The sequence below is a fragment of the Mustela nivalis genome (genome assembly GCF_964662115.1).
Source record: "Mustela nivalis genome assembly, chromosome: 17".
In the NCBI taxonomy this organism is placed as follows: domain Eukaryota; kingdom Metazoa; phylum Chordata; class Mammalia; order Carnivora; family Mustelidae; genus Mustela; species Mustela nivalis.
Window position 1 is genome coordinate 14,909,174 of NC_139036.1, and position 227,670 is coordinate 15,136,843.

General features: G+C 49.6%; 5 protein-coding genes and 2 long non-coding RNA genes across 25 annotated transcripts; 3 read left to right on the forward strand and 4 right to left on the reverse strand.

Moving 5' to 3' along the window:
- Positions 1-31,747: 31,747 nt before the first annotated feature.
- PRPSAP2 (phosphoribosyl pyrophosphate synthetase associated protein 2) lies at positions 31,748-79,913 on the forward strand. Of its 6 annotated transcripts, none has more exons than XM_082706899.1 (13): positions 31,796-31,944; positions 35,304-35,438; positions 36,735-36,828; positions 37,077-37,227; positions 38,262-38,314; positions 40,658-40,724; positions 44,332-44,504; positions 46,877-46,992; positions 56,243-56,298; positions 64,473-64,621; positions 72,869-72,939; positions 76,010-76,156; positions 79,160-79,913. In XM_082706899.1, the coding sequence occupies exons 4-13, from the start codon at positions 37,109-37,111 to the stop codon at positions 79,316-79,318; spliced, it is 1,110 nt and encodes a 369-aa protein (XP_082563025.1). In that variant the 5' UTR covers positions 31,796-31,944; positions 35,304-35,438; positions 36,735-36,828; positions 37,077-37,108; the 3' UTR covers positions 79,319-79,913. The 6 variants fall into 6 exon arrangements, with proteins under 6 accessions (XP_082563030.1, XP_082563029.1, XP_082563028.1 ...); XM_082706900.1 differs by having other exon boundaries at positions 35,304-35,431; positions 36,732-36,828; XM_082706904.1 differs by lacking the exon at positions 35,304-35,438 and having other exon boundaries at positions 31,748-32,011; positions 36,732-36,828.
- On the reverse strand, positions 79,611-83,394 carry LOC309851545. Its single transcript, XR_014304826.1, has 2 exons — positions 80,763-83,394; positions 79,611-80,587 (listed from the first exon to the last, which is right to left on the reverse strand). It is a non-coding gene; the product is annotated as an uncharacterized lncRNA (long non-coding RNA).
- Positions 83,395-87,206: 3,812 nt separating this feature from the next.
- LOC309851542 (uncharacterized protein) lies at positions 87,207-93,335 on the reverse strand. Of its 12 annotated transcripts, XM_082706905.1 has the most exons (5): positions 92,671-93,334; positions 92,128-92,543; positions 91,739-91,943; positions 91,412-91,424; positions 87,207-88,661 (listed from the first exon to the last, which is right to left on the reverse strand). In XM_082706905.1, exons 1-5 carry the CDS (start codon positions 92,752-92,754, stop codon positions 88,471-88,473), a joined length of 909 nt encoding a protein of 302 aa, XP_082563031.1. In that variant the 5' UTR covers positions 92,755-93,334; the 3' UTR covers positions 87,207-88,470. The 12 variants fall into 12 exon arrangements, 2 of the variants coding, with proteins under 2 accessions (XP_082563031.1, XP_082563032.1); XR_014304815.1 differs by lacking the exon at positions 91,412-91,424 and having other exon boundaries at positions 91,748-91,892; positions 92,080-92,543; positions 92,671-93,335; XR_014304816.1 differs by lacking the exon at positions 91,412-91,424 and having other exon boundaries at positions 92,080-92,543; positions 92,671-93,335.
- SLC5A10 (solute carrier family 5 member 10) lies at positions 90,904-149,738 on the forward strand. 2 transcript variants are annotated; one of them, XM_082706897.1, is made up of 16 exons: positions 90,904-91,068; positions 95,878-95,949; positions 96,162-96,266; positions 96,634-96,693; positions 97,189-97,293; positions 97,406-97,450; positions 102,964-103,069; positions 103,286-103,366; positions 104,858-105,063; positions 108,751-108,886; positions 141,953-142,060; positions 144,430-144,580; positions 148,407-148,575; positions 148,762-148,977; positions 149,196-149,253; positions 149,374-149,738. In XM_082706897.1, exons 1-16 carry the CDS (start codon positions 90,955-90,957, stop codon positions 149,478-149,480), a joined length of 1,839 nt encoding a protein of 612 aa, XP_082563023.1. In that variant the 5' UTR covers positions 90,904-90,954; the 3' UTR covers positions 149,481-149,738. The 2 variants fall into 2 exon arrangements, with proteins under 2 accessions (XP_082563023.1, XP_082563024.1); XM_082706898.1 differs by lacking the exon at positions 97,406-97,450 and having other exon boundaries at positions 90,908-91,068.
- On the reverse strand, positions 102,740-136,065 carry FAM83G (family with sequence similarity 83 member G). Of its 2 annotated transcripts, none has more exons than XM_082706895.1 (6): positions 133,692-136,065; positions 132,594-133,243; positions 119,324-119,491; positions 111,484-111,608; positions 109,480-110,725; positions 102,740-105,634 (listed from the first exon to the last, which is right to left on the reverse strand). In XM_082706895.1, the coding sequence occupies exons 2-6, from the start codon at positions 133,113-133,115 to the stop codon at positions 105,227-105,229; spliced, it is 2,469 nt and encodes an 822-aa protein (XP_082563021.1). In that variant the 5' UTR covers positions 133,116-133,243; positions 133,692-136,065; the 3' UTR covers positions 102,740-105,226. The 2 variants fall into 2 exon arrangements, with proteins under 2 accessions (XP_082563021.1, XP_082563022.1); XM_082706896.1 differs by having other exon boundaries at positions 133,101-133,243; positions 133,692-136,061.
- A 2-nt stretch (positions 149,739-149,740) lies between the features above and the next one.
- On the reverse strand, positions 149,741-175,744 carry GRAP (GRB2 related adaptor protein). Its single transcript, XM_082706907.1, has 7 exons — positions 175,694-175,744; positions 175,447-175,595; positions 173,623-173,828; positions 166,013-166,110; positions 161,485-161,607; positions 152,902-153,070; positions 149,741-151,190 (listed from the first exon to the last, which is right to left on the reverse strand). The coding sequence occupies exons 3-7, from the start codon at positions 173,698-173,700 to the stop codon at positions 151,005-151,007; spliced, it is 654 nt and encodes a 217-aa protein (XP_082563033.1). The 5' UTR covers positions 173,701-173,828; positions 175,447-175,595; positions 175,694-175,744; the 3' UTR covers positions 149,741-151,004.
- Positions 173,819-175,650, forward strand: LOC309851544. Its single transcript, XR_014304825.1, has 2 exons — positions 173,819-173,918; positions 174,307-175,650. It is a non-coding gene; the product is annotated as an uncharacterized lncRNA (long non-coding RNA).
- Positions 175,745-227,670: the final 51,926 nt, after the last annotated feature.

Consider the following 227,670-nt stretch of genomic DNA (forward strand, 5'->3'; position numbering starts at 1 on the left):
AAAAGATTTATTTATTTATTTGAGAGAGTGAGGGGTTGCAGAGGGAGAAGAGAAGCAGTCTTTTTTTTTTTTTAAGATTTTATTTATTTATTTGTTAGAGAGAGAGCACGAGCACGGGCAGACAGAGTAGTAGACAGAGGCAGAGGGAGAAGCAGGCTCCCTGCTGAGCAAGGAGCCCGATGTGGGACTCGATTCCAGGACGCTGGTATCATGACCTGAGCCGAAGGCAGCCACTTAACCGACTGAACCACCCAGGCATCCCGAAGAGAAACAGTCTTAAACAGACTTCACACTGAGCACAGAGCCTGACTCCAGGCTCTGTGTCATGACCCTGAAATAATGACCTTGACATAAAGACCCTGCGCTCATGACCCTGAGATTATGACCTGAGGCGAAACCAAGAACCAGATGCACAACCAACTGTGCCACCCAGGTGCCCCAGAACTCTGTAATATTTTTACAACTGTTTGTAGTGCTAAAATTATATATTTAAAATATTTTAAAATATTTTAAAATTCACCCTTTTATGAAAAAACTTCCAGCGAACTAGAAATAAGGAAACTTTCGCAGCCTGATAAAGGGCATATATGAAAAACCTATAGGTAATATAACTGTAAAACTAAATGCTTTCCCCCAAGATAGAAAGGCAGGTGTCATACTCTCATCATTTTTTAAAACTAATACCATTTAAAACAATGTCCAATACCATGAAATACTTAGGGATAAATTTAACCAAATATGTTTATTAAATGTACAATGAAAACTCTAAGACATTGTTGGAAAACTAAAAAAAGACTTAAATAAATGGAGATATATACCATGCTCATGGACTGGAAGCTTCAATATTTTAAGACAGCAGTTCTCCTTAAATTGATGTGTAGATTCAATGCAATCAAATAAAAACTCCAGTAGGCTTTTCTTATTTTTTGCAGAAATTACAAGCTGATTTTTAAAATTTATACAGAAATGCAAAATGCAAATCAACTTTGAAAAAATAACAAAGTTATATTACCTCATTTCAAGACTTAGAACAGAGGCACAGAAATCAAGTCAGTGTTGTATTGGTATAAGGATAGTCGTACAACTGGGAAGCAAGTCCAGAAATAGAACCACACAGATATGGTCAATTGATTTTCAATACAGGGGTCAGAGTAAGCCAATGAAGAAAGGATGTTCTTTTCAAGAAATGGTGCTGAACAACTGAATATACACATGGGCAGAAATAAGCTTTGACCCTTACCTCACACCATATAAAAACATTTACTTTAAATAGATTAGAGACCTACATGTAAAGCTAACACTGTAACAGTATCTAGGAAAAATGCATAGGAGGAAACATGCACAGTCTGGAATGGCAAAGATGCCTTCGTATACAGTGTGGACTACAAAAGAAAAAAGTGTAACTTGGACTTTATCAAAATTTAAAATCTGCTTTTTGAGAGATCCCTTTAAGAAAATGAAATGATGAATTTCGAATGGGAGAAAAATAAATATTTACAACACCTCTATTGTACAAAATCAAAGACTTGCATCTGGAAGAGAGAAAGTTCTTCCACAAATCATCATCATCAACAACAACAAACCTAATCAGAAAATGGGAAAAAGATGTGGATAGACATTTCTCCAAAGAAGATATACCAATGGCCAATAAGCACACGAGAAGATGCTCAGCTCTGTTAGTCATTTGAGAAATGCAAAATCAAACCACAATGGGATAAGAAATTCACAAACTGATTTCCAGTGCTCTGTATCAATTCAAATTCCCCTACATAATTTATGAGAGTTCCAATTGCTCCACATCCTCACCAACACTTCGTATGGTCACAAGGAACATAAAAAAAAACTTGGGATTTTTATAATATAGGAATGCTGGCCATACTGACTCCATCTTTGAACCTCCATCTTGTTGTTTGCTTAATGACCTCTTCAAACTTCCTAATGATTGATGTATAAAAACTCCATACTCATTTCAAGACCAGAGCATTTAGGGAGCCTGTTCCAGATTTCAGTGCGCTCATAACATGCTTCTCTCCTCCAGAGAGGCAAGGCACCAAGAGGCGCCAAGTCTCTTAAACATTAGTTGTCAATCATGTATATGCGAACACTCCCCCTACACGTCCACCTTCCTCTAAAACCAGTAGGTTAAAAACTGGGCTTTTGCTGAGACTGGCTGCACAGCTGTCTGGATAGCTGTCCCCCCCAGATCCTGTCAGAAAGTTACCCAAAATAAAACTCTGTGTATTCTGTATGGAGTTGGGTGCTTTGCTTTTTCAATCTCGAGGTGCCTTCTCAGTTTGGGGACACTTTATATTCTTCCTGCTCTTGAACACATAATCAGTGAGGGGGGGGAGGAGAAAGGAAGGGAAAGATGAGAGGGCTGTGTTCAGTACAAAATTGGTTAATATTTTACCCAGCAAAAAAACAAAAACAAAACCAGAAAACAACCCTATAATCCTTGGGGCCATCTTCTACACTGGACAGAAAATAAAAGCACATCTTAGTTTTGCAGAATTGTAAAAACCACTGGCTCCAATCCTTTGGCAAGTAATGTTTCCTGTCCCCCAGAACACCGTCTATCCTCCGGCTGGTAGGATGAAACTCTGCAAGACACTGAAAGATCACAGAGTCATTCTCCAAGTTTTGCATCCTTTTAATAATAACAATCTCCTGATCGCCCTTGCTTGTCCTTCTGGCCTTTGTTCCATCTGTCCTTCGCGGCAGAGTGATTTCTTTTCAAAATGCCAAGCTGCTTAAAGCTCTGTGGTCCCCTTGCTCTGACCCGGAAGCCGGATATCCATTCCTTCCGGCCCACACCGGAAGTTGTAGCAGGAAGTTGTTTGGAGACTGACCCTGCCCCCAGCTTCCCGATGGTCCACTTATAGACAGCACGTGGGGTAAGCTGATTCAGTCAGAATGAACCCAAGAATTTTGAGAGGTTGTTGGGGCACCAGAAGTTCTCTGTCTCCCTTTTCATTATGTGGTATGTGGGTGTGAGTTCTGGAACTATCACTTGTCACTTTTCTTACCAGAAAAGAACCCAGCCTGAGGATGGAGCGACCATGGAGTGGGGTGGTATAAAGTTGAAAGAATGGTGTCAAAATAGAGCGAAGCCCTGACCAAGCCATTCTTGATCACTGGAATTGTCCAGTTACCCGGGCCAAGAAATTCTCTTTATTATTGTTTTTTTGAGGATTTATTTATTTGTGAGGGAAGGGGCAGAGGGAGAGGGAGAGACAGAATCTCAAGCAGACTCCACACCAAGCATGGAGCCCCACTTGGGGCACGATCTCAGGACCCTGAGATCATAACCTAAGCAGAAACCAAGAGTGGGATGTTTAACTGACTGAGCCATCCAGGCACCCCTGTCTTGTTTAGACGTTTTTCTTTTGTTTTTTTCAAAGAACACATTTATACTGCCTATTATTATCTGAAACTTTTCTAAACACTATACATATATTAACTCATTTAAACTTAGAACGACCTTAGGATGTAGGCCTATTTTTTATTTACTATTTACAGATGAGGATACTAAAATAGATCATAAGTAACTTAGCCAATGTCCATAGTTAGTAAATGTTACAGCCACGTCCTGAATCTGGTCAGTTTGTTCATGGTGTTCTTGCTCTTAACCAATACCATGATCTGAGTGTAATACTTCAGTCTCTAGAGGCAGACCCTGAATTAAGGATTTTACATGCTAGTTTATTTGGGAGATGATGTTAGGAAACATCAATAAAGGGGTGCCAGGCTGGCATAGTCAGTTAAATGTCCAACTGTTGGTTTCTGCTCGTGATCTCAGGATAGTGAGATCCAGCCCCACACTGGGCTCCATGCTCAGCGTGGAGTCTGCTTGACATTCTCTCTCCCTCTCCCTCTGCTCCTCCCACTCGCATGTGCTCTCTCTCAAATAAATAAATGGATCTTAGGGAAGAATTAAAAAATGTCAGTAAACAGTACAGGAGATAAAGTAGCCAGCAAAGCCCATGGATCAAGTGAATTACTGCTATAAGTGATTGGGTCTTAATCCGTTTGAAGAACTCTAGCATGGAACACATACGTTCTGATCACCTATTGTTGCAGAACAACCCCCCCCCCCCAAAACTTAATGCCCTAAGGCAGCAACTACAATGGATTATTTATTGTATCTCATGGTTCTGGTGGTGGTCTGGGTTCAGCTAGCAGGTTCTTGCTTGAGGTCTTTGGTGTGGTTACAGTCACAGGAGCCTGGGGCTTCTCCACTCCCCTGTCTGATGGTCCTTGCTAGCTGAGCCGGGAACTCTGTGGGGGCATTCGGGCAAAGCATGGACCCAGCTCCTGTCAGAAAATTACGTGGCCTCTGCACGTGGCTGGGCCTTGCTCATAGCCTGGTGGCAGGGTTCCAAGAGTGAGCTTCCCACCCAGAAAGCCAGGAACCTTTTATGACCTAGCCTCTAAATTCACACTGCATCACTTCCATTGCATTCTGTGTATTACAAGGGCATCACTAAGGTCAACCCAGACTCAAGGGTTGTGGAATCAGATTCTGCCTCTCGATAGGAGGGCGGTCAAAAGCCAGAACCTGTCCTGGAGTGCCTGTTCCTATGTGAAAGGGAAACGAACTCTTCTACGGTATGTTTTTCTCCTATGGGTGGTGGATTCCTTCCATCTGGGGCAAGCTTCGGATCCTTCTCTTTACTCACCTGGTCGCCATCCTCACCGCCTAATGTATGTTACATTAGAATTTTTATCGATGCTGGAAGATATTCTTTTCAAGGGCTTTCAGCCCAACAGCCCAAAACCATGAGCAGAAGAGAAAAGACTAGCTTCTTGCTTTGAGAGGCAGTGGTGGGAGAAATGTAGCAAGAAGAAAATCAAGCTAAGAGGCACATGTGTGCTGTAATTCCCAAGACACTTAGGTCTTTAACGTGGTGTTAACATCCACTGAGGCATGAGGCTCCACCAAGGCAGGAACTGGGACTGTTCGGTGGGACCCTTAGCACCTGACGCAGGGCCTGGCACCCTTAGTGCATACTGTAGGAGGGAAGGAATGAGCAAATGCCCAAAACTACGTGTGTGTGCACAGAGAATTTTATAAATATTTTATTTGTAGGGGGTGCCTGGCTGGCTCAGTTGGTTGAGCATGTGACCCTTGATCTCAGGATGGTGAGTTCGAGCCCCACGTGAGGGGTAGAGTTTACTTAAAAATAAATAAATAAATAAATAAATAAAAATATTTTATTTGTAAATAATTTCAAATTCACAGAGAATTTCTGAGAATCGGAATAATAGAACATTTGTGTGCCTTTTCCTTTACCCATAGGTCTCGTATTGCTAACATTTTGTCCCATTAGTTTAATAAATAATAATATACCTATAACAAATGATATTACATATGCTAACATAATGACATAACATATAATTATTATAAATATTATATATAATTATACATTATAGCTTTAATATATAGTAATATAACTATTATATATAATTATATATTAAAGCTATAATACATAATATAGCTATAAAATATGACACATGTACTAATATATATTCTTACACATAATATTATTATGTATGATTACATATCATGCATTATAGTTACATATGATTTTATAATATAATCATTTAAAATTATATATAATATATATTACTTATAATAGTATAATATATAGCAATAATATATGATAAATATATATATATACAGTTGGCCCCTGACAATATGGGTTTGAACAAGATAGGTCCACTTATATAATTTTAAAAAATCTTTTTTAATAAATACATTACAATTACAATACTATAAATGGATTTTATCTTCCTTATGATTTTTTTAAAGATTTTATTTATTTGAGAGAGAGAATTTCTCAGATTTTCTTTGTTGTCAATGACTTGGCTTAAAAAAAAGATTTATTTATTTGAGAGAGGGTGAGAACATGTGAGGGTGGGGGGAGGGGTAAAGAGAGAGGGAAGGCAGATTCCACACTGACTGTGGAACACAACACAGGGCTTGATCTCATGACCCTGAGATTATGACCCAAGCTGAAACCAAGAGTCAGACATTTAACTGATTGAGCCACCCAGGTGCCCCAACAGTGACTTGAGTTTTGAGGAGTACTGGTCAGGTCTTTTGTAGAAACTCCCTCCACTTGGGTTTTTCTGATGATTGTCTCACGGCAAGACCAGGTGAGACCATCTCATCATATCATACAAGGGGTCTGTGACCTCAGTATGACTTAATTGATGTTGACCTTGACTGCCTGGCTGAGGGACATTTCTACACTGTGAAGTCACTCCCTTCTTCCCCTGACTCCCCAACTTGTCTGTCCTCCCTTCTTTCTCTTTCTAAATAGAAGGTTCCTTGTTTTGTGTTCATCTGTTCCTTCATTATTGGATTCTCTGCCAGAATGCCTGTGTAAGTGACATTGAGTCCTTCCTGGGGCATCATATCAGGAGACATACATACGATGCCTGTCTGTGTGTCCTCGGTGATGTTGATGTTGATGACTCAGTAGAGATGTTGTCTGATTGCCCCAGTGAACAGCCATGCTTTTCTTTCATTTTATTCATAAGCAAATCATATTCATATTTTCTAAACACTTCTTATGGTGAAATATACAAAACACAAAATTTCCCTATTTTAACCATTCTTCAGTGTATATTCAATGGCATTGAGAACACTCACAGTGTTGTGCAGCTATCCCCACTGTTTTCAATCTGACGCTCTCTAGGGGCTCACCAAGTGTGGTTCACTGGGACAAAAGATTCTCCTCTCACCTGGAAATTCTGAGGAATTTAGGAATGCTGTGTCAGAAACTGGAGAAAAGACCAAGTATTTATTTTTATTATAAAGTTCACTCTACATTCTGCCCTCTGCCCACACTCTGGTAACCACCATTCTACTTTCTATCTCTATGAGTTTGACTATTTCAAGTACTTTGTATACGTAGGTTCAAGGAATATTTGTTCTATTGTGTCTGGCTTATTTCACTTACCATAATGTTTTCAAGGTTCATCCATGTTGTAGGCTCTAGTAGGCTCCACCCACAAAGTGGGGCTTAAACTCATGATCCTGAGATCAAGAGGCTCATGCTCTACTGATTGAGCCATCCAGGTGCCCCTCAGTCCTTTTTAAGGCTGAATAATATTCTATTATTTGTAAATTCCGTATTTTCTTTATCCATTCATTTGCTGATGAACACTTTTGTTATATCCACCTTTTGGCTATTATGAATAATGCTGCTAAGAGTATTAATGTACAAATACCTCTTCAAGTCCTTGCTTTAAATTCTTTTGAATATATACCTGGAAATGAAATTAATTCTTTTGGATACATGTCTAAAAGTGAAATTGCCTTATACATTGTGTGTCCAAAAATGTAAACTAATAATTTTGAAATATGCATTTGTCTCTTAAATTGTGTAGAAAACAAAATGTCCTTACAGACTAAAGTTATAACAATACTAGCTTCTAGACTAATGAGTGTTTTTTAAAAATTATCAGTTTCTTAAATCATGTAGAAAATAAGAAGTGGACTTACACACCTTTGTTACGATAATACTCACTTTTACAATTGCCTACATGTTTACCCTTACTGAAATTTCTGTTCCTTCATACCGTTTTGAAATGTCTAGTGTTCTTTCATTTTAACCTGAAGGAGATCCTTTAGGATATCTTGCAGGGTGGGTCTAGCAGTAACTAACTTCCTGAATATTATATATATCTGAGAATGTCTTAATTTCTCCCTCACTATTGAAGGATATTTTTGCTGGATATTAAATTCTTGCTTGATAGTTTTGTTTTGTTTTGTTTTTAAAGATTTTATTTATTTATTTGAGGGGGAGAGTGAGAAAGCATGAGGGGGGGAGAGGCAGAGGGAGAAGACTCCCTACTGAGCAGGAAGCCTGACAACAGACTGGATCCTGGGACACCAGGATCATGACCTGAGCTGAAGGCAGTCACTTAACCAACAGAGCCAACCAGGTGCCTTCTCTTAACACTTTGAATACATCATCCCATTGTCTTCTGGCTTGCAAAATTTCTGATTGAATGTATTATAATATAAATAAATATATATTATATAATACAATAATCTTATTGAATATCTCTTGTGGATGATGATTTGGTTCTCTCTTGCTATTTTCAAAATTCTCTCTGTCTTTGTCTTTCAACAACTTGACTTTAATGTGTCTCAGTAATAGGTCTCTTTGAGCTTATCCTAGTTGGAGTTCTTTGAGATCTTTCAATGTTTGTATTGATGTTTTTCAAAGTGTAGGGATTTTCCTACCATTATTTATTCACCTATTTTCTCTGCCCCTTTATCTCCCTCTTCTTCTTGGACTCCCACAATATGCATGATGGTCTATTTAATGATGTCCCATTGGTGTCTCAGGCTATATTCACTTTTCTTCAATCTTTTTTATTTTTGTTTCTCAAACATCATAATTTTTATTTTCCTATCTTCAAATTTGCTGATTCTTTTTTCTCTTTGCTTAAATCTGCTTTTGAATCTCTCTGGTGAGTTTTTCATTTTATTATATAAATTATATAAATCAGATTTCCCCCTTTCTCCAGAGTTTATTGTTCTTGATTGTTGAGGGCTGGTATTATCTTTCTCTCTTGAGAGAGAGAGAAAGAGATATTTTTTTTTCAAAATATTTTGCCAAAACTCTATTCCTTGTCATATGTCATCATTGAATGTGTTTTGTTGTCTTGGTAGACAAAGATTTCCAAAACTGTAACTGCCTGGAGCCAAAAAGAGGAAGAATGAAAAGCCCTTTCTCTTAGTCTTTGCAGATTGGATCTGACCTGGGGTGCTCCTACAATGAATAGATAGGCCACCTAGAACTCTGCCTTAGCTCTCATCTCCTGCTTGTGCAGAGCCCGAGGATCAGCTAACCACGCAAGCCTAGAATCTTTTGAGATCTTTTCTATGTATGCATCTGGCCCTGGGCATTCCCTTTATAGTCCCAATAGCCTGGTATATGCTACAGTCTCTCAGAACCCTTATTCCTCTAGTATCTTCTTTCCTTCCCAGCCCTTTGACTCCACCTGCTGCTGCTGTCCCTGTGCACTGTCCCTTGCCCAGATGGCTAAGGGTATTCAATGTCTTTAAATGCTTTTGAAAATCACTATCTGGAAAGCTGACTCAGCCTGAAGGGGCACCAGTACATTAGGTAACTGCCAAATTGATCAAAACATGTAAGCACAGTATTTAGAAAAAATCCCTTAATCTAGCAAGTTATTCCAAGAATATGGATGGCCATCCCCACAGCCAGAGAAATGGGTGATGGTTGGTGGGAAGAAAAAAAAACCAAACACAATCTTGTCTTTTTTATTTTTCTTTTTTAAAAATTTTACCCATCCCCCAACCCACATTCCCTCTGGTAATCATCAGTTTTTCTCTATAGTTAAGAGTCTGTTTCTTGGTTTGTTTCTGTTTTTTTTTTTTTTCCTTTTGCTCATTTGTTTTGCTTCTTAAATTCTGCATGAGTGGGATCATATGGTATTTATCTCTGACTGACTTATTTCATATAGCATAATTCTGTCTAGTTCATCCATGTTGCTGCAAATAATATTCCATTGTGTGTGTGTATATATAATATATACACACACCACATCTTCTTTACACATTCATCTATTGATGGACACAATCCTTTCTTACTAAAACTTAATAATTTTTTCCTTCATTAAACACTTTCTGGTTGCTGTAAGCTCTTGATTGGATTCCAGAGCTCTAGAAAATGTTGACTTTGTCAGTTTTTGCTTAATAGTTGCTTCAGTGGAGGGACTGACTGTTTGACTTGTTATACTTCCATTTCCTTTTGCTATTTTTCTCTCTTACTCTGCTTTTTCATGATTTTCTTTTCTTTTCTTTCTATTTTTTTTCTTTTTTAGAGAGGGAGTGCATGAGTCTTATTGGAGGGGCAAAGGGAGAGGGAAGAGAGAGAATCTTAAGCAGGCTTCATGCTCAGTACAGAGTCCCAAATCAGGGCTCAGTCTCATGACCCTAAAATCATGTCCTGAGTGGAAATTGAGAGTGGGCACTTAACTGACTGAGCCACCAGGTGCCCCTCAAGACTTTCTCTTATTAGTCAGTTACTTCTTACCATGGATAGTGCTATTAAAACATCTGCAGAGAAATCACAGGTTTTTCCTTTGTGAGTGGATTTCCTTGGAATTTATTCCCAGATGGGGAAATTTGGGCCAAAGAAAATAACAATGGTACAGCTCTGGTTTAAATATTACCAATCACTCTAGAAAGGCTGGCTTGACTTAACCATCATACATGCACACACACACACAGACCCCATCCTCCAATCTTTGTTTTTCTCTTCAATCTGTGAGCAATTTGTGTTATTTTTATTTTTTTAAATACCTCTCTTTACTGAGTATCTAATACATGCCAAATGCTTTGTCTGGTATTTATTTTCTTTCTTTCTTTCTTTTTTTTTTTTTCATTTGAGAGAGAGAGAGAGCCTGAGAGGGGAGAAGGTCAGAGGGAGAAGCAAACTCTCCGTGGAACTGGGAGCCTGATGCGGGACTCGATCCCGGGACCCCAGGATCATGACCTGAGCTGAAGGCAGTGGCTTAACCAACTGAAACACCCAGGCACCCTTGTCTGGTATTTCTTAATGCATCTTCTTCCTTTTTTTCTTTTTAAGATATAAGCATTTTTCTTTTTTAAGATTTTATTTATTATGGAGGGAGAGAAAGAGAGTGCAAGTAGGGAGAGGAGCAGAGAGAGAGGGAGAGAGAATCTCAAGCAGACTCCAAGCTGAGTGCAGCCCAATGTGGGGCTCCATCCTACGACCCTGAGATCATGCTCTGGGCTGAAACCAGGGGATAGACACTTAACCAACTGGGCCACCCAGGCACCCCACTTAATGCATCTTCTCAAAGTGAGCGTTTGCATTTACTAATGAAGAAACTTGGAAAGTTCAAGTTGCTTGAGGTTACACAATGATGGCTGACTGGCCAGAACATTCCTACAGCTTCTCTGAGCCCTGTGGGTCCCACACTGGGTCATGACCTGAATCACATCTGGAATGAAGAAACTATACAGATCCAAATTAAAACCCAGAGGGAAGAGGCTTGGGCTATGATCATGGTTGATGGTGATTAGTATTTCAAAATCCCCAAATTCCTACATAATAACAGTTGAGGGGCGCCTGGGTGGCTCAGTGGGTTAAAGCCTCTGCCTTCAGTTCAGGTCATGATCCCGGGGTCCTGGGATTGAGCTCTGCATCAGGCTCCCTGCTCTGCTAGGCAGAGAGCCTGCTTCCCTTCCTCTCTCTCTGCCTGCTTCTCTGCCTACTTGTGATCTCTGTCTGTCAAATAAGTAAATAAAATATTTTTTAAAAAAACAAAACATAGCGAGAATTTAAAAAACACAAAAACAAAAACAAAAAAACAGTTGAACCGGGACAGCACAGCAAAATCTCACTGACTAGATCCACTACAAAATCAGCTGACAAGGACTCACACTGTCACAGAGATGCAACTACTCAGGGCGCTGTGTGTCTAGGAGCCCCTCCTGGGGAATCTGTCAGAACCTTTTTGGAGGATTAAAAATGACCCCAAATCTTTAAAAAAAAATCCCTGTCGCTGAGGGTTATGTTATCTTCCCTTGAATTAGAGCTGGCTCTGTGGCTGGTTTGATGACTAAAACACCAAGAAACGACAATGTGCCAATTTCTGGGCTCATGCCTTAAGAACCCTATGGCTTCTGCTTCCTGTCCCACCCGTCCCAGGGAGAGCTAGCTGCCAGCATCAAAAGTCAGACTTCTCAGGGGCACCTGGGTGGCACAGTAGGTTAAAGCCGCTGTCTTCCACTCAGGTCATGATCTCAGGGTCCCGGGATCAAACCCCACATCGGGCTTCTCCCCTCTCTCTGCCTACTTGTGATCTCTCTCTCTCTCTGTCACATAAATAAATCAAAATATTAAAAAAAAAAAAAAGTCAGAGTTCTTGAAGGAAGCCCAAGTGAGCCATGAGGAAAGGCTACCTGAGCAGCCCCTGGCGGTTTGAGCCATCCTGGTCCAGATGCCACACAGGTGAGCCACACAGTTGCCTTTTGGAAAATTCCAGCCGCAGCTATGAACACCGGTATAAAACTACTCTGGATGGTTTGTTTGTTTGTTTGTTTGGTCACTTGGGCTCCGTATGTTCCTACTGTTACACACAGAAGAGTGTTGTTGTTTTTTTAACTGAGATATAAATATATCTCAGTTAATATCATATTAACTATATTAACTATATATATATTAACTATATTATGATATTAACATATCATAAATCTCACTATTTCAATGTGTATAGTTCACTGGTTTTTGGCATACTCACAAAGCTGTGCCACCCTCACACCATCCAATTTCAGAATCTTTTCATCACTCCCAAAAGGACTTGTAGTCACACCCCATCTCTCTCTTCCTCATTCTCTGTCTACATCCCCTGCCTCTGGCAAACACTGATCTACTTGCTGTCTCTGGGATTCTCCTATTCTGGGTATCTCACATAAATAAAATCATAGATTATGTTGCCCTTTGCACCTGCGTTCTTTCACTTAATGTAATACTTTTCAAGGTTATTGTTCCTTTCAATACATAGTTTACTGAAGCTTTGCTGCTGTAGAGCTCCACTCTTCCCCTCCATTACGCTGTGATTGTGTCAAAGTAAATAAACATTGGGGCGCCTGGGTGGCTCGGTGGGTTAAGCCGCTGCCTTCGGCTCAGGTCATGATCTCAGGGTCCTGGGATCGAGTCCCGCATCGGGCTCTCTGCTCAGCAGGGAGCCTGCTTCCCTCTCTCTCTCTCTGCCTGCCTCTCCATCTACTTGTGATTTCTCTCTGTCAAATAAATAAATAAAATCTTTAAAAAAAAAAAAAAAAAAGTAAATAAACATTGTGTGCCCATACACATAGATTTATAAGTCTTGCTTTATGTAGTTGTCTTTTAAGTTTATTTAGTTTATTTATATTTTTACGAAGCTTGACACCCAATGCGGGGCTCGAACTCATGATCCTGAGAACAAGAGTCGTGGGTTCTTCCAACTGAGCCAGCTGGGTACCCCAGTGTAGTTGTTATTTATTTATTTATTTATTTATTTTTAAAGATTTTATTATTTATTTGACAGATCACAAGTAGGAAGAGGCAGAGAGAGGGAAGAGGAAGCAGGCTTCCTGCTGAGCAGAGAGCCTGATGAGGGGGTCAATCCCAGGACCCTGGGATCATGACCCGAGCCAAAGGCAGGGGCTTTAACCTACTGAGCCACCTAGGCACCCCTGTCTTTTTTTTTTTTTTTAAAGGTTTTATTTATTTATTTGACACAGAGAGAGAGAGATCACAAGTAGGCCAAGAGGCAAGCAGAGAGAGAGAGAGGGAGGAAGCAGGCCCACCGCGGAGCAGAGAGCCTGATGCGGGGCTCGATCCCAGGACCCTGGGATCATGACCTGAGCTGAAGGCAGAGGCTTAACCCACTGAGCCACCCAGGCGCCCCACCCCTGTCTTTTAAATCAGATATGAAAAGAGGAGTTATAAACCCAAACCCAAACTGTGGTCTTACTGGCTTCTGTATTTACATATGCCATTACCAGGATTCAGAACAATGTAGAGAGAAGGGTGGAGAATGATGGGGGCGGGGTGGGGGAGGGCCATGGCAAACTGAACAGCTACTCACAGGGATGACTTGGAAGTAGCCCACTAGATGCTAAGCTCGGAATGGTTGCCCATGGTTGCAGAAACACCTTTTCACCCTGGATTGAAAAGGAAGGTTGTTGCCCTGGCGACTGCAGACAAGCAGGGAGAAGTCATTCCAAGGAAGAAGCTGACACACTCGAAGGCAAAGCATATAGAATAGCAGAGCCTGATCGAACCACTCCTGAAACTCGTTTCACTGGAGCCCATAAGTCCCCTATCTTGCTAGGATTTCTCTTGCTGAGCCTGACCATACCCTGCCTGCACCTTTTTCTTTCCCCTTCCTCTTCTCATACCTCTAAGCCTTTGCATTTGGCCTCTTTCCACTTTGAATGCCCTTCCCTCATGTCCACCGGGTGCGCACGTAGTTATCCTTCAATATCCTTCTCCATGAAGCTTTCCCTGAGTTCCCACGTGGCGCTGGCTCATCCTCAGCACAACCAGAGGTCCCAGAACTGTTGTGTATACACTGGGCTGTCATGATTAGTTTTCAGTCTGCATGCATCACTGGACCGAGAAGTCCTGTGGCAAAGGGCTGGGTCCAGTTTTTCTCTTGACCTTCAACCTCCAGCACAGAGTTCAGTATATACTCCAGCAACTGATGCGTCCATGTTGCTAAACATAGCAGGAGCTCATTCACCTTCATTACCACATAAGATCCCGTGATATCATGCCGCAATTTGTCCATTCTCCTCTATCAACTGATCATAGTCATTTCCATCTTTTTTTGCTGTAACAGATGATGGTGCCCAGAACACACTTTTATGTGCCTCCTTTTCTTTTTACTACGATTTTGTCTCAGTGCTGAGTGCTAGGGATGTGAGTGACAGCAGCGTAGTAGGCTGGACAATGACCCCTGAAGGTACCAAGTCTTAATCCCTGAAACCTGTAAATATTACCTTATTTGGAAAAAGGGTCTTCATACATGTGATGATGCTAAGGAAGTTCTTTTCTTTCGGATGTTATTTATTTATTTGAGAGAGAGAGAGAGAGAGCGAGCATGAGTGGGGGGTGCATAGGAAGAGGGAGAAGCAGGCTCCCTGCTGAGCATGGAGCTTGACGTGGGGCTGGATCCCATGACCCTGAGATCATTCCTTGAACTAAAGACAGAAGTTTACTGACTGAGCCACCTAGGTGGCTCTGAAGCTGAGGATCTCGAGATGAGTAGCTTTTCCTGGATTATCTGGGTGAACCTTAAATGCACTGGTAAATATCCTTGCAAACAGGAAGCAGAGGGAGAGTTGATGCATACATAGGGAAGACCGGTGTAGATGGAGGCAGAGACTGGAATGATCCAGCGGCAATCTGAGGAGCGCAGGCAGCCACCAGAGGCTGGAAGAGGCAAGGAGCAAACTCTCCTTCAAAGCTTGTGTTAGGGGACGCCTGGGTGGCTCAGTTGGTTAAGCAGCTGCCTTCAGCTCAGGTCATGATCCCAGCGTCCTGGGATCGAGTCTCACATCGGGCTCCTTGCTTGGCAGAGAGCCTGCTTCTCCCTCTGCCTTGCCTTCCACTCTGTCTGCCTGTGCTCGCTCTCACTCTCTCTCTCTCTGACAAATAAATAAATAAAATCTTTAAAAAAAAAATAAATAATGCTTGTGTTAGGTGGGGCGCCTGGGTGGCTCAGTGGGTTAAGCCGCTGCCTTCGGCTCAGGTCATGATCTCTGGGTCTTGGGATCGAGTCCCGCATGGGGCTCTCTGCTCGGTGGGGAGCCTGCTTCCTCCTCTCTCTCTCTCTCTCTCTGCCTGCCTCTCTGCCTACTTGTGATCTCTGTCTGTCAAATAAAATAAATAAAATCTTAAAAAAAAAAAAAAAAGCTTGTGTTAGGAGCCACGTGGCTCAGTGGGTTGAGCCTCTGCCTCTGGCTCCGGTCTTCATCTCAGGGTCCTGGGATCGAGTCCCACATCGGGCTCTTTGCTCAGCAGGGAACCTGCTTCCTTTCCACTCTCTCTGCCTGCTTCTCTGCCTACTTGTGATCTCTGTCAAATAAATAATAAATAAAATCTAAAAAAAAAAAAAAAAAAAAAAGCTTGTGATGGGACTGAGGCCCTGGTGACTCCTTGATTCCTGCCCAGCCATACTGTTCTCAAGCTTCCAGGCTCCAGAACTGTGAGATGATAAATGCATGTTGCTTTAAGCCACCCAGTGTGTGCAAATTTCAGCAGCCACAGGCAACAAATACAAATGGCTTGAACACAGAGAATTTGACACCTCTGGGGTCCCTAGTGGCTCAGTCATTAAAGCATGAGATTCTTGATCTTGGGGTTGTGAGTTCAAACCTCAAGTTGGGTGGAGAGATTACTTAAAAATAAAATCTTTTTTAGAAAAGGAAAGAAATTGGTATCTCTTACACATAAAGTCCGAGTACCAATAGCCCAGCACTGTTATGGAGTCTCCACAAGACAATGATGATTCAGGCTGATTTAGCTTTCTACTTTCCCATCCCTAGGGTGTGTCCCGGTCTTCTTGCTCCAAGAAGGCATTCCCACACACCAGCCCATTTTTAAAATAATGGGGATAAAAGAAGGATGGACGCCCTTGAGCTGTCTTTCGAGAAAACTTCCCAGAAACCATCGTGGAACATTTATGTCTCATCCCATTGGCCAGAACTTAGTCACTTGGCCACCCTCGCCACAGGGAAGCCGGGAAGTGGGAAATGTAGTATCTCTTCCAGGTGACGAGTTGACAAGCTGAAAATTAGGAGATTTAAGAAGGGGAAACTAGATACCGGGGTCAGCAGCTGGCTCTCTGTGCTACTTCCTTGCACTTGTCTTCATTTTATAAGTTTAAAAAAAAATGTTAAAAAAACAAAAACAACCCAAACTCACTGTGCTAGGGCACCTGGGTGGCTCAGTCAACTAAGCATCTGCCTTCACCTCAGGTCATCATTCCAGAGTCCTGGGATCAAGTCCCACATCAGGATCCCCACTAGTGGGGAGTCTGCTTCTCCCTCTGCCCCTCGCCATGCTCTTGTGCTCTCTCTGGAATAAAAAAATAAAATCTTTTAAAAATATGAAAAAAAAACCCCAAAACACACTGTACCTATATTTGTATTTTTAAAATATTTGAAATGAACAAGGAAACAAACAAACAAAAAGTTTTAAAGGTTTTAAAAATATCATCATGCATTATTTTTAATACATACTGAAATGATTAAATTATAAACAACCATTTTTTAGCATATAAAAATCACCGTGCTGTATTTGTATATTTTTAAAAACGTTTAAAATAAAAAAGAGAGGGAAGCTGGGATGTAGTAACTTACTGTATGCAGAGCATGGCCCTCTGTGTGTGTGTGTGGGGGGGCTGCTCTGGAAGTCTCCATGGGGGCCTGACTGCAGAAGACAGACTGAACAGCAGGAAGCCATTGTGAGCAGGGGCTATGGTCTAACAGATATCCTGGAACAGCCCGCTGGCAACCCACAAAAGTGGCTGTCACACCAGAGCCAGCAGGAGTCTCCAGAGGACGGAAAATGGCAATCACTTTCTAGCAAGCTACTGCTGAGTGCCGTATTAGATTAAAGAACATTCCCTCCTACACACACACACACACACACACACACGCACAAAATTCATGTCTGCCTGGAACCTCAGAATATGACCATATCTGGAAACGGTGTGTCTTGGTAGGTATTGTTAGTGAAGATTAAGTCATACTAGGGTAGTGTTAGCCCTAACACTATCGGTGTCTTAAAAGAGGAGGAGAAGAGGTACAGAGACACAAACACGAATATGTCCCATGATGACGAGGCAGAGACGGGGGACGTGTAATGCAAGCTGGGAATCAGGGTGGATTGCCAGCAATCATCAGAAGCCAGAAGAGGCAAGGGAGGATTCTGGTGTGGAGGCTTCACAGGAGGAGGGACTCAGCCCACACCTTGACTTCTGATTCTGAACTTCCAGAAACATGGAACAATAAGTTTCTGCCGTTGTGGCATTTTTTCATGGCAGCCCACGAAGCAAATACAGGCACCTACTATGTGCTAGACACTGTGTCAAGCCCTGGAGACACAGTGAAAAAGTGAGCCAAGACCCTTGTCCTTAATAGCTCTCTGTCCAGTGGGGGAGGCATTCATGTACCAGCATCCAGAAAGTTCTGGTATAAAGGGCAGAGTATCCTCATCAAGCCCATGGTTGGAAAGTTCTCCAAGCAAAGCCTGGAAAGCTGAGCTCTTCTTTGGAAGAATATTTTCCCTTCCAGGTGGTGCCCAAGCTGATTCTCCTTCCCTTCATTCCACCCACGTGCTCTTAAAGGTTTGGGAATCTCAACCCTTTCTGAGTCATCACACATGCCATGCTGCACTGTGCCTCCCCCAAATCACAGCAGCTGGATTAGTTTCTCTCTCTCTCTTGACTGCTAGGACCAGGTCTTCCCGATTAAAAAAAAAAAAAAAAGATTTTTATTTATCTGAGAGAGAGACAGAGAGAATGGGAGGTAGAGGGAGAGAATTTGAAGCAGGCTCTACACTGAGTGCAGAACCCAATGTGGGGCTTGACCTCACCAGCCCGAGATCATGACCTGAGCCAAAACCAAGAGTCAGAGGCCCAACCAACTGAGCCACCCGAGCACCTTCCTGATTTTTAAAATCACAGATATTGCTTAGCAAAGTGCCTGGCACCAAGGAAGTCCCTAACGGCTATTGAAAACAAATGAGGTTAAACCCAAGTGAAAATGGGCATGAGAGGCATTTCTGGAGTGATGGAACTTTTCTATAATTGGTTCATGGAGGTGGTTGCACAGCTCCATAAATTTACCAAAAATCGTTGAATTGGACACATAAAAACAGGTGTACTTTACAGTGTGTAAACTATACCTAATAAAGCTGTTAAAAAAAAAAAAGCCTAGGGACGCCTGGCTGGCTCATTTGGAGGCACATGTAGCTCTCGATCTTGGGGTTGTGAGTTTGAGCCTCACCTTTGGTGCAAAGATTACTAAAATAACTAACTAATGTAGAGGTTACAAAAAAAAAAAAAAAAAAAAAAAAAAAGCCTAACCTATTTGCATGGCTGAAATCGAAGAGACAGAAAACCCCCAGTGCGATCAGAACCCTGTTGCACCACCACCACCAGGAAGTATAAATCGGCTCAACTTCCTTGGAAGCCACTTGGCAGGAGCTGCTAGTGCTAAACAAATATTTATAAGCTACGGCCCAACAATCTCATTCACAGGCATACACCCAACAAAAATAGAACGTCCACCAAAAAGTAAGGAAAGATTCATACAGCAGTGCTCATAATGGCCGCCAACCGGAAATCACCCAAATGCCCATGCACAACAGAACAGAACTACAGAGCCATAATGAACAGTGTTCCTTCAAAAATACAACCACAGGGGCGCCCAGGGGCCTCAGTCCGTGACTCATAAGACTCTTAATCTGGGGCTTGTGACTGCGAGCTTCAGCCTGGGGGTAACGTTTCCTTAATTAAAAAACAAAAAAACAAAAAAACAAAAAACAACTATCCACGACCCCAATCCATGGGGTCACAAACGAATGTTGAGCGAAAAGGCCAGCCCCAAAGGAGCACATGAATATAAATGACAAAATCTGGGGCTCTGAATCAGGACAGTGGTGACCTTCACAGGGGGAGGAGAGAGCGTGTGGAAGGCGTTGACCGTATTTTGTCTCCTGAGACGAATGAATGTTGGTCACACAGGTTTGTTCCGTTTGTGAGAGTTCATTGAACGGAACCCTTAAGATGACCTTTTCTGTATATATTTTATACTTCACTAAAAAGTAAACACAAAAACCGGAGACTGGAGACTGGTTTCTCGCCTCTCTATCTCCACCTCGTGGTCACTTTGTGAATTACTACACCCGGTCCGTGCGGGCTCGTCACAGGGGCTGGGCTGAGCCGGAGGAAAGCAGGTTAATTAAGACTTCCCGGAGGGGGCGGGGAATCCAGCCAACCAGCGAAGCCCTTACAGTGTCCAAAAAAAAATCACTGTGGGGATCCACAGGTTGAAAAGGCACTCCGAGCCGACTAAGATCCAAATGTCCTCCGACACAGGTTGGTACCAGGTCAACGCTCAAATCACCTCACTCTCTGCTCTCGCCCTGGACGGCTGCCGCTAACCTTCCAGTTTTCAGCCACGCCCAGTTCCCGCCCCCTTCCTTGTCTCTCCGCCTATCGGAGACTTCATCCTTCATCCAGGTGCGGAGCATGTCTCGCAGGGTAGGTCAATCAGGGCTCATATTCCCTGGCTTAGGTGATTGGCTCGGGGATGGGATTGTGGCTTAGCCTATCCAATCAGAGTGAGCCTTGGACTTTTTTTTTTTTTTTTTTTTTTTGAGCCTGGGACTCTTGCAGAGAACCTGGGGGCCCAGGCTGCAGCTTGCGAAGCGGTTAACCCCCGGATAAGGACTTGTCTCCTAGAGGACGCAACACTGACGATCAAAAGCCAGTGATGGGGAGAGAGAGATGAGGACCTGACCTCATTCTTCGGACTTTGGCACAAAACTTGGCTGAAGTGACATCTAGGACTATTTGGCTACCTGGAAAAGTTTTCTTTTCTTTTTTTCTTTTTCTTTCTTTCTTTCTTTTTTCCTTTTTTTTTTTTTTTTCCTGGTTTAAGGCAATTTGTGTGTGTGTGTGTGTGTGTGTGTGCCCTGCAACCGAAGGCAGCTAACAGAGTCTGAAGGCATGTGCTTCCAGAAAAATTAGCACTTGTAATGGAGGGAGAGAGGGATCCTCGGCTCCAATCAGCAAGCAGTCCAGGCGCTCTGCGGGGACCTTGTGAAACTGGAGACATCAGTCCTGTGACGTGAGAGCGGGAAGGTTTAAACAGGCCGAGTTGACTAGTAAACCACACAGGACATAAAAGCAAGGGGTGAATTCCTCCGTTTTAGATGTTATTTTTTCGATTTCCTGTACAGAAAATGTTCAACCACAGCAGCACTGGAAGAATAGTTCAGTAAACTATTCGGAATAGTTCAGTAAACTGTACTCATTTCCTAGATTCAACAGTTTTTCGCATTTGGTCCTATTTACTTCAACTTAATTTTTTTCTTTTTTCTTTTTTTTTTTTTTAATCAAAACACGTCAAAAGAAGTTGCAGAGTTCATGGGGAGCGAAAGCCTTCAGGACTGAACTTGGGCTCCCTCCTCCATCCTCAAGAATGGATTTTCAGTCTGCATTTAGATGGGGGTTCCTTCGAGACCTGTCCTGTGCTGTTAATCGGACCCAAGAATGCCCCCCGATTGCTGTACTTGGCTTGTAGGGTTTTTCCTGGTATAACTTATAATTTATGGACTGTGGCTTTCCTAAAGAATGGGGAGTTGCTTCTTACCTTTCTTTACAAGGCAACTCACCTAGCAGGGGACCTCAGAAGCAGTGGCTTCCCTTTGCTGAAAATGCCTGCAGCTAGACCGTGCCTCACATGTGGAAATTAAAGAAGAAAAGCCATGTGGGAGCTCTCTATGAGGCTGCTGCTGTGTTTCCTGCTCCATATCCTTTCTAAGAAAATGAGGAGCTAGGTGAGCCATTGTGGGTTGTGAGTTCGATTGTGAGTCCTAACTGAGACCCACTCCTGTGGTCTTGGGCTAACTTTTCACCTCTAAACACTTAAGCATGCACCTCTTCAAAAATAAGAATATTCTACATAACCCAAGGATACTACCACGTGCAAGAAAATTGCAGTATGTGTGCTGTTGAAACAAGCACAAGAACATTTAAAATTCTCGAATTCTCGAATACCGGGGTACCTGTGTGCCTGAGTCATTAAGTGTCTGCCTTGGGCTTAGGTCATGATCCCAGGGTCCTGTGATAAGCCCCATATCCGCTCTCTGCTTGGATGTGGGGAGCCCGCTTCTCCCTCTCCCTCTGCTGTTTCCCCCATTTGAGTGCTTGCTCTCTCTCTGTCAAACAAATAAATAAATAAAATCTAAAAAAAAAAAAATCTAGAATGCTGTTTCACATCCAGTCCCTTTTCAAATTTCCTCAACTGCGCACCGCCCCCCCCCCAACTCCCCCGCACCCCACCCCCAAGTATTCTTTAGAGCTGTTATTTAGACATTATGATCCAGTGGAGGGTTGTTGGCAAAGGCTCTCTCCTTGACCGAACTTGACCAAGCTCCTCTGAGCCTAACTTGGCCCTGTCCTTGGGCACATCCTCAAGGAGTTTTAGCAAGAATCCTGCTAAATCATTTTGGCCAGAATGTCCCACCCTGGGTATTTGAAGAAATTCTTCAACCCCCGCCATCCCTCAAGTGATGTCTGATCACCCTGGCCTGCCTTTAGCAAAAATCTTATTTAGCCAAAATTCTCCCTTAGCCCTGATATTTCCTCTTTATAATATTCCATCCATCCACCCACCCACCCTGCTCCTTGGCTGTTAATTCTGAATTTTCCCTGATGTATTCAGAGTTGAACCCAGTCCTGTACTGAGATCTCTTTTATCCCTGGTTAAAAAGAAAACCACAGGCCCCAAATGATACCACTTGGGTCAGGTCAAGTCACCAAACTGGGGCTTATTACTCCAGAAATGTAAGGATGTGTCTTAACTTGTCAATCCAGAATTTTCTGATAAGCCCCAGTGAATTCAGTTGTCTCATGGACTCTCTCCATCCCCCAAAGGAAGGTGGGTGCAGGGGTGGGGTGGGGGTGGGTAATCCACCTAACAAGACCCCCGGACCCCCCCCCCACCCCATCTTGCCTGGAACAGTCTTTTCTTTTGCTAATAATTCTCTTGCACTACCCTCCTTCCTATAAAAACTTTCCATTCTGTGGGAAGTCCTCCTTGGAGCTCTCCTCTACTTGCTAGATGGGATGCTGACCCATTTATGAATCCTTTAACAAACCCAGTTGGATCTTCAAATGTACTCCCGAATTTTATTTTCAACAATCTCTTGCAATAGTTCCTGAGTAAAACCTGTTTTTCTTCTTCAACTACGGTCAGGCTCTGGTTTTCTCCGGCATCCTGAGATTGGGAGATTTTTTTTTTTTTTAAGATTTTATTTATTTATTTGAGAGAGAGAGATCACAAGTAGGTAGAGAGAGAGGGGGAAGCAGGCTCCCCACTGAGGAGAGAGCCCGATGCAGGGGTCGATCCCAGGACCCTGAGATCATGACATGAGCTGAAGGCAGAGGCTTAACCCACTGGGCCGCCCAGGCACCCCAAGACTGGGAGATTTTTATGGGCCAAGCCTCAAAGCAGTGTAAGTTATGTCTGCTCACGTTTCGTGTCCAGAGCACAGTTACATGTCCCCACAGCAAGAAAACTGGGAAATGTAATTTACCTGTGTGTCCACAAGGACACTTATTATGAAAAACCAGGCATTATTTTTCCTGTAGGAAGGACGTGTCACAGGGGTGAAAGTTGATGGCTATTGCTGGTCACTTCCCTAGTACCCATCGCTACCACTCCTAATACGATCTCAAGTTTTATACCGACAATCTCAATTTTTATACCGCAAAGGGAAATTGATGCAGGCTTTCAGTACAGCTGGGAGAGGGGGAAGTGAATTCAGATCAGATCTCCTAGTTTGGAAGTCGGAAGCCATCGAAGTTCCCTCACAAATAAGTGACGTGGTAAAAAATGATTTTTCTAAAAGGATCTAGTCAAGATAAATCATGCATAATATGTCTTTTGAATCTGAGGCTGAGTACATTCACCTCCCACCGACAAGCTGCCCCCCACAGAGGTTTTGTGACTCCCCCAACCCCAAGCCCAGCTGAGTCAGAGTCAGGTGACCTTCTACATGGGGTTCGGGCTTTGGGAGCAGGGATGTGAATCAGAGATGAGCCCACCTGCATCTCCTCTAGGAACAAGGAGGAAGAGACTGAAGGGAGAAGGGCTTTCTGATGCTCTGTTACTGTCTGGCTCTGTGACCTCAGACAAGTGATGTTCCCTCCCTCCCTCCAGTACTCCGTTGCACAAGACCTAATAGACATGACCACTTGCGGGTAGGATTTGCTTTCCAGATGGTTGCCTCAGGTTTCCTTCTCAAAGAAAAGTGGTGGAGGAGGGCATTCTTCTTCTCAAACACCACACAGTGCTTATTGGAGAACTCTCCCAGATCCGGGCACCAGGCTTGGCCCCCTGACTTCCTCTGGCCAATGGGCGTGTTAAAGAGAGAATTACTCCTTCTGACACCTGTTAAAGAATGGTAAGTCAGGCTTTATTTGAGAGGGTGGAGTTTTGCAGTGGCGGCGGGGAGAGAAATTGGGCCGAACTTGAAACACAACACAGAAAAGTGGAAATTTATAACCAAAAGGTAGAGTGGGGGCCAGTGGGTAAAAAATTCCTAAAAGGAAATGTCAAGAGGGATTCTGTCCAAAGGAGATTTTGGAGGAAGGCAGGCCAGGGTGGTGGGACACTCCCAAGGGGGACGGCAGGGTGAGGATCTCCATTAGGTATGGAGGGTGGGGGATTTTGGCAAAACTGTCTTAGTGTTCTTGCTTCAATGGGACAATGCAAAGAGGAGCACAGCAGTCCCAAGGTCGAGGCTGAGTTGAAAAAGAAGGCAGAGGAGCCCAAGGAGAGTTCAGCCAAGGAGCGACTTTGTCTGATAGGGGCAAAAGTGACACGTGTCATTTCCCAGCAGAAGCTGTTCTCACTAATGTGTAATTAGCAACAGGAGTCTTTTTTCTCTCCGCTGGGAGGTGGACAGGGCCCCACAAAGGGGTTGTTACTTCAGGCTGGGGCTCAGATGTGGATAAAATGAACTAGAGCTACCAGCGGACCACAATGGACACACAGTGCTAGAAGGAATTCTTTGCCTGCGCCTGGGTGGCTCAGTCGGTTAAGCGTCTGCCTTTGGCTCATGTCATGATCTCAGAGTCCGGGGATTGAGACTGGTGTTGGGTTCCCTGCTCAGCCGGGAGCCTGCTTCTCTCTCTCCTTCTGTCCCTTCCCCCACCCTTTCTGGTGACTTCTTTCCCAAATAAATAAATAAAATATTAAAAAAAAAAAAAAAGAACAAATTCTTTGCTGTTATCACTCACAGCCATCTGGGGCCCATGTGTCACTGCAGCAGAACCCAGCCCATCCTGACCCACAGAGACATCCTTATTGCCATTCACAGTGCTGCCTCCTCAGACAGGACAGGCCTTCTCTTAGCAGCTCTGACCAGCTTCCTGAGGCCAACTTGAAAGCTGTTTCCTGGTAGCCTCTAGCCTGGCCCCAGTTCTGGCCTCAGCGAGGAACAGGGCCCAGACCCTCCCCACCAGGGGACAGCCCTGTAGTGATTTATAGGCAGAGAAGCCTCTCCAGGGTCCATGTCCAGATGTTGCAGGAAGATCTTCCACTTTATTTTGCAAGCTTTTTTGGCACCAAGCCCAGAACTTAGGACTATTTCAAGGGCCTTCATTTATATTTGAAACCTAATTTTTTTTATTATTACATCCAAAAAATGTTTTAAAACCCTGCAAAGCCAATATGAATAAGTATTTAATTAAAGGTCCACACAATGTAACATTAGACTTCCTTAGCACTGAATCTAATGCTCATACATTTTTCAGGACAGCGGAAAACATGTGGCTTAGATATTCTCACTTTGTAAGAATTTCCCTTAAAGTAAGATGAGCGAGCGCTCATTGCTTAGAAATCACAGTCAGAAGTTGGGTAAATCCCTTGTGGTCAAATGATTTCAGAAAAAAATAATATAAATCTGTCCAAGTTTTATTTTACGGCAAAGAGTTTCATATTTTCTGTGATATGTGGGAGTATTTATATATATATATATATTTTTTTTAAAGATTTATTTATTTATTTGACAGATGGGGATCACAAGTAGGCAGAGAGGCAGGCAGAGAGAGAGAGGAGGAAGCAGGTTCCCCGCTGAGCAGAGAGTCCGATGTGGGGCTCCATCCCAGGACCCGGGGACCATGACCTGAGCCAAACGCAGAGGCTTAACCCACTGAGCCACCCAGGCACCCCTGCCTTGCCAGCCCCGTGTCTAACTTTTTGAGAACTGCCTAGCTGTTTTTTTTTTTTTTTTAAGATTTTATTTATTTATCAGAGAGAGGGGGGAGAGAGCAAGCACAGGCAGACAGAATGGCAGGCAGAGGCAGAGGGAGAAGCAGGCTCCCTGCCGATCAAGGAGCCCGATATGGGACTCGATCCCAGGACGCCGGGATCATGACCTGAGCCGAAGGCAGCTGCTTAACCAACTAAGCCACCCAGGCGTCCCCTGCCTAGCTGTGTTTCAGAGTGGCTGCACCATTTCACATTCCCACGAGCAATGGGTGAGGGGAACAGCTCCAGAAAGTGGGATGTCAGCAAAGGCTCAGAGTCCCGCATCTCGGCTCGGCACTATCAGCAAGAGGAGGCTGCGGCAACCTCACTGCAACTTCCATGATGGCCAGGCACAGTAAATACATGGTTCCACTCCATCCTCAACCCCCTGAGCCCATTTATAGATGAGTAAACTGAGGGATAGAGAAAAGTAACTTCTAAGGTCCTATAGCTCAAAATGATAATGATAATATTTGATATTATCATTTTATATATAATGATAATGAATGTCATATGTGGTGATAAAATATCATTTATGTATTTATAAAATGTATATTCTGTATTTATTTATGAAGGTCTCGCTTATACAGTATCGTTTCCTGGGTGCTAAAGCAGGCACTTGCCAAACACTTACCATGCCAGGGCTCACCTACCCCTTAGTCATCTCACAAGGCAGGTGCTTTGTCATTCTCTGCTGTAGTCCAGCTCTCTAACTGGGCCTGGCACATGGTGGGTACTCAATCAATATTTGTTGTGTGAGTGAATGGAGCTGAAGGTCAGCTGGCAAGGTGGCCAGGGAGCTGTGGGCAGCTTGATATGTACAAGTCATTTTAAAAGCCCAGGAAACATTGACCTTCCACTGGTCCAATTAAAAAAAAAAAAAAAAGGATCGTGGTTGGTGTGGGCGGGGATGAGTAGAAAAAAATGGACACTCTTCATTTTTTTAAAAGATTTTTATTTATTTATTTGACAGAGAGAGAGAGAGAGAGAAAGAGATCACAAGTAGGCAGAGAGGCAGGCAGAGAGAGAGGGGGAAAGCAGGCTCCCTGCTGAGCAGAGAGCCCAATGCGGGGCTTGATCCCAGGACCCTGAGATCATGACCTGAGCTGAAGGCAGAGGCTTAACCCACTGAGCCACCCAAACGCCCCGACACTCTTCATGTTTTTGGCAAGAATATAAATTAATACAAAATTTCTTGGGGACAAAATTTGAAAAGTGTATATCCTTTGATCAACAAATTTACCTGGAGAAATTTAATGTGAAAAATATACTTGGGCAAAAGTGCAAAGACAGGTTGTGTAGATGAGTAAAAAGTGCTTAGAATTATAGATGACTTAAAAGCATCATGGTCCATCCATATTACCGTAGTGCATAGTAAGTGCAGCTAACAGAAACTGGTTGGCAACTGTATGCCAGGTAATAAGTCACTTGGTCATCATGACAACCCTTGAGGTAGACGCTATGATCATTGCCCTCCTATAGCTGAGGAAGCAGGTGAAGAAAAATCAAGGTCACACAGCCAGTGACTAGGGGAGAAGGAATTTAGACAGAGGTTGTCTCATTCCCAAGTTTGTGATATTTAGTCCAGGTACACATGATGATGACCTTGACTTAAGTTCATTCACGTGAACTGTCTGCAATCAATTGTTACGTGGAAAAGGGAGATTAAAAAATATCAGGAGGGGTGTCTGGGTGGCTTAGCCAGTTAAGTGTCTACCTTTGGTTTGGGGAACAAGTCCCACATCTGGCTTCCTGAGCAGCAGGGAATCTGCTTCTCCTTCTCCTTCTGCTGCTCCCTCTGCTTGTAGTCTCTCTTTCTCTGCCAAATAAATAAACAAAATCTTTAAAAAATATACCAGGTACAGGGCGCCTGAGTGGCATGGTCAGATAAGCATCAGATTGTGGATTTCGGCTCAGGACATGATCTCATGGGTGGTGGGATCAAGTCCCGTGTTGGGTTCCACGGTCAGCAGGGAGTCTACTTAAAGATTCTCTCCCTCTGATCCTCCCCCCAAAATAAATAAATAAATCTTTTAAAAAATATATCAGGAATGAGCACCTCTCCATGGTGAGATAATGGCAAATATCTTTTTTACTTGCTTCTCTTTTGTGTTTTATTTTTTTACATGTAAATATTAATAATCATCAAAGATTATGAAGCTTTTTATATTTTGGTGGGGGGAGAATAGAAAAAAAAAGAAAATCTGGAGGATGAGGGAAAGGGCTCAAGGATGGAAGCTTTCAAGGTCCCCTTGATGACTGACAAGGCTGCTGGTCTCTGTTGAGACCAGCCTCTGACCTCCCGCAGCCAGACCAGCTGCCATCCTTCTCCGCTTGGAGAAGAAACAAAGCTGTTGAACCTTTTTTTTTTTTTAAAGATTTTATTTATTTATTTGACAGACCGATCACAAGTAGGCAGAGAGGCAGGAAGAGAGAGGAGGAAGCAGGCTCCCTGCTGAGCAGAGAGCCCGATGTGGGACTCGATCCCAGGACCCTGAGATCATGACCTGAGCCCAAGGCAGCGGCTTAACCCACTGAGCCACACAGGCGCCCCTAAAGCTGTTGAATCTTGAGGGCCAGAGATGCAAGGGTGGAGAGGCAGAGGCAAACCAGCTTCCCCTACTGGTCTCTTACTCCTGGACTCCACGGAAAGGTTATTCCCTACCTGGAATCCCCATACAGCTGCTAATCTTAGCACTCATTTTCCAGATGAGGAAACTGAAGCTTCTGGAGGTGTCCTCACCACTCTGTCCAAGGTCATTTCTGCAACAGGAAGACAGGATGCAGACCCTGGTCCTAGTGACTGGCAGTCAAGTCCCTGAGTTTTCATTTCAATATTTATTTGAAGGAGAAGTCTGTGTTTTCTGCTCTACTGCACTGCTGACAAACTTCTATAAAACTATAGCAAAGATTCTCTTCCTTAAAAAAAAAAAAAGGTTGGAGGGGAGTGTCTTAGGCTTGGGTGTCTTGATTTGTATCTTATGTGCAGACGTTTGGCCCTTGAATGTGGTCAAAAAAACAATGCAGGCAGGCTGATCACATCCATCATATATAAAGACTTGTAAACCTCCAAGTGTGCAAGGGATTCTCAAGCTTAGCAATAGACTAGCCCAAAACTGCATTTGAGTGGAGCTGACTACAGTCTTTAAATCCTGGTTCTGCTCCTTTCTTGCTCATTATCCATCGCTGTGTAATAAGACATCTCCAATCTCAGTGACTTAATCCAAAAATGTATTATTATCTCTCAGTGTTCTGTGGTTGACTGGGCTCAGCTGGGTGATATTCACTTAGGGTCTCTCATACATTTGCTATCGGGGGGTGACCGTGACTATGGTTACTGCTGGGTCATTGGGGATGGATGTCCACTATAGCTTCCTCCCATGGCCTAAACCCCAAGGATAATGAGAATGGTAGATGAGGCATTGGCCCCAAGGATTTCAAAAGAGTCTTTGGAGAATGGAAGGCAGATGGACAAGTGATATTTGATATAACAGAGCAAAGGGAACCAGAAGCTAAGTGCCTGCAATGAGGAGAAACTGATGAGAAACTAACCATTTCATTAGAATCTTGGAAGCAATCCTGAGCAAGCCATACTGGCTCAGGAGAGCCATACTCGGGATCTGTAAAATTTCCAGAACATTCTCTCTGTGTGGTGCAAATATTATATAATTCTGTGGTATTGTCCACCTCCTTCCCACCAAGGGGGTAAATCTGAGGTCATTCATTTTACAGACATTTCTTGAGTATTATACTTATGTCATACACTGTTTTGGGTACAGGGAAATAGGGGTCATCAAAAGAGACAAAGGACCAGCCCAAAAAGGACTTACAGTCTATGGGACCTGGGGTGAAGATATTTGTGAAATAATCATCAAAGTAAATACATAATTAGCAGTAGTGAGGAATCATGATAAGCTTAATGAAGAAAAAGTACATGAAGTAGATTTGCGGGGGGAGCTTTGGAGAAGGCTTGAAGATGACAATTGAGCTGAGATGCAGTTTCAGTACCAGTCATGGGGGAGAAGACTGCAGGAGGAAGGGCATAACAGCACGTGCGAAGGCCCTGTAGTTCAGACATAGAGAACCAGGCTGGTGAGAAAGAAGAATAGGTAAGCTGGTGGAGAACCCGCAGGCCCCTGGGAGTGATAGAAACCCAATCCACAGTGATTTAAGAGGGTGGAGGTGTCGGGAGCCAGTACAGGAGGCCTACTATAAGAGCTGTAAGGGACTGAATATGATTGGCTGTTCATTTAGGTCCACTCACGCGGGAGGTGCATGAGCACTGCGGTGATTGGCTAGGCGGGCTAAGCGGCCGGTGTATATATGCTTGAATGTACTTGTAGAGGGGAGGCGGCGGCGACGCCCGAGCGGGGCGGCGGGAGCTGCGTGCTGTGCTGCGCCAGAGGGGGAAGAAGATAAAAAGAAGCGATTAAAGAAGTTTGCCTCCGGGCGCCTGGATGGCTCAGTGGGTTAAGCCGCTGCCTTCGGCTCAGGTCATGATCTCAGGGTCCTGGGATCGAGTCCCGCATCGGGCTCTCTGCTCAGCAGGGAGCCTGCTTCCTCCTCTCTCTCTCTACCTGCCTCTCTGCCTGCTTGTAATCTCTGTCAAATAAATAAATAAAAAATCTTAAAAAAAAAAAAAAGTTTGCCTCCACGCGTGTCTCCCTGTTGTTCTTGCGGGCCGAGAGCGGCAGGAGGGGAGAAATTTATTGGCTCTCGTAATTGAAAAATTCAGGGAACAACTGACTTCAGATTCAGCCTAAACTCGATGGGGCCCGACTATATCCTTCACCCTTTCTTCTTCTATCATCATTTCCTCGGCGGTTCCCCTCCAGGTATGCTGACAGGTAGCAAGAGAGGAAGCCTCCAGCCGCAGTCCCCAGGAGGCTCGGGGGCCTGTCCTTTGAACGAATCAGCGAGCAGAGATGAGCTGTCCTGATTGGTCAGATCCGTTCATAGAGCAACAGGTGGCACGAAGGCCCTCGGTCGGGGTGGGGTGGGGGGTGCGCTGGAGGCAGGCAGGTGGGGTTGGACGAGGGTCACACTGCAGAAGAAGTGAAGAAAACCCAGCAAACGTCCGCTTGGAAAGGATTCAGAATTGTCCCGCGAATGTATCAGTGGGTTCATGGGCTTCTCTCTTTGCGGAAGTATTTATCCCCGTACAGTTGTCAGGCAAAGGAGACGTCTTATAGGACTCCATTTCATGAAGTATCACCCAATTTATAACTCATAAATTGAGATGCTCGCATTCCCCAATTGTAAAATAAGAGGCTGGTCGCTTCCATCTAGCTGCCCAACCTTCGATGAATGATTTCATGCGTTATGCTTGTGAAAAACCCAAAGCGATGCTGGAGAGGGAGTGCGGTATACCGGTTGGCTTAGTGCAATCTAGTGCCAGGCCTCCTGGATTGCAATTCTTGTCCACTTAGTCATTTGTCGAGTCATTCAGCGTCTGTGTTTCAGTTCCCGCAGCTGTGAAAATGCTCACTTCATTCTCTTTGTGAGAATCACATAAATTACCGTCGATATATGGTAAGCGCTTGAGAGGACTTGGTCTAACACATGGTAAGTGCTACATACGTGAGGACTTGGTCTAACACATGGTAAATGCTACATACGTGGTCGCTATTATTAGGTTATATATATAAAATAAAGGGTAAACACTTAAATTATAAGGAATTCGGTCAATGGATACCAAAAACACCAATTCCTTTATAATAAAAGAAGAAAGGAAATAATTACAGTAACAATGGAGCATTTACCATTTGCTAGGAGCTGAGCTAAAAAGCTCTGCAGGCGCTAACTCTTTTAATCCTCACAGCGAGGATTAAATCACAATTTCACAATCCCTGAGATGGATGCTACTATCATTTCCATTTCTCAGATGAGTAAGTCGAGGCTCGGAGGGGCAAAGTGACTTTGCCCAAGGTTACAGGGCAGGAAAGCCTGGAACCCAGACATCTGTAATTCCACACCCTCGCATTCACAGCCACCTGGGCTAGCGCGTACAAGGGGCCCAGTAAGGCTCAGTCCCGCCCATCTTCCCGCCTCTTGTGCCGGCCTGGCCCCACCCCTCCAGCTCTGCGCTTCTGACGCGCTCCTCCCCTCTGGTTGGCCACACCCACGGCCCCAAGCCAGGTGCCGCCGCAATCCCGGCTCTCGGCCCCGCCCTCTGCCCCGCCCACAGGCCTCGCAGTCGCCGTGGACGCCGTTCTTGCGCATGGAGTCGCCATTTTGGTCCTAGAGAAGCCGCCTGGAGAGCCGGCGCTTTCTTCCTTCGGCAGCCGAGGCTGCGGCGGGGCCGGGGCTGGGGTCGGGGCCAGGTAGGCGGGCGGGAGCCAGCGACGAGTGGCGGTGCGGACCGGCGGGCTCCGGCAGTGCGGGGCGCAGGTGCAAGGGGCGGGGAGCCCCGCGGCGCCGGCTGGCGGATGGGTCGCGCGGTCCTGGGGCAGCGGCTGGGGGGATACAGCGGGGCGACCCCGGCCTCGCGCCCGCCGCCGCCCCTTCCTCCCTCCCTCCTCTCCCGTCCGGGGTCCGCGGGGCTCGGGCCCGGCACGCGGCCCCCGGGGTTACCCCGCTCCAGGCGCCGTTGGGAGTCGAGCCCTAATTATGAGACCTGCGGCCGGGCGGCTCGGAAACAAGCCTCCAACCCGACCATCTCCGGCCCCTAATTTGAGACGGGCCCTGATGTTAAGTTGATTGGCTTGCTTGTCGCAAACATTTCTGTTCCCTATAGCCGGTTTTTCTCCCCCCGCCCCCCCGAACTCACCCAGGAGGGAAGATCTTGATGTAATTTTTAGATATTATTTTACTGTAAAATGTTTTCCCCCTGTATATTACATTGATGATAAGGATTTTTTTCACTCTTTATCTTGATACTGGCGCAGTTTGGGTTGCTTAGCTTTTACAAAGAATAAGGAAATGAGGAATGGGGATTTGGGGCATGAGGAAGTGTGATTTTTAATGTTTGAGAGATTTAAATGCACAAATAAAAATAATTCAGCCACATTATTGAACTCCACTAAATCATACCCTTCTTCCTGTCCGTATTCCTATCCTGACCCGGTCTATACCATTATCACCCGGTTTTGATCAGAGGAGATAAAATTCTCCTACTCGCTTACCATAAAGACTTCTGCACAGTCCTGGAGACTTTTTTATTATGTTGAGTATATATTCAGAATTTTACTTAATTACCCTATTACGGATCCTTTCTACATGTCCATTTTTGCTCTTAAAAAAAGTCTTTCAGTGACCATCATGGAGCATATATGGCCCTTTCTTCCCCTTGGTATAAATTCCCAAAAGGGGAAATACTGAATCAAAGTTCTGTTTTGTGGTCTTTAACACTGGATGTAACTTGTTTCCCAAGCAAGACATGTTTCCTGTAGACATTTTTCAAAATCTGGATGTTTGTCTGATCCCACTCACTGTAACGCTGACTTCGGCTGGGGGAGTCCAGTCATTTTCTGTGCTGTTGAGAAATGAGCTGTGCACACAACTGTCTGTGCTCCAAGTCAGACTGAAACTGAGTTCATGTCTGCTGCTTAGAGGCCATGTAGACCTGAGCACATTTCTTCATCTCAAAGCCTCATTTCCCCATGTGTAAAATGGGTCCTCGTCTGGTGCCTGCTTTATTGAGTTGTCCTGGGAATTAAGAGCACTCAGAAAGTGATGTTGGCTGTAAGAAAACGTGCTGATGGAGAGATGGGCCAAGTGCCTGGGAGCACAGAGGCATAGAGGATTAATTCAGCTTAGGTTTTGCCCTACTAATTCTCTTCAGCACTGGTATAAAAAGAATTTTTTTTTTTTTTTTTTTTTTTTTTTTAGTGAGGGACATCACTAATAAACATAATCATTCTTTGCACTTACAATGCCTTCTAGTTCCATTTGTTAAGCCTTGCAACTCGACCAGATCAGGCTTTACTCAACAAATGTTTATTGTTTGACAAGTGTCATGGAGCTTCTTTGATGTGCCTGGTCCTTGGCTCTGGCATACAGGAGAGAACATAAGGGTGAGAAAAAAATCTCAGAGAAAAAAAATCTCTGCTGTCTGGACCTTATTTTTAAGCTGATTTTACCGAGCATCTGTCTCTGTTGTCAGAAAGGGAGAGGCACAGGCCTGGCGAGGCCAAGGGACCTCCCCAAGGACTAGTAGCTACTGACTGTGGAAGACAGACCCAAGACCACACTCCTCCTCCAGCATATTTAGATAGGAGGTGTTTGTACAGTGGGTGCACTTTGGAGGGAAAGCTGGAGGGAAAGTGTCACACTCTAATGCGAGCCTTCCTCATCCGAGACCGGAGAAGTGGTTTTGAAATGACAGCTGGCATTATGCAAAGCAAGTGGTCTTTCCTTGTGAATTCATTCATGAACCTAACAGGTTGTCAAGTCTCATTCAAAGACGAGAAGGATTTGCTTTTTGAAAGGTGTCGGAATTCTCTAAGGGTGTGTTTTCATACATGTTATAAATAATTCTCACACATCCTAGAGTAAATTTAGGATAAATGTAGAAGCAACTATAGTTTATGAAGCTTTGTGCTGATCAGCCACCTGCCAGCCCCATCCTGGTGATGTTTCTGAGGATAATCTAAAACTCACTTTTCTGGAAGCTTGGTAAAGAGCACAGCTTGCATTTTCAGTAGGGAAAAGCAGAACCAAAACTAACAACAGCCCTTAGGTTTGAATATCTTGTGTAATGAATGGTCACAGAACATGACTATCAATATTCATATCCAAATGGACTCCCCTACCAGTGCCATTTCTGATGGCAGTCTCAGGTTGGGTTTCAGTTCTAGAAACCCGGTATCTGAAGATGGGGACTTTAGAGGCCACAGTCAGTGGTGAAGGGCATTTAAACTGTGACCAGTAAGGACAGGCTCCAGGAAGTAACCTGGAGTAGAGAATATGCAGTTAAGAGAGCCTTCTAGAGACAGGTTGAACACTGACCTGCGACAAAGGAATTTGATGTTTCTTGTAAATTACCAAGGGAAGGACAAGGACCAGTGGGTGGTGACCGCAGGGAGAGGAAGTTAGCATGTTCTAAGGAAGAATTTGGAATGGATGGGACCTGAGGATGTGGGCATAGTCTCTGGAGCTCTTCAAGTGGCTGGAGTGGTTTCTTGGTGGGAGTCCTGTAGATGGCCGATTAGAGCTCTTTCTTCCCTCAGATGCTTTCATTCTGAGTGTTCCAAGCCCTCTCAGGAATGCTGTGGACTTTAAGAAGCTTCTTATTTAATGTTTGGGGGATGAAAAAAGATGGCCACTGCATGTGTATTACTGTACTCATTCAGGAGAAAACCAAAATATTAACAGTTGATTTCTACGTAGCTTCCATTTACCAAGCAGATCCTCAATGTGGGACAGTTGGTTAAGTGCCGTACCAAGTTAATTTTACAGTGACCCTGTAAGGGCCATATTCGTGTATCGTGGGGAGGAGGTAACAGAGGTGAAGAGAGATTAATTTATGCAAGGCCTCCCAGGGAGCCAAATAGGAGCCAAGATGCAAACAAGAGCTTGACTCCAAAGCCTGTATTTATAACTACAGGAAAACAAGTTTTCTCTGCCAGACCTGTACCCTGTGTTCCTAAACACAGACGTATAGTGGTTGAGAGACAGTGTTGGAAGATACTTAAGATCTCTTCCAACTTGGAATATTGAGGATGTTCTTTCTTTCCTGTAGACGAGCCACTCTGTCCTACACTACGCCATAAAGCAGGGGTCAGCTGACTTTTTGTAAAGGACCAGTTAAGCAGCATTTTCAGCTTGATGGCCAGCAGTCAACTCCATCATTGAATCCATGGACAGTTGGTAGGCAGTGAGCGTCGCCATGTTCCAATACAGTTTTATGAACAGAAATAGCATTTGGAGGGACTTGGTTTGGCGCGTGGGCTGTAGTCAGCTGATCCCTGCTCCTGGTCCCTGAGCCACACCTTCCGTGGAAGTTACCACTAGCTCTCCTTGGTCTCCTTAGGGCTTTGGCCATCTGTGCCCGTGTTTCTGTTTGTAATTCACAGGATGTAGGTAAATTTCACTGCCCTGCTCCCCATTTCCCACTGCAGCATGCCGGGTAAGAAGCACTCTGTGGGGAAATGTGCTTTCCTGGCCTGCTGGTGTGTCCATACCTGTAAATTGCACCAGCCCCAGGCCCCAGTGGTCTTCTTCTCAAAGTTAACTGCAGAGAGAAACCCATGTGCACTAGGAGGCCTGTTTAGGATGGTGACCCACTAAAGGCGGCATCTCCAGTACCATGGAGTATTAGCAGCAGTTAAAAAGGACCCAATGGGCATATATTTTATAACCCTGGGCTGTCAAAATACATCGTTTGAAATGTATTTTTGTCCAATTTTTTTATGGGGGGGGTGGGCCATTTGTGAATGCGTGAAGGTCTGATGGTGTCCATATCAAAGTAGTAAGAATTGTCCATTCCGGGAGGGTTGGGTGGGAAGGGGCTTGGGATGGGGGGTGCTGGTGACTTTAGCCTAAACTTTGGTCCTGGTTTCATTTTTTTCCCAAGGAGAATGTGTTTGTGTATTACATGTGTAATTAAAATGGAAGAACAGCAAAAAAGAGCCGCTCGGCCTCATCCCTCTCTCAGTCTCCACCAGCCTCCTCCAGGGCCATCTCATGGAAAGCTACAGACCGAGCAAGCACAGTGGGCTTGCTGGGAAGATGCCCCCATACCCTGTGGCCTCTGAGATGCTGGGACACCTAAGTCCGGCACCTTCCTTGAGTGATAAGGACACAGCCCAGAGAGTGGAAGACGGAAGGGCATGTGAATGGCCCGTGGGATGACTGTCCCAGCTCTGATGACTTTGAGGCCGGGGGCTTTTCTGTCCATGCCCTATCAGCTGGGTGGTCTGTTCACTTCCCCTCAGGGTTATTTTTGGCTGGCCTTATGTTCCAGTTCAGGAAAGTGCAGGTGGCAGGGTCTGCCTTAGACATGCCTCAGGGCATCAGAGAGGCCCCTGGCAGCCCAGAGGGAGGGCTTTGGGGTAAACAGTTATTATAGGAGAAGCTGGGCATAGATGGGTTATTTATTCATTATTTAAGGGTCGCTCAGTCCATGTCCTTGCTAATGGCTCTGCCATTTTTCTGTGTGTTAATCCAGGAGGAATATTGTTGTCAGAGAATAACAGGAGGTTGTCCATAATTGACTTTAAGCAGCAAAACAGTAAAACTCTGAGCGCTTCAGCTCCGCCTTTCTTGTAAGTTTGTCATTTATTCCCAGTGGTCATGGAAACTAGCGAAATCATATAGTAACATATTTCCATAAATTCAGAGCCCTAAAGATCCAAACAAACTTCTTATTTGTTCGTGCATAGATGTAACGTAAAAGACTCCATCAGTGAACACTAATCTTCAGCTTAAGTCATTTGCTATTTAAAGAAAAAAGTTCATTCAGGTGCATTTTAATATTTTCTGGCCATTATTCATATTCTCTTAATCCTCCTAGGCTCTGAGAATTGGAAAACCAAGAAGGTTTTGATGTTTTGTGTGACGCCACCTGAATTGGAAACCAAGATGAACATAACCAAAGGAGGTCTGGTGTTGTTTTCAGCAAATTCTAATTCCTCGTGTATGGAGCTCTCAAAGAAGATCGCCGAGTGAGTTATAATCGTACCATTAAGATCCACAGTTGTTCTATGCTGTTTTGACCTTGGTGATTGGAAGAGCACTGGTTTTCAACTTAAGAGCAGATACTGTATAGTTTATCTGCAGATTATCTATATATTAAGGGCTAACCTTTTTGTAAACCATTGCGACTCTCTGTGTGTTCGTTAAAAACACATTTATTGAGTCTCTGTGAGTGCCCGGGAGTGTGTTAGGTGCCACATGTCTATAGAATTACTTGACTCTAAGGAACAGTGCAGCATATTCTGGATGAAAATAGTTTATCTAGATTACAGTTCAGTATGGTCTTAGTTATTTATTAAATAAAGATTTGCCAGAAACCAATATTGCACTGTATGTTAGCTAACAAAATTTAAATTAAAAAAAGTATATAGAAAACAATAAATGAAGATTGAACACCCTCCTGGGTACTGGGCCTTGATCTAGATATTGAGGATTAATGGTGAACAAACCAGTCAAGATCCTTCCTTCTTATATTTAGTTGGGGAGCCAGACAAGAAGGAAGTCAACAAAACAAAATTTCAGGTGGTGATTGATAGTGTGAAGAAAACAGTGTGAAAGAAATGATTTGGGCAGGTTGTTCTGCTTTAGCTTGGGGGCTCCAGTGAAACTTTTAAACCAAGGGGATGATATGTGAATTGAGAAACCTAGGCAGAGGGGACAGAAGGTGCAAAGGCCCTGAGATGTGCAGCAGGAGGTGTTGGTATGGCCCAGGAGCACGGCTAGAGGGCAGAGGGTACAAGGACATGGTTGGTGAGGCAGGCTGAGTAGGACTCTGGAGGCCTTCTTGGGGTCGGTGTGGGGGGAGGTAGGGGGTTAGGTGTGACATAGTGGCAATGACATAACAGTAGCATATCCACTTTCAATTTTATAATAAGAGTGCCTCTGTTTTATTTTGGTTTATCTTTTTATGAATTTGTGAAGCATCCTCAAGTTGTAAAGATGTTGGATGGATAGATTCTGTCTCTGTTACATTTTCAACTTTCCCCCCCTTTCTCTTCTTCAGGCGACTGGGGGTGGAGATGGGCAAAGTGCAGGTTTACCAGGAGCCTAACAGAGGTGAGCTATCTGGGATGTGCGTTACATTGATCCTTTTGTGGCATGTGACATGCTGGCTCAGGCCTGCATCCTCCACTCTTGAAACAATTGGACCCAGTGGCCAGTTAGTTCTGCAAGAAGTCAGGCGGACAAGGTGGTGAGAGTAGTGCTTTAGCTCCTACTGATACCAGCTGGATATACAGCTTGTGGGGCCTTGAACTCCAGCTCTCAGACCTCATCCAGCAAAAACCACAGAGATGCATGCAACTGGTCCACCGAACGGAAATTCAGCAGTTGTGTGAGTTTATGTCCGTTAGGCAGGATGAGAAAACCCCGTGTGGCCACAGTATTAATTGGTTGTTATTCCTTTTTCTTTTTTTTTAAAGATTTATTTATTTAGGAGAGAGAGGAGAGAGCGCACAAGTAGGAAGGGAAGAGGGAGAGGGAGAGAGAATTTCAAGCAGGTCCTGTGGGGAGCTTGGAGCTTTGTAAACTGCAAATGATTTAATCTGCAGCTAAGGGGGACTGCATGATGTCCTTTGTGTAGTCTGGAAGGGAGAGTAAGGGAGGGAAGGGAGAGTAAGGGAGGGCTGGTGGTGGAAGGGCCAGGAGGAGGTTGATCCACCCTTTGGGTTCATGAATGAGGACAGAGAAAATATTTGATGTCTATTGGGAAAGGGCAGGAACTGCCATTTGTGGATTCCTCACTGTTACCAAAGATTAAAGAACTGTGTTCAGGGGTGATATTAGATACGGGTCCCCAGACTAGCAGAGTCAGGATTCAAACCTAGATCTCCCTCAATCTAAGGCCCGTTTTCTTTCCTTGGTACCATATTCCTTTTTAAACACATATTCTGTTTTTTTCCCACATTTTTTTTATTTTTTTAACGATTTTATTTATTTATTTGACAGACAGAGATCACAAGCAGGCAGAGGGGCAGGCAGAGAGAGTGGGGGAAGGAGGCTCCCTGCTGAGCAGAGAGCCCTAGCGGGGGCTCGATCCCAGGACCCTGAGATCATGACCTGAGCCGAAGGCAGAGGCTTAACCCTCTGAGCCACCAGGTGCCCCTTTTCCCCACATTTTTAATGGTGTCCCTTTTCCCCACATTTTTAATGAAAATGTTCAGACTTATAAAAAAGTTGAGAGAGTAGTGCAGTGAGTATAGGTATGTATGTTTGCTACTTGGGTTCAGCAGGTAACATTTTGCAAGATGGATATGTATGGGTGGAATGTTTTGAAAGTAAGTTGCAAGCATCATGTCACTTAAGCCCTGAACGCTTGACCATACTTTTGGAGAATAAGCACTTTCTCCTGCATGAATACGCTATTGTTGTCACACTTAAAGGAGTTAACGATTATTCTCTAATTATCTAATATCTAGTCTATATTCAAATTTCCCTAATTGTCCTGGAGAGCCTTTTTTTTTTTCCCAGCCAGGATTCTTGGCTCAAGCAATACTTTTTTATCCCTGTAGTTTCCCCTAATCTACAACAGCTCTTTTCTTCGCATGACTTTGACTTTGAAGAATGTCCCATTCTGCATTTGTCTAATTGTGGCTGATTACACGGTTTTTGAGAGTAGGGATGTTGGACCTTAATTCATCTTTAGTCTCAGAACATTATTATAACATTTATTACCTAGTAAAGTTTTTTTGGCAATGGTTTTATTTTTTTATTTGTGAGAGAGAGAAGACATGAACATGCAAGCAGAGGGAGAGGGAGAAGCAGGCTCCCTGAGAAGGGAGTCTGACATGGGGCTTGATTCCAAGACCCTGGGAATATGACCTGAGCTGAAGGCAGATGCTTAATCAACTGAGCCACCCCCGCATCCCATCTAATAAGTTCTTAATTGTGATGGTTTTATGAATGAGTAGTTTCCCTTAGAGATACTGTCCTCAGAGAAGTAAGAAGCATAGATTTACTTGTTCCAAGTCAGAAATGGAATTCTTTTTGAAGCACGTAATGTAACTTGACTTGTTTAAAAAGTGTGGTTGGGGGCACCTGGGTGGCTCAGTTGGTTAAGCCTCTGACTCTTGATTTCAACTCAGGTCATGATCTCAGGGTCCTGAGATCAAGCCTCATGTCGGACCCTGTGCTGGGCGTGGAGCCTGCTTGTCCTCTCTCTCCCTGTCCCTCTGTCCCTCTTCTCCCTCACTCCCCCCTCTAAAAAAAAGTAAAAAGTGTGATTAATGCCAGTGTTTTCATCATTCTTTACAGCACCTAAGACCTTATGAGTTTCTTTAGGAGTTCCATTTTCTATATTTTATAATATTGGGGATGAAGCAGATTTTTTGTGTGTATTTTAAAAAAGATAAATTATATGTCTTTTCCACCCCTCCCCACTTTTTTCCCTTTTCCTGCCAGAAACAAGAGTACAGATTCAAGAATCTGTGAGGGGCAAGGATGTTTTCATCATCCAGACTGTCTCAAAGTGAGTCTTTATTCAACACACGCGATGTCACTCTCTGGGTTTTTCTTTGTGGGTATGCGTGTTTAGTATCATTTGAAAATTGGTATGCCTTATTCTGCTAATTTTTCTGACATAACTGTTGACTTCCACATGTTCTTTCGTGTTCTTGAAGGATGGAAGTAATCAAGTCTTGGAGTAGAGGTTCTTAATGAAAATAGAACCTATTACATTGCCTCTCCATAGCCAGAATTTGGTAAAACTCGCAGGAAAGCTCTTCTAGTTCCCCCAAAAAGGCAGAAGGAGAGGTGTTTACTTACTTGGGGTTCTTAAAGCTTTGACTGCAGGCAATTTAAAAAATGATCACCAGTTCTTATTTTGTTGGATAGGTAAATAAGTAGAGAAGATAAAAGAATGCATTGAAGAAATATGTATTCCTGGCTGGTGTGACATTTGACAAATGTGTGTTCTGGAAATTGTCACAACTGTATAAGCTGGGTGTGGAGGAATCAGTGCAGTGAGGTTGTCTGCATTTTTTGATCAAAGACCGCTCTGTCCGCAGATGTCCCCGCATGTCCCCATATGTGAAAGTTCTTCACTCAGGGCAGTTTTCAGTAATGTCTGGAAATCACTTTGTATGGGGCATCGTTTTTTAGCTTTGATTCACCTACATTTTGAACGTCTGTCCTGGTCTTTGGTTCATGGGGATGAAATCTCTGGCTATTCTGGGAAAGAGGAGTTGAGGGGGATCTGTCGTGGCATCTCAAGCCCTCCTGGGAGCGTGTGTGATCAGAAGAAGGGACAGGGTGGCTGGCCTTTGCCAAGGTTCCCTTGTTTCATTTCCTCTGTGCCATTAAGCAGCCTTGGCGGACCGGGGCTAGGAGGCACTGCCATCTTCCTTCCCCCGCCAGCTGATGGGCGGGAGTGCCGGTGGGGAACTCCCCTGTGCCCACAGCTGCCCTTCACCCTCTGGCAGTGGGAGGGGAAAGCGCAGAACAACTTAGGTCTTACATCGCTTCTGGCTTCTGGGTGTCTGCGGTACTTATACCTCCTTACAGACACTTGTGAGTCCATTTGGATAAATGTACAGAAGTCGCTTGTGTTACACAAGGGGATAGGTGGACCCTGAAGGCCAAATTGAACTTGGGATTCGGGGCTTCAGCAGCGTGGCTAGTGTACTCTTTCCTGTTTCCAGGCCCTCCTATTCCTCTCCTTTTCTTTCTTTTTGGTTTATTTCAACGCTTATCGTTCTGCCCCTGCCTCTGTTGGTCTCTTATTCCCATAGCTAAAACCATCTGCATGTCTCGTTTTGCATTGTTCCAAGCCATGACCTTGCGCTAACTTGGGGATTCTTAGTCTTGCCAGGTTGCAGAGAGCCTGGTCATCAGGGTCTTTGTGAAATACTTAACACTGAGATTTGATGTCGTCAGAAACACCTTATCTCTTGTTTTAGGTAAGACTAATGGTGGATGCTAAAAGTATTAGAAAAGTTTTAAATGAAGAAAATGCTGTCCCTTAGCTTCCCTTTTCTGGTCATTCAGACAAGGTCATGATTTGAGGTTAGGGCTGGCAAACCTTTCAGCAGCTTCCCTAAAAATGGTGCCCCAGCAAGCATGGCTTGGGACCCTCGTTGTAACTCTGCACCCACTTTGGGTCCTCTTCTTCTCCCCTCTCACACACAGTGCTGTCCTGAACGCTTTCAGACATCGGGGCAGATATTAACAGAGAATCCACTCACCCACGTGTTCAGTGTCTCCCTTCACTCATTCATTCTTTAACAAATACTGATTGAATGTCTGCTGTGTGCCAGACACAGTTCCAGGTGTGCCAGACGTACGAATGATTAAAACAGATAAAGACCCTTGTTCTCATGGAGTCTTTTATCTGAGACACGCAGCTAACCCAATAAGTAGATTGTCTAGGTGGCATGAGAAAAAAAAAACAGCCCTCCAAGAAAACAAAACAAAACACCTCAGTGGCACGACAGGGGATTGGGAGTGCTGGTGGGGAGTGGAGAGAGGGCAGGCGGGGCAGGTCTCCGTGAACAGGTGACATTTGCCCCAAACTGGAAGCCTGTAGGGACCTGAGCCAGGTGGCCAGTAGGGACAGGGGGAGGAGAGCTTTCCAGTCCCAGAGAGTACCTACGGTACAGGACCTTGGGCAGGAGGGAGGACTGACAAGGCGTCTAGTGTGGCCGGACTGAGGTGTTGGCAGAGGATGTACGAGGGGAGAGTGGAGAGGTGGGATGGCAGGCAGATGAGGAAGGGGCCTTGGGAGCCACGGTGGGGCCCTGGGCTATATGGGAAAGCATTTCTGGGTCTTGAGCATAGAATGCCTGATGTGACTTGCCCTTGAAGATGACCAGGACGCCTTGTGGAGAATGGGCCACAGAGGGACTGCTGGGGAGCAGGGAGGCCCCTGGTGGCAGGCCGTCCTGGTCACTTGCTTGACAGGGAGCGTGGCCTGCCTCAGCACAGCCCTGCAGCTGTGTGGCGGTGAGATGCTCTAACCTTTGGGAGGGGAAAACAGTAAGGGGTGTCTTGTTTTCATCCTGAGTAAGCTGGAGGAGTAGTGTGGCCATCAACCACCATGGAAAAGGTTTTGTGATAAAGCAGTCTTTGGGGGGCAAAGAGCAGTTCTTTTGGGGGTGTTAAGTGTTGAGGTGTTTTTAAAGACACTAGAGTGGCTCTGTTGTCACATAGCAGTTGGATTTGCTGGACTGGGGTTGAGAAGAGAAGCCTGGCCTGGGGCTATGAGCAGGCGTCTCCAGCTTCTGGAAAACTGTGAAACTAGACGAGAAGCCCAGGGAAGAGGGGAGGCCCAAGGGGGCGCACACGAATGATTGTTGGGCAGGAAGGTGGGGAGGAGGGGAACCAGCGAACAAAGCCAGGTAGGGCAGAACAAGAGAGCAGTGAGGAAGTTCTAGAAGCCAAGTGGTTCAAGCAGAGTGAACAGCCATGAGAGCTGCTGCCCACAGCTCAGGTGAGAGGAGGAGGAGAATTGTCCCTGGATCTGGGCACATGGAGGTCATGGATGATCTGGATTGGCCCGAGTTTGGGTGAGAGCGAGACAGTGAGTGTAGACAATGGTCCTGAGATGTATACACAGGGGAGCAAAGAATAGGGCCGTGAGAAAAGTGGCCTCCAGTCATTTCTAAGGGAACAATAGTGTTTCTAGGCCGATGGATACAAGCCAGGGGAGTGTTCTGAGCTGAGGGAGGATGCAAGCGGGGAGAATGGCTGGAGCCCCATTTTCCAGTAGGCTGGGGGGGGAACAGGGGGGCAGGGGGTGGTTAGGGCGTCATCAGGAGGGTTAACTGCAGAGTAACTTCGGTGTGGAAAGTTTGTCTGTGATGGCGGAGGGCAGGCTGACTTTTAGGGTGCGGCTGCACATGGTGGTGGGAGCCTGTGGAACGTCTCTCTCCCTTCTGACTGGGTTCCTCTTTCAGGGAAAAAGGAAGTAGGGTCATCGGTGTGAGGGATTATAGGAACTTGTTGGTCCGTTTTCTGTGTCTTGAGCCTTGGGTCCCGGTGGAGGCATGAGTAGCACGTTGCTGCCACTTTGTGGGAACAGGGAGATACTAATCCCATGTCTTACGTTCCTCACTGGGGTTTTCTCTCTTGGAATGCAGGGACGTGAACACCACCATCATGGAGCTCCTGATCATGGTGTATGCCTGTAAGACCTCTTGTGCCAAAAGCATTATTGGCGTGATTCCCTACTTCCCCTACAGCAAACAGTGCAAGATGAGAAAAAGAGGCTCCATCGTTTCTAAATTGCTGGCTTCAATGATGTGCAAAGCTGGTGAGAACAGCAGATGCATGACATTTACTGGGGGCCTGGGCGGTTGATTTTTTTTTTTTTTTTTTTTAAGATTTTATTTATTTATTTGCCAGAGAGAGATAGAGAGAGCGAGCACAGCTAGGCTGAGTGGCAGCAGGGGCAGAGGGAGAAGCAGGCTCCCCGCCGAGCAAGGAGCCTGATGTGGGACTCAATCCCAGGACGCTGGGATCATGACCTGAGCCGAAGGCAGCTGCTTAACCAACTGAGCCACCCAGGCGTCCCTGGGCGGTTGATTTTTACCTTAGATATTGTAACCCCTTGTCTTTACTAAATTAGAATGCTCAACAGAAAAATGACCGTTTCTAAAGACAGTTAATTTAGAAGGAGAAAGCAGTGCAGAGAATTCTCTCCTGTTCCCAATCCCCTGAAACACAAAGTTGAGGAGAATGACTTATTTTTCCCTAAGTTCTTTGTTTAAAAGATTACATTGAAATGATGAGTTAAAATTGCATGGAAGTCATTTTTGAAGGGGAAAAGGGTGTTTTGGGAACCAAACTCTAACTTTTGGAACCACTGTAACACGGCAACAACTTTCAGTCTCTTCCCAGGACGGATTGGCTTATATTGCAAACTGTATGTGTGTTACGCATTTTCAGGTCACATCCTGAGTGTCTCCCCCTTGTTTCTAAATAAGCTTTGAACTTGTTACCTTGTGTGTGTGTGTCTAGAGGCCACATAACCCAGAGCACTAGCACAGAGAGGAAGGGACAAGACAGCCCCCATAGCATTGCATTTGAACACTGCGGAATAAAAGTTCTACTGTAGCATTCCAAAGAGGGGAAAAAAAAAAAGAAAGAAAACCCATATACCCAAATTTGATGAAACCCAAGCCCCAGCCACCTCAACAGTATAAGCTGTTGAAAAAGTCAGTCTTCAGAGTTTTAAAAGCTGGCTGAAGGGAGCAGGCTAGCTCACCGAACCTTCCAGAAAGATTCTGCTCTGCTCTTCAGGCCTTGATCCTGGCTGGGCCACCAGGTTGACTTCCCTGCTCTTTTGGGCAAGTTTTGCTTTTCTGAAACTTTTTCAATTAGATTTTCCTTAACTTTTCTGGTGAACATATCCTTTATGATCTGGTGATCGTATCCTTTAAAGAGCCGGTGGGGGTGAAGGGTCTTCCTTTTCTCCAGAGATGGGCCTCTGTGGTTTGTTTTCATATCTTAAGATCAGTATTTGTCTTAATATGGCTTTGCTGTGCCTACTAAGGAAATCTCAAGGAGGTGTAATTTGCTCTAATAGATTATCAGAGACATTTTTTCATTACTGTTATCTTTGCTATTTTAAGACTCTAAATTGGTATGAAAAAAGAAAACCACCAGTCCTTCCCTTCTGAGTAGGAAAAAGCCCATTCACATCCCATGTGTCTCTTCTACTCACACACAGAAGATGTTACTTCTGACACTTCGGTCACCAAGTGTGGAGAGGTTTTGCCCTACACTTAGCAATACTCCATGAGAATACCAGCTAGGTTTTTTATAGTTTAAATTCCAGAGAGAGCGTCAGATTCCACAAATTAAGGGCTCAGTCCTAGAGATGGTGTCAGATCCCACAGATTAGGGGCTCAGTCCCACAAGACTGACCTCCCCTTCCCCCATGCCAACTGCAAGGCCAAGTTGTTGCCTGTGTCTCTGACTAATGTGCTGCAAATCAGAGGTCCCCAGGACCCACTCCTCACATTTGATTCATTTGCCAGAGCAGCTCACAGAACTCAGGAGAACCGTTCACTTACTGTTGGCCTCTTTATTGTAAAAGCATGTGATAAAGAGTACAGACGTCCAGATGGAAGAGATAAGAGGGTAAGAGGATGTGGGGAGGCCTGCGGAGCCCATTATCTCTCAACAGGCACCAGTCTCCCAGCATCCCCACCTGTTCCTCTCCCACCTGGCTGCTCCCCGAAGCCTCTGCTTTCTCAATTATTGACTCCGTTCCTAGCCACTCTGCCCCCACCTCTGGAGAATGGGAGGTGGGGGCTGAGAATTCCAAGCTTCTAATCACAGCTTGGTCTTCCTTGGCCTCTGCATCCAAGAGGCCACCAGGAGTCACCTCATCAGAACAAAAGATCCTAATGGAAACTTTTGAGCACTCTTATCCCTTAGGAATTTACATGGGTTCCAGAGCCCTGTGTCAGGAACCAGGGGGCAGAGACCACTATACATATTTTCTGTTCTCTCACAGTCTCCTCGAACTCAGAAATCAGAGAAATAAAGAGACCGAGTCTTCTTGATGCCAGAGCAATTTTTTAGTAGCTGTTATATATTGTATCATATTTGTTTAGTTTATACACTGCGGCTGGTTATTGAGCTGTTCATGTGTTTGTGTCTGCTTTGTTTCCAAAGGTCTCACTCATCTCATTACTATGGATTTACACCAGAAGGAAATTCAGGGCTTCTTCAATATTCCTGTTGATAATTTAAGAGCTTCTCCCTTCTTACTGCAGTATATTCAAGAAGAGGTGAGCTAGCTGAGACTTCTGCATTTTAACATCCTGTTTAAGATCGCAAAGATACAGTTCCATTTCCTTGGGCTGTCTGCAAAGGAGTAAAACTTGGTGTATTCTGCTTAAAGTACTATTTCCTGGGGGCCTGGGTGGCTCAGTTGGTCGTCTGCCTTCAGCTCAGGTCATGATCTCAGGGTCCTGGGATCAAGCTCAGTGTTGGGCTCCCTGCTCAGCAGGGAGTCTGCTTCCTCTCTCTCTCCCTCTCTCAAAGAAACAAAATCTTAAAAAAATAATAATAAGGTACTATTTACTTCACTAAGTGTAATTCAGTGTATTTTAAAATTCTCAATCTGCAATTTATTTCTTTTGCTAAGCTCTTAAAATTGCTGCGTTTTCCTTGGGGCTTCAGGTACCTAGAATTGGACTAGTTGTGGTCATGACACGTAGCCCTCATCCTTGGTCCATGCATGGATCTGGCCCTTGTTTGCTTATCCATTGCTCTGTCTCTCTGTCTGTCTGTCTGTCTGTAGTGGTCAGCATCTGTGACCCCCCTGCCCAGCAAGAACACTAGATGCGTCATAACCACTGTCCACTTGTGTGGTCCTTTTCCGTCGTATCCCCCCTGCCACCTCCCACCCAAGGGAGCCACTGTCCTGAATCTCGTTTCGTCGTCCTCTCAATTTCCTTTGTATATGATGTTATCTTACATGTATATCCATGTAGAGCTACCATTCAAAGACAAAAACACACACAATATATATTTTTCAACTTTATAAAAAATGGGGGCACCTACCTGGCTCAGTGGGTTAGGCCGCTGCCTTTGGCTCAGGTCATGATCTTAACGTCCTGGGATCGAGTCTCGCATCGGGCTCTCTGCTCATCAGGGAGCCTGTAATTCCTTCTCTCTTTCTCTGCTTGCCTCTGCCTACTTGTGATCTGTCTCTGTCAAATAAATAAATAAACACAAAATCTTAAAAAAAAAAAAAAAACCTTATAAACAACGATTCAAAATGTGTAATTTGGGGGGAGTTTTTCACCTGAGGTGCCCTTAGTAAGCCGTGCTGTGTGTCCCAGTTCTGACTGCTGAGAGATACTCACCGTGCAGCTTTATCCCAGTATTTGTGAGGTTTTTGCCGTTGTGATCGTGCTTCTGCAGGAGCTCTTGTCTGTGTCTCCCATGGGATGTCAGCAGACGTGTGTCACCGTCGTAGCCCCAGTGGAGCATAGCTGGGAGGCATGGCGTGGGAGTGATGGATTTTCCCTGAAGCCGGCTTACCTTCCCGGCAGCCGTGAAACAAGATGGTCTGTGGGTCCATCCTGTGTCAACACTTTTCATTACCAGAATTGACGATTTTTGCCGGCTGATTGGCTCTGGCGTGGTGTCTTGGTGTCACTGCGTTGGATGGATCTCGGATGATGTAAGAAGTTGAGCATCTCCGCATATTTCCTGTTCTGGGAAAAGGCCCCGAATGCACTTCTGTTTGTTCCTCACTGGTTTTGTGTGTGTGCTTCTTTTCTGAGCTGCAGGCATCCTGGTTTTTAGTCTGGATTCTAGCCATTTGTTAGTATTGGTCTCATAGATCTCTCCGTTTGCAGCCTGTAGTTTGCCTTAGGGAGTCTTGATGAGCAAACATAGTCAATTTTTTTTCCTGTGGGGGTGAAACCCATGTAACATACAGTTAAACAGTTTAAGACAAACAGTTCAGTGATATTTAATACGTGCAGTGTTATACAGCTCCCCCCGTCTAGTTCCAACGCTTTGTCACTCCAGGAGAACACCCTGTACTTGTTAAGTAATCACTCCCCATTCCTGCCTCCCCTCCATTTCCCTGGCAGCCACTCGTGTGCTTTCTGGCTCTGGATTTGCCTGTGTTGGACATTTCCCATACAGGGGATCATGCAATATTCAGCCTTTGTGTTCGGTTTCATTTACTTAGCTTAATGCCTTTGAGGCTTATCAACATGGTGACAGGAGTCAGGTCCTCATTCTTTTTGACAGCTGAATAATATTCCAGTATATGTATGTACCACTGCTTATCCACTCATGTACTGATGAACATTTGGGTCGTGTTGTGAACAGTGCACTTTGCACATTCATATACAGGTTTCTAAGTGGACTTATGCTCTTATTGTGGATGTATCTTTCATTTCTTAGACATATACTATGATTAGAATTACTTGATTACATGGTAATTCTGCATTTAATATTTTAAGAAACTGCCAAACTGTTTTTCAGGGTGGCTGTAGCATTTACATTCCAATCAGGAGTGTATAAGATTTTCAGCTTCTTCATATCCTTACTGACATTTATTTTTTTATTATAGCCATTCTGGTGGTTTTCAAGTGGTATCCCCTTGTGGTTTTGCTTTGTATTCCCCTAAAGACTAATGATGTTGAGCATCTTTTCATGTGTTTATCGACCATTTGTATGTCTTCCTTGTGTGTTTTTAAAAAATTTTTTATTTAAGTAATCTCTACACCCATCGTGGGGCTCGAACTCACGACCGTGAGATCAAGAGCCGCAGGTAGATGTTCAGATCCTTTGCCCATTTTTTCTTTGGGCTGTTTGTCTTTTTTATTGAGTTGTAGGAGTTCTTTATATATACTGGACACTAGTCTTACCAGATACATGATTTACAAATATTTCCCACCGTTCTGTAGTTGGTCTTTTTACTTTCTTGATAGATACTGTCCTTTGATGCCCTAAAGGTTTTAACTTCAAGGAAGTCCAGCTTACCTGTTTTTTTTTTTTCCTTTTGTTACTCATGCTTTTGCTCTAAGAAAACACCATCAAATCCAAAGTCGTTAAGATTGACCTCTGTGTTTTCTTCTGAGAGTCTTACAGTTTTTGCTCATATTTAGGTTGACCCATTGGGAGTTAATTTTTGTATATGGTGTGAGGCAGGGTTCTTCTTCGTTCTTTAGCCTGTGATACCTACTGGTTCTAGATATCTAGTGGTTCTTGTTGAAAAGACTATTTCACCATTGAATGGCCTTGTTTAAAAAAAAAAAAATGGCCATAGATGTTTCTGTTTATTTCTGGTCCGTCAGTTCCATTCCATGGGTCTGCATATCTGTCCTCCAATAGTTAACCTTGGCCCTGAGTGGTAAAAAAGAATTGAAGTATTTTTGAAAGAGCCGTAGTCTGTTTTTTCTCTTTAAAGTTATACACGAGAAACATACAAGCTATAAAAAGTTCGGAAAACAATATAGAGTGGAATTTAACTGAGTAGGATTCCCAATAGAGAAAGGATCGGAGAACAACAGTAAGTGTGTTGTTGGGGCAGGAAAATGGGATCCGGCCAGAAAGAAGCACCAGAGGATGAGACTTGGGTATGTGGGAGAGCATGGTCCAGAGAACTATCCAGTTTGGGAAAATGGAGCAGTTGGCGTAGACTTTTATAGACTAATGATTGCATCTTGTGAGTTTCTAGGACGCGTCCGGTCACGGTACCAGGCGCCTTTTGTGTTGACAAATGGGAGGCACCTGTTGGCTGACTGAGTCTGGGCTATGGCTCCCCTGGTGCTGGTCCAGAGACTGGGCTCCAGCAGCCCCAGCCGTGGCCCCTTTCTGTAGGCTTCTGCCTCTGTGCAAGGCTGCCTTCCACTCGAAAAGTCCCATTTGAGGCTTCCCTGTTGGAAAGGATTGAACTCTCAGGGTCGAACTCTCCCTTATACCTCAATTGTGGTTCAGCAAGCAAGGAAAATGGTTCTTTGTTTTTGATGGCAAGTTGGCAGTGATAACAGCAGATCTTGTAGTTTTAAGATTCTTTGTCCTTTATTCATAGTTATAAATTAGAACAGGCTATCAGAACTGAACTATTATATGGGAGCTCCCTGTTCTAAAGGACTTTCATTTGTTTTGCCTTCTGCCATGTACTTGCTTTAGTAGGGCCTACCGTCCTAAATGGAAGATGCTGCCAGTGGAGGTTGGCGTTATTCACATCGTCAGGAGAGAAGACACTATGGGTTATAGTATGACACAGCGCCTTCGTGTCACTTAGTGATCTTGTTCTGCAAGAGTGACGCTCACATCTTCCGATTTGACAGCTCACACTCTGTTTCTCTTGAGTTGTCTGTGGCATTTCTGTGCTTTCTGGCACAGCTGGAAGGAAAGTCTAGATAATTGGATGCTCACGGCCTGGTGGCTTTGCTGCTCTCTCCTGGGAGGTTGGCAGTTTCTCCTGACCTCAGTTGCACGGTGGTGTGCGTGTCTGGGCATTGATTAAGTACAGGGCAGTGTTTTTAAAAAATGACTGCGTATCACAGTGACAATCCTAGAAATCGCTGGTCTGCACCAGGATTTTTTTTTTTTTAAGATTTATTTATTTATTTGAGAGGAAGAGAGAGAGCACATAAGTCAGGGGGCAGGGACAGGATGGGGAAGGTGTAGAGGGGCTCAGTCCCAGGACCTGGAGATCACGAACTGAGCTGAAAGCAGATGTTGAACCCACTGAGCCACCCAGGCGCCCCTGCACCAGGATTTTTAAAGGAAATGATGAGGGGCGCCTGGGTGGCTCAGTCGGTTGGGCGGTTGCCTTCAGGTCAGGTCATGATCCCAGGGTCTTGGGATCGAGCCCCACGTTGGGCTCTCTGCTCAGTGGAGAGCCTTCTCCCTCTCCCTCTGTCTGCCACTCTGCCTACTTGTGCTCTTTCTGTCAAATAAATAAATAAAATCTTTAAAAAATAATAAAGGAAATGATGAAGAGGGGGCTACAATTATATTTCTATGGTGTATGTAGAGATCCCATGCCATTCATTTTTTAAAATAGGAGCTCCTAGAGTTATCTTGTTTGTTTCTCTTTCTCTTTTTTTTTTTTTTTTTAAAGATTTTGTTTATTTGTCAGAGAGAGAAAGGGAGCATATAAGGAGGCAGAATGGCAGGCAGAGGTAGAGAGAGAAGCAGGCTCCCTGCTGAGCAAGGAGCCCGACGTGGGACTCGATCCCAGGACCCTGGTATCGTGATCCAAGCTGAAGGCAGCGGCTCAACCGACTGAGCCACCCAGGCGTCCTGAGTTATCTTGTTTCTGATTCTTGAGTTGCTTTTGTTTTTTTTCCCCTCTGCATTTTTCTAAGTGTCTTTGTATCAAGCCACTGGCGGCATGGAAACGAGAGAGGCGGGGACTGAGAAAGCAGGGACAAGAGTAGGGGTGTACAGCAAGGGAACATGGTGTGTAAAGCAGTTTGATACTTTTTGGTTCCATGGTGGCCCTGCAGGGGATGATTACTACAGTTAGGAAGCTGGGCTTCCACGATATGTGGTGTGTTTTCCCCTCTGCGACGGTAAGAGTCATCTTTAAACAAGTGAAAAATGAAACTTCCCATTGACAGTGGCAGTGTAGGGACACACATGTGTGTCTGTAATAATTCTGACAATAGTGGTAAAGCCCTGGCTTCCCTGAACCCCCAGCCTGGTCCTGGGCCCCTCTGCAGGGGTAACCCTTGTTTCCAGCTTGCTTTGTGTCGTGTGTCTTCTCAGACCTTTCTCTTTGTATTTGCCTCCTTGTCTATATGGTTATAGATGTTGATGATGGTTTTTTGTGTTTTTTTTTTTTTTTTTTTTAAAGTAAGCTCTGTCCCCAGTCTGGGGCTCGAAGTTATGACCCGGAGATCAGGAGTCGAGTGCTCTACCCACTGAGACAGCCAGGTGCTCCTGATTTGTGGGTGTTGTTTTTTTTTTTGAAAAGACAGTTGCTGTAGTGTTTGCTTTTCTGCAGCTTCTTTTCTTTGCTGTGCTGGTATGTGGAGGTCTTTCCATGCGAAGATATGTAGGTTTCTTGCTTTGTTTCTAATTGCTGCATACTGGTCCTCCGTTTAGATCAGTGATGTCCAGTAGAACTTTCTGTGATCATGAAAATGTTCTAGCAGCTGTCCAGTATGGTAGCCACTTGTCACCTGTGGCTAGTGTGAATGGAGAGCCAAATCATCTTCTTTAAGTTTAATTAATTTAAGTTTATATAGCTGTGTGTTTAAATGAGCTACAATTTTTTCAACCATTTTCCTCATTTTTTTTTTGAAGATTTTATTTATTTATTTGACAGAGAGAGATCACAAGTAGGCAGAGAGGTAGCCAGAAAGAGAGGGGGAAGCAGGCTCCCTGCTGAGCAGAGAGCCCTAAGCGGGGCTTGATCCCAGGACCCTGAGATCATGACCTGAGCCGAAGGCAGAGGCTTAACCCACTGAACCACCTAGGAGCCCCTGAACCATTTTCCTCTTGACTGGATATTAGGTTGTTTTAATCTTTCACTCTCTTTTAAAAATTTGTTTATTTGAGAGAGAGAGAACACAAGTGTGGGGAGAGCCAGAAGGAGAAGCAGGCTCCCCACTGAGCAGGGAGCCCGAAACGGGGCTCGATCCCAGGACTCCAGGATCGTGACCTTAGCCACCTGAGCCACATAGGCGCCCCATAATTTTTCGCTCTTTTAAGTGAAATACTGTATTTTAAAAATTTATCATAAGGAGCACCTGCCTGGCTTATTGGGTAGAGCATGTAACTCTTGATCTCGGGTTGTGAGTTTGAACCCTATGTTAGGTGTAGAGATTACTTAAAAGAAATTATCTTAAGCAGAAATGCATTGAAAATTCTTGTACTTACCTCTCTGTTTACTTATGCGAGTGTTTTTCTGAAAAAATATTAGGAGGTGGAATTGCTTGATTGAAAAGTATGTGTTTAAAAAGTATTAAAGTATTAAAATACTTTAAAAGATTTTGCAAAATGGCAATTTTCTGAAAATCTAGTATTTTTTTAAAAATTATTTATTTATTTATTTATTTGACGGAGATCACAAGTAGGCAGAGAGGCAGGCAGAGAGAGAGGGAAGCAGGCTCCCCGCTGAGCAGAGACCCCCCCCCCCCCATGCGGGGCTCGATCCCAGGACCCTGGGATCATGACCCTGGGATCATGAGCTGAAGGCAGAGACTTAACCCACTGAGCTACCCAGGCGCCCCTGAAAATCTAGTATTTTAACAAAAGCGCGAATTGTAGTTCTCGGAAGGGGCTGTAAGAGTGTATACTCTCGCTCACAGTATACAGGATACTGTCTGTTTCCCTGTGCTCTTCATTTTGCAAATTGAAAGACCGAAACAGTACTATGGTATTTGAATTTTTTCCTTTCTCAATTTCTAGTATGATGGAGCATCTCGTTGTGTTTTCGGCGGGGGGTCAGGCAGGAATTTCCCCCCATCTAAAGTCATGTTTCATTTTTCTGCCGTGGTTTTGAAATTGCAGCATGATGTGTCTAGGTTAGGTCTTGTTTTCATTCATCTCAGGAGTTACTCACTGGGGCCCTTTCATTCTCTGGGCGGTTTTTTTTCCCCCCTATAATTTGAGTGTCTCATCCCTTCTGTTTTCTTATCTTTCCTTTGGGAGCTGTTAGATGTTGAACATTTTTTTTTTTTTAAAGATTTTATTTATTTGACAGAGAGAGAGAGCACAAGTAGGCAGAGAGGCAGGCAGAGAGAGAGAGAGGGAAGCCAGCTCCCCGCTGAGCAGAGAGCCCGATGCGGGGCTCAATCCCAGGACACTGGGATCATGACCTGAGCTGCACGCAGAGGCTTAACCCACTGAGCCACCCAAGTGCCCCTCTTTCTTTCTTTCTATCTTTCTTTCTTTCTTTTTTTAAGATTTATTTATTTTTAGAGACAGAGCATGGTGGGAGGGGCAGAGGGAGAAGGAGAGAGAAACTCAAGCAGACTCTGTGCTCAGTGCAGAGACAATGCGGAACTCGATCTCACAACCTGAGCTGAAACCAAGAGTCGAACACTCACCCAGCAACACCACCCAGGCACAAAGAGTCCTTTCTTTTAAAGCCTCCTTTTATTTGCTTTATTAACTGTTCCTTCGTTGTTACTTCTCTTGACTGGGTTTGGTGCTGTTTGGTGATATTTGGTGAGACAAGTCTATAAAACAGTTTAGAAAGACTTCTAGCAAAAATAGGAAAAGTGCCTAAATGAAAATATGTTTTGCTAATTTATTCCCTGATAGCCTTGGATGTATTAGGTTTTGCTACTTTATTCCCTGATAGCCCTGGATGTATTAGGTTCTCCCATAAAGACGTCCAATCCATGTGGCTATGCTGGAGGCGCCTGTATTAGATGTATACGTCCATTCGATGTATCCACTGCTTAGATGAATCAGTTTTTTGTTCATTCACTAAGTATTATTTAGTACTTCCCATGTGCAAGGCATTGTATGAGGTGCTGAATGCTATTAATGGTTACGTGGAAAATCATTGATCTAGCCTAATTGTGAGAAAAAAAAGTGGCCAGGGTATTTTGAAGGAAATCCTATAATTTAGTGACGTGTTCAAATTTTAAGAATATAATTGGAAAATATGGCCAGGATGAAGTCAGGAACACCGGACTGGAACAGCTTTAAAAGGAGTTCTGTCTTCTCAACTCTTAGAAGTTGCTAATGGGTATATCTTCTGTTACGATCATTACTAGTACAGATTACTTCAAATGTTGAACAGGAAAAGACTCCAAAGTAGACTGACATTTTAGTTGTTTTCTTAAGGGTTCTTCATACCTGTATAAAATCCCACCTTTGCAATTATCCTTTAACAAATTGGTTTCTTTAGTATGCCGTGACTGAGACCCAGTACTCCTTTGTATGGATGGCACTGATTTGGAATTGGACGGTTACCTTGGATTCACGTTGGATGGGTACCATCCTGGCACTGGGAAATCCCATGCTACGGGTTCACGAGAGCACCTTCTGTTGACTTGATAAAAATGTCTTTATACCCTCATCATCAGCATTTGCTGATACAGATACGAGCTAATTGACAACGAGCCCTACTCTTTTTGTCTTCAGTCTCTGTGGCTCATACCCTGATAATACTTTTTCCTAGGTAGGGGTTTCTTCGTTTTCTGAAGGGGAAATTTACTTTGAACTTTTTTCTCTTTTTGGAAAACTTTCAAGTGGCCAGATGACATTTTTGAGTCCTGGAATGTTCCTTTTTTTTTTTTTTTTAAAGATTTTATTTATTTATCTGTCAGAGAGTGAGCGAGCGAGAGCGAGTACAGGTAGACAGAGTGGAAGGCAGAGTCAGAGGGAGAAGCAGGCTCCCTGCGGAGCAAGGAGCCCGATGTGGGACTCGATCCCAGGACGCTGGGATCATGACCTGAGCCAAAGGCAGCTGCCCAACCAACTGAGCCACCCAGGCGTCCCTGGAATGTTCCTTTTTATTGACTGACGGATGTTGGTATGAATAGCCTCATGGAGACATGGGAGGAGTAATCCCTGACCTCTTGTCTGTCACAGATCCCGGATTACAGGAATGCGGTGATTGTGGCCAAATCTCCAGCCTCGGCCAAGAGGTAGGTGGGAGCTCAAGGCTACCCCTCGGGTCTGTGTGGAGAATCACATCCCCGATTGGATCCCAGATGCTCTGGATTCTACCTTAGTGGTTCCCAGTGGTATCTCTTGTTTTTATTCTATGGGCTAATAGTTTAAAAGATCATCTGCTGACTCCATTTTTAAAATGATGATTAATTTTCCTCCTTTTTTTTTTTTTCTCAATCCCAAACTGTGCTCAAAGACACCCAGGTGTCGGGAAGCCTGACCAAGTGCTTCTCTCATTTCCAGATTGGCGGTCACTGGTGGACCTTCAACTCCAGGGTGTTTAAAACCTATGGTGTTTACAGTACCAGTGAATATACTGTGTAGTTGTTTTTTTTGCTTTTTATTACAAGAACTCAGTAATTTATTAACAGAATTATAGCCAGCCGAGAGGCCACTTATTGGTATGTGTTAAAAAGTGACATTTTACAGAACAAAAACACCCTGAGGCATACAAATAGGGCAGTTCTGAGAGTTACAGGTAACCTGGAGTGACCAATGAATCAGTAAGAATATTTAAAGTGGTTAGGGATTGATAGGATTTCATTTACTCAAGTTTTCTGGAGAAGCCACTTTGTTGGGAAGGGAGAGAGCAAAAGCAAATATAGGGAGAAAGTCTTTTTCCTAAAAAAACTCCCCCTTTTCTTCTTCTTTTTTTTTTTTTTTAAGACAGGGAGAGGTTGTCATGGGGGAGAGAGAAAGAGACTTGTAAGCAGGGTTCACGCCCAGCACAAAGCCTGACCCGGGACTTGATCTCATGATCCTGCGATCATGACCTGAGCTGAAATCAAGAGTCAGATACTTAATGGACTGAGCCACCCAGGCACCCCTAAAAATGCTCTGAAAATCATGTCCCACGATTGAATGCCTTTGCTAGCTGGATCCCTGTGCACCACTGGAGAGCATAAGCAAACATAGAAACAACCATCCTGGGCCCCACGGACTGTTAATATTGAAGAATGAGGGAGAGCTTGCAGACAGTAAGCCAGTGATTTAAAAGATATTATAATACGTAGTTTTCTGTTATAAATGACGAAGGACATTTAGGAGATTAAATAAATTAGGCCAGCATTTGAGATAAAACCATGAAGTTGCTGTGTCCAGTGCAGCCGAGGCTGTGCCCATACCATACGTCCTTCGAGAAGCTCAGTCTGTGGAGTTTTGTATCGTCTATTTGATGAAGTTGTAATCCATGACTTGTTTTAGAATCTAAAACTTCCAGATGCTTCTCTGGGCATTGTGTTGGATCAATTTTTTTTTTTTTTTTTAAGATTTTATTTATTTATTTGACAGACAGAGATCACAAGTAGGCAGAGGCAGGCAGAGAGAGAGGCGGAAGCAGGCTCCCTGCTAAGCAGAGAGCCCCATGCAGGGCTCAATCCTAGAACCCTGAGATCATGACCTGAGCTGAAGGCAGAGGATTAACCCACTGAGCCACCCATGCGCCCCATGCTGGATCAGTTTTAATGTAGTAATTTGTTTTTCTCTGATACACGTGCTTTCACTTGCCGTTAAGGTGAAAATCACAGAAGGTATAATTAATCATTTTAAAGCCTGCAGTCTGTTGGCAGTTAGTGCCTTCACAATGTTCTGCAGGCACAACCTCTCTTAGGTTTCAGAGCTGTTTTATCACTCCAGAGGAACACTCCATACCCATTAAGAAACACTGCCCGTGACCCTCTCTCCCCAGCCCCTGCCAACCATGAATCTGCTGTCTGTCTCTGTGGATTTGCCTGTCCTGGACGTTTCATATAAATGAAGCCATGTTATATGTGGCCTTTTGGGTGTGGTTTCTTTCACATAGCCTCCTGCTTTCCAGGTTCATCCACACCGTAGCGTATATCAATCAGTCATTCCATTTTACAGCTGAAAAATCCCCACAGTTGGGATAGACCATACTGTTTATCTGTTCATGTATTGAAGGACATTTGGGTTGTCTCCACCTTTTGACTGTTACAAAGAATACTGTTGTGAACATTTATGTACAAGTTGCTATGTTGATGTATGTTTTCATTTCTCATGGATGTGTACCAAGGGTCGGAAGTGCTCAGTATATGGTAATTCTATGCTTACGTTTTGGAGGGACTGCTGAACCGGGTACCATTTCACATTCTCTTCAGGGATGTACAAGGGTTCCAGTCTCTCCACATCCTTACCAACATGTATTTTCGCTTTTATTAATATTATTGTTGTTATTATGGCCATCCTAGTGGGTGTACAGTTGTCCTTCACTGTGGTTTTGATTTGTGCTTCTCTAACGATGAAGGATGTTGAGCGTCTTTTCGTGTGCTCATTAGCCATTGGTATATCTTTGGAGAAATGTCTGTTCAAGTCTTTCGCACATTTTTTAACTGGGTTGTTGGCCTTTTTGTGGTTGAGTTGTAGGAGTTCTTTATGTATTCTGGGTACTAGGCCCTTATTGGATAGAGGATTTGCAAATATTTTACCCCATTCTGTAGGTTATCTTTTTTTTTCTTTTTTTTTCTTTGACAGAGACCTCAAGTAGGCAGAGAGGCAGATAGAGAGAGAGAGAGAGAGAGAGAGAGGAGGAAGCAGGCTCCTCACTGAGCAGAGAGCCCGATGTGGGGCTTGATCCCAGAACCCTGGGATCATTATCTGTATGGTGGTGGTGGTGGTGGTTGTCGTTGTTTAATTTTAGTTATTTGTTAGAGCGTGAGAGAGCACAAGCAGGGGGAGCGGCAGGCAGAGGGAGAAGCAGGCTCCCTGCTCAGCGGGACTCAATCGCAGGACCCTGGGATCATGACCTCACCCAAAGGCAGATGCTTAACCATCTGAGCCACCCAGGTTTCCCTCTTTTACCTGTCTTAACAGTGTCCTTCGACACACAAAAGTTTTTAATTTTTATGAAGTCCGGGTTAGCTATGTTACTGCTTTTGCTTCTGATATCATATTTAAGAAGCCATTGCTAAATCCAAGGTTATTAAGTTTTGCCCCTGCGTTTTCTCCCAGTGGTTTAGTTTTAGCTGTTATGTTTAGATGGTTGATCCATGTTGAGTTCATTTTTATATATGGAGGGAGGTGTCGGGTCCCAGCTTCTTTGTTTCCCACGTGATTATCTGGCCATCCAACACCATTTTTTGAAAAGACTGTGCTTAGCCCCTTTGAATGGCTTTGGTATTCTCATCCCAAGTCAGTTGGCCATTGATGTTTGTGTTTATTTCTAGATTCAGATCTGTTCTGCTGTCTGAATGTCAATACCACAGTTTTGATTACTGTAGTTTTGTAGTTAGGATCAGATCAGAACACCCACAAGTAGGTGGATGTGGGAGTACCACTCCCTGTGAATCCTCTGCTGACACCAAGTGGGGAGTGGCCTTGTCACCACGGGGCTGGTGAGAGTCCTGACTCCACGAGGCCTCCCCTGATACCACCTCAGAGGGGAGAGGGAAAGGCACCTTCTACTGCTGAGTGGGGTTGTAAGTCCAGGGTTCACTCTGCACTGACCATGGGGGGTGGGGGATCATTACGGCTCAGTAGGGATGAAAGTCCCAGCTCTCTACTTGGCCTTCTCTTAAACCACCCTATTGGAGGGTTCGGGGCTCATCTTTATAGCCTGGCAAGGGAGGAAGGGTAGACCCCCTGCTTAACCTTTGCTGTGTCAGGAGTGGTGTAGCTGATTTCTGTGGCGGTTGGCTGGAGAAGGGCAGTCAGTGTGGTAGAGTTTTCTGACTTGGGAGGCTGCCCCATCTCAGTGGAAACAGAAGTAGCTTCAGTAACAGAAGTAGCCATAGGGCATTTTGATACATTTTTCCCACTAAATACCCAAAGAATATGATGAATATTCTTTGGTCTCACCCCTATGGATAAGCTTCTCATAACTTCCATAATACTTACTTTACATCTAATTCTGTTATTTGATGAGATTGTATCACTATGGTAGCCTTTGGCTCCGTTTATTTGGCTTTTATTAGCACGGTTGACTCTTGAGCAACACGGGTTTTAGGGCACCACCCCCCCCATGCTTCAAAAATCCACACATCACTTTTCACTGCCCCAGAACTTAATCAGTAATACTGAGAGCATAAACAGTCGATTAATGTCTATTTTGTTGATTGTATTGTATACTGTATTCTTACTGCAAGTAAGGCAGAGAAAAAAAATGTTATTAAGAAAATCATAAGAGAAAATACACTTATAGTATTGTATCGTATTTATATATGTAAAAAAACCCACCTATAAGTGGACCCACGCAGTTCAAACCTATGTTAGTCAAGGGTCAACTGTACTACAGTGTTTGTCATTTTTTTAAAAGATTTTATTTGTTTATTTGGTGGCGGGGAGCACAGAGGGAGAGTAAGAGGGAGAAGCAGACTCCCCATTGAACAAGGGGCCTGACATGGGGGTCGGTCCTGGGACCACGAGATCATGACCTAAGCCGAAGGCAGAGGCTTCGACTGAGCCACCCAGTCGCCCCCAGTATTTGGCATCTAGCCATTTGTGTCAGGTTTGATGAGGCCTGAGAAGATCCCCCAGGGAGGTTATGTGTAGTGTCCAGTGTTTTCGCTACTGTTGTGGACAGAGTGTGTGTGTCCCCCTAAAATTCATCTTGAAATCCTAACCCCCATTATGATGGGATTAGGAGGTGAGGCCTTTGGGAGATGATTAGGTCATGAAGGTGGAGCCCTCATGTCTGGGATTAGTGGTCTTGTGGGGAGAGTGAGACGCTTGTCGTGGCTCTCTGCTGCATGAGGGTACCATAAGAGACAGGGGGCTGTCTGCAAACCAGGAAGCAGGCCCTCGCCAGGCACTGGCTCTGCCATGCCCTCATCTGGGGCTGCCAGCCTCCAGAACTGTGAGTAATACATTTCTATGTCGAAGCACCCTTAGTCTGTGTTATTATGTTAACAGCAGCTGGTATGAAGACCTCGACCTACCTCATCTGCTCTTCTCTGGCATTTATGATCTCTCACAGACGAGAGGGGTTGAAGAAAGTGATCCACGATGATTCAGCTGCATGTTGTTTCCTGGAAGACAGTGGCAGCGCTGGTCACTTCTTAGGGTATTTTCCACACCCGTGATTAGGGATTTGGGTGTTGGCCAAGTAGGATTGAGACTGACTTGCCCGTCCGTCCACTCAGGCATGTGTCAGTGCTGGTTAGACTTTGAGAAAGAATAACTTTCTGGGAGTTAGATCTGGGAGAGCTGACACTCAAGTCAAAACTTACTTAATGCTAAAGCGACCGTGACTGGGCAGTGTTGGGGTAAAGAGAGAAAAACAGAATAATGGAACAGAATCAAGTCCAGAAACAGACCTGTGCATATCTAGAATGCTGGCTTCCAACAAAGCTGCAAAAGCAGTATAGTGGAGAAAGGGGTAGTCCTTTTCACAAATGGTATTGGAATGATTGGATGGACAAAATAATGATTTTGAGTCATATTTTCCTTTTCATGAATGGTATTCGAATGATTCATGTACAAAATGATGATTTTGAGTCATATTTCACATCATATGCAAAAATCAACTAAAAATCCTGTAACTAAATGTGGAATGTAAAACTTATAAAGGAAAACGTGGGAGAAAAATCTTTGTGACTTTGGTTGGACAAAAATGTTTGTTTTTTTTTTTTAAAGATTTTATTTATTTATTTGACAGACAGAGATCACAAGTAGGCAGAGAGGCAGGCAGAGAGAGAGAGAGAGGAGGAAGCAGGCTCCCTGCTGAGCAGAGAGCCCGATGCGGGGCTCAATCCCAGGACCCCGAGATCATGACCTGAGCCAAAGGCAGCGGCTTAACCCACTGAGCCACCCAGGCGCCCCTGGACAAAAATGTTTTATATTTTAATTTTTTAGAAAAGATTTTATTTATTTGAGAGGGAGAGAGAGAGAGAGAATGAGAGGAGAGAGGTCAGTGGGAGAAGCAGACTCCCTGCTGAGCAGGGAGCCGGATGTGGGACTCGATCCTAGGCCTCCAGGATCATGACATGAGCTAAAGGCAGTCGCCTAACCAACTGAGCCACCCAGGCACCCTTTTTTTTTTTTTTAAAGACTTTTTATTTATTTATTTATTTGACAGACAGAGATCACAAGTAGGCAGAGAGGCAGGCAGAAAGAGAGGAAGGGAAGCAGGCTCCCCGCCAAGCAGAGAGCCCGATGTGGGGCTCAATCCCAGACCCTGAGATCATGACCTGAGCTGAAGGCAGAGGCTTTAACCCACTGAGCCACTCAGGCAGGCGCCCCGTGAGGAAAAATTTATTAAACATCATCAAAATTAAAACTACTCTTCGGAAGACATAACAGGAGAATGACAGAAGAAGGCACAGATTGGGAGAAAGTATGTGTAAAGTATGTACCTGATATCAAGAATTTATATTCAGGGGGCGCCTGGGTGGCTCAGTGGTTTGGGCTGCTGCCTTCGGCTCGGGTCATGATCTCAGGGTCCTGGGATCGAGCCCCGCATGGGGCTCCCTGCTCCGCAGGAAGCCTGCTTCCCTCTCTCTCTCTCTCTGCCTGCCTCTCGGCCTACTTGTGATCTCTGTCTGTCAAATAAATAAATAAAATATTAAAAAAAAAAAAGAATTTATATTCAGGGCACCTGGCTGGCTAAGTGGGAAGAGCATGCGACTCTTGATCTCAAGGTTATGAGTTCAAGCCCCATGTTGGGTGGAGACATCACTTAAAAATTTAAATAAATAAATGTAAACAAAACAAAACAACTTACATGCAGAAGATACAAAAAATTCCCAAAAGTTAGTAAGAGAACTAACAATCTAACTAAAAAAAAATTGGCAAAAGAGAAGCAGACCTTTTATCAAAGTATACATTTGAAGGGCAAATAAGCACATGAAAGTTGTTCAGCACCGTTTGCTATGAGGGAAACCCCAATGGCAAGCACAGCGAGGTACCACTAGGCACCATCAGAATGGAAAACATTTGAAATTGGCCACACCATGTATCGGTGAGAACATGGAGGCCCTGGGACCCTTGTGCACTGTGCAGGGAGTTGTGAAATGGTATAACCACTTTGCAGAATAGTCTGGTGTTTTTTTGGAGAGTTAAATATATGCCTTACGCTATGATCCAGCCATGCTACTCCTAGGTCTTTAACCAAGAGAGAGGAAAGCGTGAATCCATGCAGAAATCTGTACGTGAATGTTCAAAGTGGTTTTGCCGTAGTTCAGAACTGGGAATAACTCAGAAATGTATCGCATAAGTGAACAAGGTCTGTTAGACCCCAACCACGGACTGTTACAGTGTGAAGGGATAGCCTGTTGCTGTGCCATATAATGTAGTTGAATCTCCAAAATGTTATCCTTAGTGAGCGAAGTTAGACAAGAAACAACAGACTCCGATTCCACTTACAAGGTTCTAGAAGGGGTCAGAGTCTGTGCCAGAGGGCAGATTATTGGTGGCGTGGTACTAAGGGGCACAAGGACTTGTCTGGCATCAGTAGATCTTTTCATTGTCTTCATCATGCTGATGGCTTGCACGGATGTGTGCGCACATCAGAGCTGATGAGACTGTACAGTTTAAATACATACAGTTCATCGGGTCTCACTTATAGCTCAGTAAAACTTAAAAATTGACGCTTCCGGGACGCCTGGGTGGCTCAGTTGGTTAAGCAGCTGCCTTCGGCTCAGGTCATGATCCCAGCGTCCTGGGATCGAGTCCCACATCAGGCTCCTTGCTCCGCAGGGAGCCTGCTTCTCCCTCTCCCTCTGACTCTGCCTTCCACTCTGTCTGCCTGTGCTCGCTCTCGCTCTCTCTCTGACAAATAAATAAATAAAATCTTTAAGAAAAAAAAAAAAATTGACGCTTCCAACTTTGAGGAGTATTTAATGCCCTTTGCCTCCTGTGGCTGGTTCTCACTATTCAGTGGGTGGTGAGGTGGATTAGCAGTTAGAATAGGGGAAGATTCGGCTTAGCTCAATCAGCCAGCGCAGGTGCATCTGGCCCACTGAGCGCCCACGGGGCCGGCCACTACCCAGCCACTGCCGTGCCTGCAGCCAGAGGGACATGCTCATCACTGGGGGTACCCACGTTTTGTCCCCGATCCCAGGACTTGAAGATCATTTTCTCTTTTCACAAATCCTCTTGGAAACTGCACTGGATGCCTGTTCTCGTATGTTCTGCCCGTGAACGTCAGAAAACGAGGCTGCGTGCTCTCTGAACCATGTCTCATGCTTTCCTGCAGGGCGCAGTCTTTCGCGGAGCGCCTGCGACTGGGCATCGCAGTGATTCACGGAGAAGCGCAGGACGCCGAGTCCGATCTGGTGGATGGACGACACTCCCCACCCATGGTCAGGAGCGTGGCTGCCATCCACCCCAGCCTGGAGATCCCCAGTAAGTGTGCTGGCCCCTCTTTGTTACTTTCCTCTTTGCTTTCAAGGCTGCCTGAATGTATTGTCTTCCCACTGTGAATGGCCCCTTCTCTTGTTTTTTTAAGTTGGCAAAAACTGATTAATACCCCATCATTACAAGTGCATTTCTGAAGCCTTGTGGATCATGGAGCCTTCTAGAAGCAATTTGTGTGATGATAACAAGAACGAGGAAGAGGCTTAGTTCTGCCATTTCAGGGAATTTCATCCATTCACTCAGCAATAGATCCTTGAGGAGAGTTTAACACAAGCAAAAAATTGTGCATATTACCCACCAATAGAGTTACTTTGAATGCAGAATATGGGAAACGTCTAAATGGCTTCGCAGAGGGTAGGCCCTCGTAAGTTATCTTGTATCAGCACAAGTAAATATGCAACCCACTGAAATAGTTAAGCCTGGCTGGATACAAGAGAAAAAATGGAATATATGGGAATTGGCAGAATACAAGAGTGTATCCTTGTGCTTGTGTGAGGCCCCAGAGGGAGTACGAAAGGTGGCAAGATGGTGACACGGTGGGGCAGTTATGTGTGAATTTGTTTCTGTTTTAAGACACTTCCTTCATGCTTTACTAACATTTTTTCAATTAAAAAAAATTCTGCCTTTGCATCTGTTGGGGAAGAAAAACTTGTCCTCTGTCCTCTTTAGATTCAGACTTAGGGGCCTCAAATCTCACAAGAGATAGATGAACGCAAGAAAAGACAGGGTTTAGGATTGGGGGGATCTTACCAGGGGAAGCTGGCAAACAGGTGACTTTTAGAAGAGATGGAGGGCCGTTAGCACAGAAGGGAGTTGGATGGTTTTGTGACCATGTCTGTCTGGGGGTGGTGCTGACTTCTAGTCTCGGCAGTAAGTTAGTTTTCCCTGGTTGTTCTTGGGAGGGGATTTTTGTTTTTTAATTTTTTTTTTAATTTCTTATAAACATATAATATATTTTTCCCCCAAGGGTACAGGTCTGTGAATCGCCAGGTTTACACTCTTCACAGCACTCGCCATAGCACATACCCTCCCCAATGTCCATAACCCCACCCCCCTTCTCCCAACCCCCCTCCCCCCAGCAACCCTCAGTTTGTTTTGTGAGATTAAGAGTCACTTATGGTTTGTCTCCCTCCCAGGCCCATCTTGTTTCATTGATTCTTCTCCTACCCCCTTAACCCCCTATGTTGCATCTCCACTTCCTCATATCAGGGAGATCATATGATAGTTGTCTTTCTCCACTTGACTGGGAGGGGATTTATGATATTTGAATTCTTTCGAGTTTTTTGGGGGAGCTCTGCTTTTCAACCGGAAGGGGTTTCAGGAGCTCCTGTGCCTTCAGCTGAGAATAATTTTCATGCCACCGTGGCATATTCTGCAGCCCTTTGGGTTCTTGCTTTGCCCAGGAGGTGGCTCATTTGCAAATAGAGAACACTTGAGAGAAGGAAAACTGTACTGGGGCTGCCGGGAGAAAGCTGAGGTTGGGACCGCGCCTGGGGATCTCGGTGGGCTGAGGTGGAGAGAGCCAGCGTCCAGAGGTCGGTTAGCCGCCTACAGAGGCAAGAGGACAGCCTCTGGGGGCAAGGGCTGGGGCGTGTGTCAAGCCCCGGTGTGACCAGGAAGGACATCGCCCTGACTGCTGGAAGGTCCTTGGGGAAAAAGATGGGGGTAAGATGGCAGGAATCTGCTGGAGGGGATGGCAGGGTTTTCAATGCCAGGTCTTTAACTTGCATTACAAAAGGCTGCGGAGTTCCCTGGAGCTGGCGCTGTGGGTATCTTCAGTGTCTTCTGAAGTCCAAGCCTGCGCTGGGTGTTAGATTGCAGGGAAGAGAGGTAAGAGATAGGGATCTGGGAGGCTGATAGAGTTACACAGATGCACCATGGGAGGGCTTTGACCTCGGGCTGGGCTGGGCTATGCTGTCCTGTCCAACCCAGCGGCCCCCTGTCCACTGGAACGGGGTGAATGGGAACCGGGTGTGCAGGGAATGTGAAGGACATGCACTCTGGGTGTGAAAACCATAGTGTGAAAGATCTTTATTAATCAATTTTTTATTGAGTCCCTGTTGAAATGATTAATTGACATATTGGATTAAATAAAATGTATTCTTAAAATTAGTTTCACCTATTTCTTTGTGCTTTTGTAATGTGGCTGCTAGAAAATTTAACATGACATCCATGGCTTCCATTTGTGACTTAGCATATATCACTGCCCTGGGAGTCTAGCAGTGGGCTCACTGGACAGGAAGGCCTGTGCTCTCCCATTTCATCTTGGGAGCTGGCGCTCTCCCACTGTGCTGGGAGTTTAAAGAGGCGAGGGGGGGGGCACCTGAGTGGCTCAGTCATTAGGCTTCTGCCTTCAGCTCAGGTCATGATCCAGGGGTCTTGGGATGGATCAGTGGGGAGTCTGCTTCTCCCTCGGACCCTCACCCCGCTTGTGCTCTCTGTTTCAAATGGATAAGTAAATATCTTTAAAAAAACCAAAAATCCAAAACCAAAAACCAAAAAACCAAAAACGAGGAGAGAAAGCTGGGGCTGGAGCCAGGGTTTGGGATTTGCTAATCAGGCCCCACATTAGCACGTGCACCTCACTGCCAGGCTGCTGGGCACTCAGGCCTATGGCTGGCCTTGCCTTCAGAGCCACGTCTGCTCAGTGAGGGGCAGTGTCAGGCAGCCCTACAGGGCTCTACAGGGATGAGCCCATTCCCTGAGCAGAGGGGAAGCATATTCCCATTCAGCTTTGCAGTAACGTCAGCTATGTTCAAGAACGTTTCAGCAAGATGAAGCAGCTCCTTTTAACTTCTGGGCTTTAGTTTTAAGTACGGTCTTAGCCAGTCATTTCTGGGCTGGAGAGATGGAGCTACGGGTCTCCCATGTAAAAACAAGGGGCCAGGGCTTTCTGACATTTATGTTTCAGCTTGTTTCATCATGATTGTAACATTTCTATGTTTACATTTTGACTCAAGCAGTGAGAGGATTTGGGGGAGAATATACCAGGATTTGTTGAACTTCTTTTGCACATTCGCTGGCCTGGCCCTCTAGACTTCTTTAAATTGGTAGCAAGTAGATGTATGCAAATAGACATATGGAGGCAGTAGAAAGCATTATTCCTCTGCTGCTTCACACGTATATTTTGAGATTGTGATGACATCAAAAGATTTTAATATTCAGCATTATATTTAAAAAATTAGTTGTATTTTCTGGTTTCTTACAGAAAGAAAATGCCAACTAAAAAAGAAAACAGGGGGCGCCTGGGTGGCTCAGTGGGTTAAGCCGCTGCCTTCGGCTCAGGTCATGATCTCAGGGTCCTGGGATCGAGTCCCGCATCGGGCTCTCTGCTCAGCAGGGAGCCTGCTTCCTCCTCTCTCTCTCTGCCTGCCTCTCTGCCTACTTGTAACCTCTCTCTGTCAAATAAATAAATAAACCTTTAAAAAAAATAAAAAAAAGAAAAAAGAAAACAGTACTTTTCCAGAATAGGAACACATTATATAACTTATTCAAAACATTAGAGTGCATAAAGGAAGAAAACGCTCATCAACACTAAATCCAGATACACAGCATTTTTACCTTCTGCTGGGGCTCTTCCCATGGTTTCCTTCCTTGGGTTACAGAGCCGTGGTGCCAACAGGCACAGATTCCATAACACACCTTCTCCCAGGTGATTGAAAACTTGCATGAACAGCAGTTTTAACGGCTGTCGAAAATCCCATCTGTGGATGTGGCTGAAACCTAAACCCAGTCAGGGTCTAGCAGGTGTGTGTTTTCACACGCAGGTGTGTGCCTCCCCCCCCCCTAAGATTTTATTTATTTTAGAGAGAGTGAGCGGTGAGGAGGAGCAGAGGGAGAGGGAGAGACTCTCCAGCAGGCCCCACGCTGATTGCGGAGCCCCATGCGGGGCTTGATCTTACAACCCTGAGATGATGACCCCAGCCAAAGCAAGAGTCAGATGCTTAGCCTGCTGAGCCACCCAGGTGCCCCGATGTTTATACCTGTCCTTTCCCAGTGTAATATTTCAGTGGACGTGTGTGGGTAAACTCTTGCTCTGTACCTGGGCTTATGCGTGAGATTTATGAATTCAAAGGTAAGACTGTTCATATGGCTCTTTGTCAGGCCGATTCCCTAAAGGCTACACTGTTGTACTCTTTTTCCAGTCCTGGGGTCAGGTGCCTGGGAAAGGAAGTGTGGAAAGTGTAAAAAATTCAGTTTGGGGATTTATCTTGCTTTGTTTGGTTTTACATTTCTGTTGTCCCTCCCCCTTTTCTCCCCCCCCGCCCAGCCACCTAGGATCACATGACATTTAATTGTCCTATGTCTTTCGCATCCTTCAGTCCACAGCATTGGTTCTCAACTGGGGTTGGGGGGGTTGCCGTGGATTTTGTCCCATTGAGCACACTTGGTTGGAGATGTCTGCTGACATTTTTGGTGGTCATGATTGAGGGGACCAAGGATGCCGTAAATATCCTGTAACACACAGGACAGCTCCCACCACAAAGAATGATCTGACCCTAAATGTGACTGGTGCCCAGGTTGAGAAGCTCTGATCTGGAGTGCTCCTTCTTTTTCCCTTTGGTGACACTGACTTTTCTTCCAGAACTGTAAGTGAGGGATGTCTGGGTGGTCAGTTGGTTAAGCATCTGCCTTCGGCTCAGGTCATGATCTCCGGGTCTTGGGATTTGATTCCTGCATCATTGGGCTCCTTGCTCTGTGGAGAGTCTGCTTTTCCCTCTGCCCGCTGCTCCCCCTGCTTCTGCTCTCTCTCCCTGCCTGACAAATAAATAAATAAAATCTTTAAAAATAAATAAAAAATAAAAATTGAAGTGAAAGTCACATAATAGTTGTTTTAAAGTATACAGTTCACTGGCATTTAGTACATTTGCAGTCCTGTGCAACCCCCGTATCTTTTAAGTTTCAAACATTTCATGACCCCAGGGAACACCCTTACACACTGAATGATCATGCCCCACGCCCCTTGCCCCCACTAATCTGCTTTCTGTTCTTAGGACTTTGCCTGTTCCGGACATTTCATATAAATGGAATCATCCAGACTGTCTTTGTTGTTCATTCATGTCTTTGTATGTATCGGGACTTAATTTCTTTTGATGGCTGAGTAATATTTCGTTGTGTATGGATATGCCGCAGTGTGTTGTGCTTTCATCTGCTGGTAGACACTGGAGTTGTTTCAACCTTTGGCAGTTGTTCATGTACAAATTTCTTCCCGACCTGATTTCATTTTTCCAGAGTCTATACCTAGGATTACAGTTGCTGGATCATATGGTAATTTTATGTTAACTTTTTGAGGAGCTACTCATCTGTTTTCTATCACAGCTGTACCATTTGACATTCCTCCCAGCAAAGGTTAAAGGTTCTGATTTCTCCACATCCTTACCAACACTGTTTGCTGATTTTTTTAAAAAAAGATTTTATTTATCTATTTGACAGACAGAGATCACAAGTAGGCAGAGAGACAGGCAGAGAGAATGGGGGAAGCAGGCTCCCCGCCGAGCAGAGAGCCCGATGTGGAGCTCGATCCCAGGACCCGAGATCTTTTTTTTTTTTTTTAAAGATTTTATTTACTTATTTGACAGAGGAGAGATCACAAGCAGGCAGAGAGGCAGGCAGAGAGAGAGGAGGAAGCAGGCTCCCTGCTGAGCAGAGAGCCCGATGCGGGGTTTGATCCTAGGACCCTGAGATCATGACCTGAGCTGAAGGCAGCGGCTTAACCCACTGAGCCACCCAGGCGCCCCAATATTTTCTGATTTTGTGGATGATCATCTGCTTGGTGGGTTGAAGGATACTTTGTTACAGTTTTGACCTGCATTTCCCTAATGGCTCATGATGTTTCATCTTTTCATGTGCTTGTCCATTTGTGTATCTTCTTGGGAGAAATTTCTGTTCAGATTTTTTGCTTATTTTTGAATATTTGTCATTTTATAGTTGAGTTGTAGTTCTTTACATATTCTGGACACTTGACTCTTAGTCGCAGATATGTATGTTTTCTTTCATTGTGTAGTTTGTCTTCACTTTCCTGATGGTGTCCTTTGGTGCATGGAAGCTTTTAATTTTGATGAAATCCATTTTTACCTGTTTTTCAGTCTATTGCTTGTCTTTTGGTGTCTTAGCTAAGAATCCTTTGCCAAATCCAAGGTCCATGAGAATCCATGAGAATTTACTCCCATGTTTTCTACTTAAGAGTTTTATAGCTTTAGCTCTTATTTTTAGGTCTTTAATCCATTTCGAGTTAATTTTTCAATATGGTGTGAGGTAAGAGTACAACTTCGTTCTTTCATATGTGGATATCCGGTTTTCCCAGCACCACTTGTTAAAAACTGTTTCCTTTCCCCATTGAATGGCCTTGACACTCTTGTCAAAAATCAATTCTAGGTGTCCCTCAGTGGTTGAATGGTTAAAGAAAATGTGTATATATACAGTGGAGTATTATTCAGCTGTCAGAAGGAAATCCTGCCATTTATGGCAACATGGATGGACTCTGAGGATGTTGTGCTAAGTGAAATAAGTCAGAGAAGGACAGATACTGTATGGTGTCACTGACATGTAGAAACTAAAGGAAAGGTCGAACTCACAGAAACAGACAATGGAATGGTAGTTGAGAGGTCCTGGGGGTGATGGATGAAACGGAGTTATAAAATGAACAGCTTCTGGGGACTCTAATGTGCATCATAGTCGCTGTAGTCAATAAGACTATATTATTTACTTGAAAGTTACTAAGAGTAGATTTTTTTCTTTTTTTAAAATTTTACTCATTTGGGGTGCCTGGGTGGCTCAGTGGATTAAAGCCTCCGCCTTCAGCTCAGGTCATGATCCCAGGGTCCTGGGATCGAGCCCCACATCGGGCTCTCTGCTCAGCGGCGAGCCTGCTTCCCCCCTCTCACTCTGCCTGCCTCTCTGCCTACTTGTGACCTCTCTGTCAAATTAAAAAAAAAATTTTTTTTTACTCATTTATTTGAGAGAGTGAGAGCACAAACTGGGGATAGGCAGGCAGAGGGAGAAGCAGACTCCCTGCTGAGCACTCTTGATCCCAGGGGCTTGATCCCAGGACCCCGAATCATGACCTGAACCAAAGGTAGATGCTTAACTGATGGAGCCACCCAGGTCCCTCTAAGAGAGTAGATCTTAAACATCCTCACCGCACACACACAAAATGGTAATTATGTGAAGTGATGGGTATGTTAACTCTCATCTTATTGTGGTAATCATTTTGCAATATGTACGTGTATCAAATCATTATGTTGTACACAGTGTTATATGTCAATGACATATCAAGAAAGCTGGGGGAAGAATCGATTGTAGATGTTTGGGTTTATTTGTGGACACTTGGTTCTGTTTCATTGATGTGCTTATCTCCATGTTTATGCAGGTACCACATTTGATTAATTGCCTTGTAATAAATTCTGAAATAGGGAAGTGTGAGTCCTGCATCTTTATTCTTTCTTTTTAAAAGATTTTTCTGGCCATTTGGGGTCCCTTTTATTTCTGTATTTTAGGATTTTGGGGTCAGGTCGTTTCTGCCAGAAAAGCAATTGGGATTCTGGTAAGGATTGCATTGAATCTGTAGATCACTTTGGGGAGCATTGCCATCTTACCAGTATTAATGCTTTGATCCATGAACATGGGATGCCTTTCCATTTATTTATTTATGTTTTCTTTAATTTCTTTCAGCAGTGTTTTATAGTTTCAGTGTACAGGTCTTTCACCTCTTTGGTTAAATTTATTTTTAGGGATTTTATTCTTTTCACTGCTTTTACAAGTAGAGTTGTTTTCCTAATTTCTTCTTCATTGCTCATGTGTAGAAACAACTGATTTTTGTGTGTTACCTTGCAGCTCTGGTGAATTGGTGGGTTAGCTTTGGTAGTTCTTTGTGGATTCTTTGGTGTTTTTTTATAGGTAGGATCATGTCATTTGCTAGTAGAGATAGCTTTACTTCTTTCTGTCCGATCTGGATCCCTTTTATTTTTTTTTCTTGCCTAATTACCGTGGCTAGTGCATCCAGTATCGTGTTGAGTAGCAGTGGTGAGAGCAGGCATCCCTGGCTTGTTCCAGATGTTAGGAGGAAATTTTCAGTCTTTCATTAAGTAGGATGTCAGCTGTGAGTTTTTCATAGTTGCCCTTCAGGTTGAGGAAGTTTCCATCCATTTCTAGTTTCTGGCCCTTTTTATCATGAGACATTAACTTTTTAAAGGCTTTAATATAGAGATTTTTGTGTGTGTGTTTTATTCTGACCAGTGCTGATTCCTAAGGAAAAGCCCCCAATCACAGTTGTTGGCGATGTTGGAGGAAGGATCGCCATCATTGTGGTATGTAGATCTCTCTTCTTATTAGTCATTGTTGTATTTGCCATTGTTATTCTTTTGAATTACTTGTTAATGGTGTGGGGATAGCCGTGTGGCCAGGTAAGTCTCCTTTAATTTGATACCTTGTGCTAAATGTTTACTTTGGTCCCCAAGCTGAAAATTGTTATCACTAGTTTATTAACTCCTTAGTTTTACTAAATGTTTGCAGCTGTTTGTCATACCACAGGAAATTGTTTTGCGATAAAGGTAGGGTGCAAAATTGGTAACTGTTTAAAACACACATTCTCTTGCCCTTCCCAAAACCAGTGCTCAAAAGGAGTACATTTAATGCCGATATCATTAAAACAACAATAATACGAACACATGTGTGTACCCCATTGCTCCGCTTGGAAACAGAACGTGGTCCTGTCCCCATGAGGCCACCTTGGCTCTTCCCTGGTCTTTCTTCCCTCTCCTCCCCCGAGAGGTTGTCAGCAACCCGAAAGTCACCGTGCATGCCCTTACTTGCTGTTACATTCTGCCATGAGCGTACATATCCCTAAACGCTAGGTGGTTCTGTTTTTCATGTTCTTGCTGTTTGTATAATGAAGTCTTTGTATACTTTATGACTTCCCTTCAGTGCTGGTTTGGGATTTCTCCATGTAGTAACATGTGGTTGCACATTGTGTTCTGTTTCTGGTACAACCGTGACACGGCCTACCTGTTCCGCTCTCCAGGCAGTGAACGTACAGTTTCTCTCTTTCCAGATAATACTGGCTTTACACAGTCTTATGCCTGTTTTCTGGACCATACATGTACAACTTTCTTGGGTTCCTGTGAGTGGGGCGGTTGGGTCAGAAGGCACACACATTTCCAACTTCCCTGACTGGTGCCAGCCTGTTTCCACAGTGGTCGCTCCAGTTCACCAAGACTCCATGGTGGAGGCCCCTCACTCTCCCTAGTGCTTGAGGTTTTGCTTGTGAATTTCCTTTTTTTTTTTTTTAAAGATTTTATTTATTTATTTGACAGAGAGAGATCACAGTAGGAGAGAGGGAGAGAAGAGATCACAGAGAGAGAGGAAGGGAAGCAGGCCCCCTGCCGAGCAGAGAGCCCGATGTGGGACTCGATCCCAGGACCCTGAGATCATGACCCGAGCCGAAGGCAGTGGCTCAACCCACTGAGCCACCCAGGCACCCCATGCTTGTGAATTTCTGAATCCACAAAATCTTTTCTGAGTTCATAGTCTCTGATGTCATCTTCTAGAATAATAGCTGCTCCTGAATTTATTCCTTATTTAACAAAATCTGTCATAATGAGATGCTGTGTGTGGGAGCCCGATGTGGGGCTCCATCCCAGGACCCCAAAATCATGACCTGAGCCGAAGGCAGATGCTTAACCCACTGAGCCACCAGGTGCCCCAATTTAACTCAGTACTGACACTGTCCACCCAGAGCTAGTGTCAGAGCCCTGCGGGTTAAGGGTCAGTCCCACAAGACTTCTCCCACCCTACTTCTGATACCATTTGCATGTACGGCCTTGCGTTATGCGCAGCTTCTGTATGATTTGGCTACAAAGCAGAGGTTCCCGTGACCCCTTCAGGCTGCATTAATTTGCTAGAGCGGCTCACAGAATTCAGCAGCTCACAGAACACTTGTATGGACTAGTTTATTAAAGGATGTCATAAGGGATACCAATGAGGAGATACATAGGGCGAGGTCTGGGGTTGTCCAGAGGACAGAATATTCTGTCCCCTTGGAGTTGGGGTATGTCACCATCCCAGTACGTGGATGTGTTCACCAGTCCGGGAACTCTCCAAACTCTGTACTTTTGGGGTTTTTATGGAGGTTTCATCACATAGGCATGATAGATCATTAACTCCGATTCCAGCCTCCTCCCCTCTCTGGAGAATGGGCGTTGGAGGATGGAAATCCCAAACTTCTCCTCATGGCGTGGTCTTTCTGGTGACAAGCCCTCATTCAGGATCCCACCGGGAGTTACCTCATCAGAATAAAAGATGCCCCTAGCGCTATTATCACTTAGGAATTTACAGGGGTTTTAGGAGCCCCGTGTCAGAGACAGGGTCAGAGACAAATAGTAGAACAAAAGATGTTCTTAGTGTTCTCCTCATCACTTAGAAATTTACAAGGGTTTTAGGAACTCTCTGCCAGGAGCCTGGGGTGGAGACCAATATATATATTTTCTACGCTGTCACACTGGGAGCCCGTGGCACCTAGGTGGGAAACCACCAGACTCTGTATTTTGTTAAAACACCATTAATCGTCTTTTCCATTTTAAAGCAGTAGGTAAGTAAGCATATTTCCCATGTGCCCAGAGGAGAACATGTGGAAAATAAGGAAAACCAAGAGGAAAAGAGGAAAGGATTAGCTAGAGCCTAGCACTCTCTGGCAATTTTGTTATGCATTTAAAAAAAACAAAAACCTGGGGCACCTGGGGGCTCAGTGAGTTAAGCCTCTGCCTTCGGCTCAGGTCATGATCTTAGGGTTCTGGGATTGAGCCCCACATCGGGCTCTCTGCTCAGCAGGGAGCCTGCTTCCTCCTCTCTTTCTGCCTGCCTCTCTACCTACTTGAGATCTCTCTCTGTCAAATAAATAAATAAAATCTTTAAAAAAAAAAAACCAAAAAAACAAAAACCCTTCACAGGATGCTTGGGCGGCTCAGTTGGTTAAGTGTCTACCTTCGGCTCAGGCCATGACCCGGGATTCCTGGGATCCAGTCTTGCATGGGACTCCATGCCCCATGGGGAGTCTCCTTCTCCCTCACCCTCTGCCATTCTCTTCTCTGTCAAATAAATAAAATCTTTTAAAAACAAAACCAAAGACCTTCAGTGAACATTTCTGGAGCCTTTGCCCACTGAGGAAACAGTTCCAGACCCACAAGGGATAATGTGGAGATGGCAGCCCCAGGCAGCCCTCAGTGTGGCCAAGAGGCCTGCAGGGAATGTGTCGGGAGCACAGTGACCTGCTGTGTCCCTGTACCCCCATGTTAGATGGGGCCGCAGGTCTGCTGGAGGGGAATGACACCCTTTGTTTTTCTGGATTTTTATGCACCTTCTGTTCCCTCCATAACTTGACAGGATGACATCATCGATGACGTGGACAGCTTCCTCGCCGCGGCAGAGACCCTGAAGGAAAGGGGCGCATATAAGATCTTTGTGATGGCTACTCATGGCTTGTTGTCATCAGATGCTCCCCGGCTGATCGAAGAGTCTGCCATCGACGAGGTAACGGCTACGGCTCTGGGCACAGCTGCCTTGGCACCTGTGTGCCTCCCGGTCCCAGTTAGAGCAAGTGGCAGGAAGGCGTTATTTTGTGGTTAAGAATGGATTCACAATGTGGGTTATGTTTGCGTTTCAAGGCCCGGAAGCCTGTCTTTTGCCCATGGTAATAGTTTTACTAACTCTCGTAAATGGGGCGCGTGACACATGGTACCATGCATACTACCCCCTCCCTGACCCTCAGACTCCACCACAGGCCTGCAGGTTCTCCGTCCGCACCCCTTTTAGAAAGACAGGAAGCCCTGCCTCAGAAAGGTTAAGGGACTTCTTAAGGTCACACAGCTAGTAGGCTTAGCCTTTATGATGGCAAAGCCCGGCTCTCTCGCTGGGACAGACAGATGCCTGTTGTATGAAACTGGGAAGAAGGCACACAGCGTAGTTTTCCCAAGCTGCCTGTGGCTCCCTTGAGGCTGGAACAAGACCATCCCGGTTTACTCCCCCTGCTTTGTCTGCCCCCCACCGCCAGGTCAGCCGGCTTATCTGCTTGTCCACTTGGACCGCAGAAATCACATTTTTAATCTCTTTTAAGAAATGGTGGTGTTCTGTCCTGTAAATTCCTGAGTATTGAATCGTACATGGCTCAGACTCCTTTTACTTTTCCAAGTCCCACACTCTTCTCTTCAGCAGTCGATCTTAAGCCTGGCCCTGTGTTAATGGGCTCAAGGTGCCTTCTCACAGACAGAGGCCAGGCTGGTGTGGCCAGGATCACCCAGCTTCCTTACTCAGCAGGACAGATAATCCTAGGGGCCAAGAACACGTGAAGGACGTTCAGGGCCACAAACCAGATACAGAACTCCCATACTGAGTACACGGAGAGGTCTTCAGGCCCGAGGTAGCAGCTCTCATGGGCTGTCCACATGGTTCCCTCGGGCGCTATGTGCGGGCATATTTGAGCGAGCAAGCCACAGGAATGTGGGGTGCCTGTGGGAGCAGAGTGGACTTTGTAGAGGAGACATAAAAGCCACAGAAACGGACGCAAGTGCACCGGAGTCTGGCCACCGGAGTCTTGAGGGGGAGGCTGCCTTTGTGGGTGGGCGTCCTTGTGTCTTGAGAGGGGCCTTATACCGATACCCAGGAGAGGAGTCAGGCCAGTGACTAGTGGCTACACCAGGCTTCTGGGGCACCTGGGTGGCTCCATTGGTTAAAGCGCCTGCCTTCTGCACAGGTCATGATCTGGGACCCAGGATCGAGCCCCGAGTCAGGCTCCCTGCTTGGCGGGGAATCTGCATCTCCCTTTCCTCCCTGCTCTCTATCTGTCTCTCTCAAATAAATAAAATCTTTAAAAAGTAAAAGTAAAAAATAAATCAGCGGGGTTTCTGTGTTTACTCTGGTTAGGAAGCTCAGGTTTTTCCTGTAAGCTTACAGGGTAAGCCGGGCGGGGCAACAGCAGAGCCCCCAGTCAGGAGGTGGAAGCCGGGAGAGGCGGGGAGGCTGCCGTCCTCCTATTCTGGAGTACGAGCCCGTAGTGCTTGGGGCTGATGAACCAGGATTGGAAGTGGGGTTTGTGGTTTGTTTTAGCAAATAACTTAAATGAAATGTGCAGAATAGACATCCATAAAGCAGTAGGCTAGTGGTTGCCAGGTCTTTGGGAAGGGGTGAGATGAGGAGTGACAGCAAAGGGGTGCAGGGTCTCTTTTTGGGGGATGTGCAAAACCCAGCTCCGAGTGTCCCGAACACTGGTGAAGCATACGCTTTAAATGGCTGACTGGGTGATCCGTGAATTATCTCTCAATAAAATTGGCACTATTTTTTTATGTATGTATGTATGTATGTATGTATGTATTTATTTATTTGACGGAGAGAGAGCGCACACAAGCAGAGGGAGGGGTAGAGGGAGAGGGAGAAGCAGGCTCCGTGCTGAGGAGAGAGCCCGATACGGGTCTCAATCCCAGGACCCTGGGATCATGACATGAGCCGAAGGCAGACACTTAACCGACTGAGCCACCCAGACTTCCCTCAAGCTGGTACTTCTAATACGTGGTTAGAATAGGCGTGGAAGATCCATGCCCCAGTGAGGGGGGGTTGACGTGTGAAAAACCAGCCCTTACAGGGGAGCACGGGGCATGGAGCTCAGGCGCAGCAGCCCTACCCTGGGGTCGCCCCTCCTGCTGATTCTCTGGGAGGGGTGCCAAAAGGCCCGTGTTTGATACTGGCGGGTAGTGGTTCTGCTCTGTTGTTGTGGAATTTGGGAACTGTTCTCTTTCACGGGCCCTGATAATTTACGTGACCCTTCACGTGTCCGTTGTTGCCTCAGTTGCCAGGAATATCAGATACAAAAACAAGAGTTACAAGGATCAGATGAGTCTAGGCTTTCATGTCCCTCGTGCTGGTTTGGAACAATCCTGACTGTCCTTCTCTGTGTCACCCATCTCGTGTGTGCGCGTCCTTATCATAAGCAGTCGTGAGGCTTATTTTGGAAGTAGGGAGTATAGATTATAAATAAAATTAAACAATCATTCCCATCCCCTGTTTTGTTAAAGACGGCTGAGTATTTTTATTTATTTTTTTTCCATTTGTAGCTGCTGGAAAGTGCTTGTCTTTCTTTGATTTTTATCAAGTTTTAATTTTAAGAGAAACCGTTTTATTGAGATATAATTCACATACCGTACAGTTCACCCTTTGAAAGTATAAGATTCACTGGTTTTTAGTGTACTCACAGAATTGTGCAGCCCCCATTCTCATCCCCCCAGAAAAAAGCCCCGATTCTCATTAGCAGTCCACTCAGCCTTACACACCCACTAATCTGCTTTCTGTCTCTATAGATTTTTTTTTTAAGATTTATTTATTTATTAATTTGACAGACAGAGATTACAAGTAGGCAGAGAGGCAAGCAGTTCTGTCCTGTCGAGCAGAACCACAGAGATTTGAGAATATATGGGATTTTTAGATCCGGCCAGGAAGCTGCCTGGTTCTCTGATGTTCTTGGATCTTTGTCCTCTTGATTTGCAGGTGGTGGTCACCAATACAATTCCACATGAAATCCAGAAGCTCCAGTGCCCCAAAATTAAAACCGTGGACATCAGCATGATCCTCTCAGAAGCCATCCGTCGGATTCACAATGGGGAGTCCATGTCCTACCTTTTCAGAAACATAGGTTTAGATGACTGAACAGCTTTCCTTTCTTAAAACTCCGGAGGGCCAAACTGGAAACAGACAGTACTGTGAGAGGTCATGCCTGATGCAGTGTACTACCCAGGGGCCGTCTGTGCTTTGTTCCTTCCTTTTTGTTGATTCCTACAAAGATAGACCAACTTTTTATGTCGGTTTAGGTGTTTGTGAGTTTTTTGGGCAATTTTTATAAAAGAAAAACTATATTCTCCTCCTAAATGAATTAAAAACCTGGTTGTTTATAGCCGAACTATTTCAACAATAAGCTGGAGTAAGATTTTTAAGCCCACAGACAGCTTTTCCCAAAGTTGCTGGAGCCTAAGTGCTTAAAAAAGTCATGAAATCAAATGATCTGTATACTGTGTCATAGCTGCCACTGACAAGCCAAAAAGATGATCCCGTCGAATCCCAGCAAGTGACATTTTTAGAAACGCTTTTATAGACATGCATAGGCAAACGACTATTACCTGACCGTTATTTATTTTCCGCAACAAAAGAAGTAATACGAAACTTACATTGTGTGTGGTTTTTTTAAAACTTTGTGTCCGGGCCGTTGTTTTATAACTAAAATAAAATGAACGCTGAATACACGGTACATGTGCTGTGAGTGTCCAAGTGTCGGGTCCGCTTGTGGCGTTTTGTCTTCTGTGGCTTGTCACAGTGGCACGGTAGCCTCCCAGGGGTGTAATGTCTCCCGTTCTGTTTGTCCAGGACCTGCACGTGTCTGACACGTGATCACTTGGCTGTGGCAGGAGAGGAGTTGGAGGCGCAGGCTGCGAGCCCCGGGGGGCAGGTCAGCGGGTTGGTGTGCGCTGCCGCCTGCGTCTTGGCATGGCTTTGTTTGGCTCCCTGTTCGGTAGCACAGCCATGCGCTGAGCACAGTGCTACCTCTGCATGCCTTAGAAGACGAGATGCTGGGGATGGTCGCGGAGGGCAAGTGATAACACCTTTGTTCATGTCCAGCAGCAAGAACTGCCTGTGCTGCGGTTCGGAGTGCAGAACTCAGAACCTGACTGTGACACTTGTACCAGGCTCGGGAACGCTGGGGTCCGGGGAATTAGGCTGGCATGTTCTCCCACGGAGGTCCTGCAATGGCACTCCCATCAAATTCATGGAGGCAAAGATTTTTCGTTTTGTTTTCAAATAAACGTCACCCCCAGTGTGGGTCTTGAACTCACGACCCCAAGATCAAAAGCCAGCCAGGAGCCCCAGGACTATTTTTTTTCTTCCAAACACACTTGAGCCTGTGGTTTCTGCCTGTGTTAGAATCTGGAATAAAGTCGCAAGTGACTTAGCACAAAATTAAGATCGGTCACTTACTTTTTGCCATATCTGGGTTTCTTGACGACTTGCTCTAGAGCAGGTCTGGGGCCCCGCGCGTGCAGGAGTGCTGAGGGATCTGCTTCCGGCAGCTGCCCCCGGTACCAGACGGTCCCCTGCTCACCTCTCTGTGCTCATCACACCCAGCAGTGTCCAGACCCTTCCTGCTGTGCGATCTCAGCCACACAGCCTTTGGTGGTTGGGCTCCTGCAGGTGCATGAAAGAAACATATTTTGTTAATTCCCTAAAGTAATGCTCAGATCTGATCAAGGTAGAAGTCTGCACTGTTAACGTCGGACATTAACTCTTGCTTAGAACTGTGTGACCTTAAAATAAGCTCTCTCCTTTCTACGTTGCGAGCATGGTTTTCTTTGCTTTTTGAGACTCTTGAAATTAACCATGTTTTCCTTTTACTTCCAAATGAATAAGCTGGCAGACGTCTACGAGGATGGTGGAATGGGGAACTCCAAAAGTCTCTTCCTTCATAAAAGGAGAGAATCAATGGGCAAAAACATAATCAACTGTATTGGGACTCTAGAAAGTTATCCAAAGTTTACAGCAACCAAGTAAATGGTCAGTTAAGGGGGGAAAAAAAGGCAAAACAATAATAATAAAAATATCTGAATCTTGACAAGATTGCTTTGTGGCACTTTAACTTGCCCTGGCCCCACTCGTTTAGTGTTTCCTGGCAGCCTGGAAGATAAAAACCTGCATTCCTGGCACATGTTCCTTGTACCAGTGGGAGTAGAATACTGTTCTCAGAATTAGTTACTTGTTTGGACCTGTCTATTGGCTGCTTGAAGGACTGACTCAAAGGACTTGTCTTAATTTTACCCGATTCCGAACTCCAAAGAGTAGAGGGACAATGGTTGAAAAAATGTAAAGGCAAATGTATTAGCCACTCTTCTTGGGGCAAACAATGAAACCACTAAAAGCTTGGGAGAGGGGTGCCTGGGTGGCTCAGTGGGTTAAAGCCTCTGCCTTCGGTGCAGGTCATGATCTCAGGGTCCTGGGATCGAGCCCCGCATCGGGCTCTCTGCTCAGCAGGGAGCCTGCTTCCCTTCCTCTCTCTCTGCTTGCCTCTCTGCCTACTTGTGATCTCTGTCTGTCAAATGAATAAATAAAATCTTAAAAAAAAAAAAAAAAAGGCTTGGGAGAAAGGCTAGGGAATGAGATACGTCAGGGGGAAAGGGTTTTGAAAAGCTCGCACACATTCCTGGGGATATGAAGGGTGTGGGATTGCACCGAGTTGAGGACATGCTCACAAAAGACTCCAGAAAGCCGTAAGCTCTCACCTCTGGCAGCTCTGCAGCAGGCTCTGTGCAAGCAGGAAGTGAGGGCTGAAGTAGAGCTGTGGTCTACCCAGGTGAATGCTGAAGGCATGTCATGAGATATGCAGTCCCTCTGCAGTCTGGGTTATTTTCCCTCCCTCCTTCCCTCCCTTTCATCCTTCCTCTCCCCCACCCCTTTTCTTTTTTCTTTTGTTTTCAGGCTTAAGGAAGCCTGGGATGACCCCATTCAGTTGACTGAACAGAGATCGTCAGTTACCATACACAGCAAAGAATACAGGCTTTACAAAACTTAGTTCAGAAAAGCTACCAGACAGCTACAAGCAGCAATAAACCCTGGGGAAGGAAGAGAGTCTGATTTCCAGACTTCCCACATTATAATATTAAAAATGCCCAGATTTTAACAACAAAAATTCTGAGGCATGTAAACAAACAGGGCTGGGCCCACACATAGGAAAAGAACTTGATAGAAACCATCTTTGAGGAAGGGCAGATATTAGATTTACCGATGACTTTAAATCAATGATTTTTAAATATGCCCAAAGAACCTTTAAAGGTAATCAGGAGAAAGATGGCTCGCCAAATAGAGAATATCAATAAAAATAATAAAAATGAACCAAACAGGATTTGGGGAAGACAATAGAGTGGGAAGCACCAGGAATCTGTCTCCTAGACAATTTCTGGGATAAGATTTGATGATTTTGGAACTCCGATGTCTATCAAAAGTTTGCAACCTCCACGGGGAGTCTTGAACAGTAAATTGTTAATTTTAGCCAAATTGAGCTCTTAGTACAGCTGCAGATACCTGCACCCCCCCCACACACAGACTCCCAGACTCAGGGCAGGCGGCTGTACCCATATTCCTGAGCCACCCGCCCAGCTTGTGAGTGCTAGGGTGGGCAAAAAGGACCCTGTCCTCCAAATAGTGGAGATCTGTGCTCTGACAGCTGATGGCTGTTTCCGATCACAGAGATACAAAGAGCCTGGCAGCCACTGGGATTGAACTTCCTTCCCTTGTTGCAAGCCCTACCCCTCCAACTGATGAGAATTCTGGGAGATTTAAAGGCTGGTCTCCTTACTCCCTACCCGCACCCCCAATTTTCTCATTTTCCCCCTTTTGGGAGCCAGACTTTAAAGACTAGGACATTCAGAAGCAACGGCATATACAGGGAAAATTAGAAACTTACCCAGATGTGCAGGCCCAGAACTTATCCCTCAGGTTGAGCCTTGGCACAGAGACAGTCTACAATAACTACTACTGCTGCTGCTGCTGCTGCTACTGCCACTATTACTACACTACTACCACTACTACAATGACTATAATAAATACTGGGAAAGGGAGAGCACCTGAGTTCCAGGATTACCACAATTCAAAGGGGAAAAATCAATAGAAATGGTTTTGGAAAAAGACCTGATGGTAGATCTACTAGACAGATTTTTTTTTTTGTTAAGATTTTATTTATTTGACAGACAGACATCACAAGTAGGCAGAGAGGCAGGCAGAGAGAGAGGAATGGAAGCAGACTCCCTGCTGGGCAGAGAGTCCCCTGTGGGGCTCAATCCCAGGACGCTGGGATCATGACCTGAGCCGAAGGCAGAGGCTTTAACCCACTGAGCCACCCAGGCACCCCCTAGACAGACTTTAAAGTGACTGTCTTAAAGGTGCTCAAAAAACTAAACAAACCAGAAAACCCAAAACAAAACAAAAAAACAGATGTGGGGAACAAGAAAATAATGTACGAGCAAAGCAGAGAGATCAATAAACAGAAAACCTAAAAAGAAACCCCCCCAAATTCCGAAAGTACAACTAAAATGACAAATTCACTAGAGGGATTCAAAGGCCCATTTGAGCAGGCAGAGGATTGCGTGAACTTAAAGATAAAATGGAACTAAATCCAAGGAACAGAAGGAAGATTGAAGAAAAAGAAACAGAGCCTAATGGACTTCTGTGACTGCATTAAGTGGGTCAACATACACATTGTGGGAGACCTCCTCCTGAAGGAGAAGAGAGGAAAAGGGGTAGAGAGAATATTTGAATAAACAGTGGCTGAAAACATCAACATTTTATGAAAGACATGAATATGAATTCCAAATGAGATGAACTCAGGGACACCAAAATACATTACATTATAATCCAACTTTAAGAAATCAGACAGAGAGGGGCGCCTGGGTGGCTCAGTGGGTTAAGCCGCTGCCTTCGGCTCAGGTCATGATCTCAGGGTCCTGGGATCAAGTCCCGCATCGGGCTCTCTGCTCAGCAGGGAGCCTGCTTCCTCCTCTCTCTCTCTGCCTGCCTCTCTGCCTACTTGTGATCTCTCTCTGTCAAATAAATAATAAATAAAATCTTTAAAAAAAAAAAAAAAAAGAAAAGAAATCAGACAGAGAATCTTGAAAGCAGCAAGAGAGAAGAAATGAGTCACATACAAGGGATTCTCAGTAAGTTATCGGATTTTTTAAAAAGTATTTAGGTGCGCCTGGGTGGCTCAGTGGGTTAAAGCCTCCGCCTTCGGCTCGGGTCATGGTCTCAGGGTCTTGGGATCGAGCCCTGCATCGGGCTCTCTGCTCATTGAGGAGGCTGCTTCCTCCTCTCTCCCTGCCTGCCTCTCTGATTACTTGTGGTCTCTGTCTGTCAAATAAATACAATCTTTAAAAAATAAATATTTAACTAATCTATTTATTTGAGAGAAAGAGAGGGAGAGCACAAGCAGGCAGAGCAGCAGGCAAAGAGAGGGAAAAGGCTCCCCGACAAGCTCCCCTGACATGGGGCTCGATCCCAGGACCCTGGTATCATGACCTGAACCAAAGGCAGATGTTCAACCAACTGAACCACCTGGCTGCCCCAAGATTATCAGATTTCTTATGGAAACTTTGGAATTCAGAAAGCGATGAGCTGAAGAATACAAAGTGCTAAAACAAAAAAATGTCAACAAGAATCTTACATCTGACAAAACTGTCCCTCAAAAGTGAGGGAGAAACAGAAACAATCCTGGGTAAACAAACACAGACAGAGTTTATTACCACTAGACCTGCTCTGCAAGAAATAATCAGAGGCTCCTCCACGGTGAAATGAAGGAACACTGGATAGCAACCGGAGCTGCACAAAAAACTAAAGATCTCAATAAAGGCAAATACATAAGTAATATAAAAGTTACTATTATTGTAGCAATGGCTTCTAACTCCTTTCTACATAATATAAGAGAAATATATTTAAAAATTATTAGTCTAAAAGCTAGTATTATTATAACATCGGTGTGTAACCTTGCTTTATGTTTTCAACATAAGAGGCTAATCCATTTAAAAGTTTGCTTTGTGGAACAAAACAAAGATTTAGTTTTCTAATAACAACTGAAAAGGGGCATAAATAAAGTTGTCAAGCAGAATTTTTGTATATTATTGAAGTTAACCTGGTATAAATTGAAATTAGTGTGTCGTAACCTTAGGATATTAAATACAATCCCAATGGTAACCATGAAGAAAATAGTCATAGAATATATATCAAATGAAATTGGAAATGAATTTCAGTGTTTTAGTACAAAAAATAAATTAGGCACAAAAGAAGGAAATGAGGCAATAGAAAAGGTATAAGGCATACAGAAAATCAATAGCAAAATGACAGAAGTCCTTCCTTAACATTAACTACTTTAAATGTAAATGAATTAAATAATCAAGTAAAAGGGATTGGCAGACAAAAAGAGGAATTGACAGAATGGATAAAAAGAACACAATACAACTGTATGCTGTCTGCAAAAGACTCACTTTAGATCCAAAGACACAAACAGATTGAAAGTGAAAGGACAGAAAAAGATATTCCATGCAAATAGCAACCAAAAAGAAAACGTGTAGCGTAAGTAATATAGGACAAAATGGACTAAGACAAAAATACTACAAAAGACAATGAAGGACAGTATATATTTGTTCCAGGTTCGGTACAGCAAGAAGACATAATAATGATAAATATTTACATGCCTAATAACAGACTATCAAAATAAATGAAGCAAAAATGTACACAATTAAAAGATAGTTTTACAGTAATAATTAGATACTTCCATTCTCCACTTGTGGATATTAACACACTCTTAAACAGCCAATTAATCAAAGAAGAAATCACAAGAGGAGTTAGAAAATACTTAAAGCTGAATAGAAATGAAAGCATAACATACCAAATGTTAGGGATACAGTAAAATCAGTGTTAATGGAGAAATTTATAGCTATCAACTCTTACATGGAAAGGAAGGGAGGGAGGGAAAGAAGGAGGAAGGGGGAAAGATCTCAAATCAACAATCTCACTTTACAACTTCAGGTACCAGAAAAAGGACAAACTAAACCCAAAGCTAGCAGAAGGATAGAAATAATAAAGATTAGAGGAGAGATCGGCAAAACAGAAAATAAAAAATTATAGGGAAAAGTCAGCAAAACAAAAGCTGGCTCTTTGAAAAGATCAAAATTGACAAACCTTTAATAGACTAAGAAAAAAGAGAGAAGCCTCAAATTATTAAAAACAGAAAAGAAAGTGGGGACATTATTACTGATTTGAAGTAAACAGGAAGGATTATGAGTGTACTATGAGGAATTGTACACAATCAAATTGGATGATTTAGATGAAATTGACAAATTCCTAGAAACACAAAACCTACTAAGACTAAATCACAAAGAAATACAAAATCAGAATAGACCTATAACTAATAGAATTATATCAGTTATTGAAAAAAACAAAAACAAAACAAACAAAAAAACAACTTCCAACAGAGAAGAGTCCGGATCTGATGGTTTCACTGGTGAATTCTCCGCAACATTCAAAGAAGTAAGGCACCTGCCTGGCTCAGTCAGCGGAGCATGCAACTCTTGATCTTGGAGTTTTAAGTTTGAGCCCCATGTTGGGTGCAGAGATTACTCAAAAAATAATAAAAAACGGTAACACCAGTATTTTTCCAACTTTCCCCCAAAAACGTAAGAGGAAAGAATAATTTCTAACTCATTCTATGAGGTGGACTTACCCTGATAACAAAGCCAAAGACACTATAAGAAAACTATAAATCGGGATGCCTGGGCAGCTCAGTGGGTTAAAGCCTCTGCCTTCGGCTCAGGTCATGATCTCAGGGTCCTGGGATCAAACCCCGCATCGGGCTCTCTGCTCAGCGGGGAGCCTGCTTCCCCCTCTCTCTCTGCCTGCCTCTCTGCTTACTTGTGATCTCTGTCAAATAAATAAAATCTTAAAAAAAACTATAAATCAATATCCCTTATGAATATTGATACTAAAACATCAACAAAATACTAGAAAACCATTTTCAGGAATATATTAAAAAGATTATAGGCTTTAACCAAGTCAGATTTATTTCTGGAATGCAAGACGATTAGACGTATGAAAACTGGTCAGTGTAATACACCATATTAACAGAATGAAGAGGAATAACTACATGATCGTCTCATCACAGAAAATGTGTTTCAAGAAATTGTAACTTTTTATGATAAAAACACTCAGAAAATTAGGAATACTAGAAGGAAACTACCATAACATAATTGAAAACCATGGATGAAAAATCCACAGTGACCATCATACTCAACGGTGAAAGAGAGAAAGCTTTTTTTCTGAGATTAATGCCAAGGCAAGGATGCCTTCCTTCATGACTTCTGTTCAATGTAGTGCTGGAAAGTCTAACCAGAGCAAGAAAATGAATGAATGAATGAATGAATGAATGAATGAATGAATGACATTGAAACTGGAAAGGAAGAAATAAAATTATCTGTTTACAGCTGATGTGATCTTAGAAAACCCCTGAAGATTACACACACACACATACACACAAACACACACACCATCTGTTAGAACTAAGAAATGAATTTAGGAAAACAGCAGGATACAAAGTCAACATGGAATCATCAGTTGCATTTCTAAGCACTAACAATGGACAACCTGAAGGGGAAATGGAAAAAATGATCCCATTTACAATAGCATCAAAAAGGATAAAATACTTAGGAATTAACCGAGGAGATGAAAGACTTTATCACTGATCCAAGTCCACTTTCAAATAAAAGTGCACTGTCACAAATAGTGTGATTACCTTTTAAAAAAATAATCACACTTCTTTCCTGTCCTTATATCATTGCTATTATTCATTTCATTTATACTCAAGCACACACATACCAAATACGTTGTTGCTATTACTATTTTGAACACATTGTTATCAGATTAATTAAAAACTAAGTTTTTGTTTTACTTTCTTTTATTTCTTTTTTGATCCTCTGGCTGTTCATCTGTATCTTGTACAACAATCTGTATCATATACTGATACTGATCAGTTTCCCTGAGCTCTGGGAGCCATCTGGCAAATTATGAATCTGAGAAGGGGATCATGGGAACTTCCAGCACCTCTAGATGGTCAGTCCAAAGTACAAGGAGGCCTAAGATTGCACCTGCTGTGTAAAGGGGGGCAGTTTGGTCAGACTAAGTGTTTAAACTATGGGATCTGTACTAACTCAGGTTGTTAGTGACAGAATTGAGTCAGATGGGAGGACACCCAGTTGGCCTCTAGAGAGATGGAGAGTTCATTGGTGTGTGTGGGAGAAACCCCACACATTTGGCATCAGCAGCGGTGTTGGGAAACATGACATGGGGGGCTCCCTCTTGGGATAGATGCAGCTTGTGAGGTGTGATTTGGCTGGCTTCCTGGCTGGGCAGGTCCTGTCATTCCTGTCCTGGGTGTGCTGGGCCATCAGAGTTTGATCCGAGTATGGTCCTGTTGGATAGCAGAGGGTGGGAATATGGAAAGTGATTGGGCTTAAGTTTGGAATTTCTCACACCCTTCACTGCCACCCTCTCCCTGTCCCACCTGCCCACTCCTCCTGACTTCTTTTCCCCAGAATTTGTATCAGAAGTCGGGGTGGGGGCATTTATCCCTAATGGTTTGTTTTCTTCTGAGATGTGAGGGGACCACTTTATCCCTAGGAGACTGGATTAATAAACTCTGATCATCTCCAGCTGGGTCCTTCCGACTTGTATTAAATGATTTTTTTTAAGATTTTATTTGTTTATTTGACAGAGATCACAAGTAGACAGAGAGGCAGGCAGAGAGAGAGAGAGGGAAGCAGGCTCCCCGCCGAGCAGAAAGCCCGATTCGGGACTTGATCCCAGGACCCTGAGATCATGACCTGAGCCGAAGGCAGCGGCTTAACCCACTGAGCCACCCAGGCACCCTATTAAATGATTTTTTAAAGATTTTATTATTTATTAGAAAGATGGAGCGAGACCACAAGTAGGCAGAGCAGCAGGCAGAGGGAGAGGGAGAAGCAGGCTCTCTGCTGAGCAGGGAGCCTGATGTGGGGCTTGATCCCAGGACCCTGGGATCTTGACCTAAGCCGAAGGCAGCCGCTCAACCAACTGAGCCACCCAGGCACCCCTCAAATGATCTTTTGTTTCACGACATGCTTCTAGCAATGGCTTGGAAAGTGAGCACCTTCAGCGAGGCTAGTTGTCCGGAGATGATTGTAGTTGGGGAGGGGGCGGTCTGAGCCTGCCTGAATTGACTAGAAACTGACTTAATTGTTCTTCTCTGTCTCGTTTTGCATGTAATCTTTAAACAGCCTACCTTGGGTTACTGAGTAACAGGCACAGTTGGGTTTTGCGGGTCAGTGTGTTCCCAGAGGTGCTGCTCACTCATTAACACCTTCTGGAAAAGCGGCATGACCCTGTTAAACTCCAAACGCTGTGCAAAGCCACGGGCCACATCGGAGACATCCACCAGGCTCTGCAGAATGGTTTCCTTAGTGAGGACGCATCTAAGACTCTCTGGCTTCCAATGGAACCAGGGCCATCACTGTCTCCAACGGGGACATCCGGGGTCAAATCTGGATCTGATTCCCAGCTCTGCCCCTCCCATGGCCAGACGACAGACAGCTGAGCCTCCTGGCCTCCATTCCTCGGCCGTGATATGCTACCACCCACCCTGAGGGAGCCCCAAATGGGACAGCAGGCAGAAAGCCTAAGCATCGTCCTCGGTTCCTGGCAGGCACCTGCTAGACTTGTCCATCTGCGGACGTCCTGAGGAGACCACGGGGACCTGAACAGAGGGTCAAATGAGGGGGTTGGGATAGTTTCAGCTGGGCTAGAAAAAGGAAGCAGAGGGGCGCCTGGGTGGCTCAGTGGATTAAAGCCTCTGCCTTCGGCTCGGGTCATGATCCCGGGATCCTGGGATCGAGCCCCGCAATGGGCTATCTGCTGGGCAGGGAGCCTGCTTCCTCCTCTCTCTCTGCCTGCCTCTCTGCCTTCTTGTGATCTCTGTCTGTCAAATAAATAAATAAAATCTTAAAAAAAGAAAGAAAGAAAAAGGACGCAAAACATTTGGCAACATGTTCTGGGGCTGGACTGTTGTGGTGGGAAGTAAGCCACATGATTCAAGAGTCACCATTCCAAGTCCCCCTCAGTCCTCTCATGGCCCAGTGGCCATAGGATATGGTTCCGCACCACCATGGTGTCCCCAGAGGTGAGGCATCTGTCCCCAACCCTTCGTGCTTTTTATATAAGTGAAATACGGGGCGAGCCACACCTCAGGTAACAGCGCTTTCTGGGACTAATCTGGTTGCCTGTGGATGCACTGATCTCCCTTTATTTATGATTATTTATTTATTTATTTATTTATTATTTAAAGCAGGCTCTGCCCCCAACTTGGGGATCAAGCTCGTGACCCTGAGATCAGGAGTTGCATGCTTCAGCGACTGAACCTAGCCAGGCACCCCCTAAACTCCCTTTACTTTTCCCAAACCTACCTCTGAGTTTGGGGAGGCTGCCCTCCTCCAAGCCCCTTCCAGCTCTGCCCCTACACTCATGGTCAGGGTTGGCTTCCCACTGGCGGGGGGGTTGGGGGACACCCGCGCTGCACTTGGAAAGCCGTTTCCCGGCACGCAGTCATCTTGTGGGCTGGAGACGCCACCATCGCGCTCGGTTTAATGTTCAATTAATTGCCTGCCAGGAAGCCCTTTCTGACCTGGCTCGGCCCTCAGTTCCTCCTGCTCAGAGCCGGTGCTTGCCACAGGATGGTGGCGGACAACTCCACCGGCGACCCCCATGCTCCCGGGCCGCAGCTGAGTGTGACTGACATCATTATCATCACCTTGTATTTCGCCCTGAACGTGGCCGTGGGCATATGGGTGAGAAGCCTGGGGTGGGCGGCTGGCCAGGATGGCACTGGGGTGTGGGAGCCAGGCTGAGTTGAGGCACACCTGGAGTCCGCTGGGGTCCTCCTCCCAGCCCTGGGGTGGATTTGTCCAAGACCTTGACCAAGCCACTTTGCCTTTGGGCAGCGGCTGCTCAGGCTACAAGGGGTGGAAGAGGAAGTCCTCTCTAACGTGCAGGCCTAGGGAGAAGCTCCCTGGGCTTTTGTGCGGCTGACAAACTGGGGACCCAGCGTAGCATGTCCTCTTCCTGGCCTCCATCCCTCCTCCGTGTCAGACGGGCTTGAGGGGCGAACATCTGTCCAGTTGTTCCCCGCACCTGCTGGGTCAGGCTCCAAAGAAGGAGAGGCGCACACAGAGCCTGAGGATCTTTATTTTGAAAATCTTGTTGTCCGCCCTCCTCGCCTAGTTCCTAAGCCAGTTTCTTTCACTTTCAATGAGAAAGAGACATGATTTAGGCCCTCACAGACTGCAGCGGTAGTGAGACCCCTCCTAGGCGGGTCCTCTGCTTATCGCCCAGCCCCCACAGCCGCAGGGCAAAGGCCAGCCCCATTTATGGATGAACCCCACCGCTTTGGGATCTGGGATTTACCCAGTGACCCCCATGTCCCTGCACATAGGGGAGGCGTTCCTCCCGTCTACTCACAATGCAGACCTTGGAGGCCTTCCTGGTGAGGGAGGTGAGCACCAAAGCCAGCTCTGGTTTTGCAGAGGTCAGATTCCTCCTCCTTGTCCCCAGAGGTCCCCAGAGGTCCCCAGGCCAGCATCCCTGAGCTGTGATACACGATGGCCTCCATCTACTGGGGGGAGAATGAGAATCCCTTCTTCTCTTCCCTGGCCCTGGTTTAAGACTGGGAATGTGACCAGGCAGAAGACTGGTCACATTCCCAGCTCTGACCTCCTAGGAAGTCGCTCAGTATTCTGGGCCTTGGGGGTCTCGATCTAAAATTCAGACACACCACCTACTTCATCCCAAGCCCCGAGTACCTGAGTCAGAGGCGTTCTCCCACCTGAGGTGCCTACAGGGGCACGGACCTTGCCACCGCTCTTGGTTGAATAGCAGGAAGGGTGTGAGTGGTCCTGGTGTTGCAGGGGTGCTGGGGGTGCTGATGCTGGGGGGGCGGTGCTAGGGGTGCTGGGGCGGGCAGCAGCAGTAATTGCAATTGATTCTTCAGTGGTGGAATCGTAGACCACAAGCCGCTCAGGGCTAGCCCCCGCTCTGCGTCCTTGGAGTCAGTCCCTTGCTGCTCTGGGCACGCCTCCTCAAACACACCATGCGATGCAGGCAGCCCACTCTCCTGGCGGTTCCAAGGAGCACAGGAGGCCTGTGGATGTAGAACTCTGCTGTCAGCCATTCTGTTTCTGGGAGAATTGCTGGCTGGGAGTTCAGAGGAGGGGGCGCCCGCAATGGAGGCTTTCGGGATGAGCCAGGGGCTGGAGGTCAGCAGGATCTGAAGAGGGAAGAGGAGTGGGGTGGGGAATTTAGCTGGAAGCTGCATCTAAGGGACCGTTTGGGGCCCCTGATGCCCTTTGCCATCTGGTGACTGGGGCCCATCTGCCTCGCTGCCTGGAACTCACCTCTCCTAGCTTCACCTTCGCTTGCAGGCTGGTGCCGTGGCCATGGAGCTGTGGAAGTTCTGGCCTGGCCCTCAAGCAGGCCATGCGGGCCCAGCCTGGTGCTGCTGGCCAGACGGCTGTGAGTGTCGGCAGCAAAGAACAGAGCTAGACGAGGAGTGAGTGTGCTGGAGCTGGATCGCACAGTGATCAGATGCAGGCGCTCATCACCCAAATGCAGACAGGACAAGCTGGGTTGGACAGGTGCACCTGCAGAGGTGCTCTGACAGTGGGGTTAGGAGAGCCCGGGGAGGGCCTTTAAAGAAATGTTCCTGGACAAAGGACCTTGCGCTGAGCCTTTGCACCTATTAAGGTATCTGTTAACCAGTGACAGAAAACCTAGATCAGAAGAGCTTGAACAATGAAGGAAATGTAAGGATATCCGTCTTGGAAAGTCCAACGATAGATAAGGCTTCAGGCACAGTTGGATCCAGGGGCTCACAGTATCAACAAGGCTATGGTGCATTTCACGTTGACTTTCACAGCTTCCATCCGCGTGTGGCATTGTCCTGAGCCCAGTGTCCCACATGGAGGAGAGATGCCCAGCCTCTGCTCAGCCTGGGTTCAAATCATTTACTAGCCACTTTTAGCTGTGGAAGCCTTGGTTTCCTCATTGGTAATATGGGGATGATCATAGTTCCTACTTCATGGGACTAAACACTTCATACAGGTTAAGCACTGGGAACCAACTCTATGGCTGTGGGGCCCTCGGTGAATATTAACTAGGTACACATGGCTGCCAGTGTCCCCAGAGCTCCAGCTTCCTCCTCCACCTCCTGGGAGGCCAGGAGCAGTCCACAGCTGCCCTGAATCAGGTGTGACAGCTAAAGAATGTGATAGGGTCTGTGGCTTTAAGTGAGTCAGGACTCCTGGAGTGGGAGCCTGGGTTGGGACCACTCAAGCTAATTGCTTAGAAAAATGAGACCCCTTAAGGAAAGAGAAAGGCAAGAAGGAGGCAACTGAAATGCCCACCATATCCTTGAAAGATGAGAAAACATGTTAGGAAAAATCACAGGGCAAGAACAGAGCTGCTCTGGAAGTTGCACAGTGCACAGCCTACACTGCTGGATGTGGCCATCCTGGCCAAAGCCATGAGAGCCTTTAGATAGTACTGCATTCAATGGGGCCAGGTCACAGCTCAAAGAAAGTAATGGGAGCTCAGGCAGGAGAGGCAAGCAGGACCCATTTCAAAAGCTTTGGGTGACAGATCCAGACAATTCAGACAAATCATCTTAAATATGACGGTGTGTATGTTTGTGTGTGTATGAGGTTAAAATCAGGTAGAAGGAGGCCTGTGTATTGATTGAGATCATGTGATCCAGTCTTCCATTAGGATATGTATGTTGTGAAAAAGGAATGCAAAATAACAGATCTAAATACAGCTGCTGGGTCCTTCTTTTCACACTTCTCCTTTTCTCGAGTTCACATCTTTTCATTTTCTCCTGTCCAGACAGCACTAAGTGAGGCCTTGAAAAATCCATAAAACCACTCATCAGACACTTACTAGGTACCAGACACCATCGTCAGAGTGTTACTCCTATTAACTCATTAAACCCCACAGAAGCCTGTGAGGGAAGAACTTTTATTAGGGCCCACATTGTGGGTGAGGAAACCGAGGCCCATCAGTGAAGTAACTTGCCCAAGGTCACACGGCCAGGAAGCAGAGGAGCCAGGATTCGTTCCCAAGCATTCTGATTTCAGGTTTTTTTTAAAAAAAGATTTTATTTATTTATCTGACAGAGAGACACAGCGAGAGAGGGAACACAAGCAGGGAGAGTGGGAGAGGGAGAAGCAGGCTTCCTGCTTAGCAGGGAGCCTGATGCAGAGCTTGATTCCAGGACCCTGGAATCATGAGCTGAGCCGAAGGCAGACGCTTAACGACTGAGCCACTCAGTGCCCTGATTTCAGATATTTAAAATTATATTACAGAGCACAAAATTCCATGCTCCAAACAAAAGGTATGCAAGAATCCTTGACTGATAATTCTTGGAAATGTATCAGAGATGAAAATACTAGAAGTAAGAGGGGTGCTTGGGTGGCTCAGTTGGTTAAGAGCCTGGCTCTTGATCACGGGTCGTGATCTCAGGGTCGTGGACTCAAACCCTGAGTCGGGCTGCATGCTCAGCAGGGAGTCTGCTTGGGATTCTCTCTCTCCCTCTGCCTCTGCCTCTCTCCCCACACCATTCTATCAAATAAAAAAAAAAAAATCTTGGGGCGCCTGGGTGGCTCAGTGGGTTAAAGCCTCTGCCTTTGGCTCAGGTGATGATCCCAGGGTCCTGGGATCGAGCCCCGAATCGGGCTCTCTGCTCAGCAGGGAGTCTGCTTCCCCCTCTCTCTCTGCCTGCCTCTCTGCCTACTGGTGATCCTTCTCTGTCAAATAAATAAATAAAATCTTTAAAATATTAGAAGAAATCAAGGGCCAAAGGGTTCTCAGAATCCTGGGCTCAAAGTCCTTACCAAGATGCAAAAATCTCTGCTTGGGGCTCCCGGCTGGCTCAGTCAGTAGAACATGCAACTCTCGGTCTCAGGGTCATGAGTTCAAGCCCCACATTGGATACGGAGGCGACGTAAACCATGTTAAAATATATAATTCGCTGGCATTTTGTACAATCACAGTGCTGTGTAACCATTACCTTTATGTGGTTCCAAGACTTTTTCATCACCCCAAAAGAAACCCCATACCTATTAGTTATCATTCCCCAGCCCTGGAAACCCCTGCTGTGCCCTTTGCCTTTAAGGATTCACCTGTTCTGGATGTTTCCTACCTGTGGAATCCTACCGTGTGTGGCCTTTTGTGTCTGAATCCTTTTACTTAGCAGAAAGTTCCTGAGGGCCGTCCATGTCATAGCAGGTGTCAGAAGCTCATTCCACCCTGTGGCTGGGGAATATTTCATTGTGCGGCTAGACCCCATTTTGTGGGGGCATCTGGGCCTATCCCCCTTTGGGCTGTCGGCTACTCTGAACATCCAGGGACCAGTTTTGTGTGAACCCAGTTTTCAGTTCTCTCAGATGTTGGAGTGCAATGCTGGGTCATCGCGCTAAGGAGGTGAATGTTGAACGTGAACGTGGAAGTCTTTGGGAGGGCCCACAGGCTGTTTTCTGCCACGACGGCCCCATTTTACATTCTCTCCAGTGTGTGCCAGGCTCCAATGTCCGCCTCTGTTCTTACAGTCCTCATGCCGGGCCAGCAGGAACACGGTGAGAGGCTACTTCCTAGCGGGCCGGGACATGACCTGGTGGCCGGTGAGTGCACTCCGACGCCCCCAGCCCCTCCTTTCAGGGTGTGGGGGATGAGGGATGCCCCAGGCAGGCACTGAGGGGACAGGTTGAGGCTGGCAGGGAGACCCCAAGCTGGGAGTGTCGGGATGCGGTGCTGGGAATTGTGCAAAGTGTGGGGGTTTGGGAGGCTGGTAGGGAGGGCCCAAAGCTGATTCCTTTTCCTCTCTGTCCTCCAGATTGGAGCCTCTCTCTTCGCCAGCAGCGAGGGCTCAGGCCTCTTTATCGGACTGGCGGGCTCGGGGGCGGCCGGGGGCCTGGCTGTGGCGGGCTTCGAGTGGAATGTGAGCTGCCGATGGGCAGGGTTGGGGGGGTGGGGAGAGGGATTGGCACCCTAAAATGCGGTGGATAGGCCTCCACTGGAGTTTGCCCTTGGCCCAGAGGGCAGCTCCCAGGAACTCCGGGCGGCCAATGTCTAGACAGGTGGAGTTCCAGGGAAAGGTTGGTCTTCAGAATGCCAACTGGATAGGAGGGGAGCTGTTAGTCTTGGCCTGGGGCCATCAGTGTACAGGCACACAGAGAGGGAACGAGGCCATATCAGGTTCTCCTGGCAAGCCAGGCCTCCAGACCGCTGGTCCTGGCTACGTCTCTAGAGCAGGACTCGGGGGAGAGTTGCACCTGCTGTCCTCACCCTGCCTCTGTCCCCCTCAGGCCACGTATGTGCTGCTGGCTCTGGCGTGGGTATTCGTGCCCATCTACATCTCCTCGGAGGTGAGTCCACTCGCCGCTCTCAGGGCTGGGCTGTTAGTTCAAATGACGTGCCTACCAACTCATGCAGACAGGTCCCTGAGGACCTCAGCCTGGGGCGCTTTGCCTGCCAGTTTCTACTCCCCAGCTTGCTGTATCTGGGCAAGGAAGCTCTGACTACTTGAGCACATGGGCGAGACACCGCTGGGCCGCACAGCTGGGTGACAGCGCTGGGCGACACGATCCCCGACTGCCCACTCCCGCAGCCCCAACTGGGTGGTCCCTGCCTCCGTGGCTACCACTTGCTGACTCTCTCTCCATCCGTCACGGCTGCCTTCCCCACCCAGCTGTGCCAATAGTTCATTCAGATGCATCGCCACAGCCCCTCCAAGCTTGTCTCTGTCTCTAGTCCCAGTCCCAGGTGCTGGGGCGGTAATGAGTGGGCCTGGCCTTGTCCTTGAGCAGCTCTGGGTGGGATCTCAGAGGAGTACCTAGCCCCTGCTCCCGTGTCTCCGCCAGATTGTCACCATGCCGGAATACATTCAGAAGCGCTACGGAGGCCAGCGGATTCGCATGTACCTGTCTGTCCTGTCCCTGATGCTCTCCGTCTTCACCAAGATATCGGTGAGCTGCACCCCCCGCTTCTGGCGTCCAGCCAGCACAGCCTGGAATCATCCCTGCTCCAGGGGCCCCTCAAACAGACCTGACATCCTCTCATCTGTCTCTTGTTCAACAGCTGGGGAAACTGAGGCCCAGAGAGGGACAAGGACTTGCCCACAAAGTAAGCCTGGAATAGCTGGATTAGGGCTTCCAGAATGTTGGTTGGGGGAGCTGGCAGTGTTGGGGGCAAAGCAGGCCTCCTGATTCCTGCTTTGCTCCAGGCAGAGATAGGAGGGTGGTCACCGGTGGGGGCGGGGGTCAGCAAGGAGATGAGCCAGGACTGACCACTAGGGGGCGCTGAGAGCCCCTGCGGTCTCTGGTTCAGAAGCTGCAGGGAGCCCTCCTGCGGCTGGTCAGCTCCTCAGGTTGTGGAGCTGCCCTTGTGGGCACTCCTGGCCGCTTTCCCTTGGGAGCCTGGACTTGGTCCCCCCGGTAGGGTAAGAGCAGAACACACCCCTTAAATGTCCATCTAGGCTCACTTACTAGGGCTCCCCTTCTCTGAGCCCCTCATTTCACAGAAAGGGAAACTGAGGCCCAGGGCGGGGAACTAACTTGTCCCAAGCTTCCTGGTGACTTCATGGTAATGCCATGTCTTCTGGCTCTCACTCCTGAGTCCAGGGGCACTCTGCCCTTGACCCCCGAAGCCATACAGCCTCCTTCAGCCCGTTTCTGGAAGGACTGGGGAAGTGGGGACCAGGGCCCGAGTCCTACATCAGTCTGCTTCTGGCTGGAGGCAACCAGACAAGAACACGAGCCTCCGTCTGCTTGTTCGTAAAGAGGGCTGGCTGTGCCTGCCTCTCACGGCGTCTGTGAGGGGGGTGGGGCTGGCAGGTGGGGTAGAGGAAAGTGGTCAGGGAGGCCCCCCAGCTCCTGCTCCGTCCCAGCCGCCTCCTGGAAGCCAGAGCCACAGAAATCAGGCAGACCTGGCCTGGGCCCTCCAGGCTCTGGGTACGGCAGGAGGCAGGTGAATACACAGGGAATCACACACACACCCAAGCAGGGGCTGTTAGGTTGGGCTCTAACAGGGAAAGGGACACTGACGGGGGAGGGGAACAGAGGCCAAAGAGAGAGATGGGTGGGCGGTGGAGGATGTGTCCAGGAGACAGTCCGGGTCCAGAGGCCTGCATTCTAGGTGTCTCTAAGTCAGACGCTTCTGAGACCAGAGAGGAGACAGTGTGAAGACCTGGGGAGTGGTGGGGACTGGGCAAACCAGAGACGGTCATGCTCCCGGATTCACACAGAGCAGACCTGGTGCCGCATTTGGCTCTTGGGCTGCTAGCTTCCCAGTCCTGACCTCAAGGGCTGCAGTGGGAGATTGCCAGGAGCCAAAGGACCCAAGGACCCTGGGGGCTCGAAGCCGGGGACCGACAAAGTCAGCTTTGCACCACTGGCTCTGACGCCTACCAGTGGGTGGACTGGAGGGGGGAGGAGCGAGAAGGGGGAGTGCCTAGTGGGGCCCTGTGGGGCCAACCTGTGGACACGGGTGGTCTCTTACCGCACCCCCCCATCCAGCTTCATGCTGTTACTGATCGACTGTGAGGTCGCATGTCGCTCAGGGCAAGCTTCAAGGGGGTGGCCTGGGTGGGACTCCACAAGGGCTGAGTGTTAGGAGGGGACGTCCTAACAGAGATCTCACCCTGCAAGCCGAGTTTACAGATGAGACGATTGAGACCTAGAGAGTGACCTTGACTTGCTCAAGGTCATGGTGAATCAGGCGGAGAGCAGAGTTAGAACCCAGGCCTCTGCCTCCCAACCTGAGGCCCCAACCTCTGCTCTACAATGCTGAAGCCGGCCTGGACTGGACGCATGATGGGGATCAACTGACCCTCCTATAAAATGGAAAGCAGTCCACCAATGTCAAGGCCAGGGCCCTAGCGCCAAGGCCAGGTGGCCAGATGAAGCCGAGAGGGGAAGCAGAAGGAATGCTAACTGCCTTGGCTTGGTTTGGGCGGGATGGGCCACCCTGGCTGATGACTTTGGGCTGAAACTGTTGGATGTGCACGTGCCCAGGTGGCTTCCAGAGGCCCTTATTGCGCCGGGCCGAGCCCTGGGAATGCCCCAGTTGTCTGCACGTTCAGCACCCGCCCCAGCTGCAGTCTGTCTGGTCAGAGACCACAGGGCTCACTTGCTCCCATCCCTCAGACCACCACCCTGACTCTCAGATGGGGTCAGGGGCCACAGAACCCATCACTGTATGGCTCTGGGCTAGTCATTCAACCTCTGGCCAATAGAGAAACATGGCACAATACCCTAGGCCAGCGGGAGTGAAGGCCGGCAGTGGCCTCCAAGATCCCCCAAGATGGGGCCCCTGCTGCCTCATGCGCCTGTCCTGTCCCTCTCCTGTCACACTACATCATTCCAACCACCCTGGCCTCCTTGCACATCCATGAACACACCAGGCGTGATCCTGCCCCCGGGCCTTTGCATTTGCTGTGTTCTCTGCCTGGAACCTTCTTCCCCTGGATATCTACATGGCTCGCATCTTCATCTCTGTCGACTCTTTTCATTTCACCTTCTCAGTGATGCCTGCCCCTACCTGCTTTCCCTCTTTTTCATAGTCGGACTGTCTTCCGGTATGCTGAATAATTTACTTAGAATGTCTATTGTCTGTCTCCCCCGTTTCTTCTCTCTGCTCATTCCTGATTCTCTGGTGCTTCTAGGTGCCTGGCATACCTCATGGGACTGAAGGAAGGGATATGCCAGGGGCCAGCTAATTCTTTCTGTGAAGGCCCAGAAAGTGAGTCTTTTGGGCTTTGCAGGACATATACCTGTCCCTCACCTTTGCTGCTGGAAACACAGTACCGAGGCCTGTGACTGGATTTGGTCTGGGGACTCTGCTGTGCCCACCACCCGTGCACATATGTAAATGTAGCTATTTGAGCCCCCTACTGTGCGCTAGGCCCTGTGTGAGCCCTGGGTGATGGACACATTCCTTACAAGGGGCTTAATGTTCTCCACAGATCAGTACACAGGCCAATATACTCGTAACAGCGAAGTGTGTTTAAGACACAAAGGCGGGGCCAAATTCTAGAACAAGGAGAGCAGGAGCAGAGGTCAGGTTCCCTTTGGAGAGAGGGGTCTGCGTTGAAAATGCCAGGTCTGCAGCGGCAGAAGGAAGGGGTGAGGCTGGAGGGCAGGGAGCTGCTGAGCCCGGGGAGGGATGAGTGAGGAAGGGGACTGGACAGGGCTGCCTGACGGGTGGCACAGGGCCTCTGGGGCTGGCTGGCTGGATTTTTGGTACTATGTGCTGTGGAAATGCAGAGAACTTGATTTGTCTCTGGGCAAGCTGAGTGTGGGAGGGGCCCGTGAGGGGCTTCCGGAGGGAGGGGGCAGAGGGTGGGGACAGTGCACGCGGGAGTAATTTGGAGAGAGCACTGGCCAGTGGGTCGGGTGCAGGGAATGTGGCAAAGGTGAGAACTTTCTGGAGCCCTGAAGGGACAATGATAGCCTCGAGGGAGATGGGCAAGGTTTGGGGCAGGGCAAGCTCCCTTGGAGGTCCTGCCCGCCCTTCCCCTAACTTCCCTGAGGGCTCGTCTCTGTGGAGGGATGGAGGAAGCTGGGCCTGCGGCCGTGCCCTGTCTCCTGCTTCCCCATTTTCCAGATAAGGGCCACGGAGGCTCCGGAGGCTCCATGACCTGCTCATGGAGGACCAGGACCCAGACGAACAGGGAGGGACACAGACCCAGCCCATGTGGTTCTGGGTTTAGGGCTCTTAGCTTGTACCCGGGTGTGGCTCTCTTGGGCCCACAGAAGACGGAGCTCGGGCTGCAGGAGAGGTCAGACTGGGCTGGGTGCCATGGAAAGTTCCTCGCTGCAACTCCCTGGGAGCCTACAGACAATCTGATAGGCACTGCAGCAGCAAATCTTGACTTCTCGCTCTGTGGGGTCCCGGAGGGAGGACAGCAGCCAAGTCCCAGGTCCACACCTCTGCCTGTTGCTGCTCCGGACACTGGTCCAAGTAGGCCTTGGGGCCTACTGCCATGGAAGCAAGTCCCTGGGGAGAGGTTAGGGGAGCAGTACCCGGGAAGACAGTTCTGGAACATGGGGCACGTACATGGGGCTGCCCAGCGCACAGGGACCTGGTCAGCCAAGGCCCAGGGGCAGCAAAGTGTGTGGTATGATGGCCAGGCCGGGGTGACCAGAGTCACCTGGGCTGAGAGAGATAGATGCTTGGGGCCTGAAGGCCAGAGCTCGGGGCTCTTCTCTGAGGACAGCCTGGGTCCAGAGAGGGGTCCTGAGTGCTGGCTGGAGGACTGAGCAGGCACGAGGAGGTGCTGCTGCTTTCTAGAGATTTCCTGTCCCTCTTCTCCTGAGAACTCCAATATCGGATACCTGTCAGGGCCTGGCCTCAGGAAGTCCCTCCCTTCCCCAGGCCTCAGTTTCTCCTCTGGTCTGATGGGGCAGAGGGCTTGAGGAGTCCTTCCTGCTCTGACGTTCACAACCCTGAGCTTCTCTGCCTGGGCTGGAAGTAGACACACTCTGCCCAACACGCACGCACGCACACATACACGCACACACTCACACTTTCACACCAACACCAGCAGCCAGAGTGGGGTCCACTGTTCTCCTGAAAGCACCGTGTCAGAGTCTGCACTGGCTGATCTCTCCGAGAGAGAGTAGAAGTGCAGGGAACCCAGGCTTTGGAGTGAGACCCAACTTTTGCAGGCTCTGTGTCCTTAGGGCTCAGGGTCTGGGGGAATAAGAGGGTTCACAAGCCGACTGGGCAGTGCTCGTCAGACCTATGGTGGGCCAGGCACTGCGGTAGTTCGAAGGGGCCTGTGCCCCCTGGGCCTCGTGCTGAGTGGTCCCCCCCACACACGGGCTCTGCTGACCTACTGCCTTGCCCAGCCTTAGTCAGGAGCCCGTTGGCCCCAAAGACTGTATTTCAGGTCATGTGCTCTCTACTGATTAGGCCCAGAATGGCAGGTCGGGAAATTCAGCATGGTGGAGCCCCTTGTCAGGCCCCTAGGTCCCACAGGACGGAGTCCTGTCCCACAGGACAGGCGGGGCTGGGGAGTGGAATGAGGGTTGTAAGGCTTACCCCAGGAAGAGGACTCTGGCCCCCCATGCCGCCTGGAGTCCAGGATGATAGCAGCTGGGTCCAGTCCAGCCCCTGGGACCAGCCTCTGTGTGACACATGGCCCTGGCCTTGGGTCCAACCCCACCGGAGGGCAGTAAGCAAGACTGCCAGCCTGTTCCCCAGCCTGCCCCCCAGAACACATCTGGTCTTTTTCCAGGGCTCCCTGGCTAATGGGGAGCAGAGATTAGGGGCCACACATAGATGGATACTGGCCTGGAGACCCATTTCCTGAGGCCCATTCGTCTTCTTGCACCTCCCTCAGGAAGCCCTCCTGGATTCCTCCTCCACATCCCATGGCAGGGGGGCCAGACTCAATGACAACACTGCTCCTCGGTGGACAGGGGCCACTTAGAACTTTATTAACATTAGCAACATTCCCTGCACACCGCTGGTCCACACCCAGGACCTCGCCCCACCTCACGGGGGTGCAGGAGTGGGGGTGGGGTGTCTCTCCCACCTTGTTCACGGGGCACCGGGGCCACACGTCATGCAAGCAGTGCCCAGGCTCCCGTAGTCCCCTCGAGCATCCGCACAGTTCCTTTCCTATTCCCCAGATTGACCTGTATGCAGGGGCACTCTTTGTGCACATCTGTCTGGGCTGGAACTTCTACCTCTCCACCATCCTCATGCTTGCCATCACGGCCCTGTACACCATCGCAGGTACGGCGCCCCGGCCAGGAGTGGGGGCGTGGGGAGGGCCTGGAGACAGGGGACTCAACCACCAGCCAGACCACCAGCCAGCCGGGGCACGAGCACGAGGCAGGGCCCCCCTCCCCACCGAGAGCTGGCTCTGCGGGCCCACCTGTGAAGGGCGGGGGACACATACCGTGGCACAGCCATCCCTCCTCCCTTGAGCTCCCCCATTTCTACCCGCAGGAGGTCTGGCTGCTGTGATCTACACAGATGCCCTGCAAACACTCATCATGGTGGTGGGGGCTATCATCCTGACTGTCAAAGGTGAGAGGCTGCGGGCTGGGGGCTGAGTGGGGAGGGCTGTGGCAGCAGACGGTGCTCCGGGGCTGCCGTGCTGGGACCCAGGTGCCAGCGCTTGGGGGGGGGGTGCTCATGAGCTCAAGCCCCCCCGGAGAGTCGGCACCCTTCCCCCAACCTCCGCCCCTGCGGCAACCTCCCCTGGGTGACCCTGGCTGCCCGCCCCCTTCCCACCTCCACTGCCTAGCTCAGAGTGTCACCCACCCTGGGCTGGCTTGGGGCTTGATGGTGAGCAGGGGGCCGAGGGCAGCCATGCACACCATCAGGAAACCACAAAGCAGCCTGGGCCTCTGTGCCAAATGTTATTACCATCACGTGCGTAATCCCGAGAAGCGCAGCTACCGCCGCTGGCAGGGGCAGGGGAGGAGGGAAGAGGGTGCAGACAGGTCAGGGATCCTGTCTGAGAATGTGGACGAAGCTTGCAGGTCTGCCCTGTTAGGTAGTGACCTCCCTGTACCTCTGCAATCCAAGCCAGAAGGATTACCCACAGGGGCAAACAGAGGTCTTTCAAGCCTCGTCCAGACTTGGACTGGAGGATCCCGTGGCCCGGCAATTTCCGACGTTAGGATAGCGCTTGTGCATCTGCTCTGAGGACCCGCCCGTGCCTGGGCTCCAGGCGGCAGTAAGCCGGGGGCCAAGGTCCAGGCAGCAGGCTTCCAGCTTGGGAAAGGCAGGGGGAGAGGGGCATAGAGCAGGTGGATGAGACAGTCTTGTGTTTAGACTTCTGTGTGTCTGCCTCCTAACAGGCCAGGGGCCCACGTCCCTGGAACCCCTGTGGGAGAGGAAGCCTGGCGGCCAGGCCCTGGCTGGAAATGGGGGGAGTGACTGCAGACACAGCAGAAGCCACAGATGGGCTGGGGTGTGGCCACATGGGGCCCTTGACCCTGAGGTAGACGGGAACAGTGGGGGAGTGAAAGTGGTCTGGTCTCCAGGAAATGACTTGTGGCCCGAGACCCAGCTGGCTGGCCACAGGGCCCTGGTCAGTCCCCTGTCCCCTCTGGGACTCGTTCTGTTCTCAGTGCTACATGACTGCCGGGCCTCCTCAGCTCTGCAAAATCATATCCTTCAGAAGCCCCAGGTCAGGACTTTAACACTTCAGACTCCTTGGGAAGGTCCTCGAATGCCAAGAAAAAATACTTTCGTTCCCTTGAGTCCACAGTCTGAAGCTTGTCAGAGAACCCCTCGCCCGAGGCCAACGAGCATCCAGGGGCCAAGAGGACACTGGGGTGTCCACGTGCAAAATGCTTATTTAATAATCTTACATTAAATACAAATAAAACAGTCATTTGAATTCCCCTGTTTTTTGTTTTTGTTTTTTAAACCCTCTACCCTCCATAACTTTCCAGACACTGGGAAAGGTGAATGGGAAAAAGTCATGTTTGATGCCTTGGGAAGTGGGGGCCTGGAGTCAGGGCCACCAGCCACCAACCCGTCCCTGTCCTGCCCTGATCCCTCTAGCTTTTGACCAGATCGGTGGGTATGAGCAGCTGGAGGCAGCCTACGCCCAGGCCATCCCATCCCGGACCATCGCCAACACCACCTGCCACCTGCCACGGGCAGACGCCATGCACATGTTTCGAGACCCCTACACCGGGGACCTCCCATGGACGGGAATGACCTTTGGTCTGACCATCATGGCCACCTGGTACTGGTGCACAGATCAGGTGAGTGTCAATCCAGTCCACCCTCCGCCTTCTGGGCTGGTCTCTGGAGGGTCCAGGCGGCCCAGCAGCCTGACCCTGGCAAAGCCCCACGGATACCTGCTTGGTGAGTCTGGGCTGGGGCAGAGGCCTTGGACCGCACAGCTCCAGGCCCAGGGACCAGGTGCTAGGGGTCCTTGCGGTCCCGCGGGGCCTGAGCCCTCCGTTTGGAATCAGAGGAGCCCCACTGGCCACTGCCCGTCCTGGCCTTCAGGTGCTTGGACTGGGACAGTTTGGAGTACGAGATTCCAAAAGGGCTTGGCTGCTCCTCAGGGACCCTGCCATCAGCCTGGGAGCTGGCATTTCGGGCCGGCCTTGGGGTCCCGGGATCGGCCAGGGTGCGGGGCATGGGGCCCCCCTTGATCTGCCAGGAGTATGGGCTTGTTGTGGCCGGGCCCGCTTTCCTGGTAGAGCTCTGGGCGCCATCAGCAGCAGGGCGGTACCGCAGGGATCCCGAGGTCCTCATCGGCCGCAGGAAGCCATCTTTCTCTCTGGTCCCTGAGGCAGGGACCCTATAGTGGGGGATGGGCTGGCCCTAGGAGAAAAAGAGCAGAGACAGTGAGGAGACCCCTAGGGCTGGGGGCACGACGCAGACAGCACACCTGGGTTTGCCTCCTGGCCTTGCCACTCACCTACTGTGGCCTGAGACAAATCTGTTTCACCACTTTGTGCTTCAGTTTCCCCATATCCTATGGGAATATTCCCACCTTTTGTGGTTACAATAAGGCAAGTTCCTGCTGTGCCCGGCCCAGCTTCCTCCATCCACAAAGGGGGCTGGATGGGTTTGCTGGAAGGAGCACCTCAATCCCGGCCAGGAAAGTTCTGTTGAGCGTGGGGGGCTGGGTCTTCTTGAGTCTGACTCTTGCTCTCTCTGGGCTGTGAACACACCAAGGGCCCATGGGCAGTTCCAGGCAGCCCCTGGTGGCGAAATTCTTGTGGAGCAAGAGACAACCATCTCGCCTCTAGACCTGGAGTCCCAAGGGCCCCGCCATGGGACTGAGGCCAGCCGGCTACTACGGATGAGTGAGGGGAGGCTTCCCTGCAAGGGAGGCCTGACCAACCCCATCCCCAGGCCACAACCCCGAGGCCCAGATGGCAGACCTGGATCTGGACCCACAGTAGAGTGACCTCCCCTGTGGCCATGGCTCCCGTGGCCATGGCTCCCGCCCCAGCATGGGGAGTATGCAAGCGGGCTCAGCCCTGGCTCTCCCTCCCTGAGGGAGAGGTCGATAAAGGACCGTCTCTGGGCTGTGTCAGCGGGAAGTAATCCAGGACAGGAAGCTTCAGGAACCTTGGGAGGCTGGGCCTCAGTTTCCCAGGTGTAACATATTCCCGTCTCACATGTGGGCCACCGGCACACACACTGACCTGACAGCAGGTGTTTGCCCAGCATCTCAGGAGAGCGGAGGGCCCGCCTGTGCTCCTTTCCCCAGGACACCTGTCATCTCCCCACTCAGCACGGGCCTGGCCGGACACTGCCATTTCTGGGCACGACCTCAGTCAGATTTTGCCTTCCCCTGTCTGGCCTCATGGTCAGCACTGGATGAGTCTTAATGCCTGGATAACAAGGTCACACCAGGGAGCTGAGGCAGGACGCTACTGACCCCAAGGCGGTCCCGAGTACCACTGACACTGGGGCCTCACGGCCTGGCCTTACTTCCCTGTCATCCTCCCACTCGGGCTAGGTCTGCTTGGGGGATGGCCAGGCCTTGGCCCAGAACCCTCACAACATAGGTACCTTTGCCCCAGACCCCGTGTGTCTGGTCCTACTCTGCCATGACCCTCAGCAGCAAGCAAGGGCTTTGCAGGACGCCATCCCACCACCAGGCCAGGATAGCCCTCCGAGACGCCCAGTCTGGTCGGCACCAGGAGGTGGTTCTGTGTGCTGGGACCCCAGGGCTTGTCACTGGCTTTAGACTTTTTGCTACCTCCTTGTTCGTCCACAGTGTGTAGCTGACGCTCTCAAACTCAGGAACAAGCAAACCCAGGCCCAGGAGGCAAAAGGCCCCATGGGCAGCGAGTTCAGCCGCACTCCTCCCTGACCTCGGTAGCCCTGTCTGAGCACCCTTTGTCAACAACCAGGCCGGCTTAAGACCTTCCCAGAGAGTGGTGCCAGGGTCCCAATGCTCCCCTGTGCTGCAGCTGACCTTGAAGTTGCTCCCCAAGGAAGTCTGAACTCAAGGAACCCGTGAGCAGCCAGGCACAGGCTCGTCCACCACTCTGTCCTGGCAGCAGCCCTGTGGGTCAGCGGTGGTGTCCCATCCTACAAACAAAGTCCCAGGGGCTCGGGGACTTCAGTGGCCAAGCGGGGGGGAGTGAGAGCTGGCTTTGGGCCGAGCCTGTGCTGAGACGTACTGGGGAGGCAGTAGCCCGCTGACCCCCCAGGAAAGGTCCTCCTGGTCTTGCTGCTCAATGCTCACTCCGCTGGAGTGGTGAGCCTCAGCTTTCCCAGCTGCAGAGTGGGGTTACGGCAGCTGCCCTCCCTGCCTCCCAGGGCTGGCCACCATGAGCACAGAACAAAATGATGGGATTTGATGTGCGGGGGTTTTAGGGAAATGCCTTCTCCCATGAGGAGTGCAGCCATAAGACATCAGAGGGGAAGAGTCTACAGAGAGCTGCATCTAACCCCCTCCTTGTCCAGACAGGGAAACTGAGGCCCAAAGTGAGACAAGAACTTGACCCAAGTCAGAGGCAGCTGTTGGAGAAGCAGGACTGAAGTCAGCCTGACACACTTGGGGTCACCACTCCAGTGCCCCATAATGACTGTCCTACCAAGAACTGTGTCTTAGAGGGAAATGCAGGCAGCTCTGCATTCAGCCAGCATGTTTGGAAAATAAGTTCAAAACCACAGACCCTTATTTCTGAACTGCAGGTGGTGACTTCAGCTGCAAAACATACATACTTACAAGCTGCAGACTGTCCAACCCTGTGAACATACTAAAAAGCACTGAATTGTACCATGTATGTGGTGAGCTATATGTGAATTCTAGCTCTGTGAAGCGGTTTAAAGTTACACTTAAAAAAAAAAATACAAAAGAAAATCATGTCAGAGCTAGGAGGGATCTCAGCTGCCAGGGGTTCTGATGACCTGTCTCTCCTCCCGTTCTGCAGATCTGGAAACTGAGGCCCAGTTAGGCTATGTCTAGGGCTCCCTGAGGAGCCGCACTGAGGCGGCATCTGGCATCCCTCCACTGCCTGACCACAGGCTTCCCTGAAGCCCAGGGTTGGAAGCTCCAGCTCCTGGGCCAGTGGTGTCAAACTGTCATTGTCAGCATCTGCTCCCGGCACGTGCAAGACTGTGGCCGCTCTTGTGAGGGCGTGGGAGATGGGGTTGTGGGGAGGCGTCCCCCAGATACCATCCCACCCAAGGTGTCCTCCAGCCCTGACAGCTGCCACTGTGGCTGGCCAAGTGGGATTCAACCCTTCCCCACTTGATAGATGAGTGAGGAGACCAAGCAGGAGTCCCGGGAACAGGACGGGCTTGCTTCTGGTGGGAATGCCATCGGGGGTCAGGCTCAGCTGTCTCAGAAGCTCTAGGGCTAGAGGGACAGCATCCTATTTCCACCCGCTCCCTCAGACACAGCAAGAGGAAAGCCCCCCCGCCAGGCTCCCCTGAGGGGAGCTGGACTCACCCCCTCCTCGTGCCCCCAGGTCATCGTGCAGCGGTCGCTGTCCGCCCGGGACCTGAACCATGCCAAGGCCGGCTCCATCCTGGCCAGCTACCTCAAGATGCTGCCCATGGGCCTGATGGTCATGCCAGGCATGATCAGCCGCGCGCTGTTCCCAGGTAGGACAGGCACGGGGGCGCTGGGCCGGGGCTGCACGGGGCCCGCACTTCTGGGTCCTGGACCTGCAGCGGTCACCAGGAGGGGAGGCAATGGACGAACGTGAGTGGTTTCTTGGCCTAGGGGAGAGCGGAGGGGAGCAGTCCCTGGGGCCATCACCAAAGGGACGGACATAGAGGTGGCTTGACATGAGCTTTAGACGGGAACCGCTTACTGCTGTGTGACCTTGGGGGTGTAAAGGACGTCTCTGTGCTGTCACCAAGTAAGGGAGTGGACCACCCACATGGCTGGGAAGAGTCAACTCCCTATAATTTGTGTCTGAAATCTCTGGGTACTTTAAGCACCTTCTGGCTTCCAGTAGCTGGCTTTGGTTGTCTTGATGGGGCACGGGGGCTCTGGGTCCCCAATGTCGGAAAAACCAGCCACATGTGTAGTCCTGGGTTGTTGCTACCTACCCCCACCCACCCCGTTCATCAGTTTCCCCACTGTAGCAGGCAAAGCCATCTGATCTGGGGACCTGGTACCCCAGCAGACGACCACTCCGGCTGTTCAGACCTGGGGGAGGGATCCCTCCTGGGCAGGAACCCCGACTCACCTGTGTCTCCTTCTCCGTGGAATGCGGGGCCTGTGTCCTCCTTGGAGTACCCGCCTCTTCTCTCTCCTGACCTGGGGCCCACAGCGAGCCACCCAGGGGTCCACCAAAGGTCCCGTGGGTCACATGGGGGGCACTCAGCTGCCGGCGGGGGGGCTGGGCCGGCCCATTGGCTACCTGCTCTGAGTGGCGCCTCTGGAGAGGGGCCGAGCGCCCCCTCACCTCAAAATACTCATCTGACACAGAAGAGGAGGCCACGGAGGGCCGCCGGGGGCCAGGGCCGTGGCCAGAGCTGCCCGAGAGGCTGTCCTGGTCACTTAGGGTCACGTAGTCGTCGTCATCTTCCTCGTCCTCCCCATCTAGTCCATTGGGGATCACTGCTCCCTGGCTGTCAGGGTCGTCCTGGGTCACAGACAACTGCCGCAGCAGTGGGGCGTGGCCAGGACCTGGGGTCCTGGGTGGTGTGCCGTCTGTCCCATTCTGGGGAGTCTCCTCTTCTGGGGTCCCCAGGGCCCAGTCAACACCGCCGCTGTCCTGGGCAATCACCTCTGCCACAGGGACCGTCCGGGGCTTGGGCACGGGGGGCTGTGGCTTGGGGTCCTCCTGGGGAAGACCGTTCTCTGCTGGGCCCCCGTCCTGGGGGGCACTGGGCCCGGGGGCGGGGCTGCAATCCTGGCTTTGCCTCCACAGCTGGGTGCCGGCTTGGGAGGTATCTCGGATCTTGATGCGGTTCATCTGGCTGGGCTGGGGGTTCCAGATGTTGGGGTCGATGATGTTGATGTAGCCCAGGATGTCGCTGCCGGGCTCGGGGTCCGGCTCCACCCACGTGGGCAGGTACTCGAACATGTTGGCCCGCTCCAGGTTGAGCAGGCCAGGGTGGACGGGCGGGGGCGCCTCTAGGACGTCTCCAGGCCGTTCTGCCAGGGTGGCACCCCGCAGCCCTGGGGGCTTCTTGACCTCCTGCTTCTCTGAGGAGGTCTTGGCGATCTCATCGGCACTCTTGGCCTTGACCAGTGCGTACTTGGGGTTGACAAGCTTCTTGGCTACAGTGCCCGAGGGCACCAGTGGCACCACGGAGGGCAGCACGATGGGCTCAGGCTCGGGCTCCTTCTCCATGGTGATGCCCTTGAGGCTGACACCGTGGGACATGAGGTACAGCTCCTGGAACTGCCGGTCAAACATCTCCACCACCTGTCCCGACAGCACGGAGATCACGTTCCGGTCCGTCCTTGCGGCCGACCACGTGAAGCTGCAGTACAGGGAGACAAGGCAGCTGAGTCAAGCACTGGGGGGCCGACCTCCTCCCTCCAGCCTTGGGTCCCCAGTCTAGGGAGTCCTACCCAGCCCCCGCAGTGGGCGTCTGAGCAAGCCCTCATGCACCCAGAGGCCGACGCTCCTCAGACTGGCCACGGGGGCCTGGATGGAACCGAGAAGTGAGCACAGGCCTCGGGCTCAGACCTGAATCTGGGACAGGTCATGTGCACCAGGCTGCTCCCACCTGTGTAAGCACAGTGGGGCACTCCTTGGGGTATTACAGTGCCCCCGTGAGACTGCTCACGGGATGCACAGTACAGTCCGGGCGTGGTCCAGCACATGGGGGCAGGTGCTATCCTCGGGGGCTTGGCTGCATGGATGACGTGGCTGGGGGCCCACCCCCAACTGTCCCCTGCACGGCAGGGTTTGCAGAGCTGCGCCACGGCCATCCTTGTCCTGGCCCATCCTAAGGTGGCTCTCCAAGGGACCTCCCTGTGTGCTCGGCCCACACCCACCTCCAGGCGGGTAACAGCTCTGGCTGGCACAACAGACTTGAGGACAGGAGTCCTCCCCTGCCTGCTTCCGGAGACAGGTGGGCGGCGTGCGGGCGTGCTCCAGCCCCGCTCACACCTCAGCAGTTTGGGGACCCATGAACCGGAATAACCAGGGTGTCATAAGGCAGGATTAAGGGCAGAAACCAGCTGGGAACAGGAGCCACCTCTGTCCCCAGGCCCCAGAAAGCTGGAGAGTCACCTGTAGGAGCCACAGATGGCCCGGTCTCCATCCACGAACATGAACTTCTGGGCCAGGGCACCCTTGAACTTGGTGGCTGACCGTGTGAAGAACTCTGTTCCCCCGCTGCTCCGCACCCTGAGATTCTGTGTTGGGGGACAGGAGACAGAATTACATGACCATGGCACTGACCATGCTGGTGGGGGGCAGACTTTGTGCAGGGGGGTGGGTGTATGTGAGGACCACAAGGTCGGGGGTCCAAGGCAGGAAGTGATGGGAAGACAGAAAGGAGGGTGGGGCTAGTGAAAAGGGGCCTGGCATAGGATGGTCTGGGCGTGGCCTGAAGGGTGTCCACAGCGCAGACGTGGGCAGGATGAGACCTGCGGGGCCAGGCCAGCATGGGACAAGCTGCTGCAGGGGTGGGAGGCTGTTGCAGGGTCTTGAGCAGGAGGGGCGTGCAGACGCAGTTTAGAAAAGTAACATGGGGGCTGTGCAGCTGGGAAGGAGGGAGGATTGCCTTCAGGGATGGGCGTGTATTGCTGTCAGGCAAACCTGTGGCCTTTCCCAGGAGAGTGACTGGCCAGGTCTCTCTCCCTGTCTTTCCCACTCGGCTGTCTCAGTGTCCCTGCTGAGCCCCGCTCACTGAGGACGGGGCTCGAAGCAGACTCTCCTACCTCCTCATGGGCCAGCTCATGGCCTGCCTCCCAGCAGCCGATCAGTAAATGGCCGAACCCACAGGGCAAGCTGGAAAGCCCCTGGGAACTAAGACCCAGAGGGAGGACACGAGGATTCCTTGGTGTCACGAGCAGACACTACTGCCTGTGTCTGAGCCAGGTTGCTCCTGCCTTTCTCTGGACTCTGGCCAAGGAAGGGCCCTTCCTCCCTCCCTGATGTGCCGTCTATGGGGCACTGTGGGGCTCCGACTGCTGGCTGCCCTTCCCCCAGCAGGAGGTTCTTCCTCTGAGAGAGGGATGGGTGGGGGGGGGAGGGGAGGGGAGGGGGGTGGTGCACGGGAGGCGCCAGGAAGGGCAGAGAGCCTTGTCTGAGACCCAGGAGTGGAGGGGACCCCAAAGTAAAGCTTCAGGATAGGAAAGACCCTTGGGCTCACTGGCACGAGTGTGGCCCCAGCAGGGTGTCGGAAACCCCGGCTCCTGGAGTGGGGGGGGCCTGCAGAGGTGCCCCTGGACAGGTCAGGCTGGGAGTTTCAGGTTTAACGTAAGCCCCACGGAATCTGACCCCTGTCCAGGGCAACAACTCCTTGGCAGCATTCTGACACGTCTGTCTGCCAGTCCGAGATGGGAGTCACTCCCTCCAGAGGGATCTGTGCCGACTTCACTCACTCCCCGACCACTGCCCAGGCCCCCAGCTGCAGACCAAGGGGAAAGTGACGAGCTCCCACACGGGAGGTGGGGGTGGAGGCAGAGGAGTCAGAACCCCAGCTCTGGGTTGGGGGGGTGGTGCTGGGGCAGGTTTCTGGGAGGCTGACATCCGGAAGTCAGGGATGAGTGGATCAGGTAGGAAGAGGGTGCAGCATTCCAAACGTGGGAACACAAAGACTGGGCAACGGGAGCAGCATCTAACCTGTGAGGACTTTGCGGGAGGAGGGTGGGCGATGGAGCCTGCACAGCGAGCTCAGCCACATGCCGATGAAAGACCCTAACCACCCCCACCTCCGGGGCCAGCTCTGCCCTGGGGGCAGTGGGGAGCCACTAAAGATTCAGAGCAGGGAGTGACAGGGTTGGAACTGCCCCTCCAAACCCAGTCCCGGCATCCAGTGGGAGGGTGCACGAAGTGAACAGGGCCAGGGGCAGGGGAGAGGGGGGAGGAGAGGGCTTCGGTTGGGCAGGGGATACACGGCCTGTCAAGGCAGGGGTGACGGGGTGAAAGGAATGGGTCTAAGAGAGCTGGAATCTGTCCTTCCGTCGGACCCCCAGCCCAAGGGTGCTCCTGCGTCTGCTCCTTCTGTGACGGGAACCAGACCCCTCTCTGCTGGGCATTCCCAGGACAGTCCCAGGGCAGTCCCCAGATGGCAACCATATGGCATAGATGCCCACCTTTGTTGTTGGGCCCAGCCCCGTAGGCAGATAAGCCTCTCCTCCCAGGGCTGGCTCCCCTGCCCCCCAGTCTGCGTGTCTGTTCACAGCCAGCTCAGCAGGAAGCTGGCCATAACCCAGGACAATTAGAGCTCGTGACTTTGTACCCAACACAGAGCATGCTTGGGGACCAGAAGCTGGAACAAAGATCCTGGAGGCGGTGTGAGGCCTTGCCCTGCCACTTGTGCCTGACCACAGCCCAGCTCTGTGGCTTCTGTGGTCTCCCAGCCCAGAGCTCTGCCTGCTGGGGCCACAGGCGACTCCTTGGCCTGGAAGAACAGATACCAGCCTCAGTCCCCCTCTCAGCAGTGTCTTCCCCCACCCACCCCAAAGCCTGTCCCCATGAAGGGCTCAGAAGGTCACCACCTACTTCTCAGAGTGACTTAACTCCAAGTGAGAGGCAGCCTTGGCTCCGCCGGATATGCTGTGTGACTCTAAGCAGGGTCCTGGCCCTCTCTGGGCCTCACTTTCCCATACTGCACAGATGGCCTCAGGCTCTAAGGCCCATCTGACCCTGCGGCTAACAGCAGCGGGTGGGGGATTGCGGCAGCCCCCTGGCAGCACCCCCTTCCCATCATGGCAGCTCCCCTGTTTGTTCCTGGGGTGGGGGGGGCCCGCCCCATGGGGCCTGGCCCGGATGAGGTAACGTCTCAGGGCTTGGGTGCACAAGGTAGAGGATTCCACAAAGCCGCATTGTCTCTGAGCCCCGGGGCACCCCCACCAGAGCACGTCGCAGGCAGGGTGGAGGACACCCAGACGGGCTCAGGTAGGGTGCCTGGGCAAGGCCTTGGACACTCGGGATTCTCAGCTTCCTCGGACATGGAAGGGGGCAGCGATTGGTCCCTGAGACAACCTCAGGGGAGCACTAGGCAGTGCTCCGTCTGCTCCAAGAGCAGCTGTGGCCCCAAGCATATATGTGGCAGACCTGCAGGTGCCCTGCCCGCACCCCCCACTGGGCCTCCTATGCTCACAAAGATGCAGCCTGACCCCATACCAAGCTGCCTGGGGCCCCATGTGGGCCAGTGGCAGGCCAAGGGGACAAGCCCAGTCCCCCGCCGGAGCAGGTGGGTCACTCGGGCTCTGGCCAAGCATGGCTCCCATCCCAGCTGGGCCTCCCTAGGCCTCCGTTTGCTGTGAAGGGAGCTCCCCAGCCTTCTGCTTTGGGGCTACTATGAAAGCCTGAGGAAATAGAGGGGTGGTGGGTGTGAGCCAGCAAGGTGCCTGGCACTCGATGGACGCTTTCCATCCGTGAGAGTGTGACAGCATGTTTAGTGCGGCAGGGACGTGACCCCTTCTGCTCGTGGGGGCAAGAGGGGACCAACATGGAGGACCAGAACATACCTAGAATGTCGTGGGTCAGCCCGGGGAGGCCAGGACTGGCAGCCAGTTTGTGATGGTGGGAAGGGAGCTCAGCGAAGGGTGTGACCAGCCCATGGTCTCCGGTTGGTGGGGTCCAGCCCCCAGTTGTCCCATGATGGCCTCTGCGGGGGCCTGCTGGCATTGCCCAAGGAGGAGCCCAGAGATGCACCCTGACCAGGCCTGGCTGGTGACAGTGAGATTAGCCTGCTGTGCCAACTGCAGGGGACAGAAAGCCCATGTCCTCATGTACTGGGCAGCCAGCCAGCCTCTACTCTCCTCTAAAGGGTCTGTTTCACTCTGTCACGGGGGTCCGATAGCCATGCTCACCCTGGCCTCCCGGGGCCATCACAAAGCTGGGATGAGGGGATGGGGCAGCGCTGAGCCAGCCCAGCTCCAGGACCTTGACTCAGAGGGGCTCCTGGCCCCTCCCACAGGCCGGGTCGATAGGGCCTGGCGCTGCTGACATTCTGGGCCAGGTGATGTCCAGATGCAGGGGCTGTGCACTGCACATGGCACATTTAATGGCAGCCCTGGCTTCTACCCATCCGACGCCAATAGTCCCCTCCCAGTCACAACCACTACAAAAGCCCCCCAACATTGACAAATAGGCCAAGCCAGGCAAACCCTGCGTGGTTGGGAACTACTGCCTCACCCCCCGAGCCCATTAAAGAGACAGGCCAGGATCAGAGACAGCAGGACAGCAGTGGGGGGAACCCCGGGTGCCAGAATGGGGCCGAGGCTGGCCTGGGTGGCGTGGAACTTGAGCCACAGACTGAATCCCTGCGTCCTCATCAGGGTGGGTGCTGGTTTTTCCAGTCTGGCGGCACAAAGCCGACTACCTTTTCCAATCAGCCAGGCATCTCGCTGCTCTGGTCCTGTCTCAGCTACGAGGCTTGAGGCCCAGCCCAGCCTGCCTAGCTCCCCCTGCCTCTGGGGCATCCATTAGCCCTCAGTCTCACCCCAAATGTGACTGGGTCACCTGTTGAGGCGCTGTGCCCTGTGGGAACCAGAGGACTGGGTCCTCTTTTTCGGCCCTGTTCTCTGTTTCTAATATGAGATGCTCATGCCCACACTCCCTGCCTAAAGGAGTTAGGGGCCAGCCGAGCCAGCAGGCTGGAGGGCTTGGGGATGACTGGGACCCTCACACCTGGGAAGTTGCTAGTGCTTAGCCTTCCAACTCCGCTAGAAAGCACGAGTGGGCTTAGCCCAAACAATGCCGCAGCTGTTTGCAGAATATGCTGTGGGAGCTCAGAGCTCAGGAGGCACGAGGCTGGGGTGGGGGTGGCCCCCGGTCTGAACACAGCTGGAAGGGGGAGGGAAACCCCTTGGCTCTTAGACCAGAGCTGGGATCTCATGAGAAGAGCTCCAGGACAGGGCAGGGAGAGCTCATGACTGAGCGCCCTGCCCCCACATGGCTTCCTTTGCTCTTCAGAGAAGCCCTGCCAAATAAATGGGGGAGACTCCCATTTTTCAGACAAGGAAATTGAGACTGAAAAAGATTCCGTATCTTTGTCCAGGGTCACGGTGCAGGTGGCAGAGCCAGGGCTCAGTCCTGGCTCCCGGCTCTGCGCAGACCGGTGCCCAACACTCCCATGGTCACAAGGATGACCCCAACAGGCACAACCGATCCCGGGCCCATAGGAGCTGAGGGCAGGTCACTGCAGAGCTGGGCAGGGGTGGCCAGTGGCTGAGGGCGGGCCCAGGGATTACTGGCAAAGGAAGTGCTTCTGAGACAGGTCCAGACCCAGCTGGCCTGCGGGCAGGGAGGTAGGCTGAGCAGGCAGGCCCTCGACAAGGTGACACCTGGCCAGGGCCGGGTGCACAGGAGCCCCTGGCCACCTGCCCAGGCTGTGGAGGGGGCGGGCTCAACAGCAAAAATGAGGGGGTCAGGGTCATCTGTTCTTTCCCATGAAGGGCCTGCCCCCTCTGTGGTGACATCTGGCTCTGGGGTATGCACGTCACTGCAGACCGTCCCTGTAGACGGTCTGGACCGTGCTCTGTTCCCCAGAGCAGGGACCCCTGGTTTGAACTGCCCTGCCCATGCTTCAGGCTCTGGCCTCATTTCAAGCTAAAGTGCAGGGGGAGGCCGCACACCGCACCCTCCCTGCCCCGGGCCTGGGATTTATAACTTCTTGTTATTGCCAGCAGCTGTGTAACTCCCCTTAGCACATGGAGTGCTTTTATAACCACTGTCTCCTCTAATTTCATCCTCAAACAAGCCTATGAGGCATCATCATGGCCACGAGGCACTAGAGGCTCAGACAGAGGGAGCCACGTGCCTGAGTCTCACAGTGGGTCTGCACGGCGAGCCCCCATGGGCAGTTCTGGGGCTGCCCCAATGGCAGGTGTGGCCTCAGCCGGGGGGGGGGGGGGTCAGGCACTGAGTCTCTCTCCCTCCTGGTCTGTGCCAACTTCTCATTACTGGTGGTTAGGTTTAGCCGCTGACTTGGCAGAATGCCTCTGGGCAAGTCACAACCTCCCTGCAGCCTCAGTTTCCGCATTTGCCCCACGGGGAGCCTAGTCTGGGTGGCCCTCGAGGCCCAGCTTGGGCATTTCAGGCCCCTATGAAGTTGTGGGGCTGCAACAGATTATGAGTTCCCTCCACCCCCGATCACATGGGGGAGCAGAGGCAGGGTGGTGGGCGGGCAGTGAGGGCAGGAGCCAACCTCCCATGAGCGAGCTGAGCAGCCCTGGGACCGCATTCTCAGCCCAGTCCTGCCTGCCTCTCACTTCCTGGAACTCCGAGCGCTCTGAGCAGACTTACACTTGAGACTTCCCTACAGAGAAGACACACAGGACAGGAGCGAGGCCAGTCCCGGGTTCAGATCCTGCTCGGCATGGATCAGCCCATTCCCTGCGTCTTCCTTCATCCCACCCCAGGCACACGTGCGGGGGTGGAGCCACATAAGTGTGTAAACCATCCACTGGGCTCGTGGCAAGGGTGCAGGGGATGGGCCCAGAGGTTCTCTGATCTGCTGCCCACAGGGCAGAGGCTTCTGCAAGTCGCCTTTCAAAAGACGCCTTTTCTATACGCTGGACCTCTCCAGCGTGAGCTGTCTGCCCCAGGAGTTGATTCTCAGTGCTAATTACACGGTAAGCAGCACGCTGGGTGAGCGTGGTGCTTGGGGTCAACCCACCAGGGAGACCACATAAAAATGTCCCAACAGCCACAGACTCGCCGCCCAGAGAACTCATACCCACTTGAAAGGGCTCGGCTGGGATGGGTGGGCATACCTGACGAACACCGACAAATTACAGGCACAGGAACCCAGCCTCTTGTTAACTAGTCTGGCGTCCCCCCTTCTCTGGGGATCGTGTTCAGATCACAGGCCAGAAGCCCAAGGAAACGTGACCTGTCAAAAACTGGGACTCAGCCAGGGAGCTCTAGTGCTGGCCCCCAATCCCCTTATGCTTAACTTACTGGCCGCGAGTGACACTAGCACAAGTGCCTCAACTTCCTCATCCGTAAAATGGGAACAACTGCCCTATCCCACTGGGTTGTCATGCGGAGTCAATTAATCAACCGTGTCAGGTGCCTAGGATGGGACCGACCCATGTGAAATTCTGTGAAAGCATTCGCTGTTGTCATGCACACTCATCCGTACTCTTCCTCGGGACCATGGTGCATATAGTAGGTGCCAAGCGATAGCTCAGTGGAGGGAAGGGTCCTCCTGCCCCCAAACACGGGATCGAATGCAGGGTGTCAGAGTGGAAGAGCCCAGCCACAGTGGCCCATCTGGCCCTCTTCAGGACCATTGTGATCCCGGAGCCCAGAGACAGGAGGTGATGAACCCAAGGACACACAGCAAAGCAGTACTAAGAACCTGGGTTCATGCTGATCCCTCCACCTCTGCTCCATGCTGTCCTTCCCTAGGAAGCCCTTTCTATGCCACTCTTCCTCCTCCAATTTATGTGAACTCTGCAGCCATCAAGGAAGCCTTCCCTGACCTCAGCCCAAGGAAACTTCTACTGGAGTCAGATCCTAAAACCGGGGGATGGACACCATACAGACACAGATTCTGGTTTAAGCCCAAGAATCAGAGTCAGAGCCCTCCAGATCAGATGTGAGCTGTGGAAGCCTGGGTGGTGAGCACCCTGTCACTGGAGGCATGCAAGCAAAGACAGGTAATCAACGTGGCCTGGGCTGCTCAGAGATCACACGTGATACAGCACCTGGCACCAGCTCCAGGCCTTACCTACCGTTTATCTTATCTCTGACTGTCGGAGGAGGTAGAGAGCGTCCTGTCCCCCTGGGCAGCCAGACAGAGGTCAGGTGACCATGTGGCAGGAGGCTCCAGGATGCCTGCAATCTCTGCCCGGCATGGGGCTCCATCCCTAGGAGGCAGGTGCTGCAAGTGTTTGCTGACCCACTAAGTGACCGCTCGGTCATTCTGAACCGGCCAGCTCACCTTGAGGTGCCCTGGGTGCATGCGGGCCCGCTCACACATGTGCAGGAAGTACTTGACGTTACTCTCGTCCACAATGATATACACGGCCACCTTCCTCTTGAAGCCGGCGTCCAGCAGGTCCTTGAAGATGTCCACGTCGGTGAACATGTCCATGACCACAGCTATCACCTGCGAGTGGGAAGAGACCAGGGCTGTTGGGCAGTGCAGCAGCGGGGACAGGTGCCTTGGCAGGACACACAGCCCTCCCACCCCTACCCACCTCTCTGGGCACCCCTGCTAGCCCTGCCCCTCCCCCACCCCCCAGCCTCAGCACTGGGACTGGCAGCGATGGGCTGGGGGCCTCTCTGGTCCCAAAGTTATAGGGTTCAATGCTTAGGGTACAAGATTCTCAATCTGTAGCCCAGACTGGACTTTCTGGAGCCACGGGACTGAAGAAGCATGTCTTGTATATCCGGAATACAAAACAACAGAAAACAAAGCCCTGTATCCTGGTCAGTGAGGCCTGTGAGGGAGGAGAGAATGCCTGGGAGCCAGGCAGCGTCTGCATCCTGAGGTTGGGGACGTGCTGGGGCCAGCCCCCAGGGCAGCCGGCCCTCCTCATCGGGATCAGAGATCAGGGCTCAGCACGGGGGCACCCCGTTCTGGTCCCTTCCTGGCCTGCATTCCTGATCCAGAGCAGCCCACACCATCACCTGCCACCTTCCACCCTGGGATGCTGAGGTAGACCATATGTGTCAACAGCCAGGAAGACAGCAGCTGGCACAGGCATTCTTGAGGTCACCTGCGCGTCCCCGGGCTGGCGTGGGCTTGGGCAGGCTTTCCACTACTGCCTCTCCTGTCTGTCTGAACAGAGCCCAAAACCAGCACGTGCACTCTATTATGTGACAACATCTGTCCCCGTAACAGCCGACCTCCAGCCTCCAGGCCCTGGCTCAGGGTGGGGCCCCAGAGGTCAGAGTGCATCTGGCCCAGGCCCTAGCCCCACGTAGGCAGTGACAGGCAAAGGGGAAGAACAGGGTGGTTGGGATGAGCTCATCTGGCTTGAGGGGTAGTTAGCAGATGCTTGGGACAGCTGGGGCTTGGTGACCATCTCTGGTCCTCCTTCTCATCCCTCCCTCCCCGTGCTACTGGGCAGCCAAGGGGAGCACAGGGGACTGGGGCCTGAGGCCGACAACCAATACAGATATCCGACCCCTCCAGCCCTTCGAGACCAGCACCACTGCCCTGTCCAGGGCCCGAGAACCTTCTAGAAAAGACTTAAGAGGCCAGGGACTCGGCCTTATAATGAGCTGGGAGTGGTCAGTCTAGAACCTATCTAGGCCTACTAGGGAGCCAAGTTCACCCCCACCGTGAGGGTGGCCTGACAGGCTCCCCTACACTGATCTGTAGGTGCAGGGTGAGGGACAGGCAGCCTGGGGCCTGCCAGGGATGAGTCCACACGCTCGGGTGAGCTCACCCAGCTAGCCCTTGCAGGCCCGTGTGGGCTCCTCCCTGCCCTGCCCTGTCCCAGACACGATCTGTGTGACCCAGAGAAGACACCTAGCTTCTCCAGCCCAGCTTTCTCTGTGATCCAATAGGGGCAGGGAGCTGCAGGAGAAGCTGGGCTCTGTCATGGCTGAGGCCCAGGATTCACTCCATTCTCTGGGGAACATCTGCTCGCTGGCTTTGGGTCTCTGAAGGGCTGTTTCCGGTGGGGCAGAGGGCGCGGGTACAGTCTAGGCAAGGGCTAGGACAAGCAGGGGGAAACCAACAGAGACAGACGTTGGGGTCAGTACAGGAGGCGCCTTCTGACCCAAAGTGAGGCAAGGGTCTTGACAGGGAGTGAGCTCCCCATCCCAGGACATATTTATGGAAAGGCCAGAGACTGCTTGGCAAGGAGATGGTTGAGGGGCAGATGAGACACAAGGACAGCTGGGTGGGCTCAGGACAGCTTTGGACTTCACCAGTTGAGCATGAGAGACCTTAAGGTGGACGGGATGGTAGCAGGAACTTCCTCGCCTAGGACTCCACAGCCCCAGAGTCAGCCCTGGGAACCCCCTGGATAAGGCCCTACTGGAGGCAAAGAGCATCTTGTGCCACCCTGGGAAGGGCGCAGCTGACACATGTCTCCTTGGAGGCAGACAACACATCAGCCCTTGCTCCCTTGTCACTGCTATCCCCGACCAGATTGGTCAGGCCTGCTTCCAGACCCCATCTGCTATGGCAGATGGGGACTTGCCCTGGGCCTGGGCTGGGGGACATGCCCCAGCAGGACCCACTCCTCGTGTATCCTTCCCCACATCACCCTCCGGCAGGTAGGGTACTGGATGCAGTGGGCCTGAATCTGTTGGGGCCTGTCCCCCCATGGTGGGTCCCTCCCATGGGGTCCCAGGGCTGAGTGCCGGCTCTCCTGAGACACTGGTTTCCGTGCCAAGATGCAGTCAGAAGAGGGCCTGTAACAGGTGCCAGCTGATGCCAGGAGCGGGGAGAGGTGCTTAGCATTCCTGAAGCACTGGGATGATGCTGGGGGAAGGGGCCTGTTGCTCCCCAAGGAGGCCCCCCGGTCCCACATACTGTTCCCCATTCTGGACCTGGGAGAGCTGGAGCCAGACACTCGAGGCTAGAACCCGGGTTTTGTGCTGTGGGATGGTATAACATTCAGTCCTCAAACAGGCGGTGTGGCAGTAGTCACTGTTCCCATTTTACAGATGAGGAAACTGAGGCACGGAGTGGTTCACTCCCTTGCCTAATTATCTGTTTAGGTGGCCCAGCTGGCACACAAAGCTGTGACTTCATCCAGGGGAGAGCCCCCATTCGGAGCCAGTATGCGGCCTGGTCTAAGGCAAGCCTCAGGGCGCTGCTGTCCACTAAGAATGTGACCCAGTGGTCTGGGTCACAGGAACGAGGGAAGCCCAGGACAAGCCGTGGCCCCTCTCCAGCCCTCAGTTTCAATATCTGCAAAATGCGGGTGTCAGCCTCACTCACTGCTATGGTCCTCCAATCCACACATCATGGCTGGAGCCCAAAGCTGCTGGCCCGGCGTCGAGGGGCACAGCAGCTGTCCCCTACTGCAGCTCAGCTCACACAGACGCCAGAAGGGTCCCAGGCAAGGCCAGGGCCAAAGCCACGAAGACACTGGAGGGGAGGCTGGAACCTGGAGACCACCCTTGTGCTGCCGTATGTTAAGTGACTGCACTGGAAAAGTGACTGCACAGGTGGCCTGGGTCCCTGCTTTGAACCCTGTGCCTCAGGACCACAGGAACTGGTGTGTCCACGTAAGCAGCGGGAGCAAGTGCCCAGATGCCAGGGGGTCCCCCGGCAGGCATGCGCACATCCCACATCCCAGTCCTGGTGTCGCTGGGGAGCCGACAGGGCAGCAACAGCCCCACAACACAGAATACCCAGAAGACACAGACCAGCTCCCAAGGCAAGGAAGGTCTCCAGGGGTCCCTGTATCTCACGGATCAGAAAGTCCCTTTATGAAGAAAGGCACAGAACCAGAAGGGACCAGATACCCATGACAACCATCCCCATTTTCAGCCCCAAAGGGCAGCACACTGGGGTCTGGATGATACCCAGGGGGAGCAGGAGGACAGCCGTGCCCCAGAGGGGGGCCAGCCACGCAGTGGGTGAGGCTGGAGCAGAGGGGAACGTGGCAGGGATCAGTATAGGCACGGGGCTTGAACACGCTTTAGACCCAATTAACCCGTATATGCAAGCTCCCAAGATGTGTTCCTCCAAGGGTTCCCCACAGCCCCTTTTACCACGCCCTCCCCAGCCTCCCATGCCCCCACCACGGGCACTTCCATTGTCCAGGTGGTTACTGGAGGGACGTGAACAAGGGGGGCAGCGTCTGAGCCACAAAGGAGCAGCAGCCCCCACCCATGGCTACAGTCCCCAACACACACAGCCGGAAGCCTCGTGATACCTCCTGCTGGGGCCGGCGGTATGGGTGGGGGGTGCTGGTGTCCCCCACTCCTCCCTGGGGCTGCCACAGGAGTCTGAGCCCCTGGGCAAGCACAGCACGGGCCCAGAGTTGGAGCTCAGGGCTCCAAGCCAGGGTCCAGCTCTACATGAGTCATGTCTCTCTCTGGGTCTGTGTCGTCATCTGTAAAACGGGGAAGGGGGATGTGAGGCCTGAGGTTAGACCTGCTGAGGGAATCCCCGACTCCCTGGGCCCGGCCCTGCCCAGGTGCCCTGATGGCTTGTCTGAGCCAGCTGGAACATCTTGCTGGGCTGACCACCACTCCACCTCCCTCTGCCCCACTGGCATGGGACCTCCACCTGCCGTTGCAGGCAGACACCCGGCCCACAGCTCCCGGCACCCCCGCCCCGGCGCTGTTCCATGGACTTCCTGTGACCACAGAATCCACTTTTGGGGCAGAACTGTGCTCACGGGCCTGGGGGTCGGGCAGTTGTGTGGAAGTGCTGGGGGAGGAAGGGCAGGGGCGAGATGCCCCAGGGGTTCCACACACAGCTAGAAGACCACTGCCCAGGGGCCCAGCCTCGGCGCCATCTCCTCTTCCCCAGGGGGCCCTAACCCCACTAGCTGGCCCTTGAAACACCAGGCCTAGAGCCACACTCCCAGCAGCTCCTGCCATTGGGGCACGCACCATGTCTGTGTTTCTGGCAAGGCCACAGCAACCGACTGAGTGGCACACCGTCTCCCAAGGGTCTGGACTCTGAGAGCCGGTTCAGGGTCCAGCAGGTTCCCGCCTGGAGCTCCCTCTCCAACATCTGCCCTGCCCTCCCTGGCCATGCAGTTGTGTGGAAGAGGCTCAGAGAGGGGCAGTCCTGGTCTCTCCCTTCCAAGTGCTCCAGAACAGAAAAGGGGACACAGACATGCCCCGCCCACCCTGGAGCCCAGAAGCAGCCACACAAACAGAGCACGAGCACACAAGGCCCTGGCCCTCCGTGGCTCTCATGTCACCATCTGCAAAGTGTCAGAGCTCTGGAGCTGTCACGCTAAGGCCCTGATGGACTCCTAGATGGTGGCGACACAGGCAGCAGACAGGGGAAGACAGGGGACCTCAGGCAAGAGCCTCCGTCTCCCCAGGGGGCAGTAACGAGGCCCACCTGCACAGCTGTTGGCGGGCAGAGTGCATTAAGGCAGGCACAGAGGCCACTCAGGGCCCCAGAGCCCGTGTTCAGCACCTCCTCCTCGAACAGACTGGAGTCCTGGCCCACCTGACCTATGGCACCCTCTGGGGCGCACCAGCCAGGAATCATCGCTCACCATCTCCACTCTTCTGTGCCGGCTAGAAGGCTGGCACCACCTGGTCACTCACAGAGACGACACAGAGAACACTGTGGGCTGTTCTAAGGTTTCAAAAGATGGTCATCAGCATTCTGGATTCGACTTCCACTTCCGGCCACCACAGAATAACAGAACCTACACTAATCTTCTGGCCTTAACCAGCAAACAAAACAAAACAAAAAACCCACAAAAACCAGGCCAAATCTATGAAACCCTAGACAACAGGACTGCAGCAAGCACAGTGCTCCTGGAGAGAAGGGGAACAATAAGATCAGCCTGAGATTGCCTCAGCTACCGCCTGAGCTGCAGCATCGGGGAGGGGGCCCTGATGGAGTCTAGCAGTCTCCCTGAATGAAGGAAGCAGAGTGTGCTCAGGGCATGGTCGCCAGAATGTTCTGGATGGAATACTGGAGGAGAGAGAGGGCTGTAGAGAGTGAACACCAGACCCCCATACAGGGTGTCCCCTTACCCTTCAGCTGGTGCCTGAGCATCACATGCATGAAGGAGACTACCCACGCTGGGACCAGACTGCCAGAAAGAGGCAGCTGAAATGGGTCACTGGTGTTCATGCAGGGCGCAGGAGTCATTTACATTCCCCACAGCTAGAGTGCAGAGCTCCCTAGAACTCAGGGCCTGTGCAAAGAGTCCTCAGGAGTGTTTTAACTGAGTAGTGGGCAAATAAGCCCTAGACCAGAGCCCAACAAACTTCTTCTGTAAAGGCCACATGGGAAATACTTCAGGCTTTGCAAGCCAGCATGTGGTTCATGGTCCAGCTCTTACCCTGGGCTAAATCAGCTCTGGTCCCACTAATAAAGCCTAAAAACACCAAAGTGAACCTCAAGATGTGAAACTAGTAACAATTTAGGTGAAAAATACACTGGATGGGATGAATACTAAATTAGACACCATAGAAGAAAAGATGAGTGAACTTGAAGACACATCAGTAGAAATGATCCCAAATGACCCATGGAAAGGGAATGACAAACCAGGATTGGCTCAGAGCATCAGTGCATGGGGGCGGGGCCCACGGAGAGGGTCTAGGATACAAAAAATTGTGAGTCTTAAAAGGTATGAAGGTGTGGAGAAGACAGAAGAATGTTTGAAAAAGTAATGCCCGTAATTTTTCCACATTTGAAGAAAATTATCCATCCACAGTTGGGGATGCTCAGTGAGTTGCAAGCAGAAGAGACAGGAAGAAAACCTCATTGAAGCACATCAAAATCCCATCATTTAATGCCCAAGTGAGAAAGAGAAAATCTGAAAAGCAGCCAGAGGGAGAAAGATCATTATATAACGAGGGTGGAGATAAGCAGACTTCTTCGCAGAATAATCATAAACCGGAGAATAGGGGAGCAACAAACATCTTTAAGGCACTAAAGGCAAAAACAATTACCCTAGAATTCTCTACCCAGGGAAAATAGCTTCCCAAACCAAAAACGAAATAAGGACTTTTTCAGACCTAATGGTTTAAGGAGAATTAAGGAGACTGAAAGGCCTAGAAGGTTCTCCAAGCACTGGGAAGGACTCCTGGGAGCCCCTGGCCCCAGCGTGGTGGTGAGGGGGGGGGCATTCCTCCTCACTTCTGGCACTCTCCAAACCAGTCTGCCCATCCTCTGGGTCCCAAAGGCCTGTCCCCGAGGGAACAGCCTGGTGGTCCTGCCTCCCAAGGGCAGAGTCTGTGTATGTCAGTAACACCTGCTGACCCAAGCCAAGGGCAGGATAACCAGGCCAGCTTTCTGGCACTCTCATATGTCCCTTTTCTAAGGACTAAGCAGAGGCAGCAGTGACCACTACCACTGTCCAGAGAGGAAGTCCCTGACCTGAGCCACATGGTCATGGTCAGCTGGTGGCAGAGGCCTCCTGCTTAGAGCTCTTCCCCTGGCAGGGGATCCTGTGTATGTTCTAGCTGACTCCACCCGCCGCCCTGCAAAGCCCACCCTGGCTCCTGAAACAAACTCCTGACCATCAGCTCTGCCCAAAGGTAAATGCCCCAGGGCCTCCTGGCTCTGCCACTCCTTCCCGGGGTGGCCCAGGGCATGGCCTCAGCTTCTCTTCTCAGTCGCATGGGGGCTTGCGATGGATAATCCGAGTCTCGCCCCTCTGACAGGCATCAACCTGGCGCCTTCCCCACCCTCTGCACTATTAAAACAGAAGCCTCATTAAGGCCAATTAAAGGAGGTTCAGGCCTCCTGAGCGCCAAACGGCTACAGCAGGATGGGGTCAAGAGGCACATACTGGTCACGCCCAGAGACCTCTGTCCGGGGACCCAGCCCAGTCCAGCAGCGTGGGCCCTGCCCTGCGTCTCCAGCCTTCCCCAGATACACATCGGCCTCCTGACCAAGGCTCAGGAATGCTGCAGGGGAAAGAGGCCCAGCAGAGGGTGGGGGAGGGCTGAGTGGTGACCCGGGCTGGGTGGTGACCCGGGCTGTGTCTGTGGATGAGCGGGAGAGCACAGGCCCTGTCCCCTTCCCAACCCGCCCCCAAGGGGCCTCCGAGTCCTGTGAACTTCCAGGCCTGCAGGCCTAACGTCTGGCCAACCAGACCCCCGCATGGGCATCCGTGAATGGCACCAGCTGAGGATTTTCAAATCGAAAAATCTCAGACTAATTAGAAAGCCTGTAAAACCTCAGGTTTCCCAGGGTCCGGGAGTGACAGACGCTGTGGTGTCACTGAGCTTCCCAACCCCCCAGGACTGGCCTAGAAAGGACTTGCCCAAGGTCCCACTGCAAGCCAGAGAAAACCCGAGGTCCCTGGGCCACCTGTTGCCCACTGGTCTCTACTGTGTGCAGGCAAGCCCCTGCTTGAACTCCTCCAGGATGGGGAGCTCACTACTTTTGCAACCCAGACTATTCCCAAAGTGACTGTCAGGAGAGAGGGGAAGACAAAGGAAGAGAGGAGAGAACTCGCACTGATGAAACACCGCACTCTCTCCACCACTCTGACGTGGCTGTTGGCATCACCGTAGCAACGAGGAGGCAGGAACAGAGGGCCAGAGGGGCGAAGTGACCATCCTGGGACAGCACGGCTAACTAAGTGGAACAGAGACTTGGCCATGGGTCTGTGTGGTCTGCAAGTCCCTCCTCCCACTGCCCTGAACTGCATTTAGCCTGGGAGGACACCTGGAGAGCCCTCAGAAGCCACGATGGAGGCAGGCCAGAGCCTGGCAGGACAGAGGGCAGAGTCCTGGAGCGGAGGTGAGGCCCTGACCTGCACTCAGTGTCCTCGGATAGCTCAGGAGCTCGTGGGCGCTCACCACTGTTACTGTTCCAAGACAAGTGTCCAATCCCCGTTTTGTAGATGAAGAAACTGAGGCCCAAGGCCATGCAGCAAAGGGGGTGGCAGCGCCGCACAGGAAAACCAGGGGACTGTGAGAGGACTGGCCCCTCTCTGCTGGCCTGGGGGGAGGTCCCTTGGCCTCAGGATGTTTGGCGAAACCGGGAGACCAGGAGTGCAATGCAGACCCGCCAGACCAGACCCTCAGGCGAAGGCCAGCAGACTCTGCCCCCACTCTCAGTGCCCTAACCTCAGTATCCTCATCTGGGACATGAATATGACAACAAGGTCGCGGGAGGGAGGACCGTGACGGCAGCAGGGAGGCTGCCTGTCCCAGCACCAGGTGCAAGAGGCAGGCAGCGTGCGCCCGGCCCGGGCTGCGGGCCCTCCTTCCTGGCAGAGCTGCTCCTGGCTCTTCTCAAAGTCTCAATTAGGATGCAAACGCCATTGGGTAGGAAGCCTTGGAGAAGATGGAGCTGACACCTGGGATTATGTTATCAGATGGTTCCCCACCTGGCAGGCGAGGGCCCTGGGCCTGGGCTGGGAACTGTGGGAGCAGGCACGAGCCCCTCCCCAGCTCTGCGGCAGGAGCCTGGCCCTGCTGCTGCTCACCTGGGTTCCAGCAAGCGCAGCATACGCCTTGGAAACAGCTCAACGGGCCTTCCCGAGGCCTCTAGGGGACAGCCTCAGTGCCAGCTAGCTCAGGGGAAATGAGGGCCCTCCCTCCTGCTCCTGGGGGACCTGCAGGGGTCTCAGCTTTGGGTGGCCTGTTCTCCCCAGTCCTGATGTGCTCATACTTCTACTAGCACCCCCCCTGGGAGAGCCAGGTGGCTGGGAGCCTCATGGGGACAAGGAACCTCATGGGGACAAGGAGCCTCATGAAAGGGCTTTTACTGTCCTGAGTCAAGCTGGGGGCAGCAGCAAGGCGCCAACGCTCCCACTGGGGGCAGGGCCCAGAGAGGACAGCCAAGATGCCGCTCCTGTCGGGGGACAAGGTTCTGGGCCTTGTTCTGGGCCCAGACCGAGGTTCTGGGCCCGGCTCCTCTAAGGCGCCTGCCCTCTCTGGGCTCCACCAAGCCTTGGGTCCCTCATCCGCCCCAAGGAGGCAACACCTCCTCAGCACAGGTAAAGTGCCCGCTCAGCACCTGGCATACAGCTGGCATTTAACGAGCGCCTCATTAAGCTGCTTTTATTCTCTGGGAGCTGAGCCGTGAGCCAGGACGTCAGCGTGTGAAGGCAGGGGCTGACCGAAAACACTGTGGGGTTACCTGCTTCCAGTCTCCTCCTGCCTGAGGCAAGACACTGGACCTCTCTGGCTCTCTCTGTTCCCAAGCCCGGGCCTGGCAGGCCTGAGAAGTGGGTTCTAGTCAGCCGTGCTCACTCACTCGCCCTCATGCTCCCTCAGTGTCCTCACCTGTCCACGATTCACCCCCAGCTCTGGGACCTTCCCCGGACTGTCTGGGGTTGGCGCAGGGGTCCAGCTAGGAGCCTTTCCCCGAGGTCGTGGATGGGGTTGGGGGCACTCCCTCCCCAGCCCCCTCTGGGACCCAGCCCAGCCTCACCCCTCTCTCTCTCAGAGGCGGCAGGGGAGCGAGGCTGGGGCTTATCCCTCCTAGGCATGACGTTACAGGCCCGGCCTCTGGTATGCAGCTGCAACCCTGAAGGAGGTTTTTTCCCCAGGTAGATCATGGGTCCTGGGTGGTGGTGGGGTGGTTAACATCTCAGAGCCCTGTGGTGCTGGAAGACGGGTCCCAGAGCACAAGCTCCCTGCTCAGCACCATACAGCCAGTACAGTTAGACCCGGAACCCACTGGTCTCCTCCCCCAGAAGAGTCCAGAATCGCAGGGCAAAAGCGTGTCAGAGCTGAAGAAACCCTTACCAATCGTCAATGCCTGTACCCATTTTACAGACGAGATGATTGGGGCTCTGAAAACAGCTGGGGCTTGTTCTAGGTCTCCCAGCAGTGGAGGCAGAGCTGGGACCCTGGGCTCCCGGTGCTGGGGCCCACGAGTTTCGTTCTCATGTTTTGGCAAAGGGGGGAATTCAGCAGCCTTGATGGGAACACAGCCGCTCCCTGGCGGCCGCGCTGGGGCGGGCTGAGTGTGTGCTGCGTCACTTCCCGGCCCCAGGGTCTGCCTGCCGTGCTGACAGGCCAGGGGGAGGAGGAGGTGGCGGGTTGGGCTGCCCTGAGTCAGCACCAGCAGCCCCAGCCCAGGTGCCCAGTTGGCAGGGGGTCAGTGTTTGCGCCAGGCAACCGAACAGCAGGCTCCCCATCCCAGGCCTGGGGATTGGGGAGTATTCTCCCCGCACTACTGCTGGTGGGGTGCAGAAGAGGATGCAGGGTGAAGGGAAAGATGTGATTCACGGGGAAAGATAAAGCAGGGAGAGCTCCCAGTGCCAGCGGGCGGGCAGGCCAGGAAAGCACCTTGTCAGCATGGGCCGTCAGCATCCGTCAGCAGCACGGCCCCGTGCCGGAGCCTGGGAAGCAGCAGGCGCAGGGCAGATGGGAGGCTTGATGGCAGTGTGTCTGGGCTGCCCCTCCCTGCCCTGCCTGTCTCTGTGTTCTGTCCAGGCCAGGATGGGCAGGGGACCCATCTTAGAGTCTAAGGATGACAACAGGCCTGGTCCCCACCCCTCCACCCAATAACTTGCTAGGTGACATCAGCAGAGATGAACCAGTGGTGCCTCAGTTTCTACATCTGGAAAATGGGCAGATCCCACTATCTGAAATTACCAAGTGCCTTGCACACAAAAACCAGTAGCTGTTGTCATTACTGCCCACCCACGCGCACACACTATGCTGGCCACGGGTCCCTGGATGGATGTGACAAGCAAGTATAAAGGATGGGAAGCAGAGGCATGGCTCACCATGGCGCCGTGGGGTTTGAACAAGTCCCTGTTCTCTCTGTGCTCTCAAATGAAAGACCCTAGACCCTCCTGCTGGGTCTGAGAGGCTCCCTGCCATCCAAGGGGGCAGGCTCAGAAGTAAGCCGCTTTTCTCAGAGGGGTCAGGCAGCTGCGCTGACTGAGGTACCACACCGACCAGGGTTCCAACCCGAGATGGACCGCTCCCCAGCCACGTCACCTTGGACAGGCAACACCAACAACCTGGTGGGGCTTTCGTGGGGAGCAAATGAAGTTACAAGAGGCCCAGGGGACTACATGGCATGGCTGGGTCTCAGACCAGGCTGCAGACATGTGGGGAGGATGCCTTGTGCCCAGCCTGGCCCCAGGTGCCCCTATCTGGTCCCATCGCTGGGCCAGGCCATCAGTCTTCCTGTCTGGGGCAGATTAGACGCGCTGGCCTTTCCCAAGCCAAGCAGGGATCTGGTGTCGGTCTCCTTCCTACTCCTGGTGGGGAGGAGAGGGAACCCTGGCACAGCAGGTCAAAGCCCAGCCCTGGGGTCTCAGTTCCCCATTTTTAAAAAAGGGGTCAAGAGACCCCAACAGATCCTCCCAAAGGACTGGGTTGCACAATTTCATCAGACATGACATCAGTCGCACCTGCCTACCCCCTGGCAGGTGTGGGGTAGGATAGCTGCCCAAGAGCCATGAAGGCCCCTTCCTCCTCCCACTTTCCCTCCTCTTCCTGAAACTCTTCCTCACTCTGGTCACCCGATTCCATCTCCTCAACAGCCAAAGACGCAGCCCCAGGCTCCCCTCCACTTTATACATCAGAAACCTGAACCCCAAAGCTGCCTGGGAATAGGATGCAGGCCAGGCTTCGAGACACAGGCTCTCCGACTCTGCCAGGGTCAGAGTGCCTGTCCGCGAGGGACAGGCACTCCACCTTTCTAGAAACCTAACCCATGGCCACCTTGTCAGCTCCTGACCCACTTCTGGTTTCTCTGCCTATGAGTCTCCCCAGGCTCTGTCAGCCAGGATGCTCGCCAAAACCAGCATTCTGGGCTCGTACGATCCGCTGCCCCACTTGGGGCCTGGTGAAGGGTTACAGTCTGCTAGAAACACCTGCACTGGCACAGATATTGCTAACCACTCACCACCCTCTATTGAGCTCAGGCTGAGAATGGCTACCCAAACCAGGGATACTGCCCCTCGCGGCAAGGGAAGAAGCAACGCTGGAGGTCCCTTCACCATCCCAGCCTGGGAAGATTCTGTCCTCACAAAGCTCACAAAGAGGCTCAGAGAGGGCGAGGAAGTCACTCTCCGTTGCCCAGCACAGCTGGGAAATGGACTCATTTGAACTGGGACCTCCACGCCAGCCTCAAAGGGACCCAAGCTCGTGTTTGGTCTCCGTGCCTCCTGCACCACTCCTGACTCTGTCCACCACCCAAGAAAAGCCACACCAGTGTCTCATGGTGTGCGTGGGAGTGTCCTGCTTCCCAGGTGTGAATCAGAGCCATCTCGAGGGACAGTAAGTAAGAGAAAACCCCGAGTTTCCTCCCCACCCCACCCCATCACAACACTTTCTTCTGGCGAAGCTGCTTGCCGGCTCTGGAGCAAATCATAACATGCCCCCCCCCCCCAGCAATGCACAAAGGTCCCTTGAGATGGGGCACCCATGGTCACCTGCCAGAGGACCCAAGTACCCTAATCCTGCGCAAAGACACTGAGGAGTCCCAGGAGGCCAGGGGAAGAGGCAGCCTGGGAGCAGCAAAGAGACCACAAGGGATGGTGTCATGGTCTCCGCATTGGTGCTGTGAGTTCACGCGCACCGAAATGGCAGAGATGCTGGGGGCTGGCTCTGGTGCACAGGGCCAGCTTCCCCTCAGGGGACCCCCCACCCAGTAGCTGGCTCACCTTCTGGGCCTGACTGATCATCTTCCGCACCACCTCTTTGATGTGGGCCTGCCCATCAATGGGGGGCTGCATGTAGACGCTGGCCCGGGTCACACCACGGTAGGCAATGGTGTCGGGCCAACCCAGGTCAAGCTGCGGGATGGATCGGTCAGACTTCTGGGGCCAGTACTCCAGGGATGGCAGTGGCTCGGCCTCGGTGGGGTCCCCACCTGCCCTGCTGGCCTCCTCACTGTCACCAATGCCATCGTCCTCAGGTCCCCGGGGCCTGCTGGCAACCCTTGGGTCCTCAGAGCCTGGGTCATACACCTCAATGGTCTCCAGGATGCGCTTGAGCTCCAGCTCCGAGAGGAAGTCCCGAATGTTCTCCCTCTTCAGCACCTCATAGAAAGCCTCCCTGCCACGGGCCACCAGGGCCTCCAGAGCCAGCCGCTGCTCCTCGCTGTAGAAGAACTCGGGCTTGGACTCACTGGAGCGCCAGTTGACGTGGCTGTCGTCCAGACACTGTACCTGGGAGAAGGCCATGTTGCCACTGCCCAGACGACGCTTGTGCCGGGTGGGCCGGCGACAGAGAACTCCACAAGATCAGGCTCCTGAATTCCGGCGCGCTCTGGGGCTCCACCAGTGCCTCAGCGACTCTGCCCATAGGGAGCCTGCGGGAGAGCCCAAGTGAACGCAGAGGTCAGGTCAGGGTGCAGGCGGGACCGGGGAGGGGCGACACGGCGACAGGGCGGGGGTGGGGCGGCAGTGGGCGAGACGGTGGGGCGGGACCCACGCCTGGGTGCGGTGCGCCTCTATCAGTAGGGGCCGGGGGACCCACATCCCGGAGGAACTGTGGAGCTGCCTAAAGTCCTAGGCAACTTCTGGGAGGAACCAGGGCAGGCAGGGAACTTCCCAGAAGTTTCCAAGAGTGGGAGGCAGGGCACAACCCGGGTGGCCTCTGGCCCAGCTCGGCGGCGCCCTGCATTCTGACAGCTTCCGGGAAGGGCACGGGGTCTTAAAATTTACGGACCCGCAACCCGAGAGGCCTGCCCGGAGGAGGCTCGAGGAAGCGCCGCTGCCCGGCACAGGATCCGGGGCGGCGGGCCAGGACTCGCTTACCGGGCGGGCGCGGGCCAGAGCCGGCAAGGAGAGGCGCGCAGGCGGAGCGCAGCACACCGGCGGCGGCGGACTGGTGACTAATGCAGCCCCGCCCACACCGCCGCCGCCACCTGCGGTCACGTGCCGCCCTAGGGGCGGGGCCGGAAGCTGATTCAGACACCACCACCCCCCACCCCCACCCGCAACCCCGAAGGGATACCTGCGTGGGGTGGCTGTGGGCTGCTCCTCCTCCTCGGCTACCCGCTCCGGGTGGCGGAATTCTGGAAAGCCCAGGGACCAAAGTCCAACAACGACTGGAACATTGGAGCCCAGAGAGGGACAGTATTCTTACTGAGAACACACAGCAACTCAACAGTCTCTGCACTCCTCCCCTTGACTCCCAGGGTTGGTAACCTTGGTCCAACCCTATCAGTGTCCAGTTTCCCAGGTGGGATGGGAAGTCTGTGCAGATACCCAGCTGTCCAGTTGTGGAAGCAGAGTTAAGGTACTGGACTGGGAGACTCCATGGCAAGGATAGGGCACCGTCTTACCCAAACTCAGGAAGGAGCCTTTACGGAACCTGGTGTGCATAGAGCAGGTAGATACCCAGTTCTTAGTCCCTATCCCTGCTCCTTACTGGGACGGGTTGCCCCCAGGGACTGGTCCCAGATGATGAGCAGTGCCCACCTGAACCCTGGGATGGGGAGAGCCAGAGAGGGCTGCTGAGGGCTGGAGTCAGACCCAACTCTTACGCATATACCCTGTGTTCCCCACCCCACTCAGCCACAGAGGAGAGGCAGCAGTCCCCAGGGGCAAGCACTGCCTTGGGAGCCCTGAAGGCTGATTTATATAGCCTCACTGCCACCCGAGACCCAGAACAAGAGTCTCTGGACTTCAGCTTCTCCTTTGGCCCTTATGACTAACCCTGGGGCTCATGAAGGGAGTCCTGGCTCTCTGGGCTGAAAAGGAAGCCCTCCAACCTTGCAGTTACCTGTCCATATTTACAGATGCACAGGAAGTTGTTAGAAATAAAAGAACAACAGCATACCAACAGAGAGGTCATAGGCAGGCAGCCTTCTCCCAGTGGCATCATCTTGTAGAACACAATACAATACACACAGTAACAGTAACACAATAGCCAGAAAATTGACATTGGTGCAATCCAGAACCTGTTCGGATTTCACCAGTTTACAAGTGTTCCTGGATGTGTGTGTGCACGCGCAATCTTGTGTGTAGATTTGTGTGGTCGCCACCACTGCCATTAGGATGCAGAACTGTTCCACCATCACCAAAACCTCCCTCTCTACCACCATACCCACATCTCCATCCCTGACCCTGTCAACTCCAAAATCTGTTCTCCATCTCTGCAATGTTGTTATTTCAGGAATGCTATATAAATGGAAAGTGTAGCATAGACCCTTTAGAGATTAGCTTTTTCTCCCACTCAGCATAATTCTCTGACAAGTCATCCAGATTGATGTGCATGTCTGTAGCTTAATGATCTGTATCATTTCTGTTGCTGGCTAGTATTAATGGCATGGGTGGACCAGAGTTTGTTCAACCATCTCTCCTGCTGAAGGACATGGGTTGTTTCCAGTTTGGGGACTATTATGAACGTAGCTGCTACAAACCTTCATATGCATGTTTATATATTCATTCATATATATGTTGTATCATGTATTTTTACATTCCTACCAATTATATATGAGTGATCCAGTTTCTTCACAGCCTTGCCAACATTTTATGTTGTCACAATTTTTTTATCTTAGCCACACTGATATATGTGTAATAATCTCTTCTTATGGAGTTAATTTCTATTTTCCTAATGACTAATGACATAGAACATATTTTCATGCACTTATTTGCCAGCTGTTGGTCCTCTTCAGTGAAATGCCTGTTCATGTCTTTTGCCCATTTTCTAAGTGGATTGTTTGGTGTTTCCCCTTGAGTTTGAGAACTTTTCTCCTTTTTTTTTTTTTTTTTTTAAAGAGAGAATGAGAGTGAGTAACAGTGTGAGCAGTGGTGGGGAGGGGCAGAGGGAGAGAGACAGAATCTCAAAGCAGGCTTCATGCCCAGCACAGAGCCTGACATGGGGCTTTATCCCGCAACCCCAACCAAGACCCAGACCTGAGCCAAAACCCAGAGTTGAACGCTTAACCAACTGAGCCACCCAGGCCCGGGCTCCCTGCTCTTATATATTCTAAATACAAGGTCTTTGTCAGGTCTATGGCCTGCACAGAATTTTCTGCTGGTCTGTAACTTTTTAAAAAAATACAAAATACAGGGGCGTCTTGGTGGCTCAATTGGTTAAGCAACTGCCTTCAGCTCAGGTCATGATCCCAGGGTCCTGGGATCAAGCCCCGCATCAGGCTCCCTGCTTGGCATGAAGCCTGCTTCTCCCTCTCCCACTCCCCTGCTTATGTTCCCTCTCTCACTGTGTCTCTCCCTGTCAAATAAATAAATAAAATCTTTATATATATGTATATATATATATAAAATACAATATTATTAATTATAATCACTATGCTGTACATTAGATCACCAGAATTAATTCATCTTATAATTGAAAGTTTGTACCCTTTGACTAAGATCACTCCTTTTCCTCCATCCCACAGCCCCATCATTTTACTCTCTTTTTCTGACTTCAACTTTCTTGGATTCCATTTGTAAGTGAGATCATTTAGTATTTGTCTTTCTCTCCCTGACTTACTTCATCTAGTATAATGCCCATAATGGTCCACCAATGTTGTTACAAATGGTAGGATTTTCTCCTTTCTCAGGGCTGAATAATATTTGTGTGTGTGTGTTTATTTGTGTATGTCATATCTTTATCCATTCATCTGTTGATGGACCCTTGAGGTTATTTCCATGTCTAGCTATTGTGACGAATGCTTCAATGAACATGGAGTACAGACATTTCTTCAAAGTAGTGATTTCATTTCCTTAAGATATATACTCAGATGTGGCATTGCTGGGTAAAATGGTAGTTCTATTTTTAGTTCTTCTTTGAGAAAACTATGTACTGGTTTTCATAGTAGCTGCACTGATCTAGGTTCCTACCAGTAGCACACCTACATGCACAAAAGGAATTCCCTTTTCTCTAGATCCTGGCCAATACATGTGATCTCTTTCTCTTTCTCTCTTTATGATAGCCATTCTAACATGTGTGGGGCGATATTTCATTGTGGTTTTGGTTTGCAAATAGTCCTGTTGACTAATGATTTTGAGCACTTTTTCATGTACCCATTGGCCATTGGTATGTTGCCTTTGGAAAAAATGTCTATTCAGATCTTCTGCCCACTTTTTAATTGGATTTTGTTTTGAGGTTCTTTTTTGGGGGGGTTGCTATTGAGTTGTATGAGTTCTTTATATATTTTGACTATTAATCTCTTATCAGTTTTTTGGCTTGCAAATATTTCTTCCCAATCTGTAGGTTGCTTTCTCATTTTGTTGATGATTTCCTTTGCTGTGCAGAAGCTTTTTAATCTGTTGTAGCCCCCCCCTTTTTTTTCTTTTGGTGTCAAATTAAAAAAAAAATCATTGCCAAGATCGATGTCAAGGAGCTTACCACCCCTCCCATGTTTTCTTCTAGGAATTTTACATTCAAATCCCTAGTCCATTTTGAGTTGGTTTTTAAGAATGGTTTGAGATGGTAGCCCAGTTTCATTCTTTTGCATGTAGCTGTCCTGTTTCCCAACACCATTTATAGAAGAGACCGTCCTTTCCCCATTGTATATTCTTAAATCCTTTGTCCTAAATTAATTGACTATATATAGTTGTGGGTTTATTTCTGTGGTCTCTATTGTGTTCTATTGATCTATGTGTCCGTTTTTGTGCCAATACTGTATGGTTTTGATTACTATAGCTTTGTAATATAGTTTAAAATCAGGGGGTGTGATGTCTCCAGTTTTTCTCTTCTTTCTTAAGAGTGCTTTGGCTATCTGGGTTGTTTTGTGCTTCTATACAAATTTTTAGGAAATTTTTTCTACTTGTGTGAAAAATGCTATTGGAATTTTGATAGGGACTGCATTGAATCTACAGATGACTTTCAGTGGTATGGACATTTAACAACATGAATTTTTCTAATCCATGAACATGGTATATCTTTCTTTTTATTTGTGTCATCTTCAACTTCTTTAATCAGTGTTTTATAATTTTTATTGTACTGGTCTTTCACCTCCTTGGTTAAATTTATTCCTAGGTATTTTATTATTTTTGATGCCATCATGAGTGGTATTGTTTTCTTATTTATTCTTCCTGATGGTTCATTCTTAGTCTATAGAAACACAACTGATCTTTGTATAGTGATCATGAATCCTGCAACTTTATTGATTTTGTCCTGTAGCTTTTCTTTTCATCCTTTTCACAGGTGTCTCACACTGAACTTCTAATTTTGTTGAGGTTTACTTAATCCATTTTTTTCTCTTATGCATAGTGCTTTTGCTGTCAAGTCTTTGAACTCTTTGCCTAGGCCTAGTCCTGAAGATTTTCTCTATTTCCCACCCAAATGTTTGATAGTTTTTACATCTTACATTTAAATCTGTGATCTATTGTGAATTAATTTTGTGTCAGGTGGAACATTTAGGTTGAGGTTGAGTTTTGGTCTCTGGATGTCCCCTAGAAGGATTTTATGGGGAAGAAACAGCCTCAGAGAACTTAAATAATCACCCAAAATCACACAGTATGGTGTTGGGATAGTGGGACTTAAACCCAGGTCTGTGTGTTTTTCTCCTACTCCTTACTGCAACATCTACATCTGGACTTTCTCCCTGGGATGGGCCGGGGCTGGTTAGGGAGTGGGGAGCAACTTGATTAGCACTCATGATCTTATGTCCAGTGGCCTCCTTGGGAAAGGGTCATTCAGTCTATCAAGAGACACTGGCAGAGGCTGTCACAGGTCAGAGTTAATGGTGCCCCGAGGATATTGCCTAAAGCGTGCACAAACATCCACAGGTTGAGAGTCTGAACGCCTATGAATTCCCTGAGTTTATGAAGGAGGGAAGCGTATTCCCGAGAGAGGAAACAGCAAACATGGAGGCCCAGAGGTGTGGCTAAAACTGGCTAAGTGGGTAGGGGGCCATGAATGGCACATTTAGGGGCTTGTGGTCCTTCTTGCAGGGGATGGAGAGCCAAAGAAGTGTGTGAGCAGGAAGGAGGTGGGCAGATGGATGGTTTTAGAAGGTCCCTCTGCTGTGTGCAAGGAAGGGTGGGTTAGAAGGGGCAAGGCGATGCAGTAAGGAGGTGATACAATTCACCTGGTCCCCAAGCCCAGTGGCTGGACTTGGTATTGGCCACAGGGAGGGAGGACATGGGGGATGAGGAGAGGGCTAGCACCCAGGCTTCTGGTGTGGCCCTGGCTGGACAGAGGTGCCGATGCAAAAGTCGAGCCAGCTGGGGAGCCCCCAGGCCCCTTGATTCTTGCCCAGCTCAGAAGCAATCCCCCCTCCCTTCACTGTCCTGAGGCTGCTCACTGTTTGAAGGTAGCACATTCAGGGGACTTTAATGGCGACACCTCTGCTGCTGACATAAAGGAGAGGTTGTTCTTTCTTGCTGTTCAGCACAAACTCAGGCAAACGAGCCAGTGGTGCCCAGAGGCAGAGGCCCATGCCCAGAGCCTGGAATGGGCTGAAAAAACTGGGCCAGAATCTCCTGACTCGGGCTTTCTGAGCCATTATGTGGCTGTAACTCCTCACCCGTCTCTCCCAGGAGGGCTGGGTCCGGGCATCAGAGCCGGCCAGTGCAGGCCCAGAACCTGTCAGGAGGGGCCCATCACCTGCCCTCTGTATGCTGGACCCCAGTGCCCACCCCACCCCCCACCCCAAAGTCTCACCATGGGGCCTGGGGCTTGACCTGGGTCCCACTGTGTGTCCCAGCCAAGTTATGCCCTTTTGGTCCCAAGGGTTCCAGTCCACTGCTGGGCTGCCGCTGGATCAAGCAGTGCCTGGACCTTTTCATGACTGTTTTCTGGCATCCTTTCTCCTCCTCCTCCTCCTGCTCTCCTCCAGTGCCTGCCTCCTTCTCTACCACCATTCACTCCATTACTCTCATTCATTCACAAATGTTCCCAGCCCTGAACTGAGTGATACCTGGGACCTGGAGATGATTCAAACCCAGTGTCCGCCCTGGGGAAGCTCCCAGTCTGGTGGGGGGAGGTGAAATCCACAGACAAACTATCATGATTCAATCCTCCGCCATAGGAGCCTTTGAGAGGAAGCTGCTTTGCCTGCTTGGGGGGCGGGGAGGTGCAGAGGGAGTCAGAGAAAGCCTCAGAGGCCCAGCCCTTTGCAATGGGCCAGGGAGCAGGAGGTAAACAAGGGTAGGACAGAGTCCTGGGAGGAGGGGACCTCGTCTGCAAAGGCCTGGAGGCGGCCAAGTGCTGGGTGTGTGTGAGAAAACAGCAGCCGGTTGGGTGGCTGACGCACACACGCTGGGTGGGAGGACCTGGGACCAGTTGACAGGGACCTGAAAGGCCCTGGGCTCTGGGCATGTGGGGGAGGGGGGCTTCTGAGAAGGAAGTAGTGTGAGCAGAGGTGTAATTTTGCAAGGATGGGGGGGATGGAAGGGGGCAGGGAGGGGCTGGTGCCCAGGAGCAGGGCAGGAGCCAAGTGAAGCAGGCAGGGGTGTGGCAGGAGAAACCAAGGGGCTGGGGGGCTAGGGGCTGGGTAAGGGGAGGGGAGGAGAAAATACAGTGAGCCATTACCAGGTGGAGGAGGTGGAAGGGGACAAGTCCGATTGGATACACTGATTGGGAGGTGCCCCGGGGATGACTGGCAGTGGATGCTACAGGTACCCGGATGCAAGAGAGGGTCTGGGCTAGAGATCAGGGTGCCAGGTCCTTGAGGATGGCGGGGTGGGGGGGTGATTCCCCAGCCCTGCTAGCCTGGAGGAAGGGGATCTGAGACTGCAGTGGATTGGACAGCCATGGAAGGACTTTTCAGTAGGGTCATTTGGAGGGGGCCGTGGTGAACTTGGGAGTGCCTGGTCTGCAGAGGGGAATGCTGCTGCCCCGGAAATATAAGCCCCCACACTGGCCTCCCTTTCCCCTAGAGCGCTGGTCCAGCTGTGTCTCTTTCTGAACTTCCCCCGCCATCCCCCTCCTCTCTTTTGCTCCGAATCTGTGGGCCCCCTGCTGACTGTGGGCCCCCTGCTGAAAATCCCGAGGGACAGGGGCCACAGGGGTGATGAGGAGTATTTGGTGAGAGGAACACGTGAATGCGGGCTGCCCACTGTTCCCGCACTGTGCTCGGGAGGCTGGCTGCTGTGGGCAAGCTCTGGGAGTGGGGCCCACGCTTCCTGCCCCCCAACAGGGCTCTGCATGAGGGGGCTTGGTAGGGAGGCCTGGATGTAGGGCTCAGTCCTGGCACTCACCCACAGATGAGCGGTGTGCCCCCCTCCTGCCTCTGGGGAGATGGCCACGGTGATAGTCCCCTTCTTACCAGCTAGCCACCCACGCCCACCAAGAAGAGGAAGAAACAAATCAGCAGGCCCCAGTGGTCCCGAGCAAAGAGATAAGGAAAAATGTGGAGGGGCCGGGGGGTTCAGGGGATGGACCCAGGAGTCACTTCTGAGCCGGTCCCCCCTGGAAGGCCTGGGCAGGGGGGCTGGTGGGGAAGGCCTCAGGTGACAGGGAGGCCCTTGTGGCTGGAGGAAGGTGCAGGGGGTAGGGGGCAAGGAAGGGGACAAGTCCGGAGGAGCCCAGCCTCTGTCTCTATGACGGGAGGGTCTTGCGGATGGCAGAACTATTAGAGAGTTCTGACCAGGGTGTGATCGGGCTCCCCTGTTTTTCAGGTCCTGCAGGAGCTGCTGGAGATAACTTTGGGGGGGTGGTGTTAGGGGGACAGGCCCCAGCCTAAATCTCTGAGCCCAGGGGTTGGAGAAGGTGCCCCTCTAGACTGCCTTTGCCCCTCCGGGGAAAAGGGCTGGGGGCAGGAGGGGGGTGAGGGAGACCAGCACCCCAGATGGCTTCTAACAGCAGACTGTTCACATGGGCAATGCTACACTGCAGGTGAGCTCCCTGACCTGGCCTGGGACAGGGAGAAGACATTATGACGGAGGACACCAAAAGGAACAGAGTCAAGAGTTTAGGGAACAGAACAGCTCTGAGGCCAACCCCATCTCATGACCCAACCTGGGAAACGGACCCAAGACCACGTAGCTCCTGGTCAGAGATGGTGACATCGCAGGGCCCCGCCGGGCTGGGGTCTTGCTAGACCCAGGTGCTCACAGCTGTGGGAAGGGTGGGGTAGGCGAGCAGGGATATACTGGGCATCCCTCTGATGCAGATGACGTGGGCTGCGTGGTGCCGTCCGAGTGCCTGCGGGCCTGCGGGGCTGAGATTGGCTGCTCCAACATCGCCTACCCCAAGCTGGTCATGGAGCTGATGCCCATAGGTGAGACTCTGGGAGGGGTCAGGGCGGGGTGTGGGGTGGAAGGGTGGGGCAGCAAGGCTAAGGGGCGGGATGGGGGGAGGGGCGCTGTGGAGGCCATTCTGGATCCAGTGTGACATCCAAGTGGGATGTCACTCATCAGGCAGGAAAGGAATGTAATAATGTGGGAAAATACTCACATGGACCCCCGCCATGGGCTGCACAAGATTCTAAAGACGTTTCATGGGAATACCTTCCATCGCCTTGAGAACCCCAAGGGCTGCTACCATCATCCCCATGTTGGAGACAGGGGACTGAGACCCAGAGAAGTTGCTGGGGCTTGCCCAAGTTCACGTGGCCAATGAGCCCCAGAGCTGTGTTCTCAGCCCAGATAATCTGCCTCCAGTGCTTGTCCTCTTCCTCCCTGCTGTCCCATCCCCTGAGTGAGGTCAACCTGCTTCCCACTGCTGGCTGTGAGGTAGTCAGCTCCATTTTACAGATAGGGAAACTGAGGCACGGAGCAGGGAAAGCGACTCCTCCATGACGACAGAGTGGCTGAGACATGAACCCCACCCAGTCTGTCTGGCCCCAAACCCACTGCTGACCGCTAGGATCAGGAGCTCAGGCTCCCTTAAGCCCCACACCTCCTGCCTCCACCTATAGGTAGAACTAGGGGGCGGGTTTTGGACTTTCCCACATTCCTTGTCCAGCAGAGCCAAAAGAGGAGATAGCCTTCTGAGACCTGGTTTCCTCTTCAGATTCCCAGACCCTGAGTCTCCCTCACTCCCCGTGGCTTCCCCTCCAGGAGCTTTGTGGCCCTGCCCTGCTTTCCCTCCCTCCTGGGACGTGTTGGCCCAGGGGATGTGAGTTCACAGAGCTGGGATCGAATCACAGCTCGCTGGCTGAGATATTTGGGGCGTGTCACTTCTGCTTGAAGCTTCATTGTCCTCATTTGTAAATTCAAGATAATGACGCCTACCCACCCCTCAGCGTGTTGTTGCTGGGATTAAACATAATAATGCCAGGACACCGCCTGGCACAAGGCTTGGCCTCACGGTGGGTTCCCACCTCTGGGCCTCACCTTCCTTTTCTGTTCTGGGGGTGGGGTTAGGTCGCTAAGCCCCCGAGTGCTGACACCCAGCCATTGCTGGGCCATAACCTCTCTCTAGGCCTTGAGCTCCCTTTCTGAAATGTGGGTTGAGAATAAGCCCCAAGTTAATCCACCTCCCTGAGCAAGAGAAACAAGATGGAGAAACGTTTTGGGGGAAAACCATGATCTAACTCACTTTTCTTTGGCCCCAACCCAGTCAGCACGCTAAGTGAACAGAGAGGGCCACGGGAGGCCTGGAAGTCACACAGCGGGTCAGACACAGAACCAAGGCTAGGCAAAAATAGTACCAGGGTGGCTGAGCCCTCAGGGAAGGGGACCCTCAGTCAGGTTTAAACTAGGGCAAGGGGTGGAGGACAGAGAGAGAATCTGCAGGGATGGAGGCGAGGTGCTTAGACACTTGAAGAAAAAGCACAAGAGGCCTTGGATATACAATCAGACTGAGGCCCAGAGAAGGGAGCTGACCAGCCTGAGGCCACACAGCACTGAGATGGAAATTGAGCATCCTTCTGTCTCTCAGGGCTCCCGACTCTCAGCCCCTCTCAAGCCCACGACTTCCAGAAGGCTTTGCAAAGCAGACCCTCATCCACCCCCCCCATGGGGACCCCTCCCTCATTTTCAGCCAATCCCTGTGTAGATTTTTCTCTCTCTCCTGGGGAACCAACCGCATCTCCTTTTCCAAAGAAAGGGGACCCCCTCTGCCTGCTGGGGCCTGCCACACACAGGCCACCAGGCCCTGCCCGGGTTGTGACCTCTCAGCAGAGGGTCCCGCCCCAGGCCTTCCTGTCCCCACCCCACTGCAGAGTTTTGCCTCTGGCCACTGAGTCCCTGGGCACCTTTCCTCCCGCTAGGAGCTTCCACTTCCTTGTCTGTCAACGGGTTAATAATGCTTCCGTCAAGTAAAGGCCTGGGTGTGAAAGTGCTTTGTCACCTGCAAAGCTCCTCAGAGACGGGAAGCTCTGAGTGCACCCAGAACAGTAGAAGCCATCCCCGTTGTGACAATGGGGCCCGCAAGCTGCAGGCTCCAGCCGCAAATCCAGAAGTACCCCACCCCCCGCCGCCCCCCCCCACCTCCCCACCCCTGCCCCGCAATTGCTCTTGGCTTCCAGCCTCTCCTCTCATATCTGGGCCTTTCTCCCGTGAACACCTCCAGCCTCCTTCCTCCCGGGGCTCTGCTCTCGAGGACCTGTGAATAGCCGCTCCTGACAGTGGGGCCTCAGAAAGGAGGATGCAGGCAGGAGGGGCTCCTGGGCAGGGTCACAGCAGCCCCTTCCCTGCCCTCCAGGTCTGCGGGGGCTGATGATCGCAGTGATGATGGCTGCGCTCATGTCGTCGCTGACGTCCATCTTCAACAGTAGCAGCACGCTCTTCACCATGGACATCTGGAGGCGGCTGAGACCCCGGGCTGGCGAGCGGGAGCTGTTGCTGGTGGGCCGGTATGGTGGCTGGGGGGGTCTTGGGGGGAGTGCCAGGCCCCAGGGACAGGCTGGGACATGGGCTCCCCAGCCATGTGAGGGATGGCCCAGGAGGCCTTCCCAGAGGGGGTCTTTGAGGGGTGAGTTGGGGTTTGCAGGTTGGAGAAAAGTCCATCCCCCTTCCCATGTGGCTCTGGTCACCCCTTCACGGCCACGGCCCTCATCTTTGATGTATCTGTTTCTCTAAGCTTCATCTAAGGGCATCTCTGCTGGGGAGAGGCTCCCTTCCCCAGCCATCCCAGAGATCTCTCTGTCTTCCCCCAATCTGAGCCCTTAGCCCTCCTGACAGAGGGGGCCCAGAGCTGGTTTTCGGGGGGCCCCACTCAGGCCATAGCTGTCCCTGGCCCCCCTGAGCTTCTGCCGTTTCCTCCTAGCCTTGCTTGTCCCCTCCTTTTCACCTCAGTGACTCACCCCATGATCTTTCTAGACTGCCCAAGTGACCCCTCCTCCACGTAGCCCTCTCTGATAACCCCCGACCAAGAAATGGGCCTCTCTCCCCTCTAAGCCTCCCACAGGGGATCATCATCAGAATCCTCCCACAGCACACGTGTCTCCCTGATGTCCCCCTCCCCACCCCCTGCTCCCACAAGGACGGGCTGGAGCTGTGTTGGCAGAGTACCCGGGAGTCCTTTGGGGTGAACTCCGCAGTGGGTGACGGGAGGTCGGCATCTCAGTGTGCGTATGTGCTTGTCTGCTCGGGTCCTTTCCTAGGTCCCACCCACCGGTCTCCCTCCAGGCCCTTGCAGCCCCTGACTCCGCAGGTCAAGGGGTCCAGCCTCCCATTCCTAGCTCGACCAACAGGGCAGCCTCGGGCTCCTGGCCCTAGGCACCCATCCTCAGGGCGGGGTCTCTCCCGGAGTTCTCGTCACTTGTCCCAGGGATGCAAAACAGCCGAGCCTCTTCCAGAAGGGCCCTGTCAGGACACGCCACTCAGCAGGCAAGTGTGAGCTCATCTGTGGGCTCACTGCCTCCTCCAAAAACAAGGAGCCTCTCCCTCTTGCCTGGCGGGAGGCTTCTGTGTCAGCGGGTCCTGGCCCCTTGACCTCCTCTCCCTGCCGTGTGGTTCCCCTGCCCCTCCTCCGTGGCTGTGTGGCCCTGGAAGCCTGTCCTTGTCCGACAGACTCCTCCACAGCCCTTCCGGGCTCACATCCTGGGACCTGACACCTGAAAGCCCCCTACCTCCCCGCCTCCTCGGAAGCAGGCTTCTCTCTTGCTCCCACCTGAGACCGAAGTCCTAAACTGGTTTCCCCTCTACCCCCAGCCACAGGGCCCTTGACCCTCCTTCCCACCTCTCTGACCAAGTCAAGCCCCACCCAACCCAGGCCCTGCCAGCCTGCCTGTGGGCATGCGGCTGTGTGATGTGGGGCGGCTTTCTCACCCTCTCTGGGTCCCGGTTCTCTCAGCTGCCAGTTTGGTGAAGTCGGAAAGGATCGAAGGCTAGGTGCCGGCCCAGGGTTCAGCTCTAATGTGTCTCCCTCTCAAAAAACCGGGACACCCCCTCTACCCAACACCTCCAGCCTCCTAAAACAACACTATTTAAGCTGTGTTTCCTGGATTGTGTGGGGTCCTGTGTCTCTGGAGTCTTGATCCAAGGGGATATGGGACTTAAAGAGAAAGGGGCCGCAGAGCATGTCCAGAGGCCTGGGGAGGAGGCCAGCAGGGGACAGGGACAGGCAGGGGCATGCCAATGACCCTGACAGTCTCATTAGGTTGGGGTGAGGCGAGAGAAGCTGTCACAGGCCTGGGGGAGGTGACAGTTCCACATCTGGGGCCCTGATCTTTGCCAGGCCCCTCTGCCTGGCCCTTCTCCTTTATGTCCCTCTGCTGCTACCCTCTTCTGTCTACCTTCTGTCTATTATTCGGTTCACAAATAGTGCCTGATGCCTGCCTGGTGTCCTGCATTGAGCTGAACAATATAGGGGGCCCAGGAGATCTCAAAGCCCCCACCTGGAGTCCTTGAGTGGTTCGCCTACAACCACAGCTGCGACCCAGGGATGGTGGTCTGATGGCAGTGTGCATGCGTGGGAAGGGATGGGTTGGAAGGCTTCCTGGAGGAGGAGGGCCTTGAGCTGAGTCTTGGAGGAAGAGGGGGTCAGCCAAGGGGAGGAGTTGGAGAAGGGTGTCCTAGGCAGAAGGAACAGCCTCTGGGCTTGGGGTCCCTCTGTAAGGGGGAAGCCCTAGAGGGCAGCGGGAAGGCAAGGGCCCCAGTCTGGGCCACTCTGGAGAGACCAGGCCCCGCACAGAGATGCTGAGTCCAGTGTTGGACGCAGGAGCCCGCGTGGGGAGGGCGGGGTGGGCGGGGTGTTAATGGAGCCCGCCTAGGCCTTTGAAGAGGGCAGTGCCCACCCGCCTGCCAGGCTAAGGGTTAATTAAGCCTTAATCAAGGAGACACCTCCCCCCCCCCACCCTCGCCCTCAGGCTTGGAAGGGAAGAAAGGGAGGTGGGAGGGTAAGCAGACAGGAAGGACCCATCCCAGCAGCACGCTTGGCCTCTCTCGCCAATTGCCATCCTATCCAGGGTCCAGGGGGCCTTGCCCACCCCCCATCTTGGGGTGAGCAGTGTCCAGGTGAGCCAGGACACAGGGGTGAGGGGTACTCAGCTGAGGAGGAACAGATGGGACACCTCAACCCAGCTCTGTCTCCTTAGCTGGAGGAGGTCTGCGGCACCTGAGTGGCTCAGTCATTAGGCATCTGCGTTTGGCTCAGGTCATGGTCCCAGAGTCCTGGGATCGAGCCCCTCATCGGGCTCCCTACTTGGCGGGAAGCCTGATTCTCCCTCTCCCTCTGCTTGTTCTTTGTCTCAAATAGATAAAATCTTAAAAAAAAAAAAAAAAAAAAAAAAAAAAAAGACTGGATGAGGTCCTCCTCTGCCTAGAAGCCCTCCTGGGTTAATGCTTCCTCTGGGTCCCCCTCAGCCCTGTCCTTACCACAGGGTAACGGGCTCATCTGTTTTCTTTGCTCTACTCAGGGACAAGGGCCCACTCGTCACTGAGTCTGGGCTTCTGGCCCAGTGCTCTGCACTCGGGGAGGGGGGACTCCAAATGGGTGGCTGCTGACTGGGCAGCGTGTCCCTGTGGCGGAGGGCTCACACCTAGAAGGGAGGCCGGCAAGAGCCAGAAGGAGTCCCCACAGGGTAGGGAGGCAAAGGAGCTCCTCTGGTCAGAGGTCTCAGGCTTCAGGGAAGAGGAGTCCACATCCCAACCAAACCCAGACCCAAACGCCTGGACCCAGCCCTTGCCCTCTTAGGACAGAGATCACCCTGTGATGGGCACAAGTCAGCAGGCCCGGGCTATGGGCATGATGAGGTGTGTGCCCCATAAAGGCCCTAGTCCTGCCAGATCCCAACAGTGTTAGAAAAACTGCCAGGGGGAGAGTCTCGCTGGTATATGGGGGCTGCAGGTCATTCTTGAAACTGCCAAATGTTTACTGAGCATCTACTCTGTGCGAGGGGCTGGTGCATCCAGCCCACAAGGGGAGACAGACGGTAAGCAAGTGGGACGAGAGCTTGAGGACAAAGGGAAGAGCCTGGTGGGGACCTGGGGGGCCCTCCCCAGGGACAAGAAGGAGCAGAGAGGCTGAGTCGGGGGCTGTGCCTGTGGGCGGCAGGAAGACACAGAGGGTTTGGGTCAGGGTGGGGCTGGCCACCTCCCCAGAGGAGCCAGGTGGAGGGGGTGCGTGCATGTGGTGGTGGCAGGGGCAGCTGGAGAGGAAGTCTTAGTGATCCCGGGAGATGGGGGAGAATTGAGGAAGGGGCTTGAGGGTCGAGAGCACACGCTGCTTGCCCACAGGTTGGTCATCGTGGTGCTCATCGGCGTGAGTGTGGCCTGGATCCCCGTCCTGCAGGACTCCAACAGTGGGCAGCTGTTCATCTACATGCAGTCGGTGACCAGCTCCCTGGCCCCCCCGGTGACCGCTCTCTTTGTTCTGGGCATCTTCTGGCCACGCGCCAACGAGCAGGTGGGTGGGGAATGGGGAGAGCTAGGGCTGCAGATGGGAGGTTGGGGGCAGGCTCTGTTCTCTTCGCGTGGACAAGCTGTGCCTTCTTCCTGTCTCCCCCAACACCCCCCCCCCACCTTGTGTGTGTGCTGGGGGAACCCTGGCCTCCCCCGTCACCATGTACCTGCCCTGCCTCCTCTTTCCCAGGGGGCCTTCTGGGGCCTCATGGTGGGGCTGGCAGTGGGCACCACAAGGCTGGTCCTGGAATTCCTGCACCCCGAGCCCCGCTGCGGAGACCCGGACACGCGGCCTGCCATCCTTGGCAGCATCCACTACCTGCACTTTGCCGTCGCACTCTTTTTGCTCAGTGGAGTCGTGGTGGTGGCCGGGAGCCTGCTGACGCCACCCCCCCACAGGGCTCAGGTGAGCCTAACCCCAGCCCCTGACCGTGACCCCTGACCTTTAACAAACTTTGACTCCGGTTCAATTTCTGACCCCTGACCCTCTGTGACTCTGGAATTTTCTAGCTCTTGACCCCTGTCCCTTTCAGAACTCAGCTGCTCACTTTCCATCCCTGACCCCTGCTCCTGTCTGGGCCCAGCCCTGTCCTGCCACACCCCCATTCTGATCATTCTCTCCAGACTGAGAACCTTACCTGGTGGACCCTGGCTCGGGATGTACTCAAGGGAGCCAAAACAGGTGTGTGTGTGGCCCTAGGCTCTGACCCTGACCCCCACCCCAAAGAGTCTGGGAGGTGGGGGACACTAGGTGTGGCCCTGGGACCTCCATCTGTCTCTCTCCTCTACCCCCCTCCTCCAGGCGATGGCCGAGTACCCCAGAAGCACGCCTTCTGGGCCCGCGTATGTGGTTTCAATGCCATCCTGCTCATCTGTGTAAATATCTTCTTCTACACCTACTTTGCCTGATGCTCGCCCTGGGGGCAGGAAGCCCAAGCCCTTTGAGTCCTCAGGTCCCCCTCGCTTTTGCTAACAAGGACACCGAGGCCCGGAGAGGTGTGGTCTCCCCTCACGACTCCATGGCCGGTCAGCATCCAGGGACTGGCTGAACCAGCAAAGCAGGAGCCCCAGAAAAGTAGGGGCGCAATGAACAGAAAACGTGATATTTCAAGAATCGTGTAGTAGTCCTAACGGCAATGAAAATTAGATCTGTGATGAATAGCCTGATACTCATTTTACTGTTTTTATTTTGAAAACATGGGCCTGGATCAGGAGCAGCTCAGGACTTGAAGGGTTGCTGGCCAGCCCGGGGCAGAGGATGAGCCTATGGGCCCCTCCCTGGGCTCTTGCCCCCATCCCCCCTGCTCCCTGCTGCCATGAGACCTACTTCTTCTTCCCTCCCCTCTCACTGCCCCTTCCACCACCTGGCATCCAAAGCGCTTTCTGAGTCCCCCTTACTCTTCCTGCTCCCAAAGGTGCCGAGGCACCAGGCAGGTGGCCCTTGCTCCTGTTGCTGGTTGCACGTTCTGTGTGAACATCCTACCTTTCTATCCTGCCTTTCCTCAAGCCAGGGAACCACTCCAGATGTTGTGAGAACTCCCAGTCCAGCCACGGCCCTGACTTCCCACCTGTGGTTTCCCACCTGTGGCCTGAGGTTTCCCTAAGTTCCGGGGCCCCAGTCTGCAGAACTCTGACCCAGGCGAACAAGAGCCAGGGCAGGCGGGTCCTCCGAGGGCCCGCGCCCCAGGCCTGGCCCTCAGAGCTTGTCCATCTTTTCCGGGCTGCAGGAGAGGAGCCGCTCCCTCCATATCCATCACTGCACACCTCCTGTGGGCCTGCAGCGCCTGTCCCAAGTGTCCATGGTGGGGCAGGGGTGTGGGACACCCAAGTGGAGCCCCAAGTTTCATGGGGCTGCTGAGAAGTCAGTCTCCACCTGTTGTCATTCCATCAGTCCAGATTAACAGGTGTGCAGCCCCTGTCCTATCCCTCCTCACTAAGCCAGCTTCCCAGTAGCCAGCACCCCTCAAGGGCCATTTTGGGGGCAGGCAGACCCAGCAGATGGTCAGCCCAAGATGAACCCATCCAGCATATGCATGGTTCCTTGGGCAGAGCCCCCAAATTCCTGCAACATAGGAGTCCTCAGGTCTCCCTGAGTTTGAGGCCATTGATGGTGGGAGGTTGGGGGGCTTATGCGCCCCTGTCCCAGGGCACCCTGCAGCTGGTGGCCAATGGGAAGACGCCAGCGGGAAGCCCTGGGAGCTCATCTTGCCTGGTGGGCACCAAATATCACAGTGGCTCTTGGGCCCCAGGGCCCGTCCCAGTTTGTACAAAGCAGCAGGCGCCCAGGCCTGGCAGGCCCACGTTCTGGTCCAAGACCCTCGGCTGAGCCCTGTGGGACCCAGGGACGGGGCGTCCATGTCTTCTCTCCAAAGCTCAGTGTCTGGTGGATGGATGGACTGCAGGCTCTGCCCCCGTCCCCAGGCCGCACCCCGGTCACAGCTGCACTGGCTGGACGTAGCTCCGAGGGAAGAACCCAATGCGTCCGCATAACCGGCCCCGCCACCAGTGGGGGTCAAGGTGCTCCAGGACCTCGATGATGTCCCCACGGTGGAAGCTGAGCTGTGAGGAGTCCTGGGCCGAGAAGTCAAACTGGGCCTGGGCAAAGCAGGCCTGGGGGGCCTGTGTGGGGAGGAGGTGGTTAGTGGGGAATTTTCAGGAGGCCCCAACAAGAGAAGTGATTGGCTTCAGGTGGGGGAGGGCAGAATTGAACTTGAATTCGCTTCTTGCTCCAGATCCAGATAGATGGCCCCCCAACACCATGAGCCCCCAGCTGCCTGTCCCTGAATGTCTGCAGCGCAGAGACTGTGTCTGCATGGAGCCCCAGGACTGTCTGGTCCCAGGAGCTGTTGCGCTTCACCGGGCTTTGGGAGAGCATGTCGCCCACAATTGCTCCCAGCTCTCAGGCCTGTGTTCCTGCCCTATCTACACCCCAAGGTGACCTGGGATAAGACTCTGCCCTTTTAGGACTCAGTATCCCCAAATTGCAAATAGCAGTGGGACAAAGCTCTCTGCAGGCACGTCGGCCTGGCGCCGTGACGATTACACCCAGTGTCCCTGCCCTGCCTGTCCCACCAGAATCTCTGTCCTGAGCCTGTGGAATCTTATCCAGGATGGGTGATAGGATCAGCAGACGGGCTCTAATGAGCAGTTCTCTGCCCAGGAAGGAGGAGGCGGTAGCATGGGTCCTAGGGGACTGAGCTAGTTCTGGAGTGATCCCACAGGGTGGGTGACCCCAGAGCCTAGGCTGGAGGAAAGCAGTGGGCGTGGGGAGCCCTCAGGCAGAGCCGCCTCCCCACCACCCTACCCCCCTACCCACCCCTGGCCAGCTCTGTCTGACTCTGTCACATTCTCCAGAGGCAGATCTGGCCCAGGCAGTGGAGGGGAGAGGATGGAGATCTGGGCCAGAGGCCTAGCAGGGGAACAGTTTGCTAAGACTGCGAGCTCACAGCTAAACCAACCCCCATGGGCAGGCTGAGGAGGCCAAACATGCTGGGGGCACAGAAAAGGCATTAATGGGGGGGTCTCCCAAGGTATGCTTTGACTCTCCTGGCACATGAGATCCTCGTTATCTTGGACAGTGGGGAAAGTGAGGCCCAGTGGAGGACTGAACTGACCCTGAGGTCACACGTGCTGGGGGTCTAGGAACAGGCAGGACTAAAGCCGCTCTGGGGCAGCCCTGCATCCCCTCCCCAGGATTTGCACTCTGGATCCTCTGCAGAGCCCAAGCTCCTGTGGGCAGTCCTAGGGTCCTGACCTTTAGCCCCAGGCCTTGCCGACACCCTCCTCCCGAAGAAAACAGCACTTGTCGGGGCTAATAACCCCGTTGGCTGCTGTCATCATTCTAATCACACCCTGAGCCCAGCCAGCACATCGCCCACGAACTCTCCTCACACTGCCCCCACCCCACCCAAGGCTGGCTCCTGGGGGCGCAGAAACTGGGACGGAGTCAAACCCACAGGTGGTCCTGGGTGAGCCTCAGTTTCTTCACTAGTACAATGGCGACGATGAGGCCCCCAGCGGACTCAGGAGGGTCGGCAAGGTAACAGGACCCTCGTGCATTCAGAAGGCCTCCTGTGACCACGCACGGCGCTGGGAGCTGAACACAAGCCAGACACGGGGTGCCCCCTGCAATATCCACTCTGCTCCTTCCCTTTCTTTCCCTCTGCGTTTTCACCCTTGCTTGTCCTCCCGCGGCACCCCCAGGATAGGACTTCAGAGCCTGGGCTGGCCCCCTCCTCTCAGAACGCAGGGCTGCGGGGGAAGGAAGGGAGGCCACGCCCACGCCCCCGTCCCAGCAGGTGTCTCCGCCCCCGCGGAGCCGCCCGCCTACCTTGAGCGGGGTCTCCTCGTCCCGCAGGAAGACCTGGCGCTGCTTGGCGATGGTGGTGGTGCGGTAGAAATCCACCAGCTCATTCAGGGAGTTGAACTTCTCTTCCCACAGGAAGTACTTCCCAGAGGCCTCGCGTAACACCTTGAAATGCTGCACCTGGTCGCCATAGCTGGGGGAGAGGAGCTGCCTGAGCCGGGTCCCGGGGGGGGGGGGGGGGGGGGGGGGGGCTGTTCCTGCCCGCACAGCACCCCCCACCCCCACCCACCCACCGCCCCGGGCCTCCCTCCTCACCCTCACCGGGAAGCTGGCCGCTCTGGCTCCCGGTGACACCTGCGGTTGGGAGAAGGGGCAGGGCCCGGCCCCGCTGACCTGGCCCCAGTGGGAAACCCGGTGACTCGCCTCGGCGGTGCGGTGTGGAATTACGGGTGTGGGCGCTGGAACAGGCCCCTTGGCCGCTGTGCGACCTTGGGCAAATCACTGAACTTCTCTAAACCTCAGCTTATTCATAATGGTAGTGACTCCCTTCCAGATAAGTGTTCAGAAAATGCTGCTTATGGTTGATTAAATGGGTTCCTCTAAGAAGGAGGCGGCCAGACAGTTCCTCCTCTCCCCTAGCAGTGACATTCTCCCCCATCCCTCTCCTGGGCCTCACAGTCCCCCCTGAGGAATGAGTCCTAAGGCCATCCTGACTCAGACAAAGCCTGCCCGTGTATTGGGTGCTTCATGTCTCTTCCTACCCCATACCTCAAGAACCATCTATGGCTCCCCATTGCTCTCTGGATAAAATCTTAACACCTCGGACTCAAGATCTGGCTTGGCTACTGTGCCCAGCCTTGTTTCCTTCATACATTTCATACACTCTCTTCCCACATGCCTCATGTCCTAGGCCAGGACAGGCCATGACAGATTGGGACCGGGGGTGGTGCTGGCATGGGTTCTGACAAAGGGCAACACAAACCACTATGATTTCCCTCACTGCTGCATTAGTGGCGGGGGCCCACCACATAGCCCAGGAGGTGCAAATCAGGGCTTTTGTACAGTGGAGAAACTGACATTCAGAGTGCAAACCATGACCTTCCCAGGGTCACATGGCAGCAAAGCCAGAGCTGGGGCCTCATGTCAAGTGTCATTCTAGCACACTCCCCTATTCTCACCATATAACAATAGGAATAATAATTATTCCAATTGTGGTATTGATAATGTGCCAGACCTGTCATCCCAAGTCCAGGACTACTCCCTGGGCTGTGGTCCCCAGGAGCCCTTCCTTCTCTTGGCCTCTGTGCCTGGTCAAATCACAACCATCCTTCCTGTCTCTGGTCAGCTCACCTGGGCCTCAGTGTCCTCACCTGCCCAAGGAGGGGGTGAGGGGGAGACTGCGGGCAGCTGCAGGGAGAACATAGTAGACCCTCAGCTCCCCAGCAGGAAGAAGCTTTAGGAAGGTTTAGGGAGCCCAGGAAGCCTGGGGCCAGTGAGCGTGGCCATGCATGTGTGCTGGGGACACAGGCGGGCCACTGGGCATGCGCTGGCCCCTTGGCCACCTGAGCCACAGTCTGTGCTCTCATTTTGTGAAGTGGTGTGAAGTGGTGTGAAGTGGTGTGAAGACTTGATAGTAAAAAGGCAAAAGCACCTCCTGGGTTCTAAATTTAAATCTTGTTTTATAAGCCAGGGTTTGCCCGCAGCCCGGGTTCATATGTTAAGGGGTCCAAACCACATAGAACCCCTCTCTCTCCACTCAAACATATCTCTTTTCCAGGGCTTTCATACATGATTCTCTCTAAATTCTTCTCCAGTTAAACTCCTACTCATACTTCAAAGCCCAGGTAAAATGGCCCAACTCAGAGGCAGAGGTCTTCTTGGGTTCCTCAGACCCTCATACAGCCTTCTCCTTCCAACCCACTTCTCTTAATGGCTTGCACGGAAAAGATAGGGAGGCAGGACTAGGCCCTGATGGTCTAGCCCAGTTGGGAAAGGCTGGACTTGGGGAACGCAGAGTCATGGCCCGAGGCTTTAAGTGCTCATCAGGGTGGTTAGTTCCTGAAAACCCTCTCCTGTTTGCTCTGAGCTGTGATCCAGCCCTCCAGGGGTCCTGAAATAGACCTGACCCTCTAAGACATGTCCAGATCTCAGGGCAGTGTAACTCCAAAGGGAGCCAGTTCCCCTGCCCCAGGAGACTCTGGGACCAAGTGGAGAAAAGATCCCAAATCTGAGACAAAGCCACTCATGTGCTGTCAGCAAGCATTGTTCCCAGGTGACTAAGCTGCTGCCGCTGTGAACCAGGGGACATGCAGGTCTCTGTTCCTGGGACGGAACTAGGGCAGGCAGGCGGAGGGTGCTTCCTGCCCTGTCTGGCCTGCCACAGCCTCCCAGAGGCCACTCACTTTCCTTGAGGCACCTATGAGCCCAATGGCTCCCGGGTGCCCTGTCCCAGCAAGATCGGGGTGGCCCCAGCCCCTAGACTTTGGTGGGGGTGCACAGGGAGGAGTGTCTCTCAACCAAAGGCTGTGCAAGTGAGAAGCCAGGAAACCAGGGACCCCAAGGACTCCGCATCTCGGCCACCCAGTGCAGAGGCAGAAGGCTCTGACTCCAGGTGGTCCCCAGGGAGGAGCCTGGGGCATGGGCAGCCCTTCCCCTTCGGGTAAAGGGGCAGAGAAATGCCTGGTAGGTTTGTGAAGGAGATCTCAACTCCCAAGTGACCACCTGGAAAGTGAGCCAGAATGAAGTATTCCCTGCTCGCACAGGAGGATCAGCGAGTAGAGAACCGGAGATGAGGCAGGGAAGGAGCAAGGGATCCAGGACTTCTAGAACCTTCCAATCTGAGAATTGGAGAATTCTCAAATTGGAGAAGCTTGCATTGTCCAGGCCCCTTGCCTGTGTATGGTACATATCAGTGCTCTATAAGGCAGGTCTTGTCCCTTCTCCCATCTGGTCCCAGCATCCTGTCCAGAGAAGAGAAGAGGCCTGCCCACAGCCAGGATCGGCCATGCTGGTGATGCTGCTCTGCGTGGAAACTGGGCGGGGCCCCTTCTGATCAGTGACCGCACCTGTCTGAGGCCAAGCAGGGTCATCTCCATGGACGACCCTAAGGACTCAGCATCTGAGGCAGCCACCCACCTCCAGCTAGCTGATCTGTGGCCTCATGGGGCCCCTGCTTATGATTTTCCCAGGAGCACTGTCCCTTCGCTCTGCCTGGTGTTGGCCTTAGCCATCCTTCAAGGCAGGTGGCCTGAGAGCTCTGCTGGCTCTCCAGACCTCAAACCCTCACCCCCAGGCCCTGGGCAGCTACAAGGCACAGAGGGGGACCCATATCTGTGTCCAGATGACGCTTGACACCCTGCTGGATGAGCCCTCCTGAGCTGGAGAAGGAAAGGGCAGCCAGGATAGGGGTCGAAGCCTGGGTGAGGCCAGGAGAGGAAAGCTAGTCCCTGACAGTGGGCCAGTGCCTGGGAGGTTCATGTGTGTGTCCTGGCCTGTGTGCCCCATGTGTCTGTCTGAGTGTGTGTGTGTGTGTGTGTTGGGGGGTCCTCTCTCTACTCTGCCACAATGACAACACCTGTGGGTCCCTTTCTTCACAGCCATGGGTGTGTTTGTCTCTGTGTGTGACCCCCGCAGCCACCTCCCAGGGGCAGAGGGGATGGGCCTGGCCTCTGTGCTGTCCCTCAAGGACCAAGTGAGGCCCGATGCTAGCAGCAGCCTGTCCTGCCCAGCAGGTTTTTCTGGCCTGGTGGCAACGGCCACGGCAGCTAAGGGGACAGTGACAGCACAGAGAGGATAAAGAAGGCTGGGGTAAGGTCAGGAGGCCCCAGCTAGGGCCTATGGTAGGCCCTCCTGGGCGGAGGCCTGTGTGCTAACTATCCACGAGATGATCTCCACGAGGCATGAGCCTTCTAACCTCTGCTTTCCCAACTGTAACAAGGGCTGGAGTGGGGGGAAGGGATTCTTAGGAGTGCAGCAGGTGTGAAATAAGATCACAGTGACCTTGGCAGGGATCCATGGATTGTCAGGACTCAGGAAAGGAGGATAGAAGGTAGAAGGGGTCTGCCCAGGCACAGAAGGTCAATGGGCACTTGCTCTGTTCTTCCTTGTTGTGTGACCTTGGGTAAATTACTGCACCTCTCTGAGCTATAGCTTCCTGCCACCCAGGCTTCTGGGGATGGCTTCCTCTCCCTCTCAGCATCTGCCTGCCTAATGGAGCGCCCTCCACCTTCTGCCACTTCCTCTGTCCTGCTTCATTTCCCCAAGAGCCTTCCTTTATCATCTCCCAAGATTTCCTATAATCTGCGAATTGTTTCTTGTCTGTCACCCCAGTGGAAACGAGTGCCTAAAGGACAGAGAGCTTGGTCCTATTTTGTTCACGGCTGCATCTGCAGCACCTTGGACAAGGTCTGGTGCGCCGTATATACTCCGTGGCCAGAGCGAACACATGTGCATTGACTTCAGGGCACCTCCGGCCTGAAAGGCACTGGGGAACCAGCCGCCATTCACAGCAGAAGAGCCTGGATGGGAGCATGGGGCAAAAGTCACACAGCCCAGGCACTGCGCCCCAGCCTTGGTCCCCGGTCTGCTGGCTGTGCGCTCAGATGTGCCCCTGCAGCTGGAGGGGAAAGAGCCCTCTGTAACCATGTAAAGGGCAGCCAGCGTGGCCACTATCCTCCATGAGGCAGGCCGAGGCCCATAAATCCCACCTCTGACAGCCTTATGGGGCTTGGCATGAGCATGCGGGAGATGCCACGTGTCGTGGGGTCAGAGTCCCCAAAAGCCAAGTCAGCGAGGGCAGAAATCTTCTCACACATGAATCTGCACAGCTGTCACTTTACTGGGTCCCCGGACTTTGTGATACTTGGGGTTACTGCCTCCACATTGTGGATGAAAACATTACTGCCAAAAGAAAGCCAGGATCTGCCTTGCAGCAAGTTCTGAGTAAAGTCAGGATGAGAGCCGGGTCCCCTGCCACTCTGGATTTGTGGGACAGGGGGCTGGGAGGCACCGTGTGGCCCTTACAGGGAAATATAATGATAACTACTATCACTTGGCATTTTTGGAGCACTTACCATGTTCTAGGCGGCATACTAAGCACTTGACATGGATGTCCATTTTATAGATGAAGAAACAGGCTCAGAAGGTAATTTGCCGAGGGTTAGGAGGTAGGAGGTATCAGAGCTGAGATTCTTGCTCAAAAGCCCACACTCATAGCCATATACGCCCTCTGAGTCTGTTTCCTACTCTAATCCCGGCCCAGTGATCTTCCAAGGACCACTGAAACACCCCCGTGAGAGACAATGGACCAAGAACGGGAGCCGGACCTAGGTACAGCCCTGGCTCGACTGGGACGAAACCCACGGTGGAGGCCGCCACCTGGTGGCGCTGTGCACAAACTACAGCTAGCAGAGGCCAGGAAGCTCTTGCCGGTTCTGACCTTGGCTGGGGGGTTTTGGCCAGGCAGGATACCTTGGGGGAGGCACCAAGGGGCATGAACCAGCATTTCTCTGAAGGACACGCCCAGACCTACTCGCCCAGACCTCTTCCCAGGACATTGGTGCTGGCTCCCCTGCTCACCAACGCTCACTGAATCCTATGAAGGCCTGTCTCCCCTCCTGGTCAAACTTGTGCTATCCAAACCCACCCCCCACTGTCCCAACTCCGGACCTTTGCCCATGTTGGTCCCTGTGTCTGCATTCCGTCTCCAATCTTTGTGCGCCAAACTCCTACTAGGCTTCAGGGCCCAGCTCAGATGTCGCCTCCTTCGCCAGGTGTCGGTGTCCCCTGTCACTGAATTCCCCTTATTTATTCATTCATCGTGGAGACCCCTGGACCAGGCCGTGTCTACTCTTCCACCACACTTGGTTTGACTCCTTTCCCTGTTCTGCTCTGTGGCGCTTGCGCGCGTGCGCGCGTGCGCGCGCGCACACACACACACACACACACACACACACACACACACACACAGACACACACAGTAGGTTGAGATGTTTGGGTCAGAAGCTGTGCTTGTGCACGGCCGGGGCTGCATTTACCGAGAAGCGCCAGAAGAGGGCAGTGCACAGGGTCTTAACGCTGGAAGTTCAGGCAGCGGATCTGTTAGCAGAGGGAGGGGGATGGGGGGGCTGTTGGGGGCTGGTTGGAAGGCCCACCACCTCCCCTCAGCTAGGGCTGCAGAAGCTATCCCAGTGACTTCCCTGTGCCCCTGCTTTGCTGGGTGATCTTGGACTTTGGATTCCTGGAAGCACCCAGAGCTGGCCCAGCCCACCTGGTGGGCTCCATTCCCAGACAACCAGGCCCTTGGACAGCCAGCACATGGAAAATTGCCATTTCCTGCTTTTGCAGGAACCCAAGAGGGAAGTGGGGGCTTGGCTGTGGAGGTGGGAAGGTGACAGGGAGAAGGGAGTGGGGAAGGGAGTTACTCCAGGTGTCCACAACCATGGGCAGGGGTGGGGTCAGGACTAAGAACTCACAGCATCTCCCACACACGTGCACACTGACGTTGCTCCCAATTTTAAGATGGGAAAATACAGGCTAAAGTAGGGCCAGAGCCATTCCCATCCCCTAGGGTAACCAGCCTATTCGCCGAGGTGGGTGTTGGGGGAGGGAAGAGAAAAGAGCCCATAGCTGTCTGCAGAGTTTGGAGGGCATCAGGTAAGTGCTGTGGACTCTCATGACGTTGGATCATTTTTACAACACTCCCCCCCCCCCCCGCCCACCAGCAGCTTTCCTGACCACAGCAGTCTTCTCCACATGGGTGCCCCAGGCCCAGACGGGGAGCTCACCACCACACGGCGCTCCAGTATGCAGATCGCGCTCCACCATCAGAAATAGAAAGGGACCAGCGTACATCGCACCATTCACAGAGCTCACCCTAGGGTCCAGAAGAGCCTGGAAGGCTCATCACCCACCTCCTCACCGCCATTAACCATCAAAGGGTTCCTGTGTTCATTTATCCTTTGGACAATCAAGTCATTGGCTGCGGACCAACTCCATCCTAGAAAAGGGATTCTTAGCGGCCACACCGTCAAGCTCCAGAGTCGAGCGCCTGTGCCTCCTTCCAGCTGCAAGCCTGCCACCCCAAGACCGCTGTCCGTGACAGTGAGTGCCTCCTCTGTGCAGGCTCTGTGCCCAGTGCCCACAGAGACCCTAACTGTTGGTATGAACGTCGGCCCTGACATCACAGATCCACGGCACTCCCTGATCTGGCTACTTTTCATGCCTTCAGCCCCCACCAGAGTCTGAGATACCATCACCCCCTGCCTGGCTCCTCACTGGCCAACCATCCCTCCTCTTCACAGCAGCCAGAGGGATCTGCTGAGAAATGGAAGCCAGTCACATCTACCCCTGCTCCAGACCATCCGTGGATCCCTATTGCTCGGAGGGAAAACTCCACCTCCTTGTCAGGATCCCCCACCTCTCTCCACCCAGCTTCTCTGCTCCGGCACCTCCTGTGGATGCCAACACACCCCCAGTGCATCCTGCCCCAGAGCCTTTAATTTGCTGTTCTGTCTGCCTAGAAGTCTCTCCTTCCATATCCTCATTCCCGGAGACCTGGGCAGCCTCTGCTTCCAGGTTCAGATCTTTGTTCAAAGGCCATCTCCTCAGAGCAACCATCTCTGACCACCTTGACTCCTGCTGGATGCCTAACCCCACTAGGGCAGAAATTCATAAGGGCAATTGTCACTGCATTTCCCCAGCCTCTAAAATAGGTTGGCCCATGATATGAAGCATAGTAAATAATCCGTGAATTTCTGCCTCTATACCCTACTATTCCAGGCACTGAGAACAGGAAAGACAGAGACCAGAACCCTTCCCTTCTGACTCCCATTCCTGTTTTCCAATTTCCAGCCTGGGTTCCTCCATTCCCTCCATTTCCCTAAAGGCCTTTAGGTTTGGGTTCCACACTGCCCAGAGGCTGCCACATCATGTCCGAGGGGCTGCCTGTCACAAAGCCACACCCTTCCAGCACGGCCTTCCACCCCGCTTCAACACCAGGCACTATTCTCTTCACTCTACATCTATTGACTCAAAAATATATACATTGACTCAAATATTCCTTGTCATGACTCATTTCACATCAGAGGAAACAGGCCCAAAGAGGTTAAGTGACTGGCCCAAGGTCACACAGCCAGTAAGTGGCAGAACGAGAATACAGACCCAAGCAGCCTGGATGCCTAGTCCATCATCTTATTTACGGCACCACGTAGCGGGACCCTGTCCCTGACTGCAGCACATCCTGGACCCCTGCCCTGAGGGCCTGGTGCTCTCCTGCCCTCAGTTGCTCCTGTCACCTCAAACCCCGGCATCCTTCTTCCTCCCCTCAGGATGAGTACTCGATGGCTCCTCACTGTTCATAGAATACCAGCCAGACCCTTCACGCTGGCACCTGAGACCTAGCAGTGAACCCAAGACTGCTTCCCCCGCCCCCCCTCCCCGGGGTGCATGTTATTCCCTGACCTGCTTCCAAGTTCCAGCTGCCCCTCCTCCAAGGATGCCACTCCCTCCAACACCGTCTGGGAGCCCATGTCCTGTGCTTCCATGCTCAGCTCCAATGCCACCTCCCTGCTCACCCTCCTCTGCACTCCCCGAGGGGTCAGAACTCACTTCACAGAGACTGAGAACTCCCCCGGGGAGCTCTCACTCTCCCGGATCAGAAAGGCTCCCAGGTGGTTCCGCTTCATCAGAATCTCTTCGGCCAGCTGCCGGGAAATCCTGCCCGAGTACCACCTGCAGAGAGAGGGGGCAGGTGAGGGCAGTGGGAAGGCCAGGCTGCCCGCTTCTCCGTGTGCCAGGCAACCTACAGGGCTGATCTTCACAGCAGTGCCGGGACACGAGAGGTATGACTGCACCCATTTCACAGATGAGGAAGCCGAGGCAAAGAGATGCAAAGTGACAAGGCCCAAGGCTGCATGCTGCAGCAGGCAGGACCTGGGACCCAATCCCAGCATTTTGGTCCCAAGCCCAAGCCTTTCCCACCATGCCAGGCAAACATTCCCTTAGGAAAAGAGAGAAATCAAACTTTAGTGAACCTCCACCCAGCCAACCCTAGCTGAGCTCTTCTGTTTTAGATGATAGATTCTTAAAAGTGGAAAAACAAACAAACAAACAAACATAAAAATGGATGACAAAAGCAATAGCAGCTTTGGTCTGATGAGGAAGGATCTCACCCTGCACCCATTTCACGGCTGCACAAACGGAGGCCACCTGGATTTTTTTCTCCCAGGTACAAGTCCCTTTTCTGGATGACCACACAGAACTGGGAATGCAGAAGCGCCTGGCAAATGCTTAGAGTCTTGTAAGACCCCACACTGTCCCCCCCCCCACCCTAGTGACAGTCCTGCCCATCTTGCTGTGTAGCCTAGGCAACCCCCAGCTTCTGTGGATCTTGCCGCCCCTCACAGAGTCCAGGTGGTCTCTGACTGGACCCTTTATTGTGCAGATGGGGAAACTGAGGCCCAGAGCAGTCAGTGTCACATGGGGGCACCATGGCCAAGCAGGGGCGGGGTCTAGAGACTCTGTTCCTTGTAAGGCTTCCTTTCCCTCTTTCAGCAAATGTTTCCTGCGTCTGAGCTTGGCACTGGGGGCGGATGTGAGGTGAGACTTTTTTCCTGTTGTCTCAGGATGTTGCTGAGCCCTTGAAGCCCAGGACAGGGGCGACAGGTGCAGGGAGCAACCCGTGGTGTCTTGCCCTGTCTCCACTCCCCACCATGTCGCCTGCCAAATGAGGATGCTGGGATTCTGTCCTGGGGCTTTTTTTCTGGCAACTAACAAAGGCCTGTGCTCAGGGTGGGCTGAGCCCCCAGAACACTGTCAAGTGATGACAGAGTGGGGAGGGGTGGAGGGGCGCAGGTGGGTAAACATTCAGCTCCCCTGTCTCCGATGGAACATTCTGAGGAGACTGCGCTCTCTACCCCCCATCCCCGGTGCCTGTCGCAGCCAGCAGCAGCCATCCTGTTAACACACCCCTAATGGCCGGCTCCTTCCCGGGTCACTTCCCACTCTGAAATGAAGTCCTTGTCCTCACACTATGTCTCAAGCCCTGGTTCTGGGGAGCTGACACCCAGACGTGGGGACCCCGGAGCCTGTTTCATGATGGATTTCCTGGGAGGGGAGGCGGTAAAAGACGGTTGCTGAGTGTGGGGGTTCAAGGCCACCATCTGGAAAGCTCAGCCCAGGTCCCTGGAGTTCGGGAGGCTTCTAGGACAGAGGCTGAGCTGGGGGCCGGGGGAAGGGAGCTCCTCCACCCGGGAGCCCCCAGCAGGACACAGGAACAGGAGCCCAGTGGGGCCCCAAGTGGGCGTTTCCTGAGGGCCTGGGTGTCTCCAAAGAACCCACAAAACCCCACAGGAGGCATCAGTGTGTGGGCGCCCGTCACCCTCAAAGGCTTCTGCAACCACACCCTCTGAGGCGGCCAGCCCTGCCCCCATTGGAACAAGGCAGGGCTGGTCCTCAGGTGGCTTGAAGGACAGACAGCAGGAGCAACACGTCCAGAAGCCCCCTGAACCTCAGCTCTTTCTGCCATGCCAGTGCCAACTCTTCTTAGGGCCACCTCGTATCTTCCCCCATTTCCCTGATGTGGAAACTGAGGCCCGGAGAAGGGCAGGGATTCCCCGAAAGGTTGCCCAGCCGGTCCCTAGCCTCAGGCCCTCTCCCAGAGCAACCCCCTCCCCATGTCTGGGGGGCATAACCTGGGGGGGCAGTGGCGACCCACAGCACAGGGCTGCAAATCCCATGCAGACTCTTGCCGTCTGTGTGTGCCTGCAAGAACCGTTCAACCTCTCTGTGCCTGTCTCCTTGTCCATGAGATGGTGATGGTGGCACCCAGCTTGCAGGGCCCCTGGGAGACTGGGGACCCTCATGAACTAGCTCACACCCCTTCTCCCGCAGCACACCCTCAGGCCGTCCCTGGCAAACTTCTACTCTAACACCCAGGCCCAGCGAACGATGCCCTTCTTCTGGGAAGCCCTCCTTACTGCCCACTGGTGCACGGTTGGTTGGGTGTCTCTGGGGCACCTGGTCCCCTGGCCAGGCAGGGGAGACAGTGACTCCTTAGGGAAGGAGCGGGGCTGATGTAGGCCAAGTAAGGCCTTCTGGGACCCCAGCTCTCCCCTGCCCCACCCCACACCCTGGGGCCTGACGGGCTGAGTCAGATGCTAAGCTGGCATTCTCCCCAGCTATTTCGGGGCCTCGGGCAGGTGCTGAGGTTAGCGGACAAGGCACCAGGCCTGGCCTCTGATGGGTTGGTCGGGGGCCTGAGCTCTGTCCCTGCTCCGTCCCAGACACCAGTGACCGGAACTGATCTCAGGGACCCCCAGGAGATCGGACACCGGGGCCCTCCATGGCTTCCTATGGGTGGAGTCTCGTCTCAACCCCCAGCAGCTCCCAAGTCCTGGCCTTGTGCTGACATCTGCTCAAGGCTTCCCAGCAGCTTTGGGACTTCTGGGCTTCCGGCCTTGGCCGGGACACTTCCTGTCCCTGGAAATATCAAGTCTTCCTGACCCCACCCCACCCCCAGCCTGCAGGGGGCCACTCTGTCTGTGGTTGCTCCCCGGGGCGCCTGACATCTCTCCATGCCCCTCTGCTAGCGCCTTCCCTTTATTGACAAAAAGGCTGTAAAAGGCCAAAGGGGCAGACCCCTGACCCTGTCACTCGGTGTAGCGGGCCGCTGCAGGGCCTGGATCTGGGAGCTGCAGCCCAGCACACCAACTAGGGGCGGCGGCTTCTGTGTAAGAGGCCCGGGATGCCTGGAGCCCAGACGGGGGTATAGCGGGGACCTGGGTGGGATGGGGCTTCCCCAGCACAGGAAGCTGGAGGCGGGGGCAGCTTTGGAAATAACTCGAAGACAGATGAAGAGGAAACACCCCCCGGGCCTGCCCAGGCACTGCACCTCTTGTACACTGCGGGCCCCCCCCCAACCCTGCCCCCCCTGCATACATCTCGTGGTCTCTGGCCTATCCGCTCGAGCCGTGTGGCCAGGTCATGGTCCTCCACATCCAACTGACACCCTCCCCAGCTCAGCCATCTTTGCTCTCCCCACCGTCCCAGGCCTGCCATTTGAGGCCCTCCTGGTGGTCTCGCTGCGATGGGTTTGCCCTCATCGTCCTCCCTGTCCCCTCTCCCAGGAATGCCTTTCTCCTTTTCTACCTAGCTAACTCCTACGCACCCTTCAAAACCTCATTCGGTGCTACCTCTTCTGAGAACCCTTCCCCAGTGACCTCAGGGTGGACTATGCTCCTGTCTTGGACTTTCTTTATGTCCCATCTCTCCCCCGGTTTGGGGCTGTTCCAACTCCAGCTGCTTCTCCTGTGTCTCCAGCACCACCCAGGAGACCCCCGCCCCTGGGGCCGTGGCTAGTGTTTGATGAATGATCGAGTGGGAGACTAACCCCATCAGCATCTCAAGAAGATCTAGTTGGTTTTTCCATAGGTTCTTGGCCACTGGGGCCTGTTTTGGGACTGGGCTCTGCCCCAGCCATTCCCAGAGCAGCAGGCTGGGATGCCACCTACTATGAGCCTGATGGGGGCTTCCCTATGCCCCACACATGACTCTCACTCTGCCTCAGTCCCAGGGCATTGGTCTGCTCGGCTAGTGTTCAGCTCCCCTCCAATCCCCAAAGGCAGGACCTACAGGATCTGCTTCCCACCCTTGCCCTCCCCCCTGTCACCCCTCCCTTGTCCCCCTCACTCATCCTCACACAGGCTGAGCTAGCCTCCTAGAGAGAGCTCTAGAATCCTCTGCAGTTTGAAGCCTTGGCCCTCCTTGTGTTACAGATAGGGAAACTGAGGCCTAGAGTGACCACACGACAGCCAGTGGCCCAGCCAGCCCAGAGCTGGGGGCCCCGTCCCTCCAGTACCCTCCTGGATGTTCCCCGGTGTCACAGGTTGTGGCTTGGACCGGCCCTGACTCTGCCACCTTCTGGTACTCCCATCTCTGTCCCCTGCTCCTGCTCAGGGTAGAGACAGGGGACCTCAGGCAGATGAGTGGAAGCAAGGTGAGGAATCCCCGTGCCTAAGGGGTGCACCAGGACTGAGCTTTTCAGGCAGCTCAGCTCAGCCTGGGCCAGGCCAGGTGGGGACACTGGCTGCAGGGGTTGGGGTAGGGGAGCCCCTAGGATAGATATATAGCCACTCACGGGTGAGGCTTGACACGGATGTAGTTCTTGGGAATAAAGCCCTCAGCGCCTCGGAGCTCAGCCTTGTACCAGTTCTGGTCGTCTTCCATGTTCAGAATCTGTGGGCAGTAGAGACAAGGTCACTCGGGTAGCTGCCATGGGCTGCGGCCCTGTTGTTCAGGGACAGGTAGGGGGTCCCAGGACCCATTTCACAGAGGAGGGCTGGGAACCTGCCCAGGCCCACAAGGGCTGAGTCTGATGTCACAGGCATGTCCCCAGGAGGGTCACAGACTCCCCAGGCTGGACAGTTGGGGACCCAGAATGTGGGTCAGTGGGTTGAACTTTGGGGGGGCTGGAGCTGGACTCTCAGGATCTGTCCCCCCAGAGCCCTGGCAGACCACGCAGTCTTGGGAGGCAGGCACCCCGGGGTGCCGCAGTTCCTGAGCTGTCCCCTGAGCATAGGGACTCCACAGCATCTGTATGCCATGCACTGAGCCATGGGGTGGAGGTCTGAGGTCCCCCGGGAGGTCGGGGAGTCCCAGCCCCAGCTCGGCTCCTCCTGATGGTTCACCAGGGGTCACTTGCCTTTAAACCCCTATAATCTGAGTTCACGGGCGTCATTTCGGGAAAGTGGGGATTCAGGCACCAGTGAGCAGACGAGGGAGGCCTCTGGGCTATGATGAGGCTGCGGCCCAGCCTGTTCAAGTCACATGGGCCCCTTGTCCATGGCGTGAGGCCTCTGCAGACCCACAGGTGGGCCGAGAGGAACTGAAACAGCTGAGTGGGGGTGAGTGTCGCCGTGGCTGAGCAACCAAGCAGCCACAGGGAGGAACGGGCTAGGCCTGGGGAGTGGGTACAGCATGAACCCTGGGGCGCCTTCCTCCTTCCCCTGGGCCAGCCTCCCACATGGGACAGCTCGTCACCAAAGGCTGCAGATAAGGCTGGTGATGCCCAGAGGAGGCAGAGCCTGTACAGCAAGCCAGCAGCTTGGGTTGGGTTTCTTGACTCAGCTGCTCTAGGGGAGACCGTGGCCCACGGAATTTTAACCCTACTCCACTCCCCACTTGTGTCCAGACCCAAGGCCAGGGGAGCATCTCTCCTGTCGGTCTTGGAGCAGGTGCCAACATTGGTGCAATCCTAGTGGGTATTTGTTGAGGGAAAGAGAAAAAATCAGATATACAACAGCATCCCAAGGAGAGGCGCTGAGGGCTTTATTCCCAAGAACTTTGGAGGAGCAAAGGCCCAGGGGCAGGCTGACGCAAAGCCATCAACTTAGTTTGATTTTGCTGGGAAGAGCTGAGAGTTGCTGCCTTGGGCCCAGGCCTTGCAGACAAGCACCCCCTTATCTGTCTGCCAGGCCCCGTTGAGCTCCTTCCTTCCTGACTCTGCAGCCTGGGCAAGGTCAACAGCCCCGAGGGGATGGACGGAAACAGGTGGCTTACTCAGGACAACTTTTGCTGAAAACAAAACAAAACAATTCTCTGACTTAATAGGACGCTTAAAACCTGTCAGCTGCCTTCCATGGACATGAGTTCAAGGATGATGCCTGGGAGCCTGGGGCTGCCCTACTCTGTTGCCTTCTGACTCTCTCCACAGTCCTGCCCTCTGTTTCTTCATCTATGAAATGGGCACATTCATGGCCTATGCTGAATGCAGCAGTGTCGAACTACAAAGTCCACTGTGGCCGTGTGAATGTCCTATCTCAAATAGAATCTTTGTTTTGTTTTATTTTGTTTTGTTTTCCTGCCATCCCGATCTGGGGACCCAGAAATGTTCTCATTGGTCACATGAACGGAATTCTTTTTTTTTTTTTTAAGATGATATTAATTTGACAGAGAGAAAGAGAGAACAAGCGGAGGGAGTAGCAGGAAGAGGGAGAGGGAAAAGCAGACCTCCTGTGGAGCAAAGCCCGAGGTGAGGCTCAATCCCAGAACTCTGGGATTATGACCGAAGAGAGACGCTTAACCAACTCAGCCACCCAGGCGCCACAGGAGCTGAATTCTTAATGGTCACATGGTTCAAAGGTTATAAAACCCCCTGAGACATGAGAATCTGCACAAAGGAAAGGGACCAGCTCCTCCCCTGGTGAAATCCACAGCTTGGGCTGCCCCCAAGCCTTTTTTCCCACCGTGCCCTCCACCTGGGAGGCCGTCCTACCCCTGGCCAAGGCATTCACTTCTCAGCTATGACCTGAGCACCTACGGTGTGTCAGACACCATACAAAGTACTAGGGAGACAGCAGGGAACAAGGAGCTTCCACAGTGGTGGGCAGAGGAAGACAATAAAGAAGGAAGGAAACCAGTTCACAGGTAATTCAATGTAGTGGTTAAGTGCTCTGAAATTGATTGAGGGCTGGGCATTGTCAACAGTGGGTAGATGGGGTGGTCGAGAGGACTCTCTCTGAGGAGCTGATGTGTGAACTGAGGCCCAAGTTATAAGACGGAACGGGATGTGAGAAGATATGGTGAACAGTAGCCAAGGCCGAGGCAACAATCAGTGCAAAGGTCCTGAGGTGGGAGCTGTTCTCAGAACAGAGAGGAGGCCAGTGTGCCTGGAGTAGAGGCAGGAGGGCAGCACTGTAAGGTGAAGTAAGGAAGGCGGGCAGGGTCAGAGGATGTAGGTCTTGTAGGCCCCAGGAAGCAGGTGAGAGAGATCTTACTTCAAAGCCAAGAAAGGCATGGAGGGGCATCAGGAGAGGCTCGGGCTCTGAGTCATGGCTGTGGTGGAGGGATGGGGACTGCTGGGAGTGGGGGCGGTGGGGAGCTTCTGCACTGGCCTAGCTGGGAGCTTGGGAGACCCCGAGGCGGCGGGGAAGGCGGGTGGGGGTGTGGAGAAGTGGTGTCAGGGTCGGGAGAGGTGTCAGCAGAGTCGCTGACGGGACTCAACGACGGGCTGTGCACAAGACAGGTAGGGAGCAGCCAGAACAAGTCCAGGGCTTGGCATCTACAATGGTGGCCATTAACCACTGTGGGAAGGGCTCCCGGGGAGCAGGTTAGGGGGCTCAGGGTCGACTGCCCTGGGTCAGAGGTGCCATTGACCTTCCCTCTGGAGATGCCAAGGAGGCTGTGGGCTCCCTCGGTCTGGGTCTTGGAGGCCAGGTCATTCACCCAGGGATAGGGGTGAAGCCACTAGCTACGTCCCTCCTCCAGCTGGGAGCAATGGGGTACTTTGTCCCCAGAGGTGCCTGCTCTGACAAGGAGGACGTTTTGTTCCAGAGCCATATGTCCATTGGGGGCCATCTGTCCAGAGTGGATGCCCCTGCCACCTACACTTCCTCCAACATCAGAGCTCAGATTTATTGATCCACCGGGGCTCCCTTGGGCGGGGATCCACCTGAGGGCCCTGCTGTGACAGGGGGCCAGCAGACCCACACGCTGAAGCCTGGCCAGGGAAAAGAGGGGACACAACGTGACAACCCAGTCACGTTTTTACTGTTATACAGAGAGAGGGTTTCACAGGAGTGGGGCGGCTGAAGCATCTCGGGGACAAAATTTAAGGCGGCATCAAGAAACTCAGCCATGAAGATAAAGAATATTTTAAGACAAGATGTTAAAAAAAATCAGATTAGGAGCACCTGAGTGGCTCAGTGGGTGAAGCCTCTGCCCTCAGCTCAGGTCATGATCTCAGGGTACTGGGATCAAGGCCCACATCTGGCTCTCTGCTCAGCGGGGAGCCTGCTTCCCCCTCTCTCTGCCTGCCTCTCTGCTGTCAAATAAATAAATAAAATCTTTTAAAAAAATCAAATCAATGCAAAAACTGATTATGTTCATGAGCTAACAATAATCTATCAAGATCAATCCATTAACAAAACAACGGTAGGTAGGGTGCTCATCGTGTAAGCTGTTACCCACTGAGACGGATGGGTCCAAATCCCCTTGTGCTGTATCTCTTTAATTTTTCTTCAAATCTAAAACTGTTCTGAAAATTAAAGTCTGTTTAAAAGTTAATGCAAGGGGCGCCTGCGTGGCTCAGTGGGTTAAGCCTCTGCCTTTGGCGCAAATCATGATCCTGGGGTCCTGGGATTGAGCCCTGCAACAGGCTCGCTGCTCAGCAAGGAGCCTGCTTCTTCCTCTCCTCCCCACTCGTGTCCTCTCTCTCTGTCCAATAAGTAAAATCTTAAAGAAAAGAAAAGAAAAGAAAAGAAAAGAAAAGAAAAGAAAAGAAAAGAAAAGAAAGTGGTAATATAATAGCTCATGGCTCATGTCCCCAAACCAAACACTGCTAGCTTTTCAGGTCATTTTTTTCTAGAAAGATCTTATTTTGGGGGGGGGTGCAAATCCAGTGCACGATGGGCAGTTTTCCTTCCACAAAATTCATCCCTCCACAAAATGAATACCTATTGATTATCTGTGTAGAGTTGACCCTCCATGTGGATATGTTTACATTCTGCTTTTTGCCATTGCATCATGAGATTTTTTTATGCCATTAAGCGCCCTTCCCAAATAGCATTTTCAGGGCTGTACGATATTTGATACCATCCCTAGGTGGGCAGTCTAGGTTGATTTCACACTGCAAACTAGCACCAAATTCCCCACCCCTCGCCTGCTTCATTCTTCCCCATGCACTGTCTCTGTCAGACAAATTCTGTATGTTATTAACCTGGTTTGTGGCCCTCATCTGCCACCAGAATCTCAGCTTCCTGAGTGGTAACTGTGCCCATTTTCTCCTTGCCGAGTCGCCACTACCTAGCAGAAGACCGCGGACACACTGAGTCCTCCCTGAGTTCCCCGTGAGAGAACACACATACATCTCTGACCATATCTCAGTTTCCCAGAGGCAGAATTTCTGGGTTATAGGATATGGAGAGTCTCACAGCTTTTTATATGTTCCCCAAGTTCCCTGCAGAATGACTGTGTCACTTTACCTGTCCACCACTCCCCTGTAAAAGTGCACATTTTCCGACACCCTCAATAACCTGGGAGATTCTTTTTAAAATAAAATTTTGCTGATCTGGCAAATGGAAAACAATTACTTGCTTTGGTTTCATGGTTTTTGTTATTGGTGAAATTGGACACTTACTTGCTTACATTGCTTCTTTGGCAATTTCCCCATTCATAGCTTTGCCCACTTTTCTAGTACACTGTTTGTGATTTTCCTATTGATTTATAAGATCTCTTTACATATTAAGGACATTAATATTTTGTCATGACTTTTTTTCTTAGTTTAGCCATCTTCATTTCTTACCTAGTAGACTGCAAGAGTCCCTCTCTGCTTCCATTCCTGTCAATCTGTTATCTTTTGGAAATGTAAATCTGATCACATTTTTTCCTCCAGTAAAAACTTTCAGTGAGTACACCTCAAATTTGAAATGAAATACAAATCTTTCACAGGCCCTGATGCCTGCCTGCCTCCCAACATCATCCTTACCCTCTTGTTCTCACTCACTGCTCTTCAGCCACAGACCTTTCAACTCTTCAAACACACTAATATGGTCCTACCACAGGGCCTTTGCACCAGCTGTTTTCCACCCCGCACCTGGTGCTCTCTTCCCCCGGCTCTTTGCATGGCTGATTCCTGCTCAGCCTTCAGGGCTGGGCTAAGGTGTTCTCTCTCTCTCTCTTTTTAAAGTAAGCTCTATGCCCAGTGTAGGGCTTGAATTCATGACCCCAAGATCAAGAGTCTTATGCTCCTGACTGAGCCAGCCAGGGGCTCCTAGGTCTTAACTCTTTCAAAAGACTGTCTTAACCACCCCATCTGAACCTGTCCCCCTGCCCCCTCCCGCTCACCTTCACTCTCATCCCATCTCCCTGTGTTGATTTCTTCAGTCCATTCATCACCGCCCTACATCACTCACTCTCTGGAATGTCAGCTCCCAGAGGGCAGAGACTTTACTTGGTTCCTTGTTCCCTGCACTTAGAACAACGCCTGGCACAGGGTACGTGCTCAACAGCTTGACAAATGTTTGTGGAGGGAAGGAAGAAAAAGGCAGGTCTTGGGGTTCCTGGGTGGCTCAGTGGGTTAAGCCTCTGCCTTTGGCTTGGGTCATGATCTCAGGGTCCTGGGATTGAGCCCCGCACCGGGCTCTCTGCTCAGCGGGGAGCCTGCTTCCTCCTCTCTCTCTGCCTGCCTTTCTGCTTACTTGTGATCTCTGTCAAGTAAATAAATAAAATCTTAAAAAAAAAAAAAAAAAGGCAGGTCTTCCTACAGCCTGGCATTCCTCCAATATTCTTTGAGCCTGAAGGGTCCTCTCTCCAACCCTCCCTGGTCTCTGCGGACACAAGATGCAAATCCCACTTCGCGGGATGCTCCCATTTCAGCTAACACATTAATGATTCCGCCATTCCTTCTCTCCTGCAACATTCTCCACGTTTGTTTGTTTTATTTAAGATTTTATTTATTTATTTGTCAGAGAAAGAGATTGAGGGGAAGGGGCAGGCAGAGAGGGGGAAGCAGTCTTCCTGCTGAGCAAGAAGCCCAATGCAGGGCTTGATCCCAGAACCCTGGGATCATTACCTGAACCAAAGGCAGACAGACGTTCAACCAACTGAGACACCCAGGCATCCCCATTCCCCATGTTTTATTAGGAGCCTACTGTGGGCCAGGCCCTGCTTTACGTCCTGGTGTTCCGGTGTGCTCCTGGCCTCGTGAACTCACTCTTTCCTTAGCGAGCACCTCTGTTAGAAGCAAACGCGCTGGGAGTTGCCTAATGCTTTACCAAAAGCTAGTGGGAAACATGACTCATCTTGGGGTGGGGGTCATGGGTGCAGGAATCTGGGAGGGAAGTGGAAATGTCATATTCTTTACACAGTTGCCTTGGGGGATCCCTACTGATCTCCCCAACCCCCCCCCCCCCCACTGACCAGTCACTCTGAGCCCCAGCTGGAGCTAGCCCCCTACCCCGTTCCTATTTCTTCATTGTCCCACTTCCCACCGAGCCTCAAATCTGAGTCTGAAAACTGCTCTCAAAGTAGTCAGTGAGGTCTTTGAACTAGACCCACCTCTCACAGGATGTCTCCTGTCCTGACCAGGTAGTGCTGGTGTTAAGCCTACCCATGTTCCCCGAAGGCCACATGTCCCCAGGGCCCCCAACCAGCCACTCACGTGGACATAGGTGCTGGCATCCTGGCAGAGAGAGGAAGGGGATTCCATAAGTGGACATGGTTCCCCCTGTGGAGCATCACGTTCCCAAACCCGTACCCAGGCTGTTCAGTCTCACGGGGACAGAACAAAGGTTCCAGAATCAATTGGTGGTATGACTTTCTTTGCCCTTTCCTTCACGCTGTTGGGAAGCTCCTTCTCTACCTTTTTACCTTCCCTCCCAACCCCCAGAGTGTGTACACTTCATCCTGAAAGCTTTTCTATCCCTCCCTCCCTCCCTCTTTGCAACTGTCTTTTGAAACTCTTCCCAGGAAAACCGAAAGGCCTGGGGTTGAACAGACTCCTGCCAGGCACCATGCTAATGTCTCCTCGAATCCTCACAACACACCCCCGCCTGTGAAGGACAGGTCATAGTTATCTCCCCATTTCCGAGATGGGGCCACTGAGGCTCAGCCAGAGGAGGTAGCTTGTCCAGAATCACACAGCCAGTACCTGGAGAAGTTGGACTCTGTCTGGGGTGTCCGGGGTAGGGGGGTGTCCTGGGCCTCTGATTCTTAACACCCGCCCAGCTCAGCCCAGCCCAGCCCCCCTACCTTGAGCGTGTCCCCTTTGTTGAAGGCAAGCTCATCACTTTCCGTGGCCTGGAAACTGTACAGGGCCACGGACTCCATCCCGCTGTCCCCAGGCCCCAGCAGCTGGGCTCCAAGCTGGGTCAGCTCTTCCTGCTTCCTCTGCAGTCGAGGACCCGAGGACCCGTCTTCCTTTGTTTTGAGAGTGTGCTGGGCTTTTGAAGCTGCCCCTGAGGGAGGGGAAACAGGAAGTTGACATGTCACGGAGCACGGCGAGCCTGTGAGCGGCTGGGCCTCTACCTTGGACCCCCAAAGGCCAGGTATGACTCTTGGGGATTCCCCGGGGAGCCCTGGGAGTGGGTCCCCTCTTCCACCCATGTCACAGATGAGATACGGAGGTTTCCAGAGAACAAGAGCTTTCCTGGCAGCTCAGGCAATATGTCTCATGGGCCCAGCCACCCCCACCGGCTTGCCCGCCACGTTTTCTGAACACCGATGCCTCTCAGGACTCCCCAGGGCCTGCCTCCCCAACCCCAGCTCCTTGCCTGACATTCAAGGCTCTTCCAAGCCACTACCCCCACCCACCAGACTCCTCTCCAGATCCATCCTTTGTTATCCCCTTGCCCTGTGAACAAACACTGGGCTCCACCCTGCTCTTTCATGCCCCTTCCCTCTGCACATATGTGACCTTCCCCTTTCTCTTCCCAGGAGACTCTTATGCATCCCTCAAAGCCCAATTCAAAAGGTGCCTCTTCCAGTTTAAACACTGGACGTCCTCTGTCCAATTGAGATCCTAAGGTCAAAAAGAACTGCCAATAAATCTTGACCTCTCGTTAGTAGGTTTGTCACGGGATGTGGTATCAGTGTAACAATTCTGCAACAACTGTGTATTACGGGAAAGAGCATCAGTGGATAAATGCGGTGGCATTGCTCCAAACCCTGGTTCTTTCTGGGAAAGAAAGGAGACACAAACCGGGAAAGGCAAAGCAAGGAAGAGCCCCGTGGCGTTGGATGGAAACTGGATGGCTCAATGCGAAAGCATGCTGTTTTCGGTTTGTTTTTGGTTTTTTTTCTGTAAAGGAGTTTTTCCTCCTTTGTTTATATCAATGTGGTTACATTTTGCCTTCCTGTTTTCGTCAATGGGTTCAAATCCATTACTACGATGATTGATGTGGGATGCTCAAACCGTCCCGGATTTGGCCCATGGGACCCTTTTCAAGCTGCCTCCTTGTCCTTCTGCCAAGTGCCCATCATTCTCTGGGCACTTCCTTTGGCCAGTATGTTCCAGGCCCGTTGAAGCCTTTTCCTGCGTCAGCCTAGAATCAGCTGCTTTGGAGAGGATCCTAACACCAGGATCGAGCTGGTGTTAGCTGAGAGTGTTAATGCTTCTAGACACACGAGAGAGAAACACAGAGCTAGGGGGTAGAAACACACACGCACACATGCACACACATACATACACACACACATACACATACACACTCATGTATAAATATACTCCTGTATGAACTCATTACATACATCGATATGAAAGAGCTCATTCTAGATGAGTCTCAAGAAATATATTTACTTGTGGACAGAGTATGTCCATATTTCTACATTCAGGTCTCTGTGTGTCTGTCTAGTTCCAGATAATAGATTAAAAACCATGAACTCAAACAGATATGGATCAGTGAGCGCGGGGGAGCGTCGAAGCCTGTCCTTTGCCCTCCACAGCTTTGTGGAAGGCTGGAAATTTTCTATGTAGAAAGTGGATAGGCTCTATGTGAACTATGTGAGCAAACTATATTTAGCTCAAAATAAAAGGTTTATGTAAAAACAAACAAACAAAAAACAAACAAGGGGCACCTGGGTGGCTCAGTCGTTAAGGGTCCTCCTTCGGCTCAGATTGCGGGGCCTGGGATTGAGCCCCGCATGGGGCTCCCTGATCGGCGGGAAGCCTGCTTCTCCCTCTCCCACTCCCCCTGCTTGTGTTCCCTCTCTCACCGTGTCTCTCGCTGTCAAATAAATAAATAAAATCTTTAAAAACGAAACAAAACAAAACAAACAAAAGTCATGGGGCAAAAAGAGGAACACGGCAGAAGCCGTGACCTACCCCGGAGCCCCTAGGGCTTGGCCAGCTCCCCACAGCCCTTTGCCAGTCTCCCCTCCAGGCCCCTCCCCGTCTTCCGCTCAGACCCCAGCGTGACAGGATGTTACAAGGCTCTTTCCGGCTCAGTTTCAGCTGAGGTTTCAAAGCCTCAGAATGGGGCAGCCAGGGGTTGGGGGGCACCCCCTCCCCAAGTTTGAGATGCCTAGAGGCAGGCGTGGGCAGCATTCTTCTTAGGAAGCCAAGCATGCGTCCCCTGGGGTTTGGGGGGCCAGCCGGCTGGCTTATTTGGTATTTTTCAAAGTCTTTATTCTGTGCCAAGTCACACACACAAAAAGGTGAGTGGCTCTCCAAAGGGCCACGGAGAGTATGTGGCCGGGCTGAGGGCGGGGAGTCAAGCCTGGGCAGACCTGAGCCAGGCCAGGCCATGACCCCAGTGCTGCCCGTGACCTTGGCCTGGAGCCTGAGCAGCACACAGTGAGCAAAGAGAGCCAGGCTGGGGGTGAGGCACAGATTCAGGAGTTCAAATGGACCCAGTTCCCAGAGACCACACAGGACCCCCAAATGGGACTTGACTGAGAGGACCCTTGGGGACATCGGGCACCCCAGCTGACGGTAGCTAGTGGGGCCTAGAGTGAGGGGGGCATCAGATCCGGCACCTGGGACAGCATCAAGCCTCTCGTGGGAATTATAGCTGGGGTCCCCAGGGGGGAATCCCCCAAAAGCCACCCACCGGAGGAGAAAAATCAGCACCGGTCACTAGCCATGCCCAGCCTTATCCCTGGATGCTGTGAAGGTTCCCTCGTCTGGCAAAGTGACCTCGCAGATGTGGCTAAGGTAAGGACCTTGAGATGGGGAGAGGACCCTGGATTGTCCAGGGGGCGCCTTCAGTGTGACCTCGAGTGTCTTCTGAGAGGGAGAGGAACAGAGATCTGACACAGAAGCAGCAGACATATGACCGAAGCCCGATGCTTGGACTCCTGCCTTCGAAGAGGGAGGAAGGCGCCACGAGCCAAGGGATGCGAGGGGAGCGGCTCTGGAAGCTGAGAGAGGCCACCATGGATTCTCCCCTGGAGGTTCCAGAAGGACCCATTCTGCTCACGTCTTGACAGTGAGACTGATTTGGGACTTCTGGCTTCCACACCTGCAGAGAATAATCTCACGTTGTCAAAGCCACTGAATTGTGATGACGTGGTTCAGAAGCCAGAGGAGACAGATACACCCACCTCCCTCGGGGCTGGTCCTAAGGGGAGGACAGTCTGAAATCGCAGCTTGAGACCGGGAGCGGAGGACAGAGAATTAATCACTCCAGGTCCGGAGCTGGGGTCGGGGCTCAGAGAACTGTAGTTTTCAATGCAAGCTGGAGTACATTAGACGGGACCATATCCTTGACACTGCAAGGAGGCAGGACAGAGGACTGAGAGACATCTGAGGGACCTCTCTGAATTTTGGTTCTGGGCAGGGAGGGAAGCATCTGTCAGGGAAAGTTTAACAAGAGAGGGGAGAGAAAGGATCAAATTGTTTTCTGAAGCCCGTTCACTCAAGAACTCTTTCTTCGTGGAGTGCCTCGCTAGTACAGTCAGTAAAGCATCCGGATCTTACTTTCCGCTCACATCCTGATCTCAGGGTCCTGCGATGGAGTCCCGCTTCAGGTTCTCTGCTCAGCATGGAGCCTGCTTCCCCCGCCCCTCTCGCTCGGCCTGTCTCTCTGCCTCCTTGTGATCTCCCTCTCTCTGTCAAATAAATAAACAAAAAAAATCTTAAAAAAAAAAAAGGAACACTTATGAAAGTTTTGTTTAAAAAATAATAAATAGGTGAGAGTCTGTGGTAGTTGAACCAAGATCACTCCCTCCCTTTACCCTCCTTCTGGTTCACTGAGGTGAAGACTCCGCTCCAGACTGCCATGGCCCAGGACAGAGGGCCTTTGCTCTCTAGACCTACAATACAGGGCCCCTCTCTCCCCGCAGACCCACAACACAGGGCCTCCCTTTCCCCAGACCAACAACACAGAGCTCAGGCAGGACAGAAGGGAGAGGCTGTCCACAAGGAGGCAGTGGGGGGGGGCTGGAGTTAAGGGAGAAGGTGAGGAGGTATAGAAACATATGGGATTTTTCTTTTTTGGTACCTGTGTCCAAGTGTAAGGAGCCTGGGCTTATGGCTGTTTTGAGGCTGATCTCCTAACAGACCTGTTTGCATACAGCCCAGTGGTCACGGTGGGCCCTCCCACCTCACTCAGGTTCCCAGTGCTCAAGCCTGTGGCCTAAAAGTGGTCTCTACATACCCCCAGACACATCGACAAGGACAGGTGTTTGGCATTTGGGTGGAGGTCTGCAGAAGCTGCTTCCTGCTGAACAGTTGGGGCAAGGACACAGCGTACATCCCTAAACTTGCAGGTGGGTCAGGGGTTCTGGGCAATCATGGACTAGTGCCTGGTAGCAGATTAACGTACTGATAGGCGATTTGAGTGACATCTTTTGGTGGCCAGGGCCATGAGATTTAGGGGGAGGGGACCCTCTGATGGGATGGGGCTAGAATCCTTGTCAAACCATCATCTGTCCGTGGAACTGTTGGATTCTAGAAGAGACGAATTTAACCAAGACATTAAAGACAGGGGAACCAATAATCAGGAGTATGAATATGGAGGCCAAGGCTCCTAAGAAGGGAAGGAGTCAGGAGAGCCAGGATTCCTTCCAGGGAAACCATCCTTGTGTTGCATGGTCCTGGAGGGAGTCCAGTTGAATCCAAGTATGGGCATTTTCTTGTATTTGCCCTCATTGATCCAAAACTATGTTGTTCCTTTTGATGAAGTATAGTTGGAAGGCAGGCAGGGAAAAGGGGTCCCCACCCAAAGAAGAAGTCACCCTCAAAGGGATTAAGGGATTAATCCACTGTAGAAAGAGTCCTCCACCCTTTCCCAAAGGATAGAGAGGTGACAAGAATCTGATTGGATGGCAGGCAGGGAGAGGGGGAGAGGGGGGCTAATCAGATTAAAACAGCCCACCAACAAGCTCATAAAAACCCCTAGACTTAGAAATTCCGGTAACGACCGGAATTGGGTCCTTTCCCTCCTTGGTAGCTTGGACTATCACTTTGCTACCACTCTATAAACCTTGCTTTGCCGCCCATCAGCAGAACATCTCTCTGGTCTACCAAGAACCATAGGCACCAATGGAGAAAATTCTTGAAACACTTTAGCACAGCACAGATACCCCCTGGGTCTGCCCCTAGACCTGAGCCATGTCGACTTGGTTCAGGGGTGGCTAATTTGTATAGTTAGGACAGATTTAACTATTGTTTCTAGGCCTTTGCAACCTCTAGAGAGAGATTGTGATAGATCCTAGATGAGTTTACAACACCTCCCACCCCAGTGCTGATTCCTGCAGTTACCTCTGGAGTTCTGTTGTCATTAGACGGGACCATACCCTTGACACTGCAAGGAGGCAGGATGGAGGACTGAGAGACATCTGAGGAACCTCTCTGAATTTTGGTTCTGGGCAGGGAGGGGAGCATCTGTCAGGGAAAGTTTAACAAGAGAGGGGAGAGAAAGGATCAAATTGTTTTCTGAAGCCCATTCACTCAAGAATGTGAATAGCATACTTCATTTGGGGTGAAGTGTGTCCAATTAAGGGAAGAGGTCCATTAGAATGGCCCTTCGGGCTATAAGAATATCTGGGAGGAAAAACAAATAATAAAAATATTTAAAGATAAAAATATCTTGGAGGACCATCTGGGAGGCACAGTCAGTTAAGCGTGTTGATTTCAGCTCAGGTCATGATCTCAGGTTCATGAGACTGAACCCCTGCATCAGGCTCTTCACTGGGTGTGGAACCTGCTGAGGATTCTCTCTCCTCTCCTCTGCTAGGCCACATCCCCACTACTGCTCTCTCTCACTCAAAAAAAAAAAAAAAAAAAAAAAAAAATCTAGAGAAAGCTTTACAATAGTGCAAGTTCCAGTCCAGTCAGCAGGGAGACAGATGCGAACAGCATTTCTACAGAGGAAGAAGTATTCTGAAGGTGGAGAAGCAGGCCCACCTGTGGGGAAGGGAAGAGAAGAGGCCCCCAAGTCGGGGCCAAAGAAAGACTAATACCATCCTAGTGTCCCAGCTATTTGATAGTGGGCAGCTGGCATGGTTGCCAGTAGGGGAGCGACACAAGGGAATGAGGTTTGCATGGCTCCTGCAGAATGATTTTTCATAAAAACACATGTCCGGTGACATCTAGGAGTTCTGAATTTGAGGGAAATTGGGGAAAGGACTGGAAGGGTCCCCATTTTGTGGGTTGTAACCAAAGTGAAGGAGTTGGGTAGTTTTGAGGTCTGTCTTAGCAGAACTGTGATGTTTCCTGCATCCAAAAGGATTGAGGGGGAATGATTTAAACTAGGTGCACTAGAGAATTTAACTTGTCCCTGCGACCTTGGAGTAGAGGTAGCATGTTGAGAATCTGTGATAGTGAGGGCGAGTGGTATTCCCTGTGGTCCTGGGGTCACAATGCAAATGGGTGCAAATAAGGATAGCTGAATGGCTGAAAAAGAGGGGTCCAAGATGGATGGGGTTGGTGCCATGTAAGGCCTGAGACTGCCACATCATCTAAGGGTGCCTGGAGGAGATTAATTTTGGGAAAGATGGTTACAGTGTAGGCTAAGGAAACCTTCATTGCTGTCCACTCTCTAGGGGTGGCTAGGTAAGGGGATCCAAGTCCTCCATTGGAGGCATCTATGCATAGCCAACAATTGGAGGAATAGGTTGTGTTGGCTGTTTGGAGGAGGCATTGAGACTCTTTGAGGACTGGGAAATAGGGAGCAGAAAACAATAGGCAATGATATAAGAACAGAACAGCGGCCATGTCTAACAATTGGAAAGTCTTTTTGCTCTTTGGACTTAGAGCTAATTATGCTAGCATGGAAATCTATGTTTAGGATCAGATATGAACCAAAAGAATGTTACAATAACAATGATTTTTTTTAGATTTTATTTATTTGACAGAGAGAGAGAGAGAGAGCGAGAGAGGGAACACAAGTAGGGGGAGTGAGAGAGGGAGAAGCAGACTCATTGATAAACAGGGAGCCCAATGCAGAGCTCAATCCCAGGACCCTGGGATCATGACCTGAGCCAAAGGCAGAAGCTTAATCCACTGAGCCCCCCAGGTGCCCCAACAAAGATTAATCCAACCAGGGGTATTGACTGTGTTGTGAGAGCAGAACTTCAAGGGGGGACAGCTCCAGGTAACTTATGATTTCTGACCAAGTAAATTTGGAGAGGTCACACCAAAGGAAAATGTCAAGAATGAAGTCTTGAATTTAGGAAGGGGAAATCGTGAGAGTTTTGGGAGGAAAGTATTCAGGGGGCTTTTCTAAGATAAATTCATAGAATGACTGAATGTGAGAGAATGGGGATTGGTAATGGACCAGATTCATGGGTCTCTGGTCTTCTGAGTATGTTTCACCTTTGTCTCGTTTGAACAAAGCTTTCCAATGGGCTTGCAGCCATACTCTACAGAGGGTTCCTCACCTAAGGCCAGCTTGGTCTTGACTCTGGAAAGACAGACACACAGGGAGAAGGCATGAAGTCTTATCATTGTTAGGGTGGTCAAGAGAACTTGATAGGACCCTGTCCAGACAGGTTCAAGAGTTTTTTGTTGTTGTTGCTTTCCTGTGGAAGAGCCTTAAGGTATACCCAATCCCTGGATGTAAGTTTGGGGTATATGTTCCCTGAGAAAGAGGGGTCGGGTTTCGGACTGTATTGGTTTTGATGGTCGTAAATGGCAGAGACAGTTTGCCCAAGGGATGTAACATACTGTGCAAGGTAGTGGCTTTCGGGGTCTAATAAAAGATCTTTCTAGAGGAAGCGTTTCCCAGAAAGAACCTTGAAGGGACTAAGATGGGTTGTAGATTTGGGAGTATTACAGTGACTTTCATCTTGGCCAAAGGAACCAAGTTTTGTTTCTATCTGAGACAGATCAGATATCAGAAAGGAAACATGGACCCCAATGGTCCCTGTATGCCCATTCACAGCCTCACCAAGGGCAGGACATTTCGTGAAGAAATAGGAAGTCAGGTCCTTGGGCTCATAGTGAGTGCCAGACCAGGTATGGGAAGGCGGAGAGGGGACCTTGTAGAGTGGAACGGTGGTGGCAATGGCAGGGGACCCTAGGGTGTTAGTAGGAACCAGGAGAGCCTCTGGGTCTTCAAGGGGGGGAAAACGACAACAGGATGGAATAAAAGGGGGTCATCTAGAATGTCCACGAGTCAGATGGGCCATAAAGCTGAGCAAGACACATTCTAGTTCTTGCAGAGGTCAAAATTTTGGGACAATGCCATGACGGCTTGTACCTATGAGACCTCTGGCCATTTGGAGGAGTTCCAGCAACAGAGGTCAATCTGGAAAACAGTGTAAGATAGAGTTCCATGGAGGGGTCATACCTCTTGATCTGGGAGTTTGGTCCTGAGGCCACAAACATTATATGAAAAGATGAGACATTTTTTTTCCTCAGGCCTTGGGGGTCAAATGTGTTCCAGTTTTTAAGAATACAGCCCAAGGGAGAGTCCAAAGGAATAGAGGGGGTTTGTTCCATAGTGGGAAGGACCAGCTGCCGGCTCCCAAAGGGGCATCCCTCCAAGGAGAATGGAGTCCCAACTCGTGGTCACGATCTCAGTCAGGGTGTCCCACTGGCCTGAAAAAAGACCAGACCTTATGAGGGGTGACTGACTCTACCTGAACATCCCACCAAGGAGAGGGTCCTGGCAAATGGCAGCAGCAAACCAGGATGGTCTCCATGGGCCCTTCTAGCTTAGGTTTCCAGTGCTCTAGGCCCCGGCCTAAAGTGGCCTCTGTACCCTCCCAGCTCAGACCAACAATGCAGGGCCCCTCCCCCCAGACCAACAACACAGCCTCCCTTCCCCTAGGCCAACAACAGGAATCCTCTCTCCCTAGCTCCCAGTAAGAGGGCTTTCTTTCTGGAGGAGCAGAAGGTCAGCATTTCTCCCCGCTTAAAGCAGGAGTATTATTCAGAGAGAAGCTTGCTCTTGTCCTCCTTCCTGGTTCCAGAACCCCGGCTCAGAGATTTGCCTGGGGGATAGAAACTGGCCATAAAAACAGTTCCTCCTCTCTTCCCGAGGGAACTGACCTCATCTACACCAGAGAGTGAAGAAATCCAAGCCTAAAGGTGCTCCCAAGGATAGTGGAGATTCTGGGGGAAGACAATTGGGAGGAGACTCAAGGCACACGCTGAGCTTCTGGTTTGCAGCAGAGAAGAAGGGACCAATACAGGTAGGAGGAACCCTTCTGGGGTTAGAACGAATCATCAGTTATGGACCTTACACTATTGTTTCAAAGGAGCCAGGACTGACTGGATTTTTCTGTAGAGCAATGCATGCCCCAGGGTAATGAAAACAACAGAAAAATCAGTTGAAAATTAGTGGAGTTTAATGGCAGGGTGTGGTCAAGGAAAGAAAGAATGAGAGACTTGCCAAAACCACTGTCATCCCAGGGTGACTATGAACATTCGAAAGCAATGACTCCATGAAGAAAACATCAGAAGCTGAATACTGTGGGAGGTAGAGCCTCCCCCCCCCAAATTATCCAGCTGTCACTAAGCAAATAAGAATATAACAATAACAAGCCCCAGAGTAGGGAAACCCATACCCAGAGTTGCTACAATATATTATTTAAAAAAAATTTTTTTTAAATATAGAGGGATGCCTGGGTGGCTCAGTGGGTTAGGTCTCTGCCTTTGGTTCTGGTTGTGATCTCAGTATCCTGGGATCGAGTCTCGCATTGGGCTCTCTGCTCAGTGGGGAGCCTGCTTCCCTCCCTCTCTCTCTGTCTGTCTCTCTGACTGCTTGTAATCTCTGTCTGTCAAATAAATAAATAAAATCTTTATACACACACACACACACACACCATATATATATATATACCCCACACACCATATATATATACACACACACACACACACACACCATATACACACACACACACCACACACACACACGTGTGTGTGTGTGTGGTGTGTGTGTACACATATTATGTATGGAAAAACAAAACAAAACAAGGAAGCATGACCATACAGAGGGAAAAAAAATCAGATGACATAAACTGCCTGTGAGGAAGACCAGCTGTCAGACTGACCAGAAAAACACTTTAATGTCATCATTTTAAACATGCTTACAGAACTAAAGGAAACCGTGATTAAAGAAATAAAGGAAGGCATGATGACATGTCTCCTCACATAGAGAATATCAATGAAAAGACAGAAATTATGAAAAGAACCCAGGGGAAATTATAGAGTTGGAAAGTACAGTAATTAAAATGAAAAATTCACTAGAAGGTCTTGACAGTAGATTTGAACTGGCAGAAGAAAAAAAATAAGTGAACTTGAACATGGATTGATAGAGATTATATAGACTGAAGAATAGAGAGAAAAAAAGAATGAACAAAAATTAAGAGAGCCTCAGAGAAATTTGGGACACCATTGAACACATCACATTCATATAACAGGATTATCAAAAGGAGACAAAAGAAGGAAATGTGCAGGAAAAAATATTCAAAAATATAATGGCAGAAATCTTTCCAAATTTATGGAAAATTAATAGCCTGTGCATCCAGGAAGTTCAACAAACTCCAAGTTAATACAGAGAGAACCACAAACAGACATTACATAGCAAATATGTTAAAAGTCAAAGACAAGGAGAAAAGTCGTGAAAGTGGCAAGAAACATCCCAAGTTCTTACTTACAAGAGAACCTGAAAAAGACTAACAGCTGACTTCCTAGTAAAAACCACAAAGTAGAGAAGAAGAGCTGTTTACCAAGAATCCTATACCCAGCAAAGCTGTCTTTCAAAAATGAAAGTGAAATATAGATTTTCCTAGATAAACAAAAAATGAGAAAATTTGGGTGCCTGGGTGGCTTAGTCAGTTAAGCATCTGCATTTGGCTTAGGTCATGATCCCGGGGTTCTGGGATCTAGCCAGAACTCCCTGCTCAGCTGCCCAGCATAGCTCCCTGCACTGCTCCCCTCACTTGTGTGATCTCTTTCTGTGTTAGATAAATAAATAAAATCTTCAATTAAAAAAAAAAAAAACTAAGGAGGCCTGGGTGGCTCCGTTGGTTAACCATCAACCTTCAGCTCAGGGCATGATCCTTACTCTAAAAACTATAAAACATTGCTGAAAAAAATTAAAGTAGATCAAAATAACTAGAAAAACATCCTCAGGAATCATGGATTAGAAGATTTAACACTGTTAAGATGACAATAATGCCACCTGACATTGTATAGAAATTGTCACGCTTATCCTAAAATTCATATGGAGAATAAAGCGAAAATCCTATGGAATTGCAAGTGGCCTGGAACAGTCAAAACAATCTAGAAAAAGAAGAATAGTTTAGAAGAAATATAAGGGAAGATGGTGGAGTAGGAGAACTTTAAGCACACATCATCCAATGGATGTAACTAGATGACACTTGTGTCAGTGTTGCTGATCAGTGTCACAGAAAATGACCCAAAGACTGGCATAGCAAACTCCACAGCTAAAGGTAGAGAAGAGGCCACATCGAAGAGAGTAGGAAGGATGGAGATATGGTGGGGAGCTAAATGGAACTGCGGGATCATCTGCAGGTGGAGAGGAAAGAAACAGGCTGTCACACTGGGGAACCCACACAGGGTAGATAAATCCCTATAACATTTGACTTTGAAAACCAGAGGGGCCAAATTTCTTGAATTCTTTACAACAAGCAGGACATAAAACCGGAATTTTATTTTTGTCTATTTATTGTTTAATTTTTGAGACAGAGCATGCATGAAGGGGAAGGGCTGATAGAGAGGGAGAATCTTAAACAGGTTCCATGCCCAGTGTGGAGCCCAACACCAGGCTTGATCTCACTACCCTGGGATCATGACCTGAGCCAAAATCAAGGTTGGACGCTTAACCAACTGAACCACTCAGGTGCCCCTCCCTTATTTATTTATTTATTTAGAGAGGTGGGGGGAACCCTGGAATTTTAATATGCAGTGAACTGGGGCACCTGAGGAGCTCAATCTATTAAGCATCTACCTACAGCTCAAGCTGAAGGATCGAGCCCCACTCTGGGATCTCTTCTCAGAGGGAATCTTCTTCTCCCTCTTACCCCCTCCAACCCTTGTGCTTTCGCACTCTGTCTCTCAAAAAAATAGATAAATAAAATATTTAAAACTGAACAACAACAAAAATTCAGTGGGACCAGCTCTGGGAGAGCCCAGAGTATGGAGGGTATGAGAAACTGAGTCCCAGCCCTTAAAGAGATAGCACAACACAGAGGTCATGCAGATACAGCATGGGCACAACACCTGGGACGTACAGAAGGGAGAGTTGCTAATCTCAGAGCTGTCTGGAGTGACAGAGATCCCTGGGAGAGTCTTCCAGGAATAAAGGAGCTGGTAGGAGCCATTTCCCTCCCCCACACGCCCTTGTAAACACACAGACAGATGTGGGAACCAGTGTAGTGCCAACATTCCTACCTGAGTTGCTAACATCGTGCCCTACCCCCTGGCCCTGCCCCATTCAGTGATTCTGCCCTCTCCAGCTAGGCTTACCCCAGCCCCAGTGTTGCAGGTTGCAGGTCCCCTCCAACACTGGACTGACACAAAATTTGCCGGCACTGTATATCCTGACCCAGGCATTTTGTGGGTCCACCCCCTCTGGCCTGGCTGCCTTTGGTTCCAACAGTGGTAGTGGGTCCTCTCTTTTGGAAAACCAGCACGCAAAACTTGCAAATGCCACGTCTTTGACCCAAGTGCTTTGCAGATCTGCCCCCTCCAATACACTCTTGGCCAGAGCCCATCCAAAGTGGTTTCACAAGCTTTGCAGTGTGCAAGCAACCCTGAAAAGGACCAGCACTGCCACAGAGTGACTCTTGCCCAGGAAAGGGGAAGATAAACACACACACCAGCCACACTGTGGCCCCAGTGGGAGGCTGAGGGCAGATATCTGGTTTATTTGCAGACTTCACCCACCAAGGAAAGCTGCTCAGGGGACAACACAGGGAAAACAGTCTGTAAGTTGAGGGCTACCACACCCCTGTAAAATGCTTGGTCTGACTCAACTCAACCCCAGATTAGAACATAACACCGCAGGGACCAAATGCTGCCCACAACAGGCATAGAGCCATTGCCGACAACTAGACAGGAGGAAAAAGAGGTTCAGCCACAACAGCAGTGTGTGCACAATACACATAGGAGACAACCCTGAAATGCTAGGTTGTGGTGAACAGGGGACACTGAACAGCAGTGTCATAAAGCCACTACTTCCAAGGGCAGGAGATACAGCTGACTTTCCTAGCACAGAGAAACAGACAGAAAGTTAGACAAAATGAGGGGCAAATGAAAGGCAAGTTAAACAAACAAACAAACAAACTACAGCAAAAGACCTAAGTGAAATGGAGATAAGTAATATGCCTGATAGGGAATTTAAAGTAATGACCAAAAAGATACTCACTAGACTTGAGAAAAGAGTGGAGGACATCAGTGAGACCCTTAACAACGAGATAAAAAAGAACCAACCAGAGATGAAAAACAAACACAACAAATGAAATTTAAAATATACTAGATGGAATAAACAGAAGACTAGAGGAAGCAGAAGAACGGATCAGTAACCTTGAGAACAGAGTAATGGAAAGTCATCAAGCTGAACAGGTGAGAGAAAAAAAAATATGCAAAATGAGAATAGACTTGGAGAACTCAGTGACACCATAATAACATTTGCAATACAGGGGATCTCAGAAGGAGAAGAGAGAGAAAAGTGGGCAGAAAACTTATTTGAAGAAATAATAGCTGAAAATTTCCTGAATCTGGGGAAGGAAACAGATATCTAGATCAAGGAGGCAAAGAGATCCCCCAACAAAATCGACCCAAGGAAGTCCACACTAAGAAACACAGTAATTAAATGGGAAAGAATAGTGATAGAAAAATTTTAAAGCAGCAAGAGAAAAGAACAGTTACATACACGGGGAACCCCAGAAGGCTATCAGTGGATTTCTCAGCAGAAACTTTGATATATTCAAAGTGCTGCAAGGAAAAATTCTGCGGTCAAGAGTACTCTATCCAACAAGAGACTCATTCAGAATAGAAGGAGAGATATAAAGAGTTTCTGAGATGAACAAAAAATAAAGAAATTCATGACCATTAAAACAGCCCTATAAGAAACATTAAAGGGAACTCTTTGAATGGGAAGGAAAGACCATAAGTAAGAGTAAGAAAACCTAGACGTACTAAAGCAGTAAAAATAAGTATATGTGGAAAAAAATCAGTCAAGGTACTCGCAAAATAAAAGGATGTATAAAGTACGGCACCATATACCAAAAACGTGGTGTGGAGGCAACTTAATATAGACTGTTAAATGCAGAAGATGTTTTATATAAACCTAATGATAACCACAATCAATAATCAATAATAGATACACCAAAAAAGCAGAGAAGGGAATCCAAGTACCTCTGTAAAGAAAGCTAACTTATTGTGAGAGAAGAGAGCAAGGGAAGAAAGGAATAGAGAACTACAAATACAACCACAAAACAAGTAACAAAATGGCAATAAATACATACCTATTGACAATTAGTTTGAATGTCAATGGACTAAATGCTCCAATCAAAAGACGCAAGGTGATAGAATGGATAAAAAAACAAGATCCATCTATATGCTGCCTACAAGAGACTCGGTTCAGACTTAAAGATAACATGCAGATTGAAAGTAAAGAGATGGAGATACTTACCTGGCAGGGGAGATACCATGATCACGAAAGTAAAGAGATGGAGAAATATTTATCATGCAAATGAATATGAAAAGAAAGCCAGGGTACCAGTACTTATATTGAACAAAATAGACTTTAAAACAAAAGACCCTTGGGCTCAGGTCATGATCTGCAGGCCTGGGATTGAGCCCCAGGTCTGGCTCCCAGTTCAGCAGGGAGTCTGCTTCTCCCTCTCCCTCTGCCTTTCCCCCTGCTTGTGTTCGGTCTCTCTCTGTCTCTCTGTCTCTCTTTCTCTCTTAAGTGAATGACTGAAATCTTTTAAAAAAATTCTCTCTCTCTCTGACCCCCTGACTCATGCTCTCTCTCTTTTTCTCTCTTAAGAAAAAAAAAATTGGGCAGAAAATATGAACAGACATTTCTCCAAAGACATCCAGATGGCCAACAGACACATGAAAAGATGCTCAACATCTCTGATCATCAGGGAAATGTAAATCAAAACCACATTGAGATCCCACCTCACACTTGTCAGAGGAGCTAAAATAAAAAACACAAGAAAAATAAAAGTGTTGGTGAGCATGTGGTGAAAAAGGAAATCTGTGCACTATTGGTGGGAATGCAAACTGTGCAGCCCCATGGAAGACGGTATGGAGGTTTCTCAAAAAATTAAAAAATAGAACTACCCTAGGATCCATTAATCACACTACTGGGTATTTACCCAAAATATATGAGAACACTAATTTGAAAGGATACATTCACCTTTATGTTTATAGCAGCATTATTAATAGCCAAATTATGGAAGCAGCCCAAGTGTAAATGGGACTTACTGCTGCCCTTCTCAGAGCTCAAGAAAAACCTCTCCCTACCTCACAGTGCAGGGAGAGGCGATGTGACAGGAAGCCCCAGGGCAGATCAGATGGAAAGTTTTTAAAGAGAGGCCCAAGTCACCTACAAGAAAGATGAAATGAAATCATGTAGCCACATACCCAGGGAGCCTATGTACACTTAGGGCCCAATCCACAAATTAAAACAATAGAAACAAACACAGCCTATTTGGTCTGAAAGAAAACATTGCATGATGAAAAGCAGACTCTACACGAGTGCCTTGACTAAGAAAGAACTTTACAAGAATATGGACAAGGGAGGTGCCTGGGTGGTTCAGTTAAGTGTTTGCCTTTGGCTCAGGTCATGATCCTGGGGTCCTGGGATCAAGCCCTAACTCTGGCTCCATGCTTAGTGGAGAGTCTGCAGCTCCCTCTTCCTCTGCTCCTCTCCCCCATTCTCTCTCTCTCTCTCTCTCTCTCTCAAATAAATAAATAAATAAATAAAATCTTAAAAAAAAAAAAAGACAAGGTGATCACATGACAGAAGGGACAGAAAGAGAGATGGAAGACAAGGAAATCAGTTTCGAGGACTCCATCACAGACATAACAAATGAATTACAAACAGAAAATGAAATAAACTTGGAATAAAAACAAGATCAAGGACGTGGAAGAAGTGTTGTGAAAGTCACAAGTAGATTCAGTGGCAACAGATAAAGAGATTAATGCAATAAGCATGAAGTGATAAGTATGGGGCAACGGTAGGGATGATCCAAAATAAGGATAATCAGCCTCGCTGAAAAAGAGACACCAAATGGGTGTAAAAACCTATTTGGACATGCATAGCAGGAAAAAATTCCTAAAATAAAGAAAAAAAAATCCTGTAATATTGATAGTAAGGGCATACCGCATACAAAAAAATTAGTACAGAAAATTTGTACATAACAATAGGAACATATCTCAATAACAACGCAAGAATTTTAAAAAATTCTTTGCCTCTCCAAACTTAAAATTGATGTCATGCAAACAGGAAAAAAATAGTCTGCTCTCAGCCTTCTCCCAAGCAACACTTCATGCCAGAAAATCCTGCAGCAAAGCCACGAGGTTTGGAGGGCAAGGGTGCCCCAAGAATATCATTGTCAGGAGCTCAGCTGAGCTGGGAGAGAGAGAGCTGAGCTGTCAGGTGTCAGAGTGGCTGATTAAAGCACCAAGCCCAAAATCAAAGTGTTAAGGTTTAATCACTTACTGTGATATAAGCAAGAATATAAAACCAGAGAAGTTCTCACTGTTCCTGTTCTATTTTCCCCCCTGGAACGGTGCCCCTGTGGAGGGTCACCTCCAGCTGTGCAACTGTCCAGGGAGTCCCGGTAGAAGGTCTTGGATGTTTTACGGACCTGAAGATGAGGGGTGGGTGTGAGGCAGAGGGCTCAGGGTAGAGAAGTACTGGGTACCAAGTTGGGGCAGGGAGTGCCTTGGAGGCATCCCCTCACCCATAAAGAGGCCTCATAGAGGTGCCTAGAGAAGACCACTGCCTCAGGTCTTAGTTAAAGAGACCTAGGAATGAAGATAGCAACGCCGGAAACGGAAAGTCGCAAAGAGCCTGGCTAGTCAGGGAGCCCGAGTCCCTGATTGCTACTCCCTGGGAGACCTCAGTGCCCCAAGTCTGGTGTGAAGAGGTAGATTCTCCTGTGAGATGTGACAGGGAAAGCCTTTGCAATCCCCTGTGGTCAGGCCTGGAAAGTCACCCAAAGGTTTTTAACCAGATTCGGGGCTCGATCACAGGACCCCAAGATCATGACAAGAGCTGAAGCCAGAGGCTTAACAACTGAGCCACCCGGGTGCCTCTTAGAACCCACATTTCTTGTGGCTATATATATATAGATATAGATACAGAGATATATATATCTCAAGTCCAGGACTTATTCAGTTTCACTTTTTTCTTCATCTTGCAAATTCCAACAAAATTAATTTTAAGGCTTTTATTTTAAGAACAAATAAACTGAGTTCTGGTTTGTGGTTGGGCATGTAAGGAGCTCAGGAGTCGTCACTGTCACATCTGATCTCAGAGTAAGAAGAAAGATAAACTCCCAGAACTCTCCCTAGACCTATTGGAGGATTGAGATCACAGATTGGAGGTAAAGACGGGAAGATACAGAGAACCACAGCTCACCAAAGCAGAAGCCCAGGAACAAAAACCTCGGTGGACCCACCACCAAGTTCAGGAAGCCAGAACTATAGCTGATGAATTGCTGGAAGTCCACTGGGCAAGTTCAAGAGTCATAATCTCCAGGGGGACCTTGTCCTCAAGTTTTATCACCAGGATTCTTTTTTTTTTTTTTAATTCATTTGTTGGGGCCCTTGGATGGCTCAGTCATTTAAATATTTATTCATTTGTTTATTTGAGAGCAAGAGCAAGAGAGAGCAGGAGCAGACGGGGGACAGAAGGAAAGGGAGAAGCGGACTCTTCTGTTGAGCAGGGTGCCCGATGTGGGGCTTGATCCCAGGACCCTGAGATCATGACCTGAACTGAAGGCAGATGCTTAGCCAACTGAGCCACCCAGGCACTGCTCCAGGATCTTGAACAGGTTCTCACAGTGAATATTAGAGAAAAATCTGCTCATGTTTCTGGCAGGAGGAGGGCAAAAGTAACCATTTTGAAACATGTCAGAATGTTCTGCTCTTCCTAACAAAGGCTTATAACTACTTATTTTAACAAGGCCTATCATTTATAAATAGGGCTCCTGTATAATAACAGAGGAATACAACACATCTCAGACTTTATTTAAGAAGTCTATACTTTGGGGTGCCTGGGTGGCTCAGTGGGTTAAAGCCTCTGCCTTTAGCTCGGGTCAGGATCCCAGGGTCCTGGGATCAAGCCCTACGTTGGGCTCCTTGCTCAAGGGGAGAGTCTGCTTCTTTTCGTCTTACCCCCCCCCTCTCTCTCAGTCACTCTCTCAAATAAATAAATAATATCTTTAAAAAGTTATTACTTCAATAAAAATTATTTAATAAAGGTCAATTAATTAGTCTCTAGGGAACCCCAAATACCACACAGAAGATAAAAGCAAGGACACTAGTGGTTATTTTAGCCTCTGACACCTACAACTACAACAAATAGTAATTACAACCTATCCTCTAGCCAGATAAATGTAAAATCTTTCACTGAAAGCCTAGTCATCTCAGTTCCTTTTACCCAGCATATTATGTCTCACTTTCAACAAAAAATTTGCAAAGTATACTAAAGACAAAAACACTGTTTGAAGAGACCAAACAGGCTTAAGAACCACACTCAGATATAACAGGGATGTTGGAATTATCAGACCAGAAATTTGTTGTTTTTTTTAAGATTTTGTTTATTTATTTGACACACATAGAGAGATCACAAGTAGGCAGACAGGCAGGTGGGGGTTGTGGGGGGAAGCAGGCTCCCCACTGAGCAGAGAGGCCGATGCAGGGCTCGATCCCAGGACCCTGAGATCATTACCTGAGTGGAAGGCAGAAGATTTAACACACTGAGCCACCCAGGCGCCCCTGACCAGAAATTTAAAACAACTATGATTAATATGCTAAGGGCTGGGATGGAAAAAGTATTTAGACAACATGCAGGAACAGGTGGGTAAGGCAAGCAGAGATGGATATTCTAAGAAAGAATCAAAAACATGAATAGAAAGGAAGAATGGGCTCATCAATAGACTGGACATGGTTGAGGGAAAAGATCAGTGTAGAAACTTCCAAAACTGAAATGCAAAGAGAAAAATGAAAAAAGACAGAACAGAGCATCCAAGGACTGTAAGAAAATTCCAAAAGGTGTAACATACACATAGCTGGAACTCCAGAAGGAGAAAAAGGAGAGAAGGAGAAGAAAATATTCAAAGCAATAATGAATTTCCAAATTCCAAAATTTCCAAAAATGAATGTCAAATATGAAACTACAGATCCAGAGAAACACAAAGCAGGATACAAAAAAAATCTATATCTAACTGCATCATATTTAAATAGCATAAAAGTCAAAGACAATGAAAAAAATCCTAAAAGAAGTCAGAGGGATGGGAATAAACCCATCTTTCCTATAGAGGAGCAAGAAAAATTACATCAGACTTATTTTCGGAAACCATGCAAGCAAGAAGAAAGTGGAGTGAGATATTTCAAGTGTTGATGAAATCCCACCAACCTAGAATTCTCTATCTAGCACAATTATCTTTCGAGAGTGAAGGAGACATAAAGACTTTCCTTGGAGAAACAAAATATAGAGGGAACTTGTCACCAGTAAACCATCCCTGCAAGAAATGTTAAAATAAATTTTTTTGTACTTGCTAGACATGTCTCCAAAAGCAAGAGAAACAAAAGCAAGAATGAACCACTGGGACTCATCAAGATAAAAAGCTTTTGCACAGCAAAGGAAACAGTCGACAAAACCAAAAGACAACCAACAGAATGGGAGAAGATATTTGCAAATGTCTTATCAGATAAAGGGCTAGTATCCAAACTCTATAAAGAATGTATCAAACTCAACCCCTAAAGGACAAATAATCTAATCAAGAAATGAAGGGACGACATGAACAGACATTTCTCCAAAGAAGACATCCAAGTGGCCAACAGACACATGAAAAAGTTCTCAGCATCACTCGGCATCAGGGAAATACAAATCAAACCCATAATGAGATACCACCTCACACCAGTCAGAATGGCTACAACTAACAAGTCAGGAAGCAAAAAATATTGGTCAGGATGTGGAGAAAGGGGAACCCTCTTAGACTGTTGGTGGGAATGCAAGTTGGTACAGCTGCTCTGGAAAACAGTATGGAGGTTCCTCAAAAGGTTGAAAATAGAGCTACCCTATGACCTAGCAATCACACTATTGGGTATTTATCCAAAGGATACAAACAGAGGCTCCTGGGTGGGTCAGTCAGTTAAGCATATGCCTTTAGCTCAGGTCATGATCTCCAGGTCCTGGGATCAAGCCCTATGTTGAGCTTTTGCTCGGTGGAGAGTCTGCTTCCCTTTCCCTCTGCTCCCACCTTATTGCTCATTCTCTCTTTTAAATAAAGAAATAAAATAATTTTTTTAAAAAAATGATGCAAACATAGTGATTCAAAGGGGCACATGCAGTCCAGTGTTTATAGTCTCAATGTCCACAATAGTTAAAATATGGAAAGAGCCCAGATGCCCATCAACGGATGAATGGAAAAAGATGTGGTTTAGACATACAATGGAATATTACTCAGCCATAAAAAAGAACAAAATCTTGCCATTTGCAATGATATGAGTGGAACTAGAGGATCTTGTGCTAAATGAAATAATAAATCAGTCAGAGGAATAAAAATACCACATGATTTCACTCATATTTGGAATTTAAGAAACCAAACAGATGAACATAGGGGAAGGGAAAGAGAGGAAGATGAACCATAAGAGACTCAACTACAGGAAACAAACTGAGGGTTCCTGGAGGGGAAATGGGGGGATGGGGTAAGTGGGTGATGGGCATTAAGGAGGACACGTGAAATAATGAGCCCTGGGTGTTGTATGCAACTGATGAATCACTAAATTCTACCTCTGGAACTAATAATACACTATATGTTAATTTAAAAAATAAAAATTAAAAAAACAAAATTCTTCAGAAAAAAGAAAAATTATATAGGTCAGAGACTCAAAGGAATCAATGAAAATAAAATAAAATACTTTCTTTTTATTATTCTTAATTAACAATTATAGCCATACTATATTTGGTAATTATAGTTTGTGAATAAGTGAAATGAATGGCAGCAGTGTTATAAGAAATGGGAGGGAGGGGACGCTTGGGTGGCTCAGTGGGTTAAGTCTCTGCCTTCAGCTCAGGTCATGATCCCAGGGTTCTGCGATCGAGCCCCACATCAGGCTCTCTGATCAGCAGGGAGCCTGTTTCCCCCTCTCTGCCTGCTGCTCTGCCTACTTGTGATCTCTGTCAAATAAATAAATAAAATCTTAAAAGAAAAGAGTGAGTAAAAAGCAAGACCCAATTATGTGTAGTTTACAAGAAACTCACTTTTTTCACTTCATTTGTTTAATTGCCAAATTATTTTACTTTGATTTTCTTTTCAAAGTCTTTGCCTCTTAAGAGACTCACTTTAAATGTAAAGATACAGAGAGATTAAAAGTAAAGGGATAGAGAAAGATATACCACGTGCTATCAAAAGAAAGCTAGAGTAAATATATATGTATATATACTAAAGCAATCTCTACAATGTGGGGCTCAAATTCACAACCCTGAGATCAGGAGTCGCACGCTCTACCATCTGAGCCTCCCAAGCACCTCTGGAGTAGAGGTATTAATGTCAGACAGATCAGACTCCAGAGCATGGAAATTTATTGGGTATAAAGAGGGACATTACATAATGATAAAGGGATCAATTATTCAAGAAGACCTAACGTTCCTTAATGTGTATGCATCTAACAATAGAGCATTAAAATACATGGGGCAAAAACTGATAGAACTTCAAGGAGAAATAGGTAAGTCCATTATCGTATGGGAGACTTTGAGATCCCACTGTAAGCAATTCATGGATCCAACAGACAGAAAACCAGTAAGGACATGGTTGAACTGAATAACACCATCAATCAACTGATCTAATTAACGTCTATAAAATATTTCATGCAGGCGCCTGGGTGGCTCAGTGGGTTAAGCCGCTGCCTTCGGCTCAGGTCATGATCTCAGGGTCCTGGGATCGAGTCCCACATCGGGCTCTCTGCTCAGCAGGGAGCCTGCTTCCTTCTCTCTCTCTGCCTGCCTCTCAGTGTACTTGTAATTTCTCTCTGTCAAATAAATAAATAAAATCTTTAAAAAAAAATATTTCATGCAGCAAAGCAGAATACACACTCCTCTCAAGCTCTCATGGAGCAGTCACCAAGACAGACAACATTCTAGGATATACCTTGACAAATTTTAAAAAACATAAATCACACTAAGTTTGCTCTCAGACCACAGTGGAATAAAACTAGAAATCAGTAACAGGAATAATGACTGGTAGATTCCCCCCAAATTCTTGGAAATTGAACAATACACTTCTAAATAGCACATGGGTCAAAGAAGTCTCAAGAGAAATTTTTTAATACTTTGGACTAAAAGGGGATGCCTGAGTAGCTCAGTTGGTTAAGCAGCTGCCTTCAGGTCATGATCCCAGCATCCTGGGATGGAGTCTTGCATCGGGCTCCTTGCTCATCGGGGAACCTCCTTCTCCCTCTGCCTCTGCTGCTACTCTGCCTGCCTGTGCTCTCTCTCTCTCTCTGTGACAAATAAATAAATAAATAAATAAATAAATAAATAAATAAAATCTTTTAAAAAAATACTTTGGATTAAAGGAAAATGAGAATACAATTCATCAAAACTTGTGGGAAGCAGTGAAAGTTGTATTTAGAGGGAAATACATAGCATTGAAAGCATAGATTAGAAAAAAAGAAAGTTCTAAAATCAATAATCTAAGCAAAATAAGAATCTTAGCAAATGAGAGAAAGAAGAGCAATTTAAATAAGGAAGCTGAAGAAAGGAAATAATAAAAATTAGAGTGGAAATCAATAAAACTTAAAACGAAATCAATAGAGACAACTGATGAAACTAAGAGCTGATTCTTTGAAAGATGGATAAAATTGATAAACCTTTTTCAGGTCAATTAAGGAAAAAAGAGAGAAGACACAAATTGCTAATATTAGAAACAAAAGAGGGACCATCACTACTGATCGTATGGATGTTAAAAGGATAATAAAGGAATACTATGAACAACTCTATGTCCACAAATTTGATAGCCTAGATGAAATGGAACAATTCCATGAGAGACACAACCTTCCAAAACTCACACAAGAAGACATGGACAATCTGAATAAGTCTGTATCTATTAAAGAAATTGCACTAATGGGGCACCTGGGTGGCTCAGTGGGTTAAAGACCGCCTTCAGCTCATGTCATAATCCCAGGGTCCTGGGATCGAGCCCCACATCGGGCTGTCTGCTCAGCAGGGAGCCTGCTTCCTCCTCTCTGCCTGCTTCTCTGCCTACTTATAAACTCTGTCAAATAAATAAATAAAATCTTAGAAAAAAAAGCAATTGCACTAATAATTAATAACCTTCCAAAAAAGAAAGCAGCAGCCCAGGTGGGTCTACTGGTGAATTCTGCCAACATTTAAGGAAGAAATTATACCAATTCTCTAGACTGTAGAAGAGAGAAGTTGAGGTAATACTTCCCAATTAATTCTATGAGGTCAGCATTACCCTCATCCCAAAACCAGACAAAGGCATTACAAAAAAAGAAAACTTCAGACTGATATCGCTCATGAACTTAGTTATACATCATGACCAAGTGGGATTCATCCCACTTGGTCAGTATGCAAGGCTGGTTCAACATTTGAAAATTAATTAGTGTAACTCATCATCATATCAATAGACTGAAACAGAAAAACATATAATCATATCAACAGTTGTAGAAAAAGCATATGACAAAATCCAACATTTTTTTAAAATAATAAAAAAATCTTAGCATACTAGGAATAGAGGAGAACGTCCTCAAGTTGATAAAGAACATTTACAAAAAACATACAGTTAACATCATTCTTAAGGGTCAAAAACTAGATGCTTTCCTTCTAAGATCAGGTACAATGCAAGTACAATCTCTTTAACTACTCTTATTCAGCATTGTATTGGAAATTCTAGATAATGCAGTAAGACAAGAAAAGGAAATATAAGATATAGATTGTGATATATAAGATATAGATTGTGAAAGAAGAAATAAAACTGTCATTGTTCACAGATGGCATGATTTTCTATATAGAAAATCCTAAAGAATGGGTCACCTACATGGCTCAGTTGGTTGAGTGACTGACTCTTGATTTTGGCGCAGGTCATGACCTTAGGGTCATGGGATCAAGCCCCACATTGGGCTCTGTGCTTAGCCTGAAGTCTGCTCAAGATTCTCTCCTTCTCCCTCTGCCTCTCCCCCTGCTCACATGCTCTCTCTCTCTTTCTCTCACTATCTCAAATAAATAAATAATATTTTTAAATAGCAAAAAAACAAGAAATTCCCAAAGAATCAACAAGGAAAACTCCTGGAACTAGAAAACAATTAAAGCAAAGGTTCACGATACAAGGTTAATATATAAAAATCAGTAAGTTTTTTTTTTAAGATTTTGTTTATTTGACACAGAGAGAGATCACAAGTAGGCAGACAGACAGGCAGAGAGAGAGAGAGAGGGAAGCAGGCTCCCTGCTAAGCAGAGAGCCCAACACAGGGCTCGATCCCAGGACCCTGAGATCATGACCTGAGCCGAAGGCAGAGGCTTAATGCACGGAGCCACCCAGGTGCCCCAACAGTTTTTTTTTTTTTTTTAATATACCAACAATAATCAATTGAAATTTGAAATTAGAAACAATATACCTTTTACAGTGGCACCAAAAAAGATACATACTCAGGTATAAATCTAACAAAATATGTATAAAATTTATATGAGGAAGTCTATACGACTTTTTTGCAAGAAATTGTAGAAGATCTAAGTAAATGAAAAGATATTCCCTGATCATGAATATAAGACTCAATAACTTCAAAATGTCAGTTCTTGGGACGCCTGGGTGGCTCAGTTGGTTAAGCTGCCTTCGGCTCAGCTGATCCCGGCGTCCTGGAATCGAGTCCCACATCGGGCTCCTTGCTCCGCAGGGAGCCTGCTTCTCCCTCTGCCTATGCCTGCCATTCTGTCTGCCTGTGCTCACACTCTCTCTCTCTGACAAATAAATACAATCTTAGAAAAAAAAAATGTCAGTTCTTCCCAACTTTAGCTATAGATTCAATGCAATCCCAATCAAAATCCCAGCAAGTACCAAAGAAACTGACACTCAAGTTTATACAGAGAGGAAAAAGACCCAGAATATTCAACACCACACTGAAGGAGAAAAACAAAGTTGGGAAACTGAAATTACTTGACTCCAAGAGTTACTATAAATCTACAGGAATCAAGACAATGAGAGGCACCTGGCTGGCTCAGTCAGTGGAGCATGTGACTCCTAATCTTGGAGTTGTGAGTTTTAGCCCCATATTGGCTATAGAGATTACTTAAAAATATTAAAATCTTCTAAAAAAGAAAAGAAAAAGACAGTGTGTTATTGGTGAAGGACAAACAAATCAATGGAATGGAAGAGAAAGCACAGAAACAGACCCACACAAACACAGCCTACCGATCTCTGACAAAGGAGCAAAAGTAATTCAATGGAGAAAGGATAGTCTTTTCAACAAGTCGTGCTCAGACAACTAGATATCAACATGCAAAATAAATAAATAAATAAAAGAATCCAGATGCAGACTTCAAACCTTTCTGGAAAATAACCCAAAGTGGATCATAGATGTAAATGTAAAACACAAAATTATAAAACTTTAGAGGATAGCAGAGAAGAAATGACCAGATGGCCATGTGGCTCCAGATCTAGGACATTCTGGGAGGTTCTAAACTATGACGTCAGTAAAAAAATCAGTGGTTGACAAGGGTTCAGAGGGAAAGAGGGATGAATAGGTAGAACTCAGGGGTTTTAGGGCAGTGAGACTATTCTGTATGATACTTTAATGGTAGGTAATATCATTATATTTTTTTCAAAAATCCACAGAATACGTAACATGAAGAGTGAACCCATTGTAAACTCTAGACTTTAATAGTTATATATTGGGGTGCCTGCCTGGCTTGGTCTGTGGAGCATGGGACTCATGTGATCTCGGGGTTGTGAGCTGGAGCCCCACGTTGGGTGTAGAGATTAATTAAAAATAAAATGTTTAGGGGTGTCTGGTTGGCTCAGCGGGTTAAAGCCTCTGCCTTCAGCTCAGGTGATGATCCCAGGGTCCTGGAATCGAGCCCCACATCGGGCTCTCTGCTCAGTGGGGAGCCTGCTTCTCCTCTCTCTCTGCCTGCCTCTCTGTCTACTTGCCTATTTGCCTGTCAAATAAATAAATAAATAAATAGATAGATAAAATCTAAAAAAACAATAATCTTTATATATCAAGGGGCACCAGGGTGGCTCAGTCGGTTAAGCATCTGCTCAGGTCATGATTTAGGGTCCTGGGATCGAGTGCTGCATTGGGCTCCCTGCTCAGTGGAGAGTCTGCTACTCCCTCTCCCTCTGCTCTTCCTCCTTGCCCCCTTCTTATTATTTTTTCTTTCTCTCTCAAATAAATAATCTTTTAAAAAATTACATATGAATATTGTGTCATCGATTATAATAAATGTATCACAATATAATGCAAGATGTGGATAATAGGAAAATGGGGTGTGCAGGTGTGGATGAATTCTCTGTACTTTTTTGGGAAAGATTTTATTTATTTTTAAATTCTCTGTACTTTTTTTTTTTTTTAAGATTTTATTTATTTATTTGAGGAGCTCCATGCGGGGCTCCATCCCAGGATTCCTGAATCATGACCTGAGCCAAAGGCAGGCGCTTAACCGACTGAGCCACCCAGGCACTCCAAGAATTCTCTGTGCTTTCTGCTCAAATTTTTTTGGAAAACTAAAGCTGGCATCTCAACATCTATCAATTAATTTTATTATTTTTAAAAATATTTTATTTATTTATTTGTCAGAGAGAGAGCGAGCAAGAGCGAGCACAGGCAGACAGAGTGGTAGGCGGAGTCAGAGGGAGAAGCAGGCTCACTGCGGAGCAAGGAGCCCGGGATGTGGGACTCGATCCCAGGACGCTGGGATCATGACCTGAGCCGAAGGCAGCTGCTTAACCAACTGAGCCACCCAGGCGTCCCTATCAATTAATTTTAAACTCACACACCCACACACACAAGCAAGCAAGTCACAGGCTGTACATAGGAAAAAATAAATAGCATGGACTATGATCTCATAATCATATCTGCCCATCTAGGCTTTCATCCTGTAGAGACATGATGAGGCTATGTAGGGAGGATTCTATAATGATATTCATAAAATAGAAAACCCCACTTATGGGGGCACCTGGGTGGCTCCGTGGCTTAAGTGTGTGTCTCCTGGTTTCAGCTCAGGTGCTGATCTCAGGGTCCTGAGATGAGCTCTACACTGAGCATGGAGCCTCCTTAAGAGTCTCTCTCTTTCCTTTTCCCTCTGCCCCTGCCCCCACCACCACCTAGCACCGCTTTGCACCTGGGCGCTCACTCTCTTTAAAAGAAAAAAAGAAATCCCACTTATGGTGATGATTTATTGCTTACTTTCTTTGTAGTTTCGAAATTGTTTGGATTGTTCTCTGTTGCGAATAGAGACAACCAACTGTCTCTTTTAATAAACCAACTGTCACCACTTAGGGAGAGCCGGCTGGCTCAGTCTCCAGAGCATATGACTCTTGATCTCAGGGTCCTTAGTAGGACCCCATCTTGGGTGTGGACCCTTCTTCAATAAATAAATAAATAAATAACTCCCTTTAAAAAAATCACTATTTAAAGTAAAATAAAGGGGCGCCTGGGTGGCTCAGTGGGTTAAAGTCTCTGCCTTCCACTCAGGTTATGAGCTGAAGGCAAAGGCTTAACCCACTGAGCCACGCAGGCACCCCTGTTTTTCCCGCAATTTTTAATCACACCATTTCTCTGCTCACAAGCTTCCCATATCACGCACAGCTAAACAACGGTTCTTCTAGCTTATTAAATGGCCCGCAGGTGTTGCGGGAAGTCCACAGTCCCCATCTGGGATAAGTTAAGGAAAGACAGGTTCGTATACTCGGTACTTTATTTAACCCTAACAGTGACCCATTTTACTGGGGGAGAGATGAAGAGACAGCCCCGGAATTGGAAGGACACGGATTTGAATTCAAGGTTCTTCCCAGGGTCTCCTGATTCATCGGCATCCAGAGGCCCGCGCCCTCAGGCAGCGCCTCAGTCCGTGGCCGCCCCTGCCCCCTTGCGGCAGCTCTCGGAACGACAGGTCCCCTTTCTGTCTAGAAATGAGGGGTCAGAGGTCTGGGCTGAGCTGGGGAAAAGGGACTCCTCAGTGCCCAGGCCACACAGACACAGACCCCAAGAGAAGGATGATCCCTCTCATTCTCTGCTTCCCACAGATGCAGAGACGGAGGCAGAGGGAAGAAGGAATGACCTTGGGCGGGGCGGGGCGGGGCGGGGCGATTGCAAGCAGAGCCAAACCTGTAATCCGGTCTCTGAAACCCTGTCTCACTGCTGAGCCCCGGACCCCGAGCTCCCCAGCCACGTGGCTGAGCCAGTCCAGGCCTGCAGCTGTGCCCTCCCTTCCTTCTCCTGACAATCTGCAGGCTTTTACCTCGCCTCCCTGAACTATTACTATGGTAAAACTTACAATTCTTCTGCAAGGACATCTTTGAAAAGGTCAATAAATGTATTTTTTAAAGATTTTATTGACTGATTTGAGAGTGAGACAGCACGAGTAGGGGGAGGGGCAGAGGGAGAAGCAGACTCCTGGGGAGTCCAGACACAGGGCTTCATCCCACGACCCTGAGCCCATGACCCCCAACCAAAGATAGAGGCTTAACCCACTGAGGTGCCCCCATCAGTAAATGTATTTAAAGGAAGATCTTGCATGTTGCTATTTTTAAGTGGAAATTAGTGTCACTTTATACATAATAACAATGAAAGTAAGATAAAAACAAAACAATGTTATTGTATGCAACTGGATACTGTTTCTTGCAAAAGCTGTGTGAAGCCTGTTCTTTGTTCAACAGGGAGATTAGCCAAGTATCAGAGAAGGGATTTTCAAACACATTTTACATTCCAACCAGGGAGACAAATAAAGAGATAAAATAAAGATTTCACAAAATAATCCTTATTTTTCTGATATTTTCTATTCTCTTTTATTTAGTGTCTTTTGTTTTATTTTTTAAGCGCTCAAAGGCAGGTAGATAAAGAAATATAAAAAATATGGGTGGGTGGGTGGGTGGGAGGTTGGGGTACCAGGTGGTGGTAGAGGGCACAGATTGCATAGAGCACTGGGTGTGGTGAAAAAATAATGAATACTGTTATGCTGAAAATAAATAAAAAAAGAAGAAAAAAGAAAAAATATGATGGTGCATGGGGGCTCATACCTTCTGTTTGGGGGCGTGATCAAAATTCCAAATTAGGGCATCTGTGGCTCAGTGGGTTAAGCGTCTGCTTTTGGCTCAGGTCCTGATCCCAGGGTCTTGGGATTGAGTCCCACACTGGCCTTCCTGCTCAGTGGGAAGCCTGCTTCTCCCCCTGCCCCTCCCCCCTGCTTATGTACTAGTACACTCTGTCTCTCAAAGAAGTAAATAAAATCTTTTTAAAAATTGCAAGTTAAAACGATTAAAAATTTAAGAACTAGTGGTTTGTATTCAGTACAGTGATTTTACAACTCACTAGGATCACTACCCATAAGTGGAAATCCTCTGAGAAGATTTAAAATCACCCTAACACCACGCAGAAATTTCACCTGGACATAATCAACAGATTGAAAGAAAACTAAGAAGGAAATGCTGTGGGGCAGCTGGGTGGCTCAGTTGGTTAAGCATCAGACTTGGGCTCAGATCATAATCTCTGGGTCGTGGGATCAAGCCCTGTATCAGGCTCTCTGCTTAGTGCAGAGTCTGTTTGAGATTCTTTCCCTCCCCTCTATAAAATAAATATAAACTTTTTAAAAAGATTTTATTTATTTATTTGACAGAGAGAGAGATCACAAGTAGGCAGAGAGGCAGGCAGAGAGAGAGAGAGAGGAGGAATCAGGCTTCCCACCAAGCAGAGAGCCCGATGTGTGGCTCGATCCCAAGACCATGGGATCATGACCTGAGTCAAAGGCAGCCACTTAATGACTGAGCCACCCCAGCACCCCAAACAAATAAAATCTTAAAAAGAAGAGGAAGGAGGAGGAGGAGGAGGGGGAAAAGCTTTTCCACTATACTTGATTCTCACATCAAGAAGTGAAGACTAGGAGCGCCTGAGTGGCTCAGTGGGTTAAAGATCTGCCTTCAGCTCAGGTATGATCTCAGGGTCCTGGGATGGAGTCCCGTATTGGGCTCTCTGCTCAGGAGGGAGACTGCTCCCCCTGCCTCTCTCTCTACTTGTGATCTCTCTCTGTCAAATAAATAAAATCTTCAAAAAAAAAAAAAAAAAAAGAAGTGAAGACTATTTCCCCTCCCTTTAATCCGAGTTAGCCCAGATCAATGAGATGCACTAGAAGTAATGTTGTTCTGTTTTATTTTTATTTTTATTTTTACTTTTAAGTAATCTCTACTCCCAACATGAGGTTCAAACTCACAACCCTGAGATCAAGAGTTGTGTGCTCCACCAACTAAGCCAGTCGGGTGCCCCAATGGCACCTCTGAGTCAAGACCTCAATAGAACTAGAAGCTTCTGATTCCTTCCTCTTGGGATGCCCTCTTCTTGGCATGAGCCACCACATTGTAGGGAAAGCCAAGAAGAAATATCCATGTGGAGGGAAACTGCCTCTGTAAGCTAGCAGGACCAGGACCAGCCAGGACCAATTGCCAGCTCCATATTTCCCATATATGCTTCCCATGTGAACACATTGCCAGATAAGTCACAGGACACCCAGGTAAGTTTGATTTTCAGAGAGACAATTGGTCATCTTTTAGTATATATATGGCTCAAATATTGCAAGGGATATACTTATGCTAAAAATTAGGGGCATCTGCTTGGCTCACTAGGTTGAACATCTGCTTTCAGTTCAGGTCATGATCCTGGAGTCCTGGGATCAAGCTGTGAGCTGGGCTCCCTGCTCAGTGGGGGGGGCTTCTTCTCCCTCTCCTCTGCCCCTCCCCTCTGCTCATTTTCTCTCTGTCTCTCTGTCTCTCTCTCTCTCTGCTCTCTCTCAAATAAACAAATAAAATCTTTAAAAAAGATTATTCATTATTGGGATGCCTAGCTGGCTTGGACAGTCGAACGTGTGACTCTCTTGATCTTGGGGTTTTAAGTTCAAGCTCCATGGTGAGTAGAAAGATTACTTCAAAATAAAATCTGTTTAAAAAGTTATTCATTATTAACCTGTGGATCAAATGGAAGTGGGAGTCCTGTATTTTATCTGCTACAGGCACAACCCTATACCTCAAGGATCTGAGGGCTCTCTCTAGAGGCAAGAGAATGCCCTCCCCACCCCCTGCCACCACCACCACCCCCCCATGAAAGGCAAAGGGACAAACTTCAACCAATGAGGACAGATGGTACCCCTCCCAGCCCTTGATGGGACCATTTTGAAATATGCTCCACCCATTTCTTGAGGCCCCCAGGGGCACAGAGAAGCACCTGTGTGCAATAGAGACCCGCTTCTTCTATGCTCTCCTCTTGTCCCCACTGCGCCCCCCCCACCCGCGCCTGCTGGTGCTCCCGAGGGTCACTGCCCAAAGAAACTCCTTGGAACCCAGATTCTTGTCTCAGGGTCAGTTTTAGGAGAACTGGAACTGAGACAGTACGAACTCAATAGAGGTTAACAATAATAATAATAATAATATAATAATAATAATAATAAATAATAATAATAGAATTACTCAGGTTTATTTTCTCTCACAGTGGAGGAATGTAACAGTCCCAGCTAACATTTCTTGGACAATTACTGGATATCTGCTCTAGGTGTGTTTTCTCACCAATACCCCTCTGAGGTGCCATTAAGTTGGTCTTACACCTGGGGGAAACTGAGGCACAGAATCGTCAAGTGATTTACTCAACTTCTCACTGCTGGGATGCAACAGAAGCAGGTTTCCAGCCCAGGAGGCCCACTGCTACCCACCCGACACCACAATGCCTCTCCAAGCCCTAGGATGAAACCCAAGCCCCTTGGCCTGGTCCTCCAGGCCTTTCCTGACCTGGTCTGTGCCTGACCTCATCCCTGCGGCTTGCACGCTCCTCTCCAGCTAACTTGAACCACCTGGAGCAACTCGTGCCTTTTCACGTCTGTTCCATGCAGCTTCCTCTTTGCAGCTTCCCCTTCCGAGTGCACCACTGCCTCCAGAAAGCTCTATCTGCACCCACCCCAGGCTTGGTCAGACTCCTCTGGGCTCCATGAGCTCCCAGTTGTCCCCATATGATCACACAGGCTGCTTCCGTCTGAGGGTAGGGGTCCCCATCGCTGAGTCCCCGCACTGCCCAGCCCAGGGCTGGGATGAGGATGGGCAAACACCAGGGATACAGCAAACATTTGGACATGTGGGCGGAGGAGCAGACAGCTGAGGGAGAGGCACCATCCTGCCCCGGCCCAGGACTGGAGCCGGGTGAGACAGAGAGGGTGGGAGGTAACAGGGAGGCAGGACGGGGCATATTCACTGAGAAGCCAGCAAAGCTTAAGCTGCAGTCCTTTTCCTCTGCCAGGTCATCTACGGCACTGGCAGGCGTCTTGCGATGGGATCCTGCTTTTCTTTTTTTTTAAGTTTTCTTTATATAAGTAATCTCTACACCCCCACTGGGCCTTGAACTCACGACTCCGAGTTCAAGAGTCGCACGTTCCTCGGACTGAGGCAGCCAGGTGCCCTGGTCACAGGCTTTTTGTAAAATCTGCCAAAGTAGGTTAAATGCCTCTTCTCACACTCCGTGTGTTAAAAACGCCAATTTAAACATTTTCTGAGAGACCTAGGTCATTTACTGTGATGCAATGTGTATCACTCTACTTCCTAACGTTCAGCTGATTTTCTGTATTTAATTCATTTTATCCTCTTAAACAATGTTCCTATTGAAATATAATATGCACACGGAAAGGGACTCGTGTCGTAAGCGTCCAGCTCAATGAATTTTCACCAGATCGAAAACCAAAGGGGTGACCAGCTCCTGACACCCCACAGGGGTGACCACTTAGCCCACCTTCTCACCACACAGACTAGTTTGTCTGGTCTTGAACTTCACATGAGTGGACATCACTAGTTCCTGTGGTGGCATCATTGTCTATGGTATGAAAAAGCCACCGTTCACCTCCTGTCCTCTGCAGGTGGGCATTTAGGCTGTTTCCAGTGTGGAGCAGTGCAGAATAGTGTCAAGAACATTCTAGAACATGTTTCTCAGTACACACACTTGCTCATTTCTGTTGGTGCTGACACAGTGGAATAGCTGGCTCTGAGGGTGGCCATGGGCTCTCCCTCACGGGGCGGAAGGGTGCTGCTTCCCCAAAGTGCCCCCACCAGACAAGGAAGCAGTATTGATCACAGCTGCTGAAGATCACTTCCTTCCATTCTGACTCTCCCTTCATCCCGTAGTCTCTCATTTTGTGCTTGTAGGGTTATATTATTTTTCTTTTCTTTTCTTTTTTTAAGATTTTATTTATTTATTTATTTTTGAGAGAAAGAGAGAGCATGGAGGGGAGGCAGAGGAAGAGAGAGAAGCAGGCTCCCCACTGAGCAGGGAGCCCGATGTGGGGCTCCATCCCAGGACCCTGGGATCACCATCTGAGCTGAAGGCAGGCGCCTCACTGACTGAGCCCCTGAGGCACCTCTATACCCTTTCTCTTATAGACAGCTTCTTACCTTATGGAAACTTCAGGCCCCACAAAATCTTGCTCTCCCCCAAGTGATGGCTTTGTAGAAGATGGGAAGGTTCTGAGTGAGCTGGGAGCCCAGAGAGGGTCCTGAGCACAGGAGGGTCTGAGGTTTGGGGCACAGGTTGAGGGAAGGAGGCAGGTATGGGGGCACTGAGGATGGTATTTTAGGAATCATCAGGGCTTAGTTGGTGTCTCCAGATTGAGGTTACCCTGGGAGTTAGTGTAGACAGAAAAAAAAGACCCAGGATGTGCCCAGGGGTGCCCCAACACTAACAAAGAAAGAAGGAGGAACAAGCCAAGGACCACCCCTCCCTCACCCCCAGGGAACTGGGAGGAGAGACCACTGTAAGGAGGGCCAGCTTGTCGCACACCCACGCCATCCCACCACTGACGCCCGCTGGCTGGCCACTGATGTCTTCCCCTCCCTGTGAAGCCACCCCTGCCCCATCCCACCCAAAGTATCACCTGCACCACGCTGGGTCCCCCTCCCAGCTTACTTCTATATAGCACTATAACTGCAATAGCGCTCTGTATTTATTTATTGTCTGTCCCCTCCCTGTCTGCTTCCTGAGGCAGTAACTTTCTCCTTGCTGTCACTGCTATGTTCCCGGTATCCAGCCCGGGATCTGAACTATCACAGGAGACAGGAACTGGTTGGGGAGTACACTTGGCAGAAGGGAGAAATAGGTGGAGACAGAAGGCGATTTGCCACAGGTTACATGGAGAGGGCAGGGCAGGGATTTGGGTAAGGCCTGGGCTCCCAAGGTCGAGATCCACCTAGCCCTCTTGCCCCGCTTCTGGACTTATTTGGTCCCTCTGGACTCCAGGGTCCAAACTCCAGCCCAGAGGCGGGCTGGGTTCCAGGCGGGCGAAGACCACGGCGCGATCTGGGAGCCGCCGCTAGAGGGCGCTGCCGACGCGCGTCGGCGCCCCGGGAGGAGCCCGGTGGGCTGAGCCCGCGGAAGAAAAGGGAGCAGAGGGGTACGGGTGCGGACGCCATGGGGACAAGGAGGCCAGAGTGACGTTATGGGCGCTCGTAGGAAGAGCTTTACGGGCTTGTGGAGGGAAGCAGGATGAGGACAGTCTTCCCACGAGATGAGTTTTTAACCCTATCCTGAAAAATATGTGGGAGGTGGAGTCTGAGAAGGACAGGGGGTTCCTGGTGGGGAGGCAACAGTAAAGACCCCAGCAGATCTCTAGGAACGGTTAAGTACAACTTGGTCAGGGGCCATGATCTGGTCAGGAAGGCATGAGCGGCCTCGATGGGTCTTCGAGCAGATATACTAGAAAAATAGAGGAAGGGCTGGGCAGGCTACCCCAGACCTGTTCACACCCAGGCCCCCTGGCACTTCCTGGGAGCATCAGCATTTAGACTTTTCTGGGTGCTCATGGTCTCTGTTGTGAGTGTGGGAACATTGGTGCCTCCCACAGAGCCTGGCAGGGGGGCAGACACCCTGGATGGCTTCACTGAGTGGCCAGGACCCAGGGGCTGCATCTACCCAGGCCTCAGTCTCCTCACCTGTAGAATTGGACTCCAGTGGAGATCTGAGGTACCCTCCAGGCCCTGGGTCCAAGGTCAGCAGGAGGGACTGGCTCCTAGGGGCCCACTCCCAGCAAACAGTCCCTCTTGCTTCCTAATGCTAGAGTTTCTGGGGAAAATGTCAAGAATAATAAATAATAATAATGGCTTTGTTTGGTGTTTCTATATTCTGAACTTTTATTTCTTATTTTTTAAGTTCATTTGTTTATTCATTATTGAAGGATTTGCTTTATTCCTTTTTTAAAAATTTTATTTAATTTTTAGATTTTATTTATTTGACAGAAAGAGATCACAAGTAGGCAGAGAGGCAGGCAGAGAGAGAGAGAGAGAAGGAAGCAGGCTCCCTGCCGAGCACAGAGTCCAATGCAGGGTTTGATTCCAGGACCCTGAGATCATGACCTGAGCTGAAGGCAGAGGCTTAACCCATTGAGCCACCCAGGCGCCCCCCAGGAACTTTTCTAAGTGGTGTATGTATTTCTTCAATCAGTTAATGCCTCACAATACCCTGAATAAGGAACGATTACCAATTTCTTTTAACAAATGAAACAGACTCAGAGGGGGGGACATGACTTATCCAAAGCCACACAGCTGGGAATGAGCAGTCTGGGTCCCTAAGGTCATTTGAGTGTCTCAGCCCCAAAGCAGGGATAAAGAGACCCCAAACTCAGCCCTGCTCTGAGCATAGACACATATGCAGCTCTGGAGGTCTTCTCCCAGAGTGGGGTCCCCTTCATTCTGGGGACCGCTAAGCCCCAGAGCTCAGCTGGACATGTGTGGTCAGCCCTGGGTTGGGGGATGGTGGCTGTGTGGGCTAACATCCCAACTGACCACTCTCTGCTGTGTGATTCCAGGCAAGTCTCTTAGCGGCTCTGTGACTCAGTTTCCCCTTCTGTAAAATAAAGATAATAAGAGCATCTCCTTTAGAAGATTGTTGTGAGGCGGGACGCCTGGGTGGCTCAGTTGGTTGAGCAGCTGCCTTCGGCTTGGGTCATGATCCCAGTGTCCTGGGATCGAGTCCCACATGGGGCTCCTTGCTCTGCAGGGAGCCTGCTTCTCCCTCTGACTCTGCCTGCCACTCTGTCTGCTTGTGCTTGCGCTCACTCTACCTCTCTCTCTGACAAAAAAATAAAAATAAAATCTTTAAAAAAAAAAGAAAAGGAAGATTGTTGTGAGGGGATGCCTGGGTGGCTCAGTCAGTGATGCCAGTGACTCCTGATCTTGAGGTCATGGGTTCAAGCCTAGAGTTTACTTAAAACAAAGGAGGGGGGTTGGGACGCCTGGTGGCTCAGTTGGTTGGACGACTGCCTGCGGCTCAGGTCATGATCCCGGAGTCCTGGGATCGAGTCCCGCATCAGGCTCCCAGCTCCATGGGGAGTCTGCTTTTCCCTCTGATTTCTCCTCGCTCATGCTCTCTCTCACTACCTCTCTCTCAATAAATAAATAAAAATCTTAAAAAAAAAAAAAAAACAAAGGAGGGGGGTAATGGGAGGATAGAAAATATAGGGAGTGGGTGCCTGAGGGGCTCAGTAGGTTAAGCATCTGCCTTCATCTCAGGGATCATGATAAAATAATAATAAAATAATTAAAAAGGATCTTCTGTGTGTTAACTCCCTAAATGAGGGCAGAAAGAGGGAAATACATACGTTAACATGGGGGCTCGAACTCTAACACCATCAAGGGCAAGGCAAGAAACATGAATGAGGGTGCTTGGGTGGCTCAGTGGGTTAAGACTCTGCCTTTGGCTCAGGTCATGATCTTAAGGTCCTAGGATCGAGTCCCGCATCAGGCTCTCTGCTTGGCAGGGAGCCTGCTTCCTCCTCTTTCTCTCTCTGCCTGCCTCTCTGCCTACTTGTGATCTCTCTCTGCTAAATAAAGAAATGAAATCTTAAAAAAAAAAAAAAAGAATGAGTGAAGCCATCAACTTTAGGAAGGGATAAGGGACTATAACAAACAGAGTCCTATTCTACCTAAAAGGGCAGCCCTAATCAGAATCAACAGATTGTTGCCTTATGCAAGTGGGGGCCTTGAGCGGTCTGAGCTCCACTTTCCAAGGAGAAATGGGAATGTGGTGGCTGGTGGGAAAGGGGGGAGGTCAAGGCAATTGAGCCTGGCCTGGGAGTGATGGAGCTAGGGAGAGGTTGGGGAGGAGTGGCAGACACACCAGCTAACCCACCTATCTGCCATTCCTAATCCCCCACTCTGCTGTTGCATTCCACTTCACAGAATGGAAAAGACACATGACTCACTTTCCCACTGTCCTTTGCAGCCAAGAGTGGTCCTGTAACACAGCTCTGGCCAGTTAGTCTTGTTGGGGGTGGGTGTGAGTTCTTCAGGATAAAAAGGGACAAATGCTTTCAATTAACCCTAAACTTAATCATCCCTCTTCCTTCTCATCTTAAATGTGAATGCTGATGAAATGTCAGGAGCCTTGGCAGCTATCTTGTAAAGAAGAGGGAAAAGTCAAGGGAAATGCAGAGACACCAGCCCTGACACCATCCACCTGGTAAAACAATGCCAGCCAGAGCTTATCTCCAAGTTCACACTCTTAACTTTACCAAGGATAGTTATTTGATAGAATTCAGAAGAGGAGGGAAAATGAGAGGCTGGACAGAAGTCAGTGGAAAGCAAAGGTCAAGGCAGAGACGTTTTGTTTGAAAGTAGATGTCTGAGCATGTTTTCATTATAACTAATACTTATTGAGTGCTCAGGAAGTGTGGGGCACAGGGATTCACACAGATAAACTTATTTCTCATCACGATCTTCTGAGCCAGGAGTGGCTTTATCTCCCATCATCCTCAGAGAATGTTGGCCCAGAGAGACAAAGCAAATTGTCCAAAGGTCCCAGAGCTACTAGGCAGGGGAGGTAGGATTGAACTCCAGTACACGGAGTCCAGCCAAAAATGGAATCTTGGACTCAATGGATCCAGTGAGGAAGGATCTGCCCGTCGTAGAGCCTCAGTCTCCCACTGTGTGAAATGGAGCTGATTGTCTCACCTTGTGTTGAGGCATCAGGAACCTGCCTTTCTGTGGGTGGCCCTGGTGAGGACCGAGGCAAGAGGGAATGGCATTAGGGTACAGGATGGGTGCTGAGCTAGGCCAGCAGGATGGACTGGCATCAGGCAGCCCCGCAGGCCAGGGGTGGCAGGCGGCTGTCTGGTGCTGGGGGGTCAGTGAGGTCAGCGCTTCCCCTTCCAGCTCTGTCTCTGCCTCCCTCTGCCCCACCAGGAACCCTGCCAGGAGCAGCGGCTACCCACTGGGGTAGGAGTGTATAGGCAGGGACAGCTGGGGGCAGGGGACCTGGAGGGAGCAAGCTGGTCCTGCTCCAGGGTCAGCTGAAATGCTGGAGGCTCTGTGACCCCGTTGGCCTTATCTGGGCCTCAGTTTCCTCCTCTGTAAAATGGGACTGGAACTGCACCTTCACTACCTGTTGAAGATTCACAGATCATTGCAAGGCCGCAGGGCGGTGCAGGGAAGCGCGGGCAGGGAGCCCCAGAGCGGCGGGTGGGGAGGAGTGTGCGGGCTGTGCAGCGAAGGGGTCCCTCCCAGACTGATGTCACTCCGGGTCCGCCCCAGTTCCCGCCCCGAGCATTTCCGGGCGGCCTCAGGAAATACCAGACCCCCGCCTCCACGCGGTCCCTGTAGGACCTCGCGTCACCGCCCCCCCCCCCCCCCAGCTGAGCCGCCGGCCAGGTCCTCGCCCGCCCCTCCTCCACCTCTTTCGCGCCGGCATTTGCTCACATCTCCGTCCCAGGGGAATGCCAGCTTTCTGGGGCCCGGCGGGCCTCGAGAGTGGAGATTTGCTCGCTGCTGCCATCCGAGCCTTCTAGATGGTCTGCATCTCCTTCGTCCTCCTCTAACTCTTTACTCCCGCGCTGGGAGAAGGCAGGTGGAGGGCAGGGCCGGGGCCGGGTTGGGGCACCGGGACTGGGCTGCAACACCCTCGAGGCACGGCTGCTGTGATGAAGGGCGGGCAGGGGGGAGTTGGGGACATTCTGGAAACCCAGAAGAGGAATCAGCGAAGTAATCGGGGAAAGCTACCTGGAGAAGGTGACCTTTAAGTATGGACTGGAAGAGCAAAGCGTTAACCAAGGATAAGTATTTCAGACAATAATTCATTTATTCAAGAAGGATTTATTGAGTACCTAGTTAGTGAGAATGCTGGGGGGGAGTCCCTGGGGTTTGGGCAGGAGGCATGATAGTTTTGTGCTCTTGTGGGTTTTGCACTGGGGGAGTCCAAGGAGGAAGGAAACTGGCCAACTGGGCACAGGGCTACTGAGGAAGAGGACAGGGAGGGTTGGGGCCGGGGTGTGTGTGTGTGGGGAGCTTGTACTAGTCTGAGGTAGGTGGTCAGAAGGGCTTCCCTTCCCTGAGGAAAAGGCATCAGAATGGCTGGAAGCATGAGCAAGGTTTAGCTAGGCAAAGAGAAAGGGTGGGGAGGCTCCAGATTAGTGGGGGGGGTGGACAGGAAGTGCAGGTTGGAGGTTGGGAAGACGCAGGAGCCAACACTGCCAGGTGGCGCCCGGACTAGTAGCTCCATTGGATCAACAAGGGCAGTGGATCCAGGGAGTGAAGTGCCTTGCCCAGGATCACACGTGGTAGAGCCAGGATTTTCAGTCTGGAGTACAGGGGCAGGAGCTGCTAACCATAGGGGGCCCCATGGCCCCTTGAAGCCTACCCACCACTGCACACCCCTCTGGGAGCCAGGGCCAGCCTCCCCTACCTGCCACGCAGGGCCTCCAGGGGCAGGTGCTGACAGAGGGGACAGCCAGCTGTCGATAGAAGACACTGCCCTGGGGGGTGCCTGGGTGACTCAGTGGGTTAAAGCCTCTACCTTCGGCTCAGGTCATGATCTCAGGGTCCTGGGATTGAGTCCTGCATCAGGCTCTCTGCTCTGCAGGAAGCCTGCTTCCCTTCCCCTCTCTCTGCCTGCCTCTCTGCCTACTTGTGATCCCTGTCTGTCAAATAAATAAATAAATCTTAAGAAGAAGAAGAAGAAGACGACATTGCCCTGGGACAGGCAGGGGCGGAAATCGCCGTGGGATGGTGGAGGCTGTGGTGGCCATGATGTGGTTTCTCCAGGGCCCCTGTGGTCACACTCAGGACCCTGTGCCTACCTCCTGTGGTTTCTTCGCACACAGAGAGTCCTCCCCAGGGCTGGTTCTGTTTCCCAGAGCTTGGCCTGGGAGTCTGGATGGGACCCTCTTTAGTCCCTGCAGACCTCCCTCCCTTTCTCTCCTGGGATTGGTATTCATGTTTTGTAGAAAAGGAAACTCGGCTTCAGAGAGGGACAGTGGCTGGGCTGGAGTCACACAGCAGAAGACCTGAGCCAGGAGCCCTCAGCCCTTGGCTCCCTGCCTCCCTCCCCCGCCCCTGGCAGTCTAGACGTCTGGCCTCCTAAAGGTGAGTCCTGGGATCCCATCCAAACAAAAGACTTGAACTTGAATCCTGTTCTGTGCATTTCTGGGGATTCCAAATGAAGACATTCCATCAGTCTTCAAACATTTGAGCTCCTACCCCAAGCTCGGACCCCTTGCGCAAAGGATGGGCCCTGAGAGTATTATCTCTGACCTCCATTCATAGATGGAGTGGGTAAGGAATTGGGGTTCACATACCCTCTACCACCGGCTCTCTGTGCCCATTTCAACCTCCTATGCCTCAATTCCCTCATCATCCTCATAGTCACTGATGAGGGCAGAATCTCCACAGCTCTTGTTCACAGATGGGAGATGGAGATCCCACGGGTGCTAAAGTTTGCCCAGAGTCTCGCAGCTGGTGAGACGTGGTGTCAAGACAGAAACCCAGGCCAGGCTGACTCAGACATCCCCCGGGGCCCTCTGCCAACAGGGCGGGTGTGACTCAAGTTTGCAGGAAGAGGGGGAGGAGGGTGGGGTAAGTGGGTGCCGAGGGGAATCCAAGGCCTCTGTTTTCTCAGAAGTAGAAGTGCGTTTGGTGAGGTCTGGTGGAGCCAAGGAGAAGCCAGTAAGGGACCCCGGGAGTCTCCTTGATTCAGCCAGCTTGACAAGACTGCCGGTAAACGCGAGCTCCGTGCAGGGGCAGCTTTATTTCCACCTGGGCCTCTGAGGCCCCTACCTGGGCTCAGTCCCCAGCACCACGGAGGACATCCAGGCCCGGGAGTCCCCAGTCCTCTCTGGCTCCGCCCTAACCTGCTGGATGACTTCAGGCCCAGGCAAGACCTCTTAGGCTCCTCCAGTACCAGGAGAGGGAGCGGCTGAGAAAAGAGAGCCCCCGCTGGCCATCCTGCCCCTTTCAGAGGGGCGAGGGACGATAAACAAAGACATCAGTGTGTAACATAAGTCAAGCGGTGATGGATGGGGCGAAAGTCCGCACAAAGCAGGGAGGGGTGGGGGAGAGCGATGTGGGGGTGGGGGGAGAAGGGCACCATCCTGGGGGTCCGGGAAGACTGACCGAGCACTGAACAGGAGGGAACTGAACAGGAGGGAACGCAGGACAGGGCACGTGGGTAGACATCTGGGGGGAGAGCATTCCAGACAGAGGGACAGCATCGGGGACACCCGTCTGCAGGGGGATGGCTGGGGTGGGGTGGGGCAGGATGGGCAGGGCCTTCTAGTCACGGGAGGGGCTGGGGATTGGATTCTAAGGGTCCTCCCAAGTCCTTGGAGGTTTCGAAGGGGGTGGCGCAATCTCCTTTGGAATTCCCAGCCACCTTCCCCTGCCAGCAAGGAACAGCGCCCCCAACTGGAGGGAGGAATCCGAGCTAGTCTGAGGCCTTTTTCCCAGGCTCCTGAGTCCGCTGTGTGGGGGGAGAGGGTGAGCTACAAGCCCCTCCCCAGGGGACCATAGTCCATTAACCCGGGGCTTCTATCACTCAACAAACATATTTAGACACTACCCCTGTGGCCCGAGCCTTGCCGGGGCCAGTATCAGCCCTCCCTCAAGAAGCTGCCAGACCACGGAGTGACAGAAACTGAACTGTGTCACCATCTGGGGCCAGGTGCTAGGAGGGTCTGCAGCCTGAGAAGGCCCTGAGCAGGGCTCGTGGCCATCACGGAAAGCCTCTAAGGCAGGATGCCTACCGAATCCTAAAAGCCTATCAGCATTCAGCCACGTCGACTGTTAGAAGGGGGTCGACTGTTAGAAGGGGCCGGAGGGGTGGAGAGGGAACTCCAGGCAGGGGGAACAGCACACAGGGAAGCTCAGAGGCAAGAATGCGCAGGTCATCTTAAGGGACCCCAGATGATTAGTGGGCCTGTGATATGGGATGGTGGGGAAGCCGTGATCCCAGATGAGCCCAGACAGGGTAATGCCTTCCCCACTCTGGAGCTCAGTTTCCTAATCTGTTTAGTGAGTGATCAGAAGGAAGCAGGAGACCAAAGATGGGAAGGGACCTCATACTGGTTGGGCAGGTCCCAGCTGGCCCACTTGTCCCTCCTGCCTTTGTCTCAGTGTGTGGGAGGCTCTGATCCAGCAGCCTGGACCAAGAGAATGGAGATACAGTTTTGTTCTCATCCTTCTGCTTGGGGCCTCTCAGCTAAGAACAGTTACAAAAATTAATAGCAATATGGTTTTATGTCCTTAAGTAGCATTTCCTTTGGATTAAAGAAAGAAGTCGAGAAAAGAGGAGAAGGGAGGGAGGGAGGAAATAAGGACAAGGAGGCAGGAAAAAAAAAATAGATTGGGAGATTTGGTGGTCCCTGGGACCATCCTGTTTCAGCACCAACATCACACAGTCAGGGCTCAAAAAAGGAAGGTTACCCCAGTGAGCGGAGGTGAGGCGAGAGAAGGCAGCAGGGAGATCTGGTCTAGAGATGCGGTCCACAGTGTCAGGATAGCCTGGTAGATCCTGATATTCCACTTGGCCCGGGGCCCCTTCCAGCACTGAAGCCTGCTCTTGGCATTCTTCCGACAACACTGACTTATGAGTTTCTGATTGCCTACTCTGTGCTGGGCCTTAGACTACATGATTTCCATCTGTCACCTGAGCACAGAGAAGCAGGCATTACTGGCCCCATTTTATAGGTAAGGAAGCTCAAGGTTCAGAGAGGAGAAGTGACTTGTCCAAGATCGCCTAGCTGGCAAGTTACTGAGTATGGATCCAAATCCAGGTGTCTCTGTCCCCAGGACCTATATTTTCAACCACTGACATGGCCCCTATAAAGGACCAGATTTGGTGCATGTCTTCGCAAAGAGAAGAGCATTCCCATGGAAAAGCTGGAGAACTTAAGCACTTCTCCCACATATTGCAAAAGGTTATTCCTCTCCACTTCTAAAAAGTTCTGAATTCTCTTAGGGCTTCAATATGTTCATCTGTGAAATGGGCCAGTAACCTGGCCTGATGTGAGAATCCTGCCGGTTGATTTGCCAGGAATCAGCCAGGTTTGGGGCTTCTGGGACCAGTTCTGCACAGCTCTGTGCAGAGCGCAGAGCCTGACGCAAGGCTCAATCCCACTACCCTGAGATCCTAACCGGAGGCGAAATCAAGAGTCAAGGCCCACAACCAATGAGAAAGCCCCAGCACATTTATACACATGTATCCTTTGTAATCTTAGGTAGAAAGGCAGGCGTTATCACTACCCTGTCCGCTTTGTAGTGAAGAAAACTGCAGTTCAAAAAGGCAGATTGAGGGGGAGCCTGGGCGGCTCAGTGGGTTAAGCCGCTGCCTTCGGCTCAGGTCATGATCTCAGGGTCCTGGGATCGAGTCCCGCATCGGGCTCTCTGCTCGGCAGGGAGCCTGCTTCCCTCTCTCTCTCTCTCTCTGCCTGCCTCTCCGACTACTTGTGATTTCTCTCTGTCAAATAAATAAATAAATAAAATCTTTAAAAAAAAAAAAAAAAAAGCCTCTGCCTTTGGCTCAGGTCAGGATCTCAGGGTCCTGGGATCAAGCCCCGAATGGGGCTCTCTGCTTGGTGGGGAGCCCGCTTCCTCTTCTCTCTCTGCCTGCCTGCCTCTCTGCCTACTTGTGATCTCTCTCTCTCTGTGTTAAATAAATAAAATCTTTTTTTAAAAATATATTAAAAAAAAAAAAAGGTGGAGTGAGGTGTCTGAGTTCATGCAGCTGCCAAGTCTTTTGCCCCCAGGTCATAGGCATTCCAGATTTCTGTGGCTTCACCCACAGCACTGTCATAGCACTATTTTCTGCCAGCTTCACCACCGGCTCAGGTCCCTCTGTCCTCTCCCGAATTCTCCAAGCTGCTCTCCACTCAAGGTACTCTGTTTTTCTTCTGGGGAACAAGGAAGGGGATCGGGACTCTGAAACTGGAGTGGAAAGCAAGGAGCAGAGCAGAGCGGTCTACGCACCTGACCCCTTATCTGCATGTGGGCTCTGGCAGATGTCTCATGATGTATGTGGCGCTCTGGTGAAAAACCCGTAGGACAGGAAAACTAAGATCCACAAGAAGGTGAAATTGATGAACAGGAGGTAGGACTTGGACCCTGGCTTTCTGACTGCCAATGTCATGCCCTTGGCATTGGAGGGGGCTGCACCCAGAGGGTCGAAGGTCATCTGAGTCTTGATTTGAACTTTTCGCCTGGAATGATTAGCTGATGCTGACAGAAGGCTGTGATGGCAGGCCAGGAGGGAGCAAGGCAGGACATGAGTCTCGGGGCCATGATGTCGTCTATTTCTTCCTCTCCGTATGGAAGACAGCAGTTTTTGGGGGGATACAAGCAGCTAGTGGTTTGCTATTACACGTAAAATATGGTTGAGAGGGCACTAGATGAATACAACTCAGCTTTAAGGATGACTTTAACAAATTATTTATTCAGATCCAAATTGATATCAAGAACTCACAGAGAGGCACTCTGATTGGGTAAGTGTTGCCAAAGCTCTAAGAGGTTGGCTACGTTCCCTTCTTAATCACTTGAATGGAGGCCCAGGGTGGGGATGGCATTTCATTGATCTGGGATCGACAAGGTATCCCATAGGGAGTCTTTGGTCATGAGAAAAAAAAAAATGGATTCTGGTTAACTAAAGAAAAAAGTGGAAGGAAATTTCTTGGAAGGAGATGGAGTAGCTCAGAGAGTCAAAGGCGAAGCTTGGAAAGACCACTATCCAAGGCAGCTCCAGGATCTTAGAAGGGAGAACTGATGGGCGTGGCACTACTGTGGGGTGTTCCATGAAGGAAGAACAGATGCTGGGCTGTTACTCCAATGGAGGACCCCTTCAGGAGGCAAGGATGTTAGCTAATCTTATCCAAATTCCCAAAGATGGCACCTGTGGCTGGCAGGTGAGACCAGACTGAAGGAGAGGTATTTTGCAAAGGTTAACTTCAAATTCTTCCTTGGCTCTGAGAACCCAATATAGGTTGGGGCTATCTGGCGTCCCAGTAACCTAGAGACAAGACTAGGATTGCCCTTTCAGAGCCCCTGTAAGGAGCCTGCCAATAAATTTACACAGGAGTGCAAAGACATAGATGATCAAGGACGCACATTAGCATTGTTTCTAGAAACAGAATGCAGGAGATAATATCCCATTTCCCTAGGGACTGATTAAACACACTAAGCCATTATGAGTGAGGGAGTTCTTTTTATGTTTATATGGTAGAATCACCAGAAGATATGCCAGTAAGTGAAGGGAGCACAACACTGTGCATAGAGGAAGTTGCCCTATGTGCAGAGATTGTGGGGGGGCAGTTTGCAGATACATAAGAACCTGTAACTAGCGAGAGAATCCATATGACACGGTCACAGTAGTGGCCTCAAAGGAGGGGGACTGCAGGTCTGGGTAGACAGCAAGAGGAAGATTTGTTTTTCACTGTATATCCTGACAAACGGTTTGAAAATTTTCTGTGCATGTCTGCAAAAAGACCAACAACACCTTTTATGGCTTTTATGGCTGACTCAGAGAAGTGTGCGATCTGGTCTCGAAGTCCTGAGTTTGAGCCCCACGTTGGGTGTAGAGATTACTTAAATAAATAAAAAATTTTTCTTTTCTTTTTTTCTTTTTTTTTTTTTTTTTTTTAAGATTTTATTTATTTGACAGAGAGAGAAGGAACACCAGCAGGGGGAGTGGGAGAGGAAGAAGCAAGTTCTTCGGTGAGCAGGGAGCCAGATGCAGGGCTTGATCCCAGGACCCTGGGATCATGACCTGAGTTGAAGGCAGACACTTAAATGACTGAGCCACCCAGGCGCCCCCAATTTTTTAAAAAAATAATAAATAAATAGACCCTTTTACTTGGACTGGTTTTATTTAGTTAGTTAGTTAGTTAGTTAAAGACTTCAATCTATTCACTTGACAGAGAGATCACAAAAGCAGGCGGAGCAGCAGAGGGAGAGGGAGAAGCAAGCTTTCAGCTGAGCAGGGAGCCCAAAACAGGGCTCGATCTTAGGACCTCAGGATCATGACCTGAGCTGAAAGCAGACACCCAACCAACTGAGCCACACAGCCTTCCCACTTGGACTGGCTTTAGATTTACAGAAAAGTTGCAGAGACCATTCCCCTTACCTGTCACTCAGCTTTCCCCTAGTTACCATATATTACCCTTATCCATTTGTCAGAACTCAGAAATTAACATTTGGGGGGCACCTGGGTGGCTCAATGAGTTAAGCCTCTGCCTTTGGCTCAGGTCATGATCTCAGGGTCCTGGGATCAAGCCCTATATCAGGCTCTCTGCTTAGTGGGGAGCCTGCTCCCCCCCTTCTCTTGCCTGCCTCTCTGCCTACTTGTGATCTCTCTCTGTCAAGTAAATAAATAAAATCTTAAAAAAAAAAAGAAATTAACATTTGGTACAATACCATTAACAAGTCATAGAAATTGTTTGGATTTCACCACTTTTCCACCCATCTCCTTTTTCTGTACTAGAATCTAATCTGGGATACCACATCACACTGAGCTGTCTGGTCTTCACAATCTCCCTTTCATTGGTGAGAGTTTACTGGTCTTTCTTGTGTTTCATGATCTTAACAATACTTTTGAAGAGTGCTGGTTAGATATTTATAGGATTTGTGCACATACACTTTTAGGATTTTTTTAATTAAAATATTTATTTATTGAGAGAAAGAGAATGTGGGGAGGGGCAGAAGTGGAGGGAGAAACAGTGTCTCAGGCAGACTCCTTACTAAACATGGAGCCTGACATGGGGCTCGATCTCTTGACACTGAGATCAGACCTAAGCTGAAATCAAGAGTCAGATGCTCAACCAACTGAGCCATCCAGGTGCCCCTAAGGATGATGATGATGATGATGATTATTTTAAGATTTATTTATTTGAGAGAGAGCTGAGGGGAGGGGCAGAGGAAGAGAGAAACTTAAGCAAAGTCCATGCTGAGCACAGAGCCAATGCAAGGCTCGACCTCATATCCTAAGATCATGATCTGAGTCCAAACCAAGAGTAGGATGCCTAACCGACTGTACCACCCAGGCTCTTATCCCCAAGATTATTTTTTAAAGATATTTATTAAATACAAAAAAAAAGGAAGAAGAGAGAAACAAAAAGAAAGAAAGAAATATGGAAAGAAAGAAAGGAAGAGAGAAAGAATGAATAAATAAAAGAAAGAAGAGAAAAGGGATAGAAAGACTTTGGGGTTTCTCTCCAAAGAAAATTTTGCTTGAAGCAACAGCGAATGTGCTAAGAAAGGCACAATGATGCCAGTCTGACCCAACAGCTCTAGTCACCTGGTTCCTAGGCTAGTCTGAACTGCTGTGTTAAGAATTGTTTCTGTGATACTGTTCATGATAATAGGTGCAAAAATCGTCAACAAAACAGTAGTAAATCATATTTGCCAATACATTAAAAGGATCACACATCATGACCTAGTGAGATACATCATTTCAGGGATGCAAGGATGGTTTAAGCACCTCAAATCAATCACTATGATATACCACATTAACAAAACACAGGATAAAAATGATGTGATCATCTCAGTAGATGCAGAAAAAGCATTTGATAAAATTCAATGGCCATTTATGTTAAAAACTTTCAACAAGGTGAGTACAGAGAAAACACATTTCAGCATAATAGAGGCCACATATGACAAACCCACTGCTAACATATTCAATGGTGAAAAGCTAAAAGCTCTTCTGGGGCTCCTGGGTGGCTCAGTTGGTTGAACATCTGCTTTTGACTCAGGTCATGATCCCAGGGTCCTGGGATCGAATCCTGAGTTGGGCTTCTTGCTCAGCAGAGCCTGCCTCTCCCTCTGCCTGCTGCTTCCCCTGCTTGTGTTCTCTCTCTGACAAATGAATAAAATCTTAAAAAAAAAAAAAAAAGCTAAAACCTTTTCACTAAGATAAGGAGCTGGGCAAGGATGCCCACTCTCACCATATTTACCATAGTATTAGAAGTCCTAGAAACAGCAGTTAGGTAAGAGAAAGAAGTAAAAGGGATCCAAATTTGGAGGGAACTAAAACTGTCACTCTTCACAGATAACATGATATCGTATATAGAAAACCCTGAATATTCCTCCCAAAAAACTATTAGAACTGATAAATGAATTCAGTAAAGTTGCCAGATAAAAAACACACAGAAATCTATTGTTTTTCTATACATTAGTAATGAACTATCAGAAGAGAAATTAAGAAAAACTTCTATTTATAGTTGCATCAAAAAAAGAATAAAATACCTGAGAATAAATTTAACCAAGGAGGTGAAAGACCTGTATTTTGTTTGTTTTTAGGATTTCATTTATTTATTTGAGAAAGAGAGAGTGTGTGAGAGAAACAGCACAAGCGGGAGGAGCAGAAGAGGGAGAGGGAGAAGCAGATTCCCTCCTGAGCAGGGAGTCTGATATGGGACTTGATCCCAGAACCCTGGGATCATGACCTGAGCCAAAGGCAAATGCTCAACTGACTGAGCCACTGAGGGACACCAGAAAGACCTGTATTTTGAAAACTATAAGACACTGATGAAAGAATTTGAAGATGAAACAAACTAATGGAAAGATACACCATATTCATGGATTGGAAGAACTAGTATTGTTAAAATGTCCATACTACACAAAGCAGTCTACAGATTCAGTGCAATCCTCATCAAAATACGAATGGGATTTTTTTTCCCATAGAACTATAACAAAAATAGTCACAGGAATGTACTGTCAGCATAAGGAATAGTCAATAATGTTACAATTACTTTGTTGATGACAAATAGTAACTGGACCTATCCTGGTGATCATTTTGTAGTATATAAAAACATTGACTCATGATCTTGTACACTTGAAATGAATATCATATTGCATATCAATTATATTTCCATTAAAAAATAATTTTCTCTGTGGGATGACAAAGAGGGCTCCTGGCAGCTCCAGACTTCCCCAGTCCTTATTGTCTACAATCTCAGAAGCTGAGAGGGCCACTTTGTTGTTAATTTTAGGTAAAAATCTTGGAGAAAGTGCTCATTGGCTGGCTTGGGTCAAATGCTCATCCCTGAACCAATCACTGTGGCCAGGGAGATGCAGCACTCTCATTGGCCAGCCAGGGATAAGCCTGCCCCTGGACTGATACTGGGGCGGGGGGGGGGGGGGGTGCTGCTCTCCACAAGCTGCACCAGATAAAAGCACTTTTATTACTTTCTCTTGTAGGGGGAAGAGTCCCATGCTACCAGAAGCCAAGTAGCCAAGCTCTAACATTCCTAGCATGAGCATCTAAGGGCTACTAGCTTCTACATGGAATCACAGGTGGCTACTGTTATGGGTTGGCAGACCTGTGTGCCTGCCATCATCGAGATCAAGCTCACCACACTGCATCCATTGAAAATCCCACCTCCACTCACCCCTGTGCCTCCAGCTCTCTGATTGACTTATTTCACTCAGCATAATACCTTCTACTTCCATCCACATTGTTGCAAATGGCAAGATTTCATTTTTTAAAATATTTATTTATTTATTTGATAGAGATCGCAAGTAGGCAGAGAGGCAGGCAGAGAGAGAGGAAGGGAAGCAGGCTCCCTGCTAAGCAGAGAGCCCAATGCAGGACTCGATCCTGGGACCCTGGGATCATGACCTGACCTGAAGGCAGAGGCTTTAACCCACTGAGCCACCCAGGTGCCCCAAGATTTCATTTCTATTTTTTTTTAAGATTTTATTTATTTATTTGATAGAGATCACAAGTAGGCAGAGAGGCAGGCAGAGAGAGAGGAAGGGAAGCAGGCTCCCTGCTGAGCAGAGAGCCCCCATGAGGGGCTCAATCCCAGGATCCTAGGATCATGACCTGAGCTGAAGGCATAGGCCCCAACCCATTGAGCCACCCAGGTGCCCCGATTTCATTTCTTTTGATGGTTGCATAGTATTCTATTACATATATATATGTATATGTATATAGATAGATAGATATGTAGGTAGGTAGATAGATAGATATGTTATATAGATAGATAGATAGATGTAGATCTCTCACATCTTCTTTATCCATTTATCTGTTGATGGCCCTCTAGGCTCTTTCTATAGTCTGGCTATTGTGGACATTGCTGCTATAAACATTTGAGTGCACGTGCCCCGTCGGATCACTACATTTATATCTTTAGGGTAAATACCCAGTAGTGCGATTGCTGGGTCATAGGGTAACTTATTTTCAACTTTTTGAGGAACCTCCATATTGTTTTCCAGAGTGGCTGCACCAACTTTCTCACCAACAGTGTGGGAGGGTTCCCCTTTCTCCGCATCCTTGCCAACATCTGTCGTTTCCTGACTTGTTAATTTTAGCCATTCTGACTGGTGTGAGGTGGTATCTCACTGTGGTTTTGATTTGCATTTCCCTGATGCCGAGTGATGTTGACCTATGCCTCTATCTTCTCTGTGTCACACTCCCGCATACACAAAAATAAAAATAAAAAATAAAAAAATGGAGTGTCTTTTTTGTACTTTTCACCACTATAGAGGAAAAAGCTTGAAGATTAATAGCCAACAAGGAACAGAAACATTGTGTCATAAGGTCAGAAACTATATTTAAATGGATGCTATGTTTTTATTGTTGCATATGATGCCCTAGGGAGGAAAACTGATGAAGGCCATTGAAACTTGTTTATGAGGTGTGATGAGAGCTTTGGAAAAAAGACATTGTGTAATCCCAAGCAGAATGATCAGTTTATTGATTGATTTAGTAAGTAGTACAAGTATAAAAGCACAGAATTGTCAAAAATTTAAATGTGAACTGGAAATGAGGTTGATGACCATTATTGTCGGGAATCTAGGTATGGAGTAATGAAAACCCAAGTCAACCAGCTGAAAGAGGAAAGGGAGTTTATTAGAGTGGCGAGCATTGCTGTATACCTCCCCAGCATCAGTTCCCCTCCCATGAGTGCCCCCCCCCCCAGCTCTGGGGGTGAATTCCTCACCTCACATTTCCCACAGTTAGCTTGCTCATCAGCAGGCAATCCAAGTTCTCCTGATCACAGCAAGCCTTGAGTATTGGTTTGCTGGTTGCGAGAAACAGATTGTTTGCTTCTGGGTGGTAGGGCTACAGATGTGAGACATTGACCTGCTACCACCAATTTAGAGTCAGTCAAGACACCAGCCAAGGAAAATAACAACATGCCTTGGGGGCATATGGCATATGTGAAAGAAATGGAGCCAGAACCTTGATCATACTGTACCAGAAGCCCTTACTCTGGAGATTTTAGTTAAACGAGCTAATTGATTCCAATTATTATTTGATTTGATTGATTGATCCAATTATTAATTGATTCCAATTATTATTATGGTTTTCTATCACAATGGTTCCAACTGATGTATTGGCTCATGTGCTAAAAAGTCCAGGGTGAAAGCTTCAGGAATGGCTGGTTCAAGGTGCTCAAGTAATGTCAGTAGAAATCTATCTTTTCACTCATCTCTGTGCTACTTTCATTCTCAGCCTGAGTCTCCTAGTGTGGAGCTGCTCCAGCTTTACATCCCAGTAGTTCAGCAACCTATGGGAAGAGAAGTGTCCTTTCAGTGGCTTCTACAAAAATCCTGGGCTTGAGTCTTATTGGCCTGTTTTGAGTCATGTGCTGGTTTCTGAGCCAATCACTATGGACAAGGAGGGATGCTCTGATTGGCTCAGACATTGTTATACACCCACCCCTGGAGCTGGAGTGTAGGGACAATCTCTCCCCTCAGCCTATTCAAATTCCTCTCAAGAGGTTAGCTTTGGAATCAGGAGAACCTGGGTTTTCCAGTACTGTTGCCTTTTAGCATTATGATCAAGGACAAATTGAATCTCATCTATAAAATGGGGATAAAGATGGTCTCAAACTCAATGAAAGCTGTTAAGAGGAAGTGAGATGATCTATGCAAAGCATTTGCACAGTGCTCACTGCTTTGTTGTTATTACTATTACTGTTTCCTAACTCCAGTACCTCTACTTCCAGGAAGGCTGCCCTGATTACTCCCTCCCAGGAACTAAAGGAAATTTTCTCCCTGTGAGCTCTCACAGCTCTTCGTCTTATGATTTTCTATGCAGTGTTTCAGTTTGTGCTCCTGTTCATGATTCGTCTTTGCCCTTTTAGACTTCCAGCCCCTAGAGGAGCAGAAGCTTCACCTCCACATCTTAATAAGAACTACTGCTAACACCCATCTAGGGCTGGTTAAAAAAAAAAAAAAATTCAACCGAGTAAGTTTTAAAGGTCTACTGGACTTTTTTAAATGATTCATGAATTAAGCAGCACCTGACCTGGAAGCAGAGGGAAGCTCCAGGGCAGGTGTCCAAAACGGAAGGTTAAGTGGGAAGCATCATTCCCACTTCACAGATCAGGAAACTGAGGCCTCAGGGGACCAGTGAGACAGCCAAGTCAAGCAGCATATCAGTGGTAAGAAGTCAGCTATTTCTGGATTCCCAGCACAGGGCCCTTTCTGCTGGCCAAGGGATTTTGAATCTAGAGTTCAAACCTTCGGTAAAGATCCTTGGGACCTCCTTCTGCACCTCTACAGGGTGACTGTTACAGGATTTCTTTTCCCTTTAGTCCCCTTTGTTCTTGGTCATATGCTTTGAAGAATGAAGAGGTAGACCAGATGAAGAGTGCTGGGCAACAAAGCAAGGTTTACTGATGGATAGCTATCGAGCAATGGCACAAATGTCCCGGAGAGGGAGGGGACCTGATTGGGTTGCCACCAAAGTTTCTAAGTCTAGGGGTGTGTGTGTGGGGGGGTTGTTTTATAATGATTAACCCTCCCTGCTCCTGTCATCCAGTCAGGGTTTTGTCATCTACCTATCAGAGGGGAAAGGGTGGAGGGTTCCTTCTAGGTTGGTGTAAAATCCTTCTAAGGGTGGTTTCCTCTTAGGATGGGTTGGAGGGCAAAGGACACTTGTCCCCTCCTGCCTTTCTTCCCACTACCCTGCATTAATTCTTTTCACTCAGCATGTTCTCCTTCCTAAGACATCCCTTGGCCTGCATGGCCATCTCGATGCTTTTGGAACACCGCTCTGACCGGCCCCAGTCACTGCCTCATTATGCATCTGGAAGCAACCTCCAAATCCTAGTGAAAGAGGATTTTACCCCCATTTTGACCTCAAATATTCTAATTAAGTTCTTTCCAGCTTCTCTTAAAAGATCTGCAAAGCATCCCCTGGGGGAATGGAAGCTATCTCCTTCAAGCAATAAGGACTGC

Bases quoted from the DNA above. Each gene is read 5' to 3' on its own strand.
- LOC309851542 (XM_082706905.1), bottom strand. From the start codon at position 92,754: ATGGCCTGCTTGAGGGCCAGGCCAGAACTTCCACAGCTCCATGGCCAC. The intron at 92,544-92,670 runs GTGAGTTCCAGG...TTCCCTCTTCAG, and splicing joins CGAAGGTGAAGCTAGGAGAG to ATCCTGCTGACCTCCAGCCC. The intron at 91,944-92,127 runs GTCCGTGCCCCT...TCACATTCCCAG, and splicing joins CAACCAAGAGCGGTGGCAAG to TCTTAAACCAGGGCCAGGGA.
- GRAP (XM_082706907.1), bottom strand. From the start codon at position 173,700: ATGGAGTCCGTGGCCCTGTACAGTTTCCAGGCCACGGAAAGTGATGAG. The intron at 166,111-173,622 runs GTAGGGGGGCTG...TACTGCCCACAG, and splicing joins ACAAAGGGGACACGCTCAAG to ATTCTGAACATGGAAGACGA. The intron at 151,191-152,901 runs GTAGGCGGGCGG...CTCCCCACACAG, and splicing joins ACGAGGAGACCCCGCTCAAG to GCCCCCCAGGCCTGCTTTGC.
- FAM83G (XM_082706895.1), bottom strand. From the start codon at position 133,115: ATGGCCTTCTCCCAGGTACAGTGTCTGGACGACAGCCACGTCAACTGG. The intron at 119,492-132,593 runs GTGAGCCAGCTA...TCCCACTCGCAG, and splicing joins TGATCAGTCAGGCCCAGAAG to GTGATAGCTGTGGTCATGGA. The intron at 110,726-111,483 runs GTGACTCTCCAG...CCTGTACTGCAG, and splicing joins GCCATCTGTGGCTCCTACAG to CTTCACGTGGTCGGCCGCAA.
- SLC5A10 (XM_082706897.1), top strand. From the start codon at position 90,955: ATGGTGGCGGACAACTCCACCGGCGACCCCCATGCTCCCGGGCCGCAG. The intron at 96,694-97,188 runs GTGAGTCCACTC...TGTCTCCGCCAG, and splicing joins CCATCTACATCTCCTCGGAG to ATTGTCACCATGCCGGAATA. The intron at 103,367-104,857 runs GTGAGAGGCTGC...TGATCCCTCTAG, and splicing joins TATCATCCTGACTGTCAAAG to CTTTTGACCAGATCGGTGGG.
- PRPSAP2 (XM_082706904.1), top strand. From the start codon at position 37,109: ATGTTTTGTGTGACGCCACCTGAATTGGAAACCAAGATGAACATAACC. The intron at 37,228-38,261 runs GTGAGTTATAAT...TCTCTTCTTCAG, and splicing joins CTCTCAAAGAAGATCGCCGA to GCGACTGGGGGTGGAGATGG. The intron at 46,993-56,242 runs GTGAGCTAGCTG...TGTCTGTCACAG, and splicing joins TGCAGTATATTCAAGAAGAG to ATCCCGGATTACAGGAATGC.